This window comes from Anopheles funestus, chromosome 3RL, assembly GCF_943734845.2.
Source record: "Anopheles funestus chromosome 3RL, idAnoFuneDA-416_04, whole genome shotgun sequence".
Lineage (NCBI taxonomy): Eukaryota > Metazoa > Arthropoda > Insecta > Diptera > Culicidae > Anopheles > Anopheles funestus.
In genome coordinates, this window is record NC_064599.1 from 53142059 (window position 1) to 53364173 (window position 222115).

At 38.7% G+C, this 222115-nt stretch overlaps 17 protein-coding genes across 28 annotated transcripts; 11 read left to right on the forward strand and 6 right to left on the reverse strand.

Moving 5' to 3' along the window:
* The first annotated feature begins 6007 nt into the window (after window positions 1-6007).
* Window positions 6008-18881, forward strand: LOC125769861 (ras-related protein Rap1). The gene is made up of 5 exons (XM_049438808.1): window positions 6008-6189; window positions 10243-10465; window positions 13395-13592; window positions 16772-16864; window positions 16932-18881. Exons 1-5 carry the CDS (start codon window positions 6101-6103, stop codon window positions 17163-17165), a joined length of 837 nt encoding a protein of 278 aa, XP_049294765.1. The 5' UTR covers window positions 6008-6100; the 3' UTR covers window positions 17166-18881.
* A 14-nt stretch (window positions 18882-18895) lies between these two features.
* On the reverse strand, window positions 18896-21431 carry LOC125769860 (fibroleukin-like). Of its 3 annotated transcripts, XR_007419112.1 has the most exons (8): window positions 21213-21429; window positions 21068-21121; window positions 20930-20991; window positions 20796-20834; window positions 20196-20718; window positions 19978-20128; window positions 19708-19914; window positions 18896-19604 (listed from the first exon to the last, which is right to left on the reverse strand). XR_007419112.1 is itself a non-coding variant. In XM_049438806.1 (7 exons), the coding sequence occupies exons 1-6, from the start codon at window positions 21347-21349 to the stop codon at window positions 20005-20007; spliced, it is 939 nt and encodes a 312-aa protein (XP_049294763.1). In that variant the 5' UTR covers window positions 21350-21431; the 3' UTR covers window positions 18896-19914; window positions 19982-20004. The 3 variants fall into 3 exon arrangements, 2 of the variants coding, with proteins under 2 accessions (XP_049294763.1, XP_049294762.1); XM_049438806.1 differs by having other exon boundaries at window positions 18896-19914; window positions 19982-20128; window positions 21213-21431; XM_049438805.1 differs by having other exon boundaries at window positions 18896-19914.
* A 3332-nt stretch (window positions 21432-24763) lies between these two features.
* On the forward strand, window positions 24764-47794 carry LOC125769850 (uncharacterized). The gene is made up of 7 exons (XM_049438784.1): window positions 24764-25367; window positions 31499-33276; window positions 33394-33738; window positions 42433-42621; window positions 43856-44496; window positions 45524-45755; window positions 45835-47794. The coding sequence occupies exons 2-7, from the start codon at window positions 31571-31573 to the stop codon at window positions 45893-45895; spliced, it is 3174 nt and encodes a 1057-aa protein (XP_049294741.1). The 5' UTR covers window positions 24764-25367; window positions 31499-31570; the 3' UTR covers window positions 45896-47794.
* Window positions 47795-47844: 50 nt separating this feature from the next.
* Window positions 47845-59058, reverse strand: LOC125769858 (graves disease carrier protein homolog). The gene is made up of 7 exons (XM_049438799.1): window positions 58721-59058; window positions 57645-57831; window positions 54253-54479; window positions 53955-54149; window positions 53717-53873; window positions 53503-53644; window positions 47845-48890 (listed from the first exon to the last, which is right to left on the reverse strand). The coding sequence occupies exons 2-7, from the start codon at window positions 57715-57717 to the stop codon at window positions 48716-48718; spliced, it is 969 nt and encodes a 322-aa protein (XP_049294756.1). The 5' UTR covers window positions 57718-57831; window positions 58721-59058; the 3' UTR covers window positions 47845-48715.
* A 412-nt stretch (window positions 59059-59470) lies between these two features.
* LOC125769854 (nucleolar GTP-binding protein 2) lies at window positions 59471-61782 on the forward strand. The gene has a single exon (XM_049438789.1). It carries the CDS (start codon window positions 59606-59608, stop codon window positions 61676-61678), a length of 2073 nt encoding a protein of 690 aa, XP_049294746.1. The 5' UTR covers window positions 59471-59605; the 3' UTR covers window positions 61679-61782.
* Window positions 61783-61820: 38 nt separating this feature from the next.
* LOC125769865 (uncharacterized) lies at window positions 61821-62466 on the reverse strand. The gene has a single exon (XM_049438813.1). The coding sequence runs from the start codon at window positions 62464-62466 to the stop codon at window positions 61882-61884; it is 585 nt and encodes a 194-aa protein (XP_049294770.1). The 3' UTR covers window positions 61821-61881.
* Window positions 62467-62494: 28 nt separating this feature from the next.
* On the reverse strand, window positions 62495-62958 carry LOC125769868 (uncharacterized). Its single transcript, XM_049438817.1, has 2 exons — window positions 62823-62958; window positions 62495-62753 (listed from the first exon to the last, which is right to left on the reverse strand). The coding sequence occupies exons 1-2, from the start codon at window positions 62846-62848 to the stop codon at window positions 62495-62497; spliced, it is 285 nt and encodes a 94-aa protein (XP_049294774.1). The 5' UTR covers window positions 62849-62958.
* Window positions 62959-63159: 201 nt separating this feature from the next.
* On the forward strand, window positions 63160-73851 carry LOC125769853 (CTTNBP2 N-terminal-like protein). 2 transcript variants are annotated; one of them, XM_049438786.1, is made up of 7 exons: window positions 63160-64632; window positions 65546-66384; window positions 66673-66878; window positions 67074-67178; window positions 67442-67620; window positions 69740-70454; window positions 70526-73851. In XM_049438786.1, exons 1-7 carry the CDS (start codon window positions 64507-64509, stop codon window positions 70714-70716), a joined length of 2361 nt encoding a protein of 786 aa, XP_049294743.1. In that variant the 5' UTR covers window positions 63160-64506; the 3' UTR covers window positions 70717-73851. The 2 variants fall into 2 exon arrangements, with proteins under 2 accessions (XP_049294743.1, XP_049294744.1); XM_049438787.1 differs by lacking the exon at window positions 67074-67178.
* A 1476-nt stretch (window positions 73852-75327) lies between these two features.
* LOC125769862 (parkin coregulated gene protein homolog) lies at window positions 75328-80704 on the forward strand. Its single transcript, XM_049438809.1, has 5 exons — window positions 75328-76211; window positions 76362-76643; window positions 76806-76955; window positions 78118-78366; window positions 78475-80704. Exons 1-4 carry the CDS (start codon window positions 76037-76039, stop codon window positions 78276-78278), a joined length of 768 nt encoding a protein of 255 aa, XP_049294766.1. The 5' UTR covers window positions 75328-76036; the 3' UTR covers window positions 78279-78366; window positions 78475-80704.
* Window positions 80509-127948, reverse strand: LOC125769855 (cytochrome b5 reductase 4). 3 transcript variants are annotated; one of them, XM_049438792.1, is made up of 6 exons: window positions 127668-127948; window positions 118800-118937; window positions 90123-90338; window positions 87321-88416; window positions 86264-86353; window positions 80509-81981 (listed from the first exon to the last, which is right to left on the reverse strand). In XM_049438792.1, the coding sequence occupies exons 2-6, from the start codon at window positions 118927-118929 to the stop codon at window positions 81720-81722; spliced, it is 1794 nt and encodes a 597-aa protein (XP_049294749.1). In that variant the 5' UTR covers window positions 118930-118937; window positions 127668-127948; the 3' UTR covers window positions 80509-81719. The 3 variants fall into 3 exon arrangements, with proteins under 3 accessions (XP_049294749.1, XP_049294748.1, XP_049294747.1); XM_049438791.1 differs by lacking the exon at window positions 127668-127948 and adding an exon at window positions 115245-116100 and having other exon boundaries at window positions 117893-118916; XM_049438790.1 differs by lacking the exon at window positions 127668-127948 and adding an exon at window positions 115245-116100 and having other exon boundaries at window positions 117752-118916.
* Window positions 119929-126295, forward strand: LOC125769856 (fatty-acid amide hydrolase 2-A). 4 transcript variants are annotated; one of them, XM_049438793.1, is made up of 6 exons: window positions 119929-120093; window positions 123829-124180; window positions 124275-124494; window positions 124573-124705; window positions 124761-125020; window positions 125250-126295. In XM_049438793.1, exons 2-6 carry the CDS (start codon window positions 123866-123868, stop codon window positions 126035-126037), a joined length of 1716 nt encoding a protein of 571 aa, XP_049294750.1. In that variant the 5' UTR covers window positions 119929-120093; window positions 123829-123865; the 3' UTR covers window positions 126038-126295. The 4 variants fall into 4 exon arrangements, with proteins under 4 accessions (XP_049294750.1, XP_049294753.1, XP_049294751.1 ...); XM_049438796.1 differs by lacking the exon at window positions 119929-120093 and adding an exon at window positions 120127-120470; XM_049438794.1 differs by lacking the exon at window positions 119929-120093 and adding an exon at window positions 121366-121792.
* On the reverse strand, window positions 126343-127648 carry LOC125769864 (sentrin-specific protease 8). The gene has a single exon (XM_049438812.1). The coding sequence runs from the start codon at window positions 127396-127398 to the stop codon at window positions 126748-126750; it is 651 nt and encodes a 216-aa protein (XP_049294769.1). The 5' UTR covers window positions 127399-127648; the 3' UTR covers window positions 126343-126747.
* Window positions 127949-129564: 1616 nt separating the features above from the next.
* On the forward strand, window positions 129565-130808 carry LOC125769867 (uncharacterized). Its single transcript, XM_049438816.1, has 5 exons — window positions 129565-129665; window positions 129737-130073; window positions 130194-130328; window positions 130415-130547; window positions 130629-130808. Exons 2-5 carry the CDS (start codon window positions 129980-129982, stop codon window positions 130693-130695), a joined length of 429 nt encoding a protein of 142 aa, XP_049294773.1. The 5' UTR covers window positions 129565-129665; window positions 129737-129979; the 3' UTR covers window positions 130696-130808.
* A 1481-nt stretch (window positions 130809-132289) lies between these two features.
* Window positions 132290-137163, forward strand: LOC125769863 (synaptogyrin). 2 transcript variants are annotated; one of them, XM_049438810.1, is made up of 4 exons: window positions 132290-132707; window positions 134855-135089; window positions 135508-135831; window positions 135900-137163. In XM_049438810.1, exons 1-4 carry the CDS (start codon window positions 132606-132608, stop codon window positions 135923-135925), a joined length of 687 nt encoding a protein of 228 aa, XP_049294767.1. In that variant the 5' UTR covers window positions 132290-132605; the 3' UTR covers window positions 135926-137163. The 2 variants fall into 2 exon arrangements, with proteins under 2 accessions (XP_049294767.1, XP_049294768.1); XM_049438811.1 differs by having other exon boundaries at window positions 132292-132707; window positions 135903-137163.
* A 5295-nt stretch (window positions 137164-142458) lies between these two features.
* On the forward strand, window positions 142459-146220 carry LOC125772093 (pacifastin-like protease inhibitor cvp4). Its single transcript, XM_049443451.1, has 3 exons — window positions 142459-143066; window positions 145055-145299; window positions 145371-146220. The coding sequence occupies exons 1-3, from the start codon at window positions 143021-143023 to the stop codon at window positions 146046-146048; spliced, it is 969 nt and encodes a 322-aa protein (XP_049299408.1). The 5' UTR covers window positions 142459-143020; the 3' UTR covers window positions 146049-146220.
* A 3756-nt stretch (window positions 146221-149976) lies between these two features.
* On the forward strand, window positions 149977-215646 carry LOC125771636 (5-hydroxytryptamine receptor 1A). Of its 3 annotated transcripts, none has more exons than XM_049442439.1 (8): window positions 149977-151356; window positions 184832-185187; window positions 185296-185415; window positions 201158-201230; window positions 202192-202622; window positions 212686-212823; window positions 213566-213691; window positions 214501-215646. In XM_049442439.1, the coding sequence occupies exons 2-8, from the start codon at window positions 184849-184851 to the stop codon at window positions 215026-215028; spliced, it is 1755 nt and encodes a 584-aa protein (XP_049298396.1). In that variant the 5' UTR covers window positions 149977-151356; window positions 184832-184848; the 3' UTR covers window positions 215029-215646. The 3 variants fall into 3 exon arrangements, with proteins under 3 accessions (XP_049298396.1, XP_049298398.1, XP_049298397.1); XM_049442441.1 differs by having other exon boundaries at window positions 149978-151356; window positions 185299-185415; XM_049442440.1 differs by lacking the exon at window positions 149977-151356 and having other exon boundaries at window positions 184597-185187.
* Window positions 196872-198874, forward strand: LOC125771637 (probable flavin-containing monoamine oxidase A). The gene is made up of 2 exons (XM_049442442.1): window positions 196872-198454; window positions 198519-198874. Exons 1-2 carry the CDS (start codon window positions 197122-197124, stop codon window positions 198779-198781), a joined length of 1596 nt encoding a protein of 531 aa, XP_049298399.1. The 5' UTR covers window positions 196872-197121; the 3' UTR covers window positions 198782-198874.
* Window positions 215647-222115: the final 6469 nt, after the last annotated feature.

The window sequence follows — 222115 nt, forward strand, 5'->3', positions numbered from 1 at the left end:
TTGGATTTTGGTTGCACCTAAATTACTCTTTTATTATAAGCTTTAATTTGTAATGCGTTGTACAACTGTTATTGAAAACGAATTACAGAAGGTAAGGTTATATTCGACTTTACGTATTTTAGGACATTGACCCGAAAGATAAGCATGGCGTTGAAGGATTATCCTATTAGAGTTTCTAAAACCGGATGTATTAAAGTCTTTTTAAAGAGGCAGAAACATTAAACACAAACAGCTTTTGAATACTTGTTTCCGATAAGGGAAAGCTCCTTTTTAGCTACTGTGTCACTATCCAAAGCTAAGAAATCGTTGCATTATGTCAACCGGCAATGATTTCTAGTCGATTTCCAAAAGTCAAAAGCTAGCCCATCTAGGGACGATAGCACCATCAACACCCATTCATTAATCACACAAACCGTTACTGACAGCTAGTGAAAAATGGCAGGATCGGGTTCTGCTGGGTGAAACCCTTTTTAGAAACCACACCAACCAACCCGCCCGTTACTTCAACCTATTCCTCCCCCCCACTCCCACATGGTACGGCGGGTATCTTAAGGATAAACTTTCAAAATCCCATTGCCTGTCCACTGGTGTCCCGTTCTGCGCCATCATCGTGTCGCCTGCTCGTCCCCGGTTTCTACCTCACTGCAAAACCACAATGGTGGCACTGCAGATATCTTCATCATCTTCCATCGGGTGAAACATTCTATTTTTCCGGACAACGGTCGACCATTGTTGCCGTTTTGTACAACCCGAAGGAAGGAAAAATGAGACTTTGCTGTTGCAAAAGCCTAGCTGACTTCTTGCGGTTTAGTTTTTGGGGAGGTAACTTACAGCCCAGCCCGGGCTGGGTGTCTGTACAGAATGAAGACAACCACCGGTGCTTAACCCTGTTCTTTGTGGGAGCTTTGCGTTGGAACCCTTTTATAAATGCGGAGGCCTTACACGCCTTAGTATGATAATTTGTTGGTTAGAATGGTTAGGATTTTACGGACTGTTTCAATTATCGGTTTTTGGGGGGGGCGAGAGTTGACGAGTGACGGTGTAATGAATCCTAATTATTCTGTTGCACGTGTTTGGAGTTTTTTCAAAGTTTGTATCATTGATCAATATCTTTTTCATTGTTGTTTAATTTTTATGAATTGTTGCAAAATTCTTAGCAATATTTTCTTCCATGTGATATATGTTGTAGTGTATTGATTTAATATTTTCCTTAATTTAAATACTGAAGAATCTCTTCAAGAATCTCTCTAGAAGCTCTAAAGTAGATCCATATTAGTTTTAATTCAAAGTCTTGTGTTTTGTTCAATTTGAAATGATCTGATCAGGTACTAAGGGATCGATGCAAGACTAGTTTATCTTTGTCCTATGTTTATGTTCTTAGCAGCATTTTCTCGTATGAATCTTAAATTCACATACAAACTTGAGGTTATATGGTGGTTGAGGGATCTTTCCTGGGTATAAAATGATTTGTTTAAAGATTATTCGTGTCCAACATTTCTATTTGATGTGTTTGTCTATTACAAAGACAATCAGATACAGATCACATCAGTACATAAATATTTGCATGACCAATTTTTTTGAGAATGGATGAATATATTAATAAATTTAGAAAAGGGTTCTTTAGAATTTAAAATTTTGAGAATTTTGAAAGGGTTACTTTTCGAAGGTTGAATAATTCAAGCAGAATGGGCTGACCATTCTTAACGAAAAAAAAAAACATTTAATTCAATGCTTTTAGTTTTAATGATGATGAATGATGTTTGAATTTTATAGCAAAGAATGAAATGTGTATACGCGAAAACTGTGTCATTTATAGAACATTATTTACATGAAAAAGATATGTAACATGAATTCTTTTGTTAAATACATCGTGTAATTTTAAATCATTAAATGATACAGCAATCATAAATTAAATCTCTGGCAAACATGCTTTACATGGTGCAAATGCAAATATCCGACCAAGCTGTTTGTAATTCAATTCCTTTTATTTCCCATTCCGATTTGCAAACACACAGCCCCCGTTGCAATTTTACTTGCGACCATTGCGAAATTGAAATCGAACGCCAACCATTTAAAACACGCACCAAAAATGTTGCTCACTGTCGACAGCTATTTTGTTTATAAATAGCTGAACATTAATAAATGAAAAGCAGCGCTATGTGTTTACTGTAACGGTGCCCACCTCATTAGCGTGACCACCATCATGCCTTACGTCCGAGCCTCGATCTGCCCTTTTTCATCGGTGGCCGATCGTCGTTGGCGGACGATATCAAACGGCAGCATCATAAATTAATTATTACGAAATTCCTTTCACTGTCCATCGCGATTCTGATGACTCGTGAGTACAACCCCCCGGGGGCCTACCCCGATCACTGGATTTCAACGAAAATGAAGAAAACAACAAAAAAAAGAAGTACAAATTCTCATCCGAATCCGTCTCGCTCGATGGTGCTAATTAAAATTCAGCAAATAATTCATTTGCCTCCGGAACGTCAACCACCTTCGCGCCTTTTTAGTTGCCGCAAATCGTTCCATTCCGGGTGTCCTTTGCGATACACTTCGAAAGGTCACAGGCATGGACAGAAAGCAGTTTCTTGTCGATTTCAATCCTCCCCCTCCCCTCCCTCCCTCGCCCGTTCATGGCGTAGTAGAATATGCGATGAAACCCGGAGGACGATAGATCTAGGAAGAAAAAATCAATTATCGACAGGAAATTGATATTCGGGCGCACCATCGCTCGAAGGGCTGGAAATGTTCGAGATTGGCGGGAAATTGCTTCGGGCGGGTACATCCAGCGTCCGTTCGATCGTCTCAATCGATGTGAATGGATCGGTGCAATTGTACGGTTTGATTGCGGTTGCGGAAAACTTACTTGTGTCATCTGTCCCTTTTTTTTTCTCCGCACGCTGACAACAAGGCGCAACGAAATAAGCTGTCATCATTTAGATTCAAATGGACACAACCATATTTTGATATACAAAAAAAAACTTGCATAGGAAAGTCGTGCTTTGTGAGAAAGAATAGGAAAAGGATAGGGAAAGATCTGAGGGAAAGATGTCCTTTCTGTTTTTCTCGCCTGCATAATCGTTCTAAATGCTGTTACATCCGAGATCGTTTCACAAGATACATGACATTTGTTACATGTAGCAGCAAAATGTTTCTAATGCGTTATGCATAAGGAAACGCTCGCTCGAACTACCGTGATGGATGGGAATTATGTTCCAGCATGCCCCTTCAGTGCAGCACCATCACCGAACGGTTTGGAATGCTAATTTGAAAATGAGCGCACATACCTCGGAATGTGAATGCCAGTGATGGGAATTTAATAGCGTGAATAATTGAAACACGGCCAGGACGATGATGCGTTCCCGTGTTTTTTGCTACCTGATGACATCCTTGTGAGAAGCAGCAAAACGAGGCGATCGAAGTTGTAATGAAATTTGCCCACTGTTGTGAGGCAGCGTGTACAAAATGGGAGAGGACAATATTATTTACAATTAATGTACGCCTGTCTGATGAACCCGATTAGTGCGGAGGAAGTAGGAACGGGGGAAGTGGGAGCAAACGGCAATTGGAGCGATTCGCTCGATGACATTGAGATTCGTTGCGCTACAACAAATCACTTTCTGATTGCAAGGTGTCGTGATGCAGAATGTTTTGCGGTTTGTCGGATGCACCGATGCATTTGCACGCAATCGTTCGTAATGCTGGCGATTTGATCACGCTTTAGATGTAATCGCATTTGCGTCAGCTGTTATGCGCTTAGTTATGCGATCGGCCATGTTGAATAGTTTAGTAATTTTGCAAGGGTCCTATAGACCTCTACATCGATGTTTAGTGGGAAATGTTTTCGACCATATTTTATTAAAATTAAGTAATGTATAATTGCAAGTGTGTTGTAACTGTTATTTGGATTTATTAACACTTTGCCGTCCGTTCGTATTTCGCAATTTTTGTGCCTCCGATTTTTGTGTAGCCGACTGTTTTTATATGCAAACCGCATCAAAAAAGATTATTAAAGATAGATAAGAATGATTATTTTTTTTTGTTAAATTTTCTTTTAGTACCTGCTTCGCTATGCAAAGTGTTAAAATTGAACAAATTCTTAAAGCACACCAAAAAAAACCTTTTTAATTTTGAGAATCCACACAAATGTAGGGTTTTTGGTTTGTTTGCCATTCTTACTGGAAGCAGATTGGATGATAATGATAATGATGATGATAAAGACAAAGTAAAATAAACTTTACGAAAAAACGGTACCGTCTATGTATTAACCATTTTTTCATTCATCTATAATCTATATATCTATATATCTATTATTTTATGTAAGAGCGGATTTTTTAAAATAGCTACAAATAAAATAGTATTGATAAAACTTTACAAAAGGATTGTATTGTAAAAGAATTGTTGTAGCAATATTATAACATTGTTATATTAACTTACAGGGGATTACAGTTTTCGAAAGAACGACAGGGCCAAAAGAAATGTTTTTTTTTATTTTTATACAACGTCTTACTTGTTAAGTTTTATACGATATTTATGCAAAATAACGTTTAAATGTCAAATAAAAACCAAATAACTTTTATTTATTTATTTATTAGCGTAGGGACGGCCAGGCCGTATATCTAAAAAAAAATAACTCAATCATATACTCTTTGAACATTATAACATTATAACATCATTCTTCTGATTTTCGTCCATCGCAGGTGTCATTCATTTATTCAATTCTTTTGAGTGTAGACACGCCACCGCTTTGTGGATGGTATAAATGGATCACCGATTGTTTGGTATTTTGTTCATGACGTGACCAGCCTACCATACTTTGACGATTCTAATGTATTACGTATGAGCTAATATGAAATGTTCTATGTTCTATAATTACTTAATTATCTCTTCACCGCAGGTTTTCTTGCTGAAAAATGTCTAAAATTCATAAAATTCATGTTTGTAGCTGTTTGTATACTAACTAACTTTAAATAGATTTGGGTTTTATTAAGAGACTTAATCATATACCTTTATGTACGTGGTAAGTAAAAGGGTCTTTATAAACATGCGATCGATTAGCACATCTTCTTGGTCCCTGGTCTCAAAAGTCTTCTATTCTAGATGAATTCTTCATCTGGTATGTAACGTTCCAGAATTTTAGTTTTTGAATAACTTTATAAGGTTCTTTTACTTTATGTTTATGGTATATATTTTGAAACACTAATACATAGAATTTCTAAGAACAGCTTGAAACGAGATTCCCAAAGCATTGTTGTATTCAACAACTTTATTCGTGTGAGCTGATAAGATGTTGTTAAAACGCTTTCAAGGGGGTTTTTTTCACGGAAAACCTGTGTGCTTTAAGAAAAGAACCTCAATCTGAGAGAAGAAACTTTTAATTTCCTCTTCCAAGCGCCAGAAACCAACGCATTCTTAAACTGTTTCTCGCCACTTCTTAAAGCACACTCACGCCGAACGCTTTAATTTTTATCACATTAATCATATTAAATCGTTCTGCATTCTAAAGCGACCAAATCAAATTCCACCCAACGAGGGAGTGGAAAATTAGTAATTAGTTTCCCATCAACATTCGCATCCAGCGGTTCGAATCAGTACGAAGGACCAATGTCCGTTCATGCCAATGCGAACGAAGCGATACGGTGGGAATGTCGGACGCCCGGAAGAAGCCATTTGATAAACATTATTCCCCGGTGCAAAAGCCAAGACGCAAACGTGAAATGAATATTAACCATTTTGCTTGTACGGCGAGTTTGTGAACAGTTCGTGGTGGTTGTATATTTAACCTCGAAACCTTCATCAAGTATTATTAGTCAGTTTATTAGTCGGTGGTGGTGGTGATTATTTATTAATTTGACGTTTTATTGCAACGATGTAATTCATTTACGGCATTAATCTAAGTTTATGAGATATTCTTTTTATAATTGCTAAATGAAATGCACGAAAGAGATGCACTTATATTAATTTAATTTTTTTGTTGTGTTTCAAATCGTTTTGCAGGAAAACGTCCATAAAACACAGCTGTCAGCGTGTTTTTACATCTGCGTGTTGCAGGATTTTGTCAAAAGATACCCACAAAGCATAAATCTAGCACAAAATGAAAGGCAGACATCTTCGGCGGCGGTTCAGCCTACAGCCGTCGTTTATGAAGGACGACTCTACCGAAGAACGACCAAAGCGAGAAAAGTAAGTAGTAATCTTTTGTTTCATTTCTTTTTTTCTCCCTTCCATCAAACTTGGTTTTCCCTTAATGTTGACAATGTTAATTGTTGATGCTGTAGTTCTTGCGTTCTGAACCAAGGTCACCGTAGAGGTTTCCAGAGGCCAAGTGAGGGTTAATTTTAGCATACAAAAAATGAGACAAATTGACCCAGCAATGGACAGAGAGACAAAAAATATTTGCTTCTTGTCACAGCACACAAAATGCTGCCTGAAAGCTTCGAGACGGTGATCTAGATGGATAGCCTATGCTGTGGAAAATAAACACAAAGAGTAGGACCAAAAATTATCAGAGCTAGTGTAGCGTAAGGAAAAAATTATTGAAGAAAAAAAAATCCCACCAACACACACACACACACCTACACAGAGCCGAAACATGAATCATTGCCTAGATTATCGTCGGAAAAGTTTCACAATTTATAGCACTTTTTCAATGTTTACTGGCACTGGGGACGGATTGAGGGACGGATTCGAGGAGGAGAAGGAGGGAGGGGGATTGGGAGGGATCTTATCAGATCGCTGGCATTTAATGCGACATCCAGCAGAATGCGGATTTAGCCATCAGGTCAAAAGTTTATTCCGTATAATATGGCTTCCGTTCCGAGTGCTGCTTGCGAAGATTATGGCTACGGGCGAGTTACACAAGAAGATTAAAATCATAGCCCCGATTCAAGGTTCAGTTTTCCACAGGCATCAGTCAGGAGTCAGGTGCTGCGCTTGGTGGTGTTTAAAATTATCCAAAGTAATAAATCTTATACCCGGTCGGTACCTCAAATGTTCTCAATTAAGCTGAAAAATAGCTTCAATTAAAGGTAATGTAATGTGCTGCACGACCGTCGGTGTTAAATGAACACAAAGAAGCTAATTCTATTAGTATTTTGCTTAAGTAGAAGTCGTTCTGCTGCATTCGAAGTTTGTTAAATAGCCTGGGGCGTGATGTATTATGATAATAGGAGCATTCATCATGTTTGCGTTTCGCAAAAATGTATCTATCAGATCCTTTAAATAAGTTGCATAGCTTTAAATTTGGTTTTAAGAAGTAATAAACGTACTTGTTATCATTTTTAATTGATAATTCATTAGGCGTCTTTACATGTATGTTGCTGCATAAAGTAGTTTTGTGCGCAATTCCGATATATTGGCTATCTTGACATATATAATCTAATTGAAAAATTACTGGTACAAAATTGATGATTTTAAAAACATTGTCACAATTTTCTAAAACATCAATAGACGCTATTATTGATGAAAAATGAAATGTAAGCCGTTTGTATTCAGTTATTGTTTTAATCGGGTTCAAAACACTTCTTCCCTAAGTTAAATTAATGCGCCTAAATGTATGCATTGTGTGCGTCTACTTTGTAAGCGTCCTGAAGAGACAGTTTCAGGCTTCCAAAGCACCTGAATAATGGCGAGGAATAATTACAAAAAGGTAAAAAATTAAACTATCTTTCTTTACATATATAGAAAATAATCCCACAAACATAAGAAAAGCATTCAATTTCTCGCAGCTAATGTATTCCTGCTCAACAATGCGTTACTTCGCATTACTTCGAACCATCTTTCATCGACGATTCGGTTGAAATTATTCTTTTCGAATTTATCTTTTTGTTGCGTTTTGTTATACAAAACCCAAACCCCAAAAAAAAAAACAAATTCCCTCGGTGCGCGATCGATTTGATTGCCCAAGGTGGTGTTTGTACGCTCTCCGCAAGTAATTTGTGAAGGAATTTGGATTTCTTTCGCTTTGATTGCCATTAGAGTGATTTTTATTACCACACAATGACAAGCGAAGGTACGGCTCTGGTGCTGCGATGTTGCGGAAACACAGATCTGTCGTCCCGTAATAGAGCGAATTCGAGAACGCAATGCCAACAGCCGCACCGTCCCACTCGACATGCAGCGCAATCCACCGAAGCCTTAAGGGGATTTCTGGCGGGAAGATGAAAAATCGCTTCGTCATTCACACTGTCCTGTTCGGAAGAGCGGACGGTCGAACGCAGGTTCAGCGAAAACGGTTGCCAGCCATGGGAAGCGAACGCAAAGCGTGTGGTTCGCCGGCGAACACCGGGATGCCGCCCCGGGGTACTTACTTGATGCAGTGGTCCGTACAGCGGTTTCCCCTAATAGCAGCTGAGGGCCAAGTGATGGAAAGGTATTTCTTATTGACATTATCCTCCAGTCCACCATTGGCTCCGGCCAGCATTCATTTACTCTTCCTAAATTAATCTCTCCATCCGGACGAGGAGCGATCCTTACTTTGCGTCGGCACTACCTGGCGTGTGGGTCTGTGCGTTTCCGCGGAAAATACATCCTCTTACGGAGCGGATCGAAATTTATTTATTTTTCACCGTAGATGGTTTTTCGTCCTTCTTTCTCTTTCGCTTATGTTTTTTTTTTCAATGTTTTTGGGTACGTTTCGTCTGCAGTACTTGTGGGATTCGGTTCGTGGGAATTCCAAACCACATAGCTGACGGTGTCGAACCGAGGAGATGAAGTAACAATATCACTCAAGCTTTTATTTATGTTAATCGTTCAAGCGGAAGCTATAGCGTAAATCTTGTCGTTCCTTTTCTTTCACCGTAACTGTGGTGCTATGTGTTACAGCTTTGGCAGCATGACACTCCAGTAGTGTTGAGTTTAACGCCGCAATAAATCATAAATACATTACGTCGCTTTAGAAGGCGTTTTTTATGAGTAGATTCAGCGATATATTGGTAGTGTAGAACAGTTTTAGATATAGCTCAAAGATACGAAACAAAGGAATAGTTTCGACTTGTTTTAAAGAGCAGCAATTTGAATTTCATCCGCGCCTAAATGGAGGAGGGGTAGGAAAAAAACGAATAATGACACTGAATTGCTAATCATTGTTGAAGAATGAAGGTTTTATAGCAACATAACAAGCTATATAATATAACAATATAGCAAGCTATAACAAAAAAAGAAGGATTTATCCGTGATGTCAGACGGCCTAAGTGTCCAATATGACAAAGGACGGAAATCAGTGTAAGCGGGGTGGAAGGTTAATTTTAAACACTTTTCCTAGCATTTTCTGAGGAGAAAAAGGGGTTTCCATCCAACCAAATATTATTGAATCGCCAAAAAAATTCTTTGGACTGTTATCACCGTCCAAATGTCCTGGCATTAAGCACCCGTCAACAATGTTAAAAATCTCGTACGAGTTAATTCGTGATGGTGCTGCTTGATTCGTAATAGCTGCAATCACTTCGGAGTCTTGGATTGCTGCAGGAGACCTCTAAATTGCTCACGATCGAGTGCCGTCTTTTGCTAATCCATTATCCCGGATTTTCTGGTGAATACATCAACGCCATCGCTCCATCTCAGTATGAGCCTTCGATGAGGATGACCAAAAATGACTTTACCAAATGGGTCGTCCGGTGCCATTCGAATGGCATGACTAGTCCACTAGAGCCTGGGGAGTCTATTTCGCTTTACGATAGTGAGTTCACCGTATAATTCAAAGATCTTGTCTATATAGCGGCTCCACAATTGTCCTTCCACTCATACGAACCCAAAAATAATTCAGAGCATCTTCCTCTCGAACGCGTCGAGGGTTTCGCTAGTTTTGGACAGAGTCGATGTCTCAGAGGCGTATTTGTGTACTGAAACTATAGAAGTTTTATATAATCAAAGCTTCAATCGTTGCGACAGTTGTTTTGCATTGAGAAGCTTCCACAGATCCTAGAAAAACCAGGGTTCAGTCAGCACTCTAGTGGGTATTTCAACATCAATATTGTTTACTCAAGATAGGCGAATTTTTGTTACTGAAATGTGCGGTCATTTGTCACCCCTGTGTACATCGGAATTTGCTAGCAGAGCCACCGAATGCTCTCCACCACAATACGAATTCACACATGATTGACACCATAGAAATTCAGGAATGTTTTCCTTTAAACGATGATTCTATTATTTTTTTAATATAACTATACATATTTCCTTAAATAGTTTTAACATTTAAATCGTTTATAATGACAACAAGTTTCTCTCTAAAATTTTTAGACCACTGAAAAATGATGAAAACTCCATAAACTCAAACGTGCGGCACAAGATCGTCATGATGGGCGCAGCCAAGGTGGGCAAAAGCTCACTCATCACGCAGTTCCTGTACAGCAGCTTTTCACCAAAGTACAAGCGCACGGTTGAGGAGATGCACCACGGTCACTTTTCGGTCGGTGGAGTAAATCTGACGCTCGACATTCTCGACACTTCCGGATCGTACGAGGTAAGTACTGCCACACACTATGTGGACAAGTGCGCACCAAAGTGCTATGCAAATATGTATACCTATCTGAAACACATTCCCCAAAAACACACACAAATCCACACCTGCTGTCAGCTGGCAATCAAAGCTTTCTCTGGCCAGATTTAACCATCGGATCGGTTATTTCCCTAGTGTATGGCTCCCTTTTAGATGCTTTTGATGTTGACTAATGCCACCAGCAATGATATAAAGTAGCATTTTTTCCCATCTGATGCTACGAAAGCCTCAAAAAGAAAATGTAATCGAGATGTACGGTTTATGAAACGTGATTAAAGTAAAATCCCAAGACTCTAAGGGATACCTGCCATAAATCAAAAGGCTCGTAGGAAATAATTAGTTTCTACTATTACTGCGGAATGACATAAACTGTAATCAAAAACTAATTTATTTACTTTGTAGCTACAATCTATAATTATCGCCACGTATCTATGATAGAGCCTGGGAATTTGCATTCTATTCAATTTATTGCTATTCTATCTTCAGTTTGTATATTTGTTAAGCTATAGAAAAATAAGTTAAACCAATTTTTTTTATTGAACCAAGTACACAATCTATTTAGTTAAAAGGATTTGTTTCGCTCACTGAAACCAAACACGAAATTTGCAAAAAAAAAATTATCAAAACATAGAAAGATTACACACCAAAAAAAAAAGAAATTTACAGACTACAAGCAAGAACAAAACAAGAAAAATAGACAGTATGGAGAGTGATAAAAATGACAGACAAAATATGACTAATTTATTAAAGATGCATGGCAATCAAATGCTGTATAAATTCTTCAACATTGTTTAAAAAATTCAAAATTTATCGCTTTAATTGAAGCATAAAAGCACTTTGCTGTACATATATCTGGTATTCCCTAAAGCAACCGTGCCTATTTTGTCATCTTTCTTAACCGAAAGGATACTAAAAGCAATGTAAATAAGAATACCAAAATAGCAGCTGTGAACTACCTGTACACTTTCGCACGATGCAACGCAACACGAACAAACACTTCCTGCACATAGAGGAAGACACAAGTTAAGTAAATTTCGCAAGCATGAATGATGAGTCCAGTACGTCACACGTTCTGAAGCTGGGCACCGATGAAATATTCCGCATTGCTAACGGCGCTGTACAAAACATACTGGTTCGCTCGCTTTACCTAACGAACTAGAAACAATTCACCTTGAAGGGGGGGGGGCGGAAAAAACGGACACCAGAAAACTCGCCTAGCACGGTATCAAACCAATATTTGCTCATCCAACACCGACTCTCGCCCCTTGGCCGTCATCATCATCTGAGTAACGGTTCGCGATAAAGTGAACTTTCCTTTTCCGGTTCGGTACCTTCACCAGCTTGATGTCCAGTCTACTGACCTTTATGTTTGACCAACTTACACAGTGTTTCAGTGCTTTTCATTTTGTATGTAGCTACTTTAAAAAACAAAAAGAATAGAACACGTCAAAATATGTTCCTAGAGATAGTGAAGTTTTTATATTCCGCGCACCCTTCGTCAACGAAGCGGCAAAAAAACATACCCTTAAAGCTTTACCCCCTTTGGTCGTGGCTATGTTCGTGTGTCTATGGGAGTGTGTGTTTATAAAAAAAAACTTTGTCATGCAGCACAAACCAAGGCCAAGGATGGTCTAATCAAATGCGTTGCCCAAGGCACACAACAAGTCCCCGACAAAGCAAACCATGTCGTTTGATAGACCCGTCCTGGGAGGCAGGGAGCTAAATGAGTCGTCGTTCACTATCCACTACGATCCTTTCATAACAAATCACTCACAGCATAGCTAATAAGGTAGAGAAGAAAAGGTGTGATGTAATTTGCGGAACCCAAATTATGTCTCCAAACAAAGGACACCCATCTATGGGACGCGGTGACGCCATCCAGTTTTTTGGGGAGGGTGAGAATTTTGGGACGAACCGGCACCCAAGGAAACATGGTTTGCTGTCGGAAAACCATTAAAAATTTAACTTTAATCTAACCCACCTTAATCGTTTACTCATCGTGCTCGTGCTAGATTGATACGATGGTGTATAATTTGGGAAAGTTTTTTTTTGTTTGTTTGTTCCCTGAGCGTTGATATTTAACAAAACGTTTCACTTTTGCCTTGGTCTGCTTACGGATTCCACCTGTTGGTTGCGGTGAATCGTTTTAGTACGTTCAGGAAGGACTCAGGGTGTTCCTTTTGCACCATCAAGAGTTTTAGTATTTGGATGTAGTATGTGTGTGTATTGTGATGTTGAAAATGTAATAATTAAAGTAATTACAGCTTTTTTTTTCGAGGTCATGAAAAGTTGAAATTGTTTTGTAAATTGCATAACTTTAGGCTTTAAGCAAAATGCATGTGCAAAGTTTTTTAGACAAATTTCTTGGAAACAGGTTCAGTACTTTACAATCTTTTTAAAAAATGTGTTTTGGATTCGTTTTTTCCTTTTTGTAATGAATTGAAATGGCTAATATTCAATATGTTTTAATAATAAATTACTCTATTTTTAATTTCAACTTTTTTCCTATAATAACGTTTTTAATTCAATTTGTACACCATAAATTTTAGTCTAAAGGAACTGATGCAATGAAGATTAATCAATCCACTTGGACAAAAGATCCAATTACGCGTGAAACTTTCTCATGCGTCCTGTGAGTTGGTTTGCAAAAGCTGCTCTAAACTCGTTAGTTATTTCTGTCCTATTAGTATGCAGCAGCTTGTGCATAGTTTTGCACGCACACACACACACACACACACACACACACACACAGCATGAGCCCTCTTCACTATAAACTCACGTTCCAGTCAAATCGTCAAACATGAAGTATATCGTTGAACGGGTTTTATTTTTGTTTTCCCGTGACTGATATGCATACTCGTTTTTTGTTGTTTTTGCTCTATTCCAATTACAGTTCCCAGCAATGCGAGCCCTTTCCATCTCATCAGCGGATGCATTTATCCTGGTGTACGACGTTACCGACAGTATCACGTTCGAGGAAGTGAAAGCGATACGTGAACAAATTCACGAGATCAAATCAACGACGGCGGTACCAATTGTGGTCGTTGGCAACAAGACCGATTTGAGCGATGAGGATGAGGATTTGCGACAGGTGCGTGTATATTATGGTACTATCTTGTTAGAACTCTATCGCATTGTCAGTTTTATTCCTTTTGGAACTCTGTTACTAAAATCCTTTCCAGTGTATTATTACAAACTATATTAAAACGGAGAAATTATTGTTCAATTGTTGGTGAAAGCGCATTCATTTCAAACACGACAAATGTATATCCTACTGTGTGTGTGGAACATAAAATAATAATATTTACCCATTTAAATTTCATTGTAATTGACACATGCTCAGCATACCGCACGTAATGGATACGTAAGCTTTTCCGATAACGTGATGGTTTGATTCCTTCTTGCGTAGAATTCCAACTAAAGCGCAGAGTCAAAAGAATGTCGAAGCATAGCGATTAAATCGTTTCCTTGTTCCACCAAGTCAATGTTTCACGCTCATAGTTTGCGTTTCGATAAAATGCCAAGATGTGGAAGGAAACGAGGACACCATGGTGTTTCACTCGTCGATTCGCTCATCCATTCTGCGGACGGTGAAAACCGTGGAGTGGTTTGAACAAAAAAAAATCCACGTGAAGGATCGGTAAAAACGGTTTTCAATAAGCACCATGACTGGTTACGATTACGCTTGCCAGCGAGATCTAAGTGACTGTAACGGAGACACTCCATTCAATCCTTCCAGAGTGGAACTGATGCTAGAAGCGGTGTAGAATAAAATTCCCCATTTCAGGTTATGTTTTACACTTGCTTTAAATCGGTTTATAATGGTTTAATATAAGACGAGTAGGATGTTTTAATAGTCTAGTGGACTAATAAGAAATGTAAAAGAAAATGCAAGAAAATGTAAATTTAAGTTTATAGTTTGAAGAATAATTATTTGAACGTTATGCTCGTTGCACTGAACTAGCAGGTTGTTCTTAATAAGTCCAAATCACATCTTTAAATGACTCACAATAATAAGCTAAATGTTTTATCATCACCACTGTACATCATACTCTTCCTCTACATGACACTAAAAAAAGCTATGAATGAGCCAATGGTGAGCATGTCCATCTAACACCTGTTTCCGGCTTCCTGTGCTTTTCACACTGGACACGTCGAGTCGGTGTATGATAGAGAAGTTTTAAGCGAAAAACTTTGCTGCTTAGAAACGAAATGCGAGAGTGTGTGGCTACATAGGATTTGTGCAAGAACTTCACATATGCTGGTAGATGTAATAATGATGTACAATAACGAGAGTTTAATTAAGTTTGCTAAGACTAACCCTATCCATTTACATAACTTTAAGTAATAAATTGAACTTAAACAAAAAATAATAGCAATTAAAATGAATCATCGCGTAGCTGTAACGTTCAGCGGTTAACATTCTGTTTTCGTCACGAAGTCCTTATTAATTGTTTTTTTTAATGAACTAAACTAAAATGCAAAAATAGGGTAAGTGTACCAATTGTTGTGCTATCGTCGGAAACATTGATAATTAAAAAAACCAGGATGATTTGCAGTTCCAAAAAAATTTCTTCACATAAATTAACAGATTTCCTTATTTTCCCATACGTTTCATAAATTTCATAAGCTTATTTTTCAAAAAATCACGATTTTTAGTTTTGCTGTCAAAAAATCTGCAATATCTTAACGATTGTCTAAAAAATGACCATTTTTTTGTTTTCAATTTTTAATGAAACTAGAGCTCAAAATCGACGTCAAAAAATTTTAAAAACTAGTTTATGGCTCACTTAAGCTAGAACCATAACGTTTTTGATAATTACATTATCGTATTTAAAAATAGCACAACAATTGGTGTATAGAAAACCGGAATGCACCAATTGTTGTGCTATTTTCATGTTGGTTGTTTGTGCTGTCGTAATTCACTGATAAACAAAATGCGTGTATTGGAGATAAGCATATTGACTTTCGACAACCTCTATTTTGTTAAAATGAGTGAATTAAACAATAATAACAGAATTATTTCATTGTTTATTCACTACAAAAAAACTAGTTTTAACTGATACATTGAACACACTGCCTACTGCCATCATTTTATGCTGACTTCACAAATTGCTGTCAAATCAAAACAAAATTTGCCTCTCTAAACCACGATTTTAAAATCAGTAAAAAACGTGTTTATTCCATATTTTTGAGTGATATTAGTTATCAAAACTTCCTAAAAAACATCAAGTTTCCTTATTATACCCATTAGCTTGAGTGAAATCAATTCAAATGGTCATTTTGTACTAGCACAACAATTGGTGCATTGAAGAGTTTTACGAAAATGACTATAAGTTTTGTTTTAAATGTTCAAACTACAAAATTTGAAAATGAAAATACGTAAAAAACGTGTGTCTATCGATTGGACTCTTGTTTATGAATTTTAATTAAGCAGTTTTGCCACAAACGTCGTTTTTGTGAAAACGCTGTACAAACTCGTCCATAATTGGTACACTTACCCTAGAGTTTTTTTCTCTAAACTAATCATAATTCAGTTCAGTACACCCGTTCTAAGGTCAAAATTAAGTTCCCAATAGTTATAGGAAATCTAACATGGACGTTCTATATGAATAATATCATCATAATTTAATTGTTCTAGATTGTGCACTACACCAAACACAAAATCAAAGAAAGCTGTATGTCTTGAATCGCTCAGAAGGACAATCAACCATGTTTAAAGAGATGATAACGTAAACGCTTTATAATGAAACAAATACATAATAATGTCTTGTTCATGTAGTGATTATCCTGCGGGAGATTAATTCTAAATAGCTTTATAATTTTCAAGATTATTTACGTATGTCTAGTTACATCTGACGCTGCACCAAACATTATAAATGGTCATATAGACATTCAATAAATAATAGAAGAATAAAAAATAAAGAAATAATTCAATAATATTCAAATATGTAATAGTCTGAAATAGTCAATAATAGTCTGAAAAGTAGAATTAGGAGGAATTAGGAATAGGAGTAGGATTAGGAATTTTTAAACATAAATTGCTCCAAGATTCGACATACGTGGAAATTCGAGATATGTGAATTTTTGAGGATCTCTGAGGTATACGAGTGCATTTCGTAGACTTCCTGTATTACTTCACCGTTGTCCTGCGTTACGACGTTACATTTGCTATAAACAAAGCCATAAACGCGCCTGAAACTTTTCCGTGTGAAATATTTCATCCAATTCATCTTTCTCATTCTGTTTTGTTTTTTCTTCATTCAACAGGTGGCACGTGACACAACTGAATCGATGGTAACGGTAGATTGGGAAAATGGTTTCGTCGAAGCATCAGCAAAACTGAACCGTAATGTTACACAGGTAAGCGAACATTAATGCTTTTAGCGTGACTTATTGTAACATGAGCTTCATTTCGTTTGTTTTGCAGATTTTCAAGGAACTTTTGGTGCAAGCTAAAATAACATACAACCTTAGCCCGGCACTCCGGCGACGGAGACGCCAATCGCTGCCACAGCAGGCCAGCACCGGTAGCACGGGCGCACCAGCGACACCCCAAGCATCCCCAAGCGTTCACGTTCCATCCGTCGCCCAGCTGCAACATTTGCAGCAGATACAGGACAAAAGTCTCGGCGGCAAACGTAACTCGTGCATTCTTTCCTAATGGGTTGAGTTGAGGCCCCGTCTGCTCTTTCTCTGCGAATCATCATACTATTGACCTGCACCCTTCAAACATAAAATAAAATTAGCGAGGGAGAGAGTTTTCGGAACGATCGTGGAATGTATGCTTCAGAACGTAACCCGATTTCCCTATATGGAACAGCTTTTCCGAACAACATGCATAAATTTCGCGCTTTGGAAAATATTGGCTTGTATAATATGGATATTTAAAAGGCATTCTGAACAAAACCAAAACCAAAAAAAATATCGTCGTACATGTTTTTCACCAGCGTCGCACATTCTTTCCAACCTACCAGCTTTGCCAGTCCACATAGACGATAGAAAGATTTGTGATGTTAATAAATCTAACCGTGTCGAATCGTTCGAAAACAATGTGTAAAGTATCGAAGTGGAAAAATACGGGTAATAAAGGGAACGATTGTGGAGGTTCACGCGTAGTAGAAGGACACGAAACAAGCGAGTTTGGAAGCGGTTTACACTGCACTAGGAACACAATGCGCCGTACACATCGCTGCACGAAGAAATGTAAACTCACGTGGATTAGATTAGTTATGCAGAGGTATAGAGGTTTTTTTTTGTTTTTTGATAAATAATAACATGTCAGTAAATTTTTCTGCGTTACCAAACGAAAACAGACAGCGTTGAATAACGGCTAAAGGTTGAGGTTGCGCAGTTAAAAAGTACGGGATGTAGGATGAGCTCGTATCGAATATTGAAAAGAAAAATAAGGGAAAAATAACTCACCGAGTCCATTTCATGTGCGTGAATGTTAATGTGTGTTAGTGTTTTGATAATACTGGAAAAATAAATCTTGTCTTTACGTCAAGAACCGTTACATGCAATGGCCAAAAATAAAAGCTTATTTGTAATACGAACGCATTTGCAATGCTTGTCGCTCGAACCGACGATGCTATCCCCCATGAGAAAATATACCTTTCAACACAAAGTCAACCAGTAATTTTCCATTCAAACCTTTTCACTCACCACAGTAAACCAAATCCAATCGATGTCTCATATAGTAAATCTGTTTTCGAACGTTTGATAAGTCTGTCTATCAGATACCCGCGAAACGGGTTGTCTTCGAAGAAGAAAGTTAAAACTGCAACCAAAAAAAAAAACACACAGCCTAAATCAAAATATAAATTACAACATTAAACACCATCTCTAGCGTTATGAAGCCAAAGCTGATCGGTTGAATCGGATAAAAAGATGTTTGCATATAATATTCACACATAAAACAATCATCAACAAACCCAAGTTGTCGTTGCTGTTAAAATATATCTTCACAATACAATTCTACACGGTAAAGCTAATATGGTGTATAAATAAAACAAAAAATAGGAGACATATGCTGTATGAAAAAAATTGAATTGATACGACAGCAACAAAAAAAATCCCTCTTGTTGTGGTCGTCAAATGTGAAGATAGTCAATAAATTGTAAACATATATAGAGAAGAGAAATAATGTAGGAAGTCCTGGTGAATAATGGAACGAATAAACGGCCATGAAGAGCTACAGTACACATCCATATGCAGACAAAAATCAACGCGTGTAGTTATATACAAATGAAATTTCAAGGAAACAAACATTTGCATCACATGCAGTATGAAGGAAGAGCGAAAGTGAGAAAAGAATATAGCTCGTGAATATTCAAGTTGAAAGTAAATAAAATTAATCCATGTAACTGGTAAAGTGTAACTGACTGTGTAATGTTTTACTTTTTCACGATTTTCTAATTTATTTTTTTTTAACAAAATTTTATTTAATCTTTAATTGTTTACATTTAGCAACAAAGTAAACAAAGGATTGTATTGTATACATTTATCATAATCCTTTCTAGTATCTAATCGTTCCCATTTATTACACGCTTCGCCTTAAACCAAGTGTAAAATCCTTTCCTCGCATGATAAATAGGTTGCACCCGTTACCACAAACGGGTGGGTATGTAAATATTGTTTGATCAACTATGATGAGAATTATTGAATTCTTCGCCTTCGCCATGCGACTGCCAATGTACATGCTATGTTGCACCCTTAAATGCCAAAAGGATCGAAATGTCCTGCTTGCACGTTCCTGTTTCATAATCATTTACTTGCTTATACATGTATTTCAATCTCTACAAGTGTATTAAGGGTTAAATTAACCTTAATCATTGCTTTTACGACCGATGACAGGACACGAAGAAAGTTGGCCATACGCCGAACAATTCCTTTCCCACTGGCACGGCTGAGGTGCCAGCGGTTTGTTTATGTTTACCGTTGCCAGGTACGGTCACGCGTACCACGCTAGTGTAATGTGTGCGTGTCCCGTCTCCATGGCAACCGTCACTAGATAGCTTCCTTCGCCGTGACTGTCAAGCAGAATCGAACTCACGTTCAGTGTAGGTTGGTGTGATTTTTGAAAGAAAGTTTAGTTTTCTTCCTGTGTATAATAAGTGAAAAATTGCTGAATTTTTATAGCTCACAGTTAGCAAGTTACGTGTGTGTTGAGTTGCGATGCGATTTAGTGTAGTGAAATGTCTTACCAATGGGTAAACCATGATACGCAATAACCGAACAAGGTGACACGTGGCCTTTTCATCGGTGAAGTTTTCATTGGTGTGAGATATTCCTAACCTTACATGTAGCGTGTAATTGTGAAAGTGTGAAGCGAATTTTGGAGACACCGAGCAAGAACAAACACTTTGTTGGTATAGAATTGGATTAGAAGCTACCAAACAATGGCCTCGTCACTGCAAAAAAAGGCACAGTTAGATGCAAGGTTAGTAAACACGGTTCAATGTACAACTAATTACCCACGGGTCACTGAAGGCCATTGTACGCTAAGCAGGCACCTCTCTTATCATCATCGATGACTCCTTCAAACCTTGAAGATCGTCTCGAAAACCGAACCAGTTCATTGTGGAATTCTGTGCGTCAAACTTACGATGAACACCGTTGAGATTGCTAAAACCACAAAAGTACAAGTTTAAGTCACTAGAAAAAAGTACAAAAAATCGTCCAAGTCACTTACGCGTTCATACAGTTCCTAAACCACCAACCACTAGCGTAGAACTCGGCACAAGATCCCGTATGCTCATCATTATCCCGATCGGGTGTGGAAAACTTCATCCCAACACTGATACGCAGCGAATCCTTCGCATTTCCTTCAACGAACTCACCCAAATGCAACCGATAGCCGGTGGCTTCGTTCCCTACCTCAAACTCATCGTACAGTGCCGTCTTGACCGTACCGTCATAGTCCTTCAGATGCACCAACAGCTGGAAGTAGTCGGACCCGGTAATGCGGTGCATTTTCTCGAGCCCTAACCAATACTCGCCCTCGGGCGTACCGAAACCATCACGGTAGTCGGCCCAATCACGGGTAAAGTTGAGTGTCCCATCAAACCGTCGGCTCAGCACAATCCAACCTCCTTTTCGGTAGCTCTGTTCACAGTACACCTGGAACGGGGCTATACTTGATGCCGGTGGTTTAATCGTGTACACATCACTTAGCCTGGCCGGTGCTTCCAGACAGGAGCCATAATATGTGCCCACTGAAACCAGGAAATATTTTCCATTTAATAAACAATTCCACTTTTCGAGTACTTCCACCAATGCGACGAGGTTTTACCATTTTGGCGCAATGTTTTGTTGATGCTTTCGAGCTTATCTGTAAAATGACAAGAGTATGAGATGAGAAGTCAATCGGCGGTACGACCTTGAACTGGGTTAAATGCATCATAATGGAAAGGGGATTTTTCTTACCACTGATGCCTTCCAGTTTTTCTGTGATGACCCCGGTGGTTAAATGGTGGTTGCTCTGAATTCTGTTTAAAGCAGGTGTAATTTTAATGTATTTATTAACACAACACTCTCTCTTGTCCCAGTTCTGTTTTTGCGTACCTTCGTTCTAGATGGCTTATTCGCTGATCAATCTCATCCAACCGCCTCAGCACCCTAGCAGTGAAAATTTGGAACAGAAATAAATTTATTCGTGATAGCAAATAATTTATTAGCAGCGTGGGGGTTTTCAATGTAGGATACTCACTGAAACATAAGGTTTGGTTTCAATCCTTGAAAGGGTTCCGTGTCGGTTATCGTTTCTGATTCGTTCCGTAGTACGGGTTGCGAACCCACCACAAGGTGGCAACATATTAGAGCGAAAACGACTGCGTTCTTCATCATGGAACAAGCGACTGGTTAGCTTTAAATCGATCGTCACCAATCGTGAGCTATAACGTGATAATATACGATCGGGTCCACAGACACCTTACACGCACACGTTTGTAAGCGTTTGTTCATAATACCAACACGTGTAAGCAAACAAAATGAATAAACGTGTTGTTATGCTTATTATCGATCATAAAAATATTACTGAACATTGTTACGGAACCATGTTCATCAAAATTAATGAAACATTTAATTATTTTGTCCATTGTTGACTAAAGGTTTTTTAATTTAAAAGAAATCATTTATTAAAGACACGGTTTAATGAACCATTTAGCATTAATTTAGTTTTTTTAAATAATATATCACGAAATAAACTAATGTCATCGTGCTGTTATTATCAGATATGATATTGTAAAGAGGTGCTAAAATAATAGCATTTTGTAGTGTGCTGTATATTTTTTATAATCCTTTTTTCATGTTCATGGTACTGTTAAGGGTGGCAAGAATTTATAAGTAAATGTGGTATTCGCCGAATGTTCATTTGAAGCAGTTCCTTTCTATTCCGGTGTATTTGTAATCTTTCTTTCTTTTTTCCAATACTTTTTACATTCATTTAGTACAGTAATTGTACCATAATTGCAAACATCTAGGCGCTAACAGTACCTACATATCGTCAGAGCTGGACGAACGTTAAACGTTGCCTTTGATAGGAAGCTAATAAAGCAAGAAAACTAATTGACATTACAACTTCGCTATCTCATACAAATGCATACCATAAACAATATTTAAAATGACTCCCATATTTAATATTTCAATATGCATACTGTTTTAAATAACACCATCTACCGTTTGATAGTGCAAACTCTTCTTGTAATACACAAACGGCGAAATAGCGCATTCGCAACTTGTTGCAGGGTATTTCATAGTGGTTTTACTATTCTGTTTTAAATGCGAATATATTTTGTTTAAAAATGGGCTAAAGTCTGAAACACGACCCCCCCCCACTCACGGGCACTCATTTGAGTGACTTTCTTTCGTGCAGGGTGGTTCGAAATCGGTTGCGTGTTTTTTAATTATGTTTCGAGACACAGACACCTGAGGGCATGGCCGTCGAAGAAGAAAATGTAGCAATTGGTGCCATCTATCGACCACAGGTCAAAGATTGGCGATCCGTTGGAGCTTTCGCGAATAGCTCCGGCCACAGACATGGTAGCGATTAGTGGTGCATGGACGAAATGTAGCCACAAGTGCCATCTAGCCATGGCCAGAAGAAAGTGTGGCGATATCTTGGATACCGGCGGAGCTATGGGGCAAAGTTGGGCCAAAAATGAGGAAAATTTTACGGTTTCACAAACAGCGTATGGAACTTGGTTCCTCGATGAATAAATCACTTTTCACTATGCGAAAACCTCCTTACAATTTAATAGTAATTGTAAAAAAAATCAAATTCAGGCCACATTGCATAGTCTCCGAACCACCCTGTACGAAAAATTGACACGCAGATGAGTGACCGTGAGTGGGGGGGGGTCGTGTTTCAGACTTTAGCCTAAAAATGTTTCTTCGTGAATTGAGGTACTCCTCTGACCATAGAAACTAAAATAGTTTTAAAAATATGCTAAACATAAAAATAGTATAGTATTTATATTTTTAAATATTACGAGAAATTATGGCTAAAGTCTGAAATAAGAACCGCCCCACTCACGGTTACTCATTTGAGAGACTTTTTTTCGAGCAGGGTGGTTCGCAATCGGCTGCGTGTTTTTTTAATTATGTTTCGAGACACAGACACCTGAGGGCATGGCCGTCGAAGAAGAAAATGTAGCAATTGGTGCCATCTATCGACCACAGGTCAAAGATTGGCGATCCGTTGGATACCGGTTGAGTTATGGGGCAAAGTTGGGCCAAAAATGAGGAAAATTGCACCAAATACCCGAAAAAGTGCAAGAGTTGCTTTCGCGAATAGCTCCGGCCACAGACATGGTAGCGATTAGTGGTGCATGGACGAAATGTAGCCACAAGTGCCATCTAGCCATATCAGAAGAAAGATTGGCGATTCGTTGGATACCGACCGAGTTATGGGGCAAAGTTAGGCCAAAAATGAGGAAAATTTTACGGTTTCACAAACAAGGTATGGAACTTGGTTCCTCGATGAATAAATCACTTTTCACTATGCGAAAACCTCCTTACAATTTAATCGTAATTGTACAAAAAAATCAAATTCAGGCCACATTGCATAGTCTCTGAACCACCCTGTACGAAAAATTGACACGCAGATGAGTGACCGTGAGAGGGGGGGGTTCTTATTTCAGACTTTAGCCTTACTAGACTTAATTTTATCATGCGGCAAAAAGTCAGGCGTCAACTACTGGAGTACGTTTTTAAAAGTAGATGGACCGGCATGGCATTATATCTAATAATAAAGTTTAATCATCATCATTTAGTAGCCAGTAAATCTGCTTCTTCTTCTTGGCGTATAGACCTCATAGGTCATGCCGGCCATTTCTGGCTTACGAGACTTATTGTACCACGAAGCTGGACAGTCAGTCCTTGCTACAGTGGGACACTGTCCGGATGGGATTTGAACCCGGTCCTGCCGTGTGGATCAGTGCCGTTTATCACATACGCCGACGAGCCAGTAAATAAATAATACAATTTATTAATTACAGCTCGGTTTCAAATTTACGCACATGGTAAATTAACCCAATTTACAAAACTCTCTTAAACGCACACACACGATTCATAAATGTAAAGAAACCCTGCAAGGAAACATAAAGTTCATTGTACATAACCAACCGTGAGCATAGAAATGTGTGATGCTCTACTGGAGAGCATCCTTCCAAAAGCGCTCTTCAACGGAATCGTCCACAGCCTGTTCTCTCGTACGTCCATTTAACTCGGGGAGAAAACATCAAAACATTACTATACGTGCGTGCAAACATCTGAGTTACATCAGAGTTCAGTATGAGTGGGACCGCGTAAGATATCGGTAGTGCAACGTCTGTTTCGGTGGTTCCAGCTTGTGAAAAGTGTTGGCAACTGGCTTTTCATTATTCCGCAAACAACCTCGCTAAGTAATAGCAAAAGGATTAATTGCAGTCGTGTCTTTGTCGTGATTAGGAAAGTAGTCTACCGTGATTGAATCAGTGGGCAAAGTTGAAATTTCTTTACAAAAGCTGTGCGCCTCTGTGAATGTGCAAGGCCAATGTGAATGTGTGTGAATGAGAGTCGGAGCGAAGTGCATTCCGAATAACAGGTGCTTTGGTGAAATGCTCTTTCACGTCTGTGGTTAGAGCTGGAAAAATAGGTTAGAATGTAGTACAATTTCCACGGTTCTAGTCCCGCAGCCCTCATTGCACCTGGTACTGTGCGTCCTACGAGGCAATTAATGCAATTAGCTGTTAATCCATGAGATGTAATCCATGAGAAATGAGTATACCCGGTGATGGCGATGATGTGGTAGTGCGTGATTTGAGAATAAAATAAAGCTCCCAGCAATTGGAACTACAGGTTGGCAGCTAAACATCACCCACTGGAGTCGTAATTAGTGCGAGGAAAGCTAAGTTCATTTGCCACTCGGGTGCAATATACTACTTTGCTTATTATCTTTCCCCGTTTGTCGATGACTCAGTAAAAAAAGAGACGAAGACACACGCCCCAGCATCAGCAGCTGCGGTTGTCAGGATGGTGCTGAAACTTGAACTGCTGAGTCCATCGAATCTTCCCACGACCGCAGGCGCAAAAGCAGTGGAAGAACGCTAGACGTTGAAGCACATCCAATATTAGTGGGAACGTTTTGCATCTTGCAGCACGTAGCAAAACGGACGGCGTATGCCAAATGAACATTGTTCGAATTGTTGTGCATGAGTGCTGACGAGAACGGCTTCATCCATCACTGCACACATTCCGAAGCATCCTGCTGCACCAAAGAGGGTGTGAGAGATACCGCAAATGCATCTACAACTGTCAGGGTGCATCGCAGGATTCAGTGTACCACAGTGAGCCTTTGGGGGAACAGGTTTAAGCAACGCAATATGTAAGTGTGCTAAGGGAAAAGTAAGGTCAAAGCCATTATTATGATTGATTGTTGTGTGTTCAGGTTCGGATCGTTCCACGTTATGTCTGGGTGACATGGTAGTACCCGGACATGGTCAGTATCTCAGCTGACCCGGAACGAAAAAAGCTTTAACCATTTGGTTGAGTACGCGCATCTGGTTAGGGTTCTATGTTTCAAAGTTTGTAGTACGTGACAGTGAACAGGCACCATAATTGTTTATCTTATATTTATATCTTTTTCCTATAAAGCTACATAGATGCTGTTGATTTAGGCCTGTTTTGCGTACCGGTTGGCTATCTGTGAGTTCTGAGTTGCTCCTTTTGCCTTGGCAGTGGACATTAATTATGGAATACTATAGTGGTCTAGTAGAGATTTAAACGTTTCATGAAATTGTTGTAAATTGTGTTTAAATTGTCTATAAAATAGTAATGTTTTTTTTCCTATGATGAATTACTAGGGAAAGCACACATAACTTCCATTTATTGAAAAAAAAATGTTATTCTTATTAAATTGCAATAGTTGTATGTTTAAGTAACTAAAAGTTAATTTATTCCCCGATATTAGTATATCATGTAGTAACTGTTGCATTTTATCTAAAATCTGTTCCAAAGAATATCCACAAAAAAGGAAAAAAAGAAAAAAAAGAAATTTGTTGCAAAATCGCATTTTGATAAAGGCTTTGATAAACGTCAAGTACAAAACTAATATAAGAACCCTTCCCGCGGTTTAGCATACGATATTGGCCTACCAAGCAGTGTGACCAGAACTACCGATTTATCTGTATTCCTACCGATTTTCGATAAGCCTACCGATTCACAGACGAGCACCCTGAAACTATAGATTTTTCATGAGTCCTACCGAAAATCACAAATTTTTCTTAATATTACTGAAGAAGTCATAATGTCAAGAATGAATTGTCTACAGACAAACAAAATGTTTTTAAAAAGACCGAGTTTTGGCTCTTTTTGTGCCGCTGAAAACGACAAAATTAAATTTTCATTTTCCCTGTGAACAACACCCCCCCCCCACCCCGGTCACACGTATCAGCTGAAGAGAACATGAACTGAACAGAATTAGGATCATACCGACAACTACCGATAAATTTTTTGCTTTCCTACCGATAACGAGGAAAATAATCTGGTCACACTGCTACCAAGCGATCTTAACCAAAAACGGAGTATATTATTGAATGTTGGTTCGTTAAAGCAAACCAACTCGTAATATAATCAACAACGTTAATTTCAAATATTAATTGTCAAAACTTAAAAAAATAGAAAAATTCGATCTAGGTACTAAGATTATGCGTTAATGAATTCATCAACTTTTTCAGTAACTTTCCTATTTTCCTTTCTGATTGAATATTGAAAATTAATGCATCTTACAAACATCACACAAATCGACATGATTAGAGGAATGACAAGTAGCAATGATTAACAATGCTAATAGGTGCGATAATATACTGTCCATTGAATTGTTCCATCTCCTTCGGGGCACTCTTCTAATGCTTTCCATCACAGGAAGGGACATTTTAGCAGGCGGAACAAGCTTATTCCATGCTCGTAGAACGGACGGGCACGTACCAGCACGTTTCGCATCCGGTGTGTTGCATTTCTCCCCTGAGAGGCCGTTATTTATAGCTTGATGGAAAGCGACGATGCTCGTACCGATACTAGAGGACTGATGATCCTTTGCCGGAACGCTTCCTTTACGGTTTCGCTGTGTTGTGTTCTCTTTCCTTTGTTACTATTTTCGTGCACTATACGACTTTGAGGGAGACATCGTACGCATTCGCTTCACAACCACATACCAGAGACAGACGGTGCAGACAGTGTATTCCTACCACCGTAGTATATGTTGGGAATTACATCTGAAACGTTGTGTGTGTGTATGTTTTTTCTTTTACTACCACAGCAGCTGCCTGACCTTTGCTGCGTCGTTGAACGATAAAATGTGCAATGTTAACTTATTGATCTTCGATGGGAAGAATTGCATCGGTCACATGGTAGACCTGGTAGATGGTCGAAGAAGAAACGGATGATGAGTGTACTATAGCGAAAATGCTTTTAATTTGTGAGATGGCACGTGTGGACGTAATTCTGAAAATACATCTCTAGAGTACTGTCAAGGTTACACACAATATCATTGGGAATATCATCGAACCCATCATGCATTTAAAGATTGGCGATGATTCTTTCTCAAAAGATATTCAGTGAGTGATTAAATTTTCGATCATTTATCACTGATTTATCACAATAATTATAAACATTGAAATAAATTAATTACGAAAAATTATTTTTCCCATTCTAGTGTAAACCTTTTACCTTCTATTGGATCTAAATAATAGATGCGAAATATATTATTTTTAATTTGCTATCTTCCGAGGTGGGATTCCAGACTTTCAGAATCTTATTGTAAATAAGGTCAATGGTCAATAAGGTCAACAAAAAATGTAAATCTTTACAATTATCAATAGACCATGAATTGCATACTTTCAGGGTTTTAAGAATCAAAATATGTATGCGAGTTAATTTAAAAATTAAAAGTTGTAATAAGCTCTCGTGTTTGTTTTGATATTTTGGCTTAAAATATTTTTTTTATGTTAAAGAAAAAGGTCTTTTTGTAAGGGTAACGAACAATTTTCTCGTTAAAGTTAGCTAGTAGTCTCCAGTAGTTATAAACAATACGTCGTTCTTTTAGAAACAAAAGCATGCAGAAAAACTATGGATAATAATGAAATTGAGTTGAGAGAGCAACAGTTAATTATTAAACATAAGATCAACATAACATAAGATCATAAGACATTTATGATCGACAACGATCCAACAGAGTAATAACATTGACTATGAAAAAAAAATAAACGCACAATAACACACTCAATAACACACTCAATTATCGTAATGTATCAAAAAAGCTTATACCTTGTCGTTAACATTTCATCAAAACTAAAGACAGAGTCAGAGTCTTAACATGTACTGTCGTTGTACTAATACGAAAACCAGGAAGCACGGCTTGTCTTACAGCTTCACATAAAACGCTCGTCAAACTGGTTAAATATTCAACAACGATGTGCATAGTTTCGGCAATGGTTATCAAACACTGCACCGCACCATAATGGCAACAGAGTAGCATAATTTATTCATCCTACCGTATCTTTTGTGTTCGAAATACAGAGGAGGTCGTACGACGTTGTTTAACTTCCGTTTGTAGGTGGTCGGAAATATCTGGCGGTATGATTTTGCGGTTAGGGAACGCTGTTGTGCCAATTCTTGAAATAACATCATTTTTGAAACATGAACATAAGAGTTAATTCAAACATGGCTTAAATTTTGTTCGATTCCGAGACTAAATAACCATCATATTTAACAGATTATTAGATTGTTGATATACAGTTGTTTATTTATATCTTAAGCTGGTCCTTAGGCTGGTATATATCAAAATAGATAGCATCTTGTTCAAGCTCTTATTATTGATTGAAAAAAACTTTTTTTTCTCAATAAATCGAGCAAAACTAATTAGAAACAAATAATGAGCGATTCCATTCGTTACTTAAAGCGAGTCGTTTTAATTTGAGTAGCAAATACTTGAGCCGGCTTCCACTTCGGCTAATAATGTCGAAAACTTTAGGAGCCGCTAGACGAAATATATTGTTGTATGCCTACACATTAAGTATCATCGTCTCGTCAAAGTTTGTTGACGGATAAACAGCTCTTACGTGGGATGTATGCATTCGTATCCTTCTTTTTTCATGTTATGTTTGTTTTGCTTTCGAACCACAGTCAAAAGCGAACCAAAGTGTTGGAATATTGCCCAGAATGGGAATGTTACCCATTCTGGCAGCAAAGTTTGGCTAAAGTTTTATAAAAAAAACTTTAGTTCAAAATAAGTTTGTTTTCGTGTTTCATAATCCAGGGATATTCAAGGCGCCAAATTTCCAATTCATTTTTATCTTTTTGTTATTCTTGCATTATGTGCTCTTGCTTATATTTCTATCTTTTTTTCAGTAGGTAATTGCCTTCTGAATAAAAGAAAACCTAGTTTGCTTTATTGCTTTCGTTAGGTATTTCGATTAATCAAAATAGTTTTGCCATTTTATTGATTTTTTTTACTGTCATATAATGCACCACAGCAAAACAAAACACAGGCACGCGAACAAATCATACCATAAACATAAAACAAGGCTGCACGCATCGTTTGTACTCGCATAAAGAAGATCACGATCTGCAAAAAAAAGGCGTTTATAACTCTATTGCATCCGTATCCCTCTAGCGTAAATGGGCAGTGACGCGTAAACGAAGCTCCCAACACGGATGAATCATTTATTGCGAAAAAATCCTTGCTCCAAGTGCGATAGTTTTATTGGGTTAAGGACTGTACTTGCCCGCTGCTAATGGCTTTCGGCCGGGCGGCACTGTGCGCTGAAGCAATTATTTGTGTGAAGGATGTGTGCTTGTAGAAAACCTCGAAAAGTTTTCCTCCCTCTAATCGGAGTTTTGTATTTTGAAGGTAAACCCTCGGGGAAACGATCATATTAGATGGATGATTAAAAGTTTTAGCCCCATGAACCACGCCTAACTATATGCATAATAAACCATTATATCTTGTGGGATTGAACCTTCGAAAATTGTTAAAGTGCAAAACTGTTCAGCGGTTGTTTTGACTTCATTTAAAAACAAAACAAAACACTCCGTTTACATACTTTCATCATTTAAACACGAGCCATAGAAACTGTTATTCGATCTATTATTGAAAGGGCATTTGTTATTGTTGGCAATTGTTATTTTCCACTGTTGGGCAAAATTTTCTGCTAACGACGAAGGAATTGCAACGCAAACGAAACTAATTGGACGGAACCGTCAAACACCGGCGGGGGCCAACTGTGCAAAAGGAAATAGATAACGCAAAAGATACATCTGTGAAAACGCACACAATCATTGAACCGTTGAATTGTATCCATAGTGACGGGGTTAAAACGATATGATTCGATCGAGATGGTGATTCGTAACAGATATCCGTAGGAAAACATAGTAAGCCTGCCAGGCACAATTGCTGTGCTGTTGTGCTATTATATTCGTTTTGCTTTAATTTTTTTATGCGTTGTACCAGGCAGCCTCAGACATTACTGAACGCTTTGTACTAGGCAAAACCAATTAAGTCGCTAAGCAATTTTAAAACGGTGTACGGAACATGCATTTTGATTGAGTAAGAAATAGATAGAAGATAGACGTTACTAAGCAACTTTAAAGAAATTGAAAGGAAAATGCTCGATTGACAAGTTTCTCTTCTTGGCATAACGACCTTACAGGTCACGCCGGCCATTTCTGGCTTACTAGACTTATTTTACCACGTATGCTGTAGTGAAAACAGTTTTATTTGTTAATAATTTATAAATGGTTGATTTGTAACGCAAATTATTAAAATTTAAAGAACCATCCAGCCTCAAAGAATGTGAATTATGCTAATTATATTCATAAAAATGGTTAAAAGCATATAAAAATTTGAAAATGTTTAAACAAGCTTTAATAAATACTTTAAATGTAAAATCAATAAAATAACCAAGCCGTATCTGTTTTCTATGAGCTAAAAAATAAAGCTCATATCAAAACATATATTTGATAATTGAATGCAAGTCGTAATGAACGCAGATAAAAATATAAAAAATTAAAAAAAAATGGTAAATTTAAAGCGGAATGCTAGAAAAATTTATGATATAAAGAGAAGAGATTGGTAAATGAAAGACGGAAAATAATAAAAAAGTGATAGTGACACTTGAAGATTAAAAAGCACCGTTGTATAATTTACAATTAAACAAGAATTGTGTTTCATCAGGCGTACATACCCAAGACGCACTCCAACTCTTAGATGGGAGTAATTAAATCAATAAATTTTCTTCTCAAAACTAAGAAATGGATGTGGTTCAATACAAAATTATTATTCGTTTACTCACGCAGTAATGCTTTATATTAACTTGCAAAAAAGGAATGAATAAAGGAAGCACCAGAACCAATAGAAAGTTCAAAATGCTTAAATAAGAGCTACTTGAGGCCAATCCGTCCGTTTACGAATGCAATAACTGTTCCAATAATGATCCGTTTGCTTTTCCTTTCCGGCAGCATTCATCAGTGCGGTCGTCATGAATAAATCATTGCAACGAATTACCTTCCTTCGGACATCCGAGCGCCGAGATGGAGCGGACCGGCCAACAGTATGGCCGGGTTGCGTACTGCCCGTACAGTGACTCCAGCTCGTCGGAGCTGCAATCTTACGTGCGTCCGTTCGACACGGTACGAGCATTGCACGAAACAGTCGTGTCTCTGCGTACGGCTCTCGAGGAGTCACGCCGTGAAGTAGATCAGCTACGGCAGCAGATAACCGTTCGGGAAACGGTTGAGCAAGGAAGAATCAGTGCCGGATTTAGGGGCATCGAGCTGTCTGACGGCCAAAGAAAACAACAGTCAACTCATGGTGTTGAAATACCATCCACATCAGGGATTTTGAAGCCGCCAGCAAATTTTAATGCTAGTCGTGAATCATGTGAAGATATCTCAACAACTGCTGTGGAGGATAAAAAATCAAAAAAATTAAAGAAACGTAAAGTTAAAGCACATCCAACATCAATAGATGAGAGCTGCTCGAGTCCACTGATCGTAGAAGAAGAGGTCAAAAGGATAGAAGATCCAGTGCGATCGAAAAAGACATCGCCCAAAGATGTTAGCTCTGCCGCACATCAGAAAGTGTCCGTAGTTCCCGACATACAGATAGTTTCGCACCCTGGTGGTGGGCCACATTCTGCCATGGCGTCACGAATAGATGTAAAGATCAAGGTGTCTTCTAACATCAACATGGACGGCAGCAGTTCCGAAGCAGAAAGTTCTGAATGTCAGAAAGATTCTCCAACAACGCCCGATGCCGCAGCAGACCATACGCCAGATGACGAGGAAAAAACGATTGCAGAACCCGTCGAACGTGGAGCGGATGATGATGTGACGGTACGTGAGCAAGTACTGAAGGCGGATGGTGCAGAGAACTTGCGTGTGAGCGTCGTAAATGAGGAACACTTGAGTGTGAGCAAAAGTTCGGAAGCGATCAGCATAAAGCAGATATCGTCGGAGAACTTGCATGTGGATACGGATCGTCAATCGACGACCTCCATCTCGGAGGGAGATAATTCGGTATTTGCGGAAGATCCTGCTACAACCCAGCCGGAAGGGGAGTCACACGGAACTGGACCCATTACGGGTAGTTACACGTTGGCTGACCCCTCCAGTGATCCTCGGCGGAGAATTAAGAAAAGTGAGTCGGAAAACCAAGAGGAAGTGGACGATATCGAATTGATTTTCTCGTCGGATGATAATGCGAAAGACATCACGCAGGAAGACCTAGTGTCGATATCGGATTACGAACCATGGCACGAGGCGGGTCAGTCGGGTACTCCGGTACTAGTGAGCTTCACTAATTTGGGGTCTGATGCAGACAAGCTGAGCTCACTCGAGCGCAGTGAAAGCGAGCCGGTCGAAGGCTATGAGCTAGAGAAGGGTAAAAGTCTCGAAAGTCAAGACTCACTCAGCATGGACAATAAGAAGAAAAGCATGGACTTTAGCACAAAGTCGTCCAGTTTGGAGAAGGACTCGAGTATGGACTATGGCGCGTCCGGTGGTACTGTAATTCCCGCACTGTGTCGTGCATCTAGCAGCCAGGATGACGATGGTAAGCAGAGCGATAGTTTCGATGTCGCTGGTTCGAATCCTCTGATGGCCGCAGGTGCACTGGGCCGCCGTTGGACTAACTACAATGTGCTGATCGAAACGGACATCTCCAAGTGTGGCATCACGGAGGAGAACATTTTGGAGATGGGTCGTCGCAACACTTGCCCAAATCCTCCCGCCTATCGGTACGTTCTACGCGTCCGATCCCAGCGGGACGGATGATGATTAATCCTTTGCCTAAATTAGGTTTCTGAATCTCTGCGTGCTGATGTACTTTTCTGTGTTTTTTCCTTTTCCCAAAGTCCCATCATTCATCCCGGCAGTCGTATGCAATCGACCGGTGCTAGCACCAATCGGAGCCCGCTAGCAGTGAAGTTCTCCCGTTCGCCACGCACCTACTCACCGCATCAGTATCTGCCACCGGGGAAAACACTCCGTACCGTGATAGCGGCTGAAAGTGGCGTTCGGGGAGTGACCGGTGACGAGGTTAAGCGCTCCCAGGCAGCACAAACCGATATATCTGCCCTGGCCCAACAATGGCGCTCCGAAACCCACCTGACCGGTTCCGAGTACGTGCCGGGGCTGTATACACTACCGTCGAAGTTCGTTCCACCGACACCCGGTGGAAAAGGTAAATTCCCACTCAGGTAAGCTAACCAACGGCACACGATCTTCCGCCATATTCGTGCTTATTAGATTTGGAGTTCTTACTGAGCTAAATTACGTTATTACACCTTTGGCTCTTGAAACATCAGAAACTCAACAAAAAACACACACACACATTTTCTCAAACAAAAACCCGCTGAAATTGAGCATGAAACAGAACCACTTTCGGAATTTGTTGCAGTTTCATATACTGTACACTAATATACTAAAGCATTTTGCCTGTTTTACGACACACAAATTAAATGCCCGTGTAAATGAACCCAAGGAAGGGTAGCAAAAATTCCACGATGCTTGTAATCCTCGAGATATTCGTTACGTTCTTACGGGAAAAAAACTAAAATATGCTTCGTTCCGACGCCTACCAGGGAACGAAGCGCAGATCCACGTTGATTTTGACTTATCGATACGTTTTATTTCGTCCGTGTCGAATCGATCCATCGCCTAGTGACAGGTGGTTACGGATGGTAGACATTTTTGCATGGCTGTGGTCGTGGCAGGAACGTGGCAGTTGCTACTTATTAGAGGGTTGGCATTTCCTTCTTTTTTGCTGCTTCCTTTATCCCATCGGGTGTGCATCGGGAACACCCGCCAGCTTACGTAAGAAGCTGCCACGTGCAGACGTTACGTTGAGGATGATGTTCGCAATCGATCGATTGGAGAGAAACATTTAAGCAGCTAAATCTTCTGTGCTAGAAAGCTGATGGTGTGTTCGGTTTTGATATCATATTTTTCTTCATCGGAAAGACAGCGGGGTTGCTTAAGTATTAAAAAGAAACTAATGAGGGAGCTATTTAAAAAAAAAGTTGCTCAACTGTATTAACACACTTCTAACTGAGTTGGGCTTTGTAAAAACACACACACATATTAAAACATATTTGCTAAAGAAAAATGTCTGATTTCCATGCCAGTACATAAACCCCCAAAAGTATGCAATTAATGCATTTAACGGTAGCTTTGTGCCTGTCTACGGTATGGATAAATGGACAACTCAGAAGCCGCCTGTTTTTGAAGCCCTCTTGAGATGGTTGTCGATTGACAAAATGTCAAAATGTAACGTTTCAATTTAACCTTCATTTCAATATCCACCTACCCGTGAGTGTTTTTTGCACTTTTAAATCTTAATAATATAATGAAGCTATCGGCTTGAAACTTTAGGAATCATGTTTTCTATGATATACGCAAAAACCAGATTTTTGTAATTTTTAATACTAAAATATACTTTTAATTCAATATTCGATTTGTACCCCTTACTTCTATAACCACCTACCCGAGTAGGTAATACAATTTATACAGGAGTTCTGCTTTAATTAAATAAAGTTAAGTAATTTAAGGCAACTTTAATGGAAATTTGACGGCAATACAATAGCTAAAAACGAAAATATTTATACTTTTCAACGCAGAAAAGGTCAAAACTAGTACAAAATGCATGACATACCCAGGTAGCTGGTTATAGAAGTAAGGGTGTAAAAATGTTTGTTAGAATAAAACTCAGATTCGAATAAAATTTAAAAAAAATGTTTAGTATGAAACTGTTTTGCAGTTGAATTGAAGTCAAAACATCTTTTAGAATTGAATAAAAACTCATTTGAACGTTTGTAATGTGCAAAATTCAATAAAAATTGCATTACCTACCCGGCTAGGTGGTTATATGTAGAAGTAAGGATGTACTTTTGGTCATTGAAACAAAGGTTAATTCAGTTTTAAAACAAGTAACAGTTTTACAGAACATTCATTATTAAAATTTTGTTTTGAAATTCACAATTAAATTGCATAAATATTGAATCAAGCAATTTGTTCAAAGCATATTAAACTGTGTTTGTAAATTAAAGCACACACACACACGTTTCAATTTTGATCGATTTTGATTAGATTAAACTCATCTTGAACCGAAAACAAACAATCTATCTTGCGTAAAAAAAGGATCAATACAGCTTACGAGAAATGTGAGACTTTTTTTTGATACTTTTCCTTCATTTGTTTGCATGCTCTGATTCAGTTTGTTTGTAGCTTATAGAGAACAAAAAAAAGGAGACGAAAAGCAAACTTTTCTTATGACAGGAAATTGATATCTATTTATCTACCCACGGCGGTCTTGGGTAAAATCGATAGCTGCTAAAGTTGTGTATCAACACAACCATCCCGTTTTGCAAACACTAGCAGATAATACAGATCGGTTTGTAACTACCGGAAAAAGTTGTGTGACACATGAAGAGACACGGCTAGACAAGGCAAAGAAAGGATAATATATTTAAATGATGTCAAACATCAGTTCAATCCGGCTATCTTGTAGCCTATCCGTCCATGTTTCCATAGGTATGATGTTTTTCTTTTTATTCGGCTAGGGTTCCGCATCAAACGGGCTTTTGAGGGTTACCGGTTGCTCACAACAAAATGGCTTACACATTTTTTGTTGTTGCTGCTATTTTGCTTAACACGCACTAAGCAATTCACGAATAACAATATAATCATGGAGTGCGAAGTTGCTCATGAAAATTGATATCATTCGTCGGGAAAGATACATTTCCATTACGGATCGGAGGATTTGATCCGTTCGTGTGCGTTTCGAAAATTCGTGGAAACTAATCTTTATGCAATCATGTAATAAATTCGTTTCATGATTAAATTTAATGGCTCTAGGTTCGTAGGTATATTGATGGTGTGGAATATTTGCATACGCCATCATATACGTTAGTGTGTCTCATACCTACATCTGTGCGAGTGCAATGGAAATTGCAACAGTATAAATTTATTTTTTTCGCTATCAGTATGACAGCATCTGTCGTATTTTCAACATTAAAAATTCCCTTTTATATAAATGTGTTCCTTCTGTACTAATAAATATAAACCAATGCGAACAAAATGATATTTCGTGAATGTTGTTTGGAAATATGGACAAAAATATTTGCCCAGAATTAGTCTTGGACTATGTAACTAGTCCTAATAATTTAATAACTGCATCCTATCGAAACGAAATAATTATCGCAGACTGTTCGCTTCCTACCAACAGCTCCTTGCTACGGGCATTAGTGAGAGGAAATTAATTCTCACGATAGATCATCGCTTCAACGATTATACACGGGTTCGCTTTTGACGACGTAAAATGGCTTGATTTAGAATATAAAAAATAACTACATGGCTTGAAGCTCTTACTTTCAAAGTAAGAGTATGCAGTAAAATATTTAAACGTTTTTTTTAATTTAATAAAAAAAAATCAATCAACATTGATGATGATGATACAATCTTCGTTAAAAGTTTGTTGTGTATTGAAATCAATCAACTCATATAAAATAAAATTCAATACATTCTGCAGAATAATGAAACAATCAACATTATTGTCAAATATTTAAACCCTATCTTTTTACGAGAAAACATAAATTTGATGAAGGATCAAGGTTGTTGAGTCAAGTTTACCACCTGTTGCTCAGACGACGACGTTATCAGAATTCGGAAGGATAGATAAGCTTCAAATATTAATACGGAACCCAGAAAAAAAGGGCTAAGGAACGAATCACTTTTCGGTACCAATAATATTAGATGAAATAGCAATACGGACCGTTCTATACGAATAAAAAAAATAAGAAGAATTTTCATTTTTCTTTTCAAGTAGCCAAGTATTCCACACTTCGGATACCCAATGCAGTTTACCTTTTTAACCATCTCAAACTTACCCAGTAAGAAAAATGGTGATTGGTGTTAGTCATACGTGGTCCGAGAGCTTTTTGGGTTTCGTTTCCAACACTCTTGCTGTAATCTCAATCTTATGAACCGTTTTTCGTGTACGAAATAAAAAACAAAACCAACCAGATTGGAAAAGACTCGTAGAAAATTCACTTTCAAAAGGGTACCGAACGGTCAAAAATTTCTAAATGGTAGAGAGAAAATAAAAACTGTTCATAAAAATGGTACATTTTTGGTGAGGTCCCTTAACCCACAGATTCGTGCAAGAAATTCAGTTCACTTAACACAAGCCGGCCGTACGGAGAAATAGTTGATTAAAACCGCTGTCAAAATGACGAGAAAATCCTGCACATTGCGTTCAACCTTCCAATGGCCACAAGGTCACGGCGACCAAAAAACCCCTTCTAGCCGAACCGAGCTGGGAATATCGAGTGACTTCTAGTGATGAGGTACTTTAAAAGAGTGATGTTGTTCGTTGATGGACAAGAAAGCTCACCTCACACCGTAAAATGGCCACCGAAATGCCCGGAGTGCGGGAGTTGAGTATGTGTGCCAAATTTTATTTATTACGTCGGCACCAACCACACAAAGCACAGTTTGCGGTCTTGCTTGGTGGCACCGAGATGTAGTTCTCTTGTGCATGTTGTTTGTCCTCAAGGCGCTGTGACGCGATGCGAATACGAAAGCGCTTACTTTGTGTGCATTTGCTTTCGATGGACAAACCAAAATGAAGAAAATAATCAAACTTCATTACAAAAACATTAGTCTAAAAAAATAGTTGGAAGAATATGTCCATACTTTACTTTTGGAAGATCTCAGACCTATTGTGTAGCACAAGCTATAATGTAATAAATTCCATACTTAGCAAACGCAAAAACTTGCTTGTCACTCTTGAAATCAGTCAGTTTTTGGAGTACAACTTGGAGAAAACAGTATATGTGAAAGCTTATAGCAAAAAAAGGTTTTGGCTTTTGTGTAATTTTGTGATACTGATCACGCATCCAACATTTATGACCGATCGCAGTATATCTCAAAGATGAAGTACAAAAAGAAATAAAATAGAACACACTCTAAATGTTTCGCTAAGTTTAAATGCGTATGGAATCGAGCTATCCGGAGATCAATCTGCAGTAGTTGGGTTAAAATCAAATTAGGTATGTGGATAAAAAAACAATCATATTTTTCATAATTCACCAAGGGTTGTTATTCTTAAATTCTCATATTCAGACCGGGGCGACCTTGTGGCAGAGATGGTAGCGGCGCGGGTCTCTACACAACAGAACTCCCGGGGTTCAACTAGCATTCGTATCCTTCCGTACGCAGGGCTGACTTGATTATCCTGCTACGAGTGAATAAAGTCAAGGAAAGCCAGAAAAGGCAGACCTTGAAACTTCTTGAGCTTTTGTTGTAGTGCTGCCACAAAAGAAGAAGAAAATTCTCTCATATTCTCTTGAATTGCAGCGTTAAACTCCCTCATATTGAATAATCATATATTTTTATGGTTATTATTTTCCTGCACATATTCCAAGAATTGTATGCCGTAGAATGAATGTAGAATATTACTAAAAATAGTAAAAAAGGGTAAACGTGGATTGCGTAAAAATTGTTTATAGAATTACAATCGCACCGGTTGAAATTGCATTCTGGATAAATACTGAAGGCATAGTGTCAAGAACTATATCCTCAAGAACTAATATCCTACACCATGTTTCTTGGAGCCGAATGTGCAATTGTTTATAGCTTTATATTGTTTATCGAATCATCTACACGCACAGGATGTTTTAACGGACTTTAAAATAATTCTATTATTTTTTGAAGAAAATTACAATTGCCATCACTGATCGTAACCCGTAAAAACGAGAAAGCTGAAGAATGTGAAAAGATTTTTTTATAAGATATGCTTTTACCAAATATACTCTTACGTTCAAGTAATGTAGGTATGAGATCATTCAGGAACAAAGGCCATATAGCACAAGTATACATTTGGCTATTGTAAACTATTCCTACGTGAACGAAAAGAAAGAGTATTTCATAGACAGACCTAGTTGGAATCGATCGTACTAGGTTCGGTTGACCTGTCAAACCGCATTGTTTGCAAAACTTGGCTTTAGGTATGTTGCTCGATAATAGAGTGGTAATTACTTAGAAACTACTAAATTACTTAGAAAAACAAAACTAAAGCACTAGTTTGATATCATCTCATTGAATATTCTACAAGTTTCGGTAAGGATTTATTTGCAGTTTTGATGTTTTCTCAGTTCTGTGGGACACGTCAGGAAACAAGCGCATCACTTCAGGAGAATAGAATTCACATACGTAAAAGAATTGTTTATCGCACGCTTCACCATTAGATTTTCCACCGGAGATCATCTTGAGACAGTGTTTCCCATAGCTGTCCCATAATCATTTGGCTCTTCATGTCTGTAGTTGCCGTATCCGTTGAGACTACCGACTGGTTTGTTTTGTGAAAGCTAGATCCACGATCCTTCTAAACCCATGTTTGAGCCAGAGTTGCAAAAAGACTTGGAGTTGATGTGGAAATCGATGTCAACTCCGGAGTTTCACGGAGTTGACGGCGGTGTGAACTCCGAAATTGACTCCTTAGTTATGTTCGGATTGGACTCAGGAGTTGATTCCGTAGTCGAACGTGTTAAGTTCGAAGAAGGATCTTGTTTTAGATCATCTCATCCTTACCATTCAATAGTGTCCCAGGTGTGAACTCAGAATTAACTCATGAGACTTAATTTAATAAATCAGTATGAAGCAATTGATATTCACAGTATTCATTGTCACAGATACAATACTAATGATTGTACAGTTTGAAGCAGCAAGCCTTTTAATTGTGTCATGTTCTAAGTAAATGCGACATTATTATTTTATTACTTTTTTGCCGAATGGCCAAACACTACTACGTTACTAAACCTGAAGATCGAATGTGTGAGAGTTTCCAATTTTGTTAAATGTGACCAAACATTTTGTATTAGGTTGGGAAGCGAAACAACAATTTACTGTTAGCGGACTCTGTATACTGGGTCTTTGGTGTATGTGGTAACGGCACCGGTCCTACACGTCAGGACGAGCTAACAAATCGCATCCGGACCGTAGATAAAACAGAAACTGAACATGTAAGTAGGACTGATATTCCTACTATGGGCAGATATAATCAAGGAGAACCAGAAATGACACGACACAACTTTATTTTAGGTTGTCGTCCCTGAAAAGTAGATGTTGGCTTTTAACCTTATGTAAATGAATCTCGTAACTTATGCTCGAACCTTTCGTAACCATGTGCTACATTGGAGAGCTGTAAATCTCCGTTTCTTAATTCGTCTGCTTCTGCCTAAATCTTAATTAACTTGCGGAAGATGTTTTTGCGGAAATTTTCAATAAACCTTTAAAATTTCAATCTATGATTATATATTCTTCAATTTTCTTATTACCTGTTTAGTGTTTTCTCTCAGCTTTTCTTCTAATGTAATGCAACCTACAATCCACAAAGCCAGGCATGGGCACAATCGCCGGCTTCAATACATATGTACAGCCTAATACGCAAAAGTGACTAACAGGTCCTTTAGCTTTTTTATGGCATGTTTTGCGCCATTCCAGCATGTCAGTTCACCATTGCATCGCCCAGACACTAGCAGGAAAAACGACACATAGAACCCTTTAATGGTGTTCTTCCATTCTTACGAAGGATTATCACCAACATCAGCACTTTTCAATTGTCATTCCTACACTCGGTACACTTGGTGGCTTTGGTGCATGTGGCTAAGAGAATATTGCTCTTTTGCTGGGATTCCTGCTGCGTTAGCTGCTTTCAGTAACCGTTACCATTCCAACACCAAGCCTCTGTTTTGCAAAGACGACTCGACAACTTGGCGTGACTTTAGCACATTTCGCCAACACCATCCCGGCCGGATGTCGAAAATATCCGTCTTCTCCTGCGGGCGGTTGTGGTAGCTAAGGGTGCAGGTTATGCTCCGTCCACTATCTTGCACTAGGCTTTAAAATCTTAATTGTTTTGCGGGCAAACCCCTTAGAGAAAACCTATAAAAGACACTAAAAATAGAGGAAAAGGGATGGGAAATTGTATTATCCCCCGCAGAATAATGTCTTTATCATGGTCCGTGGTAAATACAATGGCGTTTACTTGTCATTTTTGTGTGTGTCTTTTCTCGCCGGTTAGTAGTTTCCTGCCAATTAAAGTGTCGCTATTACCACACACACACACACACATACAAACACACTTACATACACACTCACGAATACTATTCGCAAGCAGATTGTGAAAGGATGAAGTTAGCATAAGGGCGAAACTATATGCTCATGCAAACACGCTGACGGGCTGACAAACAAGAGCCACATAATCAGTCTAAACCACACGTACTATCTAACGCACACACACACAGATGTATATACAGAACGCAAAAGGTATCTTCTTCGAGGCTCAGCTTTATTCTACTGGACCCAATCTTGTACTATGCAGGGGTTTGGTAGAACTATTATTTACTATGAATTTAAAAATAATTTCCAAATTTTGATATTTCAAATTGAATCATTTTTTGCGCCTAAATGTATGCTATTGATTCTTACTTTTTATTTTGAACAGGAAAATTTGTTAAATGTAACAATTGGATTGATAGAAATTAAATTGTAAGGGAGTGCTTAAAGCATGAATTCATAAAAAGAATAATTATGATTAAAATGTACGACTAAAAACATATAGTTCTAAAGCAGTATGTTTTAGTCTTTCAGATCCTAGTAAAATACCAGATAATGTAAAAAAATTTTTTTTTTCATTGTCAAAAAAAAAATTCTTAAAACATTGTCTCAAATAGCTTTTTTGAACAACCCCTGCATAATGAGTCTAGCGTATTGTGTATCTCCCAGTGAAGAACACGCCGTAATCGTGGTGTATCTCTTTTGATCTCTGTTCATTTCTTTGCTGCTCGCTTAATGCTCTGGAAAACACGACATTGCGCTTCTTCTCCCGCCAGACCGTCGGATAAGACGCAGGAAGCGCGCCGGGTGCTGTTGAGCGATATTAACTTTACCAGCATGGTACCGGAGCTGTCCCGATCGGCCGATCACCTCTGTCAGCATCAGCAGGACGAGAACGGCGACCCGAACCGGTCGCCCAACTACTGCAAGGGAAACCTGCTAAGAACACCGGAAGCCACCAAAGGGTATGAAGGGACATGTAACGACATCCATAGGAAGACAAAAACGAGACAAAACGACGAAATGCAAAGCTTCCACGGTACAACGATACGTCTAGCTTTCCGGGTTTGTTTTGTTAATCGAATCGAGTACGAAAGCCATTGGTCAGACGAATGCATGGAGATGGCAAAAAAGAAACCCATCTGCAGATGACCTACCTTACTTGCCAATGGCTAGACGACACTTTGAAAACGTAAAAACTGACTAGACGCGACCGGGAAACGAAAACGCCAGACATAATTTTTATTTTCCAGGCGCGGAGTGTTTTGTTTCTTATTGTTTCCACTTCCACTCGGTGTATATTTTGTGCTTCCCCTAATATTGTTGGCGATGAATCATCATGCCTACGATAAATCTGGGTTATAGTTATGAGACGATTTATCTTTGTATAGTCCGTCTGCTGATGTCACCATGACATGGGTTCTGTTGCTGTTGTTTACAACAATTTTACAACTGTTGAGGATTGCTTGTATTATTACCGTGTATACTCATATATTGCGTTGTTGTGTTTTATTTTTAACGCCTGAAAGTATGCAAACATTGTTATTTTAATCGCTTTTGATTCCAAGGAAGTTGTGTAAATTCTTAAGCTCTTGTTGAGCAACAGATGGATGAATATTAAATACATTGCATACTTTTAGGCGTGCTCAAACAAACCACCAATACAGTAATGGACCGATGATTGGAGTATTGATAAATTGTTTTCTTTATTAATAGTTCATCATATGTTACTTACTATCTTTATATTTTCAAACAAAGCTGAAGAAGTCCATATTGTCTTCACATGTTGTTAAACAATCTTTTAAAACAAAATTGAAACAATTTAAATTCACGAAACCACAATAATATATTTTTTTCTGTTAACGAAGTTTAAATCTAAAGAAAATTGAGCTTTTTTTATTTTTGATTTCTCTTACGAATTTGTCCACAATCATCGTGATTTAGCGTAGGGTAAATTTATTTGTTATTCGAAACGTGTCGTTTACCATCTAACGAAGCCGCAAGAACAAATAAACTTTGCATCAGGCAAATCCGCACCATCTTTTATTCCTTTCCACTCGGTGCTTTGGCATGATTTATGATTGTCTTGGGAGAAAGAAACCCAAGCAAAACCGTTGCCCTTTCCGTCTTTAATCCCAGTCCAAACTAATTAGTAATATGAGTTTTTCCCACGCTCCTATCTCCTCTTTCCCGGGCCAGCATTCCACCCAGCTTCAGCATGACATCGCCGGGTGTATCGCAGTGGACGGTAAACGAGAGCAGCATTGCCACCCAAACCACCCAAACGGACGCACTGTGGACGAATCGGGGTGATTCGTTCGACTCGTCGAAAAGCTACTCGGCCGGTTCGCGCTATTCCACGCTCAGCAAGCACCATCGCTCGCGTAGTGTGCCCTCGATGCGCTGTGCCATCTGTCGGCAAACACACCAAAACACTGCGCTGAGACCATCGGAAAGCATGCACTATACACCGCGCGTCACCTTTCAGGAGCAGCCGGTACACAAAATCCGCGGTTCACTGCCCGACTTGCGGCACGATTGCAACTGTCCGCGCCGGTACGGTGGTCCATCGCTGTACAGGATCCATGGTGATTCGGGCGGATCGACGGACAGCTTGCTGGAGGAGGCGGAAGAATTCCTTCGCCGGTCGCTCGAGGGTGGCAATATGCTTGCGATGGAAGATTCGCTCGGCCAGCTTGACGTCGGTGTACCGCCACCGGCAACGGCTGGACTATTGCCACACGTAACCTTTCATGCTGGACATGCAGGCCACGCACATCCATCGCTGCATCATCCAACCGCAAAACACCGACGGTGCTCGGAAAATGACATTCAGAGGGGTAAGTATGCGTGGACAAGGTTTACTGCTCTAGTTGTTTATCAAAAATGCTAGAGCGATAATTATAAGCTGTTTTAGTAAAAAATACCTACCATTTCTGGCGTTTCTTTATTTACGCCATAGCAGACAGTCTTGCATACGAGGGTACGGATGGAATTTGATATCCGGTACTGTCGTGTAGTGCCTTTATCACCTACACCACTGGGTACTTTACTCGATCTAACCCTGTTGCTGTTCCATTTCGTCGCGTATATTAAATGCAGTTTAACCCAAAATATTTTACAATAATATTTGATTGTACTGTATTTGTGGATGGTAGAAAAAGAATTTTGATTTCGATGATAAACTCGAAAGTCTGCTCTGTTCTCGAAAGGCAATCTTTTTTAATCAAAAATACGTTATACTTTATTAGTAATCATATTACCTAGGTAAATTTTAATTCAAATTGTTAAAATAAACGTAGAAATAATAATAGTAACAGTAAACAAATTCATACAAAAACGTGTTCAATTCCTTACTAGGATTTTTTTAAAACAAAATTCAACTTGCGCTAAAACGTGAGACACGCGGATTTCTCTAGAACGCATTATGAGCGTTACTCGGGAAAAGATTGTAAATGAAAACATATTGCATAGCTTTAGGCGCCAACTCACGGATTAACGCCGTTGCGAGCATTGAAGCATTCATATAATATTATCTTAAAAAATAAAACCACTTCAAATGTAAAGAATCACTGCTTTTCTACCCTGTTTAAGACACTGCGCTTTATTTCAAAAGAAATCTAACGAATAATAAAAAGCCAATTAATAACCCCCAAACGATCTTATGTAAAAACAGAACAGAAAAAGAGGAACAGCAAAATATTGATTGCATGTCAATGAAATAACTCACTATTTTCACATTGAATTGTACTCTAAGTCATGCAATGCACGTAACACGATCACCATTTATCATTTTTTATTGTACATTTTTTCTTCAATTGCTACCCTTTCTCCTAAAATTTGTATCGTAAAATGCCTTTCTTTCAGACTACATTCCCTCCAAGCAAGCGCTACCATTTTTGCCAAAAACGCCCAAATGTCTCAAGCCGGGCCATCTGGCGAAGGTTATCTCACCCAACGGGCGCGTCATAGTCGGCCGGGTACGGTACATTGGTCCCGTAGCCGGGACGGACACCGACGACACATACGTTGGGCTGCAGTTGCCGAACAATTTGGGCGACTGTGATGGCACTATCGACGGGAAGCGATTTTTCGAGTGGTACGTACAGTTCCGCCGGATTGCATATGTTGTTCTGGTGAAGGTGAAACCAATTTAAATTTTGTCTCGCCCAATACAGTGAACCACTGCACGGTATCTTCGTGCCGTTTAAGAAGGTCGTCATGGCATGGAACTCATAAAACTAAAACACATCTACGCAAAGGATCATCGTGTGTGGACCGAATAGGCTTGCATATGCGCTTGAGTGGACGAAAAGATGAAAGCTAACAACATGATGAAGATTAGCGAACCAACAACAGTAGACGAAAGGAAACGAACAGGAACGCACCGTTGTGATACAGGGAAAACGAAATGATTGATTGTTTGCCGACTGGGCAAAAGCAGGATCGATGAAAATGATGTCAGGAACACAATTATTAAAAATATGCTCTGGAAGGACTACGCGAGTGAAGAACACGGTAGACTACTGATAAAATGGAGATAAATGATAGTAAAAGATCAATGTTATTACACCGAACAACGCTGAAAATATTTGACGAGGCGCGTTAGTAAAAGGAGATCAATTTTCCTGGAAGAAAACGATTGTTAAACTCACTACAGTTGCGTAGTGATGTTACATTTATGTGTGACTACTTTAAAAAGGAGTAGGAAAAGTTGAAGCACAGAAAATCATACAAAAAGCAGCAACTTCCGATCTAAATGTAGTGGTGATGTTAAGCGACCTTAGTACATTAAAGCCTCCTTTCTCAACAGACACTTAGTAGCTGTGCCGTGCTATCGGATTAGAACAATAGAATGTGTTCTATTTTTGATATCGGTGTTTGTAGTACCCTTCACCCCATACGACGATAGGATGCAATCTCCACAAAGCTCAAACCATTGTTGTTATCCCGTTTATATGTGTGTACATGTGAGTTCGCATGTTAAGCGAACCTTTTGGGAAATTTGGTAAGAGATGTAAAACATAAGATTCAAGTCGCAAGGTTTCGATCAGGTGAGAATTCATTGCGAAGAGTGCAGAAAAAAAGGAAAAGAAAATATTGGCAAAATATTTGTAACTATTTATATAACATGTTGATACAGTATTATACTCTGTACAATTTTCTATTAATGCCGTTTGATACGAAACATTAAACATTGTATTGCAAAGAGTTATTTTTTTATTATGTGTAAAATCAGTTTTTAAATCTTTATTTGTAATATTGTTCTAGATTGATTTATTGAGGTTTTTGAATTTTTTGAAAAGGAAAATTCACTATCAAAATGATAATAGTGAAATATATCAAATATTTGTGTGCAATACATGCCTGAAACGAATGCAAACAAGCATTCCCTAGTCAGTTGTTCCAAATAATGAGTTCAAGTAAAAAAAAGTAGCCTAACTGAGAACATGATGGAATGAAAATATCCCAAATATTCTAAATAGTGAAACAAAACAATGTTGCTCTCGAATATGAAAGGCAAAAAACAAAACTATGAATGCTTTTGTTGGAAATAATAATAGAAAAGTATACACATTTAAATGCCGTTGAACGATTTCACCGCACTACACCAATTGCGGTCGCCCCGTTTGTAGGTTACAGTAGTAGCAGCACAGTATTTGAGAACGGAGGACAGTCAATCTTTTATTAGAATGTTGCGACCGGTTAAAATAATGCGACGTATTGACTCATTTTAACAAACATACAAACTAACAAAGGCGATTATGTGACGATAAATGTGTATATGCATATGATTGTTGAATGTGTTACACCTTTGCAGTAGAGTCGCAAACCCATTGCTAAATATATACAGTGCAACACAGCAAGTTTACTGATGTTTATGAGCCACAATCGTAACAGTACGACATTCCGTAAAGAGATGCTATACATATACACATATATATTTACGTGTAGCAAAGGAATAAATGTATGTATTCTCAGCTATTATTACGCCTCCAACCGCATGAAGCAGACTATGGGTAAACCAATATATAAATTGCTGTAACAAATCGTAACAGTGTAACAATACAAAACAAAAACATCGTAACAAATAAATGAACAGATGCAACACTATTTACTGCATTGTGCGAAACGTCAGCGCGCTTATCGTTTCTTTGCTTCGCTAACACAGTGATCACGTGAAATGCTTTACATTGTTTCAACATTTATATTAACAAAATATGTCATCCTCTTTATTGGTTTACGTGTCCGTAAACGAGTTTTTACATTTGCAGTCATAAGAAACAGGCAGAAGAAACCTGGAACCATCATCGTTCGTTACGCACTCGTTAAGTATACTACTAATTTGACCGTTCAGTTCACTCGCAGCGAAAGCAACACGCGAAAGGTGTTGCCTTTTTGTAACCTTAAAAGCTTTCTTATCCTCTTTTCTCGCTCTTTCAAAAAAAAAATGGGGGTCAAGAAACGTCACTAAACTTACAACATTTTACTTAAACTTAAGTACGGAAACCATGTTTTACCGGTAATACTTCCAAGCTACCTTGCGTCTAACTGTGATGATAAGCTAAATTGTCTATGAAAGAAAAGAAGAAAAAAAGAAAGAACGTCGTACTATGAACAAACATTTCCTATGCCCTATATCAACTAAGTAAAATAAAACCACGTGTTGGAAGTGTCTCTTTCAAATCCACCATTCGTTAGCGGAATGAATTGTTTTCACAATTCAGTGGTAAAAGCTATTAGAAATAAATATTGCTTACGGAAACTCTACATGCGCTTCTCATCGTCAGAGTGTTCGAGAATTGTCACCACTTTGTTGCGGTTGTTTATCTTCTGCTAAAGTACTCTTCCTTTACACACAAAAAAACAAAAGAGAGAATGAAATAGAGAGGAGTCTGAAGGTGGTTTTTGTTTGTTCAGTGAAAACTGTCCACGATATGAAATAGTACTTAGTGCAACAAAGATTAAACAAAAAAAAATAATCTAAAAATTACCATCAACCGTTTCGCATACTAAAAACGAAGGTCTCGTCTAACATTGGGGAGTCCCTAGTGCGTTCTAAATCTTCATGCCTGTATCCAGTTTTAGGGCTTGCTTTAGCACCTCGTAGGTAGAGAAGGAGACGGCCACCATCGGTATGGCGCGCAGATAGTTGATCGACATCCCCCGGTACAGACCCTTCATGATGCCGTTCTCGTTGTAGATTATGGATAACGTTTTCCACATGCCCATGCTAGAGGGGAAAGTAATTGTACGCATTAGCGAATTTTTTTCCATTATCTTTACAATCTAACAATGATTTAGCTTTATAAACATAAACAAATTCACTCATAACACACCGAACAAAAGATAGTTACTGAATTTAAAGCAAGCAACACTTTTCATACTAACAAACTAATGTGCTAATTTAATTTATTTTCTTAGTACTAGTATTAATTATTTAAATATTAGCAGAGCATAACACAAAGAAAAAAGGGAAAGAAACGTTTATCATCGATTAAAAGAGCACCCAAATTAAGACGCAAATCATTTCAAAGTTAATCGTTTCACTTAAAAAAAACCACTCATTTAAACTTAGCTGCATAATTATGCGAGATGGTATTGAAAACCTTTTGCATTCCATCAATCGCTTTACATCATTATCATCATCGTTGGCTCGTACAAACTGCCACTATTCAAAGGCGAATGACCTAAATGTGGACTGCTATCTTTATCAAGCCGGTTTTGCTGCCCTCGAAAATTTAACCCCATTACCTTTGATCTGGCGTCGATAGCATGAATGTTAAATCAACCGTTTGTTGAGTAGGTAAAATTCAGCATGAAACGGTTCACTTGTTTCATTTATGTGGATTTAATAAAAAAAAAGAATTCATTTTTTTTTAATTTCATAAACTGACCGTATTGCTTTATAATGAATTTATTCATTACAAAAACAAAACAATATTACTTTGAATGAGAAGATCTCAAATAAAAAAACAACATACAAGCTATGACACATCATTAAAAAGAAAAGGGAATCCATCTTATTTCGAGATATTTCACACCGTATTTTGTTATTAAAAAATTATTGAAAATAATTGCATTATTCCGTATCTGGTGGGGTCCATTCGGGATAATGTACTTTGAACTATTCACCAGTATCTTTAATCCAAAGACCACAGACCTTCCAAACGTACATTAAAACACTTTGTTGGTTGCACATGTTGGCTAATGTTAATTAACAATCTACAAATACAGCATCCGATTTAAAGTTATCTAAAGAATATAGATCTAGCTTTCGCATGTAGCAACAAATGTTAGTGAACATGCGCAACTTGCTGTTAGTCACGATCGAGCTTCTGCAGCGGTGAACATTTACCTAATAAGAATATGGGATTCCCAAACAAGAAAATACGCTGATACAAATGGTAAAACCAGCAAACACAAACCTAAAAACTCATAATCGAGTTGAGAACCGGTAGATACGACAAACTCGAAATATCTTGTATTCCGCCATGCAATTGGATGTTCAAATATTTCGAAAAGAGCTGCGGTCGCGGAAAGAATTAGTTGGATAACCTCCAAAAAACATTTTTTGTTTTTTGTTTGTTATTTTTTTTGTATTTATATCGTTGTTAGGGCGATTTTTTAAATAAAACATTAGCAAAAATTGTAACTGTCCACAATCTGACACATCGAGAAACGTAGAATGATTTCATCACGTAAATACGCTTGAAATGGCAAACAAAACGTGTTAAAAGGATCGGTCCAAATTCCGAAAATTTCTCCCGCGGACCACTTCTACTTAAGCTACGGTCCACAAGTGGTCCGCGGACCATAAGTTGTGGATCACTGGTGTAAAAGAAAGCACTTTTTTATTTTACATTAGAATAAATCTCATTTTTTTCATGGATGAAAAAACAACCCTATTTAACTGTAAACATAGCAATTAATATAAAGTAAATGAATAGTTTCAGATTATAGTATTTTCTTGGGTCTAGAAATGCTACGAATTTAAATAGGCAAATGATGCTTAATTACATACTAATGGGTTTTTTTCATTATTCATATCTACAATACAGCACAATGAAATATTTTTAAAAAAGTTTTCTTATGTTGAAAGTTAAAAGGAGTGGATGTGTCTTTAAATGTAAATGAACAGTTTAGGTGGCTTACACAAAACAAAACAAAAAACAAGAATAAAACAATTTTCTTTAATGCTTACTATAAGATAATATTAGTACTGTACACCTCTATGTAAATCAGAATATTGATTTTAACTATGCAAAGTCGTCTAAGCATCTACACACTTAAGAATACAGCCCACGTGAACGTACGGCGATCGCTAGACGATCGATCAATAGGACGGACAGACAAGAAAGCAGAAGCAACACATGCACGTGAACGGAATCGAAAACGATCGCACCATGAATACCCACCTCCTGTTATGTTGACCCATACCGCGTACACCCCAGTAGGTTTGTGACACATATCATCCCATATCAGCATTTGTGGCGCCCAGTGTACGACAATTAGCAGAGCCAACCCGATTAATAATCGATCGAGTGCATCGTCACAACGGCATACCACCGATGCACCACCCGGTTGATGCATGAAGTGCACCAAGTGCAATTGAGTTATTAACCAACCCATCGACATCGAGCGATAGAAGTCCATATCGACAGATACATACACGGTGGTGGTGCATGATGGTTCATCAAAAAAGTGGCAACGTTATTCAATTAAACGGTGTGCATTTATTGCAACGGTATACGGTGGTATCGATCGGGTCGAAGAAGGGAAGCAAAAACGGTATAAATCGATGTAACACACCGACCGACGAACCGAACAAATGCGCGGAGAAAGTAAGTAATGCGAGGTAATTAAAGTTGCGCACATTTAGCACCAGAGGCGGGTTGGTTTTTCCGCATTTATTGTCGATTTGAAAACGCAGAAGAAGGACAACAATCGGCGGTCAGAGATGAAGAAGCACCCGAAAAACCAAGACGTAACCATCACCATTCGCGTTCGTCAGTAGTAGCGAGCGGGAAAATATATAAAATACAAATAGTTAGTAAATTGAAAGTGAGTTAAAAGAAGCAAACAAACGAAAAGCAATCGTAATGACTAATGGAGCTTTGTGCACAGCCAGCGGCGTGCTTTAGTTATTGTAAGCGATTGAGACGTCGATGAGGTAAGAAATGAGACAATGTTTTACCTTTCTAGTGGGACAGTTTGCTAATGCGACTTTTGATGAACGGTTTAAAGAAAACGGCCACAAACGAATTGCGTCATTCGTTTCGTTCTACAAACTGATTTCGATTAAAAAAAAAATACACAAATTCGAAGAACTGTTGCTTTTGGAAGTAATCAACGCGAACCGTAATTTGAAATTGACCCTAAATATCTTACGATAAACATAAAAACAGATAATTTTAAACTATCATTCAGCTCTTACAATAAGAAACATTCTTTTCAAGACGAAACAAAAACGCTTAAACACAGCTGGCTAATCGATTGCTTCAAAGAATTAGCACCTAATTTAATCACTGAAGCATTATTGATTAGTAAAAATCTGCCAAACAGCCATAAACATTGATCACCCGAAGGTGTGTGAACGTGCCATCATCAGCTCACCATAATTACTTCCCAGTATCGTTGCCCAACACCTGAACCACCTGCAGGTAAAGTAGCGCCTCCACCAAGCAAAAGGTACAGTACAAGCTAACCAGTTTTACCAGCTATATTATGTTTCCTCGTTCCACACAATCTAAGCGAGCGTCACGCAAATTTTTATCCCCAAATTCCTACCGTCACGGGTCGCAAAAAACTATTTATCAACGACGATACAGGAATGTGGAGAATGGAGAGACTCGAAGAAGAATCCCCCTTTCGGCCAACAGTACCCACACCACGGTTTCACCCATGGCCATGGGTAAGGAAACCGTAAATGGAAAAATAATGATACTACGCATCTGGAAGGAAGATGACCGGTAACGTTGAAATCGATCGTTTCAAAAATCCAACATCCATTAGCATTAGCGTTTGGCAAGAGTACAGGAGTTTGTTGTTTTTTTTTCGTACACGGTTTTGAATTCGTAAAATATGCCTTCAAACGAACGTCATTGCGTAATCACGAACGAAGATTGCCGTATTACTGAATGCCTTTCGCGTGAATGTCACGAGCCGTTGGTGGGCTCCACCATCATCGCTGCGTGTCACCGTGTCAGCAGGTGAACTTAAGCGAAAGCTGCCACAAGCTCACGGGAGGGAATGAACGCCTCAGAGACCTCGTACATCTTTATAGGCCCTGCGACCGCGTGGCACTTCGCATGTTTGGTGAGAAAGTTTGTGTCAGGCAATGTCGCACGTGTCACACGGTGTGGCAGTAGAGACAGCAACAAAAACCCGTTTCCCTGGTTCACCTCGAGTAGGAGTGCTGAGGGCTAAATATTAACAAACTTTTCCATTACAGCTTATCGCAACAATAGGATCAGGTTCAGGATTTCCGATAGTGCAAAAGCAAAAGAATGCTACTTTATATTGTTCGCTTGCAGCGAAGATGTTCGGGGAGAGATTGTTGTGCCACAACACAAAAGCGTCTTCAACACCGAGCATCAATCGTTATGCAATTGCATATGCAAATATACGCTTCTCCCGTCGCCGAAGCGGAAGGGATCGTTTGTGGACACTTCTTCTTCGATTATCGCAACCGAGCGCGTGGCATCAAACATCAGCAAACTGGTCCCGCTGGAGGTCAACACATCGGAGCGATTTACATACACCTTTAGCTCACACCGTGGCATATCAATGAAGTACATGGGTAGGTTACAGTAGAAGTTTCGTTCGTTAATGTTATTTCTTACCCAAATTTCGCTGTTTCCGGATTCATCATTGCCAGTTGCATCCGCCTTCGCGTAACGTCCAGTGGATAGGAGAAGGATTGTGCAACGGCACCGGCAAATCCACCACACAGTAACTTTGCTGGGAGGCAAAGCACTAGTCCGCCTGTAATTCGATTGTTTTGTACAATTAGTTCTAACTTATGCGATCCGAGGAAAAAAAAGGGTTTCCACTTACCGGTGTTTCGGTCACACTTTTTACACGTTATACCCGGTGCGTACTTCATGCAGACAAACTTCAGCATCTCGAAGCAGTAGAATGAAAAGCCAGCGTACGGTACCATACCCATTAGCGTTGGTACGAACCCACGGTATAAGGCACGCAAACCACCTTCCTATGTGTTTGAATATATGGGCACACGGGCAAAATATTAATGGAAATAAAGGACATGTACATTAAACAAACGAATACATACCGTCCGAAAGATTGTTACGGCAGTGTGTACAATACCATTGTACCGATGTTCGCCAGTAACCTGAAACGCTAACCGGGCTCTTATCGTATCGAGCGGATACGTCAAGGTGACTGCGGTCACACCCGCGGCCGCACCGGCTATAAATTTGTCCGCATGCTTGATCGGAAGGTTCGTGCCGAGCGCTTTGCCCAGATACTGGTGGATCGAGCGCGAAATGCGGAAAAAAGGAGATTCGAAAAAAAAACGACATTCCACTTTAGTACTTAAATCGAACGCATATTATGACGCTTCTGCCTACCTTTTTGTACACCTCGAACGCGGTAAACTGTGTGGCAGCGTACGGAAATATCCGTACCATCTGGGCACCGTTGCCCTTGTACAGTGCGAAGAAGGATTCCTTCTGGACGATGTGCTTCAGACCGCTAAACACGCCGAGATGTTTGTAGTGGATCGAGTGTGCCTGCAACAGGATCTTGATGCGATCGAGTGGCGCGACGGCCGTTTTTGAGCACATACCGGCCACACCTGCAAAACGGTAAGCGATGACATGTTTACACGATTAGGGATTTGAACGATACACGATCGGTGTGACAACAACAGGCGCAAATAATAAAACTTGCGTGCGATAGCATACTAATAATGAAGAACTGTTTTAGCTACCTGTAACGTTTTTAAAATTTTGAAAGACGTGTATTCTTTTAAGAATATTTTATGAAATATTATTGTTTAAATATTTTAAACGAAATGTATCTGGGAAAGATTTCAATATCTTTAGTTTTTATATATTATTGATATATTTTTTATATTATTACAAAATATGAAAAATCTGTACATTACAGGGTTTTCCAGCCCATATGAAAAGGTTGGTGTAATTTCTGGATTCTTTTCAAGTTCAAGTGGATATGAAATGTTGATTTTTTTTATGTTTTGCATACTAGAATCGATTCTCATTGAACCTATCTCAACAAATACATTAATCACATGAGAAAGCTTAGCAGTTGTTTAAATTATAATAACTTTGAAAAATGAAAAAAAGAGTGAAAGTTTAAATTTTAACTTTAAATATTATAAATTAACTTAAAAAAAATCTTTTAAGAATAGATGTACAATCAGCATGTTGGAAAAAAAATTGTCGAACAAAAAGGTTCTGTTCGATGGTTTAAAGCGATTTTTTTCTCAAAACATTGTTTTACAAAACGGCAAAGATTGATTCCAAATTTTCTATTTGATGCTAGTATTTATGATATGCTAGTATTTATCGTGATTTTTTTCCTTTCCATTAACTACTGCTTGTTTTATAGCTAACTTATACCTATTTTATAGCTAACAAATATCATTTATTTAATTTAAAAGTTCCACATTATGTCATTAGATGAAAATGCCATAAGCTGGATGGACAAGTAATTGAATAAACGAGATAGAAGTTTTTTTTAATGGACAGTAAAATAAGTTTGATTGGTACTGTACTTAAAATTATACTACAATTAAAATATATCACGCATGCTTGAACTGAAGTAGTGTTTAAATAAATCCTTTGCTATGTATGAATTGAACTAATTTTATTTTACGTACTATTAAATGTATTTTATAATGAAAGCAATTCCTTTTTAACGCAAAAGGAAGTTTTTCATTGAAATTCTGAATGAATATTACAACTTAAAATGGAAAACCCTGTAATATAAAAGATTAAAAATGTTAACATTCTATAAAATATAATATCAGATCATGTGCGCAATATGGCTGACATGCAGAAACAAAAGATTAATGAATGTGAAGTTGTACTGCGGCAAAAAACACAAGTTTGGTAATCAATTCATTTTAGTAATAATGAAAAATAACTTTAAAAAATAAGTAATACAAAGTTTTAAAATAATCAGCCAAATTTTAACCTAATGCAAGTTGATGATAAATAAATAAGTATTACAGGTAGCGGTATATTAGCGAAAAAATACGCAATAAAGTCCGTTTTGCTCACACTTATGATTCATTCAATGTAAATTACAAAAAAAAATGAGGAAAATAATATTTTTCGCTGGCAAACAAACGCCTTAAATCGCCAGATGACAGCAAATTAGGCTTGCCTTTAACAAACGATTTGCTGCCAAGCAAAACCGAAAACCCGTTTACTGCCAATAAAACACAGATGAGCAAACAACAGAAGGCATTAACTACGAAATGGAAAGTGACAAGGTAGTACGAGACTTTACCGAAAACAAAAAGCCAAAGATCGTGAACAAAGTAAGGTCATAACTGGGCCCCCAGCTGGAAGATGTGTGAAAAGATTGAATTGAAAATCATTGTGCTGTGTTGGCAATGGACACAAGAGTAGACACCAGTGGACATGGAGAACATTGTAAGCATATGTGGGGTCCATGAGAGGTGTTATTACCTTCGTGCTGTTTTTTTGTTTTGTTTTGAAACTGCATGCAGTTTCACTGAACTACACCCAAAAATTATATAAAAGGAATGGTGAAAATTCATAAATTCATTTACGATTGAACTAAGCTTATGAATCGATTCATCAGATATGACAAAAAAAAACTAATTTAAAGTTCATTGGTATCATCTTATTTATATAATTTAGCACAATGTTTCATTATTTTACTTATTACGATATTTTTATTTCAACAACATTACTGATCGAAACAGGACATAATATAGAAAGGAAAAGATGAAAAATTTCCAAAAATATTAATAGCGAAATGGTCGGATATTTGAAATCAGACGGAGACGTGATAATAATCATGATTTAATGATTAATTTCCGCAATTAAAAAGTAATTTACGACTAAGTTTTTCACCAAATAATAAACGAATAGTATTGTGGAATTTATTCAGTTATTCTTCTATTTCATGTCATGACCTGCCATTCATAGTTGCCAAATAGAAGCTTATTAAGGAAACAGTTGGAGTTATATCCAGATGAGGTACGATCTGCAATCTTCGGTGTATTAAACCAAATGCCACGGGACCTAACCATGCCGTCACCTCGATTGAAAAAGGCTATTATAAGTAATTAGTGAACATAAATTGAAAAAAAACTCATTTTAATCAATACTTCCTAGTAATGTCTGTACATAACAAGATAAAATAATAATTAAATAATGTTTTAGTCATAAACAAATGTTCTGTTTGTATATGAAGTAAAATTTTAAGTTACTTAAAAAAATAACTATTGATAGTGTGAAGACCATCAGAATTTTTTTTATATGTCAAATGAAAAAAAAGTTGTGCAAAATACTTGTAAAACGATGAACCAATTTAAAATTACATTACAATACATTACAAAGTATCATATAAATAAAGATAAGGATCAGTGTAATGGATAACATGGTAGAGTTTAGTCAAAAACACGTAGTAACAAAGAAAATAAATTAATAAATTAATGAATTAATAATTAATTCTTTAACATGAAATAAAAGCATAACAGTAAAAGGGATTGTATCGGTGAAAAGCTGTCATGATCAAAGAAATAATGCATTTAAATAAAACTACAAAACATAATAATTTTGCTGCAAAACCAACATGTGTTAGGTACATTTATAAGCTATTATATAAAATTGTTAAACTGAAGTAAAACATGATAATTTCGTGATGATCATTTTCATTACTATATTTAGCAAATTATCTGGCTATGTTATATTTTAATTAAACTTAAAACAGGGTTGTTATATTATATGATGAAACTTACCTCCAGCTAAAAGATTTTTTACGATAAATTCGACATTCTTTCTCGATTGCTCGGTTGCTGTAATTGAAGCCATGGTTAAAGCTGTGTTGTGTGTTTTGTGTTACTATCAAAATCACCGCTACGGTTTCTACTGATTCACTGAAACACTTTATCCCAGCGGAAAAATTGCTATGCACCACCTTCTTGCCTAGGAAAAACACAAGGAAAATATTCACACTCACATTAATTCATCTTCACGCACACAACAAACAACCACAGTTGCATTTGTATGTAGATCATAGCAATCTGCCGTAGCTAAATCGGTGGCTACTTGTGTTTAGATCTAGTGGAACTGCACCGGAACAAAACATAAGCCACACCACACACACACACACACACACACACACACACAAGAGCACAAAACATCACAATTATGCCGGCAGGCAGGTGAAATTGAAGACCACACCAGTGAATAGAGAAGATAGCGTGAAAGAGCAGTAAGCAAAGATGTAGCGAATCGCACGGAACGTATGCGTGGCGGTCCCTACCAGGGCACGCGGATTGTTTTCTTCATTTCGCAAACATCTTTGCCTCTGGATACTTTCTCTTATCAAAACTTGACGCATAACGAACAAACGAAACTGAAACAAATAACGGGCGAAGTGATGAGCGAATGAGGTGAATGAGCGAAGAAAAGTGGGCAAATGACCACAAACAAGTGCACGAATCAGGGCATCGATCGAACTTAATCAATTGATGCTGGTAGAGTAGTAGGTCGAACCGTTCTTGGGAATTACGCGAGAACATCGAGCACGGCATAGCAGCACCGTGATTATTTCGTTCAACAATACACAAATACGCACAGAATTATCGCACACGGGGAACTGTTTTGTTTCTTCTGCTTCGTTCGCGGACCGTAACCACGCAATGCGTCATAAAATGACCCCTGGCCGTGCGACGATTACTCAAATCGGACACGTCGCAAAAATACGCAACAGCACTACATAAAATGCAACCGAGCCGGTTTTTGAACATCAAACAAAGGCAGTAAAAATGCCTATAGAAGTGTAAAACAAAAAGCGATCAATGAAACTCACGGCTGCATTCAAAAGCATTCACACCACGGGGACAAGATTATGAAGGAGAAAGTTTGTTTAACACACACACACCGCCTAGTACGGCGCAGTCGGTCGGTGGCTGGATTCTTTCACCTTGACGCACAAACACAACGACCGCTTTCGACACGGGGAGATGGTTCGAATTCCAATGTTTTACCGCGCCACACGCACTACGCGGCTAGAGCTGATCGCGCGTTCGACCACCGTTTCGAGGAACTGCTGGCAACAAATTGTAAATATGTGCGCCAGTGTCCATTCACGTTCCGGCCGTAAACAGGTCTTTCCACATGTATGGTGGGAGAAAAATGTAAACAACAATCCGTTTGCTGTGACAGCTGAACTGTCATGTGATTTACAGCTCCGCCCAAAGAAATAGTAGAACGTGAAAAAATGGAAAATTAGCAGGAACATGTAATTTAAAACATGAATTTTCAATAGAACAACACTGACCCATAGAAGTTGAAGAAGCTTAACCCAAAAAATATGGTATCTTGGACGGCGAACGGTAGAAATGATTCGCAGTAAGGCTAAATTGCGAATAAAATACTGTGAGTGAATTCATTTACTACAAAACCCCTCCAGTAGCTTCATATCTATTTTATTTTCGTAGTAATAACAGGTATTTGCAATTTTTTTATTAAAAATTAGTTCTGCAAACAGTCACGTTTAGAAAGTTTGAATTTTCACACAACATTCCAGCTGTCAAACCAACAACTGTCAATAACACCACGAGCCGCGTGTTGCGGTCGCTGTGTTTATTTGCGTCGTGTTAATTGCCGTCTCGTGTAAATCTTCGGTGAAAAGTTCATATAATTTCGATTCATTTAACTTGGCGTACATCTCCACCTGCAAAAGACCATCAAAATGCCGAAAGTGAGCTCCCGGTCGGGGCCACCCCGAAAGATGTCGCTGAACAAATCGACACACTCGATGAACCCGGACCGGCCTACCGAAGGTCTCAAGGGGGTGGCTAAACCGCGTACGAAAGCAACCATCAAGCGGTTGCAGATGTACCGGAACTTTAAGGCAAAACGCGATCGCAGAGGAAAAATCATTACCCCAGCACCGTTCCAAGGGTGGGTTAACAGCGGTACGGTGGCGCGTGTCGAACCGTCCCCGAAGTGGTTTGCCAATTCACGTGTCATCTCGCAAAAATCGCTTCAAAAGTTTCAGGAAGAGATGGGCAAAGCGGTGAAGGACCCGTACAAGGTAATCATGAAGCCTACCAACCTGCCTATTACGCTTCTCAACGAATCGGCCCGTTACCAACGGGTGCATCTGCTAGACACGGAAAGTTACGAAACGGTTTTCGGCAAGAAAAAGCTACGAAAGCGACCAACGCTGAAGGTGCGAGATTTGGAGGATCTAACGAAGACTGCAGAGGAATCGGCCGAAAAGTACGACGAGTCGAAAGATCACGATATCGAGCGTGACGACGGTGGTGTGAAGGATGCGGTAAGGGAATACATTTTTGCTGCCGGTCAAAGCAAGCGTATCTGGAACGAGCTGCACAAAGTGGTAGATTCGGCAGACGTGCTGCTGCAGGTGCTAGATGCACGCGATCCAATGGGCACCCGATCTAAGTACATCGAGAATTTCCTGCGTAAGGAGAAACCACACAAGCATCTGTTCTTCATCCTGAACAAGGTCGATCTGGTGCCGATTTGGGTGACGCAGCGTTGGGTGGCCATACTCAGCAAGGAGTATCCGACGATCGCTTTTCACGCTTCCCTGACGCATCCGTTCGGCAAGGGTGCGTTGATCAATCTGTTGCGACAGATCGGCAAGCTGCACGTGGACAAGAAACAGATCAGTGTGGGCTTCATTGGTTACCCGAACGTAGGCAAATCGTCCGTCATTAATGCACTGCGAAGCAAGAAAGTGTGCAAAGTTGCCCCGATTGCGGGCGAAACAAAGGTGTGGCAATATATTACGCTGATGAAACGTATTTTCCTGATCGATTGTCCCGGTGTGGTGTACCCGACGGCCGAAACCGACACTGAGAAGGTGCTGAAGGCCGTGGTACGTGTCGAGCTGGTCAACAATCCGGAAGACTACATCGAGGAAGTGTTGAATCGCATCCGCAAAGAGTACATCGTGAAGACGTACGGTGTGTCGGAGTGGACTGATCATATCGATTTCCTCGAACAGATCGCCCGCAAAATGGGAAAACTACTAAAGAAAGGTGAACCGGACGTAACGACCGTTGCCAAGATGATACTGAACGATTGGCAACGTGGTCGGTTACCGTTTTACGTTGCACCGGAAGGTTTCGAAGTACCAAAATCGTTCCACGAGCAGCAACGGAATCACCCGGAACAGGTGCCGACGGCGGAGCAGAACGACATGAACCAAACGGTACAGGGTGACGATGATCAGAAGAGTACATATTCCGGTGTAACGGCGACCCCGACGATCCCCGACACGGTAAAGAAGGGCCGCGAACTGTTCCAGATACAGGACTTCCGGAAAATTAAAGTTAACCTGGAGTTCGAAAGCGAGGACGTTCGTGAAATCGATAAGATCGATCTGGAGCTGCTGGAGAAATTGAAGGAAGAGAAGAAAGCGGAAGCTAAAGCGAAGAGAGCGAACCGTAAGAAAGCTGCCACGGGTGAAGAAGATGAAGATTCGTCTGGCATTAGCGATTTCTACTCGGAAGATGAATATGATGAAGCGCAGGGCAGGGTGGTGCATCGTAGCGCCAAGGAGAAGGGATCACTCAGCAAGAAGAAGCAGCAGCCAGAGAAGGAGACTGTCGATGCTTCCGAAACGATGGACGAACCGGAAACGAGCAACAAAAAGGTCGCCAAACTTACCTCCAAGCAGAAGCGTGCGATTGAGCGTGCAAACAAGCGGAAGAAGATTGGCAGCAACTTTTACGAAACGCACAACGTTAAAAATCGTAATCGGAATAAGAAGGCGAAAACGGATGATTAAGCGCATCGGGAATTGTTGGTCTGCTTATTGATTTCCTTCTATTCTTATCCTTTTCATTTAGACTGTTGCGCTTTATATACAATAAAAATGTAATCAATTGGTGACATAGTGTATAACGAAATGGATAAAAGCTCAAACGGTATCGGATTATTTCAGCAGATTGCCTAATTATAAACTTTTATTTTCAAATTAAAAATTCACTTTTATCTACATCGTCGATACAGGACTCGACTGACCTGCGATAGGCTCAAATCCCTGACGGCAGGTATCGGATCTTTGCTCCGCAGCGTAGGTAAATACTCGGGATCCTTCCGAAGCAGACATTGCCCTTCGTATGGACAATCGCAAAAGTTGGCTACTCGTGCCGTACGTTGCGTTTCGATGTGACGGGAACAATGTTTCGAACAGTGACGTTTCGCGTACCAGCCGGCTTCGAATGGATCCTCCACCCGCTGATGACAGCTTTGATCGTCCGGGAAGCGATATTCGCATCGAACGATTGTGTTGCTATCGGCGATCGTCACCTGGTCGTCCACATTAGGCATCATTGAGACTGCTAGCGAGGGATATATTACAAAAGCAAACAGCGTCACTGCGACCAGTGCGACGATGGGTAAGAAGAGTGCAAAATATTTATCTGGTAAGTAAGTCAAACCAAGCTTCTCAAACCAAGAAGTAGGAACGTAAGCCCACAGGACGTACAAGAAGAATAAGGTCTTAAACAATAGATATAGAACAAAACCATAAATGGCTCTTCCCGGCGTCGGTGCCGGCGTATGTTCAGGCATGTTTGCGGTGCCTTCCCGGTACGTATACTTAGTAGTGGTCGTACTTGGCCGATACTGGTTCACCGAATTGGTGGAACGTTTCGCAGCAAAGGATTAATGATTCACAAAACGATGACACAGAAACACGTATGCTTTTCGCTTGTTCGCCGGTCAGCTTCAGCAGTAATATGTTTTCTTCTAGTTTGATTACTTTGTAAATGAAGCTTCGTTTCGGCTCACTGTCTACGCGTAGCACATCGTAAGCTGCTTCCGCTAAGCGTCTGGTGGGAAATGGAATCTTCAGCGTTCTGAAACACAAAGTTGGACATTAACAACAACATCAACACTGCTGCTAATTACAAAAATTTATAATTTACACTTCGATATTATTTGTTAAACTCATAGTTCGATTTTTATGAACTAGCTTAGTTCAGCTTACAGATATAAATACAATGACACATGCATCCTCATCCAAGCGCATTACGCTATGGCGGCTGTACGAACGAATAGAGTAGCGGCTGAGGTGAAATAATTTTCTGATGCGAGAAAAACCTAATAATTCATTATACACTTACCTAGAATGTTCAAAACAGTAATACCGCTTTTAAAATTACTCCAAATATTATGTTTATGGCGCATCTTCAAGCACAACCCTGAAAAAATAACAATGCTGTCAATAAGGAAAGTCATCCCAAATGACCGTATATCACAGCACTGTTTCTTCGACAGCATCGGCCTGCGCTTGTTCGGTTGTTCGTTCGTGGAAACAAAACATTCACACCAAGTGCTCCCGTTCAGCGTGCGTTTGTTTCGAAGGCTCCCGGCGAAAACTGTTCCTTTGGCACTGCCATCGTGTTACTGAGCTAAAATGAACTATAAAGTGTACTTTTGTTGGGAAAACGAGCAGATTAACAAAGAGACGTGTGAAAAGTGATGCTGAAAAACAACAGCAAGAAGAGCTCAGCATGATGCGCTGAGAACCATGGTGTGTGTTCTACGTGTAGAATCTGTGTGTAGTTGTGCAATAGATGGCGATGTTTAGCCAAGATCTGTGAGCAGAGAAAATACAAGCGAAGAAAGCAGCGAAAAGTAATGTTGAAATACACGAGATACATTGATCTTATCTAAAGCATCATCACATCATCACAGCCTTTGTTGTCGGTGCAAGTAAAGTGCATATATGGCCTCGTAGGTGTCAAGAGCAGAGCATCATCATCATCATCATCATCAACACGAAGAATGACAGCATCTTTTCCTTCTGGTGGGGGAAGCAGAAAGTAGGAGTACGCGTTGTGTTGTGTGTTGCTTCTTTTTCTTCCGCCTTCTCTGCCTCGCGCGCATGCTGCGTTCGGGAGTGCATTTTACGAGTGCAAGCAGCAGAGGGCACTTACAACTCCGACACAAACACACACACGCCCGCTTCATTCCTGACTGTGTTCAGGCTCGGATGGTACGGTAGTGTAGTTTATGGGTGTTGTGTGTGCAGTGTGCGGTAATCGGATCATCATCACTCGTCGCGACCTTCACACAGTGAAAGAGAACACGAGAGAAAAGGAAAGAGAAAGAGAGTAGAAAAGTGTGGAAAAAAAAAGTTTGTAGAATCCGTGTGTGCGTTATTCTTGACAGCTGCTGGACGAGGATTGCTGTCTAGTTAGCATCTCCTCACCCAGCTTAGTCATTTTACACGAAAACAGTGAACTGCCGTATCTTGCGCTGCTTGACAACGAACGGGCGAACGGCCCATCCAGCTGTATCTGCCAGAACGCACAGTGTACCAGCATCGATCGATCGCTACGAAATTGGCCCGGTGACGATAGTCCGAAAGCAAGTTATCCAACGTTGAAAGGATCGTTCTTTTCAACGTCGACAAGCTCTTCAGCATCACTTACTAGCATCTACGCGGGTCTTGCCAGACTCCCTGGGGTGGTGGTCCTGCTTTGGTTGGGACTTTTTCTTTAGTCAAACAGTAAACCGGGCGGTGGCTGTGTGCTCCACACAGTCTCCATCCGTACAGTGAACGGCGGCACACTGGGAACCCGAGTACGGCTCTGTCGGCAAACGATGGCGGAAGTTGGCACCAGCTCCAGCGGCGATGGTGAATCTGCCGCACCGGACAAACCGAAGGGTACGGTAAAGTTCACCGAGGCGGACCTGGCCGCTATCAAACAGACGAGCGATACGTTAAAGGTGAGTTTAATGACAGCCTTTCTACTGTGTATAGATAATGGGAAATCATTCCATCTATCAACTACGGCAGGCAAAATTGAAAAAATGGCATCATTCTCATAATGGTAAAAATGCTATATGAACGTCTTGAAAAGTTTGCACACATTTGTCTTTTCATCTCCTGTTACTTCATTCTTCAGACGCACCCCGAACGGTTAGTGGCATGGAAAAATCAATATTCGAATGCCCTGCCAACACACGGGGCCTCATTTGGGATGCGCGCGAGAACGAGAGCCGGAGAAAGATTTGCGAAAGTGTGCGAGCGCAAAGAGCGTTCGCCAAGTGTGGAAGAAAGAGCACGAATGAGTGAAGTCCCTTTCGTGAACGGGAAGAAGAACCGCGGTTCTAGTCAGAACGAATGACACGCGATATGTTGTAGGGGGGGGGGGGGGGGGGGGGAGGGGAGGGGACCGTGGTTGCACTGACGTGACCCTTGCGGGGTTTGTGTTTGTGCGTGTGCTGTGGTTGTTTGACGATGGTCCGAAGGTGTGATTGACCGGTTGCCCTTTAGTGGTTTTTCCCATCATCTTTGCATGGAACGAGGGACTACGAGGACCGCCGTCTGTTTATGTAAACAGCTCTAAACTATGTTACGGATTTGGTTATCCGGTATTTTTCTCATGACATGAGCAAATTTAAGAATTTGCTCTTTTTGAAGAAAAAAGAATTTAAGCCTGGTATAGGATTCTGCAAAAAAAAATCATATCTGGTATCAAGATATGAACACGAAATTTAACACGAAGAAAGAAACAATTATTTTCGAACTTTGAAATAAAATTTACTGCTTCGCTCAAGAAAAATGTTCAGGTAGCCTTAACATACGTTTTACAATAACTTCATGCTTCTAATACATTTCCATGTTTTCTCGTTTTAGCGTAACCCAAAGATGGATTTTAGTAAGGCGGATCTGCTAAAGCTGCTTAGCTATCTCGAGGGTGAACTGCAGGCTCGCGATGTCGTGATTGCGGTGCTCAAGACGGAAAAGATTAAACAGTTGCTAACCGCGCCACGGTACAGTAAGGCGACCAATCTCAACGATCCGCATGCAGCACTGTTTCGGGACCAGCTGGCCGCCAGCGGTAACATAGCGAGCCGTCAATCCTCCATACAGGCGGCCCATTCCGAGCACGAAATGCGACTAATAAACGATCAGCGTAGCGGGGTACGGGAACAGATGGATTCGCTGGCCGCGCTAGTGATGCAGCAGCGTCAGGCACAAGCCAAAATGATCGAAGCATTGAAAGATGCGGAAGAGCGTCACAAGCGTGTAGTACAGGAACTGTACGATGAGCGCCGGAAGCATGAACATACGACCGCCCAGGGAGACGATATTACGTACGGGTTAGAAATTGAGCGTTCGCGGCTAAAGCAAGAGCTAGACCACGAAAAGGAACAACACAAAGTGCTGGAGATTGAGCTAAAAAAGGTACAGGAACAGTTCGAAGCGGAGAAGAATCGTCAGAAGCAGATCGTACTGTTGCTGCTTGCGGAGCGTAAGAAAATCATTATCAAATATATTGAGGAGCGCAAGCGGAGCGAAGATTTGGCCCAAATACTGTCGGAGGAAAAGCAACGGGTCGACACGATTGCCGAAGGTTTGGAGGAGGAAAGCAAAAAATCACTGCGAATGGAAGCGGAATTGGAGAAGCAGGCGCAACAGTTTGAAATAGAACGGAAAATTTTACACCAGAGTTTAGCGAAGGAGGAAAAACGGTACGTATCGTATCAGCTCTAGGTGATAGTTCGTTTTTAATTATTCTGCATTGTTATCAAAATCACGTTTACACCGTAACGTGATAAGCAGCGACAAGATAAACATTTTTATTGACCCTGTAGCAGTTTGCGGTAGCATAAATCAAAGCGGAAGTAGATAGTATTTCTCTACAGAGAGAGAGTGAGAGAGTATATGTATAAACTAAAAATGATTAATCGGTATGATTTACATACTTGCAATATTTTTTGCACTTCGGGTTTAATCATTTTGTACGGTTTTCATTTCAGGGTAAAGGATCAGGAAGTGGAAATACAGCAGCTGAAGGCGGAAATTGAATTACTTCGTAAGCAAACCGGTATACGACATCCGCTAGTGGCTCCGCAGCTACCAACCAAACCGGGTGGTCTCGTACCTTCCCGTCCATCGATCGGTGGTGTACCGGGAGTTTCGTCTGCCGGTGGTGTAGGTAGTCCATCATCGGTTGGAGCAACTGGTAAGCAACTGGCTAGTAAAGTGTATTGCAACACAATGTGTGCCTATTACGCTAGGGAAGTTTTCGAATCTTCGTGTTCCATAACTGTGTGTGGGAAAAGAATCATGACGATGGTCTTATATTCATGTACAAACAATAGAGTTCACATTTAAGACAGTTAATGGCCGTTGGATTGTTTCCATGTTCTTTCTACAGTCACTTCAGGATCCATAGGTATACCGGGCCAAATGATTAGTAGCATGGCAACGAAAGTCGTGCAACCGACCGCAACCGTATCGAGCGTTCCCGTTTCAGCACCAAGTAATGTGCATTTCCGTATCTCAAAAGAATGTTTTGTGCATCCCATTACAGTTTATCCATCTGTTTGATACAAACGATTATTTAATTCTTTCATAACATCCATTTTTTTGTTATGTTATATTGTTATTAGGTATGGTTTGTTTTAATTAGCTAATGCATTTTTTGTTTATCATGTTTGCTTAGGATTAATGTATGGCGTGTTTTCTGCAATTTATTTTCTCCATCAAGATCATAAATTTAATCTCTTTCTCTACTCTTCATAGCTACGGGAATTGCGCGTTCGGTTTCACCGGGGCAACTCATAAGACAGACGGCTATTTCACAACTTTCGGTTACTTCGCCTCCGATTGTTGGTGGCGGTACAGCGGTAGGCATCGGATCAACGCCTCCCCTTTCAGCCGGTACAACGCCGGACACTTACGCGAACACGCCAACGGGGAAGGTACGTTACCATACAGTTCATGTTCAGTTTCAAACAAAAACGTTGATCATTTTCATTACTCAATTTGCTTGCGTTGAGTATGATGTTTATTTTGGTTGGTTTTTAATTTTTTTATGTTTTGTTTTGCATTTTTGCAATTTTTTGTTACCATCGTAAGCCGGTAAAGGGAAAATTTTTGGGATAGTTTGCTGCAACCACGCTCTTGAACTCGTGGGTAGACATATTCGCGTTGCACTTTTGTTTACTTTACGCCCGCTTTACGATTCTAAACGCTTTTGCTTTGTTGTTTTAGTGCGTGTTAGTGTTTCGGTTACATGTATGCTTTATAAACACTAACTCATTCACCTTCGTTCATTTGCTAATTTAATTAAAAAAATAATAATCCATCACTTGTTAGTACGCGGGCTCGAATGTCCCGTGCTGTTGAAATAACTGTGTAGAAATAATTAAGTGATAAGGAACAGAAAATCGGAGTTTTTATTGTTCAATATTTTTTGTTATTGTAAATTTCACTTTACATGTCTAACGAGATTAGAGTCATTTAAGAACTAGCTCATCCCACACACACATTAAAAAACAAAGTTTAAACTATTAGGTCGTTAACTAAATACGTGGCGTACTTTTAGTAGCGCTAACAAAATTAATATCTTCTATTTTTCACAATTTCACAAAATGAAATGTTTCTACTCTTTGCTGGCTATCCAGTTATCGATCATAATCCAGATCGATTTATTGATCAATTTAAAAAAAAAACATATTTTTTTCATTTTAACTTGAATTTTAACATGGTTTGCCACAAAAACAATATACTTTGCACAAATCATACCTGTTCCTAAGACGTGTAGCCTGAAATTGATGTCAAAATATGCAAATGAGTGATTTACATACAACGCAGAGAATAAAAAAACTGAAGCCTAGGTACAGTAAAACGCCTCGAATTCGGTTATAGACCTAATATGATTTTTTCAATGTAGTTTTCGGTGGTATTCAAACTTGTGTACCATAATCAAAGTTTAGAAGCTGTTTCGTTTATATATCTCTCTCATGTAGATATTAGACTAATCATTAACATAGCGATGCAGGCGTAACCCCTATTTCTAATTAGCTAATTTTATTTTTCTCATTTTATTTTCCTTTCCTATATTTAACTAAATTTAACCAATCGAAATGAAATTGAACGTGCTATTGTGCGAACCGTATTAATGGGAACACATTCGCAAACGCGATTTATTAACCCCTAAAAACAATGCTTTCCTGCTTCGTGCGGTGCCCACTGTAGTGAATTGAAAGGGAAATTTGGAATTGTTCTACAATCAGTTATTAACGCTATTACTGCAAAGTGAGATTATGTGCCATAATTTACGGAAAACAGTTTATATTTTCGTAAGGAATTATTCCTCATTTGTTTTTCAAGTATATTTTCTGTAAAAAAATATCCTAATAATAATTGGTTTTGGTTAAAAAATGAAAAAAAAAAAAACACACACACCGAGAAGTCAAATCAGAACACTAACAAGTCCCAACGTACGTGCGTACCTTAACAAAAACTAACGAATCGTTGCCTCAACTAAACATTGTTTATTAACGTGTAAAGTAGATTGGATGATGGTGATATTACTCACACACAAGTAATTGTGATATATGGGAAACGTAACAGATTGAGCTGATAACTTGAATCAACACTCGTTAAAATTAATAATTTAAATTCCATTCTTTCTTTGCGCGTTGCGTTGTTAATGTACATTTTCTGTTTAGACCATCTGTTGAATAGTTCGTTTTGCGATATGTTTCATTTGCCGCGCATAGAAGTGGGTTTTGTTGTAGCGCATATACCGTTGACACTTTTCCGTTTTGTTTGTTTGAATCCAAACCGGTATCTAATCAATATGTTGATCAATAAAGGTTCTATTTTGGGAATTGCAAAACTTCTCCGAATGTAGAATGAAACCTTGCGTTAAAGAGATTGTAAAGAGTGTAATTAAAGACACACAAAAACACACATACACATTCAAAATGAAAAAATGGAATTGAAACTACCAAGATTTCACCAACGAACTTGTTTTCTGCACATCACTTTAACATCGAAAACACCTTCTGCCGGACCCTCCCCAAACCACAGATGGCGAGCACGGGCGTACGTAAAGCGGCCGGTATTGCAGCGGCAACGGTAATCAGCGGTGGAGGAAGCGGTGTAGTGCCAGGTGGTGGAGCACCGGGAACGATCGGTACCCTAACCGGCTCGACGGCAACCATCAAGAAGACAATAATACTGCCCGTCGGGGGCCGCGGTGTACCACCACCGATACCGCCCAACAAGCCGCAGATACCACCGAAACTGTCCGGCGTGTCGGCTGTGGCTGCCGTTGCAGCTGGTGCCGTATCGTCCCGTATTCCTTTTCTCAGTAACAGTGGCAGCAGTAGCAGCAGTAGCAGTGGAAGCAGCACTGGATCGATCAGCAGCAGTGGTGGGAATGGCAGTATCACCACGACTCCTGTTAGTCCCGTGGGCAGTAGTATCAGCAGTAATGCACTCAGTAGCACGGCCATCGCTAGCAACAGTCCGTCTGTCATCAGTAGTAGTAACAGTGTAGCAAACAGTGGCAACATTAACAGCAATAGTGTGCTACAATCATGTCCACCAAACACCACCAACAGCACCATCCCCACTACCACCACCACCACCACCAACTCCACCATGAGCATAAACACTATCCCACTGAGCAGCACCAATAATGCCGCCAATGCGCCAAACGCCTTACAGCAGCAACATCATTCTCATCCCGTACCGCAGCTCTACACGCACCATCCGCATCATGTCTCTCATCTATCTCATGGTGCGTCCGGTGTTGCACCGCAGCATACGACAGCACACACCATTCAATAATTGCTATCGCTTTTCCAACAGTTGCCAGTGCCGGCGGGTCCCCAACAGCAGCAGCAGCAGCAGCCGCAGCCGCGTCAGCAGCCTCCGCCACAACCAGCCCTATCCAACAGCAAAGTCTTACGCCGACAGCCTCATCTGCCTCATCCGTATCATCAGCCGCCACCGGTGGGTCATCCGAAGTATTGACCGGTTGCGAAGGTGGGATAGTGTAAAGCGCTGGCTAATAGTACGTTTGCTTGCTACAGGGCGTTATTCTCATATAAGCACATTAAGAACATCAAACACAAACATCTCAATCCTGCTGCTTGCGACACAACATGCAAGCAAAAGGATTATACTGGTGGAACATGTGTTCATGATGGTATTTTCTGGCACGTGATGTTGCTATTGTATTGCGCATTAGCGTGTTACATACCTTTACTACCCTCACATACCACACAACAAGCGAATGCCGTTTTTTTTTTGTTTCGATTACCTACTGAACCTTTTATTCACTTAACGTTGTTTGAGTTGTATCATCTTGGAAATCATTTTATACCAATGATGGTACTAATATGAGTCACAGTTAATGTTTTTGTTTAACACAAATAATTCATTGTGTTTAATTTACACATGTGATATAATTTTGCTTCTAATTGAATCGTGGTAAAGCAAAGGATTTTTTAAAGTTTTCTTTAAACGTTTTTAAAGTAATGTAAGCTTTTTTAAGTGGTTTGTAATACCTCTAGTCGCTATTGTAATTATTAAACAATATAATTATTGTGACAAAATGTTTGCCTTATTTAACACATTCGCTTGTGATTTGTTGGTATATGAAGCACACAACACATTGCGATGCCATTTAAATTACAGGATAAAAATGTAAATGAGCATACAAACGATATGAATGTTAACAACCCAGACATTGTGTTGTTTGGTTTACGCTTACAAACATATAACAAAACGAACACATAATCCTAGCCATAATTGGCTCTACTCGCTTAGCATCGGTTAAGTTTCATCAGTGCAGGACATATTTTTGTTTATCAAAATCAATATTTTCATTCCGTTACATCACACCCACCTGGTACGGTGTCGCTAGTCGTAATATATTTGCTTTGGAATGTATTTTTGGAGTGTATTTTTTAACGTTTTAGTTACAATAACAATTTATTTTTAATTTAAAATCCCAGTATAGGTTAGAATGTTGTTCGAAAGAGATTTTTTTACATATTCCATTTCGTGCGAAAACATCATCACCCACTTCCACTTATCATCACAATGCGTTTAGCTAATGGTGTCACTTACACACTCACAAAATAATGTGCAATTTATAGCTTATGTTTAGTTATCTGCTTCTACAACGTTAAATAATAAACTATGTATAGCTTAATGCCCATGTGCGCAACCTTGCTTACCCTGTTGCGTGGGTCATGTTCGTGCTGACGAAATACTCTGCCTGTAACCTTATGAGCAATTTAAAATGTAGCATAAATTGTAACTCCATTATATTATGGTGCATATTGTAACAAATGTTAGAATCCAGTGAGTATAGGGTTTGGAGTAATGTGAACCGAGGATTTGAATAGTTTGCAGTGTGATGGTTTGGACGCTCTGCAAAAGGGCCTGTAACGGTGACGCTAGTACAAGCAAGATGTAACTCAACGGCGTATTAGATTACGCTTGCGCTGAGTATTACTTATCGTATCAAGCAGATGTTTCACTAACCATACCCATACCCCCCCAGTTAGATTCCAGTCAGATAAAAGCAATACTAAGCGTAATAGAGTTTCCTTACACACATAACGATGACGATCGTTCGAAGCCATAGCGTACCGTTGCAGTCTATTGCAAGTCGTTTCAAAGCGACAAGTATTGATAACAGAAGGCAGCTGAGCAAAAAGGTAGCCAGTAGACAGACACGGAAGAAGAGGCTAAGTGCTTCCGTTTTGGACGGGTATTAAGCGAACGGAACAAATCATCCCATCTTAGCGGGAAGTAAAACATTGACGATGGTGTGTGCGTGCATGTGTGTGTCCTGTAGGAAGAAGTATTCTTAACCTTGTAGAAAGCAGCAAAATGTACGACACACAATAACACGCATGGGCACCGTTCCTTACTGGTGGCCATCAACCAAACGTTCAACACTGATGCTAAAAGCGAGAACAATAGTGAATTGCTGTGATTATTAACGTTTTGTAAAAATATTCTTTTTAAAACATCTATCACATTAAGTTGCGCGTCTATAGTTGACTAAGTAAGGAAACGGGATTGTTCTTATACACCTTTAGAAACGATGCGACGTAAGGCGGCTTATGTATACTTTAAAAAAAATTGCCTGTGACAATACAACTGATCGTGTCTAACTGATTGATTTAACTCTTTAAAATCATTTCTGAATTATAGTTTAGCTGTACGGTTTAATTTGTTTATTTTCGATCTATATAGCCGCCATTAACTTAACGTTTTGAACGGTAGAATACAATATGGCTATTCATTTCATTCGAATGGGTATTAAATTAACGCTACTCTCAGTGAGATGCAGGAAAAGTGTCGAAATAAAATGGTCGCCATCCGCTTGTCGATCCATTTAACAAGCTTTTGAAGAAAGTGCTTAACTATCGCAGAGTGTGTTTACTGAAAGTTTTATTTATTTGAAGCAACAAATCCATGAACCAATTGAACACAAAAATGATGTACACTGTGAATTATGGGATTAGATGAATAGTTAATAAAAACTACTAACAATATGCAAGAAATCGATTAAATAAAACATGATAGAACCAAGTTGGATGTTGCAGTTCATTCAGTGACGGTAGTAAGCGCATTTTTCCTGACAAAAATTACACTGAAATATTGCTCCACATTGCATGCAGGCAGTTTACGGGTAGAGGATGATAGTAGGATGGTTTCTTAGTAATAGCTAACTGGTAAACCAATCGAGGAATTAGACGTTTTTGGTGATTAACGCTCGTTCAGAATTCAGACACTCAAGCAAACGTTTACGCTGCCATAAAATCACGTGGTGCGCTAAACAGCACTGGAATAAAATCTGCAAAATAGAAACAGAGCCATAAAAGTAGCATCACATACATGTATTTCGTTGCACTGGCATGAAAAATGGTGACCGATTGGAAAGATGATGAAAGCTAGTGAATGAAATGTCGGGTGTGCCGTGATACCACAGCGAACATGTGTTTTGTAAATTGCTTTTCTTACGTTCAGTTCGTGTAGCGGTCACCTTTTAGGGGAGCTGTAAAGTATCATAAAACCATCAATCACCGTTAAAATAATCTATAGAATTCTGCAAACCGATGTAATGACTACCAGCATAAATTGCAAATAAACCTATATATTCTATAACATGTTTTGTTTGTTGCTGTTGCATGTTTTACCATCAGCAGTTCGTTTTTCGCATGTGATCGTTGATTTTGATTGGAGATCTTCTACTTGTGGTCGTTATTATATCACATTGATATGAAGCATAGGACGGTTATTGATAGTGTAATTATCGTTCCGCAGCAAGTGGAAAGTATCGATCGTCTCTTTCATTCATTTAGCTTTTACAGTGCGAGGCATAATTTTATGGACATTTGTTTTTTGTTGTTGTTGACGACATCAGGGCCATGTTTATGGACATAATTTTTTTTAAATACAGTAGAACGTCGATTATCCGGGGTGCTCGGGCCCGGACTGATGGCGGATAATAGTCCAATAGAATCGATTTCCACGGATAATAGTCCCTTAAATATCAAGGGCATTTCTATATCTAGATAAAGCGTAAATAATATCTATATACTATACTATGATAGTCCTTTTAATGCTTGAATGATTCTGGATCAAGCAAATTATTATCAAATAACAATTAAAATTTAGAACGTAAAATAATATCATTTCAAATATATCGTTTGGTGACGATTTTAATCATTTTAACCAACCTGACATCAGAAGAAATGTTCACCATGGTCGAATAGTCAAATTTCATCACACGGTTAATCCGTCCGCCGGTTAATCCGCTCCCGGATAATCGACGTTCTGCTGTAATCTATATTTTTTTAATTTGTAAAGTGATTGAATTGTTCATCATCGATTCATTCGTTCACAGTTTTGACTCTTCCGTTCCTTCTTGCTTTTCTCAACTTTTATTTTCCCCTTTATAGTCTTCACCTTCGCATCTTCTCCGCTACTCCCCCTCGCTATTACAACAAGTGATTAACCGGAAAAAGCGTTTTAGCAATCCGATTCGACTCCGGATTCGACTTCAGAGTCATCTCCGGATTAAACTCCGAAGTTTACACCGCAGTTCATTGCATATTGCTTCGGAGTCAACTGGGGAGTTTACTCCGCGGTCAACTTCGCATTACTCCGGAGACGTAGCCGAAGTTGAATCCGATATCGACCGTGGTCAATTCCGGTGTTAACTCAGGCACTGATTCCGGAGTTAATTCAGCAAAGTTGACCAGCAATCACGGGTTTTCAAACTATTTTTCAATAAGGGAAACGGGGAAATTTTGCCCAGTTTTTGTAAGATTTTCTTGCAATTTTACTTATATTTTGTGACATTTTCCACGTGTTTTCGTATAGATCGTGTTGTATTGTTTTTAAAAGATGTTTGATAATTTGTTTTGCGGGAATTTTCCACAGTTTTCTTAGAGGTTTCATAAAGGTTTCTTCAAGGTTTTCGTAAGTTCACAATTTTCAGTGGTATTTTCATTAGTGTTCAAATCAAATGCTTGTTATTAAGTCGTTTCTTTCTTTCTACCCATCATCCGGAACCGGAGTTGGAATCCTGAAAAATAGGATTTTGCTGTTGGTCTGATCCAATGCTTCGTTATGCCTTGGACCTCTCTCTCTCTCTCTCTCTCTCTCTCTCTCTCTCTCTCTCTCTTTCTAACATGCTAAAAATAAATACTTTTCCCTAATAAACGAAACATCAGCTTTAAAAAAAATCACACTATTAATCACGCCGACCATCAGGGTTAAAACATGCACTTGCACGCAACATTGGCATACAACTGTTTGGACACAAGCACAGCCCGAATCACGAACATGCACCACTGGCAATACAAAATCCAACCCAACGCACGGTTCACCCATTTTAGCAGCGACGTTACCATGGTGAGGATGGCAAACCAAAACTAAATATTTTCACACACCCGAATAAAGCCGTGTAAAAGTATGCACCACCGCTAATGTACGGGGCCAATGTGTTTGTTTGTTATCATCGTTCTTCTATCTGCCGTTGACGCGTGTGGACGTGGATAAGGTGCGGGTTTCGGGCCGCAGACTGGCTTCCCGTAACATTAAGGCACAGAACAGTGTAATTGAAGTGTGTTGAAGGTCTGGGCATAGTTTGGTGTAAAAATATTATTCGCTGTTTTTTTTTCTTTCTGAGCAAGACATACTACCAAAAAACGGTTGCAACGGCCACTTCCATTCACAGCCAAAAAGTGTTCCCAGAAGGGCGTGTGTTTGTGTGTTGGTTTGTTCGGTCGTGTGTCCTTGCAGTGCTTTAAATAAATTCTAAGTACAAACTACACAACCGAAAAGGAGATGGCAAAATCGGCATCCTTTCTGTTCGAGGTCCGGCCACGGTCGGTTTCGATCAAAGCGAAACCCGTTCGTAGTGTCAAAAGTGCTTCGGCTGCAATGCGACCCGTTCCAGCATTTTCGATCGAATCGCTCCAGAAGAACACCTACGTAATGGGGCCACCGAAGGCGCAGAAACGTACGTTTCGTTTTCTTTTCTTTCTCACACTCTCTTCCTCTCTCTCTTTCTCTTTTTCTGGCTATCTGCTTCTTTTTTTATTGTTGAGCTTGTTTTCCACTTTACTAATTGTTTCTTTCGTTTCGCATCAAACACCAATCACGCACACAGAACGATACATGATACAACCGAAGGCGACATCGTTTAGGATGTATTACGAACGGGGCGATTTACCGATCAAGATGGAGTATCTGACCGGTGGTGACAAGATTGCCTGGACGGTCGACATCGATAAGCTCGATTACGGACTGTATCTGCCGCTGTTTTTTGATGGGCTGTCGGAAACACGCCACCCCTACAAAACGTACGCCCGGCAGGGTGTACAGGACCTGTTGGCACACGGTGGCGACAAGATCTATCCCGTCATTCCGCAGCTTATTATTCCGATTAAGAGTGAGTGCATGCTCCGGTAGACATGAAGCAGCCGTTTGCCGTTTATTTTAATTACGATCGATTTTCTCTCTGTTCCATTCCGTACCACTAATTAGTTGATTGATGTTATTCCATTTTTTTAATTGTTCCATTTATTCCATTTTCTTACCGCACGCGGCCCAGATGCACTCAACACACGCAACGTGGAAGTAATGTGCGTTACGTTGAAAATAATTCAGCAGCTCGTAATGTCGTCGGATCTGATCGGGCCAGCCCTTGTACCGTTCTATCGCCAGCTGCTACCCATGTTTAATGCTTACAAGGTGAAAAACAGTAAGTATATAAGGACGGAGAAACGTGAGAGAATGCCGAAACAGGCGCGAAACGCATCTTCCTTTCGAACGGTTTCCCATGCCCCCCCCCCGAAGGTGTAACCGGGCCGAGATAAGTGACGTTATCGAACTAATTTATCGTACCAAATTCATATTGATGTGGCATTAATGGATTTTCCCGTGCGTGTCAGCAAACAACAAAATGTTTTTTTTTCTTTTTTAAAAAGTCATTTTGATCATCTCGTTCGTGTTGTTGTTATATTCACTTGATCTGGTTCGTTCAGTTGGGTGTCCAGTTTTTGTGTATGGGGTTTTCTTTTTGAAAGGTCATTCACTTCACTAATGTGCACTTGATGTGTTGAAGCCATTGCCTTTGGGACTCCTAATTAAGCCGTTCGTTGCTATTCATCTCGTATGTAATTGAGTGGAAAATGAACAATTAGTCCATATTTGGAGAAGATAAAATTAACGTTTTTCCCTTTCCATAATGTAATATACTTACTTTTATGCTATTTGGTGTTTTTAATACAAGTTTTAGTATGATATTGGTCCTTAAAATAGGAAGAAACAAAATTTCCTTTGCAAATGGAGGCGCCTAGTACTTTAAAAAATATACAATTGAAAGCTAATTTTGCGACTGCAGCTGATATCGATCCGTTCTATTTATAACCTAAGATTTGAGTGCTAAGTGCAACATGGTAAAGTGCTAAGTGCAACATGGCACTGGTAAACGAGGAATATTTAAGCAAAAAATGTTGTTCCCTGCCCAGGTAAGCCAACAGGAAGAGTGCAGCTACTTTCCGATAGATGGCGCTAAGTAGGAAAGTAATTTGTTTGGCAAACGTTTTTAATTTAAAATAGAAGTATGACTTTTTATTGTTTAAAACTATGCCATATACAAAAAAACTTTTATCGATGACTATAAAATAATATTTTAGAATGTATGTTAAACATAAGACAAACAATTTTAAGTGCAATATTAAAAATTTACGCTGTCGGCTGTCTCTCTCTCTTCCCAGAAAGGCAAAAGCGTAAATTCCTTGTCCCCTCTAAACGGCACAATACATATCGCGTTAGGTTCAATTCCGCGCAAAACTCATTACCTATTGATGTATCCACTTTATATCATTAATTCTATCATTCTTCCGTGCCCATTAAAACAGTCAACTCGGGCGATGCCATCGATTACGGCCAGAAGAACAACATGAACGTGGGCGACCTAATTGACGAAACGTTGCAGGTGCTGGAGCGGCACGGTGGCGAGGACGCTTTCATCAACATTAAGTACATGGTACCGACGTACGAGTCATGCTATCTAAATTAAACCACCACCGGTATAGGTCGAGTGACCGGGTGCGGTTCGTTTGGTGGATCGATTCCCGTGTGAAACGCGCAGGAGACGCCAACGTGAGGTAAGATAAATGTTTGAATGGATGTTGAATAGTGTCCCGGTTTTTTTTTCTTTTCACTAATGTTACTACAGCTACAGCTCGACCTAATGACTCGATTCCATATTACAGGACATTCTCACAGACACCCGGTTCCCGGTGAGTCGTTTGTCAAGTGTCAAAGCATTTACGCTTTTCGATACAGTGGCGCAATGGAGGAAAAGGGCAACGAGAAGATGACGCACACGCAACACACAACACTTACACAATTACACGATCGACGTACGCAGCATATTGTGCCAAAAATTAGAGTAATGAACCTATCGATTGCCCGTTTATAGTAATATACGTACATACACGTTGCCGCACATACCCACATACCCAGGAATCAGAAGTGTAGATTAGGTGCAATTGAATCGTTATAGATAGGACGATTCGTTATAGAAGGTAGTCGTCTGCTAGGTAATGAAATTGGTGTGTTCTTTAGGTTAGAAAAAGGAAAAAAAGGCATTTTTTTTGTTTTAGATACTCACGAACTTTAGTAATAGTACGAACGAAGCACAAAAAATGTAAACCGCACACATACGAACGTAAGTTATACTGTTTATAGATCAATTGACTTTGGACTTGGCGAAACTCGTGGGTTGTCAGTAAAGTGATGTTACACTTTTCTGTTACTCCTAAAGAATAGAATCCTTTTGTTAATTATCCCTTTTATAAAGTTTGATAAAAAAAACATTGATAATACCAGTTCAATCTCTTATCAACCTTTTTTGTCATTACCTCTTTTTTAAAATCATAATTCCCTAATCAACCTTTTTGACTTTAGTTGCATCATTTGCAGTTTTTTTTAGATACAAGAACGTTCTTTGGTTAGGTTGGTTCTTTGTATTGTGTTATGGAAAAAGAAATCCAATTTGTTTTCGTCATAAATGTAGAAAATCACAGAAATATTCGATCGACCACAAAATAGTTTTAAACCATTTGTGCAAAGTTGGATTTCAAAAGAAACTCGACCAATTAACACAAAAACAAAACATAGTGGATCGAATTTCCAATCTGCAAGGCATTGGCAAAACAGTTACTGGATATTAAAACTAAGTCAAATACGCCAATATGGTATGAATTCGATTGTGGTCTTTGTGTGGTTAAATAGCTTCAATAGTGGACAAACCAAATGTTTTACGCTGTACGTGGTGTGACTGGAAGAGAATCTTATATTATGAGTTGCTTCCGTACGGTCTAATACTAAATTTAGATTTCTACTGTCATTAACTGAATCGTTTGAAGCGACTGATTGAACAGAAACTGAAAAAATTGTCAAACATGAAATGTCGGCTACACATGTCAGAAACTTTAGGTCCTTGGTTTATAATTCTAAATGCAACCATCCCGTGGTCCGGACCTAGCAGCTAAAGATTACCATCTTTTTCTTGCATTTCAAAAACATCTTAGGTGATCTGAAATAGAGTTCAAGGGAAGATAATGAAAATCGTTTACTAGAGCTTTTCGTCAGTAAGAACCAAGAAATGTATGAGAGACGCTACTTTTAAAATGGCGCTGTTCACGAGAAGTAAGAAATAAACATGAGATCGGACATTAAAGACAATGTGGCATATCAGATCAGACTAGCGATCAGTAATCTTTAAAGAATAACCTTCAAGAACCTCGATGCTTTTAGCTCTGCATTCTAACATCTGACCTTATATTGATTGAAGGGTTTTGTTAAAATGAAAGAAAGGAGAGACAAAACTAACATTGAGGAGTCAAACAATATGGGTCTGATCTCTTAGAGTAAGAGCTATCAGTTACGATCGCCATCTCCCAACTATCACGGGTCCGAGTAATTCAAGGACGGAATATCGAAAAGGAAGGGCATCAAACTGAGATACATTGGCGTCGGTCGCTTTTTTTTCTTAAGGAACATCCTTTTAGGTGACATCAGCTGCAAAAGGTCAGATCCTAAGGATGTATGGCAGTAGCTGACAAATTCGACCCCTGATTAATTTATTGTTCTAAACGATTCTCAACACAACTCAATATCTATTTTTCTTCGTTTGCTTCTGTGATGAGATTTAGGCTATTTATGTCCCGATAAATAACTCCAATGGCTATATTTTTTTCCATATTTAAAATGAAAAGTTGCAATAACTTATTTCGTGTGACAAGATTCATCATGGTGCAATTTTTCGTTTAAGTGCATCGCTTTCTAAAATACACACCCAAACCCAACAATATTTTCAGACAACCTTACAGAATGACGAAACGAAACATGAAAAAAAATATGTAAAAACAAAAAAAAATCTTTCTTCTTTTCGGGTCACTTAATTTCAAAGCAATAAAGAAAGAAAAATAACAAACACACAGACAGGTTTTGTTCATTTTGAAAATAGACATCTCGATTTCTTGTATTTTTTTTTTTACTATATTACTATACACTTATTCTTTTCCTTTTCTCCCCTTTTATTCCTACCCTTATCCCAATCCCCCACCCCAATAAGATGTGGCTTAAAGAAGGAATATTAAAAACCCCTCCTATTTTTCCTGTACCCTAACATTCGTATTATTTTCTTTTTACTATTTCTTTCTTCATTAACACAGTGGGTACAATACGCTTACGAATAACAATCAGTACCATTGCTCTTCTTTTCCGGGGCGGGAAGGGGTTCAATACAAAAAAAAAACAAGGCCTTAAGTACTTACTCAACACTTTTAAAAAATGCATCTAAAGAGGGTTTTTCTTGGGTTATAAAAAAAAAACAACCTGTACTTTGCATACGCAAACGCGTACGTAGGCGTGTGTGTGTTTTTTTAAGAAATAAAACTGTTTCCATTGCATCGCTCTTCGCACGGTAATTATCTGTTCCAAAAAACGGGGATAATTGTTACACATCAGGAACATTCACTTCTCTTCCTTGATCGCTTAATTTTCGCCAACAACAAACTTTGGTGGTGCAGTTTGGTTTGTTTGTTTGTTTGTTTGAAAGGAAACGAGAAAGCTTCTAAACGTGTGCCTGAAATTGTGCCCTTGGTTTTGTTCTCTCTAAGAGCCTCTCTACGTGCTGTTTGTTGTAGGTGCATAAAGCTTTTCTTTCTACACATTTTCGGTGTGCACACACACGGCTTCGCTAACAAACTATTTGGTGCGTACTGAAACTCTTTTTCTATCGGTTTTTTTTTGTTTTTGCTACGAATTCGGTTTCGGGATATCTCTTCGTGCCGTATCAGCATCAGTAGAGTACGGGAGTACTAACGCCGTATGTTGTGGATGTTGTTGTAATGGTTCTATCACAATGTCGTACACATGCGGGAGTTTGTTGGGGTATGGTTTTTTTCCATTCTCACTCACTCACTCTCTCTCTCTCTCTTTTATTTGCCTAACCCTGAAAACAGTGCAGATGCTTCGGATTATGGTCGTCCATCTGTTGGAAGTACTGCTGGCACAGCTCGTTGAATGGTTTCGGTCCGCACAGGCAACAGTAGGTGGCGTACAGGGGTGAATCCTTTGTCGTCAGCTGACGGATGATGTCCGGCGTCACGCGACCATGGACGAAGGTCGAATGATTTTCCACACTCGTCGTACCACCGTCGCTGCCGTCCGCAAGTTCTACCTCCGATAAGTAATGTCTCAGGGTGAATCTGTACAAGAAACAGAGCGGCAAGGGAACAGAGACAAACGGAAGAGAGAGAGAGAGAGAGAGAAAAGTCAGAATTCGATTTATTAAGTTATGTCAGATCAGATCATGACACAGAGAATACAGGAGGGATGAAGCAAATGTCCGTTCAACCGTGGTGGATAGCTTTTCCACGAATTTGGTCCGCCCTTCATAACCTTTACCATAATTCGGTGAAGTTACTAGTGCTTTTATTCTGATTTAGTGGACAATAATTTCTTTCCAAAGTATGCCAACAATTATCAATCCCATGACTGCGAAGCATCTGTTAGGCAATAAAACTGTCCGAAAGTTTCGTCCTCGGTTCAACGGAGCACGGTAGCAGCAAATGCATTTGAATGCAAATTTCTTCTGAATAAAGCGAAGGAAATTATACGACAGCGATCCGAGGCATTTTCTCGTTCCGTCCTAGACGTTCCACAAGAATGACAGGACCACTGGAGAAGCAGCGCAGTAGATGATATGGTAATTTAATTTCTGGCTCTAACTTAAAATAGAAACTTCCTCAAAACCATCCTTCCCATACATTACGGGAGGTTCATCCATGTGGCCACGGGTTCGCTCAATTCGATATGCGCACGTCCGGTCCGGGACCCGGGAGAACGGTGGCTGACCGTAAAGCTTTGGTGGTTCCTTTGAATGGAACCGAAGCAAGTAAGTACGCTCAAGTTAGATTAAACGTATTTTGCCAAGCATCGTAATTGTCGGATGCATCAGAGTGAACGTTTGCAAGGATAGACCATCGTGCCCTGGAATGGACGTTACTTCTTTCCAACGTGGACAACTTTTGCCATCGCCTCGATCGATTCCAACACGTCCGGGTTGAAGGTTTCTGATGCAAGAGATTTTCCATTTTATTTTCCGTTACTCTACTCTTCTGCAAGCATCATGCAGCGGAGATATGCGCCGAAAGTGATTCTGCAACATCATCATCAAGTACTGGTGTCCTGGAGTTACGGGAAACGGGGCAAATTGTTTGGTGGTAAAGTTTCATAAAAACAATTTCGTTCCCATAAAGCAAGAACTAATTAATGCTAGCCAACAACTCGGCGAGTCAGTTGTGAGCTGTTTGGTGTTTTTTTTTGCGATGGAGCATTTTTTCATACATTAAATACATTACATTAAATTGCACTAAAGGCAGTAAAAAGGTTCTCTGGCTTAATTCCTATATTTCGCTTTGCTTTCTGTGTTTTGTTTTCTGTGCTTTGTGTCTGTGTTGAGCTAATGGTTGTTTATAGCCTTACCTATCCAGGGCTGTTTGGACCTAGAAACGACTGGAAGAAGGAGTTTAGTAAACTTTTAATCCAGCTGTCACGAAGAAATCCAGAGATACTTAAACTATAGAGCTACTGTGAACAATTCATGCCTATGGAACGATACAGGACAACACAGACCGTAAAGTTTGTTTAGATTATTTATAGGAGTAGAGGAGGTTTAGAGGAGAGAGAATGGAAGCCTTTTTAGATTCGCCAGGCTTCGGTGGGCAGGTCATGTCATTCAAATGGCACCGGACTACCAAGCCCGTAAAGTATTTTTAGGTCGTCTACATGGATAGAAGAGGAAGGTGAGAAGGAACGATGGCGTTGATGTGTACTCTCTTTCTCTCTCTCTCTCTCTCTTTTTCTATCTTTCTATCTCTCTATCTATCTCTCTATCTATCTCTCTCTTCTTGGATTAAACGATCTCTAACGGTCACGCCGGCCATTTCTGGCTTACTAGACGTGTTTTTACCGTGTAGTCGATTGGCCAGTCCATGCTACGGGGGAACACCACTAGGAGTAAGTTAAGTTAAGTAACTGACCTATTAACAGCTGATAGTATGGTATGAAGGCACTCTCTAGAAGAGCTTTTGGAATCACAGTGTTTGGTGTCTCTCACATGACGTGACCAGCCCAAGAGCATGATAGATCTTGTGCGCTTTTGCTTAAGATCATTACAGTTGAAAGAATTTTAATTGTCACTCATCATTCTACAACTATAAGCAGCGAAATATTAAGAGAACTTAATGAGTTGTAAATAGTTTCAGGAAATACGAATATTTCTTGGATAATTTTACATTACATTTACATTATGATTTACAGATAAATAAAGAATTGATAAACTAGTAACGAAGAAGATCCTAAAATCTCCATTTGCGAGATACGGACACTTTCAACAGGATGCAAATAAGTCAATCTTTTTGAGGTAAATTCTTTCGTGAAAGTAAATTGCTGTGAGTTGTCTATGTATATTATCAACTCCTTGTACATAGAAGAATCCAAAACTATAAACAACTACTGCTGACAAATACTTCCTGTCATGAGCTTATTCATGAGCGCGCCATAATTCTTCAGCTGGATAGAAAACTTTCTACGTTATGGATTATAAATCCCACTACGGTTCGCATTACCTCAAGTTATTGTACATGAAGTAAGCGTGTATTTTCTTAAACTCCCATTACACTTCCATTCCGTTTGCTAGCAAGCAGAAGGGAAAGATTATCAAAGTTGATGATACACGCACGCAACAGCAGCAGCAGCAGCATCATTCGTTCCAATTGCGAACGATGCTTTCGGCATGTTTGGTAATAGCATTACAGCAATTCAAACCGTTCGTACATTACGGTGGATATGCTCAGCAGGGAATTGAAAAGTTCGAAAGGAGTCGACTGTCATAACACGATCCGTTCGACACTCTGGAGAGCAATTTCGGGCTTTCATCACAACGAGGATGCTAGGGAAAATCCTCTCGATAGTTGTTTAATTTTATTAGGTGCGTGTATAAAACTGTTTTCGCTATCCTACACCAAGGAGAGATTATCGCTTTTCCATGTAGTGGGGATTATGTGTTGAAGTGGATTATTTCATTGCCATATGTTGAAGGTAAAATTATTAACCGGAATTACACTGCTGATTAATTGATTGATAAAAATCCTGCTTAATATAATCCTGCCAAATTGCTTCTCATATTAAGTAAGCTAAAGTTGGCAATATCTTCAACTAACCCTTAAAATATTGAAAATTAAAAAAAGCTAAGATTTTTTTATTGAAATATCGGTTTGAACAAGTCGGTTTGAACATGCTGAATATATCTACTTATCGACGATTTTTATAGCGTCCATTTTTTCAAAACAGATGTCGATAACGTCAATACTTCTTCTGGATATGAACCAAAGATGTCTCCGTAATATCACCCGTAATAATGTGCCTCTTGCGCAAGCTCTTCTTTGAGATATAATGAAATCCCAAAGCTTTGCAAGATTGTTCAAGATTTGTGATAGATTGTTGTCCAATAATCTTTCCTTTTTCCTGTCACCAAAGCCTTTATTTGCTGTCAAAAACATTTGTTTTTTGAACTTGAAAATCTTCCTAAAATTCCTCGACCTACACTCGACGGCTCGGGTCTGATGGAGTTCCGACTATCCACCAAGCGATTAGAGTTGGTAAGATTTCATATGGGGAATGACAAAACAAATTGTTTCTGCTAAATAAAAAGCACTTTTTGCTCGTTTAATTTATCACCTCCTCCATTACTAAGTGCTTAAAATACAATACAAAACTGCTTGTTTCGCGGTCAAACCCGTCTATTTCAGATAGTTCTAACAGAAGCGACGGAACGTTGCACGCATTTGCACGGATAATCCAAAATGTTCTCCATATTTACCCAACTGCATCATTGAGTGTTTCCTTCGTTATCATTCAGTTAGCATGATTGGAATAGGACCGTTTTTGATCGCGTAACGCTTTGCCGGCTTCGGGAGCTTTACGTGGAAGCGAGCTTAGATCATGAATAATTCAGCATAAACCGTTCAGGCGCAAGCAATTGATGGGTGTATGGGTGGATGCAACAGTGGTGTGTAGGCATACATTTGCCTTCACAAACGCTCGAATGTCCCACTCATGGTTACGATATGGCTCAACACAGTACAGATGGTGATAAGAAACACACAACTAGACAGCGAACAGCAGCCGTTACCCAATCGCTAGTTGCCCTTGTGTCAATGAATTTGGAACGATTTCAATTTGGTGCAAGAAAACCGTTGCTCTCTCTAGCGATGTTGCCTTCCTCTCTGTCGTGTCTTTTGGTACGTGGAGTTTGGAACCTGTGACCATAGATTCAATTTCATCTCAACCACCAGAAAGCAAGAAGAAAAAAAGAATCTGCAGGACTCGTACTCGTACGCATCCGCCAGGTGGATGATGGCGAAGCACACACACACAGTTGAACGTAACAGACACACCAGCATCAGATTCGAGATAATAAATTACCTTTTGTCCTTTTTGCATAAATTTTCCAGCATCTCTCGGCACCAGATATCCGCTTCGGTTTTGTTGAAGTACAGCAAACAGATGTGTTCTCTGTGTGGAGATTGTTGGAAAATAAGAATGAAACAGTGTGAAACAAAATTGAGTTACGTCAATGTTAAAGTGGAATTATATACGTTACAGCACGGGCGGGGGGAGGGTTTTTTGCTTTGTTTTTTATTTAGTTATTTGTTTGTTTTGTTTTGTGAGTGTGTGGGTGTATGATTTTTACAAGTGATGAATGGACAACAATGCAACCATTTATCGTTTCTGTCGTGTTCAGCCGTTTCCTCTGTGGGGTAAACCATTTTTTGTTTCAAGTGGAAAAATGCTATTACACAATTGTTGCAAAATTCCAACATAATTTAATTAAAAGTTTCCTTTCGAATGCAACTGTTTTTGTCCGTCCGCGTAAGCTTTAAAAGTGATCGTATAAATGATTCACAATTAACTTGAACTAAGGATAACTAACCCTGAACGAAACCGTACAATTTATCGGTACTTGTATGGTTTGAGCTGCGTTTGCGGATAGTCAACTTACCGTCATCATTTTAATGACGCGTGAGTTACAACAACCACACACACACACACACCCTCTGTACATATCTTCTCTGCCACCACACAGTACGCATTTACTCAACCGAGCTTATTTTCCAATTAGTTTGCAACCGAGCGAAGCGCTTTAACCATGGGAAAACCTCCAAAACAACCGCAACGGAAAGGTTTCGGTACGTGAACGGTTGCTTTTGTCAGTTCTGTTCGGTCACAGCGGAAAAGTTGTTTGTGTGTAGCGTAAATCGTTTCTTTGGGGGGGAAAATAAATTGATTAATATAAATCTATTCGTTAAATAATGGAGCCCTCGCCTTAGATATTAATCAAGGGAATTGTTTTGTATTTTGTTATATTAAATTAAGGAAATATTTTACCACCCCAGAGAAATAGGGAAAGTGGGTGAGAGTGAGAGAAAGTGAGCTTACAATAGTAATCTTTTTGTTTTTTGGTAGATTTTCGTCGACTTACATCCGATTGCTGTTCCGTTCGAGCAGATAGTGCAGTAAGGCGAGCATTGGGGTCAGTCCACTGCCGGCAGCCAGCAGCGCAAATCGATTGTGATGTCGCAATTTGCTTAGCAGGAAGTTTCCACTCGGTTGGGACACCTGCAGCGATGTACCGAGCGGTACCGGCCGTGTAAGATGCTTCGATAAACATCCGTCCGGGTAGGATTTTACAAGCAGCGGTATAAACGTTCCCGGACAATCCGTACCGACGCAGCTGGCCGGAACGGGTGTGTAACTTCGCGACACGTATTCACCCTCGATAGAAGCGGAAACGGATACGTGATAGCCAACCGGTGTAACTTGCAGTAAGCTGTTGTTTTTCGGACGCAACAATAAAGCGCACGAATCGTGCGTAATTTCAATCCGCGTCGCCACATCGTATTCGTGCAGTTGCAGTTCACAATTTTCACGCCGCTCGTACGTCATCATACCGTAGCTGGTCCAAAGCGCGGGACAAAGTTTGTTAAATATTAGCTCTACTTTGCCCGACTCGAGCGATGTGCGGGCAGTGCAGGGCCACCGTACGTTGTTGGCTAGATGGAAACGGTACCGATGCTGTACGCTCGATTCGACCAAAATGTTAACTGTCACCTCGAGATGGTCCACACACTCCACCATTATGCCCGGATTGGCAAGCGAACGGGTGTAGAAGATAAGCGTCAGTTCGGACGTTTTCTGTATCCAGTCAAAACGTGGCACGATCGGTACGGACAGCTTAAGCGAATCGTCACTGGCCGAGCTGACGATCGATAAGGGTGGCGGTGATATTGGGGCAGTATCAAGCGTATCCTTGCCGGATGGTGTGGGCGAGGTGATGGTAGTGGTGGCCGTAACGTTCGAGGAGGGCCCAGACTTGGAAGCTTTCGCAGTCCACGACGGTGGTGGCGGTGGGAGCTTACTGTTCGGATTAGTGCTGTCGGCTAGATTGATGGTAACTGTATTACGGAGCGGACCGATGTAGCACTTCGCTAGCAGGGATTCGTAGTTCACCCAAGCGTGTACCTCCTCGAACAGTCGCGTCGCATCCTTGCCGGCTCCTCGCATCAGCTCTTCGGCACCTTAAAAGAGGGAAAACGATCTAATTAGTAACCTTGGTGAAGATTGCATAGTGCAAATCGTCATAAGGCAGAGTAGAATTTGTCAGTTTCGCTGTTTTGTCTTTAATTTATCTTTTTGTAATCTATTTTAAATTTTTTATATAAACACTTCTTAAATTCTTGATGTAAAATAGTTCCAACAACAATATTATAAACAAAAATATGATATCGCGTTCCTGGATTCCTGGAATTAATTTAGTTTTTACCACTTCGAACGAACGAGTCAAAATGGACATATTTTGTCATGTTATGTACATTTAGACTGTTTCGGTGAGTTCATTAAATTGTTTGAAAGGAGTAATTTATATGAATTTTCAATGAAGAGCCATGCGAATCATGATCCTCAAGATTCAGGACTAGATATGTGATTTTTTTTGTTATTTCTTCATCATTTCATCTAAGAAGGTGCGCGAGAACAGTCGGATTTAAGCACCAAGACATAGCAATCGAAAGCTAAATCATGAACTCGAAATAAAGAGCTAAACACCCAACCTTTATTCCTACATACATATGAAATATTCTATGTACAGTCAGCCTTCCGAGATACATGAATCTTCACAGAGATTAATTTAGATTTTGTGAATCTGAATCACATTCAGCCAATGTTATCAAACAGTGATTTATATGGTAATAATGTATTGGAAAGCTGCAAAAATAAAACATAGCGAAAAAGGGTCTATCGTAACATATGAATGTTATGATATGATATTTAAAAAGCACCAACTATCATCTAATTTTTATCATATTTTAAAACAATCAGACTAATGTTGGATGAATCTGATTCAGATTCATGAAACTGAACGAATCTTTGAACTGAATAAATGACTTTAAATCTCTAGTCTGAAGATTCATGAATCCTCGTTGAATTATGATTCCGCCCTTTTGTCCACCTTTTTGGAATAAGTCCACCCTCCCCATCCCCTTTCCCCTCCCAGTCAACCCTTTTAATTTAATTGTGTCAGCAGCGAAGCAAAGATTAATAAATCTTTGAGGATTTATCTGAAGTTATGAAAATTGAATAAGATTTTGGGAGTCGGCTTATGATTTGTAAGATTCTTCACTAAAGATTCATATGAATGAATCTTCCCAAAAGATTTAATAAGCAAAACCCCTAGTTGCAAGAGTTACAATATCTTTATTCTTAAAAACCCAAAAACAAAACTAACGTTGGAACTCTAGAGGCTTCGATTCGTATTCGAACGGTTATTTGTATGCAAAAATATCATCACTTGGCAAATATTGCTTGATTAGTGCAACTAGCCCATCATATAGGCAATGATGAACCATTCGTGAATTTCGGTGATATGAAGTTATTTGTGGAGTGAATTGATAGGACAGATATGGGAAGTAAATTGAAGGGAATTTAAAATATTCGCCGTCATGATCAGTCTTTTGGACTGCTTCTATCGAAGTGGCACTTTAATCAGCTTGATACATTGTATTGTTAATTTGTTTCGATTTTACGTTCTCTACTTGCCACTTGCTAAATAATGCCATACATTTTACAATCTTCCCACCACAGGCAAATTGCGATGTTTATCTTATGTTGAGGATATTTTTATTAATAGCTTCCGCCACATACCCGATAAGCGTACGCAACGACAGCATCCTGGCAATCTTTCCCCCTCCCCCACCTCAAGTGGACCGGAAAACGAGCGTCTTCTTACCTCCGGGATGAAAGTTCATGTATCGCGTCACGTTGTACACCTTCCCCCGGATAGCCATCCAGGCGTCTTCAGGCCGATCATGCTTGGCGAGTTCGGTATGGCTGACCGGTACAACACGACCCCCGGTGCCGGACAGATCGGTGCCCGAGTTGCCCAGCCGGATCCAGTCCATCAACGAATGACCCGGCTTCAGTGCGGTTTTGTTCCGAGGGTTGCCTATGGAAATTAATAGAAGAAAGCCACACACTATATTAAAACCGTTCATCACCGGGTCGGATATAAAGTTCCCATCGGGCAAGTATTATAGCGATAAATAGAGAACGACAATGAAGAAGAGAAACAAAGAGAGATGGAAAGGGTCAGTAAGAAAAAAAAGCAACAACCCTCCTAAGCTTTCTCGGATGATTTTTCTACGACCCACCATCGATGACGAGCGTTAACAGGGAGCAAAGCCTAAAGCTTTTGATCATAAATTATGAATATCCGGCTGCTGTCACGCGAAATGTGCTCCCTTTCTGTCTGCTTTATAATTTCCGCCGGTTAGGGTTGCTTGCCCTAACCGGGTGCCCGGAGCTGGGTTCGATTTTTGGGTGATTCAACATTAATAAAACGTGCCCGCAAGACCACAAAGTGGAGCGGAGTTCTTCTGCGAGAGGATTGAACGGGAAGAGCAGAACGAATCCCAAACGCTTACAACGAGAATTTTATTTGAGGAGCTTGCGTGAATGTTAATTTATTATCCATGCCCTAAAACCAATCATCATCCCTGGGTATTAACGTTACCAGCCCTGGACCAACAGTATACCGTAATGGAGTTTCATACTGTGCGATGGATCATGGATACAAACTGTAGGAGATATAATGAGGAATTCGAAATGGAAGCAAAATATGTACATCTACGGGCAACGTGACCGCAAACATGCAGCAATGGAAATTCCTACCGAGGTACCACTTTATGCACTTCATTGATTGAAGACCACGTGCCAGAAGAAGAACGTGGTGGAGTTGGCATTTCGTTTTCAACGTGATTGAAATTCAATACCTTTCACAAACAGGTATACAGTTTCCGATGGCAAGGGAGCAACTATCCTTTTTTTTTGGCCGAATGTGGTAAATGTGGTAAAAGGGCTTTATTCTAATTTTAAATGTATGAGACATTTTCCCCATTTTATTGTGTGGTTTATTTAATTAAGTTCTTGATAAAGGACCCTTTGGCAAAACAATATTAATGCATATTTGTAAGTTCTTTTCATGCAAGGATTATATAATATAAATATATTAATATTTATAGCCGAAAATAAATATTCATAAGAACTTTAACATTTGTTTCAGCAAAGTTTGAGCAATAAGGAGATGAAGTAGTTTGCTCACTTTTTTATTGTTATACTATTATGTGCGATACATCTTCTCAGCCACATAATCTAGCACTTTAATTAAATTTGCTTTCAATGTAAATTCAGATATGTTCAATGTTCTATTCAGATAGAACGGCCTGGCCCTGTTGATGAGGATTTACATTTGTTATCTTTTAAAATTTAAGTTTCTGCATACATTAGCTTGTTTTAAATTGTTTAGACTTATTGTGTTATTGCTATTTATTTATTCATTTATTTACTATTTTTTATGTTAGTGTGTATTTTTTACTTAATGTATTTAATTTAAACAATTTTTCTGCATTTTATTACTTTTTCTAATTGAGTCATATATTTTGAATTATTAAAAAAATAAATTTAATCATTATTTTTCAAATAAATTTAAAATTTAATTCAATAACACTTATTAACTTGTTCGTAATATTTTTTTCTTATGCTTTTATTTTTTTCTTATTTAGAAATTATCATATATTTTACATAAAAGCGCATAAATCTACTATGATGGTTTGAAAGATATAATTCATCCAAGATATTTTAAACATTTGCAGTTCATTGTTTTCGGAATAAAAGGAGTTTGAGGATATATTATAACACAACCTTTAGCTTTAAGCTTTAAAGTTTCTCTTTAATATTTTGCTCCAAAAACACTCTGTTGCTGTTAGCTGCAAATATTTGGGTAATCTTTTCGTCAGCTAAGAACACCTAGCTACCAATGAAGATCGTAAACTATTAAAATAATGTGCTGAAGTATACCTGAAATATTCGTTCATTAAACTACTTAGCGTAAAACGTAAGCTGATGGCATCAAATAAAAATGCAAAGATTGAATTATTGGACACGCACCCCAATTTATCCACAGCCAATTGAAAGGGTTAATGCAATTTTGAAGAAAACCTTTACAAAAACTTTGTCTATAACACCACAGAGTGCAGCTTCCGAGCAAAATCTTCTGTATGAAGTTGACAAATTGGGCCATGAAGCGTTACAAGTATATCCCAACACAGTTAATCACCGATGGTTTATAACTCATCCAACCTAACCAACCGTCGATTATTCGTCACTAACTTTTGTAAGGACAGTCCATTGCCAAATATTGATCAAAGCGCTTTCCGATTCGTATCTGAACTCAAATATTAAACAGTGCTTTGTTTTCATATGTGCTTATAATCTCCGATTACGTCACAAAATATACCACACAGCGGATGTTTCCACTGGGTGGTCACTGAGCCACGCCGTACGGAAATGTTCAACTTTTCGCATTAGCTTTCCAACCACCACACCAAATCCACAGCCACATTTCAATCACGGCAAAACGACAGTAGGTTGGCCAATAACGGATTCTACACAACTACATCCCATTAGGATCAGTTTCAGCCGACCGAATCATCGGGCTTCAGCCGAACCAATGGGTTCGAACAAGCAAAACCAAACGAACCCGTCGCACGATCGACACCGTATAAGAAGATTGAGTACGTTAGACAAGGGGCTGTGAAAATGGCACAGCGAAAACTCTAACGAATGAGCTACACATGAATCGTTATTTATTTCCATTGAAAGGCAACCAGCGTCTTTTTTTGTGTGTTCCGTGTATATTTTCCCACAATGTGGATGAGTATGGTGGACGAAAAAAAAAGATACATTGGAAAATTGCTTGCTTGGGGAAAAATGGCATGACACTAGCACCAAGTGCTCAAACCCTGAAAAAAAAACTGAGGAAATAAAGAAACATCTCTGGCTCACGCAAAAGAGAGCTGGAAAATCTATTATTGTCTGATTTCCGTGGAAAAGCTTGCCGAATTGTGGAGTGAAAAGCAACTTGTGTACGTGTACTGTACGACCGTTTCGCGAGACTCGCAGTCACGGTTGTTTGGAAGAGTATGGAACTTGTTGGCAGGGTTGTTTTTTTCTCTCCCCCTTGTTAAATTCCATCATACGGCGGTGGTGGTGGTGGTGCTCACACAATACCTTATTACGGTGTAATAAACTTCCGCATGCACTGTCAAACATTGGGCTAAACCGTCGGGTCGCTGCGAGAAGGCCATCCTCGGAAGAGTATCTTAATCATCTTCAGCGTCACAAATTTTCCAATTCCGGATGCCAAAAGTGTGGAAGAATAGAGACGTTTTGCTTGCCAAAAAAGGACGTCCGGATGCTTAGTTTGTGATTTAACGCTTGCTGAAGCTAATCATAATCTCTTCCCATTGGACGTTTCTTCGTTCACTGCCGTAGACCGATTTCGTTGTTTACTCGGGTTAATGAGCATGCGGAAGCTTATTTTACGGTAGAACGACGAGTGCTTAATGGGCACGGGCCGTACAATAATGGTCTCTCCATTTAAGTTGCTTTGATTTGTGATTTGACGTCAGCAAGACTCGGATGGTGGTTAATGGTGAGTGTTTATAGCCTTTTTATAACAGCCGATGAAATCGATTTCTGAATGATACTTATTACACCGTAGCGCGACCATATTAAAAAGGACAATTTAAAATGGAATTCAAGCGTGGCAAAGTGCATGGAGCGATTTATTTTAATTTGTTGCGTTGCTTGATTGTTAGAAACGGAAGTGTTTATGTTTATAGTATAATAAATTTTATAATAATAATTTAAATACTAATTTTCAATTACATCCACGGAGGGCAATGAAGACATTCAAAAATAGCACAGTTATGGAAACATTTTGCTATTTTTTTGTATGAAGTTAAAATGACAATAATAAAACTTTCAAACTAGCATTTCTATATTATTTATCGAACTAACTAATTGTTTTAGTCCATAATTTAGGTAAGTTTCCATATTTGTATAAAAACGATCGCGAGTCTTAACGAAAAAGTAAACTTCACAACATGTGTATGTTTAGCAAGAATTTGAAAGCATTTGTACGAATTCTATTGAATCCCACTAGCTGCAAATTTACGCTCAAAACACTATACAAAAACAAAAAATAGGCCAGCAATGTGATGTTTTTTTTTAAATATTAGTTTTGTTCCAGGAATGGGTAGCGAACACCTTTAAAGAAAAAAATCTCTGTCTCTGTTCTGTTAGGTCCATAATCTGCTTTTTTTTAAGTCATTGCGGCTGCATAAAATGGTATGAATGTTTTTAAATGATTTTTATCATGAATGCAATATCATTCATGATGTAACCATTGAGACAACCCCCAATTTAAAGCTTTGGTTTCAATGATTGGATTGATGGAAAGATTTTTCTTTATTTATTATACAAGGTTTTAAATTTTCTGCATAATTTATGGATTTTTAAGACTGCATAATTCATGCATAGTTGTAAAACAAAATTTGAATAAAATGTTCGACAGACAAAAATAAATTAAGCTATTAACTGTCGTCGTAATTGAACATCATCGTAAAACGTTACAAACTTATTTGTACACCTCATAGGTAGCATTGTTTTGGGCGTTTTCAACAGGATTGCCTACTTTAGTCAAGTACTGGGCGCCTCCATCAATATATTATCATAGTATTTGAGTCCGTAGCTCTCTATTCGGCTAAAGTCTGAAACACGACCCCCCCACTCACGGTCACTCATCTGCGTGTCAATTTTTCGTACAGGGTGGTTCGGAGACTATGCAATGTGGCCTGAATTTGATTTTTTTTACAATTACTATTAAATTGTAAGGAGGTTTTCGCATAGTGAAAAGTGATTTATTCATCGAGGAACCAAGTTCCATACGCTGTTTGTGAAACCGTAAAATTTTCCTCATTTTTGGCCCAACTTTGCCCCATAGCTCCGCCGGTATCCAAGATATCGCCAAACTTTCTTCTGGCCATGGCTAGATGGCACTTGTGGCTATATTTCGTCCATGCACCACTAATCGCTACCATGTCTGTGGCCGGAGCTATTCGCGAAAGCTCCAACGGATCGCCAATCTTTGACCTGTGGTCGATAGATGGCACCAATTGCTACATTTTCTTCTTCGACGGCCATGCCCTCAGGTGTCTCGAAACATAATTAAAAAAACACGCAACCGAGAATGAGTGCCCGTGAGTGGGGGGGGGGGTCGTGTTTCAGACTTTAGCCCTCTATTCCATATATTTTTCGTTTGAAACTTGCATTAGCCTCAATCAGTATGGTTTTATGTCAGGACGGATGAATGCTACTAATTTACTGTAGTTTTGTTTCGTCCACGATTGATTGCATTGACCGGAGACTCCATCAGGTCGATGCAGTTTGTACTGATTTTTCTGATGAAGTGCTACTGACTATTAGAAAATTACAAATATTTGGGTTTTCCACGAAGTGGGTACAATGACTCCAATCTTATTTTGTAGGACTTCGAAACAAAGTCAAGATTGGTGATATTACGTCCTCCTCTTTTACTTAGGATCCCCCAAGGTATTGTCCTTAGTGCTTTCCTTTTCCTTTTGTTTTCAAACGATGTTACCTACGTACTTCCTACTTCCGGACATTTACTATATCCGGATGATATTAAGATCTTTGCACCGATAAATGAGGATTGTTCATCTCCTCAGTCACATATATCTCATATCACTCCCTCATTCTCATTCCTTCCGTCATTTTCTTAGATTTATGTGCCAGTAAATGTTCCATCATTTCCTTCTCTCAAGCACGTCAACCTGTTCTTTGTAATTGTTATTTGAATTCCGTCCAGTTATGTCGTGTAGTGATGTGAAATTCGGATTGGGATCGTGGATCCAATGCAATTGCGTGTATTGATCCGACTCCGACTAAAAATCAAAATTGACTCCGGCGAGTCCGGTCGACTCCAAGTTCGATCGAGTCCGGATGAGTCCGACTCTCTCTTCCGCTTACATTCGACGGAGTCATTCCGAATCCGACTCCAGCTGGCGGTGGAGTCGGACCGATCCGACTCCAGTAAAATTTATTGATTTACTCATCACTAATGTCGTGTTCATGTTCTTCGTGCCTTTCGGAGTAACCCGCGGTTGCAAATTCACTGTTATCTGCCAACGGTTCCCAACAATGGTTTTGAAAGGCTTACAAGCAACATTAGTGATCCGGCTTGCCTTAAACCACTTTGCTGTTGATTAGACCATACACTATTCGAATAAGCTGCCGTGTAACTGTACTATGAATGGGTCTGGAGTATGAAACTAGAGCAGACCTCAAGGTATTTCACGAGGATGGATTTTCGCCACTTCGTGGGTCTCAATCACGCTCAATTAAAACCACCGTATGAAATACGGTGCCAACTGTTTGATTTGGAATCGTTGGAGATTCGACGGGACCGTGCCCAGGCCATCTTCTAAGGCGCTTCTATGTGTATCAGATGCGTCTTAACTTCTTTCTCACGTCTCTTTGAATGTTCCTGCAGGTGTTCTCCGCTCTTCTCCTTTCCTCTATTATTCTTCGAGGTATACTACTCTTCGATTTCACTGCTTTCCTTCCGTTCCTGCTCGTCTCAGCTTTTCCGATTCTCCTACTTTCCTAACTCTCGCGTAATTATAAGCTTAGGTCATTTCTAGTTTTAGTCTATAAATATAGTTTGTAGATTACTTTGAAAAACCCATACAGCGGACAAAATCAAATACAAATACAAAATGCAGAAAAAATATTACAATAAGATTTAAAAAATGAAATGACTTTAAAATAAGTATGTGAATATCGACGGATGAGAAAACTTTGAAAATAAGACTTGTTTTTATAACTTCCTGTAAATAAGAGTAAGAAAATAATCCATAAAGTATTCATTTAAACAATTTTCTTAAAAGATTTGTTTTAATCAAAATCAAAAGAATAAATTATACATTAATGATCAATGAAAATCATTGAACAAAACAACAAAACATCACAAATCATCAAACAACTGTATTAAATCGTGTAAAGCTACTTCATGGCTTATAAAACATTCAAAGGGCAATTGACGGAACCGATTGATCAAAAGCGTGGGGTTAAGAAACCAAGCAACATAAACTCTAACCATCATCAATCATGGTACAGGACCTCGAAGGCAATGTTGAAACCTACCAGCACTAGACATTGCTTTTGACGGATCATAATTGAGCCACTTATCGGCTAAAGTTATGACGTACATGAGCAACGCGTTACGCTGATGCCAATCTGTTGTAAATACTGCTGCCGGAAACGTGCAGCGTTTAAACTGAGTTTTCCCCAGGAGGTACATAGATGCTTTTGAACATTAACTTCCCTTAACTTATCTTACCCCAGAGTGCAATTGCTACTCGCGGTACTTTGTACTGTAACATAAACAATTCCTTTTTTTATAAATCGACGCACAGTTCCCTATTTTTGCTTTGGCAGAGTACACTTAATTGACTACAAACCTGTATTGTAATGTAATTACCAATTTTGGCTTGATTATTAGAAACAAGCGTTAGTAGTACGAAACTCAATTAAAATTCTAAATAAAGCCTATTCTTCTGCCGCCATTGGCGACACGAAATTGGTGAAAAACCTTGAGCCTTTTCTGGATTTTTTTTCATACTTTGAACAAGGAAAACTTTTTCCATTTCCTTCTCTACCTTTACCTCAATTGTGGATACTGTTGCGTTATTATGGGTCTCCGTAAGGAAGAGAGTGCTTTTGGGGATTTCATAAATTTTCTAAACAACATTAGGGTAATGGTTAACGAGAACGTGCGTCGAACGTTAACATTTCAAATCCCCAAAGCCTGTTTGCCGTTGCCAACACTTTGCAGTAAAAAGTGTTATCGAATAGGAAACAGTTCCACTTTCTTGGGTAGAAAGAAATTAAATTTGCAATTTAATTTAGAAATTTTTTCACACCACAAATCCTTAACCATTGCCAATGTTTACATAAAAAACTCTTAAATATTGAACGTCTCAATCATGGATTCTTTCAGATATTTAACGTATTATTTATATTTTTTTTTTCGTTGCTAAAAATAAGCATTTAAAGATACAGGTTTAATGAATTTAATATGCATGTGACTGTTACTTTTCTAAACCACCCACCCGTCGTTTCAGCAGAAAGACTTTTAATTATTATTTTAATTACTTCACCACACAACCTCTTCATGAAGCGAGCTAAGGAGAAGCAGCACACCGTTGGAGAGTAATTCCATAGAAGGAAAGCATACTTTTTTGTGTGCTGCTATTTTTCCAACGGTTTTTTAAGGTGAAGTCATGAAATGACTTTAAAAAAAGCTTTTAATTTAACTTTTAATTATGCTTCTTTTTTAATTAAAATATGTATGCTGTAAAAGTTTTGAAGAGATTTAACAATTAAAAAAAATAAAGATTATTAGAAAATTTCAAAATCATTTTTTGGGGTAAAGATTTTTTATGATAAACATTACATAATTTTAAATATCATCGCAATTATTTATGTTCCTCCACATCTGCCTAGCAATGTTGATATTATGATTATTATTTTTGATTGTAGAAACTTGCCTGCCCTGAAGTCTTGTCTGATAGGATTGCTAGTCAAAGTTTTCGTTCGTTTTATGAGCTCATCATCTGATTATAGCGGCAAGGCAAATATGCTTGCGGGTCAAAGAAATCGTACGACGCTGCTGTGAGCATTTCATTTGTATGTTTTCCTTTTCCTTCTTTCTAGCGAAAAAGTTTTCTTGCGAAGTAGATTTTACATTTAATTCCATAAGAAGGGATTAGCCGTCGCACTACAAGTGAATTGAAAAAGGTACATGATTATTTCTTTATAATGTTTTCACCAAAATTATTCAACTAGAACTTTATTTTGTACGAGATGATCAGTCTACTAACTCAGTTAAATTTTATAGCAAATGGTAGTAGACCACATGCTTATTTCTGGGTTCGACCACAACATAAAAGTCATCGTTACATCGTTACATAAAAGAAACTAACTCATGCAGCAGAAGTGAATGTTTCATTCTGCAGTAAATTGCAAGCGATAAACAACTTGGCAACTTCTTGCACAGTTGACCTTCAGTCAGAAACCATTATCCTGTCAACCGGAGGCGTTGATGCACAGAACCATCCAACCTTTCATTCGAACGTCTTGGCCGCCTTTCTATGGCGGTGAATAATAAACCTCTGCCTGGATGCTTGGTGCAACGTTTGCACTCTTTACCACGACGAATGGTGCATAAATCATGCTATTGTGTTGGTACGTTTCGTTCCCAGTTTACCGCTTTTGAATTTGTATTTCTTTTCTTCCGAATCGCGCTTTCGTTAGCTGCACTTTTGTAACAAAAGCAACAAAACTAAAAAAAGAAAAAGATTAATTGCTAGCAAAAGCATTGCAACTCATTGCACAGCCACTTCGTACGCGAGACAATTAGGAACGAACACAGAAAACATGCTTGCCTTTCGCTAACGAATCTAAAGCCTCTCTATAGAAATGGAAAAGTTTGCAAGTGAAGGAGTAAAGCAAGAAGATAGACGAAAGAATAATGAAATAAGCTCTTCTTTAAAAAAACTTCCCTCTTCCCGCGTTTTTCCTTTTTTTTATCAGGCTAGAATCTTTGTGTAACCGTAATACCACAAAAAACTGAGCAAAAATAGTAAAACGGTTACAACGGACCAGCCATCCTTATCGTTCTAATTTGCATACAACTCATCTAGAATTCGTTTTCATTCATTTTAAGGAAGCTAGGAGATTCATTCTAATGCGTTGTGGGTTTCTGTTTGCATCAACAAATAGTAACGTTTGCTATTACGGGTCCATTTCGGCTCTATTTCATGAATCCTAATGGAATACAACAAAAAAATGTTAATGTAGGATCTCATGTTTTTGAAAGCTTACATTGTGTAAAATATAAAAAAAACAACCCTTCGAAAGGCTGTTATTGCTATGGGATAAGCAAACAAAGCTTCGTTGCGTTTAAATTTTTATGATACGAAATAAATGATTGATGATACCCATCGTTCACAATAATCATTCATAAATGGGTTTAAATTTATTTCTGCTTAATAGCAATACAAAAATGGCCTTGAATAAACTTTGGACATTGTGTAACAAAGTTCGCAGCAATTCTAATAGCGTGTCATGGTTATTGAGCATAGTTTTATTAATTTTGTTCCAAAACGTATATCTATGATTCTTATTGTAAAATCATTAAAAATAGCCATACATCCTATGTTACTAATTTATTACTTTGTAATGAATTGGAAATGGCTTTGTTTTGAACAGTAATACGACTAGTTGTTCATCAAGATAACATTAAAATATCATGTTGACAATGGAAAAATATGATAGTAGTAATAATAAAAATAATAATGGTAATAATAATTACTTTTTTCACCATTTAATGAATGATTTAAAGAAACTCTTGTTGACAAATTGACAGCATAAGGCAAAAAAAGATCGAATGTAGCTCATATTCATTCGTTCAAATTGCGATTGTTTATTTTGGAACGATCGGGCCATAACGTACTTTACATTTCTATTTCGGTGCTTAGTTTTGCGAACATTCTTTAAATTAACATCAGCGATCAATTTCTTGGTTAGATTTTTTTATGTTAAAATTGCGATACGATGTGAAAAGAAATATTTTTATTTTTCTTTGGAACCAAGAAACATGGCCGTTTTTAGATATGAAATGATTTTTTTCTAGCCAGAATGTCGTTTACCATCCACAAACAATCAAAATACCATTACTTAAGATCAGTACGGCCATTTTGTATTATTTCAAGCAATTCACACCAAAACAGGCGGTAAGGTGGATTCTACTTATTGGTGACGATTTTGCAACACTTCAGAATATCTAAGTTATTTGGCATCTTTAGAAAATAAAAAAAATCTAAAAACATGAAAACTTTAAAATGAAGAGTAAAGTTTGTTGAAGAATGTAATTGAGAGAATGTAATTAGAGTTTTGATTATGATGAAAATCGCAAAAATGGATGACTCAAAACAAATCACGAATACACATGTATTGTACGAAAAACAAATCACTAATAATATAACAAAGAATTAAGATTTATAAAAATATCATTTAACGCACGAACGAATGAAAAACCTACACACATACACATTAATTCTTGAAATTTACTAAGCTTTACGTGGCAAACGTGTAACTTAAACTTGAACTTGCGAGAAATATAGTCCTGGTGCAACTTGATCATAGAATTATATCAGGTTATTTTTTAATTTTATCAATTTCTAACAACACAATCACATAGTGCCCATTTCAATCAATGTTTGATATTAATGATTTTGAATATTGCAAACACAAAAACAGCAAAAAATTTAATTTTCTTTAGCTTTAAATTTCCCAAAATGACACAAACAGTACGAACGTCATGATTAAAGCCTTTTAGCAATGGTGGAAAGGGTAAGCATACAAAAAAATATACCTTACATTCGTACCATTCGTAAAATGGCGTTTACTTTGTTGTGGGATATTAGTGAAATCTTTCAAAAAAAATCCCATTCATTCTTTTTTTTTGTATGCCCGCGCTACAAGAAGGTACTAAAATATTTTCATCCATTCAGATCACAGACGAGCGAAACACTTGGGACCCACGTTTTCGGGATGGAAAGCTCGAAAGCACAGCTACCACATACCGTCGTTGAGTGAAGTGGATTTATCGTACCGTTTTGCGTTCCGGACCGTAAACGATGGACACGCTGCCGGTGGAATGGCAGGAAACATTACAAAGAGCGAATGCACATTATTTATTCGACCATGAAAAAGTCGTCGTGGGTCGGGTTTTGATCGTAACCCTAAACAGCTTAAAGGACACCAAGGTGTACCGGAGATTTTGTTCGGGACAGTGTTAACCCGGGTCCGGGGGTCCGATTTGGTTCGATTCCATTTCTGCCGGTAAGAGATGTTTGTTTTCTTAAATACATGCCCAAGTTCGGAGTACGGGTCACTCGGCCGTAACGTAATACCTTCCCTGAAGCGGCGTCCCACGATAGGGAGGGTCTTAGGTGAGTGTTTACAATCCCTCGTTGCTGAAAGTCTCATTTTTCCGCCAAGTTTATCGTAGAGCGCAGAATTTTCTTCACAGAACACAAACACAAGAGCCTTCGGGGCATAACGATTTTGCAATCGGTTTGTCGCTTGTGGGTGATGTGTCGTAAATTGAGTTTTTGATTAGGAAATTGTAGATTGATTTTACCCAGGAAGATGTTTTTTTTAAAGGTATTTTATCACGTTTCATGAAACTGTTTTAATAACAATCCTGGAAAAATATATACGATCAAGCCGTCATGGCATGGTTTCCAAACAATAGGGCATCATTTTCCACATAGTCTGCCGAGTGAACAGTTTCTTGCTTGCAGCAAGAAGCAGACAAACAAATGAGTTTGAAGCGAAACTTTTCATATTTAATTGTGTTCGTTCGACCAAAGTTGGAAAAGATAAGTAAAATAGACGGTACACTAATGGAAACGGACAGCGGGAGCAGAGGAAAAGGCAATGTAGCACAATGGTAGTGGTTCGTGATTCGTCTGAATATGCTCCACAGCATTAACTACGAATGTTATGACAGGGCACATTCTCCTCACACACGAATGCTAATAGACACACTAGCTCTAGGCGAGTAAACCACAGTTAGAACAGACGATGCAAACATTATTTGCTGAAATGGTAAGGATGGGTAGAAACAAAAGCAGCACGAGACACGAGCTATTTCACATTTACAATTTTGAAATGGAATTTTCCATTAGGAAAAGATAATACTAAATTATGATTGTTCAATTTTTCCAGAATATTCAGTTAAGAAAATGTAAACAACAATGCTTTAGGCATTATGTGTAAGTACAAAATGTTTGTGTTCAGCGGATGTTGATTCGTTCTCCATACTTTGGTAAAAACCCATGGCTGAAAGTGACAGGACAAATCGAGACATTTTCCTTCTGAAGTTGTCTTCCAGAAGTCAACCTGTACCGGTCAAATGTACATTAATAATAAATCCTTGAACAAAAAAAAAGACACCTAAGCGTTTGTTTCTTACGGGGCATTTATGTGAAAAGAAGGGAAATGATTAGTATGCTAGTCCTGCCGCCGAGCCGTAAATCGATGGGCTGTCAAATGATGTGACACCGTTGTGAAGACACTCTGCTAGTAGTCGTATCGAGCGATAACACTAAAAGCGTCACGTTTAGGAGTGTTTTGCACAGATGACAATTGTCCATCGTGGACAACGACAAGATGTAGGTATGAGGATGATAAAGACGGCGTTGTTGGATTATTTCGATCAAACGATAACGTCTTGGTGATAATCGATGGATTTCAGTTTGCTCAAATCGAGAAAGTACGGGAGGAAGAGTATGAAAACGTGAAAAAGGAAAAACAACACCGTGATGCAATGTGATAAAATAGTGAATATTTTTCTTCATTTTGTTGAGAATAGCTTTAATAAAGTTTAATCAGAATCAGTAATCAGTAATCAGTAAAGAAATCAACCATATTGTTATAAATTTTGTCGAACCATTATTTTGACTTTGATGTTTTTATTGTTGAAAGTTATATATATAATCTCACCATCGTTTAAAAAAATGAATTTATTTATTACAATCGTTCATCTAACCGGTCATTAGATATTAGATCATGCAATATGTTACACACGCACACTAACTTAAATTTTTATTCCTTAAACACAGTCATACTTATTGTCTAATTTTAGGCCTCTTTATCACGTAAAGCTTCTCTCTGTAAATCTGAATTAGACTTGAGCACACAACCTTTGAGGTAATAAACAAAACGGTTTTCTCGACGATAAAGACCCGTAAAAAAATCTCGAGTAGGTATATTTAAAGTGCAGCACAAGCATATTGCATGTAAAACGGTGAGGCATAATTGCATATATGTTTTTGTAATAGGTATTTTTTGTAAATAGTAACGATCATTGCTATTAAATCATATACTCGTATATTAAATGCATATTTTAAGCTTTTTCGAATAAAATTTTATATTTTGCAACAAACGAGTCTCTATTGATTTAAGTTAGAAAGCTTAAATCTTTAAACGGTGTCTGTCAAATAATTTAGCCAATTCCAACGGTGAAATGATACCAGGCTGTTTTATAAAGGATTGCACAAAATTTCTGCTCTGCTGTTATGGTTAAATGAATCGTATCGTATCGAAGTAGCTTTTGGAATATGATTTATTTTAACATTCGAAATCGAAATTATTTTAAAAATCGAAACTTATATGTATAATCCAAAACAACCATGAAACCATTTTATTTACGCGTTGGTCTACAGTCACTGAACATTCAACAAACATTCAATGAGCAAAACTGGACCTGGTCTACGCGCTCATTGAACAACGAGTAAACTAACGAGCTTTCAAATCGACAGAATGGCGGTTGGTATAGATTCAAAATAGCCGCAGAAGAAAATGGAAACTGCATCATCAATTTACGACCGTTTTGATTGTTGGAGAGCACTTCTGCCATTGGTCTTGTCTGAAAAGACCCAGAAAAACACAATTTCTGGAAGAAAATTCAATAACTAATGGCGATTAAACCTCTACAGAAGGAGTATTTTGACAGTTGCTATTCTTCTTTTCCTTTTTGTTTTCCATCTTCGAAATGTTCAATGAGCAAACCGAATCGAAACAAACTGGTTTGTTTTTCATTGAGCAAAAATGTTTATCGAAAACATTTTCCATACGATTTGACACTGTTTGTTGAATGTTCAGTGACTGTAGACCAACGCGTTATTGAACAAGAACAGAAATACAAGAAAAAGATTTATTGAACAAGAACAGACAAATAAAATTTAATTGGAAAACTAATCAATAAATTAAGAGAAACTATTTTACTATTCAAACTGCAAGATACAATATTTAAAAACACAGCAGTTCAATTTAATACTCTAATGACATACTTTGGAAGTACAGTCTAGCACCGATTATCTGTGCTCAACGGAACTGGGCTCCTGCTAGATAAGCAAATATCACGGATAATAGGCACAACTCTTTTTATTAATAAATATTAGAGTGTAGTGTGTAATGGGTGGATTTTTTTTTTGCTTTCATGCACCGCCCCTGTGGTAATGGATTATGGAAATCATTTTAACGGTTGAATAAAAATTGTAAAAGCAAAAACCAAACCGCGCACAAGTAATTTTCGTACATTTCCAAGATATTTTAAATTTACTCCTCTCACGACCGGTTTAATTTCCTACAACAGCTTAAAGCTATTTTCCAGTCATTATGATCATTACAAAAACCTACTCCACGGATGCATTTTTGTACGATATGGTGCTGCCACTCTAACTCGGGAACGGAACACTAATCTTCCTGATGAATACTACTCGAATAGGTAATTGAGCTGATCGCTGACTCACTGGGAAGCCGCCCAACGTTTAATAGCACGAGTTTTAGTTTTTGTCACAATTTATGCAGAAAATAAGAAACCATTCATTTTTGATAATCACACTCAATATACTTGACAACAAGCTAGGTCATATTGGCTAAAGATTAGTGTACCAGATTATTTTTCCCAATAGCTTAATAGTCTTCACTACGAAAAATCGGATTTTTGGTATTATAAACCAAATGCGAATGTACGATAGCCATTTATTTGATCTTCTCATAAACATGCAAGAAAACTCTAACGTCGTAAATCATAAATAAATGAATGATTTTATTAGAGTCTTAAATCCACCTCAAGAACCTTTAGCTAAACACGCCTTTGAAGAAGTAATGTGGAGTGTATATTTACAAAATTATTCTTTCAAACGCTGCAACACACTGCCAGAAAAGCACTCTCTCATTTAACTATGTGTTCACGGCCACGGTGTCTCCTTTTGCTAAGTATTCACGAAAGCGAAAGCACTACGGAAAATGTGGCGCTCAATTTAGGTAGACACGAATTCGAACGATGAATGAATCTCGCAAATTGGTAAAGACTGCCGTTTCGCCACGAACAGTCGGTTGAGTCCGGACGGACGGGCCGGCCTAGCACCTGTGTGGGGCCCTGTAATCTCATAATCCTTTCCAGACACCGGGTCTTGTAGGTTTAGCGCAACGAACCGTGGGCGGATGTTGCGAAACTTTTATATCGCTCACGTTCATACCTTTGGGGCCTGTGGCCCGTAGCAAAGGTTCTAATTAATTGCCTACCGTGCTAAGGAAACGCCAACAAACCGGTGAGCGAATTAGCGTCACCATTAGTGGAAAAGGGACCAAAGACGTACAGCCCAAAACAAAAACCGCCGAACGTGATGGTAAATTACGTACTGCGCGCTAGTGTACGTGGTACGATGTTCGGAGAAATTTTCGGATGATGCGATTATACTTTGCGGATCCTTTCACTAATGATACTTGACGAATGGCGGCTTGGTTCAGGTGTGCAACATGCCTTTTTTGCGTAGGAAGTGTGCCACGTCGAGTGTGTGGCAATGGGATTAATTGGAGCGTCAATTTGGAAGCTGGCAGGTAATGTGGTAGTGTGTTACAAACCACAAACACCTAACTGCATTGAATTGGAAATGGAAAGAAGCTTAATGGATGGATTCTGTGAAGTAATTGGAAGAACTTTGAAACGCTGTCAGAGTAATACAAATACAATTAGTTAAAAAATTTAATACATTGATGGGTGTTGTTGGTTCTCTTATTAGGTAGCATTTTAAATTTGATAAATTGCGAAAAATAAAAGTGCATCATTTTACAACGTTAGCAACAACATAAATTAATCCAAACAAAACAGAATTATGTATGAAGACTCCAATTATTTTTCTACACCGGCGGCCTTGTTCGAAGCGTTGCGAATTTTATTTATATTTCTCAATTTTGAGCTTTATTAAACACAAAATGAAAAAAAAACAACAACAAAAATTGCGATGGCGGAAAATGGCTGTGTGCGTGCTTAAACAATTTCTGCTACGCTTCAGATTGAATTACACAGACGCAACCAAATTGATCTTATTCTTTTTTGTTTGCGGAAAAAGGACACCACTTCAGGCGGGAAAACCGGAGCAAGAGAAATGAGTCGCATCGAGGGAATGGTAAGGACACGCTTACTCGCGTTAGAGGTCGAGTATGAAACTTGAGCCACGAGAAAGCTAGTACTATTACGCGCCAGGTTTACACACCGGTATCTGTTTTCTCTGACACTAGAAAAGCAAAAGAATCGCAATAGAACGTCCTCGAGTGGGCAAACGAAGAAAAGCTGCTTTCATTGAGCAAATGTTTCATCTTCTTGGTTGGCTGACAACCGGCTAACGTCGGTTCCCTTCATCTCGATATGTCTTTCGAGTTGTCTTTCGTGTACTTCAAATTTGCACTGTCGCTATGTTGGCCCAAAAAGCGGACAAAGCATTAAAGTAAAATTTGAATCCAAAAGCACAAGAGCGACACGGTTTCTTCACCTTTGTAGCCATCGTTGTGAAGATTTGTGAAGATCGCGTCAAGTCACGAACATTCAATATGATGCCTTACCGCAATATGGGACGGTATGGTGAAATTATTGTCATGGTTAAGGACAGACAAGCCCTGTTTGATGAAGGTTGAAGTTGTCATGCAAAAAAAAAGCTACAATAGACGAAAGTGTATGATGAAATGGATCTATGTAGATGAATGAATGTGCTTCATTTTGTGACGCGAACGGCAATAAACCTAAGAAAATGATGGAAAAGCGTGCCATTTTGGTGAAAATTCACATTCATAAGAGGTTACGGTTTTTGAAAATGAAGCCAATTTTGTGCTCAATCCCCAATGCATTTTGTTGTTGTTAGTTTCTTCAAATGCCTTAAGAAATAATGCTTTGAAAGAGAGAGTTTTAATGTTATGTGGAATGAACCACAATGTCCGGAAATAATATTAAAGAAATAAAGAGCAATAAGCAATTAAAAACAATATTCATTTATAGTATGAAACGATTTTTAATTGTAAAAAGTATTGAACCTATAAGGACCTCTCAACAAAGTTGACTAGTTTCGCAATGAACGACATCCATAAGTCACTTTATGTCAAAAGATCGAGCAAAACCGCCAATGAGACAGAGCAATACGAACAAGTTGTAACCAATCATTTCATGAACTTTTCTCGGCAGTTAATCAAACAAAGGACAATATGCTTGGTGCAAAAATATCGTACCAGCTGTGTAACTTTTCCTTTCTTTGCTGCGGCTTCTATTTGTGTCCTGGTGAGTCAAACTCTAGCCAGGATGGTCACCAACATCTACCACCAAAACAACAATATCAAATTCCAAGCAATTTCCATCAAATCTATACTAAAATGTGAACACAGGAGAAAAAAAAGATAAATAAGGTAATGTCGGTCTCTAGCTGGGTTTCTACTTTTCACAAGATTACTGAGCAACAATACCAAAAAACAAAAAAAAAACATAGACCAAAGCTGGGAAAAATACGTCATTCGTAAGCCTCGCATTCGTTGTGTTCCCATGGCTCGTTATTTAGCTGGGGCACGTCCTTAGTCACGATGGCTCTAACATGGTAAAAGAAAACAAACCAACTAACTTTTTTGTACCTCCTCCTCGGGCATTTTCCATAAGACTGTATTTTTACAAATCGAAAAAAAAAATTTCTCACAGCTTCCTTCATCCTCCATTCTCTCCGGTACACAATAGTAACAAAACTATACAGATAATTTTGTTTTCCTATCTTCCTGAAACAAACTGAACTTTTATAGTCCTGGTGCTAGTTTTGCCAGATACGCGACAAATTCAATCTACTTTTGGGCGCCATACAATATGGGAAATTATACAAAGTAAGAAACAGTTCGCTGTGTTCGTTGCATTTCTGAATGCGAATGACGCCACGATTTCAGCATTCGACTGTCGCCATTTCCCATACAATGTCCTCAAACTGGCTGTGGAAAGCAAAGCGATGTTTTCATTGCGAATAAAAGATGGTAATAAAATCGCAATAAATGGGTTAGGATTTATGTTTCAACCGTATGCTATGTATGTATGGTGCTGTTACCATCATTAGTATTCACAGTGAGTGCAGGAACGGATTTTGATTCACTGCACAGCTTTCGGTTTCGGTACCTACACTTCGGAATATCGGAACTGTGACGCTTGATGTTTGCTTTTGAATAAAAGTTATTTTGTGAATAGTTCTGTTGATCACGCTTTCTATATAAATGTATTTTATTTTGTATCGTAAAACTATTTCACTATGTTATACATATTTCATTTTCGTCTCGCGCGAAAACCAATTAGGATTAATATTTGTTTTGCATATGTTATGCTTTTATAATTATATTTGATCACATTTTTCCTCAGCTCACTTAATGGCAATGCCATAAAACTAGTACAGCGGCATTATCCCTCGTGAGACTGTCATAATAAAATTACTAATGGCCGGATAGTCGACACACAGTCGACATTCCCAGCTTACCAGCTTTTGCAGAAACGAAATCTTATTTATAAACAAGTGCCGTTGAGCATTCTGCCATAAAAATGATAATACATGTCAGGCTTGGATAATATAAATAAAAACATACACATCACAAAGTATCAATTTCTTCGAATAAAACAATTTCATCCAATCAGTACCAGCGTTGCATATTTATGACTACGCTGCTAGGCACGTAATAATTTATGCTATCGAACGCGTACGTACCTACATAAATAAGCGTGATGTGCACATGGTTGCAATTAAGTTTAAATGATTTTCATCACCAATGCATACCTTCTCCTTACATGGTGCTGGTATAAACTTTGTGATCGCCATAGTGCAAGCCTATATAAAAAATTTAATCAACCGTAATTCGATTCAATCCTCAATTAAAAAAAGAACCGATTGCGAATCGAGTTTTCCAGAACGATAAGCTAAAAGCATCCCCATCAATACACATTTTAAGTACCCTTTTATTTTGCAGGAGGCCCAGAACGATAAAGCCGACCTCCAGTGAATGACAGTGTGAGTTCTGATCCAAAAATAAAAATCACTCTATCACCCACCATTTTTAACAATTTCCCACATTATAGAAGGTTTCGTATCTCTCTCTCTAACACACTCTCTTAGCCGTTTGTTATTTTCATCCTGTTGCAAATTGTTGTCAAACCAAAGCCATAAAAAATAACACATCCTCCCAACGGTTTATGGTTAATGTGTCATTCTTGTGTAACGTTTCACTCTATCTTTCTTTTATTTTCGTTAGTGCATAAATTTCTACAGCATATCGCTGAGGCCTGGTGTAAAATGAATTTGCTTGTTAATGCCACTGTCCGATGGTAAAATCGATAAGCGGACGAATACACTGTTCCGGTGGGGGCGAATACACGGTTCCGGTGGGGGTGGTGGAACATAACGCGCAGGCAGTGGATTTTTGCCCTGACGTAAGACGATCAACGTAACCGGCAGATTTATGATAATGGTATGCGGTTACCGGGCAGGAGAGCAATTACAATTTTAGCCGCTTTCGGGCCACACACCGGCACTACCAAATGACCCCTATTTGAAGTTAATCCTCCATTTGGAAGGAGAGACTCGTCTCTCGTTACGTGTTTTTGGCGGAGTAATACAATGGTAGGAGGTGCAGCAGGACAAAAGGCTTATTTTCTCACGTTTTACGCCTGAGGAAATGATAAGATAGTGAAGCATCTCAGCTGAAAGGAGCTATTGTTGAAGGTTGAGGTTGTAATATTGTGATAGGTTAGGATCATTCTTTCGCTTCTGGCCTCGGCAAGCGAACCAACATTGCATAATGTTCACAACGCAAATGATACAGACGTTGCTATTCGTCGTTCGTAATGACCAGAAGGCACACAAATTATGTTTTAATTATTAATTCGATGGTTTAATCGTAACCAGTAAATAAGCTTTTCTATTTTAGATGTTTAGGAAAATGGTGCGGCTGCTTAGAAGTAAGAGTAGGCATAAATGGAATATTTTATCCCATTAATCGTTGGTTATGCACTGCTTAAATGTCGCTTAAATTTTCGTTTGCATAAAATAACATTTTAAAATAAAAATTGAAATATTTGTGAAGAAATTCTACTGCTGTATAACAACTAAAATACATATGCAGAGCAAATTTGTGAAAAATACTTCAAAGCAATTAATTGTTATGAAAGAAAACGATTTAAAGCTTTTGTCTGTATTTAGTTGAGCTGCTGGATGTCGCCTACTATAAACACCCTTTGGTCACAATCCCGCCTCAATTTCGCTTAACATAAATAATGTTCTTCGGTTATAATGCAATTTCTTTCACTGCGTGTCCTTACCCATATAATGAAAAATTTAACAAAAAAAATGCATGTTAAAAGGATCTTTTGTAAATCTAAAACAACATAAGATAATCAATGAAATTACAAAAAAGCTCAATCTGTTAACTGTGTTGCACAATCCAGTAGATGTATGAATTATTTACATAAAAAATCCATTTTTTGAATTTGAATGTTGTTGCTGATTATTTACATTGTCTATCACAATCTTGAAATCCGTGTGAACGGCACACGCAACACAGCATTATGTATACGACTCCGTGCGTATATTCAGCCGATGTGCCCAAAAAGAACAATGTTGCATTAATATTCAAAGCATAGCGAATGATGGAGGCGGCTTATGTTTTCCGCTCTAAGATACGCCACACATGATGTTTGATAACGTAAGCTGCCGAAAGTTGCATGACGGTGAAGTCATATGGAAAGCGTTCTCGCAGATCACAAAATAGCAATATCCGGCACGGGGGGACTTTGATAAGAATCAGAAGAAATCATAAAACATCACATGCACAAACGAGTAAGGTGACATCTAATGGAGATAAGCTTCTTACGGTTGGTAAGGAAGGAAATAAATCATACCGACCAATGGAAGTCAAAATTGTTTTAAATGCATATTATGGGCAGATGATATCTATTGGCATAGATTATGTGTTCTCTTGATCATGAATAGTATCAAAAATAATAAACACGATTCGGTGTATTGGTGAATACTTCTTATGACACTTTGTCTCTACATTGATAGCTTCATCTTAATTTGTGGTTGCAATAGGGCACACACACCCACACTCATATGATTAATCGCAAAGCTGCTACAAATATGATGGCATTGCCTAGAACGAACCTCACACACGGACACAAGGCAGAGTTTCAATGCGAACAACCCCCGCCCGCGTAGAAGACGGGTGTCGGAAAGCAATTTTCCAGGTGTTCCAGGAAAATAACATGCTCGTTTGTACAAGCGATAGAAAGGGTAACAGCAGCATAATTCGCCTTCTCTCTACTCACCCTACGAAGAAGAAGATGATACTGTTGTTACGTTCGCAATGTGCAGTGAACCGGCACCGGTTCAAGTTTCTTCCTTTCAGGCAACTGCTGGCGCTGGTAGGTTTATCTTACACCTTACCTACAAAGGTTGACTTTTGTCGGAACCGATATTTGTTTTTGTGCAGCACCTATTATACGATATAGCACGCAAGAAAAGCTACAGTCAATATTATCTTTTCATTAACTTTGTTTAGCTATACGGATGGGTAACGTTTTGCGGTCTTTTAGTTGAAGTTGTATTGAACGTGGCGTACAATTGCTGAGATGTAGTATAGAGATGTGGCTTCGAAATAGACATTTGTAAAACTTACTCGGAACGAATAAATAAGAGCAACCTAACATGAGGAGGAGCAAACGTACAATTTTACCTGACAGGCTCCACACGGGGAAACTTTATAATTTTCTCTTTCAATATCCTTCAACCACAGGCAAAACTGGCAGGCAAAAATAATCAATACACCAAGTACTTCCTAACACTAGCGTACTATGATATCGGTCAAACTGCAAGGCATGTGTAAGCAGAGCGTTTTTGTTAATCATATGGCACTCTCTGCTTGGCCTGCCACATAGTGTATGCAAAAGTATCATCCCTTCGATATTAGTTAGTCATCCAGCCTGTTCCGTAGAGAAGCAGACGCACACGACCCATTACCGTGGATGGGAATAGTTAAACATTACAGACACATGCCACTACCCCGATATCGATGGCCGGGTACATTAGACACAGAGTGGTGAATGCTGCACGAGCTCATTTTAGGAGTACACATTAAAGAACGGAACGTGGGCACATAATATCACGACCGAAGTGTTGAAGAACGTGAGTACACTGTGTATGACGACGCTTACGTACAAGTCTCGCGCTCGCGGGTGTGAGTGTGCCGCTGGTGTTGATGTTTGGTTAGGTCAACGTTAAAAGCAGTGAAGGTTTAAGTTATTCATCACGTTTCCGTTCCAAAGGTTAACGAATGTTTTCGTTACGAGAGCTTTTTGAGGGTGGATGTGTAGTGTGTTTTAGGAACATTATGGTGGAAACACTTGCACAGGCAAAGGTTGAAAAGTTTACTTTAAAGATGAACAGTAAGCTACTAATGTGCTGTAGTATTGCTATTTCACTAAAAGCAGAAAATATTTGACACATAAGTGCAGCAATCCAAATATTTTATTCGACTGAAGTGCATCATTCTGTCTTTCGAGGATGATTTCTTCTAAAAGTGTGTAAAATAAAACATAAAGATTATAAGAAAATCTAATATGAAAAAATTGGGCTTTACGTAAAATATGATGAATGTATAATTTAGTACAATTTAACCTACAGTCATACTAAACCGCATTCATTTTTAACAGCTAAGTAATTTTATAGCACAAAAATCTAACTAATTAACAAAAAAACTAACAAAAAAACAACGATAGAATAAATTGATTGCAAATTGTTTGATAAGTCCACCTAACTTGTTTAAAAACATTGGGTTTATTTTTTTTGTCAAAATAGACCGAAAAGCTTTATTTATATACATAGGGAAAGTGACGCAATTATAGCTATATTATGTCATCGATATAGAGGTTTGACTACTTTCAAATTTCATCTAAGGCATTTTTTTGTAATGCTGTTTGTTTTATAGACAATAAGCATAAAATAAACAAAAGATGCAAAAAATAATGCTAATGTTAATGCTTTAATTGATTCTTTGAAGTGATTTTTTTTTGCTCCGTTAGAACGGCCTGGCCGTATGAAGACTTATTTTACCACGTAGCCGGATAGTCAGTCCATGCTACGGGGGGACGGTCCGGATGGGATTTGAACTCGGTCCTGCCTTGTGGACGGGCGTCGTTTATCACATGCACCGGCCCGGTATAGTATACAGTTTTAAGAATTTAGAGATGTGAGCGCAGGGGGTGGGGGCCTCTTTCATGGTTGGTTTCACTCTTTCATAATTGAAATGACACTTTCATGAGATCTTTTAGTTATTGATTATTTTATTCTCTGTGATTGAGATATTTAACAAATGAATTGTAAATATTTTTTAAGAAATTTTAAGTTTACATACTCATAAGAAAGATTCAAAAAAAAAATTGCATCTGTATTCTACGTACGCGAAAATTTAAGATAAGCGCATCTTTTCATTCCGCTGTATGTAGTATTTTGTCTTAACGAATACCTATATAAATAATATTCCTGTTTTCTGTCCAAATTTTGATTGTAGTTTATGTATATTTAATTATTACGAAATTTAGCCGTATTGTTAAATTTTGATTGTAATATTTATATTTTTATAGCAAGATACTATAAAGTTCATATGTGTCACATCTGATCATATATAGCCACGTTATTGATGGAGACGCCTGGTGTTTTACAAATAAATTATGATTTAAAAAAATGAAAATATTACCCAACATAAGATATTTCTACCTGCACAAACGTAGCAAAATAAATATAGCGATAAATCTAGGTGATTTAAAATCAAACATAATATTGATGGGAAGAGAAAAACGAAATCCTCTCAACACTTCAAAGCAGTCAATCAGCCCCATCAATCATCGGGATGGAATTTCAAAACAAAAACCACTTCACTCTCATACATCCGTTGACCTCCTTTTTTCTGCTATATTCTTCTTTCTACGATATCCAAACAAACCAAATTCACCTACCTTCATCATCACATTCGACAACAGCTTCCTCGGCGATGTCATTCTCGCACGAATCGGTTTCCTTCGCCCGCGGTGTGCCTTCCCGCTGGCCGTTAATTCGTTCACTGGTCGCCAGTTTAGTGACACTTTTAATTTTCCTTCCCCAGCCCCCACCGAAACGGCTTCCACCATTAGCACGTTTCCCGCTCGTTGACCGTTCGCCAATTTCGCTTTCCCCCTGTGGCGCCATTTCGTCCACAGCTTCGTCTTCTGCCCCGCTCGTGCCGACTGCATTTTTTCCCTTGCGTTTAAATGTCTTCAGCCAGCCACACAAATTCATCATTCGCCTGTGCCGAGATACTGTTGCCTGCCCGGAGACCGAAGGTGAAAGGATAGCAATTTTCACCACAATCACCAGGCGTCAGGAGAGGTGACGAAGTGTCAGCGATACGCGTGTTGTTCACCCATCAATGCTGACGCGGTTTCGATCATGGTGTGGCTTGGTACGATGCCTAGCGATAGAGAAACCGGCGGTTCGATCGATTTTCAAACGACGGACGTTTCAGATACGCTACACATTTCCGCCTTGGTGATACTGACGAAGCGCGGTTGCTTCGGATGGTTAGATTCCGCTTCAATTCCTGCCCAAAACGGTTTTCCAGCGACATTGATCGGTTTCGATGGCTAAGAAGTAGCGTTTGCATACCGTTGTTTGCCACCGAAACTACACACTTAATCGGTACGCTTGTGAGAAACCTGATTTCACTGCACGCGTTTCTCGATATGGTTTATCATTAGCCACTATTGGTTATTAGTCATGGATAATGTACATTCATTTGGTTAGTTGAATGATTATTAATAAAACGTAGGCTGAAGGCTATAACAAAGAAGTGCGAAATTCAACCATATAACAACATAAAACTGCATGTAACAAAACCGAAATCTTTCTTTCAAAACCCAAACATTTCCATGAAAGATGATTAAAAACCGTCCTTGCCTTTTGCGCTCGTCGCTTACAAATTTAAACTCTAATCAAAAGTAACGATCGAACGGAAATGGCATTTACACTCCCAGCCTCGAAGCGAACAGACACACGGAAACGAGATTTCATGCCTTGTGCAATTCAATTCCAACCCAATCAATCATCCGGTGGCTGAGATTTGAATTCCCTGTCGGTTTCCGCCGTCCGGCTGCACCATTTTCGTTCATCCGCAATCGGGCCCAGACCCAGCCCATCAGCTGTAACCCTTTTTCCACTCCCAGTAGAATTGGTACGTGAGTTTGTTAAAGCTTCAATCCCGAACACCCGGGAACACGGCAACGCCAAGCGAATGCATTCGGGCACCCAAAACAGTGATGCTTGAGCTGAAGAGTCAACCCATGTGCCCGAGGACATGTTTGATGGGATGATGGTTTGCCGGAATTTATGAAGCACATGGTACCGGCCATTGCGGTGTTGCCAATGTTGACACATTTACGTGCTGGGTTGGCCGATGAGGCTGACCAGCTGGGACCGACCCCGATTGTTGACTGACGTGAATTCGATTAAACATTTTCCAATCGTTTGGGGCGATATTGGTCGTATTCGGTTGCATTGAATGCAATAAAACGTGTAAACATAAGAATGGAAGTGTATGTATGCATTTTACATAATAAACGTAAAAACGAGTAAAATAATAAAATAGTTATTTGAATAATTTATCTTCTTTTTTATATAATTTAAAATATATATGAAAATGATTGTAATAACATGAAAAAATTAGGAAACGTTTTTTGTTGTCTATTTGTTAAATAAAAATTGAAAAATTCGAGTTTCCAAAGGGAAATAAAATCCAATTTTGCTTTCAAATATTATTACTACAAACTAATCAATAGCTCAAAAGAATAGAATAATATAATAAATAGGACAACTAGCTTATTAAAGAGTTATACAGAATACTTAGAACTATACTAAACAGTAAAAGGAACCAAATTTTATATAAATTTGATATAATTTCATCGCATTTTTTTTCTTTAAAACTAAACGTAAGAAAACATAAGTTTTTATACTTCAGTGATCTGATGGACTTATTCAATGTTTACTTTACTTCCTACGAAACCGTTGCTTATCTTCAATCCTTTAACGGAGCGATACCAAAACACCGGATGATTGTACGTCTGCTAAAGTGTACTAGTTCCAATTTCCCGCGCTCTGGTTCGACAAACCGGAAAAGTACGTGGAAATTCAATTATCCCAACACTTGGTACCGCTTGATGTTGTGGAGATATTCCTTTTCCCAGCAAAATTCGTGTATAACACGATGGAACAGTGGTACCACAAGTAAATGGGAAAGTTAACATTGAACATTAACCCGTTTTTCTGTTGTTCTACACTGGGTTTTTCCATTTCTACGTGTCAAAGAGCAAAAATAACAACAAAAAAAAATACGATAAAACACCTCACCAAAAGAAAAAACGCGATCGAAAGCGAATGTTTGCCTCGTGCCGGGTTTTTGGTGGTTTAGAAGTAAACAACGCATCTCACTCACACATCATTGTACAACCGTAGTGTTCGCAGGGCAAGGCAATAACAAAAAAAAAACCAAACAAACACTACACTTCCCGAGCGGATTGAAATTTACACAAGGCCCATAGGTTTATGGGTTGTGTTTTTTCTGATATTGTTTTACTTGCTGTATGGTAACACTCTTCGTACCATCGACAGTGCACGATGGTTGCCAACTACTGGAAGCTATCAGCACCACCATTGCCACCATTGTGCTGTACACAGAATATTCGATCGAACCGATTTTTCGCGACTCGTACAGCACAGACGCTCGCCGAGTGCATCGTGTCGACCGTCCGTCGCAAGAAAAACTGAAAGCTAGTCGAAAATTTTCCTGCCGAGCACCATCCGTTCTGCCGAAACGTGAGAGCCACCACATTGGGACGCAACAAAAACGTCTTTCTTGGTTTAATTCCGTGAGAAGCTTTTTATACATGAACAGGTGAGAGAGAGGCTGCATGTTGTGGTTGCTCTCGTCAAAAAGCGTTCTCATGCTGATTTTTCACATGTACATATAATTTCCCGCTCACTTTACATGAACCACGTTTGAAGGTTTTATCAATGAAAAGCTTCGCGTGCGTCATGACGTGGACGGGGATTGGGGCGGGGGTGGGTTTCGATTTTCACTGCCTGTCTGTTGAAATATTCATTTGCACTGAAGTACATTGGTACACTGGAACGGGCGGAAGTCAGAATGCAACAAAAGCATCATCAAGCGGAGGTGGTTATTTTTTTTACTACTACCTACTGAAGCGTAGAAGTCAGGATGACAAAGATCAAAGAGATGTTTGTGTGACGAGCTGTTGTATTTTTGTTTTCAAAGAACATACTTCAAATTTAAACTTGCTTGATGCATGTGGACAAATTGTTTAAGAAGAAAAATGTAAAATGAAATTATTGCGGTCAAAGATCGCACCGCACCGCATTCTGTTGATGGTGAAAGTGGTATCGGTTTTCGTAGCATATGCTTTAATTTTAATTCATGCATGTTGATTGCGACCGTAGCGTTTTTAATCATACTCCCCACCTACCTGTAGCTGAAGTAGACGATTGTTTGGGAAGAAGCATCGACTGATTAACTGGAGAGCGCATGGGAGAAGTTGTTACATGTTTAACTTCATTCTTTAAATTGGGAAGCTGCAGCTTATCAGTGTTCTCCATTGTGTTTGCTGAAAGTAAATAAATAAACATATTAGGCTACTGAATGTTATTGCTTATTTATTCTATATATAATTCAACATTAAATATCAAATATAATAAGAACTTTTGAAGCTGGTCCATTTATCGAAGAACTCAGTTATTGAATATTTATATGTAGTTAATGTAAAACTTTCCTTTTCAATTTAATTAGTTTTTAACTAAAATATGGTTAGTAAACATTTTATTACCCAACAAATTTAAAACATTTCAAAATAATAGTAGAAGTTCCCCTTCAATACTGTGCACTACAGATCTCAATTGAATATTATTCTTTTTATTACAATGTAATAAAGTAAAATCCAGTCTTCATGCTTTGTGAATATTTTTTTAAATTATTTAAAGTTTAAGAAAATAATTAAAAAAACGTTAAAAATTTAAAACATTGATAGTGTTTCACTAAAAAACTGTTCGAGTATAATTTAAAATTTATATGATTGATAATTTCGTTACGAGCTGTTATAAAATTACAATATTTACAACTTTGGCTAGAAAACTAATTTCCTTTTCAAAAACATCAATTTGAAGAAAATTCGTTACATTAAATGTCTTTCGAAATACTTTTGCCATGTGCACGTGCTCACTATGCGGTTGTTTTGATATGACAAGATTCGAACCGAATGTACAGGGCTCTTCATACGCAAAAGAGTGTTTTGTACATAATTAATAATAAAATTAGTAACTTAAAATTAGAAGAACTGTTTCGAAAAATATATAATTTAAAGCTTACATTAGATTGTAAATCAACATATAAATTAAACAAAAATAAATCTTCATTAAATCGAAGCTAGATTAGCTATTTCACGCATTACATAGACAAAATCAATAGGTATTTTTTAAATGTTAAAATATAACATGAATATAATTAAGCGTCAAACATGATATTTGCATAATAACATTACATATACATGATAAACGTATCATAATTGCTACAATAATCTTCCAAACATGCAGCCGAACCCTGCATATACGTTCTCGCGGGTTGATGTCATCTGCGAGCGATGAGCATATGTCATTTGACAAGCGCCGTTCGCTTCGCAAACAAAAGGCACTTGGCGCGACGGAAAGTAGTAAAGTTAAATCGGTTCCAGGTGGCGAGATAACGCAAAACAATAGCCTATCGTGAAGGTTAGTGAATGTTTCTGGTTTCTGTTGTGCGCCGATGAAAAAGTGACTAGCACGGCTTGGAAACAGCGCTGAAATGTTAAGCGACAGCCCTAATCAGACACTTTCCTATGGTTATCATCATCGTATTTCATCGTTCGGTTTATAAATAGTTTTGTTGTTTTGTTTTCGGATAGCGTAGCCACGCACAATTGTGTGAGTTATGAATCGTAAACAGCCGATTAATATTGCGAGTTTGATAGAAAAGTATGCTTCTAATAAAACAGGGCCTGTAAAGTGATATCGATTATACGTGCACTTGAACGTGTTGTGTGGAGGAGATTTCATAACCTAGCGGTAATCGTTGCGAGGCCAGCTGGATCCACTCAAAATTATGTCGTGTAAGACCATCGCACACCGCTGCTTAGTCATTATCCGTCGATGTCGTCACTGCTGTTGGCAGGCACAAGCCGTCGTCAGTAATTTCGCCCGGGTTAACGTGGCGAGTAACGCGAACGATGGAAAGCATTTGTGCAAAAACCGGTTAAGACAACAAATTTGCCCCACACAACAACAGTGTGTGGAGGAAATGGTGGTTTGCGGTGACAAACTGTTGCGACTTGCTTGACTTGCCCAGGAAGAAGCAAGCACAGCCGTGCTGATATAACGGTCAGCTACTTGTTGCTTCTGCCACACACATAATCGAATGGCACAAGTGGCTTCCCACTGTCTAGATATTGTGCGCAGCATGAATGTTAGCGTGCTGAACATTTTAAACTCAGCGAGAAGAAGCTACCGGAAAGGCGGATCCAAATGCGATTGATGACCTTGAGGTACAAAAACCTTGAACCGGACTTGATAATTTATGCGGTTGCTTCGATGATAGTCGTCGTCTCGTGGTGCTGCTGTGCGTGTGTTACGATCAAGCATAGCCGCACTGCCGAGTCGATTTGTTAAGTTTTGCTGCTAGCAAAGCATACAGCGCTTAAGCAGTGTGTCTATAGCATAGAGCAGACAGCTGGATCGTTTGCTGGATGCTGATAACAATGTACTTTTCGATAAACGTCCAACAATGTCGTTCGAAAACCGTGATGTAACGCTAAAACCCACAGCAAGTAATTCTTCGCCACATACCTGGTCCAGTTCGAAACGAATGAATGAAACAGAGAACTCTAAAGCGCAACCAAAAACGTTTGACCCTGGGTTGGCGGATTAGAGAACCGGGAAATAGGAAGTCACGGCTCCCTAACAACAAAGCCCTTGTGCGACGAGTTTGCTCTCGTTAATCGAATCAAATAATCGATCTAGATCGAACCGGTCATATTTTCTTTGCATGATTTATTCATACATCATTTGCCTGATGGAAGTAAGGAACACACAACGCACAAACACATTTTGACTCATCACACTAGCCAGCCGATGTGGGGGGCTAAGTATTGTTCCATTTTTTCCCTTCTTTGCAGCAGTAATCGATAGAGAAACAGCCTGTGTAATGTGGGTGAGAGCGTATTAGTGCTGATACAGATAAACATGCACTGGAGAAGAGGCGGAGAATATGGGCGCCAACTAAAAACCATACACTGGGAGGCGACTTGCGCTGCAGTGGCAGTGCTATCTGCTATCTAAAAACCGTGACCCTTCACTACACGCTGCCTATGTGTGTTCCGAACGCTCGAATTAAACCGCAACAGATGAAGAATTATTGATAGCCCAGTGGAACACTGTAAGCATGTCGCATTTGTTCTCTTCTGTGTTTTTGGAGCTTCTGTTTTTTCTGGGATAATTATTAATTATTTATATTCAAGTAATTAATTATAAGATAATAACGCATCTTTTCCAATCAAACATCAGTTTTCCTAATTTTGCTGATAAATGACATAACATAATTTGATACGTTAGCACGTTTTTCAACAAGAATTGAATCATACGGCGGAAGTGTGCGCACGGATAAAGGTGAGACACTACGCAAGCATTACGCAATGGAAGAAGGTTTATCGCACCCTCTGTTATCTGGTGTTTGTTATTGGACAAAAAAAAAGAAACACATTTCTTCCACGATATTAAAAAAAAAACAACAAGAATCTACTTGGCTGACATCATCCGGTGATGAAATGAATGTGGCATACATTTTAATAAAATAAATTAAAAGAATTTCAACTTGCTGGAAAAAAGTAAGTGGCAAGAATTTCACGATCGACATTGATCGACCGAAACCGTTGTCGCAAGGAACACATTCCACAGCAAAAAAAAAACACCAAAACTCTGTATATCAAATAACCTGTCAGCATTCCAGCTTACAACGCCCTCGCTTCCTTCTGTGGTCTGTGAAATGCATCAACGTGCCGGTCGGTAGAGTTGTAACATGAGAAACACTTTCCTTATGACAGCCAAGCCAATTCCTTTAGCTCCGTGTGCTTTAAGAGTAGACACATCAACCACACGCTAACACTGCCAGTGTGTAACGTCGTATACAGCACGGTTAGTTCGGGTCGGTTTATGTTTGTTTTTTTTTTTCTCCTCCACCCGGCCGTGCCTTATGTTCCGCCGAGCACTACGTTAGCCGGTCGGTGGTATCGGTTTTGTGCCAGTTTTCCAGCGGCACAGTACACTTTTCTGTTGGGGAGCGCAACAAGCGCGATGCTTAATTGTGTCGTTGCAATCGTTTGCTGCTATTATTAGCAGTCAACGGACGAGATGTCATCGTAAGAGGCATCGGTTTGAGCAAGTCGATTGTTCGCTATAGCTGTGGATGGTCCACAACCTGTTGCAGAGTCCGTGTAGAATATTACTACTTCGTTTTGTACGTAAAATTGCATTAAAAGTGGCACTATATCTTGTTTTAATACACCGAAGTTAGATCGTACAAATGCCTCTGAGTAGTGCTGCACAGTGCACAGTGCAGAGTAAACAAACGCAAAACAAAATATTGGGAGTATTAAAAAAGTTGTTGCGGCTTTCGTTCAAGGAAATTGAAGCTACGTAGTGAACAATTGGTTGTGTCGCGTTTGTTGCCGAATTGTAGCTATTTATCTGAACTCAAACAACAACATCAACTGTTTTCTGAAGATCTGTTGTGTGTGGTTTTTCTTTTAGCAGCTCATAATAGACAACACACAGTTGGTCCCACCAAATGTGCACCACGAACTCGGAAGTCGATGGTTAGGTTTCAATGCTTTACGCGAGATTTTGAATTACTGTAATTGGCCTACCATTGGTGACAGTATAATGGAGAAAAAATATCAAATAGTACCGTAATAATGCGTTTGATACCTATTTACATTGCTTTGTAAGACAATGAATTTACTATCAAAAACGATAATAAATGTTCGGTTTAGTTACTCCACGTATATTTGAGAGATCTTGCGTTTGTCGAGCCTCAAGTTTCCCAATTCTCGAACTTCTGATGACGCTCCACGTCGTACTTCGCCTTGCAATGCAAACTTCTTCTGGCACTTTTGTTCTATTCCGACATGGTTTTTCTTCAGCTTTCTCCTTTAAATTGAAGTACTAATGTACAAACAAATTGTAATCGTTCCATAACAATAGAAGGATGTTCTTGTTCACATAAAAATTGTTTTGTTTTCACGTTGTCTGAAAAATAGGTATGATCATTCAGACATTCTTTTCAGAAGGACAGTGTTGTCAGAAATAATCGAATAGTAACTGTACGAACTCCTTTAAACTCCTCATATATCCAACGTATCATTCGCTAGTAAGTTGCATTAAATTTTCCCTTCTTTCTTCTATTATTTTCCACAGAAACATTCGTGTGTAAGAACGTGTCGCCGGTGCACATATGAGAGTGGAGGCCGAAAAGCTAAAGCACAAGGCAAAAACATTCCTTCGCACGTTAGGCGCATGCGGAGCGGACGCATCACCGAGTCACTCCCGAAGGATGGACGCACAGACGAAACAGAACCTGCAGGAGCGGCGTAAAGCCCGCTCCCTGGTAAAAACCGTCATCAATGTCGTGCACAAGTTTCTTATCCTGCTCGTACGGTGGCTTTCGCGTACGATCTACGGAGAGCACGGAAAACGCATGCCTCCAATAACCAACCTCATACTGATGGAATCGGCCACCTCGCTCGCAACGAAGATTCGCACACGCAAGGTAAGCAGATGAAGCTGTGCCGAAAAGGGAAAGCAGTCGAATGAAAGTGAGTGTGAACAAACCAGTTTAAACCTGCCTGTCCGTTTCCCTTTAGCTAACGAGCGTCGAAGTAACGCAAGCCTTCATTGACCGGTGCAGGGAAGTGAACACGCTGCTAAACTGTGTGGTCGACGAGCGGTTCGCGGAAGCGCTCAAAGATGCGGAACGGGCAGACAAGCTGATCGCCTCCGGTACGATGACCGTCGAGCAGCTTGAGCGTGAAAAACCATTCCTCGGTGTGCCGATATCCACGAAGGACTGCATACGGGTGCAGGGTAGGTGGCACAAACGCACAATATATGTAGGTCAGCTACTAATGAACCTTTTGTGTGCTGTTTAATTTCGTCGAACAGGCCTGCTGCACACGTCCGGCATATGGAATCGGCGGAACATACGCGGCGACAAAGACGCACGCGCGATGGAGCTGATGCGACGGGCCGGTGCCATACCCTTTGCCCTGACGAATGTGTCCGAGTGTTGCATGTGGTGAGTTCTGTCGGTAGTGGCGCACATTTCAATCACTAACACACCACTCTCGCAGGTGGGAAAGTGTGAACACCATTCATGGCCGCTCGCGAAACCCTTACGATGCTAATCGTATCGTCGGCGGATCGAGCGGTGGCGAAGGATGCATCCAGGCCGCAGCTGGTTCTCCGTTTGGGTTGGGTTCGGACATCGGTGGATCGATTCGCATGCCAGCCTTCTTCAATGGTATCTTCGGACACAAGCCATCGAAATTTGTCGTCTCGAACGAGGGCCAGTACCCGGTAGCGTTGTCGGAGGAACAAAACTCATTCCTTGGTATGATAAGATTAGGCACGCTCCATGTCGTTTGTACTGCTAATTGGTAAAGCCCAAAGGTCGTTTACAACCTTCTTGAAACGCATTCTCTATGTTTGTGTCTACCTTCGACACTTAAGCGTAAGCGGCTTACATGGGCGACTTAAGTAGATAAGCAAACAAAGCGGCAAAATCATCGCGGTCAATGACGTTGCATTATTAACGACTTGTTTTGTCCTCGCTGCTACAGGTATTGGACCAATGTGTCGCTATGCTACCGACCTAAAGCCGATGCTGCGAATCATTTCCGACGAGAATGCGACCAAGCTCCGGCTGGATGATCCGGTCGATCTGAAACAGGTGAAATTCTTCTACCAAATCAACGACGGTGGTGCACATCTGGTTTCGCCCGTCGATCTGGACATACGCGATGCAATGGAGAAGGTAATGGCACACTTCCGTGCCACGGTGAAGGCGGAAGTGAAGAAGGTGTACCTGGACAAGCTGCGCAAATCCGCTCCGATGTGGCTTGCCAACATGAAAACCCCATCCAAGGTTGGATTTGACTCGCAGCTGGCTAATTTGGAAGGTACTATCAATCCCTGGCTAGAGCTCGTCAAGTGGCCGTTACGCACGTCCAATCACACGCTGATTGGCATACTGACCGCGCTCTCCGAACGGAGCGGTGTAAAGTATGGTTCGGAAGAGTACCACCATTACGTGCAGCAGAAGCAGGAGCTCGTGAACGAGTTCCGCGATATGCTGGGTGAAACCGGTGTATTTATCTATCCAACGCACCCTACGGTGGCACCGTACCATAATGAACCGTTGATCCGGGCGCTCAACTTTAGCTACACCGCCATCATCAACGTGCTGGGACTGCCCGCAACGGCCGTACCGTTGGGTTTGGGGCGCGAGGGACTACCGATCGGTTTGCAGGTGGTGGCCGGCGTCAATCAGGACCGCCTGTGCCTTGCAGTGGCCTGCGAACTGGAACGTGCCTTTGGTGGATGGGTTGCACCGGAGGTGAAAGCCTAGAAACTTTGACTGTGCAATCAGCAGACTGTTTTTTTAATGCAATAAACACGGCACGGGAGCGAAACAAACCGGCACACACACCGGCATGCCGATACTGTATACTGTTTTGGTAAGGGCGCGAACAAACACGTTGGTTGTTCCAATTAAAACGAACAAGGATATAGATGTATTTTCGTCGTGTTAACGTTTTTGATTGAATTCTACTGAAAGCTGTTTTATGTATGGGATGAAAATAAATTCTACAAAAGGAAAACAAAACTTTTGCCTTATTAACTGTGTAATGTATGAACTCACGCGTAGACGAATTAGTATTTTCAAATTTATTTATATTAGAAAACTATTTGTGCTTTAGTAGAAAAAATAATGATTGAAATAAATAAGTTAAATATCACTAGACACAATTTCAACGCACGGAATTGAACTGCACTGTGCTTATAGCATTATTGGATGTTACACACGAATAAATCATAACTTGTCACAAGGTGCAACACAAGATCCTACATGGATATTTCAAACAAAGTATAATGAAATATTATTTCCCCTTATGCTTTCCACTCTTGGCTGAGTCGATAAATGGTTAAAACGCAAAAGTTGTTTCGATTCACAATTGATTTCCGGCTAAGATCTAACCATACTTGGAAGATTCCTTTAATAGTATAATGCAATGCAATTTTCACATACGAATAATTTTAATTTGAACGTAATTTCTGCTACTTAATCCTGCCGCCTAAGGTTACAATAATCCCCAACAGTTCCTCCCGTTTGGACCGTATCACATCGTACCGGGCACTGCGAACACCCTCGATTTTGCCACTTTTGCGTATTTGTTGTGCCACGGCATCGACCGTACACAGTACATGCACGCCACAGTCGTATCCGTTGCTTTGTTGCAGACAGTCCCCGGTGCGTAGCTGTGCATCCGGACAGTAAAGGGCCCGCTTCAGCACGGTCACCAGATGCCGAGCATACTCGGCGTTGGCATTGCGGGAAGAATCGAAATGGTAGAATGCTTTCTCGGCTCGCGAAAACACCAGCAGGCTCCAGTGTGAACCACCGGCCCGATCCGCCAGCTGGTTGTCGTTTAGCGCGAAAAACACAAACGCTCGATGTTGGGCGCGCAGCGGTTCCAGAAATATGCCAACCTCGTCTTGTGCCACCATCCGGATACACTGGGTAACTTCCGGGCTGACGAACAGCAGGTCGTGTTCGTTTTCAAAAATTTGCTTCTCGAGATACTCGAAGTAGAACGAAATGATCTGATCGTTTAGCCAGTACGGACCTTTCAGCAGATCCACATCCGACAGGCGAAGACACGACTCGTGATAACTGAGCGCCACTTCATCGTTGCGATGAGAAGACATCTTTGTACAGGGCAGGTAAATAGCTGGTGGGTGCTACACCTATATAACAACAGTTCTTGAAGCAGGTCCCAACGAAGGCTTTAGAGTAAGCTATAATTGGCGAAATTGGTCCGAAATTTTCTTCACTCCCTGACACTTGGCGGTGTTCCAGATATCAAAACAAACAACCACCACCAAGACGATGTCATAACAATCGGCAAGATGCCTTTGACAGTTAGTTTGAAGCATGCGTAAAAAACTTTTACGTAAAAAAAATCACAAAATCTTACCTTTTTGTAATGGTTAAATAAAGCAATTGGGAATGAAAGCGGCACGTTCTTACACGGATAACTTCACTCGCGACCAGTATCACCAAATTCACGCACTATTGCACAACATTAGAACAAAAATACCGCGCTCAAGACCGAAGATGCGCCAACATTTCTTCAAATCAATGCATCTGATGTTTTGCACAGTGTGCGGTTCTATGGAACAACTCGAATGACAGCATAGATGATTTGGATTTAATGAAGATTGCATTAGTGACAGTTTTGACGAAGAATTTAAATTTACTATTTGTTCGTTCGTAACGGTACCGAAGTAATACGGTGCGATATAAAGCGCAGTTTTTAATTTTGAGGCTTCAGTTAAAATTACATATTTGCAATTTTCGTTCAAATATAAACAAATAAACGCCTTGTCGTGAACTTCGATATCCCTATCGAAATATTTAATACACATCTAGAAAAAAGATTTATTTTATTAGCTATATTCAAAGAGTACTAACCAGATTATATACATAGGTATCCTTCCATTAATTTCAGTTTATTTTACCATCATTTTTTTCTGCTAAGTAGTTTTACAATGAGAGATATATTTTTTAAATTGCATACTTTTAGGCGTTTCTCTGAAAAGCATATCTGTTGGTAACTTGATTACAGAACCATCTTTCGAATATTTGTTAATATAGTAAATCACAAATCTTCGTTTAATGGCATCCTTACTTTTTTGGCAAACTGCATTTCGTATACTTCCTAGGGCCATTTATTGCAAGTTAAACATCAATTGCGTAATTCGTTTATATGTGAAAAGAGGTCATCACTATCATCTATAAACCGAAACCGTCGATAGTCCAGATGGCTAGCGAATGCTACAGTTTGATTATATGCATAAAGCAAATCACCACGACATATCAGCTATTATCAACATTCATGACCACACGCATGATCTCAATCTCATCCTACTCGATGGTAAGTTCTTGTGAGTATGAAGCAATTGTTCCGTGTTTTGCTGTTTGGTAAGCACTTGTTTTTGAAGTCGAAAATGGTCTGGTTATAACTGGTAAACAGGCGGGAAATCGAACAAGCTACTTTTTATGGCAGTTTTTGCTTCTTGTTTTGCAAAAAATGCTAACCGAGGTTATCGCCGCAACACTCGAAGGGCGCTGCGAACCATGAATTACGCGATGAGCAGACACCACGGCAAGGAGATCAAGTATTACTGAACGAACTATGTTGTGTGCGGTTTTAAAACTTTAAAGTGTAATGCTACATTGGTGCAATCAGTGATAACTGATCATCGTAAACAAATCATATTAGGCCTTGGGCAATGCTCAATGCTATGTTCAATTGATGATAGACGATTTCTTATTCTGGATTTCAATTCATTAGTTAGAATTGAAACCATGAAATGATTTAAACGCAAAAAAACTTTGCCTTTACAATCCAGGTTCTTTTATGGAAGATCCATACTACTAAATTCAGTACCACATCAGTCATTTCAGAAGAACATCGGACTTATAGCGTACGTGCGAGAAATCATATTCAACACGACCCTTTGGCTCTGTTGCATTGTACTATGGAATCAACAAACCGTTTTCTTCTTTTTGCCGTGTTCTGGAAGATGTTACGTCTAATAGCTCCAGACACAGGGATGATCAAACATCTCACAAATACACTCTGTGGTGACTGATAAGCCTGTAGGAGTAGTGTATTGTGATCGTAGACTGAGCAAGCGATCGAATGTAAACCCATCAGCACTGGAAGGCTTCTGCGATGATAACCTCCATCTGACTACGGAACTCGGGACCATCGTATTGATAAGGTATGCGCGTGTCCGTGTGAAAGATCGCTCTCGCATGAACCGTCCCTCGTTCATAAAAGCTGACCCGGACCAAGTGAAACTTTCCAGTCGTTGTTTGTTCATCGATCGCTACAACCAAAGCCACACTTCCTCAGGGCCTGCTCATACGCAACGCCAGTAGTCTGTGTGTGTGTACGTGTGTGCATGTACGTTTTAAAGAAGTCTCGTGTAATAGTGCGCAAAGACATTGATGTCGATGTGTTGTGAACAATTGTAGATTTCTTGTGACTTCCCATTGACCCGAAAGACCTGCAGGACTTCTCACATCATCTGTGATTTAGACGAACGAATAAGTCCCATTCTGAAACCACGTGGTGGGTCGGTGTTTGTTTCCGCATTTTCGTAGACCCTAGGCAACTGCTGGTCTTTTTGTCGTTGTGATTCTTATTCTACAGTGATAGAGACTGTTTAACTGATACGTCCTCCCATCCATCGCACGTCCTGTGTGCCCAAGAACTGAATGGTGAAAGAGCCTCATAGTAATAGCAGTGTGAATTATTTCCACATATTCAGTTCGTTCTGTTTGGCGTCCACGTTGTTCGACATTTGTGAAGGTACGATACCACCAATGTCCGGTTGTGTATCGCTGAGGACCGTGCCAGCCGGGATGATTTGATTGTGCTATCGGCTAGCTTGACTTAACGGCCATTTTATTATTCGTGTACTATTTTTAGATTGCTGCAAAATGGCTTGTCTTCCACAGTCAGCGTTCGCAGTGCACAAGATCCGACAGGCGCAGAACGACAAGGATCTCACCGTTGCTCGTATGACGGGTGATAAGCAAGGTCCGAGATATTTAAACAAGAACAGTAAGTGTCCGTTGTTGGTAGTGTCAATCACTTTACAGTGCAAGATTACTACAAGCCACACTGTTTGGTCTTTTTCTCTTCCATAGCTCTCGACCTGACACCGGTCAAGTACAATGGGAAGTTGATGAACAGCATCTGGGGCTTGTACAATCGCTACTCGCCGCATAACTTCAAGAAAAACAATGGATCTTACGGTGGTTTCTTTGGCATGCAACAGCCGTAAGTATTCTACGACCCCAATGCTATTCTTCACAACCACAAATGGATGTTATTTTATTTTTATACGCTTCTATTCAACAGATTTGCTGTTGCATGCTCTCCGATGGAGAAAGAACTACCGGTAACCAATCCAGCCGACCAGAATTAGATTGGAGTATAATATCTAGGCGAGATGTACCGTTTCTAGAACAAAAAAATATAGTGTGTAGAATTCTGATTGTGATTTATTGGAATAATAAACGGTTTATTCTGTAACTTTAATTCGTATGTTTTATGACATTTGCTAGATAGATTCTTTCCGAACCCTGTGTCGCAACTTCTAAAAGAAAAGTTTTTCAAAAGACTGATTACGAAATGACAAAAAAATGGTTAGAACAAAAATGGCAAACATTTGAACTCGTGACCCTCAGAGTTCAAGGACTTGCATTTGAAAAGTTAAGCCAACTGATAACATTTTGCGAATGAGTTGTACGACACGCAGCTTATGGCTCTATTAAAACACACCACACAAATTACAATAAGCGTTGTTCATAATATTATAATAGATGTTTTATTATTTCTAAAATATTAGCAGGTTTCAAGCATTTAAATTGTGGACAAAATTTACTGCAGAATAAATTCAACAATAAAGCTTACCTTCGTCAGTAGTGTAGTAAATGAGTACGCCTAAAGGTATGCAATAAAATTTTTGTAATGTAGATTTTGAGGACTTTAAGCGGTTGAACACTTCCGGAATCGATATATAATAGAAATTGTTATTAAAGTAATCAAGAAAATGATTATGATAACACGAAGAACACAAGAATATAAAAATATGCTAGAACAGTCAACTCTGAATATTCATTGAAAAATCGTTAGTTTTAATAAATGTCGCTCGATCCTCTAAAAGTTTTTTACTCAAAGAAGCACCTACTTTAATTCCTGATCAGTTTTTATTCAATTAAATATTTTTAAAGTTATTAGGTCCGATTTAATACACGACAGGTCCGAGTATCAAATCCCATCCGGTCAGTTCCCTGTACGTAGGACTGATTATCTCGCTATTGATATTTTAAAACAGTCAAGGAAATCCATAAATGGCAGGCCAAGACCTTTTGAGGTAGTAGGACCACAAAAGAAGAAGTCTATCCAGTTAATTAAAAATAGTTATGGTTATGTTTGAATCAACCTAAAGCAATAAGATTTTTCCTATAAATGATAAATTAAAAAAGAATAAATTATCTACGCACTATAGAAAAACGAATAACTTAAAGTTAATTTATTATATACCTAGTTATATTGAATTCAATCATCGCATCAGTATGTTAATTACAAATTAACAGCGTCAACAAATAGTGCAAAATTATCTTTCATTCAGTTGACTAGTATGAACTCACTTTCGTGAGCAAAATGCTCACTGGTGAGAGCGAGAAAATAGCGCATATCTCACTCGGAGCGTACAGCGTTAAGGGTGCGTTGAGGGTGGAAAATTATCATAACCCACAACACACGGAGAGACACACGTCGCGAAAGGGTACACGTGAGAATGAGCTAGCGTGGTGTATGTATGTGTGCGCCAGTGTGCACAAAAATGAGCGGGCGGTTGTAGAAAGAGATATTGCAATAGAGGGTGAAAATAATAAAACACCAACACCCGAGTGAGATGAAATACGCACTGAGAACGAAATATGTATGTAGGGGGGGAGGGTGATGGGCGCGCGAGAGAGATAATAGGAAAATTTCTGAGCAAGGAAGGTAACGTTTTTCACTCGCTTCAGTAGGGGGTGGTTTTGCCAGTTTCGATTTGCTTGTAGGTGAATGAACACACCAGCGTAATATCGGTGCGAGTGCGCTATTGTTTGCGAGTTTGTGTGCTAGAAGCTTGAGGAAAAATCACATTTCTGTCGAATTTCTGTCGCAAGCGAATTGTCTCATCGTAAATCACGGTCACCTTTTGTGGTATAATTATTTAGCAGTCACAACCCAGTCGCGTGTGTCCGTTTGTGTGTGTCCTGTTTTTGCTTGTCGAAAGTGAGGTGCAAATTAGCATTCAAGTAGCACCACACACGAAAATTCAAGATGGATATCGGAGGAGCATACGGTGGTGGTAAAGCGGGTGGTGCATTCGATCCTATTGCATTCGTACAGCGTCCGACGGTCATACTGCGTGCCGTTTGCTGGGTTAGTATCCATACGCGAATGGGATGTTAATTAAGGAAAGCTAAAGGTGGACTAAAGTTGCAAGGAGTTTGGCTGAGTGTAGGAATAAGTGGAGAAGTCGTTTCTTTCCTTTTTTTTTATTATATGCATTAGCGACCTTCCATCGGAATAGGACGAAAATCGATTTTCCTGGTAGAGTTAGTTGCTCCACCATTGTACAGGTTCTCAAGCGCGCCTCTAGCGTTGTTCATACGCTTACTCATACGCTCAGATTCACTCTCACGGACACTCTCCCGTGAGTGAGCATTTGTTCGGTGCGGTTGAAAGGAAAACGAAATCGAATTTCTTGTGTACATTTGTACGCTCCTTCAACTGCAACAGAGAAAATATTTTAATTGTGCTCTGTCGAGAAGCATTGATAATGTTTTTTAGCATGAAGTCATTAATAATTATAATTTATTCTAATTAATTAAAAAAAAATAAGGAAAAACATGTTGTTCCGTCATAGTAGAAAGCTATATTGTAAAGCTATTAAGCTTCAATAGTGTACAACTCTATCATACAACTAGTTTTTTGTTTGTTGTGAGATTAATTTCCATTAATCGAGAACTGAAACTCTCACGTGCATCCTTCCTGCACGTCCGTTTACATAACAATGTCAATACAGAAACTCCATTTCCATACAAATATTACGATACGTTCTGCGGTTGACAGTAATACCTGCTTGACTCTCCTGGGTGCTACACTTCCGCATGTGAGACGAATTGCTGATGATGGTGGGCAACAGAGTGGGAACCCTGTGACATAATAATATGGACGCAGGGGTGTCAACGGCGATGGCACGCGAGTACTCCCTTCGAAGCTTTCAACTGGTGTGAATAAGAGCAAACACACCAACAACAACACACACACACACATACAAATGAAAAAAAAGAAGATACCATTCGCGTGGAAAGCTCTCGGAATGCTTGAAGAATTTTCCGAACTTGTTCGCACTTCCTGCTTTCTTTCTTCCAAACCATGTGAGGGCCCTCACATCTGCCATTGGATGGTGGTGTGATTCCATTGGCGTTCGCGGACACATACAACGAATAGAACGGATAGAATTCGATTCGTCTGCGGTCCGAAGAGCGTACCAGCTTAACCTTCCCATACAGCTCTTGGATGCGTGAGTGCTAGCATTACTTCCACTGTAATGCCATTCATCTTGGACTTGGGTTGGTCTTCTTTGGCGCCCCCGAATGTGCCATTTGATGGGTGTTTTATTGATTTGGAATGCTTTTTTTTCCTGTCGTTTCGTTTCCCCATGGGGAAATGGAGAACGTGAAAGGATGCGATGAGACAGGCGAGACACCGCTGCGTGGTGGTACGAGAAGAAGATCGTGCTAAATGTGACGGGTCCATTATTAACTTCAGCATCTTGTCACGAACAGTCAGTTGCTGTGGAATAAGCAGTTGGATATGGAAAAAGATTTCGGGATGAGTGGGAAGGTTAGTCAGGTGATAGTTTGTTAAAGCAATCGCTAGAACTTCGAAATAAGTTGAATATTGTTGAAAATTTTGTAAATATTGTCAAGGTTTGCAGAATTGACTAACTTATTACAAACTGAACCACTTAGTATCGGAAAGCATTTGACAGTTGTCAAACACAGTGTGACACTTTTAAATTGGAAATCTAAGTGTATGAACGTGTTTGATCCATTTCAAAGAAGGGATTTCGCTGCTTGGAACACGTTTCGAAGCAGTGGAGAGGAAACACAATTCAATTTTAATCACCCGAACAGCGTGCTTTAGAGCTTATCCCAAGCCTAACCCTTGAAAATGAACCTTTCATCAAGCCCATTTTGATAGAAAAAAAAATAAACTAGAACGATAGATTCGAACCTTCTCTACCATGGCTTTAAACGATAAAACATACCCAAAAAGGGTCAAGCTTCATCAAGCGGCTAAGGAATAGGCTAGGGATGGAAAATATCGATTGAGAATGTCATCAGGATTCATCTCTACTTAGCTTAAGTGGTATCACGTCTCACCTGGCTGATGCTTCACCGGATGCTTTAGAACGGCAGCAACTTTACATGTCATTTGTTATTTCTTTCCTTTTCTTTTAAATTTCCACTACCTTCACTGCACCGTACTCATTAAAACCGCCCGTTGCATTTTGTCAGCTATTTGCGATCATCGTGTTCGGATGTGTTTCATCGGAAGGGTGGCGGGAGGAAGCGAACGGCAAGGAGTATTGCATAATTAATCGTGATGGTAATGCCTGCAACTATGCGGTCGGTATCGGTGTGATCGCTTTTCTCGCCTCGATGGGCTTCATTGCGGGCGAGTATCTGTTCGAGCAGATGTCGTCGGTCAAGACGAGAAAGCACTACGTACTGGCTGATCTTGGCTTTTCTGGTGAGTATAGAACTAAGAACCACAAAGTTAGTAATTTAGTTATCGTCTATCTGTAAATATTTATGTTGTGCTAAAATTGTTGATTATATTTTTCGATAATGCATTTGTAGGAATTTGTAAGGTGCTCCTCTAAAAAAGAATTATCTACTCAGAAAATGAATTACAAGAATACATTCAATGGTGGCTTAAAACGCCTCAAAGTATGCAAGCGAGTGTTGATACACAAGTAAAAATGAAAATTTGAGCAATGTTTGCATACTTTTAGGCGAATTAATCTAAAAATAAAAATGAATCGAATTATGTTGATCGCTATTCGTAAAGCATACTTTGGAAATGCGTTATTTTGAAATGTCTATGTAAATTAAATGAATTTCTAGCTAGATTTCGTTAGTTAATGTTCCAATTATCTCATTTTTAGCATTCTGGTCATTCCTGTTCTTCATCGGCTTCTGCTATCTTACCAACCAGTGGGGCAAAGCGGACGATCCACCGAATGGTGAGGGCGTCAACAACGTACAAGCTTCCATCGTGTTCTCGTTCTTCTCGATCTTCACCTGGGCCGGCTGTGCGTACTTTGCGTTCCTGCGCTTCAAAGCCGGTGTAGATCCATCGTTCTCCTCTACCTACGAGTCGGATCCGAGCGCTGCTCAACAGTACGCGGCCTATCCGGCCTCGAACGATAATGACCAATTCCAGGAGGCACCGTTCTCCGGCCAACAGCAGCAACAACAGCAACAGCGAGGTAAGCAGCAGCGTATTAAATCACAGATAAAAACCACTGCATATGACTGATCAACCTTTCTTTTCCAGCAGACTATTCGCAGCCTACGTACTAAATAAGACGACCATAATGTATCCGCGTTGCATCCGGATAGGCTTTTGTGCAGAGCATTTGGAACGAAAGCTCTTTTTAGTGAACATATTATTAATGTTTGCAGCTGAAAACGAAAACTCTTCCTTGGGCATGGATAGGACAAAGAGATGGTATTTGCAGATGAAAATGTATTTCATTTTGTGATTGAACGCTAAGAACGTAATTTGATGGGACATTCCTTTCGATGCCATACGACAGATGTGACAGCAGGAAATGAAACTGTGCTTTATGAGTTTGTTGCTGCTTTATCATTTAAAAATATCAGATTGCAGGAAATTCCTATCGCAATGATGAACCAAAAAGCTAAACCTAATAGTATATAGGATAGAACCATGTTTATTGTTTACTTTTTCTGTTTTTTTTTATTGCAATTTAACGGTCGGATTGTTTACAAAGTATGATAATGCTCGAAACTATGGCTCGAAACCTTCCATGAGAGGTTCGGAACGGAAAAGTATATTTAACAAGTATGTTACCAAAGAGTATTGGAATCACACCGAGCCGTGTTGAGCGATGTGTGTAATGAAAAAAAAAAAACAAAAATGGCTAAAACGTGTTTGTAACTGTAGTATGAATGTATAAAAGTATGCAAACTCAATGACTTTGTATGGTGTTGATAAAGAAAACAAAACCCATTAACAACTAACGTATTCGGAACGTGTAGTTAAACATGGCGCTAGGAAATCAAACCTTCAGAATTTCACAAAACGTATAACAAAAAATCAGTTGAATGGAGTGTTAATAGGGACGAAATATGTGTCCATTGGAAGAACTTAAACAAACCAATATTTCCGAACATCCCTGGTCAGATAGTTTGATAAATAACCTGAACACATTCCAAACTATTTTAATGTGTAATTTACGATCAAAAAAGGTTTAGCAGTTCGTACCAATGATGAAAACAAAAAAAAAAAACATTTCAATAATGAAGAGGAATATTGAATATTCAATAGCGATTATTTTCAACCGAACATTTAGATAATCCTTAGCATAATGCAGTTTAAGTTAGTAAAACAGTTGTAAGAAAAGTATATTTATTGAAATTAAAAATGTAATAATTTATTTATCTAACCAGTTGACGATCAACGCGCTGAAACAATTTATAGTCAGTTAAAAGTTACAAAGTCGTTACATACATGCCGCCATAATGCAGCGTTTGGTTTTTAGTTTGCTGATAAACGATAAAGTTTTGAAGACTTCGCATGCCCCTCGTGCACTAATCGAAGGAAAAATGGTAACAAGAATCTCATCATCTTATTCGGCAAATCGAATCAGCCCATATCGAATCTCAATCTCTTGCCCACCTGCATTAATAACTTCGGTACAATCGATTGCTTCACACATTATTGCGCTATTGAACCTGGATGTAACTCACACGCAAGCGAATGTTTATGGAAGATAGATGGAGTGGAAAATTGTCGAAATATTTGTTAGCAATGCGAGTACGAAACAACTCGCCACCTGTAAAACCATCATACTTTATATGCTTAAAGTACCGAACATGTGGTTAAATCTTATGAAAGCTGTTTCATTACGAATGCAAAACCAAACACTCACATAGTTGTACTGCAACAATCATTAATATTCTTACACAGTGCTAAAACCGATTGGGTAGGATATTGTTTGCGACAGAATTCGCAACCAGATACATTGGTATCATTGCACTTCCTCTCCGGCAGCAGGGACCCACACCTGACATACATTTGGAGGCACCATTTGGAGAGATGACGCAGAAATATCAATGCTCATGGTAAAACCGAAAAATCAAATCCACAATCTCATACAACAAACACACTCGTTGCAAAAAGAAATAATTATTGATAATAATAATATTAAAAACAAGAAAACAAAAACATACAAACGAAAACACAAATCGGATCAAAGAAAATGAGATGCGAATGAAGTATGAAACGTAAACAAAAGAAAACTGTGTGTTCTGTAGCTGACATATAACAGAGCGTTAAGAAAATATGATTAGAACAAAACAAACAAAGAAGCAAAAACAAACATAAGAAAAAAACATACTTAGATGTATGGAGGATTAGTTTATTCTCCAACAACACAACCAACTTGGATACGAGAATAGCATATAATTATGCAAAACAAAAAAAAAACACAACAAGAAAAAAATCTTCTCCAATATTCTCCTGATTTGATTTACCAAAACTAACCAAAATTAAGTTCAAAACATCGGTTCGATACACAACATCACGTGAAATAAGTTCAATGCAAACACACACGCAACCAAAGTAACGAAAAACAATGTTATAAATATACATCGTGCACTATTTATATATGAAATACAAGTTTCACAAAGCTGAAAGCTGCAAAAAGAGAGGAAAAGAGCGAAAGGATGCAGAAAAAAAAACACGGGAAAGTCGAAACTGTTAAACGATAAAACAGAAGTCAAAGGTATTAAAAAATCACTCTCAAAAAAACACTATGCAGAAACATTGACAAATACACGTACGTTACCGTTGAACAGAGAGTATAGAAAAGACAAAAAATAAAGAAACCAAAAAAAAGATCGATATATTTACTTGCTGGTTGCATTGTAGTGAGCATTCGTTTCGTTGTTATCAAGTGTGCGAAACCTATTGTAAATAGAAACAATAAGGACGACAAACCAAAAAAGATGTAGAAGAAGAAGAAAAGACAAAGCTAATATGATAAAGAGATGAAAATTGGTCAACTTAAGGGGCTATAGTAAACTAACGTTGAACACAAACAAACGATTAAAAATAGTACATTGTGCTTGTAAACAATGTTTAGTTTTGCAACATAGATTGTGATAATTTACAGTATGTTTTTTTTATATTATTGATATTAGTTATCCTTCAACATCTTCTATGGATATTTAGTATTATCTTGATTTGTTATGGAAACAAAGTTTTTTTTAAGGTGGATAAGATTTATGTTAAAACTAAATTGATTTAATTAAATTATTTTGCGCTTTCTTAGTGGCAACTTGTTCGTGAAAAATAAAAATAAACAAGGTATGAGTTACAATTATTTTAACAATTTCACTTGTTTTGCAGTGATTTAGTTGATAACCAAATCGGTAAAATGCGAAATTACGAATGAAATGGGTATGGAACATACGTTAATAAATAATACCAAATAAAAACAAAAAACCATAAGATGAGATTGATTTTTGATTACCTTTTGTTAGATCCGATGAAAGTTTATTTGATTTAGATTGGGGCTTTTTGGGTTCGCAGTGCATTTTCTTTATTTAAGATAGGTCGGCTCGATGGTATTTGCGGAGGTCTGTGGAATTCTTATGTTTGCCTTTAGCAAAGCAAGGCATATCTGTGGAATCTTCCTTCTTCGACGTCGGATGAGAAATGATTATAATGAAAATCAATTAAAATATGAGTGAGTGCCATTTGTTTTCAAAAAAAGAGATTCGTCAAAATTATCCATAATTTACGATGCCGATCGAGAAGTCTCCTACATCTACCGCATGCTATGCCTGTTCACCCTATGCTGCTTCGTGATCTTAGTCTGCTGTAGGAGTCCTCTAAACTGTTCACAGTCGATCGCCCTTGTCTGCCAGCCAATTTTCTCATCCTGCTCAGACTGTTTACTTCAGTCTTTGTCTTACTTTGGGACTTAATAATACAAGGATATCTAAGTCTACTGTTATCGACGTCTTCTACACTTGTCGTTACTAACGAACTTTGTTGTTGCGTGTACGATCTCCAACATCCTTGGTACTTAAAAAAATTGTTCTGTCCCCGAAGACGGTGTGATTGTTAGTATTACAAGGTACATAGGTTAAGACCAAGAATTAATCCAAGTGAGATTATCGTTGTAATATTCGGTTAAGCTTTAATTCATCTAAGTAATTTCGCCTTCTTACTTGTATTCGAACTACGAATGTGTCCTACTATCCTAGGTAAGATAACACTTGTTTCAACTGTTCATAAACAGAAGATTACCTAATTCTGCTCTACCAAGGCCATACCACAGCAACCTGCCCAAGTAATGAGGAAATCAACAGATCATTCTGAATTTCTCTAATCGCCCAATGTCGTTGCTCAACATAACGTAATTACATTTTAAAAGCTTTATAGTCTGACGATTTAAATTTTACGCTTAAAGTAGAAACTTTCTCTAAGCGTGCGGATCTTTGTGGAACATTACATCCGATTATCTTCGAGTTATAAGATTTTCTTCTAACATTGATGACGATATAACCTTTGCATATGATTATTCATACAATACCTGATCAAGCATCAGCATTTCCCTACCAAAAACGAAAAACGTTCAAGTTGAGTAGTAGAGCCTTTAAAGCAAAGGCTACAAATCCTTCATGTGGTACACGAAACAACACTTTTAAATATTGTTTATTTTTAGAGCCGCTTGCATGGCTGATTGCATCACCTCGACACAATGTTTACCCGGGTGTTGTGCTGCTCTGCATACGTACTTGGCGCACATTAAACGTGCCTTTACAATCTGCGATGCGCCCATAATCTATTTTAACGTTTCCTGGAACGCCGACGCTTCGCCAAAGTGCTTATGATAATCAACCGTTCACCGGGATTTCCACCCAACGGTGGTAAGTTTACTTATGCGCAGACGCGCTTGGCGGAATTGCTGGGCAACCAGATTGAGCCTACAGGCACGTCAACAAGCCAATATTTACTCATCAATTTCTATGCGGCCATGTGTGTGTGTGTGTCTATATGTTTTTTTTTAAATTTTGTTTGTTTCGCGTTTTATGCGCCTCAGTAAATATGGCAACGGATACGCCAAAGGGTGGTCTGTACGGCTACTTCAATGGATCGGTTTACTTTATTCATGAAGATAATACAATCGTTTAGCCTTTCTGTAGAAACGGAATTGCACCAAGAAAGCCCCAATTTGCACCAGGTTGGGTGTGATTTCATAACAACCCGCAGGGGGTTCTTGGCACAACACATTTTCACGGCTCGCTGTGAATTGTAGCCCTTTTCAGTTGTGACACCCTGCCTTGAGGACGTTAAATTATGATCAAATAAAAACATTTACATTTACAGACACGTTTTCGTTTTCAAGCAGAGGGATATTATAGTACTTTTTTGTTAGTAAATGAAGAAATTTCACAACTAATCGCGTTTGTATTTTAGTGAGGGAATTAAAATTTCACATCTCATGCTAAGGCTGCATGTCCGAGAATGTATGTGTAGCTTAAGTTTCTCATACGAGATATTTAATCCGATGAAGTTCCCTATCAACTCATTGTTATACTACTGCAAAAGTTTTAGACTGATTTATTATTAGAAGTGGGCTTTCTATAGTGGAAAAGCTATAGCCGAAATAAGGCGATTTTAAACTGTGTATTAGCTAGCATTATTCAAATGTAATGATCAGCACGAGGGGGGCGGCCCGGTTCCACGCGACAGGATCGGGTATCAAATCTCATCCGGATCGTGTCCCTGGCAAGTCTAGTAAGAAAGAAATGGCCGGCGTGACCTTAGAGGGCGTTAAGCCGAGAAAGAATAAGGTGAAGATCAGCACGACATATTGTGCCTTGACTCTTTGATTATAATTTCCGTTAAAATGGAGGGTAGGTGAATCTGATGTACACAAATAAATATTGTATTGAATATTTGCACCATTTAAAAATTGATGTTAAAATGATCCTCCTGCCACAAGTTAATCTACCACATTTATTAAATTTTAATGTTTTTTTATATTTCCTAAAAATTAAAAATTAAATTAATTCAATTCTATTAACTGATCTCATACACAGCTGCTTATCTATCACGAAACTTCAGTTAATCTCGAAATCGTGTATTGTGCTGCAATGAACATAAAAAAAATCAATTATTGCGTCAGTAAATGTTCTGAATTTAAGCAGCTATCTTCATCATACAACAAAGTAACACCATTTAACCAACCGCGCTATTGCTATGAAATATCATTCAAATTAACCATATAAATGATTGCGGTTTCATATTGCCGATGAATACAAGTAACGGAGCGGAAATGCAAAAAAGCTCACGCAAAGATTAGCGAAGGAAGAAAAAAACGCTCCATTAGCATTCTGTGAAACGACAACAAACATTAAACACGTTTATTTCCATCGATGAAGTTGTTAAGTACTGGTCTGAAAGTTACCGGCATGGAACGTTCGTTGCCATAGCGATGAGTTCCCAATGTCAACTAGGCAGGTGATGATGACAACATACGAAACCGAAGGGAGGGAAAAACCTTTGCAAAAAGCACCCACCGTCCACCGATCGTGTGGACCGTTTCCGGCGAGATTTCTGATCGATTAAACGCACCGGTACGAACGGTACAGAAATTTGGATGACGTACGGCGTTGTTTGGGTTGTGTGTTGTGGCTCGTTTGTCATGTAGTATCATCACCGCAAAGGCATCACCATCACCATTGCCGGCCATTTGTTGACGATCGCTAAAATGGCCGACAAAAGGGGAAGAGACATGGGAAGCTGCGGACGTTAGCGGCATTACCTTCTGCAAAACCAGATGTTGATAAAGTATTTAAATAAACCGTCCCGGTCGGTTAAGCGAATCAGTTGACGAGCCGTAGTGCAAAAGCAAAGATCCAAAGTGTGCGCGTGAAGGTGCTTAGCAATCGATCGAACAAACGCGACGGCTGCGATTGTTTGTTGGTGTGTAGTGTGTGAAATTTTTAAGTGTATGTTATGACAGTATTTGTGCCAGGGGCGATAGCGACAAACACTGTATGTCCATCACCATCAGCATCATCCGGTAATACGCTGATAGCATCGGAAACCTATCGACACACCAGCCGTAACGGTGAAGACGGCAGAGTTTCAAAGCGAGGTGATCGTGAGTGAGAGTATAAGCGGACGCATCCGGAATCTGGACGGCATCTTTTCACTCCGACCACAAAAACCAGACCTCAATCAGCCGTTGAGCGTGCGCGTGGTGGCTGCTGCGATTTTAGTGCCAAAGACCGAACGTTCGGCGATATTCAGTGTAGTAAACAGTTAACATAGATACGCTAAGTGATCGTTGACAGAAGGGGCGAACGGTGATTTTTTTTTTTTGGAGAAGCTAATTAGTATTCAAGCACATGATGAAGCTGCTTATTTTGATTGTGGCAACGTGCGTTGTGGGAGGTAAGAAACTCGTTAGTGCAGTATATCAATTAAATAGCTGTTGTTCGACTAATCATTACGATCGGGATAAAGAGCGTGGTTTATTCGATTGCTTTTGGTGACTTTAATTTTAATTAAATTGTTGAGATGTGATCGAGATTTCGATACCCAACGAATTTCACAATTGTTTGAATTTTTTATTGTTTTTTTTTGTTTTTAGAAAAAGCATTTTAACTAAACATGTTTGAAAATATAAAAGATGGCGCATATAAATTTGCATCTGAACAATACTTATAATTATGAAAATTTACTAGAATTTGCAACAAAAATTGAGCAACTGAAAAATTTAAATTTATTTCACATGATAAAAATTTAATAATATATTGAATTATCACGGCACTCAGTTTAATAACTGGTATACACCATCCACATTATAGGCCCGAAGTTCTTTCAAATGCGGACATAGGCTAGTACAGACATTTCCAAAAAAATCACCATAAACGGAACATGATTAAAGTAAGCCATGGTAAATCGGTCACTTGCTTGGGATGACGCCATCGTCGCGATGTCTGAGATGGGAAGTCACATCTTTTTTTTCCTACCCCTATGTTATATTTTGCCCTCCTGACAGCAAACACCACGCGTACCGTTTTGCATTCGGATCGATGTGATTGTGTGGATGGAATATGTGTGTGTTTTTTTTGTTTGTTTGCTTGTTTGCTGTTTGTATTGTTTGCTTTACGTTGAATTTTTGCGCCGACTTCCACACCGATTCTGACCGACAGGCCACGGCATCAGTATCAGTGCTACCTTGAACTCCGGAACTACAAAACCTCGGCTGTGGCTATCTCGAGCCCAATTGCGTTCTCCATCATGCCGTCACCGAGGTATGGCAAATGGACGAACACTGGCCATCGGTAGCACGACAACTTCGACCACGATCTGGCAACTGTTTCGGTCTCGGCTGTGGCAATGGTCGGGGTCGCATGCTGGCGGGCGATAAGAACCAGCACAGCGCCTCGTTCCGGTGCACAGACATTAGCAGTGGTGGTCTTATGTAAATAATTCATGCACGTCCAGACGGGTCGCCTGGTGGCCATTGCTGTCGCTTCTAATGCTAAGAAACCTTGAACTTTTGCTCCCGACCGGGCTGATGGATCCGAACTTCTAAGCTGCGATCTTTTGTGGACGATCGGTACGATGTCCTTCCATGAAGAATTCCAGTACTGCGCCATTAGCAAGTGAGGTTAGGTTGATGCACTTCCGAAATTAGCATTTATTTTATTTAAGTTTAATTCGCTTAAAAAGCAATTATTTCGTCTAGTTGACAAAGATAAACAATTTGCATTATCAATTTAAAATATTATTCAGGATCAAGTCCTTATCGGCAAGCTTTAACAACTTACATTAATAAAATACCGTAATTTGGAACTTCTTTACGACATTACGCTTAGTTTGATGGAATTGATTCGATTTATTTTACGAATGGAAAATAGCATACGACTTTCTGTAAACATTCGTTACACAGTCTGTAACAGTTCTGTTTACCATCGGAGAAAACGATCGATCCGTCGCTCGATGGTGGGCTTCATCACCGGTTTAGTCACCGTGGGCGGGTCGCAAAGGTCAATTCAATTCCCGCAGAATCCAACGCGTCCAATTGGCGACCCAACTGTTGCGGCCATCGATCGAAATCGCACACAGTTCTTGCAACGTGATTTGTAAAATTGATTGGAATCGATCGTCATGTCGTCGTCGTCGTCGTTCAGACTACCATTGCTTCGGCTTTTGGGGCTTATCAGTTGCGGTTAGTTTAGATTTACCCAGTTGGTGATGCGCTCCCTGCCCAGACTAGAATGTGTGCAGAATGTCAGCCAACAGAACGTTTGAAGGCAACGATCTGTTCGATTTCTCGTAGCGATAAGGCGCGCTATTTGATAATCACAACCAACCACGATGTTTCATGTTTCGTTCATGCTTTCTTACTCTTTTTCTCTACTGCTTCATAGCCCTTTGCGAGGAGAAATGTGAACCGGGTACGACGTTTATGGAGGACTGCAACAGATGTCGCTGTGGGCTGGATGGTCAGAAGTCTTGCACACGCAAAGCGTGCCCACCGAACGAGCTGTCCGACGATAGCCAGGTACGCGCCGATGTACAGAACGGTGACTCACTGTCGTCGGCTGACGAGAAGGAAGAGGTGCATGATAAAAACAACGGACAGGTGTGCACGCCGAATGAGATCAAGATGAAGGTAAGAATTGCCTAAAAGATCTTCTATTCTCAAAGTTTAATGACGTTCATAAATTCCTCAATTCCCTTTAGGATTGCAACCGTTGCCGGTGTGCTAACAACGGTATTGGATGGTTCTGTACGCGTAGAGCATGTCCACCGCGTGAGAAGCGTTCGGCACCCAGTCCCGATGAGAAATGTGTCCCCGGAACGGTATTCAGAAGTGAAGATGATTGTAATACCTGCTTCTGCAGCGATATCGGTACAGTGGCCTGCACACGGAAGGCTTGTGTTTCCGCACCACCGGAAAAAACGAAGCGCGAAACTGTTCCCTCCACCAGTGAGAAATGCACTCCAGGCACGGTATTCCAAAGTGAGGACGGATGCAATTCCTGCTTCTGCACGGATACCGGTATGGCGGCCTGCACGCTGAAGGCTTGCTATTCGGCACCACCGCAGAAAACGAAACGTGAAGCTCTTACCACTGCAAAATGCACCCCGGGAAAGGTATTCCAAAGTGAGGACGGTTGTAATACCTGCTTATGCACGGAAACTGGTGTAGCGGCCTGCACGATGATGGCTTGCTATTCGGAAACAGCCCAAAAAACGAAACGTGAAACTCTTCCCCAGTCGGATATTGCACCGGGAGCACCAGGATTTAGCTGCCAGCCGAAATCTTCCTTCAAGTATCAGTGCAACACGTGCCTCTGTTCCGATGACGGCAAGATGGCAGGATGTACCTTCAAATACTGCATTCCCGGCGAATGGTAGAACCGTGGCCGAAGAGTTCTATTAAGTTGGAATAAATCATTAACAAACTGTACCATAAGTTTGTCCTTTGTCCTCTCGTCAGCTGGAATATTTTTGTGAGACGTGAAAGAGCGCGTAAGTCATTTGTAAAACAAACTACGGAAGATATACGAAAATAAATTTACCATTTTTTTCTACCGAGAACAAGTTTTTCCTTAAAATCCATCTACTCGTGCAAGAGTTCAAGAGTATATGGGAAAAAAATGTAGGATCGGCTAATAAATTTATAACACAATTTCCATTCACGACGAAAAACAAAAACTTTTCCAAGTGCAAATACCGGGGGGAAAACTTTCGTCCCTTTTTGTTTCCTCGATGGTACCTTGTTTACGAGGAAACGATTGTTGGTAGAAAGTTCCAAGTTCATGTTGAAAACTATCTATCAGTATGGATGACTGGGCCGCTTGTGTAAGCATGTGGAGCTAATCAATGTACGGAAGTTCGGAGTGGTTAATATATTAACCCCAAAGGTCAGTTAGGTAATATCGTCACAATATTACAATGTAGCGCTTTTACTTTGTACGTAGAATATACATCTAACAGTATTGAGAAATATTGAAAAAAAATGTTTTGGCATGGTTATTGTTTTATTCTACCAATTTAACTTAAAAGAAATGGCAGAGGCATTAAGTAAATGTCGTACAATTTCAAACTGTATGCAACCAAACTCTAAATTTCCGTGATAACTATGCATTAAGGATTAGATTAACCTATTTAGCATTAGCCATGAAACAAATGAAATCTATAGTTTGAAGAAACTAAGCAAATTTACTAGCGTTTTATAGGATAAACACACAGCCGGAGAAATATTGTTAAACAATTCAGGATATTGTACTCATGTTATTCTTAAAAGTTGGGGATATTCCTTTCCCTATTTTCCTTTTGATTTAATAGTACATTTTTTAAGTGTGTTGAAATTGTTAGAAAATTGTTCATGATGGATCTTTCATATTATGGATATTCATTGTAGGAATCTACTGCGTTAATCCTGGTGAATCAATGCAAAAAGCTTTGTGATCCCACTAAACCACTCATTGACCTGACCCCACCCTTTCGATGAGCCGAGATGTGTAGTGCTGCTTACTTATCAGGTGCTACAACCCCTTCGCTGTATGCATTCCTCTAATCCTCTTCTAAAACGCTCCTCCAGTTTAGGACCGCTCACGGTCGAGCGTCCTCTTCTGCCAATCCTTTATGTTAACCGATAGTGAACGCATCAACGCCTTTATTTATGTGGACAACCTGAAAGAACTTCACGTGCTGGATCATCCGGTGTCGAGTCTAATTCGTTTTACAATAGTGAGATAATCGTATACAACTCATAGAGATCGTCAGCTCGTCTTGAGTCGCTATTCCTGCATTCCTTCATTGTCCTTCCTCACATCTGGAGCCGAAAATCCTTCTGAACATCTGCCTCTCGAACAACGGCTAAAAGGGTATCGTTAGTTTTGGACAGAGTCCATGTCTCACAGGCTTTAGTTGCCACCATCAAATTGGTTTTAACCTAGGCTAGCCCATCTTCTTGGTGCACACCCTTCGTAGCAAAGGATCATAAGAATAATAGCTCACTTTTTTTTGTAAACGGGATAAACACGGTGCACACGTAGGAGTAGAATTGACACGGCTGTTATATGCATTTGTAAACTATCATCTCCTGGTGAACAGTGCCAAAAAAAAAGAAAATAGGATATACCGGTCCGTTTCCTGGGACATCTGGTCTAACTCTGAAGATGTCCTAAGATGCGTAGTAGACCTTGCAAGGGCATGTGTACTTTGCACCTTTGCTGCTACTGTTGCTGTTCACGTCTCTACCCTAACCAATGCCCATGTCTATGGTCAGGTTATCTAAGAAGAGCTACGTTTTACTGTTCTGTTGATGGTTCATATTTTCTTTTTAACTTTCACTACAGCTTGGTTTCTCTAGAATGTGTATTGTCGCTGCATTTTCATCGACGCATTTTTCAGAGAGATAATGGAACATATCAGAATAAGCCGATCTTTGCTCCATGATCGACACGTTATAAATAGCTATCTACAAAAAAAATTTACTAAGAAGCTTCTGTTAGGCTTCTCAAATTGGTTCAAATTGGTTGCTTGTTATTATTTATAATCTGATCTCTGATAGGGGGCAGCCCGGTGGTGTATCTGATAAACGGCATCGGTTCACACGACAGGACTGGGGATAAAATCTCATCCAGACCGTCCCCCATAGCAAGCATTGACTATTCGACTACGTGGTATAATAAGTCCAGTAAGCTAGAAATGGCAGGCGTGACCTTTTTTTTTTTTTTTTTTTTTTTTTTTTTTTTTTTTTTTTTTTTTTGTTAACGGGGAGGGAACCTTCAAAAGGTACCCACCTCGAAGGGCGGCTTGCGGCTACAAGCCAATCCCTCCGAGATGGGTTATGTGGGATTCATCGTGACGCTGGGCCCGTGAAGCGGCCCCGGCAGCCGATGGGACCCTAACTAAACCACTCCTCGACCTGATCCGAACCCTGCCGATGCGCTTGATGTGCGTAGTACTCCATGCAGGAACGTTTGTGCGATGCACCCATCCTGTTGACGCGCTGCTGCTTTCCAATGCTGCTACTGCGTCATCCGTCCTAGTTGTCTCAGCTGCTGCTGCTGCTTCGTGCCTTCCTTCCGCTGCTGCTGCTTAATTCCGCCCGTCCGTAGCCGCTACTTCCGGTGGGATCTAGCTCCTGCTGCTGCTCTGGTTACTCGTTGCTGCTGCTGCTGCTTCCGTTGTCGTCATCCTTTGGCGCGGTCACGGCGGCAGCTGTTGCTGTCCCGTTTGTTCCGTGTTCCGCCGTCGTTGTTGTCGTCTCCGTCTGGCCGTAGGTGGACTTTCCTCATTCCATCTCACTTGGAGGTTTCTGAAGATGGTCCTTGCGGCGGTCCGGACTGCTTCCCATGTGTTGCTGTTGGCACACATTTCCGCTGCAAGATTTTCTATCGTCAAGCGGGTGCGGCTCTGCTGCTGCATCTCGTGTTGGGTTCGAGCAAACCGTGGACAGTGGAACATTACGTGGTCGACATCTTCCACTTGGTGTTCACACACCGGGCAGTTTGGCGAGCCGTCGAGGATGCCTTTGTCGACGAAGTAGCTCCGGAGAAACCCATGCCCTGTAAAGAGTTGAGAGAGATAAAAATCAATTTCTCCGTGCTTGCGATTTACCCAGGACATAATGTCCGGGATAATTCTCCTCGTCCTCATCCCCGGCGATCTCGGCTGCCCCGCTCCGGCTGTCCATTGTTGTTGCCAGCGTCCCATGGTCTCTTCCCTTTGCCGCTTTCGTATGTCTGGTCCTGGACTTCCCCTCGCTACCTTTTCGTCGTGGCAGCGGATGTCCTCCTCTAGGAGAAGGACTAACGGGATAGTGCTTGCGACCACGCAAGCGGCATCGTAGGAGACCGTTTGGAAGGCACTGGCCACTCGAAGAACTCCTGTGCGGTGCGCCCTCTGAACCGTGGTCCGGTGAACGTCCTTCTGAAGAAGCGTCCGTCCCCACGATGGTGCCGCGTAACGGACAATGCTATTCCCAACGTTAACCAAGGGTGGCAGGCGTGACCTTAGAGGTCGTTAAAAGCCAAAAAGAGAGATCTCTGATAGATATTCGGAGCAGGTATAGAATAGCTTAAGAAGAGTTGATATTAAATTTGTAGTTACCTTGTTTTGATCCATTTATTTCGCAATACTCCGTTTTGCGTATTTTAGTCGCGGATTCACGAATGTGAATAAGACGGTTAGGCAAATAAAAAAAATATATCCGTTCCACAGAGGCTCTAAAAAAACTTACCTTCCCGGGAAGTCACGAAAAGATAGGAGAAAAGGGGATTATTCCCCAAAGCAATTTACTGAATGTATAACTACGTTACAAAACTAAATTTATTAAGCCTTTAAATACCCATCTAACTATATACTATTAGTAAAGAGGATCTAAATTCAATTCCCATTAGAAATTAGAAAGCAACGTAAAACATAGAATTCAAAAGACAAAACGGCAGTTACGCGTGCATTTTCATCGCGTCCTATCCTTTTCATCGCAACAAAACGTGTGCCATTCGATGAGAGCTCAAGAGCGAGCAACCGTTACCCGAGAGCGTAAGAAAGCACGAACCATTTGCGCGGGAAAACGTTCCACCAATGGCGAATGAAAAGCTTCTCAATTTTCTCGTTCCCTTCGTACTGAGGATGTGTTTGTCGGTTTTCCGAGATGGTAGAATAGAATAATCCTGCAGTGGCAGGAAATCATCTGTCTTCAACTACGCCAGCAAACAGTATTCATTCGACATCGAGCGCATGTGAACGGTCCGTAGCTGCCACACGTTGACCACGGTACGGTTAGTCTTACGCAGGTACTTGAGCTCGGTGGACGTTACACTTGGTGCGCGTGTCGGTTTGTGTTTTGTGGATTGTCTGTTACAAGACACAATTACATTGCTTCATATTCGCCTGCATAAGTGTACGTCGCAAGGTGACGTCTAGAAGGTAATAGATATTATTCAAAGCTTTCGTCCCGTACGCTAGTGTGACTGATGATAGTCATCTTTTCGGTGATTCCGGATTTCATGCACGCGTGCCCGTGCGATGCCATAAACGAGGATGGCTAATGTGCGTAAAATCATCCCGACCAAGTGTGGTACGCGTACGAGGAGCATTTGTCGCGCGTGACAGATGATGCCGTGTGGGTGTGAGGAGACACAGTGCAAGTAAGCGTTTTGGTGGGGGGCTATCCGTGTGTATCCGACTTGAATGCTGCAGCATCCAGTAGCTTTATTGGGCAGAAAATGTCTTGCAAGATATTATCTTCCCATCGTTCTGGTCCAGCAAATGCCAACGGGTGCGTCACGCTGTAAACGGGAAGGCTTTTGTGAATGGTGACATAATTCGTGGTTAAGCACTTCTTGGCAAATGTGAAAGTTGTTTGGCCAAAAGAGAGGTTTATGAGAAGATGTGCAATGCTATGAGCAGCTGTTCCGGGTAAGGTTGATAAGACATAAAACAATCTCAATACAAGTGAGTGCTAGAAAGCGTGCGAACGCCTTTTTGCAGTGTGTGTTTGTGCGTGTGGTTAAATATTGTGCAACAAAAGCAGATGCTCTTCGGAAGGGAAAAATTGAAGTGAAGTGCAGCAAAAGGGAAATAATCACAAAACATTTGTGCGAATTATTTCACTTGCGTGCTGTGTAAGGTACCGGATCCATTGGGGAAGCACTTCACACGTGTGGTGCATACTTGCAAGTCAGACAACGGGCGGGATATACCAGTAAGTACATGCCGTCCGGTCGCCGTTTTTCTGGTGTTTATGATTGCTCTTCATGCGGCTGTTATCTGTATTTATGATTGGCGTTTTAGTAGCGAGTGTTCTTATGCTGTGTACGCGATTGTCTTAAGAGGCTTTGAGATTTGTCTTTTTCGCTTTCTTCTGGAAGCAAGGAACGAAAGATAAGGATAGCACAACAAAACCCACCATTCTTAAACGAGCATAAAAATCAGTGTTTCAGACCAGCTTGGTTGTATATCGTGCGCCAGCAAGTGTCCATTGCGGCAGTGCACAGCTTTTGATTAATGAAAGCAGCATAAGTGAATTGATTTCAAGCATGCTGCTTGCATTCCCGTATTCTGCATCGGCACGGGTACGTTTGGTGGTCACCGACAGGCAGCTGCATTTGACCTGAACGAGCGAGAATATCCGGAACGGGGTTTTTAACATGTTTCTCAGCCATGCGGAATGAGTAATGTTTGCATCGATGTTTGCCTTGGCATCGGTCCCACTGAAAGACGATGGAGGCGCCTGGTGGTGTATTATCGTTATCTTGCCGCACCGGAGTAAAAGGGGATAGTTGCGGTGGGAAAGGTTGGAAAAAAGTATGTGTTCAGTTACACGTTAAGATAAAAAATGGTTTCTTGTTTTCTATATACATTATGGGTGCAAAGTTACTTAATTTTAAATTGTTCATTTATTTATTTATTTATTCATTTATTTATTTTTATAAAACAATACTTAATGTTAGCAAACTCATCGCAGCTGGTATACAAACATTTTCATAATGTTAACGTAAACCAGCTGCAGGATAAATGGAGTTGATTGACACTAGGAAAAGTATTCATTTCATGGAAATGACACTGAATAAGTCCGTGATTTAATACGTGATTGACTCTAATTGTGTTTGTTGATGATGCTGATGAGGGACACTTTTGACTGGTTTAATGTAAAAAAGGTTTGAATGGAGCTATATAAATCTTCAATTCTGTTATTAGTATAAAAAAGCTAAAAAATGTTTACGCCACGAAGCAAACTTTTCCAAATGGTCAGGTTTTAATAATAATATCTACCAGTTCCTGTGATAAATTATTGCAATTTATTAGAATTTTGTACTTTGGGGAACACAGCATTAAATTTAAATAATTGCGATCTCCATATAGAAAAATACTCCTCAAGAAGTTCTGTTATTCAACATTGTAAATTTTGAAGTAATTTTCTAACTAAAAGATTAATCTTGTTAATCAATGTTAATCATGTCAAAATTTGTAATTGCATACATCCAGGCTGCATAAATGTCAAACTCGCTATAATTAAAATTAATTTAGCAAAAAAAAAAACTATGAATTTGTTTATAAAGTTTTTGGATTGTATAAATTGATTTAAAACATTTTTACCCTCAAAATTTGTGAGCTGTTCTGATGTTTTTTTTTCTTCTTTCTAAAACATCATTTTTATCCTCCATTACTCCGCCTTTACAAGCAGGACTAATGAGAATAGTTTAACATTCACTTTTGTCAGCTTGTAGTACGAAAAACAGCACCCAAGCCAACACTAAAAGGCGGCATTAAACACCAAAGCGCACAACCTCCTTCTGCTGGCAAAATGAGATCAATTTGAGCACTCGGTAGAATTGCACTCAATTAGGATTATGCTTGTAATAATTGTAGCCATGTTTTGCCATCATTTACGTTTGCTTGCTTTCGCCAGTGGCCACCCATCGCGCTGGCTAGTCCGCCTACATCATTCGACACTCGGTCGTATATCTCGGTCGCTACTGCCCAGTAAAAATCTGAAGTGGTTGAAAAGGAAGGCACAGAAAACTTGTAGCCAGCCCAGCATACGCCACCAGTGCACATCGAGTCAGGGCTTGTACTCGAACGGGCAACGATCGATACTTTCTATCCGGTGTGTTCGGGTGGATGATGGGTGCGAAAGCATGGCCAAAGTTATGCACTTATCTTCACAACCATCGTCCAAACTCCTTCCCCACAGGAAGCCAACATGCTTCCCTTCGCTACGGAGCATTCTCATCATCATAAAAGTCGTGCATGATCGTTTCACGACCGTCATTATTATAATCACTTCGATTGCCTCTCGACACATTCGCGGGAGTGGAACGGTACTGGAAGGGTTTTTTCTGTTTTTTTTTTGTCTGTCACGAATGTTTACTTCATGTAACGCAACTCGCACCATTAGAACTCGCGTCACTCCGGAACGCAGGTTAGATTGCGTTACCGACCAATTAGGAAGCTGCAGCAATCGTCTCACGACCGTTCGGGGAGTTGTTGTGTACTTTTTTCCCCCCTGCTTTTCTTTAGCCAAAATTTCGACAAGAAATAATTAAGCCCTCGCCTAGATCCGGCTCATCTGTAGCAACTCACTCAATAGAAACAAACACACCCGTTATTTGAAGGGAAGTGGTTGGAAAAGGTGAAAAGTTAGCTATATTATCTTTACTGCTTTTTGATACGCGTAACAGCACTCGGTTGTTTGCTGTTATTGTTTTCTTTCGCGTTTTTTTTGCTTCTTCTTCTTCTACGTTGACTTACCGGTTGGACGAGCTAACTGTTATGCTGCATCACAGCAGCAAAGCTATCGTGAGCAGGATTTGCAATCAAGAGCATAAAGTTTGCGTTGAGTTGTGCTGTCAGCCCGTGGGGCATTTCGACCTACGCTACGTTTCTAGTGGAGTGGAGTGTTGGAAGTCGAGGCATTTGACGTAGGAAGAACGAACGAACCACGGTACTGGAGATGAGCGAAAGTGTAATAAGAAGAAAAAGATGTAATAAGCGTAAAAAAGCTGTGCGATACGTTGGAATATCGTAAAGTTGCTTTAATTGCGCTTTGCTTAAGACGATCACTGGTAGTTGTTTGTTTATGTTTATCTGCGGTTAATGGCGCACTGGTGGGAAACACATTGTTTTATGAGATTTAAGTGTTAAATTGAAGCGAGACTTAAATTGAAAGCAAACATGATAAACTAAAATCTAAATGGTAGAAAAATATAAAACATTTAAAAAAGATGAAGATTCTTTTAAAAAAATTAAAACATTCTACTAGCAATAATGAGAGGACATCTAAGATTTATCATTAGAAAATAAGAACATTACTTGTTGAATTATTTCAATTGATTCTAAGACTAATACATAATGTTCTCATGTTTATAGATGTTTTACTTGTTATTCTGGCGTCTGTTTGTTTTGTTTGTGAATGATTTTTGTAATGTTTTGCCTCATGATGATTATCTCTTTTATGCTAATGGCATCAACATCTTTTAAATTACTCTTTTTATAATGTATCATGACTTTCATGACTTGATGAAGTTCTTTCGAAAGCTCTCGATCTAATCTTCCTAAGAACTATATATTGTAGTCTGGTTTGTTCTTTAATACCTGAATTGATAATTTTCAGAAGTTTTTTTTTAACTAGAGTTTGGTGTAAACGCATGTTTGATTCTTCTTCTCTACCTCATTACGAAACTCGTTGTCTACTTTTTGATCTAAACTCTTTAAATCTGTCGTGTTTTTTTTTCTCCCTTCATGTTTCTTAGTGTTATCTCTTGTTTCATATTTTCTCCTTTTCCTTCACTCCTGCTTTGAGCTCCTGATAGCTTTGTTTATTTTATTGTTGTACATTAGTTTTAGAAATAATGTAGAGTTGTGAGCATTGTTAAACCTAATACAGAGTTTTTCTATTCAGTTAAGGCTAACCGCACACTTTTTCCTGCTCTGCCCACTTGATTTTTAGTAAGCAGCATGTCTTTTTGTCTACTCCGCGTCAAAAATCACGTGCGCAGAGCAGGAAAAAGTGTGCGGCTAGTCCAAACTGAATAGAAAACCCCTGTAACAGATCAATGAATGAACTAATAAAATAAAATAAATATTAAAAATTAAAAAATGTTAAACATTGTAACACCTTTAACATGTAAATGTGTGTTGTTTAAAACAAATGGATGTAAATTATACGACTATAAAAAAATAATTTCATGCAAATGATCACTTAAATACCGGAATACTCATAGCCAAGTATAACCGAGTATGCCCGGAATAAGGTAAAATACAAGGAGGAAATGCCTTGTGAAAAATGTACTTCTTCAGCTTCAGAGGGTGACAATACGGCTGAAGCCGTAATCATTAATTATAAATAAAAACTCATTGCCAAGCGAGCATTGTCGACTTTTGTCAACATTCATTGTCGAAGTAGTATAAATATCGTCGCTAAAATATAATAGGTCATTTTTTATGATAATATTTTTTTGAAATATTAGATACATATATTCATTTCATTATTTGTAGGTTAATTATACTTCAATTCCTCAGCAACTGCCAAGATTCTTATCAGTAAGATGCACGTGGTAATTGGAAAGCTATTACAATTAATTATGACAGTATATAATTCAACGGGCGGTCGGGTGGTGCATGTGATAAACGGCGCCAGTCCACACGGCCGGACCGGGTTCAAATCCCATCCGGACCGTCCCCCGTAGCAAGGACTGACTATCCGGCTACGTGGTAAAATAAGTCTAGTAAGCCAGAAATGGCCGGCGTGACCTGTAAGGTCTTTAAGCCAAGAAGAAGAAGAAGATATAATTCAACACTTAATTATAATGACAGTATATCTCGCGTGACATCATGCCTAGCTAAGATGATCTCGCGGCATGGCATAAAAAAGCTTTCTTTTTATTTGCCAACCTATACATGCAAAGCACTTTTCGCAGTACATGGCTCGGAAATATTTAATTAGAGATGTAACCGCACCGTTTCGTTGAACTTCACCGTTCTGTGCTGAAACTCATTATTTTAATGACACAACAGGACACTTGAAAAATTTACAACCCACCACGGTACATTCTCCAAGGAACGTTTTCAGCTTAATTTCATAAATCTGCTATCCAAGCTCAGCGGACCAACGCGCCACTTGAAAAAAGCTCTTTCGTGTGAGTCGTGAGGGTCATTGAAATAAAATAAATGTCACTACGAATAACCTGACAGTGCGGTGGCTCTTTCTATGGCGGGTTCCGATGCGCCGGAAGGCGAACCACAATGTGGATTCTCCCGCTACTGTAATGTGTCTCGATGGGGATGCCTCGGTGCCGGCTCGTAAGGCTTTAACCTTCAAAGCCTGCTTGGGTTCGGCATGGTGCAGCGTCTAGGGACAATGTAAAACTACTTCACCTTACGGGTTTAAGCTTCAGCCGATGGAACGCAATCTCGGCTCATGCTGACGGGTGTCTTACTTACTCGTTGGAGTAATTTCTGCCCACTATTCGTGCGATGGGTAAGCTTAGAGTCGTGGATTGTGGCCCATTCCCATTTGGTGCCCTTTATCGCATTACGTTCGAATCACGGCTTAATCCAGCGATCTTCATGGTTCGCTTTGCTTCTTAGCTTCTTTTGAATGCTTTCAATGGGATGGTGCTGTTTTATTTTTACAATTTTTTTTTGTGGGATACTGATGCACTATAGACAACGTTGTACGCTGGAGGACAATAAGATGTGTGCACCATTCCACAACTGGCGGATATTTTGTATTTTGTACGCTATAACCTGAAAAAGAAAATGAAAAAAAGTTACAAACAATTCTTATTTCATTGTTATTTCATTGTTACTAGAAGCGGCAGTATGGTAGTAGACAAGCTTTTCGGAGTAGTAAGAACTGTCAAAATTTGACAGATTGGAAATGTCACAACCGTTTATTTCTTTTGAAGCAGAGCGTTTGTATTTTTTATCGTTAAAAAAGCGCCCCTTTATTTTCTTCTGCTGCAAAAATAAAGGACAATATAAACTTATACTTAAAAAAAACATTAATAGCATCGTGAACCGGTTTCAAAGTTCCATTTGCATAGTGTATAGGATTTATAGTGTTTTGGAAAAAAATTTACAAAACAAATAATTCATCAAAAATGGTCTGATTTCTTTAAATAGGGTAAAATTTTGTGACGTTTTTCCGACCATTAGACATTTCGCGCTCAACCGGATGTGTGAAAGTTCAGCAACTTTGAAGCAGAAAAAAAAGAGAAGCTTACAGTTTGTAAGACTACACCAAGAAAATATCATGCACAAAAACAAGCCAGATCAAGAAGATCCCCGCAAAACGCAAGCCGACCGTGGTTTTTGGCCACAGTTTCTTAAGCATTTCCCCGTTCGCTGTTTTTTTCCGCTGGGATGCAACGGTGCAAAAAAGTGGTGAAAAATTGAGCGGCACAAAAAAGAAAACCAAACAAAAGAAAAAACGAACAACGCGGGCCAACACAAAACCGAAAACCCATAAGATAAGATATAGTGTACTTCGCGTGTACTTGGTACGGATGTTTTCATCCACTTTCCCGAGCCTGACGTTTTTCTCTTCGGCTGTCTAATTTACAGGATGTTGCCAAAATGTCTACTGTACATTTTCTGTGTGTGTGTTTGTGTGCGTGTCTTTAGTTTTTGTTTCATTTTTTTCTTTCACAAGCTCAATCTCTCTTCCGTCTCCTGCCGGTAGCAATCCTTTTTCGGTTCCTGCCCAGTTTCACGATTGTGGCCGTTTGTTTGGTGAGTGTCTTTCCTGTTCTTCGTTTTATTTTTCAAACGAAATGCCGACGGTACCGTACACTGAATTGGATGCCCTTGTCCCTTGGCTGGCAGACAAGCTGTTTTCTGCTGCTTTTCGCTTCGATGACGCTGGCGTCTTTGGGTGAAGTTAGCTTTGCACTTTTCATAAACTCATTCCTCGTTCGTTCCCGGGCTACACGTGAGCACGGGCCTCCCGGGAAACGGTACGTAGCACCACTTTGCCACCGGTATCATCTTCCTGAGGGGTTTTTTTGTTTGCAACGCTGTAAAACAGAAAGCTGGCTGGTGAGGTGTTCAATTGCAAGGATTTTCCAATGGTGAAGAAGTGAATCCGGTGATTTCACTTACACTAGCCTCCGTGCCGGAAAATGGTAGAGCGTGCTTTTACTGTACCATCATTCGGTGAAATGGTTAGTGGGGATTTCTTCTTTTTTCGGTTTCGATTTGAATTTTATTCCAATATACTCGCATCGTGCAGCTCCATGGGTGGTAACCTTTTTTTTTGTAATGGTAGATTCCGAACTGACCTGATTTTTTTGCACACAGCAATGCTCTTGACGTTTGTTTGTTATTTGATAGGGATATTGTTTTGTCAATGGCCGGATCCGTTCACCTTGGCTTTTGTAATGTAGAAAGCGAAAAGTAATTGAACAAACCTATTAAATGTCATAAGAATATCTGAAATGAATGCTTCAATGATTGGATTTTAAATTTTTTATAAATTATTCTAAATTTAATTAAAAAAGCTGCAGGCTTATTAATAACACAATGTAAATTTTTTAAAGATATTAAAGTGAAAAATAAACACGAAAAGTAGTCTTCAAATAGAAGGTAAACAGCAACGTTTATTTTTAAACACTAACGAACATACTTATTGGCACTAACCAAATAAAAGATAAATTTAAAAATTACAAACTTGAAAAACGATAAAAAAATGAACGATTGTACAAAAAATTAAAAGCAATATATAGACATGAAAACTTCTAGTCTGGCCCGTTTCCAAAATTGTACTTTTTCAAATTTATTGCGTTTGTGTGAGATTTCTTGTGCTCCATAATGAAAGATGTGTTATGATTAGAAACAAAAAATAAAAGAGCAACAATCATACTAGCAAAAAGCTTTCGATTATACTATTGCTTTAAGTACACTTTCAGCACACTTCAGTTACAGTTGTTCATCATAACATCATAACACCAGTTCCGCTTTGTACGGGCATAATACTGAAACATCCCCCGAAAAAGGGACGTATAGTGCAGGGCATCCTTTCGCTTCCGGCCATTCGTCGTTGATGCGTGCACTTTCCGTAAATCAAGTTTGATGTTTTCCGCCTCGAGTCACCGGAAAACCATACCGGACGTACGGGAGAGCAAAGTATCGGGCGCCGAACAAATCGGGAAGCGGGCACGTCTGGATGAGTTTTTAGTTTAGAGCTAGCTAATTTATGGCCGCACGCGATTCGTGCCTGCTGGTGCGCGTGGAAAAACACAGGTTAAATTCAAACGTGCACATTCCTTCCACGATTGTGCGCTTCACTGTGACTTCTTGTGATATTTTTTTATATTTTGCTTCGGATCGGTCGGATGGTCATGATAATCGTTCACTGTAGCTAACGAAAGAAATTACTCCAACGTTGAATGGTTCGAAATAAATTATGTAGAGCATCGATTAAAATCTGTTGCCAGCCGAGGAACGGATTTTACGGGAGAGATTTAGCCAAATTTAGATTAATTAGATGGAGGCAGAGCATGAACATGTTGGTTAAAGTTTGATTTACAAATTACGCTTAGTATAGAACCATAAATCAATCAAAGTATTCGATAGTTGGGGGTTAGAAAATAACGAAAGGAAGAAACGAGTTTTACAATAAATTATTAATAAAATGCGGCTAGCACAAATTAATTATTTAACTTACAAGTAAAGCAAATGAAACTAGAAAAATATAAAATGTAACCCTTAAATTACGTTTAATTTAATTAATGAAGTACAGTCATTTTATAAATAGGAAGATGTAATTTTTGAGATGTATTAATAACAAAATCTATGTATCAAAGCAAAATTGAAATAAGGAAAGCAAAAATAGATAAGAAAGCATTTAATCTTATTTGATTTTTTTTAATTAACAGAACATACATATTCTAACCAATCTTCACAATCTTCCTTTGCTCAGATTATATAGCAACAAGAACGTTAATATAGCAACAATAAGAAATTGATAGCTTTCTTAGAACGTTTAAAACTTTATCAGAATGTGAACCCAGCAGATGTTTCCACGAATTTACACTTCAATCGTCTACAGTCTTTTTTCTAGGAATGCTTTTGCGATTTCATAGGATGAAAATATGATCTTAGCTTTGTATAACGCGATTTTGAAAGAACTTATCATTGCTAATCGTCAATCGAAAAGGTTTCCAGTTTACTTATACTTACTCATTATTTCGTTTATTTTGTATATTGCATCAGCCACAAATATTATGTTGTTTTTTTAATGGTAAACAAATATATTTCCACCGGTTTTTACGTTTTGCTCAACATTTTGTGTTTAATTATTATGCAGTTGTTTTGTTTCTTTGTTTGTGGTTTTATTTTTTTGATTATTTACTAACAGTAGTGTCAGAGCTTTTCAATATTTCATTTACGTAATAAAAAAACATTTCAAATGTGTATTTTTTATATATGTGTATAATTTTATTAATACGGATTTTGGCGTGATTAAATTTATTGCCAAAATTTGTATTGACCGAATTTTGTCGACTTATGCTGATGCGTAAATGACCACAAGGCATTTCCTCTTTTTTGAGTTTGTTGTTGTTAATGAGGTTATAGTTATTAGAGCGAATTGATTGTTCAAGATGTCTTAATCTGTGGTTTTGTTGTTTTATACAAATGTGTATAATCGTACATATACTTCATCTATAAATTTTTAATACCTGTTAATGCTTTCGTTATTTTTTAACGTTTCCTATTTTAATTTTACCTTTTGGGTACACAATTAGAAAACCATTATATTTATCATTTTTTGTTTTACTATCGGTTTTAAAGATTTCAAAAGTGTTGTGTTGGATGTTTTCTTATTGTTTCTTTAATTAGCAACTTGGATGTTTTTCCATATTTTGTTCCAATTTTTTCGAATGACTGCTTTTCAACTTCTTTTGAGGTTGTTTATATTCTCATAATAATGCATAATAATATTGTTACAAGCTAGCTTACCTATACGTACATAAAATTCTTTTTATTTAACTAAATTTAAATTAGGATAATCTTCATTATTTAGTTTTCAATAAGTTTAATGTTTGTGTTAGTAAATTAATTTTGTTTCTTAAAAACGGCTAGACCGTAAAGTGTGTTAATTAACACAAATACACAACTCAATAAGATACAATTTTCAAATCACACAGAATAATCTTTAAATTTATGCATCGACGCACATAAACAAATGAACCGATGTCCCATGCTATGGTACGATTGATTTCAAACACCTTATTTGTTCGTCGTAACATAGACACAAACATTGGCGCATCCATAGAGAGGTGCAAATAGGGACCTACCTGGCCGCCTAACATCTCTATCGTGATGTGCAAAATGTATGCTCGCACTAATTTATTCGCTGTTTTCGATTCAGGACATGTTTACTGACCAACATGCAACACGGCGAAGGAGTAATATGAAAGTGAGGGAGTAACAGAGTGAAGGTAACAGATAAATAATCCTCACACAAACACACTCCAATCCGCTGTGTTTGCTACTCTTCGCGCTATTCGCACACACTATTAGAATATTCAAATTTAACCAAAAATTATTCCCATTGCATTTTTTTGTGTGTTTTGTTGGTTACGTTCAACCGTGTTCCGCACACCCGAACTCGAACAAATGGAGCAAATAGAAGCAGTTAGCTGCACGTGGAGTTAGATTTCCGATCGCAACATGGTATCCTGAGGGGAGAGAAATAAAATAGTGACAGCGTATGGTGACACAAACCTAATCGATTCAGCGTGATTCTCGCTCTGTACGCGTGTTGTGTGATTGTTGATGCGAGCGGTGGAATAAAAGGATATAAAGGACAGCAATTTAATCGATTTTTGCGACAAACACACTACACTGCAATACGGTACAGATTGACGGTTCGTGGTGATGCTGTTTGTGGTTTGGAAGAAATTTGAAATGTTTGAAAATTGATCCTGGTGGCATATAATTCATGAAATTTTCCACACCGGACATACGGTGCGCATTCTCGTGGGTGTTGTTTTATTTTGTCGTTCTTTTACAAAATAACCACTGTACATGTATGCGTGTGAGCGATAAAAACCGTCCCTTCATCTACTCGGGGGAACACTTAACGTACCTTTACAGACACTTATGTTGACACATTTCTGGAGGTTAAAAAGAGCAACTCATGCGTACAGAAATTCTTCGTACTTCGGTAGTGTGCTAAAAAATGTGTGTTTTTTTTGTTTTCCCCTCGTGCCTATTAGTATCTCAACAAATGGCAAGTTGTTCTCTGGAAATGGTAAAATGACTGTGAAGAAAAGCAATAGAAGCAACGAAACAGCGAAAGCGACGCATCGTACTGATTAGATATTCAGGCAACGGACGGTGCTCATCATAGTTTTGGTCTGCTTGCAAATGTGAAGAAAGTGCGCCATCGGAATGTCTGCTGCCTGCAGGCCAGAAGTTCCAGCAAAACCAGCGACTCGATCTTCCGGGTCCTAAGTACAATGTGCAAAATATATTTCCCTGAACCCAGCTTGTGTGTCATCTGTGCCGGGCGTCGAACGCCATTTCCGTTTCGATGGTGCATGTTGTTCTGTGACGGTCGTGCCCTGCCGGACAGGATGGCCATTGTATGGCGTGGACGGGTTGATAATTTTTAGTTTCGCTATGTAGTTGAACAAAACATGCCCGCTGCTTTGCGGCAGTGTTTGAATGCCGTTCCGTGCGGGTGCGGGTCTCACACCGTGTGGTGTGTTCAGTTTATCGATTCTTGTCATACTTTCTATTTGCATGTCAATTTCTAGGTACAGCATAGGACAAAAATGTTATCCCAGTAAAACAAATGAGACAAGCACACTTATTGATGATGTTCTTTCTAGATGTTTAATTTGGAATTCAGATAATTCACTAAAGGGGATACAACTGTAATCATAAACCTGCGTAGTTTTAGCTTTAGCGCTATTCTGGATCAACCATCATGTTTGTAAATTGTTTGTTTAGCATGTATTAATTTACGAAAAATGTGATATAGAACAATTTTTAAATCAGCGAAGAAATGTATTTTTTCACGTGTTTATTCTAGGTTTATTTATTCTAAGACAACCCTAAATAATATATTGCTGGGATTTTATTCAGTTAAACACTATTTATTCTACAAATACATTTATTCAGTTAAACACTATTACAAGATAAAGGTGGAAAGCTGGAGCAATCCATTATGTAAAAAAATATGGGGAGCTACATTTTTATAGCAACTACAGCATTATAGCACAAGAACCCTAGTTATAATTTATAGCGAAGTTAAACCGCGATCGCGTGCAATGACACTGAGCATAGAACGTTGTTTATAGCTGACATCGTCGGCCAAAAGTGACATAATGGTCGTTAGAATATGGAAAATCGAAAATCGAAAAAGATTGAACAAATGGCGTGCTTTGGGTAATTTATATAAAAATTTTAACAATAAAGACCAGTTTGGGTTCTTTATTTTGGAAAAAATGTAGCCACAGATTTAAAAAAGCTCTTTTTTATAAAAGATGCCATTAAGTAATTTTTAGGCGTTAAAGTATACATATGTACAAAATTACTACAAAAAAATCGATTTCAAATATAATAACAAAAGCATCTATATTTGAGAGTATTTCTGAACGCCCATTTTCGGTTCCACTCACTTACTTTCACCTAACGATGGTAAATTAACGCAAAATATTTGTAATACACTAGCGCCTAACCTTTTGGAAGGTACGTAAAATGAAGGACACGTAGCGGCCCGGTGGAACAGTTTAAAAGAAGTAATTATCCAGCACTTTATCCCGGCCCGTTAGTTCATCTTCTGACAGAATAATGGGTCTCGTTCTACGACGCCTTGTGCGTGATGTCTTCGCCGTACTCGACTTCGCGTACGCTAAACGGGTTTTGCGGAAGGAACAGGATTTCCGCCAGCACCGAGGTCTAAGTAATTTTGCGGTGGCGAGCCTTTTTTATTCTCGTTTTCCTATCCTTTGCTTCGGACGCGTCGAGTGAGTTAATCGGATTGCCTAAGCGAAGACTGAGCGCGGTGGAGTAATTGAAAAAGTTTAACAAGATTATTTGTAGCTTCTTGAGCGGCATGGTCGGTGGATGTGAGTATGAACCGAAGCGGTAACAGACATTAGCGATGTCGTGTGAGATTTTGCACACGCGGAATTAAGAACCGAAAATATTCCCGGTGGCTTAAATTGTTGGAAGCTTAAATTTTGAAAGATTTCTTTTTTTCATTTGTTTACAAAATTTATACCCTCAGAACATAACGGAATCTTAAAAGTCAGGTGTTCGTACAAAATAATAATTTACAAAAATGGCTACTTTTTTTAATGTTAATAATCCAATTTGTAATACAACGCTGCAATATCGCTTGGTTTGGGTTATACTTATGATCATCAATCATGAAGGCTTTTCGATCCCGACAGTAAAATCAACAATGTCGACTTATGTCAACATTAGATAATATTAGGCGCTTAGTGCTCCAATTTTGTTATGGGATTCCGTTATGGAGAGCATAATTATTTTTTTTTAGATAATTATTTTTACACTAAATATTAGAGTTTATGTGTTTTGTGCTTTATGAAAAAAATTTCCTTTATTCTATTCCTTTATACTATTATACTTTATGAAAAACACATACAAATATTCCCAATATGTGTATAGTATATTTGTTTATCATAAATTTTTTGTGTTGTAAAATGTTTAGTATGATTTAATATTTAAATTCAATACCTAAAGAGAAAGAGAAAAGAAAGATTGATTATTGTTCACACAAGTACTGTGCAATGTACCATAAACCGATATGGCATCGGTTTGGTTAAGTGTAGTTAAGTGTGTTAAGTTGGTGTTTGACATAATTTGTGACAGTGTCAATCACTTTTATTTTCGTATTACTTGTTTTCATAAGTCTACGCATCCCCATAAATCAAACGATCTTTGGTGGATGAAAGATACCGTTGACATTGACGTTTCAAGTAACAATTTAAACAGAATTTTTGGATTTACAATGACAAACATAATACTGTGTTAAGTTGAACCTTAAAGCCACTGTTTGGTGCATACAAAGCTATAAATTATATATTTATTATCAGCATATCTGTTGTGCGCCACCTCCAAGCTTTAGCGCTTTTTCTTTTATTTGTCCATTTAAGATCCATCTTTCAATTCATTCAACTCAGATCATTCTCAGATGCTCACGATATGTTACCACTGATGTGCAGTATGGAGATGGATTTATCATAAATAATCATATTTCATTCGCATCCATCCATCCGCAAGCAGATCCTTGTGAGTTTTCACTTCCATTCAGCGGTACGGCACGGATCAATCTCGCGCTCGCCGTACGCGAACGTCCTCATGTGCCACAGTTTTTCTTTACGTCTTGTCAGCCGAAGAACTAGAGTTCGAGGGCGATGTCGTGAAGTAAGCAGGTAACCTTTTCTTGTGTATCATTTGCTCTCACTCAGCACATCGCACCATTTTCTCGTTAGCACGTGTCGTCATTTTGCATAAATTTATGCTTACCCTGCTCCATCGCGGGGTCGCTTTTATCAATTCACACCGGCTTATCCATTTTTTTATGTGCCGTGAGCAGCTGATTTCCGATCGGGCAGAATATATATGGGGCGGATTAATACGTTTCTTTCTTCCGTATGCATGCATGCTAGAGTTTTATTGGTGAAATAAAAAAAAGCAACCTTGCTTGCATATCAAAACCGGCACACGATTTTGCTTAGGGCACTTTTCTTTTACCACTCACTATCATATCAATGCCAATAACTAATTCTATACGCACTGAACTCTCGCTAAAAGGACGACCGGCTTGCCTTTTATTTGCCGTCATCTTTCATGGAGCGTTCTTTTGCTGGAGCAGCTAATACTGCACCGTGCAGGTAGCTCACTCGGCAGCATATTGCATATTCAGACAAGATTTATGCCATTTCTGAAATAACTCTCCACTCTGCCAGCTGTCTACCAGCTAACAACTTGCAATGAGCTTCGTTAGCGGTTTCAAAGCGTGATAGGCTACAAAAAGGAAAAGAAAAAAAATGACATTTTAGTAAGGGAAACAGTGAGAGATGAAAACAAAAATGGAAAACTATCTCTCTTTTATAGCTTTGAATAACATTAGCGTGTGCGAATTTATTTTTGAGGTATTAGGAGTTCACAATTCACTATCAACTCTTTAAACATATACATATTGTTTTTCGTATTAAATAAAAAAAATAGATATCGATATTACTAAAACTCTATTACATTTTTATTTATTATGTTTGATAAAAATTAAATTGTTGTAGCAAAATATCCTCGAGGTGTGGATGTTTTTAAGTTTTTTTTTTAATTATATTCTTTTTATTCCTATGACATTTTAAGAATGAAATTTATCCCTGAACACAGGAATTTTAACGGTTGTAAATGACGCTAGTTATATAATGATTAATTGCAAAACTTATGTCCGCGGTGTTTTCTGTTTGCTACTATTTTAGATCACTCGGAGTGCATTAGCTATAAGATATGCGACCAAATTATGGCTATAATATGTCATCAACAATAACTTCATTGTATCGCTGAAAATCGCAATTAATAATTGTCTCAATATGTTCCTATTACGGTTAGATTGTTCCTGTAATTTAGCCATAAGTGTTCCTATTATGGCTATAGACTGTGATCCGCACATCTCCATAGGAATAATTCGATTCGTGAGGTAAAACTATACAACACGTGAAACAAATGTATTCTTCGTACTATAACCAAACAATATGATGTAAAATTTGCATACTGCCATAAGTGGACCACCAATTATGGCTATACGGTAGAAATGGAGTTTTACGATGAAAAATAAATATATTTGAATAGTTAAATACATAACAATTGACATTTTAATATTGTTTATGAGCTAAAATGATGATTATTCAATTGAAAATAACTTATATTCAACTATTTTGCTCTTAGTAAATCGATACGAATTGTGAGTCGTATTTTTAGAGAGGTTTATTTTGCATTTATTGTATAAGGATTCATCTTAAAACTAATTATGCAAATAGGTTAAACAATATTTATATTTAGTGATAAAAATGTCTCCGTGCTCTTAGAGTAAGCACACAGAGTTTCAAATGAAATGTAATAACCACTATTGCCATAATAAATTCTATGTATAGCAGTAACTCGGTCGCTTACCCTAATTCTTGTACCACATATCTAGAGTAAAAGTTATTTTCTTTGTCCAAAGCATTGTCAATAATATTTTCCTTAAATATTCTATACTTTCTTAACTATTTCTTAATTCTTTGAAAAAAATATATCGAAGTATCGTTTGAACGTTTCTTAAAAATATTAAATTAATAAGAAAACAGATAAAAAATGAAAAAGATGAAAACTTTTTAAAATGTTTTCTCTTTACTTCTACATTCTAGCTTCATTCATAGTTCTAGTTACATGCAGGAAAGATTTGCATATAAGGACAATTTTATTTGAACTTTAAACGTTTAACGAAGTGATAAGTGACAACTATACATTAAAGCAGCAATTTATACATGTTGCTATATACGGCCATCACAACCATTCAACGTCAAGTGTTTCTTTTATTTCTGCTGAAAAAAATTTAACAACCATTCATCGTCCATTTATTGAACTGAATGATGCGGAAAATGCAAATATCAAACGAATTGAGCTGGAAATTTGCAACGGTCATTGTTGCTGGTGTTTCATTTTCCCCCTTTTCCTTAATGGAAAGAGCCACGTGAAGGGAACATCATAACTATCCTACCCAGGACATTTTAGCTAGCGAGTAAAAGCTTCTAGAGCTTGACATAAAATGCACTCCTTCGTTAACATTTTTCCACGACAGAGAGGCATTTCTGACGGATACAATGAGACTGACAGATGCATGTCCTGCAACGAATGGCACGTGTTGCATTATTGCAACCCATTAATACGATAGAAAGACCCTTAGAGAAGCGATTTTTTGCTTGCTTTCTTTCTCTACATTTTAGATTCTTCACTCGCACACAAAAGACCTTTCAAGAAGCATGGCTGATGGGATACGATTGAGAATGAAAGGTGACTTTTTGCCCGCGTAAAAGTGTTCCGCCCCGAAAGCGACTAAAATTATCGCCTGTACAAAGATCTAATTCAAATCTTTTATGGACCGTAAAAGACCCGTAAACTTTAGGCACAACTTTATGCTTGGGTTAAGGGCGACCAGTATGAAGAAGATGAGAACAAACAAACAAAAAATCACACACACACCCAGCCGTGCAGTGAGCAGGAAAATTTTCCATTATTATACGCTTTCGTCCCGTTGTCTTAATACACGACCCGTGTCGGATAAATGAATCTGTTAGCTTTTTCGGCACGAAACGGGTTGACAAAAACTAAGGGGTACTTTTCTTTCACTTTCTGTCACGGTCTGGTCGGGGAATGAGTCTTCAATCTTGAGAGATTTTTTGTTTCTACTCATTTGTTTCTCGTACAAAATCTGTGACGGAATTAAATGCAAGAAAAAAAAATGGTTGTTGACAGATAAATAGTCTATCTTTGTTTCGAGGCCAGCGGCACCGTTTGGCAAATAAAACCGCAATTTTAATTTCGAAAATTTTAATAAGCAAAAATAATCAATTTCCTTTTTAATGGCAACAAAAAATGCTAAAGAATTGCTAGATCGTGTTGTGGAATACATGACACGGGTTTATAATTATTTTTAACTTTTCCTATAACTTTTTTTCTAAATATTTTTTCTTTGTTGGCAATATTAAAAAAAGTGTTTTAACTTATGCTTACTATGTATATATTTTAGATTTCTCACCTTTGAAAAAAAAATTAGATAACCATTAAAAAACTTTTAGAAAAACTTAGCATTATTTATTAACAATATAACGAAGAGATATTTAAAGATGTTCAAGCCATAATCAGGTGCAGACTGTAATGAATTTTTAAGCACCAGTTTTAGTTACCTTTTATATCCTTTTAGAATCACGTGTCCCCATAAATACGAAGCGGACAGTGAGAAGCATTATATTTAGTTTAATTAATACAGCTTATTTAAAGCTACAAAAGTTTGGTGCTCTTCGGACGACGGGCTGTGGAATGTGTCACCCGGCATTCGCAATCTTTAGTGAAACACTAAAAGTAACACACTAAACCCTCACCATCAAAGCAAGAAGAAAAGATCCACTGGTGAAAAGGCGTAACCGAAAACCGAGAGAATTATGAGAAAAGTTTTGCACATTTCTTATTCCACTCATAACCGGTTACGGTGAGTAGATACCCCACCGGTAAAGCTGCAAGCGGTCTGACTTGGACTGTCGCACACTGTGTGTATGTGCACTGTACGTGTGAAGTATGTGTGAAAAGTATCGTAGCTGGAAGGAAATTCCGTACCATCTCACTGACCGTGTCGTGGTCGTCGGTGGTTTTTTCCGAATGATGAATGTACAAACGGATCCTGTTCCCTTTTGTTGGTGGTGTCCCTTTTTACCGTGCTCCGTGCTGTTGGAAGGTTAAGCATCTAATAAAGCACGGGGTGTGTCTGTGATGAATAGTGCCACTAGCCGAATATTACACCAAAACCATGCATAACATTCGAACGGACGAGTTTGTAAGGAGACACAGCTCTAGAATGCGAACCGGCTGCGAGACAGCTGCGTTACCGTTTGAGCCAAGCAGCTACATTATTCTTATGCTAAATTTGTGGGTGAAATTGAGAGCAATAAAACCGAGAACGTCTGTGGGCGCATATCTCTTATACGTTATACGTACATGTGTCGTGTCGTTCAGTTCGATCGATGAGAGACGAATGCAATCAAACAAGCATAATACTATGGTACGGTACACTGATCGTTGCAGCCGGGTTTGTTTTTACTGCGATGCTTAGCAACGAACCATTTCTTCAGACGATTTAATGGCCGTGGTTTTTTTTATTTGTTATCAATTGAATTTAAAATCTGTTAGAAACGAACCATTGCACAATTTTGATTTGGTTTCAAACATAAATTACATGATTCACGTACAATTTTTTATCTCAATTTCTCATAAACACCCTGAACAATTCGTTTGCTTCGTATAAAATATGAATGCTTTTGAACATTCGTATTTTTACGATTGTTTTCATACAATATTTAGTTTTTTTTATGTTTGTGTGTTTTCTTTTTGTTTTATTGACGCATTTTAATAATTCGTTTTTTTTACTCATATATTTAGATATAATGTTGTGTCATTCATTACGCAATAATTAATTTATGAAACAATAATCTTTTTTTAGTTAATAATTAATTAATAAATAATAATTTAATGTAGTTCATATTCACTCAAAGTATTTTTAAATATTAATCATAAAATAGCCACAAAATAAACATGAACATAATAAACGCAAGGGCGAAATGCTACGTTACGCACTGTTTATTTTGATGTGCTTATAAGGAATCGAACGCATATCGTAAACAATGTTGTATTAAATTGTAAATTGTGTATTTCTTTTAATTATAAGCCACAAATATAACAGGTACGCTCTATTTGGAACCAGTTCCTATCTCATTTAAGGAGATGGTTTAGTGGATTATTAATTCAATTTGTTTCTCATGAAAGTATGCAATGATCATTTCAAGTACAGTGGAACGCCGATTATCCGTGCTCGTCGGAACTCAGCACTTGCGGGATAAGCGAATATCACGGATAGTAGACACAAATCTTCATATTGATAAATATTAGTGTTTAGTGTGTAATGGGTGGATTTTTTTTACTAAAGTTAAATCTTAATTTTCTTAGTTGCATTTTGTAAAATAAATCGGTTCTATTTGGTCGAACTTGAGCAAATTGTATCATTTCCTACTGAGGCTTTTAATTCATGCTATCATTGGTTTTGTAGTTAATATGTTAATTCGCTTTTGGAACTGTTTTTCCGAGCTGAACGGATAATGGGACAACCGGATAAAAGGTACCCGGATAATCGGCGCTCCGCTGTATTATAATCAGGTCATCAGTAGATAGTTATGGGACAATTTTAAAACAATAAACTCCAATATAGTCTATCATCCGCGAAAAACCATCAAAAACAAACTATTTATTTAAAAATAATAAGTTTCAAAACATTCTACACTACAACACGCTACATTCTGAAAAAGAATGAATAAATAAAAAAAATCAAATCAATTTTCAAATCCAAACCATCCGCATACTAATTCCGATGCTTTGTGCCGCAAATTATTTCTCTCATTGCATTTTACGAATGCAGCTCAGCAAGTGGTCCAAACTTTTTGGCAGTGTCGTCGACGATTGCTCTCCTGGGTTACGACGGTTATTTATGTACACACGCCTGACTGATTTTATTCGCGAAGTTAACGCTGTCGAACATCACGTCCCTAACGTCAGAGGTTGCTTCCTACTAGCGCGTTGTATCGCGTGCACAGTTTCGCTGCGTTTAATCTTCGCGTATAATGACAAAAAGACGTTCGGTACGGGTTTCGCACGGCATGGTACAAGGAAGGAAGTCGTTTTACATTGTACTCGGTGTGATGTGACACTGTGCTTTTTTGTGTGTGTGTGCTGTTATACATTAACTTGTACCGAGGATTTTGGTAACGGAATGAAATGGTTTCCCAAGTGTTTCGTTTTGCATTGGATTCGCGTTTCCAATTTGTAAAGCTGCAAGGCACATAAATTAACTACGCAAGGACGAAAGTATCGCAATGCTTTTTTTGTGTGTTCCGAGAAACACAGACAAGTGAGAAATACTTGCAAGTTTGGAGTGTGTAGTTCTGTCTAGGAATAAATTCTAGCGGCAAAAGGATTACGTCCCAAGAATGGATGGTATGGGTACGAACATCGAAAGAAGTGGAGTTAGTTTTCAAATATTCTTCTAGTAATACATAGGGATACACTCAATGCACAAAATCGATTATGAAACGATTACACTATGATGCATGAAAATAGCCCATTAAAAAGTCCAGCTCGGTTCGGTTTAGCATGTATAAAATTATATTTATGAATAGTTTCAAAACTATCATAGAAAAAAAAAACATTAAATTATGGCAATATATTTAATGTACTTGTAACTTTTTTGCCAAGAAAACTTTACGTCCGATCTTAACGCCGGCTGTTGTACATTGGAGTGTTGCAAAGTTAAGCAGGAAACCTCGACCGGATTAGTGGTGTTTCGTTTGTGGTGAACAGAGTTGAGATGGAAAATCTTTCGCTCCCATAATATCCGGCCGCCATGGGAATGGCGTCGAACTTCCTGATTCAATTCTGGTAAAGCAATTGTAATTGAATTGTCGTTAGGTTTTCATTGGCAGGTGCATTTGCCGGATTTTACACTTCATGGAGAATTACCTGACGGAAGGTATTGGAGCATTGGAACGTTATTGTAGTAGAACATATTTTTAAAAGATTTAAGGATAAATATGTTTTAATTATTTTTTAACAGCTATAAGGATAAATACGTTTTAAATATTTATATTATTATTTATTGAGTATTACAGGCTATGTCATATTGTGTTTTAATTATATATATTACACTGAGAAAAAAAATAATGAAAAGAAAATAAAATAAATAATTGATATATAGTGAAAAAATGCTTTCCACAGCTTACCTCAGCAACGGCTCAAGTAAAAATACGCACACGCTAAATAGTAGCTGCAAACGTCTCATTTAAACACTGCCATTAACACTGTATAACATTTCCATAAAAAGATATCAGAGATTCACCATCAAATCACACATAGTTGCAGGTAGACATTTGAATGCAAAACAAGTTTCGGCAAACTTCATACCTCAGAGGGATATTATTTCACGATGGAAATTTATGCTAATTAGCACTGTTGCCTTGATCGGCACGGTGAATTGTTACGCAAAGTACTATGAAAAGTAACGCATAAAATTATCCGCTTTAAAATTTACTATCGGCTGTACGCGGATTTGAGAAAACTTTTCTTCTATCATTTACCATTCATTCCCAAAGAAAAAAAGGTTTTCTTCGCAACATAATCGATATTTTAAACCTTAAGGGTTTGCGTAATGTCGGTGGCGTATTTAATGAATAGGGTAAAGAATTAATGACACTCAGTTGAAGCCTGAGTGTAAGCTTTCGTGTGAACGGGTGAGCCATTAAATTGTAAAGTTTATTGACGTTTTTTTTACTGTCCACTTCACACCGTAATGTTTAGCCCTTTCGCAGCTGCCATTTAATTTCGCATGTAAATGTTAACAACTACAAGAACTAATTTTCATGATCTTTACACGGCAGCTAAAAATGTGAGAAACTTACACTCTTGTTGCTTACGCAGTACATACATCTCCATGGAAAGTGTTACGACCTGCATCGTTACAGCTTTTTGATACCAACATTACAGAATAGTCACTGTTTCTTTTTTTTACACTTTATCGCCATTTTCTCACATTCTCAGTTCTCGAGCATCAAACGTCCCGGCCCCGAGCGGTGCCCTTTAGCTTCCCGAACTGCCGCCGGGGGGGAAAAATCGGTGACCGGAATGTGGTTGATGAGCTGGCAGTAAAAAGAAGGAAATGACTGTGCTACAATTTTATGGTCACTTCGTGTGAGGCGAAATGATGCGAAAGCAAGCCGGCGGCAACGGTGGCACCATCTTGACCCATCGGATGGCCCCGGGAATGTAGTTCGGATGGTGCTTTTGCCATCAGCAGAGCGCTTACGTCGTGTGAAACTCGTCCATCGTTCCCGGGGGAACCGTTAGGTGGGTGAAGGATTTGCTGTTTTTTTTTCTTCTTCCTTTTGCTTTGTTCTCCCGTGTTGCAGCTAAGCAAGCTTTCTCATCAAAAGTGCATTATCGTGTTTTAGGAGCGATCTTTCTTTCGTTTTTTTTACTGAAAGCGTCAAATGTGTCGAAGTGCAAGAATTTGGCGGCAAACATTCGAAGCATTCATCGAAGCAGGTTCGACTGGCATGCAGTAAATGAGGTGGAAATTTCGCAGGAAAATCCCATTGCGAGTGAACTATACGTTATGCCACGAGATGCATTAATAGTGTTGGTTGCCATATTGAAGTCACAGCTGAACTTTTGATATCGGCTATGGGACGAGATTTGGCTTTCTGGAAATTGCAATTAATCTTTGTTCTATTTTAGAACACACACACGATTAGATCTTGAGACGATTCGTCATTTTTAAAATTGCTGATTATGCTGTTTAGAAGGTTGATTTTTGGCTATATTTTACTAGGTATATTTTCATCTGTACTTATTTTTCTTTGTGAAACATTTCTGTTGTTAGTTGTTATATTATCACAGTGTTAGGATAATCCATATTCGCATTTTTCAATTATTATTTTCAACAAAAAAAATTTACGTATAATATGTTACGTACCATAAATACCTCATTAACATAAACCATATTAACAGTGGCTTTTTCCTCCATTAATTTGATGGATAATTTATTAGCCATGGAAATTGTATTTATGAAGCGTAGAATTGTGCCATTACATTGGAGTTTTTGGAGAGTTTATTGGCGATTTCTCATACTAAATTCAAAACCGTTTGCATGTCAAAAGAGTGTTTTGGGTTAAATGGATGAATGTTTTAATGTTTCGAGTTAAGTATGTTTTCCTAAAGCTATTGAAGGTTGGTTGTTGAACAAGCAGAAAATTTTCCCTTCTAGTATCTTTTTAAGAAATCGTAGATACATAGCTACAATCCAGCCAGGTTAACGAGTAATCCAGTTGGAACCACTATATTCGGAATCAAGTAATTTTGGAACATTACATGTGATGCAGACCGGCTGTTAATATTGACCGGCTGTGAAAGAGTTATTTGATGCTGCCTATCCATTTACAAAAATTTTTCAGTAATCTACATTTTGTACAGCAAATATGCATCTTAATCGCATCTTAACATGTGGCGGGAAATATCCAAAACTTTTAAGAACATATCCCGAAATATATAATGGAATATGTTTATTCTATTCGTCATCAGATCTGTAGTGGGCAGTTCGAACCGATTAAATAGGTGCAAACAGGGCACAGTACTTCACTCTGTAAAGGGAATAAAAAAAGGTAAAGGCAAGAATTGAGTTCGACTATAAAGTGGATAAAACAATATCCAATTATCAATCGCATGACATTTAGCAATACTTTGAAATTCGATTTTAATGGTTCGGTTGTACTACTCTGGCTGTCGTGGAGTAGGAAATAGAGGTACAGGTAGTTTTGAATACCACCTCCCTCTTTGTTCATCCCTCCCGTAATCCAGCAACTCGGCACGTAAGAAGTATTCTACTTGCAATTGGAATTGAGTTTGACTGGTTTATCACTGGCTAATCACTGGCTTAAGGCAAAAAACTGATAATTCAATAGTGAATATAATAATATGGACAAACAAAATAAAAAAAATCTTTCCCTACATTAATTGGTTACATCATCATATTGTAGAGATAATTGTTTATACTCCATCTACAAAGTATAATAAAAGCGTCCACTTAAAAACTTAAAATCTTACATTATGCCCTGTTGTTTTATGTTGGATGCTTTTACGTCCATAAGTAAATAACGGTCAGTTTTTCATATGTTTTTTTTTTTCACTTGTGTAATTTTTTTTTTTTTGTAAAACATGGGTCAATCAAAGTATTTACCATTTTTCAGTTTTACTTTGTTCTACCGTTCGGGTAAATATTGGATTCCATGTAGCAAACATGCTACGTCCCAATCCGGGCCCAAATCCTTGCATTACCCAAACCAGATATCCAACCAATTCTTGATCTTTTCGTACGACGAGAACCATGAGTCCGATGAGAACGGCGGGTGCAATAGAATATGAAGGGCCTATGAAGGCATTTTGGTAGTTTTTCACGGACTGTGCAATATGTTTCCGAGCGTTGTCATGCCGCAAAATGACTTTTGAAGCAGAATGATGAGTATTGTGGTCGTTTTTTCACGCAGTGTTCGCACTCAAACGCATCAACTGTGGTCGGTAGCGTTCACCAGTGATTGTTTCTCCCGGTTTCAGAGGTTCGTAATAGATGATGCCGAGCTGATCCCACCAAATACTCAGCTTTCCTTCTTTCGCGTTCAGTCTCCTCCACGGAGAAATCATCGCTTCGAAAGTGGGGAACCAATTCACGACACCTTTTTCGATTAGAGCAGCATCTCCGTAAACATTCACAAGTTTTCGATGCGCATCTGCTTCCGTTTTCTTAGATCGAAACAGAAACAGCAACACCGCATATGGCACTTACCTGGCTCAAAATTAGACATTTTCAAGAAATAAGAACTTTTACTCGCACGAACTAATCATTCATCTGTTTATACCGTTTGATTATGTCATTTTCATACTTGATTTAGGACATTTTTAGCATCAAAATCGCATTACAGTTCTGCTAAAACCATCCATTTCAAAACGGCCGTTATAAACTTGCGGACCAAATACTATTCAATCCGTTCGCTTATCTGGCCGGAACCGTGTCCCGATAAACACTGAAAGAGAAAGTTTATACTAAGATATTGTTCTGATTTTGCATTGTAGCAAATGTGTTCAGAATAAACTTGAAAGATAAGAGAATTAACAAAAAATAAACGCAGTTGAAAACAAGTTTTAAAAATAAACATACATCACAAAGCCCTCATTCACATTCAATGAGAATGCTTATCATCTAGTTTGTAAAAAAAACTAAGAAGTAAATTTAAACTTCAAGCCAAAGAGATGCTGATCGGTGTATTAATTTAACTGTCAGTATTTACTCATTACAAACTAATCCATCATCAACGGGATATCGGCAAACAAATCATGTTCTTCCATTTTGACGAGAAGTTTTCCATCCCGTTAAGCATTAAAACCAAATGTAAACTCGTTCCTATTCATCAAAACCCTGAACTCGGGTCGGGTGAAATGATTGCGTTAACATGGAAACCTTAAAAAGCGACATTTTACAAAGTAATTCCATGCTTCATCGATGCTGCCATTCAGCATCGCATTTAATGAAAGTGCGTTGCGAAAGGTGAAAAAATAAATAAATCGGAATTTCAGCGAAGGGAAAACCCATAAATATTTGATTTTCAAATTAGGTTTCACGTACAATCGACTTTACTCGGATCGACTTTACTTTGTATAAAGGTGTTTAAACGCTAACACAAAACAACTTGGTGTACCACACATTAAAGACGCGACAACATTTTGTTTAAATAATGAGCGCTTTTTGACGGTACGTAGTTTCGATTTGTATCAAAATGTTGCTATTATTTGTATTGAATTTGTGGGATTCAAGTGTTGTTGCGAGTACATTATTGCATGTTAAACTAAGTAAAACAGTTTGTTCACTTTAAATACAAACCATAGTATTTAAATTTCCCACTTTCCAGAGAAGAGCATTTTAGCATACAAAAACAACCATCCTTTTATTCACCGAACACTAAATAATAATACAATACACCAGCAAAGATAAATCTTCCATTCGATTTGTCCAACCAAAAGACATCCCAAGAATCATATCGACGGGTTCCACCAATGCCGAAAGGTCACACACACACACACTCTGTTACGGTGTGCGGGGCCACTTCTAGGACAAACTTTGGTGCGTTGAAAAACGATCCCTTTGAACGGAAACGCAAACGAAACCATAAAAGGACAAGGAAAGTGTTCCGCCCGCTGTCCGCAAATCCGAACGGGGCGTAGGATCCAAAATATCTGAGATGTGTTCTGTTCCCAATCGGAATGCGAATGCTGATGTGATCGATCAGAAGCTGGTTTTCCTTTTAACGTGGCTCTTTTTGCGCACCTCCAAGCATGGATTAGTGTTCTAGGAATTTAAGGGAGAAGAGCCACACAGAAGAAAAAAAACAATCTTTGCCTTTTCATCTCTTCCAGATATTCTTTTACTTTTTTTTTGTATAGTAAAACATTTTTACCCTTAAAAAGGAATGAAGAATTAGCTGTTTGTGATGTGTGGAGGGAAGAAAATGCTTGGTAAAAGTAAGTTGAACACCAAAAAAAAAATATCCATCTCCTCCCACTTGGCAAAGTGACTGACGGAAGGAAACCATCCCAGATTTTAGCGTTCACATCCTTAAGAAACCCTTCAAACAGGGACGAAAATATGCCTGCGGCTCCACTCTGTCATTGATGCGTCGGCATGAAATTACGTTTCGCTCGGTCTTCAACATGAGCTGATATGAAAAAAAGCTCCACTGTCGATTATCTTCGAGCCAGCCAGCACGCCAACCAACCGGATACCGCAGTAGTATGTATGGCATGATGTGTACACTTTGTTCGTTTGCTTTGCTGATGGTTCGGCAGAGGGGGAACGGGAGAGAGAGAGAGAGAAAAAAAACAGGAAAACATGTACCGGAGGTGAAATGAAAACTCCTTAATCGAATCGAAATAAAAATAAATTCCTTCACAGATCATTTTCATGCCAAAGCCAATATTCATCCCCGGGACTAAGAGTTTTCCATACAGTCCACAAGACAGTACTACTAACGGGGATTGATTCGCAGGAAGGCTGAAAATAGGCAGACACTTCGTCTACCCTTTCCGTTCGGTTGTGTTTTGTGTGTGACTGGTTTCGTTTTTTTCTTTCTGCCACTCACCAAAGGAAGTGAAAGACTTGTCCTGTAGTCGAGTATCGATGGGATTCAGTTTTTTTGTTATCTTCAAGTACAGGGAAAAAAACCAGAAGTGCTGCCCGTAGCCATTTCCCTATCGGAGTGGAAATCTTCTTGCGATTTTGGATAAGTTTTGTTGTGACATTGTGTTCGATTTTTCATGAATATTCCTTTTCTTCAGGACAGCCGAAACAGTGCAAAGCAGCAGTACTACGTGAAAAATGTGTCCTGCTCAGCATATAAGCTAAAAGAATGCAAAGAGCGAGAAAGAAAATAGAAGATAAACGAACATCTTCACAAGCCCATCAAACCCACTTACGGAATGCTGTCATTATTCCGTTCGCCAACTAACGGAAAGTTTCAGCTGTTGTTCAACGGTTGGTGCAATGTGTGTGATAAAATGTTTACCCGTACGTACAGAGTGGTTGTACCGTGTTTTCCACCAATACGTTATGTACAGGAGCACCACACACACGCGCTCGAAAATTGATACCTTCCCATCAACAATTCATGTGGCAGCGGCAGAACGAAACGCGACACAGTACAACCATCACGGTACCGGAACACGGATCGGGCATACGCACAAGAAATGTTCACGAGCAACGCCGGAAGTAGTGGTTTGCTAGTAGGGTTAACTGTAGATGTAGAATGAAATAAATAATAAATCACTGCGAATCGATCAGTAAGAAGTGGCCCACCTTCAACGGGTCCCGTTCGTATTGTGTTAATTTTCCTCTCATCAAACTTCAAGAAGAATGTATTCGATTAACATTTGTCTGACGAATGATATATAGTATTTGAGTTTTCTGGGGGTTTTCTTTCGTCGCTGGTACATGTTCTTTTTCGTGTGGGACGACCCGAACGACGTCAAAAAAAATCAGTTTCATGGTTGATCATTCACAAAACGTCGATTTTCCGATTAATCATCAGTATGAAGGGTTTGCACTTTTTGTAATAAATATTCTATAACCATTTATTAATTCAATCATTTATTTATTACTCAAATTTTATGTGATAAGTTTATTTACGTTTATCGAAAACCAAAAAAAATATAATGGACTTCAGTGAAACGTCGATTATCTGTGCTGATCAAGACTCAACGTTGTGTTTCTTAATTGTACTTTTCTTTAGTTTGTGGTTATTGCTGTAACCTTTATTCAAACTAGAGTACATTCCACCATTCACTATTCAATTTTTTTATAACTCATAAATTCTGGACCTAATATGGAAAATTGCCTTTTAAACTTTCATTTCTGACCTGCCCGGATAATAATCCCGGTTAAACAAACTTCGAATAATCTGTGTTTCAATTCATATCTTGTTCATGTTGACAAAATCATTTCGTAAAGGCGACATAAACAGAGTGCTAACTGCTCTTCAATAAGTGTGATATGAACTAAACTTTTCATATAGCTATAAATATAAAACATACTTTTTAATTAGCTTACGTTTATTTTTTCTATCCACTCATTTTCCTAGAGCAGGGTTGGTACTAAAATTTACAATTTTAATGTTGACTAATGTCTACATTTTTAATAAATCACCAAGATCGTGAGTGCTCTAGTGTCATTTTTATTTAGTCAGTTATAAAATGTTAGTTATGAAACACATTTTGTTATAAAATGTGTTTTCATTTATTTTATATTAAAACTAATCAACAATTAGCTCAACTGTTTACGCAATAATAAGTTGCATGTCAGTTGGAAATGGGAACTAGTTTGATACAAATTACACGATGCAAGTGGATAAAACCGTGGACAAAAACTACGAACATCACTGCCCTGCGTTATTATCAGCAATACAGTCAGTTATGATATATTTATTTATGATAAGCCTTTTGTTAAGCCATCTTAATCAAGTTTATTCATAGAAAAAAAACACCATCATCAGGTGTATTCATATTAAAAAGTCATTATAAAAAATAAATTAAAACAAAACCATTGATTTATAATTGATCGAGATAAGGCAAAACGCAATGAATAGAAGGCCTTTTGATTACAATATGTAGTTCACCCCAACTGGGGTTAACAAACAATACGGTGAAAATCTGTCATATTCGGGAATGAATAAATAACAATGCTTTATAACATTGAATTAAAAAATACTATTTAATCATTTTGTTTGTTTCCACTTCTATTCTGTTGTTTAGAATGACTAAAACATCAATTATTTAGACCTTCCATTATCCAACCCAAGCCTTATTGTATTTAAAAAAGAACAATGTTTGATCGATTAGCTTTCTATTCTATTCCGTTGTGTGAAACCGTTAAAACTCCAATTATTTAAACCATCCACCATTCCATGTTTTTATCTTTGATTTATTCACACTTCAAAACATCAGACACAGTTTCACCTACGCCGGCTGTGTGCCATTCATATATGTAGCTAATTGGTACCAGAGCCAGAGCAACAGCTCCCGCAGGGTGTTCAACTTTAATTTTTCCCAACACAAATGTCGGTCCTTGTAGCTTTCCACACACTGCAAAAGTGTGTTTGTGTGTGTGTCCTGAAATCCGTTTCCGTTGCAGCAAGCTTTTTTCGTATCTTTTTTTTTACACAACCTTCCCGCTGTCATGTATGTTACTATCGCTGTCCGCAAAGTGGACGCATAACTAATGAAAATGTTTTCCCATTATTCCCGCCAAGTACTTTCTGTGTTAGTTTCTTAATGGCGGTAACGGCACTATTTGTTGTTTTTGTATGGTTATTGCTGTAAATACTTTTTCCAGCCGTATTATTTAAGCTTTTCTGCCATTTATTTTAAGCGGTACAAAATGCTTTCTCTAAGCCAAAGTATTAAACATCTAAGTAGTCCAACAGAGCCCAGTAAAGAAGAATCGGACAAAGAAAGAGAGAGAGAGAGAGACTTGAAGATAAAGTTTGCTCAAATAAAAGCTCACACATTGACGTACCAATGTAGATAGAATAAAGTTCAAATATTTAACTAAGCATCTTCGTCTACTGTTCATCTTTATTTACATTTCATTTTCTTCCACAAATAACTGATTAAGCTCAACAAAAATAGTATTTGAAACTGTACAAGCAAATTTATCTTGACATACACTTGAACATCCCGTTCTAGCACTATAGTTCTGTGTGTGAGTCAAAATAGCGTATGACCCATCTTTCACACTATCATTCGAAGAAACCACTTCAAAACATCGCTCGAGAATCGTATGCAATGTTGAGTAGTTTGCATTCGAAGAAGGATGAACAAAATTCAGCTAAAATGGTGTCTTCTACCAGATAATGTCTTGTTATGTTTAGCAGCACTGTGTGATGCACAAGAGTCGGTACAAAGTCTTTATTAACAAATATAATGTAATATTTTTTTATATTCTATAACAAAACAGCAATAAGCTAATGCATCAGAACATTTTTGGAAATATTATGTAAAATGCTTTTGTAAATCTTAAGTACAATGATTTATGCAAACTTTGGCGAAACAGCAAACCAACGTAAATAAAAAATCAATAGCAGAACAAATATAACTTCACTGTATCACTGCTGTGTGGTAACATTTTGTCTCGAAATAGAATCAAAAGACGATCCCTGGTCGTGAGATAGTATAATGTCTGTGCGGTTATTTCATTCCCATACCTTCAAACCTGGGCACACTTCCGGCTCTACCAAACGCTTCGCTCCAACAGGTCGGACATTAGCAAGCACACAGCATGGGTAGAAGATGCATTGTTGCTTTTTTGACACATACACATGACACATCACAGCCGTACACGGTGAAAGGTCACCAGTACCAGCACCAGGCCAAGAAGAGACGGCCAAACGCCATCACTGGCAGTATGTTGGGTGGAAAACGGGCGACCTAAATCGGATAAAATGTTTTACTTGTACATTCGGTCGGCTTTTGGAAACGGTTTTGGTTACGGTGTACCGTGTTATTTTAAGTGGAGCAGAGACTGGTTGGCTTGTTTATTTGGATGCAGATTATGGTAGGCGGCCCGGTTGAACTTGATGACATTATGCTGGGGAATTGAGGAAAGAAAACACACAAGCTGCTTATTATAGATAGCGTATCCCGTTTCATGACACTTCCCAGTGGGAGGGAAACTTTTTTGAAAAGCTATTTTAGGCACACACACACAACCACCCTTTTGGAATATGTGGTCGGAATGGGTTAACGACTTAATAAAGTTTTCTTGGGATTTTATGAAGATTTTATGCGCCGGTGGAACAATCGAAGAAGTGGTTTTATGTACAGCCAAAAGCCAAAATACATTATGATTATGAGTTAAATTGTTTCTGTGCATGAGTTTGATTTGGCTTTTATTATGAAATTCAGGAAATAAGTTAACCAACTTAGCGATTGTTTAAACTGGTTCAATTGAAACTTTATTAATTTCGTAGTATTTCTCTGTACAAAATGATCTTTAAAAATAAAGTTTTGTGACATTGAACTAGTGAAACCTACATATTTAATTGCCACAAAACGTGAACCGAAACTGGGCAAGGTCAAATCATTGCCGATCCAAATCAAAACCGATAACTGTTGTAGAACATATAATTGATTGCTGAAAAACTTAGTTACAACTTCACACCGAAACACACCCCCTGAAAGGATTCGTGTAACTCAATCAAAATGAACCTTTGCCTAATGATTTCGGTCATCGTCACGCAATTCGAATGCATGTGCCAAGGCCAGCCTTTTGAATCTTCACACTCACAACTTTCAAAAAGGTTCGGTTGCTTTCGTAACTTTTTTCCCTTCGTCGAGTGTTTCCTCGCACGGCTTCTCTCCGGCGAAACTTCCATCGTCATTTTGTGTCAACCTTATGCCATGAAGGAACACAAACCACAAACGGAGCCTTTTCCGGTGAGCTACATGATTCGAACCAGTTTCTGTCTCTTTCTTTTCCGGCAATTGTCGCTCCTTTTCACCATCCCATCGGGGACCAGTTTTAATGATGATGTTGAAATGAATTGTAAACTGGTTATTGACCGTGGTGGGCTGTTGTTGGGAATGAATCGTTCCAACAAAAAAAAAGGGACCAATTGGTTTGTTTGACGAATAACGACAAATGAACCCAAGGGCACACCTAGCAGCAATGCATGGGAGACGGTTAATTTTTATGCAACGTTGAGCAGAATGTACCCTATTTTGGTTCGAGAACACCTTTCGACTACGCAAAAGGTTTAATGTGTTTAAAAACGCGCTAAACAAATTTGTACAGATTTAAATTAAATCAGTGACACGCCCTCGAAGAAAGCAGATTTTAATGCACTTTTTTTTCAATGAAGCTTTAATTTGTAACATAAATTTGATGGGAAGCGTGAAAGGTAACAAAGCGTTTAGAAAAAAAGTAGAATATTCAATTTTATTAGTTAAATTTTTGAGCCCATCTATTAGGATTCATAGGCATCTCTAGTAAACAAATACTTATTTGATTTGTTCTAAAATGCGAAAAATTTTACAGTAGAGCTAGTAATCAAGAAATATTCTCTCATGGTTTTATTTTTCGGTTCATGAAAATAAACATTTCGTAATATTCACTATTGGTGGAGACGCCTGGTCATTCAACAGAAATGGAGACGCCTGGTCATTCAATAGAAATGGAGACGCCTGGTGTATGAAGTGTACTATCAAAATTGTTAGTTTTTACAAACAAATTAACTAAATTTTATGATTTAAACACTGTTCAATTACTATTCAACCCAATTTTTTTAATTTTATTTGCAAAAACCGGGGCACAAAAAAAAGGAATTACGGCCTAGTGAAGTTAGGCCACATGGTTAACCTAAGTTTTTTTTTGTTTTTTGTTTTTTTTGTTTGTTTTTTGTTTTTTACCTTCCTTTTATCATACATGTTATTTCCGTTTTGTACATTTAATAAAAAATCATTGTTGAACAAAGATTGTACTATGACAACATATTTTACTTGGCGTAAAGCAGAGCGAAAATGATAAATGTGCTGATTTTTTATTTGCTTATGAACAGCTTTTATGTAAAATAATCACTTGGAACGGTGATTAGCACCACATGCTTACTAAAGCGCTGCTAATGGTTACATGGAATAGAACTACGTGAAATCATTTTTTCCAAACAAAACAAAAAAATCTACCGTCACGCAGTCATTTATCATCCTTTTGTATTCTCTTATTTTATTTGCCTCCACAGATAATGTTGCCGCTGTAATGGATCTGAAGGCTGGCAAACATCTAGTAGCACCAGCGATAAACAATATCAGTTGCACCAACAATCGGTCAGAATTATTCCAGCATACAGGCCCGTTCGATGTCATACAGGCGCTGTTTATAGTGCTGCTAACGTTTCTAGTTATCAGTGCGAATCTGATGGTGATACTGGTGATCAACAGTCGCCGTTATGCGGCGTACATCCATCCACAGCCACGCTACCTGCTGACGTCGCTGGCCCTCAACGATCTGGCCATCGGGTTGCTGATCATCCCGTTCAGTGCCCTACCTGCCTTACTACACTGTTGGCCTTACGGGGAAATTTTCTGCCAAATTCAGGTGAGACCGTACGAACGCTACGTGCGAACTGCTTTTCCGAAGTTTTGTAAGAAACGGTTTCTCTCCCTGTCTCTCTCTCTCCCCTTTCTTGCTTTCTTAACACCCAAGCAGGCACTACTACGAGGAGCTTTATCACAACAAAGTGCTGTTATATTGGTGTGCATGGCAGTTGACCGCTATCTGTGCGTGCTACATCCACGAATATATCATAAGCGATCCAGTAAGAAGGTGAGTGAAAGCAGCCCTGGCATCGTTTCTATCGAAATGAACGATAAAATTGTGTCCGAAACGGTGTCTAAAGACATTCTTTATGGGAGAGAGATTTCACGAGCGGGTCTTATGTGACATGTTGCCGCTACACTTACCGAGCTGAATTAAGCCATTGAATGGTTTATGAAATCGACCGTAAATGTGTACGATTCGGTCGTGTTTACCACACACACACACACACTCACACGGCTGGAGCTTCTTCCCATCCGTCCGCTGTGTGCTGCTGTATGATAAATGGCAATAAAAATACAATCAAACATCTCAATAACATACATCCACTTTACCGAAACGTGGAAGTGATCTTGAGGCTATTTTTATGTTTGTTTTTTGGGGGTTTTCATGTGTCTACCACCAAGTATCCTTCTCCGAAGTGCGAACCGTGAATATAAACAAAAGGACAACACAATAAAACATGAAAAAATAAACGCAACCACCTAACCACTGTCAACCTTTCATAAATCCCTTTCTGCCCTGCACCGATGATTTCATCAGCATTCCGATCGACCAATATCGTTGTCATTGATGATGAAGAATTTATTTTCCTTCCCCGAGGCGATCCCTCGGTATGGGTGATTTTGGTTTTGTTTTCTTTATTCAGTTTTTGACGGCGGTGACGGTGGTACAATTTTTCCGAATAGATTTTCCCCCCGTCGAGACAAAACGTTGCTTCGTTTTTTCCCTATGTATGGGTGGAGCAGTACTCCACATTTCATACTTTATCATCCCCTCTGTCAACTATTGTCTTTTTGGGTTCATGAATGGATAAACGATGGGCGAGACAAGGCAAGGATAATAAGCTTCTTAAGTTACTAGATTAATGTTTATGTCAATTTTCATCATAATCAGCAATTGTAAACATGTTGGATGACAGTGTTGGTTGACACGATGCTGTAATCGATATCGTCGCTTCTTGATTGTGCGCTGGAAATAAGTACAATCTAAACAATTTTGTATCTTTTTATATTGTTGGTATTTTTCTATTTCTTTTTTTTTCATAAGGAACGGCTTGGCCGTATTGCTGGTATTTTATACATTTTTATAATGTTTTTTTACCTTTTTCATACTTAGTAGCAATTTTGAGCAATATAAAATATTTGTTCGTAGCAAGGACTGACTATCCGGCTACGTGGTAAAATAAGTCTAGTAAGCCAGAAATGGCCGGCGTGACCTGTAAGGTCGTTAAGCCAAGAAAAGAAAGAAAGAAAAATATTTGTTCATTAGTGATTGGCCTGTGACAGTATTTAATCAAAACTAACTAAATATACAATGAAATGAACACCAATTTAAGTTATTTTATACAAATTAGTCATCAGCAATGTTTTTAGTTGCTTATTATTTCTATAAATAGGTAAAAGTAACGTACACAATGGAGCAGCCCGGTCTTTTGTAGATAGATGTTGTAACTGAAACTTTAACTTGGGTTAAATGTACTTAACATAATAAAATATGTTTTTCGCTAAACGGTAATCATAGTTGTTCTAAAACTAAAAAAACAAAGTTTCTAAATGTTGCTTCAAGATTAGTGAAAAGATTTATTGTTATAAATATTTTGCTACATTTTTTGTTCATTGTGTACGAATTCCTAAAAATACATAACATTTTCAGAGAAATGTTTCATTATGAACGGAGTTTCATGTTTTCTTTTTTTTCTTTTTTTTCTCCCTCGCTTTTATACTTAATATATACACAAAAATACATTATCGATACATCAAATTCCCATATCAAATATCGGAAACACACTTGAAATTGAATGATTCAGTCGTATCGTAGTGGATACAACAAATCTCAAAACACCCGTAATGTGATTACACGAATCATGGCTACGTCAACCGTAGTGTGTCAGCGCTTCTGTTTGCTTCGTGTAAGTGAAAGTTGATTGACTTTTTCCCTACTTCGTCTATAATCTTATCTTTCGATCCCCAAAGCGAGTTAGTGCTGCTTATTTAGCGTTCCGATTTATTTAGTTTTCGTTTTGCCGGCGTTTTTTTCTTTTCTACTTTACTACCATTTGATGATAAGTTCGATTTTCTCAAACCATTACCAAGTGAACAATGTTTAGTTCCGTTCCGAGGTTTCGCTCCTATTACGCTTTGCTCACCGTACGGCAGTAAATGCTTGTCCGGACTACCCTACGTCTTTGTCACTTTTCTTTATCGTATAATCAAACAATCAATTGTTTACGCTACCATGCCAAATATTTCACACTCGACGTGGTGTCGATTTTCCTGACCGGCGGCCAACTTTCATCCCCAAAATCATCCGCCAACGGGCCCGTTTATGCTCCCGAAGGAGCAATCAATTTTTCACACTCGGAAAACAGTCCTATCTATGATATGCGACCCATTTTGTCCTATCTCGCAGAAAAGCGGGAATATACGGATGTGAGAGGAAAAAAAATGAAGCTGTAAAAGTTTGTTCCCTGGCAGAGTCGACAAAAGAAAAAAGAAACAGTCCATTACAGACGGACCTGATGAGGAACGCACAAATGGCTATCGCGTTAAATGGTGGCGAAACAACATTAAAATTTGATTTACTACTACTGTTCGATTTTCACTGGGGCACTGGGAACAGAGCCTACGGAACATGTCATCAATACGGACGAACAGATAGCAGCATGGTGTAGCGATTGGAAGATTTTTGGACAGCGAGGCCAAAGCTTGGCTTGTGGCACATTAAATGCATTGTGGCCGAGTTTGGTCGTTACAAGTAAAACATCACGCTATCACGTTTGGTAGCCGTTTATAACACGTGATGGAGTAATTATCTCACTTTTTTTTTAAAGAAAGTTAAATTCTTGAAAGGCTCGATAGACATTAACTATATTTTTGTGTAACTAGAAAATTAAAATTAATCAAAAATACCTTTCGAATTTTGATCATATTTTCGTAACATACCATATCATGAAGAATATCTTATTTTCCTATTGTTGGTCATACTAATTTCCATAAGCTCGCACTATTGTTCCCACAATCAAATAGTACGATTTCACTGCCCATTTGATGGGTCAAACTTTTAGTGTAAGCTCACAACGGCTGCTAATAAAAGATAACTATGGCGAATTGGTTGCAGCGAACGAACAGCCATTATCGCAATATTCCGCACACAGAGATTATCATTCCGATTTGTAACGTAACGCTACGAATGCATAACGCACACCTTCTGACCAGTGGGAAAACAGAAATTCGAAGTACGTTTGTTCGAAATCTCTTCATTCCCCAAGCGCAGTAGCAGCAGTCGGGCTCCAAATTCAATCCCGCATACGAACGAACCCGCCATGGACCGAATCTGTGCTGTTCATAAAATTATCATTTCCGAGCACGTAGTCGCATGATTTGCGCTGTTGGCAAACGATTATGAAAAGCTAAGAATCTACTGTCCAGTGTAGTTCGGCTTTTCGCTTCTCGCACTAAGTGTGGAACCCAGCGAGATGGACCGAACCTTGGGTAAGGAATTAAAGTGAGCAAAGTTATTGCATCCAAACACTATCATTGACCAGATTTGTTCGGCATTCGAGCGCCACCGGAGGGCCGCCGGAGTTAAGACCGTTAAGGGGCGGGGGGCATGCGACAAATGCGACACAATTTCACGGGTTTGCCATGGGGAGTACGGGAGTACTATTTGCTGCTTATCAAATTGCCTCGGTTAGTATTGTATTGCTGTAAGCGGCAGGGAAAAAGGATTTATAGATTAATTAAGGCAAAGAACTAACTGCACTTCGCATTCTTCGGCTGCTTCTTCATCGCGGTCGATTGCTTGGGTTGCGTTTGAGTCTGCTTTTTGCTTGCCGGGACAGTTTTACGCCCACCGATACCATCCATCCGCCGACGAGCGGAACAGACGGAAGCGAACGGAAGTCTGTACTTGAGCAGAAATGATGAGCTGTGGTGAATTAAGCGTGATGACATTTTCGTGTCCTCATCTACGCTGCGATGGAACCGATTGTCCGCCGAAGAAAGCGATGGGTAGATATCGTACTGCGGCCGAGTTTGCTGGGAACATACTTTAACGGATAAGTTGCAGAAGTATAAGTATAATAAATTGTCTTCATTTACTCTTTCAAACTTGGACAGTAAATTAAATTAAAACTCTGTTGCTCCTTTGGGTGTGGTTTATTCTGATGGAAACGACACTATACAATCATTCGTATTTATAAATATAAAAAAATTATAATTACGAAACATTCAGAAAAGAAAACAATTTTGTATTTTAATAATAATTTAAGAAAAATTAAACTACTCAATGCATTTGATTCCCAGCTCGAGAAACACATTTAATTCATTTCGTTACTTTGCACGTATATTAAATTACTCAATCGTATCTCGAGGTAACACAGAAGAAAAAAACATTCCTTTAATTATTACACAACATCAAGTGCTGACATGTTATTGATTTTTTTAAACATGAAATTTAAACTTTAAGACCAAGATGGTTCTTATCATCCATATTTCTAAAATCACAGTTCTAAAAAAGCATTTAGTTTTTAATTTGAACTAAAATTAGACTAATTTTAGTTTGTATGCACAGATTAGACCAGTAATTTCTAACCTATAGCACTAGAACACCATTCTGTTTATTTATTCATTTTATACTATTTATTTATTTCGCACTGAATTTATTTTACTTATTTACTTTCATTTACTTTATTTAATTACTTATAGCAACTTTATAGCTACTGAGATACATGGTACCTCTTATACTCGGATAAGGCAGATACGCGGATTTTAAAATTCGACACCTCACTGATTTTATTGCGCAAATATTAAGCAAAGTACAGTAGAACGTCGATTATCCGGGGTGCTCGGGACCGGACTGATGCCGGTGAATCGATTTCCACGGATAATAGTCTATTAACTATCAAGGTCATTTATATATCTAGATAAAGCGTATATAGTATCTATATACTATACTATTGTAGTCCTTTCAATGCTAAAAATGATTCTGGATCAAGCAAATTATTATCAAATAACAATGAAAATTTAGAGCGTAAAATAATATCATTTCAAATATATCGTGTGGTGACGATTTTGATCATTTTTACCAACCTGACTTCAGTACAAATGTTCGCCATGGTTGAACAGCTGTCAATTTTCGGCGCACGGTTAATCCGCCCCGGATAATCGACGTTCTATTGTAGTTAAAATTGGCTTGATAATGTCTTCAAATTAAATTAAATTATGTTTTAATTAATTTTTATGAAAAACTTTTTCTTCAAAGCCCCGAATTAAGAGCGAAGTACATTAAATTACTCGCGGTACGAGTAAAGCCCCTTGTTAGGTTCCGATGTCGCAAAGACTCACTTTAAACTATCGATTTATAGCGACGTTCAAAAACAGTATTTCACAACGGTCCGAAAGCAAATGCCCTGCCTCCAAACCCATTTTTCGTATTTATCGGCAAGCATTGCTCCCGATTCCTGCCCATACTCGATCATGATTTGTATTAATACTGCGATTGGTTCTACAAGCGATCGATTTTTGTTCCCCATTTTGTTGTTCACCTAACAGAGGATCGCTAACCAAGATGATGCACCCCTTGGTGGCTGCTAGCGGCAAAATCTCTCTTTGATCTTACTCTTCGTTCAGAACTGTCGAACCCATCTACACATTGTCGACACGTTTCTAGCAAAAATGGAAGTTGATTCTGTGACTGTCAATATGCGAAAATTCGAGATACACGTATTTTTTGGGAATTTTCTGAGGTCCGCTATTGTTTGGTCGCGCGAAAGTTTTTTGGAAAAGCGGGCTTGCTTCCTGCAATATTTAGTCCAAACAAAAGAACGCTTATTCCGCTTAAGATACCATCCGCTCTTGATAGTGATGGCCGTTCCAATAGCTATAATAGTGTATATCGGCAAATATTGAATAATTTGCCTTGTTGAGCCTATCAAACTATATAGGCCATTCCTTGGAATGAAGGAGTAGATCTAAATTAGATTTGATCCTTCAACTTGTAATTCTGTAGCCTGTCATAGGTCATACAGCTGTAATGGAATGCCCCATGACATTGAACCCATAATAATTTCAATACCTTTTATTCAAACATAATTCTAACATGAGTGCAACCGTGTCACAAAATTTACAATGTCACACTTACACTTTAGCAGTGTCCACAAACACACAGTTACGTACACATTGGTACACCTCAACAAATAATCGTTGAATTGTTCCCAAACACCAACTAGATTACATCAGACATCGCAAACCTGCCGGATATTGTATTCCCCCCGAATGAGTGGAACACGAGCTCCAACTGTGTATGGTTAAAGTCCGCTTATTCCAACATTTCCCATTTCCAAGGCTCAGAATCGTCCCACCCACAACAGAACGTTGACCTGGATGGGTAAATATATTTTTTTCCCTCTTCTATTTGATAATCCTTTCGTTCGAAATTTGTATCCATATGTGTGTGCGTGTGTGTGTTTGGGCTAGTGACCATGTAACATGATCCCCCCCGGCGCCTGTTACTCACTCACCCACACAGGACGATGACGATGACAAATGAAAACGCCTCCCGGACGGGGACATTGGAGTCGCCACTAAGCGAAACAGCCGAATCGGCACGATGGGTAGTTCATGCTTTCCGATTGGACCATGGTGCTTTCCCCCCCCCCGAAAAAAAAACCCGAGTTCCATATTTACCGTACCGTCTGGATGGTGTGCTCGATGGCACAGTTTAACAACCTTATTCGTACATGGACCGGAACGTGTCAGGAACGTGCTGCGAGTGTAGTGAAGAAGCGGGAACGTTCGTCCGTTTGCTTGGCTCATTGACCAGAACGTTTGCTGAAGCAATGGCGATAAGCTCAAAGCCGGACGTGGACATGAACAGTGCATACATACGTCGGGAACAGGGTTTGAGTTTCGTTGGTGCCAAATGTAAACAACGCATTTTCACGTTTTCCTGTACATTTCCGGCAGCACGAGAGTCTCTAGCTGTGTCTTCAGCTTGTTAAGAGCGGCTGCGATTGAATCACGAACAGCAACGGAAGACACGCGCCTCGTAGTCATCGTTTCATACGACTTCCATTGCACATTTCACATCGTCTGAAGCAATACGCACGTTTTCAGTACATTGTCGCTGGATGTGCATTCGCATTACTGACGACGCCACTATCGTTTTCAGATCGATCCACCGTACGATGGTTGGTTTTTCGTTCCGTGACAATCCGGGTTGCCAGAAATCCCACGGAACGGATCGTGCTTTCTGATCTCGAGCGCGAGCGCTTCCAGTGGTTGTTGGTGTTGAAATAGGATATTTTTTTCAACACTTTGTATTGGTGCACATTGATCGCAATTGGGCAGCAATGGTATCGAGTGCAATGAGAGCAATGAGAGCATCCCTAAAATGCTGAACCGATCGAACCGTCCCGGCATGTCGCGTCATTTGCAACGGAAACAAACCTCCTCTCTCTCTCTCTTTCCCGCTAGCAATCAAACGAACAGTTTTTGACCGTTTTGTGGTACCGGGCGTTACGCGTTTGTGTAGATGAACAGCAGCAGCAGCAGCAGACACAAACCATGGAAGCCGCCGGCAAACACACTTCAACCAGATGGCAAACGGACGGATTCATCCTGCCGGGCGAAACTATCAATCATAGTTAATGTGAACAATATTGTCCTGATTCGTATTTATCACTATGACACCCTGACAAACGAATGAGTTGTTCGACCGTGTACCGGAGGCCACAATTTTGGGTTCGAGTTTCTGTGTGTGTGTATGTGTGTGTGTGATTGCCCTTTTTTTCTCTTCCCATCGTAGTAGCATTCATCTTCGATCATGTCGTACCACCCTGGCCCGTCTTTAACACCCGGAACTGTGAGATGAATTGCCCTTCATTTTCGGGGCCAATCCCAGCCAAACCTCATTCGCGTGGTCCGGGCTGTGAATGGTTCCGACAACTACGAGAGAGAGAGAAAAAAAAAGCTACAATCACACTCACACATACACACCCAGGACCATTTCCCTTCGCCCACGTACGAGCTGCAAAATTTATTAACCTCTGCTCTGAGTGATGACATGACGTCGCCTGTCTGTCGCTTCAATGTCCGGTTTTGTGACTTTTGGGCCTTTTCTCTGTATATATGGTCAGGAAGTGAGCTTTTCGATTTCATCCCATTTCCTGGCATCACATTGAAACGAAATGGGGGTATGTAACGAGAGAAGCAGAGCAAAAAACGAAGCAAATCGAGCGCGAACCAAGTGTGAAAAAAAGGGTTACATCGCACGTGTATGTATGATGGATTAATCGGTCATGGAGCATGAACAATGAGGTGGCACGTTTACATCAGCTGACGTCAAACGTGGTCGGGAGAATAGAATTGCTTTGTTGAAGGCTTCAAGTGTGGAATGATTTATTTCTATTTCTGTACGGCGAAGGCTTGCAGAGCGGGTCATGGATGTAAGCCATGTTATGATTAAGCTAGTTTGCTTACGTGTACAGTTTAGTGAGAATTGATTTTTTTTTACAGAGTACGTAACTTATCTCCTATAGACACAAAAAATATTGTTTATAATAAGAATGTTGAACCTAATTTGATATATTTTTCCCCTTTTCTTAGTTATATTATTTTTAGATTAATTACATCCTTTATTTCGCCCCATAAGGAGAAGTAACATATTAAATGTTGAATTTATAAAAAGAATCAAGAACATCAAGTTTCAAAAATACAAAATGTTATTGCTCAACGCCATATAAGTGTTGCGAGCAATGGTTCCATCAAGCAGCTTATCAGCAGTACGTTGTGTTTCCTCGAGAGGGCGCTTGCTACTTCGGATCGAGGAATTTCAGCTTAGTGAGAGCCAGCTGAAATCATGGATTAGGCTGGTGGCACAGCTCCATCGCTCCGATTTTTTCGCATATGCGAATCGCAAGGTATGGCACAGCTCTTCCGATTTTTCCGCACGATTTCACTATGGATTTGATGGATTTTCTTCGTCCAAACGCACGTTTGCCATGGTTAATAGTTTATTTACAATAAATGTAAACATTTGCCATTGTCATTTCGAGAAAAAGAATCATTTGAGAGTTTTATACGAGCGAGTTCAGTTTGACAAATAAAATCGGAAGGTACCTTCCGATGGAAACAAAAATTTTTGTTTCAACCTTCCGATAAAATCGGAAGCTTTTGAGATCTGTCATATCCCATACAAAATTTTGACAGGACCATGCGAAAAAATCGGAGCGATGGAGCTGTGCCACCAGCCTTACTATTCCGCTGTATCAAAAGCCCCTGAAACTGTCAAAACTTTTCTTAACGACAAAACATACTTTTTCTTAAATCCCACTTCACAAATGAAAAATGAATAAAAATTGTTAAAAGAATCTACAAAGTGTCACGTGTTAAAAAAAGAAAGAAGTTTTCGTGATTGCTGGAAGGAATCTTTGGTGCTGGTCGCAGCAATAAGTGTTAATTAAAGGTCTAGTAATAAAGAGAAGAAGGTTAATAAAACTAAACCTTGTACAATATAAACGATCTCAACGATGAAGGAAACTTCAAGCGTCAATTGTACAGCAACGACCCTGAAAAATTTTATAAATAGCTGGGGTAACCATATAATTAAAATTATTTCTAAGATTAAACAATATTGTTTGTTTTGTTTATCATATTTTCCTTTTTTGAATCATAATGAAACATTTAAAGTTCTGATGAAAGTTGATGTTTTTTGAGAAAACATGGTAAATTTTCCTTCAAATATGGTTGAAAGTTGTTGAAAGTGCTAAAATGAAGTTAATGGTCCCAAAAACATTGAAAGCTCCATTCCGAGGTATCTTAAGATTTACGTTTTAATAACACAGTATATACATAGTTTCGACACTTGAGAAGCTCCCCAAACAATTTAAAACATGAAATGCAAGTGGATTATATGTAATTTGTTCAATTGTTTTTTTTTGTTTTGTTGTAATTTTTGTCATTCAATTCCCAATCGAGCAAATTCTTTTGTAGGTTTATTAAATTTTATTAAATAACTAGCTTACCCGGCAAACCTAGCTTTGCCCTTAAACATGCCTTTTGTAATTAAAGCAAACATTTTGAGTGTTCAATCTTGATTCGGGTGGTATTATTAGAGTGGCGATTAGAGAATATCGTTGATTGATTGAAAATTCTTAAATAATTGCCATTTTTAATCCAATTCATTTTCCCAATCAAAGCAATTTTTCTTCTTTTTTTGTGGATTTTCTTCTTCTTTTATGCTACTGCAGAAGGCATTTCAGGCTTTCTTTGACGATTGAGATTTCATACCATGTCCTTCCGTGTAAGGCGCCAATTCCACATGTACCACTGAGCCGCAAATCACTAAATTGCATTTTATAATTATTCCAACACTTGCTTTTTACTTATTTATCACTCACTTTACGCTTTAATGAATACAATTGCACAAATAAATCGTCATGTGTACCTACTTTGATTGATATATTCGTTAGAACTTTTTATTTTCAGTACCTAATGTTCAACAGTAATCGTGTTGGAAAAATGGCTATGCCTACTTGATAACTCCCGTAGGAAAAACAGAAAAGAACTCATAATATTGGCCAGAGGCCACCTAGCGAAACGAACTATAGCGCTAAACCTATTCTCATACCTAACGAACGTTTAGCGAAAATTTCAAACAAATCGGTTCAGCCGTTTAACACGTTGTGTGCCACGCTTATTTGGGTGATGTTTCTTAGCAGGCCACGGCGTTTTTGTTTACAAATTGACTGTCTATCATTTTTGATAGACATGGCCCCCCAGGAAATGTAAATTTCAAACTGTTATTTCTCCGCGGAGATACCACATTTTTACAAAAAACCTTCGGCAAATATGTAGATTAGACTTTAATGAACCTAATTATATAGTTGGTTTTCGGAAACCCTTAGTCAATTAATTTATAAAAGTATATTTTTGGGATGCCTTTTATCGAAAAATCTGACGTTTTGTTCATATTGCTATCTCTTGTGAAGCGCCGTTCCATCGTCTGTTGTTCAAGCATATATTTGTCTCACTCGCACTGCAGACGATCAAACGGCGCGACATAAGAGATAGCAATATGAACAAAACGTTAAGATTTTTCGAAAAAAGGCATCCCAAAAATATACTTTTATAAATTGATGGACTGAAGATTTGCGAAAACCAACTATGTAATTAGTTTCATAAAAGTCTTATCTTAATATTTGCTGAAGGTTGTAAGTAGAAAAGTGCAGCCACCGCGGAAAAATAACAGTTTGAAAATGACGACTACTGTCTATCAAAAATGATAGACATGGCCCCCCAGGAAACTTCACTGTCTATCAAAAATGATAGACATGGCACACAACGTGTTAAGAGGAGTTTGCACACTAACACCGCGACACGAGAATTTTATATATATAGATGTATATAAAAAACCTTCGTTCAATTTGCTTCGTGGACTCTTTATAAAACTGTACTTCAAGAATTGGAATTAAAAAAGAGAGCGGAACGAATAGCAAAACAGCAATATCACTTCAAACTAAAATAAAAATCTCTAGGTACCAGAGATCTCATTCTTTTCCTATCCCAGTTGCTCAAACACTATCCCAATCCTAGCAACCATCGACACAGTGACAAATTGTTTTGTTTACCTATCAGCTAAGTAAAAATTTTGTCCGTGCATAAAGTTTAAGCGTCTTTGCATGGTTTCAAGCGGCGCACATTTCTTTTGGCAATGTTTCACTATCTGGCGGCTTCGACCGATGAGCAGCAGCAATGCTCGACTGAGCATACGAATCAGAACGATGAAGACTCGCCACCGGAACTGCTCGATCTCGCCATCGTGGGTGCCGGCATGTCGGGTTTAATGGCGGCTCGAACGGTGCAAGAGAAACGGGCCGACATCCACTTTCGTGTGTTTGAAAAGGCTGCCCATCCGGGCGGTTTGCTCGGTGGGTTAAAATCACGCTGGATAACAAGACACCACTTTCACGCGATGAATCTCTGCCGGGAGCTAAACATCCCGCTGGCCACGGTGTGGCGTCAGTCGGAAGTAAGCGATACGCGACGCTCGCTACAATCAATTGGACCGTTCGGTAGGCTGTCGACGGACGCGGAACGATCATTCATTGCATCGATGCGCGAAATGTTGGTGCGGCTCGAAAGTACACGGTTCATGAGTGAGCTGGATTGTCTCTGCACGGTAAAGTTCATACCAAGAAATGCCGAAAACATGGATGACTTTCTTTGCAAAAAGCTGCTGTTCGAAGCGTCACGCAGATTTTTTCGTTTTCTCATCAAAATTGGTACCGGGTTCTATCCGACCGAGCTGACCGTGTCCGACTGTTTGCGCGTGTTCCGTTCCATGTCTTCCGTGTGGGATCTGTACGGTATGCTTACGTTACAGAACGGTCACCTACAACCGGTGGGTTCACCGAACTGGGATGTACTCGTCGAACAGCTCGTGTCGCGTATTAGCACCGAAAGTGTCAATTATTCAACGAACATTGTGCAGGTGGAAATTATCAGTGAACAGGGGCGCAACATTGTATCCCTTACCGATTCGACCGGGAAGCGGTGGCAGGCCCGATACGTTATATTGGCCATATCCTGTTTAGATCTGCTACACCTTAGGTTTGGGCCGACACAGCCACCCTACTTCCAGCAACCGAACAGTCAGCTGGGGCTTTGGTCGATGGCCAACTTTACCGTACGCTATCCGGCTCCGTACTGGCGTGATCACGACTACACTGGTTGCATTTTCAACCCCGCCCAATCCCTAATATGCTACGAATCGGGTCACAATCAATTATCTGGCACCTACTTTTCACCGTTGCGAGGCATTGTCGATGATACCGAGCGCCATCTCATACGCGACACGGTGCTCCGTCTGCTGCGGATGCACTTCAACTGCCGCACGATGCAGAAACCGCTGGAATGTACCATCGAAATTCACCCGATACCATTCTACTTCGATGTATTCCCTACGTTCGAACGGTGCGTCATATTTGCTTCCACCAACGTGAGCTGCTGGTATCGTGGCTTCATCAACGGCTCGATTCAGGGCGGTAAGTTGGCTAAGATCGGTAACTTGACGTTGTAAAGTTTTCTCATTATTTGAAGTTTTTGCAGGAATACGTGCCGCTATTTTGGCGCTGCTGGAAATCCGGCCACAAACCATCACCTTCCGGGAGGTGACCGAAATGCAGTGCATACACTTTAAATACTTTCAACACCGGTCGGACTACGAACGGTTCTGGTACTCGTTGAATCTGGCCAGCGTGGGCCGGTTCGTACTCGGAACCGGCGCGGTCCTATTAACCTTAGGTGTTTGCCGTGTGATACTCAACACTAAGTTTTGGTGCAGCTGGTTCGTTGGTGAAATGCCTGTATAAATATAAATTTAGCGTCTTTAACACCACATCTTTTAGAATGATTTTCAATACAAACTCTGCAAGATGCTTCAACGTGTTAATTGCCGCCTTCAATTTCTCGCTTTCAATTTCTCGTACGTTCCCAAGCATAATGTGTGTTGGTTCTTTCCCTTCACACAAGGCATCCCACTTTAACTAGCGTAGCTCAAGCACTCAAGAAATTATGCCGGCAAACGCCAAACCGAACTAAACCTTCACCATGTCGCTCGTGCCAGAAGGCAAACAACAACAGGTCTCAAACAGCCTGCAGCATTTGAAACAAATCGATTTCAATCCTGCAAATGTTAAACGACGAAATTGAAACGTTCGTAGCAAATTGAACACCATTACAAAGGTAAGTATGGGTGGGTTTGCTCTCACCCCGTCAATCACAGCCAACGCTCACAGCTGACAGATTGCCGATGTCAATTCCCGGCTGAAGTGGAAATCGATTGAAGTTCTATTATCCTTTTCCCCAAACCGCTTCGTCCCACACTGGCAGGTGTTAGTGGCAGTGTTCCAATGAACCAGTCAATAATATGCTGTGCAACTGATGAGGTTAGGTGTGGTTAACTCTATACACCTGGAGACCATGCCAGAGTTCGCCTAACGATCGGTAATCGTTGCACTGATTGCACGGTGTCATAACGCTCGACTCAAACACTATGCAATTGCAGCCATCCACCTTAATGACAGCTTGATTGGAAGCGTAAAAGCACGTTATTGGTGCCATTGCAAAGGAAGCAACGTCTGCATTGATCGGCCTCAAAAATACAGTACAGTCAATTTCATCTAATTATGTCACGATGGAGCTTAAATGGATAGTTTTAATCGAGCGGCTTTCTACGAAAGGCGTACGGAATAATTCATGCTAAAATGTGTCAATTAATTTTGATTTTAAGTTTTTTGGTTTTCAAATTATTTGATATTGATGTAAAATTTAACAATTTGAACAATTTAACATATTTTCAAATAATTATATCATGATAAATGTTCATGCAAATGAGTAGAAAGCTAAAATATCTTTAATATTCACGTACCTATTAGGATAATATTCCTTGGTATGTGTAATTAACTAAAAACATGTCTCAGAAAATTATCACCGTAGTAGTGACATTAAAATCTATTAAGTATAATGGATTAAAAGTATAGTAGAGCGCCGATTATCCGGCCACCTTTTATCCGGCTGTGCCATTATGTGTGCAGCTCGGAAATGACAGCTCCAAAGGCGAATTGACATATTAACTGCAAAACCGATGATGAATAGAAGCCTCAATAGAGAATGATATAATTGCTCAAGATCGACCAAACAGTACAACTAAGAAAATTAATATGTCGCTTTAGATAAAAAAAAAGTTCACTCATTACAAACTAAACAGTAATATTTATCAATAAATAGACTTATACCTATTATCCGTGATATTTGCTTATTCTGCAAGGGCTGAGTAGCGATGAGCACGGATAATCGGCCTTCCACTGTAATTGATTTGTAGTAATCGGTCAATTCACTGAAGAGTTATTATACGTAAATGAGTTGCTAGTCACATCATGTTAGTTAAAACTTTAGTATAACTTTAGCCGTGACTTTAATAGAGACAAATGAGTTGAATTTAACTATTCGGACAGATTTTGAATGAACTCACATGTTAATTAACTCTCTACTTAGACTATAGCGACGGCGAACATATAAAGCGGAAAATGAAACAATCTTGCAAACATTTTGGATGTTTTCAATAATGCTGAAATAAAACTAAAATAAATTATAATATAACTAACCTCATGTGCAACGTAATAAATATTAAAATGTGTCGTTGCTCTGGTTGGAACTTGTTCCGATTTTGTTCAATCCTCAAACCTAATTTATATTCACCGCTTCTCTTACTCTCTTACTCTCTCTCTATCTGCTTATACGTTACAGGGTTGAACCTAAACAAAGAGTTAAAGGAAAAAATAGTATCAATACCTCCGTACACTTATACGAAAGCAAATAAAAAACACACCATGAAATCCCAAAAACCCCATGGCCCGAAAATTGCCTCGTAAGGGCAGGCAAATGTCTGGCACCGATCAAATATTCAACACATTCGCTACCTAACAAGATTAAAGCACGAATAATACAACAAAAACAACAAAAATCGGATGCTAAACGGAGAGAATGTACATTGTGTACATGTTTTGTTGTGTTATGTTTTGCTCCCTTTGCTACCTAAATACTTCACTTTGCAATTTTCCTACAATTTCACATTCTATGCGAAGGGTATTGTTTCGTTTCGGGCACCCATAGTACCCATATTTGGATCAATTCTTGTTTTTTGCTGTACATTTTTTAGAATCATTTTTTCCTTTTTTTCTCCCCAGGGCTGTGTTGCGGTTTTAAGCGTTACGTGGATATTATGTTTAACCTGCTTCGGAATGTTGGTTCTTCCCAAAGGTGAGTAGGAAAGTGAAATTTACTGCTTTAGTTTGGTAATTTTAGTGTTTCAATAGGGATTGGATTTCGTATGAGGAGTTTTATTTTTCATTCTATTTATTTATTTTATTCCAACGTGACGGATCATTGGCGTAAGGTCATATGAGGGTTTTATCACCATTTTATCATCATCATTGTGAATACTATTTTATTCGTATAAAACTCTAAACTTTGTAACTTATATTAGCAATGTAACTTTGTTCTCATAATGTTTAGCAATAATTTAAAAAATAAAAAGGATAAGAAAACAAAATGTTTTTCACTTTCCTTAAACCCTCTTTATATAGTTTTTTTTGTATCGTGTTTGTTAAAAAGGTTATTTGTTTTTTTTTATTTCCTACGTACGTTTAATTTATTCTACCACTTTTTAATTAATCTTTCATCAAAATCACAAAAGCTCTGAGCCCTCTTATTGCCTCTAGTTAAGATTTTATGGGGCAATGTAAAACAATGTTCTTGGTTCTTGGTCCCAAACCATGAGTAGAGCGCTGTATAGCAACCAGGATACAGCACTTCCAAGAAAATCCTTCATAAATTGCATAAAGTCCTCTCTACATCCGGGTACGCAAAGCCCAGCAGGGCTGATGACGGTTGCGAGTGCACATAAATAAATTATTATAATTAATACCGCACGCTTTCAGCCGTCCGGCGAACATACACTTCACCTTAATACACTGCCGGACGGAGCTGGCTTAAGTTAAGTTTACAATGTCGCTCCTAGGATTACTGCATTCCGATGGCAGCCGCACGTACGCACACGCGCCCTCTATTTTCTCGTACCACACACACGACCCTAAGCACACTTCTTTCAAACACCCATACTCACACACATGGCACATTTGTACGGGGGGTTTCCGGCCAGGCCCCAGCTTCACTTCGAGTGTGATTAACGAATGTGCGCATATAAATTTATCATTATTAGGTTATTACTTCAACAAAACGGGCCTGTTGGCATGTGAGCCGTTCTACAGTAAATCATCCTACCGGATCCTGTCCAGCTGTGCGCTCTACTTTCCCACCACCATGGTACTGATGTACTGCTACGGATCAAGTTTCCACGCGAATCGATACCGTCTGGCGACACCGAGTGCCGCATCCCTGTCGCTGAACGTGTCGAACAGCTGCGGGAACGGCAGTACCAGCCACGGACCGAACGCCAACAATGCCTCGGACAGGATTAGTGGGTGCGGGAGTGGTGGTGGTGGTGGTCGCCGGGAAGGGGACCATATCGAGACGCTAGCCGGGACGACGCTGACGGCTAATGGTTCCGGTCTGGAGCACCACTCCTGCGATGGCAATACGCTAACGGGCATCACCGCCATAACACCGATGTCGGTTTCGTTCTCCGAGAAGGTAAGTCTCGTCTGCCGGCATTAACTTTTATGAAATGGAAGATGACTGGGTTTTTTTTCATGCCTTCATGCTAGATGCAATGACGTATCGCATGTGTGCATGTAAGAATTTAAGCCGGATCTGCGTTACGATTGAAATGATCCTCCACTGCATATTGATGGGAAAACGATCATTTACATTTACTTTAAGCTTTTGGCTGTACTTCCAAGAATTGGAGCTTTTCAATGCAAACCAATGAAAAAAGTATGCTCGTTAAAGCTGTTTTATTTTATCTCGCTTATGTTCATGCTACTTGTGCTCGTATTAAAAGTTAGGTATTCAGTTTGGTATTCAATGCGACTATCTTTAGCAAGTACATTTCATTCCCAGAAAAGGAATGATAAATGTTTTCGGCTTATATTGTTAACCAGTATTCTTAAATAAGCTTTAAAGGCACGAGAGTTTTTGGTAAATGGGGGTTATCAAAAACTAATTACATTTTCGGAATTATTAGATACGTAAAATTTCAGAAAGCTATGCGTTATTAATTTCATCTATTATTTCATCTATATTCTTCTTTTTCTAATTCTTTTGTTTAATGACAATCTCAATATTCTAAAATTTATTTAGCAGTAGCAGGATAGCCAGTCCAACGTACGGCATTATGGTCTGGATATAATTTTGAGACAAAAAACCAAAAAAAAGGCTAAACCGGATTTGACTGCTACAAAATCCGGATTTGATTCTGGATTAAACTCCAGAGTCAACTTCGTATTACTTCGGAGTCGAGGCCAGCGCTAAATTCGACATCCTCGCTGGTGTCGTTTGTGGTGTCGATTTAGACTCCAGATCCGACACTGGAATAAACGATGATTTTTTCAGCAATGTACCACGGGGTTTCAAACTGTTTTCAAGGATTTTAAAGACTGTTGAAGATTTTCGATTTAGAGTTTTCAACAGTTTTTCTGGATATTTCAAAGAGGTTTCTTTTGGATTTCCACAATTTTTCCACAAATAAAAGTATAGAGTAACAATAGCGCCTTTGGCGAAAGGGCTTTTATCGTCGCTGATTCTATTTAAACAGTTTTCTTGGAGGCTTCACGCTTTTTTCACTATTTGTTCGTAATTTAGAAACAGTGGTTCCGCTGTTTTATATCATTTTGTTCGTAGCTGTTTAATTTATTAAATAATTAATTAAATGCTTGTAATTAAGTCTTGTCTCTGGTTCATATTTCGGAGATGATCTGGAGTGTACTCGGGGATGTACCAGAGTTGGATTACTTCGGATTTTTCAATACCAGCCGTTTGGGAAGTAGATCGGCACCGCAATCATACCGGGGTCGCACGTGGTTATCTTTAGCTTCAATCTAACTTTTGTACGATTTTTCACGGTATACTTTATCATGTTTAATTAAGCCATATTTTGGTTCTACGAGTCATATTTAATGCACTTTTATTATTATTAAATTAGTATTGAGCTTTTTGTAACTAACTTAATTAAAAATAAAGGGGTTGAAATCTTTTTTTTTTCTTTCAATCAATTATTTTGATTTCATTTTTCATTTTTATTAATTCATTTTCTCATTCAATTATTAATTCCCATTGAAAGCTTTATTGAATTATCATCATTACCAACACGGCATTGAATAGTAAAATCGTTATTCGATTACTTTAAAAAAAACACACATCGTAGATCATTAAAATATTACATTCCGCTTAACAAAATAAATGCCTTGATGATCGCTTGACGCTCTTCACATCGAGCAATTCAATGCCATATTCACTCTCAACAGTGCATCTGTATGGTAAGCGTAAAGTGTTGTGATCATTACAACAAACCGATAATTAGCACCACCGATGACGCTGGTTATTATGCAAATTGTATCTCATTATGCTATGATGCAAATCAGGTGGTAATCGTGTCTCGTAAGAATCATTAGACAGAAGCCACCGTGTTGTACTACAACCCACACTGGCACAGTGTGTTGTGCCGAGGGAATGGTAGAATTCGCTGTAGATTTTCGCTGCATATTAATATCGGTAAGAGACAGATTTCAATTAATGACCGTACATCCCAGGTTTGGCTTTATTACATTTTGATTTTATTTTGCTTTCACACAGAAATTTTACTGCAACAGCTCTATAAGCACTAGTTTTATCGCGCCGCCTGTACTGGACAGCATTGTTTGTTCGCTTTGATAGCTTAACGATTACTTTACTATCCGGCATCAACTTAATGTAAGCCCATTAAGTGCATGTGCATTCAGGCCGAACATCAGCAGTCAGCAGGGCTTTAACAGTTGCGCCCCGATGCGGAAGCACGCCACGTTATGTTGTTAATACTAACGAACGAACTAACAAAATGGTGGCCCAAGCTCGCAAACACAGCCAGGTACGAGGTCAACCAAATAAGCCGTGGAGTGTTGCAGAGTGCGGAGAGACAAAATGGTTGTCATTTAATTACTGGTCTGCATGTATGTTGCATCGACCAATCAGAATGGTGTGATTATTGACGCTAATAGAGCCTCAACAATTCAGCATCGTTAAACTGCTTCCATAGCTGCTGACTTTTAAGCGGAATTATTGGTAATGAAATCGATTGCCGATTTTGAATGTAAACATTTTATTAACATTTTGAATAAAAGTTACACATTTTTTCTATTCAGAAAGTCAAAAGAAATTAAAGCTCGCATGAGTATCGGGAAATCTATGCGATATACGTGAATAATTTGTATTGATTTGTTCATAGTCAATTGAAATATGGTTGTAGACATTATTTCAATCATTTCATGCATTGCTACTCGACCCTTAGCAAGAAGCGGTCGTAATTGAAACCACACTAATGATTATCGCGTAAATTATACACATGTCTGTGTTGATTGAACCACGTGCGGGAATGTTACCGAACGACACGGTAGCACAAAGTAATTATCGCAGGAAATGGGAAAAGGGATCGTTTGATTTATGCTTTCCCTTTCGTGCTGATAATTTGATTCGAAGATTCAATTAACAGACGCTTTAAGCGGTAAGTCTTACATTAAATTGCAAAGTCAACAGCAAAGTGTTGCGTAGCGTGGGAATATGTAAATGTGTGCGCTGCTTTTAATGCATTCTGTAATGTATTAAAGATGTCTTTCGTAATTACAATTACGTCTTTTGTTTCATGTAATACTATAAATTAAATTTATGAATGTACATTTACCGATGCGTATTCATAACGTTGAAAGTAGTTAACTGAGTACTGTTATGCCAATATTCATATTTAAATAAACATAAATTGTTTTTATTTCATTTCTATTTATTTGAATTTTTTATACTGCTAAAGCCTGTAATTTTTTTTTGTTAGTAATTTATAAAACACATTATTAAACCAGATTCCATATCACCAACATTGATAATACTGCAGAAGCCGTAATAATAAATAAATAAATAAAATTCAACACATCAATATTCTGAGACTTTACACCCCTTTTTTAATTAAATTCAAATGTAAAATAGGTAAAGACTTGGCTTCAAAATTCATTCCTGATTAGCTATCCAAATTATTGCCATCTATATTAAATGTTAATTTATAAAACAATTTATTGCATGACGCAGATCTTCGGGACAGTCTGAAATTTCAGCAATTTAAAACTATTAAACTGCTTTTAAATGGCAGCAATTTTCACTTTACATATTTCATGTGTCTTAGCAGGTCTTAGTAATCAATTTTGCTTACCGAAGCTTAAATTTCCCTTAATCTAGCCATATTGTTAATTATTCCTCGTCTAAGCTACTTCTTTGACAGCTTTTGAAAGTAATTGATGAGGCATCCAAGCGCCATAAGATAATTCCAATTATTATTAAATAATTAGAGAAAATAAGATACACACAATGTTATAAGAGCTTCCGCTTGATATAATAACTTAAAAAAACAGCTAAGATAGATACGATGAAGATTAAGGTATAAAATTGAACTTTCTGTATTCCATTTTACAAATTACTTAAAATTGTTCTATAATATTGAAACCTTAATATATTATATTGTTGGACACCTTTCTACAGAAATAAGTTTAATTTGATTTAGCAGATATGCCACAAATTTCCTAGAAAACCATATAATGATTTCTATAGATGAGTCAATATGATACTGAATATAATTCAGTAATTTTGTTTTTTTTTTTTGCTCGGTTAGAACGGCCTGGCAAATTAATTTTGTTTTGAATGTAAAATAATTCATTTGTATGGTTTTTTTTTTCAAAAATCAAAACAATAAAATTTTAAACAATTTATTCATATTTTGCCGTTGTCAGCAATATCATATCTACAGAATCACCACAATTCATCCTTTACCCATTACATCAAACCTCTGATATTACAAACATTATTCGTAACCATTTTAATTTTCCATTTACCCATAAATGTTATACATTCTTCGTGATGTATGTGCACCAGAATGTTCAAATAGGAGCTCATTGATGATTCATGCGTGAAGCCGATTCTCGCAATCCAGCTTATTAATTGACGACCAATTACATTATTACAAATATTGTCGTTCCTGGCCACATATATCAATTCACCGTAAAAACAAACAAAATGTACAAAATGGGAGAGAGAGAAAGAATCGATCGGCACTCATTCCGGTTTACGTAACCCCGTAATGGTTTTCAATATATTTTATGATACCTTTCACACCGCGAACATAATGTTTGTAGGGAGACGATAAATTTATTAACTTACAAATGGCTCAGCTTCAATTTCTTAATTTTCTTCCACCGCCCAGATGGTTCTTGTTTTGCACTTTTGCAAAAAAAAACGATCGGCCGCTTGTGCTGGTTCAAAATTCGTGTGGCATACAGTGAGCGTAAGAAACGCTTAAATATTCAAAGGCAGCAAATTTATTCATGTGCGACAATCATAATGCACAAGCGTACGTAGCGTAGCGTCACCGGGACAGACATTACTTTCTCCGGAGAAAATTCGTTCACTTCTGGTGAAACGGCATCGGGTTTTTCGGCGACAAACTCTACCCAAATTTGGCCTGTTTCATTCACGACACTGATCGTAGAGCCGTGTGCTTTTGCTTGAACGACCTTCACTCTTCACCTAGTTGATGTTTTTAGATGTTCTGCTAGCTGTATTTTGGGTTTCACTACCTCACGAAGTGTATCAAAAAGGGCAGTTGTCCACCGAAGCATGGCCGTAAAAAAAGGAAAAAATCCTAACCGAACGTTAGTACCAGTCCAGTAAAACCTCCGTTGGCTTGGGGTTGGGTAAAATTGTGGAAAAGAAAAAAAATACTTCCAAAGTTGAATGAATGCGTACGATCAGTTCGAAGTAGCTCGAGAAGGAGAGATGCAAAAAAAAAATCTTAATGGCTTTTGAATATTGCTTCACAGTGCCTTGTTGCTCGTGGTCTTTTGCTTTCGACAAAATCATCCGGATGGGCTTTTGCCCGGCCGAACGAACGGGCTCAAGCCAACCTTCGGCTGAAGCAACGCATTGCAACATCGAGCGAATAAACTAGGAACTGGTCACCAGTTTTTAGTAGCAATCTATTTTTTGCTCTATCATTTCTTTAGCCATGTCACGCACCACCGGTCCAATGGTGTGTGGAAACAAACCTTACCATGTACTGGGCGCCTCCATGCGTACACGCTCTGTTCCAATGGATGGATGTTTTACTTCTTCCGTGTGCTTTTGATTCCCTCAAGGTTGCTCAAATATCAGCGTTGGTGCGAACGGAATGTCGAAGTACCAGAAAACACTGAAGATCCTCGAGTACGACGAGATTCTTCAATAACACCCTGGGAAACGGCCACACGCAATAATCGACTTTTGATTACTGTTTCTGCTGCAGTCAGATAGTTAGTTCGGCTAGGGAAGCCATGTCATCGCTTCCGGTTGCTTCAAAAACTAAATTTTCATTGTCGTTGAGTTTTTTTTTTTCTTTGGTTGTTTTTTCGTTCTGAATGGCTTTGAACAATTTGCCACTAATAAATACTGGAAACCGTCCCATCGATACACAGAATCGAACAACATTTAAAGTGCAGAAGGTATGAGTTTTATTTTAAGGACAAGGTTTTGCTAAGTTTTTGTTTGTATGAAAGCTTTAAACGATTTGATTTTTGGTCTATAAGACACTTTTGCAAACCCAAAATCGTTGCAATCAGTTTAGACAGCATTAAAGTATCCTTTTCCATCTTCTGTGGACTGGGTGGACTGAACCTGTTCGCCTAAAATATAGCACAAAATTGCATTCCATTCTCAAAGAGCAACATTGAACAGATGGAATTTCATAATTATTTTTGAAAAGATATGAAAAAGGTCAAGCGAAGGGAGTGGAATGTTCACGTATGAGAACTGTTCAACCATATTGTGTTCGTTCAATTTGCTAACAAGGAGCCATCCACATTTGTCTACGTTTTACCATACATTTAGACGCAACTGCTGCTCTGAGATTCAGGACGAATCTGATAAAAAATAAAGTATATGAATGAATTTTTAATCTCAATAAAAGATGCTAAATTTCCAAAAATTGTTACTAGGTTTAAAAAAAACTTCAATTTTTACTATTGAGAAGTAGATTGAAAACCGTCATTATGGTTATAGTTTAAAGTTTATAGTTTAAATAGTTTATAGTTTAAAGAAATTAGGGTTGGGAGACCCCGACGTATATAAACCGGATTCAACTCCAGGAAAATCCTGAGTTATTGTACAGAATGTTTCGGAATCGGATTACTCCAACTCTTCAAAAAAATTTTTATAATTTACCCACCACTAAAATAAATATACAGTAAATTTAAATTTAAAAATTTAACAAACAATTTTGGTAGTCCTGATTGGTTGTGATTTACAATCATGCAGAAAATGCTGATTTTGTTGGTGGTTGATTTTGATCGTATTTTTTCATTAACTTTTAGCGATAATTCATCAAGTTTTAACGATTATTAATTCTTTTAAGAGTCGACTATGAATCGATAAATTAGAACGATCTTCCTGTAAAGATTAATTAAGGACAACACACTACTGTCAAATGGAAAAAAATGAAATTTTAGGGGAAATGTTTGAAAGTAATCCTTAATCTTTTATTGAAAACATTTTTTTTAAAATTATTTCAGCACAACGGCTGATTGCCGTAAGGTCCATTGAGAACATTTGCTAATATTAAAATGTTTTATCAACTTTTTTAATCGGCTTAAATTTATCACTTTGCTTGAAATTTAAAAAAATGGTATAGTAGAAAAAAATAAAACAGCAGCTGTCAGTAATTGCTGTTTACGTAGCTAATTACTTTTAACGAGAAAAATAAAATAGATTATTTTAATGCAATTTCCACGCACCAAGCTTAATCGAAAGTCATTACATAATTACACTCTTAAAGTGAAGCTTGTAACCTTTAACAAATTAGTAAAACCGTCCCCTTCACAGTGGGTGAAATGCATGTACCGAATTAAAGCTGCACTTTCACTTTGCTGTTGCAAAAGGACGCTTAGTACACGGTGACGGTCCTGTTAGCAAGCAGAAAAACTGTCACCTCTGTTGCACCGTTTGCTTACACTTGCAACAACAAAAAAAAACATCACATAGCCCGGGTTTGCTGCATGGTTCCCTAGCCAAGCCTCCCCAGCGGGATACATTCCCTGTACGGTTTCGCACCGTTCCACCCGTGATGCCTTTCCGCCATGGGTGGCCAGATCTTTCGCAGGCACTTCACCGAAACAAACATACAATGCAGGGAAAAGTTCGATCCCTGAAATAAATAACACGAGCGGCACATGCACATCCATGAATATTGGATATAATTTATGCGTTTCCAAGTGACATCCGCCTGAACAGTTAAGCAGAAGTAGCACCAGCTCCTTTGTCGGCTAGCTAAAAAACCATACCCGGAGAGAGAAGAATCTGCGTAGAGTGTTACAGGAAAACATTATGGTTTACCAGCAAATAACCATAGATGGTGGGACATTCGCTGTGGGAAGTTTCCCTTTCAAACCCAAGCGAATGTTGCGTAATATATAATTTAATCTGTTTTAATGTTTCTACAAGTTTGCAAAGTAATATAATAATTGTAGAAATATAGAATATAATATAAAAAAGAAGTATAATAATTAGTAGCTACGTAAAAAAGGTCATTTTCGCTGAATGTGCGATTCCTTTGATGACAATACATGTACCGAAAAGATCACTTGTTGACAGCTCTGTCACAATAAAGCAACAACAACAAAAATACTCAAAACTATCAACCTGACATCATTGTGACACTCAAAATTCTTGTCTTTAGATATCTTTATCTAGAGTAGAGTTGTGTAAGAAATAGACTTTTGCTGCAATTTCCTTCTTCTAATGTATGCTGAATACAAAAGAGACTACATGGTCTGATTTTTCATGCGGTTGTCCTGCCACCTAATGATCGGTCAACCTGTCAGCAGTCTATAAATACTAATTGCTCTTATGCTGTGTAGATTTGGCAGCTCTATCAGTTTGTTCATATTAAACAACGGTGGAACTTTGTTCTATAGTTTTTTCATATCACTTGCTTAATCCACATCCAAAAATGTCGGCGGAACACTTCGTCGCGGCCGTTATACGATCGGCAAAACACCTACAAGACTTTGATACATCTGGAGAATCCAACGTTGATCAAACAGGTGACTAAGGAAGTGACAAATATGCCACCAAACTTCTTTCTTTACGTTTAGGTATCACTCAACTATTACGTAACGCTGCTAAAGGAATGAGGGTGTTTTTGCCAGCGTTACGACTAGTTACATAAGGAGAATGAAAGGTTCGATTCTTTGTTACTTAACGTAACACAGTTAAAGCGAAGCAGTAAGTAAAGATGAAATCTTAGGATTTAATGGTCTTAGTGTTCCACCCGGATGTTAGAGCGTTCCTGAAGATCCTTAATCAGCCTAGCTTCATTATACGAATCATACTAATGAAGGAGGAAGTGATGAATTGATTAAAAATAAACTTTTTGTAGTAGATAACCTTCGAAGATTATTTAAATACGATCGAGCGCTAGAAAAACATCAATTCATGTATCTGATCAACTGATCGTGCTACTAAAGGGCCATACAAATTTGTACCAAAAAGAACAATATTTTATGTATGAGGTTTGCTGGGAATATTGCCCAACATGACATGAAGATAAATCAATTCTCGTCAAACCAAATATCAACCAATATTTGGAAAGAAATGGTGCTAGTAACTATCTAGGATTAAGAGTCTATATGAACTGAAGAAGTTGTTAAATCCATTGAGACGAAGAACATTTCAAATAATTATAGAATCCGATTTATTAGCATCGATGCGCCAAATCAACCGGACTGGACTCTTAGAAGCTCTGCGTTTTTTGAATTTATTACATTTATTTTTCCGTTCTTTTGTACCATTAATCGAAAGTCGCTTTTTAGTGCATAAATTACTAACAACCTATTACTAACCTACTAAACCTCAAATCTGTCGTTAATATACTCCTGTAGCAGACATACTTGAAATGTCTCTGACACTTGATAATTCAAATTCCTTTACTTTGAAACATTTCTGTTGTTTTGTTCCCCGTTGAACTGTTCCACATTCTTTCATGAAACTTAATATAAATTTAACAGTTTTTATACAAACTTTATAGCATCGAAAAATACATAAATCTAGAGAAACACAACAGTCAAGAACCAACCAAAAGAAATGATTAAATACATAAAGATATTTGGTGCTGTTTGGTGTTATGCTTTGTTAGCAACGAGATAAAAAAACGCTTACATGCGTGAAGCTTATGTGCGATAATTTATCAAGTCTGTCATCATAAATAAACATTTGGTGGTGTAACACAAGACGGTGATTAGAATTGTAGATGAGCCGTAATGCCGACAGCTGAGCAAAGTGACAAATACGTTGTCCGTGTTATGGTTGTTACCATACGTGCATGAAGGAGTGGAGAAATGTTTTTCCACATGATCGTACCCTTAAAAAGACGATTTTAAAATTCGTCGCTCTGTATCACACATAGTCAGAAGCATCACATTTTATGGTGCATTTTATTTTCACGCTACTAAAACGCAAACGATTTGCCGTGGTTCTTTCTTTTTCTTTTTGTTTTCAGTCCCAATTCGCCGTGGAGGACGACCGGCAGATACATGGTTCGACGTCGCGAACTATGGCAGCAATATCATTAGGTTTTATAGTCATAATCACCCCCTGGACGATACTGGAGATAGTGGCCACGTGCACCGGTTCGAAGGTGAGTGAATCCGGAATGCTTACGACCTGTGGGAGACTCATTAGCGGTGAAAGGGATAAAGTAGTGATGGTAACGCACCGCTCTCCTTGGAGTATCATTTCTCCTACAGGAACAAATTACCTTGGACCCTGTTTACGTCAAATACTTTGAATACATATTTCGTCTTGGAGCTTATCGAAACTTTCGCTTATTTGAAGCTATCAACAACCGGAAACATTTATCCATCTCTACTCATCACGGTACAGTTCCACCTTTCCTCGTCACTGTATGATACTTAGTAAACCATATTCAACATTTCACAATCAAACAAGCTATCGTGCTCCTTTTCCAAACACTGGATGGTTATTTACCTTTGAACTTTTGTCCCAGGTTTGCGGGTGTTACCGTCCCAAATTTGCATGTAGTCTTCGCGTTAATGAAACCAAAAACTCAACGGTTCGGAAACTATGCAAACTCATTCGCACATCATCACGATTCGGGTGAATGGCATCGACAAAAAGGGATCGAACGACTGATTTTCCACTTGTAAAAAATAGAAATCACAATTTCACTATATTCACTCAGCTCTCACGCTTGTTCGACTGATCCGACGGATCGGTAACTTTTAGGGAATGTATCACACTCAACGATCGAACGTCATCGAGTGCGCTCAATACCGTTTCCACTCGCTTGACGATTCTGTTCATACATTAATCTAATGGGGGCAACAAAAAAATTCTACACTCTTGTTTTATCATTGCAGATACCACCATCAATTGATTTCTGTGTCACATGGATAGCTTTAAGTAGTAGTTTTTGGAACCCTTTTCTCTACTGGCTGTTGAATGCGCGATTTCGAAAGATATGCAAAGAACTCTTAACGTCAAAGGTATGTTAGTGTGTGATTTTTAGTTTTTATATTGCACTTCACATATGGAAATCGACACCAAGTTAAATGCTTTTTAAGTTCCACTTAGTTACAGCAGATTAAGCACGTCAGATGAATAAATTTTAATGACAGTAAAGTAATTCATTTATACTAAAAAAAGATACAAACTATTTTAAAATTTAAAATCAAATTTATTTTATTAGATTAAATGCCATCATAAAATAAAGGATAATATTGTTTTAGTTTTAAAAATTCGAATTCATTAATTGAGTATTGACTTTAAATTATTAGCAGTAATTACAAGATTTTTTTATCAATATAATAATGTGAATACCCAGAATAAAGCTTTCTCGTGAAAATTGTTCTTTAACTTAAGATTGAAGCGAAAAATAAGCATGCAAAATAATTCTAAACAGAATCTTAATAGAACAATATACACGCACACTGATGATATACGTGCGGTGGGACTCGGCTAAGATTATATATTATGCACACCTTAAAGAATTTACCTTATTACGGTAGAATAAACTAATTTCTTTTTATAAATTTACGCGAAACTGTGCAAACCACACAACAAAAACTGTATAATGCTTACAAATTGTATAAAAAGTTTGTTGTTTTGCACAAAGCAACTAATTAAAGATGTATTCGTTTGGTAAGGTTAAAGTGAACATTTGTCACTCATTGACAACCCCTGACATATGCAGCACTGTAATGACAAATTTTGTTTAAAACTATTGAATGTAAAATAATGCCATATTTTCGCTTACAAGTTTGACCTGCTTTCTATTCCATCGTTCTCGTCACAGTGTACCGGAAGTCGGAGTTCGTTGGAAGAAAAATGTAGCATTAGTCTAGAGTATGACCATCATCTAACATCACTGCCACTACCACCGGGTCCACCGCCGGCCACGATCTGCCGGTCGGCCAACCACACACCCCGACCGGACGTCGAGTGTTCGGAAAAATACTGGGGAGACATTCTCGAACGTACCTTCAGCACCGGCAGCATCAATACGCTGCATCGCCTAGGCACAACCTCACTACCGTTCGTCAACCGGGCACCGGTCGGTCATGCTACGTTGCAGTATCGATGTGAAGCTCATCAGCACCTAATGCGGAACGCGAGCAGTACGAGCATCGGCAAGGAACGTTTTGTGACTGCTGCTACACACTACAAGGACGGTACGAAGGATGGAGCATCCGAGTTTAGTGCGCAGTATGCGCCCGGGTCCGATCCGCAAGTATGTGATCACGAGCTGCACGACATCAACTGTGCCAAGAACAAAGCATTCTTCCGAGGTTTCAACCTGCATCAGGGGCTCCCGGATATCTAGTATTATAGGAGCGCGTGGTTCAGTTGTTTGCGGACATTGAAAAGACCGGCGACGCGCCTTATGATCATGAGCGCGCGTTAACGTGTTCCTACGTTTCTAAACTATTTCATTGTTTTTTATGTCGTGTGGAAGAACCAGGGATCAAATGAAATTTTTAGTATAGCTCTTTTTCGTTTCGTTACTTTGAGATATTAAATCATTAAATCTAGAAACACAGCAAGAGAAGAGAATAAATGGCAACAACACGAATTCAAACTAATATTTCATTATTGTAATTATGTTAATACTCGTTTTTAATACTATCAAACTATATTAGATTTCGATATTTTTATTATGTTCTTGAATAAACTTGCGACAATTGCGATAATAAATGAAGCGTCTTTCTGTAGACGTTGGGAGAAATGCTCGCAAACAGGTGCTAGAAAGTAAGGAAGATGTTACTAAGAGATAAGATGTAACGGAGCCAATACAGTTGACGGTATAAGTGTAGATTAACCTGTAAGAAATGAGCATTGCAGAAAACTGAACGTCATTAGACTAGACGTAGCAACAACCGGTAGTTCTAGTTGGTAACAGTCAAATGCGTTAAACGGAAATAAAACTGAAATCGAGTTTTTTACGAGATGACTAATTTAGTTTATTGTTGTAAGTATTTTTTATTGCCATACACATTACTTTCACGAAGGCTGAACGGGTACGCAAAACACAAAAGGTAAGGATAATCCGATAAGTATCAATCAAACATCGATCATGCGCTGGTGTAATGACCGAATGATTATGAAGGTATTAACCTTCAACAAGCACATCAACCAATAATTCCAACAAACAGCAACGGAACGTGGAACAAAAGGGCTATACAATGGGAGCATTTATCCTTTTGATCCTGTAAACCATCGTATTATGGTTGTGCACCGTGTGCGAATAATGGTTTGTGTGTAAAGGCTCAAAAGCGTTGTATTGTGTTGCTTGCACTGCACTGCTATCGAGTGAAGATTTGCCTTTTGTATTGTCTTTTGTGCCATGTCTAAAAACAAACTGCACGGGAAAAATCCTGTACATTAAAAGATGTTAACGCATCATTTACTGAAGCAAAATTCCGAAAAATTATTTCACATTTTAAATATCTTTCTGTGGTCGGTTATCTGCAGTTTGAATTACACGTAATTCAATTAAATTTAAAGTATATCACATTAAAGCGTAATTTAAAGATATCACATGCCAAGAACGAATGTGTGCAGCTTGAACGATTAAAATATTTTACTTCTTTTTTTTACTTAACGATCTCTAACGTCAAGCCGACCATTTCTGGCGTAAAAGACCATGTGTAGATCAACAAAATATATAAAACGATTTACCTGTGCTAATCTGGGTACTGGCCAATATCGAATAGTCTTGATATACATTTATGTATTTTTTTCTAAATTTGGAATTAAAATTTCTAAAAATTTAAAGTTTATTAAACCCCTAAATGCCGAATTTTTTGCCAACATCATAATTCCAAATTTATTGATAAAATTTATAATTAATTTCAAACCATTATTTTCCAATGTTTTTATCAATATCTTATTCCTTTTTTTGCATCCTTAGTTTACAATACAACAATAAAACTAAATAATAAAAAAATAACGGAATTAATAAATAGGTAGTTAATGTGAAAACTAAATTTAAAAAAACGAAGCAAAAGTAAAAAATAGCTAAACAAATGTTTTCCCAAAGGCCGCATCAAGACTTATTTTACATTATTCTTTTATTTTTAATTTTTATTTTTTTTTTAATGAAATTTTTTAAGCTCAAAAATTTATGATAAGAGCTCAAAACAAAGAGTAGGAGCAAAAAACTATTCAAAATACTTTATTTCGCATGCATTTTTAACTCGTATTATCTATTCTAATTATTGTATCGGTTCATACCTATTAATTGTTCAACTCAAAATGTGTTTACTGACCAATTTAGTGTAACCATTTTGGTACATAATTATTTTTTAATAGGACGCTTACTATTACGACACAACTCACTCGATTGTAAATAGTTCGTAAATAGAAAGAACCATTCACATACAACGTTTTAAATGCTTTTAATAGAAATCTCTTAATAAAATTACCATACCCAAGAACATCAAAGAAATCCTCTCCACAGCCAAAAATGGCATTATGAACTAACACTTTGCCCGAATGCCGTAATAAAGACATTCCCTTTGTTCCGGGTTGATATTTAACCAAAATCGTTTCCCAACCAGGACGTGTGGTTATCGTGCACAATGAATTCATTTGCAATTCATTTCCGAAGGCTTTACCTTCCTAACGACCCGTCCCGTGTTTGTCAGGTATGTGAAATGCTTGTCACCCCTTTCGGCACGCACGTACAAGTCACGGGTATGATGGCATCAACGGAAACGATGGCTCGAATAGATTATCGAACGGAGGACATTTTCTCTGCATCATCATGAGATAAGAATAAGACAAACCCCGACACGGTACGAAGGGGGGGGGGGGGGGCTGAAAAATGTACATCGACATTCTACTCGAGAAAGGGTAGCTCCCTACGAACCCAAAACGAAACCGGGCGGACGAAATGGCATTGCCCCCGAAACCGCAACTGGGCTAACGATTGGGAAAGGAATTTGAAGCTAATTTCAATCACAATGCCAATGGAAGCACTGAATGTTACTAAAAGGCACAAACGCAAATAAAACCTTTTTCGCACGCGCCGTAGTACGCCGCTTTGGATGCCGGTTGTTGTGGCGATAAAAGGATATCGAATCTAAATTTAAATTTATTCATTGAAGAAAACCACGCAAATCGAACGAGCCTTATCGGGGAAAGAAAGGGTTAACGTAGTAGGGTGCGGACCGTGATTTCTGGTGCTGGAAAATTCAACTATTCGAAGATATGGCGAAAAAGGATTGAATTGTCGTTGGTGCTACTTGAGAATAGGATCTTTTAGTGGATGTTTTATTTTATTTTATTTTATTTTTACATTCTAGTCAAAAGAATAAAGTGTAAATGTGTTTGATGATTTCTTTAAAAATCTCAAAAAAGAGATAAAAAAAAGGTTGAGGACTAATATTTGTAAAACACTTTTTTTCATTTGTTATGTTTTCAAAACAACACATATAAAAACATGCAAAAAATGGTCATTGTTAACGTTCTTCGTCATCAAAAAATATCGCGGCCCTTGTGCTGGTAACTTATCAACTCATATCCGCAGAACAAAAAAGAACAAACCTCACTGTCATCTGTTTTCGTTAAACTTACGACATCCTTCCCCCCGGTACGCCTTACAAAAGAGCAATCCAAAGGGTCATTGCCGTTTGATTCTTATTTTAAAACATTTTTTCCCCCACTGTGCGCCACCGCACTACGCAGCGTACGCCACAACCTGCCGAAAGTTGATGACGAGTCAAAAGTCACCAATTTCAGCACTTTTATCAATCCGATTACGGCTTTCTTTTCCCTGACTATCTACCACGGAAAACCAAACCGCACTCAGCTGTACCATGTGTTGACTCTTTTGATAAAGCATGGTCGAAGTCCCGGTGAAAAACTTTTACTCCTTTGGCTATGATTCATCACACCCAAAAAAAAAGCCTTAGAATGGAATGGAAAGTTGATGTTGAAACAGATGTTTTCTGTAACTTGATGCAAACGTAGGTTCGATGGCTTTCGGTTGCTTTATAGGCCTACCATTAGTCAAATGGAAAAAAAAGACACGACATTGTTGTTTTCCTGTTCAAATTCAACTCTTTTCGTCATCCATCTCTTACCTTAGCTTGTGGTTAAAAGGAACTGTACCCAAAAATGTAAGGAAAACAATGACGATTGCAACTTCGCACAATTGAACGGGCGAACGGGGTTCGTACGGGTGGATAATTGTTTTATGTTTTTTTTTTTGCTGTTATGTTTTGGGCCATCAGTACACAACACGAAAATTTAATTTCCGGCATCACCGCACACAATCAGAAGTAATCAGTTTTGCTTCGATCGCTCCACATTGCGCTGTGGCGCACAGATCGCGCTATTTATCCGTGGCGAACGAAAGGCCGGAACCGTTGCTAATTGAATGATTTATTTCTAAGCACTGCCTGTGGCCACAATTTTCGCCTATCCAGGGCAATTAGGGCTCATTAATCTTAGTTTTTGGCGTTTCGGTACAAAATGGTTCGGGGCTGAATGTAGTTTTCCGTTGCCGGTTAGGCTATGTAAAACATCCAAAATATGGTAAGACTCTACTGTTTTTGTTACCGCACAGGTAGAATATAATTATTTTTTTCTGATAACAATTAAATTTTGTTTCAATTATTCTATATACTAAAAAAAAACTAGTAGACTAAAAACTTTTAAATGGTAAACTTAACTTTAATACATAATAAATGAACACAATTACGCTAACAACGTGTTATGCTTTTATTTAGTGGCTTTTATTGGACTTTGGTTTCAAATAATATTGCTTTCAGGGACTACAGGCAGCACCCACAATACAATACACTAAAGTGTATTGAAATAGGAGGATTTTTTATTTCTTTTCCACTCTTTATGAATTTGAGCGCTCCTACAGCTCATCCACTGTCAACTTAAACTTAATTAAACCGATCGTGCGACGGTGAGTCGCGTATGTCGAATCCTGTTGCAATTTCGTTTATACTTAAAAGTTATCCCTCAATTTTAATTCGCTTCTTTGCTCGTAATGTGTTAAGCATTTGAGAAGACTTTTTCAAAGTACAAATTTTTTTTCGCAATGTGGTCATTATTATTTTTTTTTCATTTGCTTTAATTTTGTGCAATATATTCGCTGAGATGGCTAATTTTAAAATGCGCGTATGCATATTCTACTTCGCTACGTTTAGCAATAGGCAAAAGATTTTAATACATTTTTTTGGATATCAAACCTCAATCTTAAAATAATAAATGCATTACCATTTGCAAGATGTTTGGTAGTAAGTTGGTTGAATGCATTGCATTTCATACAAAGTACGCTGAAAGATTCCATCCTCAAACGATACACTTTCCAGCACAAGAACGAGCAAAGCAATTTAGCGAAAGAAAATGATGATTACGACGAACTTTTTCCATCCGAAAACCAGTCATCTACGTCTGCCTTCGTTTCAGTTTCAAATTCTGAAAAGACAACACTCAACCGGCACACCGAATACCTTGTTCTTATGTTTATCTTTGTGCTGCAGCTACACTGCGGAACAGGAAGCGCACGCTTTGAAAGAAATCAGTAATTTAAGTTGCAATTCGCATCAAGTGCTTCGAGATTTGCTTGAAAACTGACCATGAGCTCGCATTACCTCTTCAGGTTGGTAATGAGTCAATTAGGTTGCCATTGCTGCAATTCATTAATTCAAACAGTATTATATCCTATAGATAGAACGGTTCAAGCGAACGTCTTGCTTGCTTAACTATTATTAGATAACTCATCAAAATCACGGCGTGTGTGTGTCTTTGTGTCCGTTTGTGTGTGGTAGCAATTCCCACTGTCGGCCATGCCTTAGGATTGCAATTATTATTGAAAAATTAATTTCCCCCATCAACACCCGGCACGGGGCGAACCGGTTTGCGCAAAGTGATAGGAAATTAACTGTAGCAAAAGGATGCATAAAATCATTATTGCTTGGTGCAAACCGGGCAAACGTTCCATACCTTCCGGCATAAAAGCATTTCTGTTTGCTGGTATAAATGCGTTGACTTGCAGATGAAAAAAAAGTCTAATAAGATGGCTAACGCCAGGACCGATCCTGAGAAGGCAGAAAAAAACCATCATCTCCGCTCATCGAACGAAGGATGTGAAACGGTTCCTGTACCGGGTTGCATTTACCAGGGTGTTGGTCCGCTTGTGGACGGTGATGTTAAGGATAAACTAATTACATCCTGCAGGCGGTCGAAATGTAAGATGACGATGTTGGCATAGTTGCTAATGGTGATGATGGAAATGCAGTTTTTATCGTGAATCGTTATAGTTGTGAGATTTTTCCGGTTGCGGTTGTTATATGTATCTTGCCAATTTTGTGTTTTTTTTTACAAATCACATTTAATATTCCTTCATCATCATATATATTTGAATACTTGTAATATTCTATACATTCTTCTTGTTTTTTATGATTTGTTTTTTTTTTGCTTTTGGGAAGGCTAGGAAAGGATGGTCAGCCGTTCCTACTCAGTCCCGTCGTGTGGAAACGGCGCCATTATCATATTTACCACCCGTTCCCAATGATTTATGATGATTTTTTGTTGTTCAAAATGATTGGATGTTTATGATTTAAATACATACATTTTGTTACAGCATGAGTAAAACAATTTACTTCATTTTAATATTCCTGTTTTCTAAAGAGCTGCAACACACTGCAAAACTGGCTTACAAAACAGAAATATTCATTTTTTGAATTGTGATTGCATACATTTAGGCGTATCAAAATAAATTCCATTGGAATTACAAATTAATAAACGTTTTGTGAAGCTAATCGAAATTTATCAAATTTATCTAAATGATACTAAACAGGTAAAAAAATTTACAAAAAATAATTAAAGTGCACTATACTTATAAAATAGATTTTTATAAAAAAATTAAAAATAGGTAATTATTTGTATTTCATTATTTGTAATCTTTTAAAACGTTAAAGATAATATGAAAAAAAAACTAGAAATAATCTAACAAACGTAACGTCATTTTCGCAAAAAGGACTAGAACCAGAAGGACACACACGCCATGCGGTTTCACCTGCAACAAAGAATGCGACCAAACATCAACTCCATCATCAACGGTATGCTAAATGACCATCATCCGGAATGCATTCTGCGACGGATTGCACGAGCCGGGATTCTTCGGTGGACATCAACCGACCGCAACCATACACCAACAAGGCGGTGAGATGGAAATGATGTTGCTGTTGCTGGAGGTTTCGGTGCCAGCTCGGGCTGGCATCTGCTCATCTGCCGCACGAACGGCCAAAGCATGGCACGATAACGCAAAACCCATCCACGGCAGAAGATGTGTCAAGTGAGGCCGACGATCGACGACGAACCGCACCCGACAGCAGCGCAGTATTTCCATCCGCCGGGCGGACGGAAACAATTTAGGAAATGAAAGA

Excerpts from the sequence above, each read along its gene's own strand:
- LOC125772093 (XM_049443451.1), top strand. The coding sequence starts at position 143,021 with ATGATGAAGCTGCTTATTTTGATTGTGGCAACGTGCGTTGTGGGAG. Across the intron at positions 143,067-145,054 it reads GGCAACGTGCGTTGTGGGAG|CCCTTTGCGAGGAGAAATGT; the intron begins GTAAGAAACTCG and ends ACTGCTTCATAG. Across the intron at positions 145,300-145,370 it reads CGAATGAGATCAAGATGAAG|GATTGCAACCGTTGCCGGTG; the intron begins GTAAGAATTGCC and ends AATTCCCTTTAG.
- LOC125769861 (XM_049438808.1), top strand. The coding sequence starts at position 6,101 with ATGAAAGGCAGACATCTTCGGCGGCGGTTCAGCCTACAGCCGTCGTTT. Across the intron at positions 10,466-13,394 it reads ACACTTCCGGATCGTACGAG|TTCCCAGCAATGCGAGCCCT; the intron begins GTAAGTACTGCC and ends TTCCAATTACAG. Across the intron at positions 16,865-16,931 it reads TGAACCGTAATGTTACACAG|ATTTTCAAGGAACTTTTGGT; the intron begins GTAAGCGAACAT and ends TTTGTTTTGCAG.
- LOC125769862 (XM_049438809.1), top strand. The coding sequence starts at position 76,037 with ATGGCAAAATCGGCATCCTTTCTGTTCGAGGTCCGGCCACGGTCGGTT. Across the intron at positions 76,212-76,361 it reads GCCACCGAAGGCGCAGAAAC|AACGATACATGATACAACCG; the intron begins GTACGTTTCGTT and ends TCACGCACACAG. Across the intron at positions 76,956-78,117 it reads TGCTTACAAGGTGAAAAACA|TCAACTCGGGCGATGCCATC; the intron begins GTAAGTATATAA and ends CCATTAAAACAG.
- LOC125769853 (XM_049438786.1), top strand. The coding sequence starts at position 64,507 with ATGGCGGAAGTTGGCACCAGCTCCAGCGGCGATGGTGAATCTGCCGCA. Across the intron at positions 67,179-67,441 it reads CGTTCCCGTTTCAGCACCAA|CTACGGGAATTGCGCGTTCG; the intron begins GTAATGTGCATT and ends TACTCTTCATAG. Across the intron at positions 70,455-70,525 it reads TGTCTCTCATCTATCTCATG|TTGCCAGTGCCGGCGGGTCC; the intron begins GTGCGTCCGGTG and ends CTTTTCCAACAG.
- LOC125769850 (XM_049438784.1), top strand. The coding sequence starts at position 31,571 with ATGGAGCGGACCGGCCAACAGTATGGCCGGGTTGCGTACTGCCCGTAC. Across the intron at positions 44,497-45,523 it reads GGAAAATGACATTCAGAGGG|ACTACATTCCCTCCAAGCAA; the intron begins GTAAGTATGCGT and ends CCTTTCTTTCAG. Across the intron at positions 45,756-45,834 it reads GGGAAGCGATTTTTCGAGTG|TGAACCACTGCACGGTATCT; the intron begins GTACGTACAGTT and ends CGCCCAATACAG.
- LOC125771637 (XM_049442442.1), top strand. The coding sequence starts at position 197,122 with ATGTTTCACTATCTGGCGGCTTCGACCGATGAGCAGCAGCAATGCTCG. Across the intron at positions 198,455-198,518 it reads CAACGGCTCGATTCAGGGCG|GAATACGTGCCGCTATTTTG; the intron begins GTAAGTTGGCTA and ends AAGTTTTTGCAG.
- LOC125769865 (XM_049438813.1), bottom strand. The coding sequence starts at position 62,466 with ATGCCTGAACATACGCCGGCACCGACGCCGGGAAGAGCCATTTATGGT.
- LOC125769860 (XM_049438806.1), bottom strand. The coding sequence starts at position 21,349 with ATGATGAAGAACGCAGTCGTTTTCGCTCTAATATGTTGCCACCTTGTG. Across the intron at positions 21,122-21,212 it reads AAACCAAACCTTATGTTTCA|GGTGCTGAGGCGGTTGGATG; the intron begins GTGAGTATCCTA and ends TTTCACTGCTAG. Across the intron at positions 20,129-20,195 it reads TTTAGGAACTGTATGAACGC|CAATCTCAACGGTGTTCATC; the intron begins GTAAGTGACTTG and ends TTGTGGTTTTAG.
- LOC125769854 (XM_049438789.1), top strand. The coding sequence starts at position 59,606 with ATGCCGAAAGTGAGCTCCCGGTCGGGGCCACCCCGAAAGATGTCGCTG.
- LOC125769863 (XM_049438810.1), top strand. The coding sequence starts at position 132,606 with ATGGATATCGGAGGAGCATACGGTGGTGGTAAAGCGGGTGGTGCATTC. Across the intron at positions 132,708-134,854 it reads TACTGCGTGCCGTTTGCTGG|CTATTTGCGATCATCGTGTT; the intron begins GTTAGTATCCAT and ends GCATTTTGTCAG. Across the intron at positions 135,832-135,899 it reads GCAACAACAGCAACAGCGAG|CAGACTATTCGCAGCCTACG; the intron begins GTAAGCAGCAGC and ends TTTCTTTTCCAG.
- LOC125769867 (XM_049438816.1), top strand. The coding sequence starts at position 129,980 with ATGGTGAAAGAGCCTCATAGTAATAGCAGTGTGAATTATTTCCACATA. Across the intron at positions 130,074-130,193 it reads GTTGTTCGACATTTGTGAAG|ATTGCTGCAAAATGGCTTGT; the intron begins GTACGATACCAC and ends TACTATTTTTAG. Across the intron at positions 130,548-130,628 it reads TTCTTTGGCATGCAACAGCC|ATTTGCTGTTGCATGCTCTC; the intron begins GTAAGTATTCTA and ends TCTATTCAACAG.
- LOC125771636 (XM_049442439.1), top strand. The coding sequence starts at position 184,849 with ATGGATCTGAAGGCTGGCAAACATCTAGTAGCACCAGCGATAAACAAT. Across the intron at positions 185,188-185,295 it reads AAATTTTCTGCCAAATTCAG|CAGGCACTACTACGAGGAGC; the intron begins GTGAGACCGTAC and ends TTAACACCCAAG. Across the intron at positions 201,231-202,191 it reads AATGTTGGTTCTTCCCAAAG|GTTATTACTTCAACAAAACG; the intron begins GTGAGTAGGAAA and ends TATCATTATTAG.
- LOC125769855 (XM_049438791.1), bottom strand. The coding sequence starts at position 115,566 with ATGATGAATTTGTGTGGCTGGCTGAAGACATTTAAACGCAAGGGAAAA. Across the intron at positions 88,417-90,122 it reads CATGAACTTTCATCCCGGAG|GTGCCGAAGAGCTGATGCGA; the intron begins GTAAGAAGACGC and ends CCCTCTTTTAAG. Across the intron at positions 86,354-87,320 it reads GAACGGAACAGCAATCGGAT|AGAACACATCTGTTTGCTGT; the intron begins GTAAGTCGACGA and ends ATCTCCACACAG.
- LOC125769864 (XM_049438812.1), bottom strand. The coding sequence starts at position 127,398 with ATGTCTTCTCATCGCAACGATGAAGTGGCGCTCAGTTATCACGAGTCG.
- LOC125769856 (XM_049438793.1), top strand. The coding sequence starts at position 123,866 with ATGAGAGTGGAGGCCGAAAAGCTAAAGCACAAGGCAAAAACATTCCTT. Across the intron at positions 124,495-124,572 it reads GGACTGCATACGGGTGCAGG|GCCTGCTGCACACGTCCGGC; the intron begins GTAGGTGGCACA and ends TTCGTCGAACAG. Across the intron at positions 125,021-125,249 it reads GGAACAAAACTCATTCCTTG|GTATTGGACCAATGTGTCGC; the intron begins GTATGATAAGAT and ends TCGCTGCTACAG.
- LOC125769868 (XM_049438817.1), bottom strand. The coding sequence starts at position 62,848 with ATGAGTTTAACAAATAATATCGAAGT. Across the intron at positions 62,754-62,822 it reads TTAACAAATAATATCGAAGT|AACGCTGAAGATTCCATTTC; the intron begins GTAAATTATAAA and ends TTTGTGTTTCAG.
- LOC125769858 (XM_049438799.1), bottom strand. The coding sequence starts at position 57,717 with ATGGCTTCAATTACAGCAACCGAGCAATCGAGAAAGAATGTCGAATTT. Across the intron at positions 53,874-53,954 it reads CCGTAACAATCTTTCGGACG|GAAGGTGGTTTGCGTGCCTT; the intron begins GTATGTATTCGT and ends TCAAACACATAG. Across the intron at positions 48,891-53,502 it reads CCGGAAACAGCGAAATTTGG|CATGGGCATGTGGAAAACGT; the intron begins GTAAGAAATAAC and ends TTTCCCCTCTAG.